This window comes from Lissotriton vulgaris, unplaced genomic scaffold, assembly GCF_964263255.1.
Source record: "Lissotriton vulgaris unplaced genomic scaffold, aLisVul1.2 SCAFFOLD_3532, whole genome shotgun sequence".
In the NCBI taxonomy this organism is placed as follows: domain Eukaryota; kingdom Metazoa; phylum Chordata; class Amphibia; order Caudata; family Salamandridae; genus Lissotriton; species Lissotriton vulgaris.
The window spans coordinates 1-229,434 of NW_028248847.1; the positions used below are offsets into that span (position 1 = coordinate 1).

General features: G+C 44.2%; 1 protein-coding gene across 1 annotated transcript; it reads left to right on the plus strand.

Moving 5' to 3' along the window:
• Positions 1-8,192: 8,192 nt before the first annotated feature.
• Positions 8,193-215,041, plus strand: LOC147663797 (scavenger receptor cysteine-rich domain-containing group B protein-like; the record flags this gene model as incomplete). The annotated part of the gene is made up of 21 exons (XM_086950198.1): positions 8,193-8,363; positions 10,341-10,992; positions 15,801-15,824; positions 15,911-15,946; positions 18,077-18,391; positions 27,603-27,626; positions 27,713-27,748; positions 64,015-64,329; positions 69,149-69,172; positions 69,264-69,299; positions 78,044-78,358; positions 100,742-100,765; positions 106,419-106,454; positions 136,167-136,481; positions 138,841-138,870; positions 171,999-172,049; positions 180,613-180,663; positions 188,664-188,978; positions 190,624-190,653; positions 214,243-214,266; positions 215,021-215,041. Coding segments are annotated over exons 1-21 (2,845 nt in total), but the record flags the coding sequence as incomplete, so codon positions are not given.
• Positions 215,042-229,434: the final 14,393 nt, after the last annotated feature.

Sequence of the window (229,434 nt, forward strand, 5' to 3'; positions counted from 1 at the left end):
TATTTCACTGCTGTGTGGCATGCATGTTCCACCTTGAGCAACAATAACAAGTGTACAACAATTTGAGAGAAACAATTATGCTTACATGATCTTATGTATATAAAAATCGATTTGAGAGAGAAACATTTGTGCTTTCATAATCCATACTAATATAATAAAGAGAGAACCCAAACCTTTGAGGCAGGAACTCTCAGGAACCACAGCACCAATCACAACACCCAATACAGCGTTGGAAAGGGCAGTTGCAGCAGAAGGACATAGGCTATGCAGAGGCCCACCATATACATTTAAAAGGTAAAAGAACCGTGCCAGCAAAGTAGTCCCTTGTGGGCGTGTCTGTGTTGTGCTGTGGGCGTGACAAAAGCTGGGGGCGTGTGGTACGTTCCGCCCTTCATGCCATGTCTCATATCGTGTGTAATCCCACTCTGCTCCCTTTAAATACCCCTGCACCCCATAATCATAACCCACCCTTACTCCTTAAAATACCCCAACACCCTTAAACACTAACCCATCTTAACCCTATTAATATACCCTGTACCCCAAAACCCAAACCTATCCCTAAACCTTAAAGATACCCCTGTACCCCAAAACCCAAACCTACCCCTGAACCCTAAAATACCCCTGTACCCCAAAACCAAACCTAGCCCTGAACCCTTAAAATACCCCTGTACCCCAAAACCCAAACCTACCCCTGAACCCTAAAAAATACCCCTGTACCCCAAAACCCAAATCCAGCCCTGAACCCTAAAAATAACCCTGTACAGCAAATGCCAAACCTACCCCTGAACCCTAAAATACCCCTGTACCCCAAAACCCAAACCTAGCCCTGAACCCAAAAAATACCCCTGTACCCCAAAACCCAAACCTTGCCCTGAACCCTTAAAATACCCCTGCACCCCAAAACCCAAACCTACCCCTGAACCCTAAAAATACCCCTATACCCCAAAACCCAAACCTAGCTCTGAACCCTAAAAATACCCCTGTATCCCAAAACCCATACCTATCCCTAAACCCTAAAACTACCCCTGTACCCCATAACCCAAACCTATATCTAAACCCTTAAAATACCCAAACACCCCAAAACATATACCTCAGTACCCCAAAACATATACCCCTATACCCATACTTACCTTATCCAAACATTAAAAAAAAACATGCTTTTACCATTCATGCATTTACAACGAATTTAGCTGTAAATGTATGCATGGTAAAAGCATATAAAATGTAATGCCATGCGTTATAATGGGATTGCGGAGTCATGGTACTTTCGTAATGAAAGTATGCGGAGTGATGGTATGTGGAAAGAAAGTTGCGGAATAATGGGTGTTTACCCTCCCCCAGTAAGTACATTGGTAGCACGGCGGCCCACATCTCCAGCAACATACTCATATTTTTTCACCATCCATTTGAAAAATGCACAGGTCTCTCCCATTGATGGCGAGCACCGACATACACTTTTAGACACACCTCCAGCCACAAGTTCTAGAATTGCAAACTTTAGAGCTGGGGAGCTACGTTCGAATCTCGGCATCAGCTCAACATCCTGTGATTTCAGGCAAATCGCTTTGTCTCCCCGCGCCTACCACAAATGAATGTGTTCTTTGTAATGTAAATTGTGCTCATGCCATGTTGTCGAGTTTGCGCCATATAATATTGCAAGGAAAAATAAAGTAGGGAAACTCGAGTTCACACACTACTGAACGCGCACTCTTAAGTGCATCAGCAGTGCACTGTGAATCAGAGTGTTTCACAGGCCTGTCACAGAGAAGAAATGCTATCTAAACGAAATCCTATAAAACAATATACTACTGGCCGGCAGCAATATATACCCGGACAACGTCGGGACGGGCTGCTAGTCATATATACAAGTCCTAATGACTACTAGAGATCAATTTGAATTAACAGGTTGTGTGATCAGGAAAGTGCCCTAACATTGTCTGGTCTACTGCTGTTATGGGAGGAATAATTTTTTTTTTGATAATCAATGTTAGCAATTTTATTAGGAACAGGAAAGTTCATTGGTTGCAGTTCAATAATCAATAAAGGATACATGGCAGGGATGATAAGTAACAAAAGTATGGTCGGTCGAGCAGAGTATGACACAGCAGTTCGGACTATGATCACAGTACAACATAGAATAAAGGAAAGACAAAACATGGTGGCAGCGTGTTTAACCATTTACCCCACACCTTGTGGAATAGGTCAGGACATGCCCGGGCCTCAAATAGGGCCTCTTCCTGGATCCCGATCCAGTCCAGTTCCCTCCTCCATCTCTGCACCGTAGGAGCCTTAGCCTGTGACCAGTGCGCAGCTATGTCCCTTTTGGCCACTGCCAGTGCTGTCCCCAGAAGTCGTTTGTCCATCCTAGAGCCATCTAGGCCATCAAAGACCCCCAGCAGCATACGTAATGGGTCGAGGGGAACCTCCCATCCCAAGGCCTGTGTAAGCTCAAGTTCTACCCCCCTCCAAAACGGCGCCAGCACCGGACAGCACCACACCATGTGGTAAAAATCGGCAGAGGTTGAGGCACATCGTGGGCAAGCAGAGGAGGGCCTCAACCGAGCCTGGAATAGTCGTGCTGGGGTGAGGTAGGTCGTATGGAGGTAATATAGTTGAATCAGGCACAACTTGGAAGACGTGGTTAATGGTTTTGGGCGCCATGAGGGCATCCCTCCAGTCTGCCTCCTCCAGGGGGCCCAACCAACCCTCCCAGCGGGACCTAAGCCGATCTAGGGAGGCGGGACCAGTATTTACCAGGGTGCGATATATGCGAGACACTCCCCCTCTACCCAAATCCCCCATCATTACCTGAACTTCTAACGGGCTAAATTCTGGAAGGGAGATAGGTGGCGAGACATGCGTGTAGAGGGCGTGTCTTAGTTGCAAGTATCGGTAATGTTGGGAGTGGGAAAGAGCATGGCGTTGTTACAGATCTGCGAAGGAACGGATGTGATCTGCCTCCCAGACATCTCCAAGCACTGAAACTCCAATGAGGTCCCACCTATGGAATCCCTGCAGGGACTAGACTTCCCGTAACCAGGACCCATGCCAAAGTGGCGTCTGTCGGACGAGTTTGCCGTCCCATCCCACATGCCGTAGGGCCATGCGCCAGGCCATAAACACCGTCCTGGTGACCGAGGCCATCGCCTGCGGCACAGGACTACCGTACAGAAGTGCCTGGACCCGCGTAAAGTTTAGCGCCGTGAGCTCCACCCGATAGGCAGGGTCGGACCAGCCACCCACATACCAATCATGGAGGATGATGGGAGGAATTTTCTCATAAGAAAGGTCTTAGCTTCTTTTTTGAAGGCTGAAGTGGACGAGATTCTTCTAATGCTCAGGGGGAGTAAGTTCCAAATTCTTGGTGCCGCAACAGAAAATGCGCTGTCATAAGTTCTCTTCTTTCCGAAGAGGGCAGTTTTCAGTAAGAGATCTCCATGGCTCCGAAAGACTCTGCTGCCTCTTGTTAATGTGATTTTCTGAGCTAGGTATAATGGTGTTTTGTAGTGTGATACATTGCATATTTAGTTGGATTCTTGCTTCGTAAGGTAGCCAATGATGAGCTTTCAGATGAGGGGTGATGTGGTTACATTTTCTGGAGGCTGTTATAAATCTTGTGGCCACATTGAGACATGCTTTTAGTGGGGCTGTTAAAATCTTGGGTAGTCCTTTTATAGCTGTGCAATCGTATTCAATCCTCGAGATGACTAATGCCTGGACTGCCATTTTGAGGTCTGAAGTAGATATGAAAACTTTCAGTTTTCTAAGATAGCTTAAATGGAAGCAGGCATTTGTTGCTATCGTGTTAACGTGGGTTTGCATGTTCAGGTTCTTGTTTAGCACAATTCCAAGAGACTCAGTTGAGTCTACTAGACTGGGAGTACAGTTTAGCACAGTGACCCGCTTTGTCCATTCCATTATACTGGTCACGCTTATCTGGGGGGAAATCAGAAGGAATTCTGTTTTATTCTGGTTAAGCTTGAGATGATTATTAGTTAGCCAATGAACGGTCCTCTTTAAGGCCTGGTTCATGATGTCGATTTCTTCCACCAATGAAATCTGGATATATAGCTGAGCAGGGGATAGTGTTGATCCCTTTGGTACTCTAATAAGATTTGGGAATGATGCTGATAGGGTTTGGTTCACCATGAATCTTTGTGATCTCTTTTCTAAGAAGTATCTAAACCACTACAGGACTGTGCCCACTAAACCCATCCTTTCCTCCAGTCATTCTAGTATTTTGACATGGGTTAGAGTGTTGAATGCAGACAAAAGGTCGAGTAGAATTAGGAGACTGGTTTTGTGGCAGTCTAGGACAAGTAGAGCGTCATCCACTATGTGAAGAATTGCTGTTTCAGTACTGTGATTTGGTCTGAACCTTGATTCAGGAGTTTGAATTCCGAAATGTGTTGACTCAGTTGTTGTTGAACACATTTTTCCATAACTTTGGCTAGCATGGGAATGTTTGTTACCGGTCGAAAGTTGTTGAGGTCCGAGGGGTTCTCAGAAGGTTTTTTAAAGATTGGAATGGCTTGTATTTAGGCAGTCTGGTAATGAGCCTTGCGAAAGCAAATCATTAATAATGTTTGTCCAAGAGGGGACGAGCAAATGGTTTATAGAAGACCAGCATTTTGAGGGTAGATGATCCTTGAAATGATTGTTTGGTTTTATGGTCGAAATAATTTTGGCGATATCTTTGTCATCATATAACTTGAATTCTGACCATAAAGCATTATTTTTGGGCGTTACCATAAGTGGTTGAGAATGATGCTTAGCTGGAGTGCTCTTCTGGTTCAAAGGGATCTCCGCAGAATTTTTAAGCTCCACCTCCAGCGATTAGGCTTTGGCTGTAAATAAGGAAGAGGATTCTTCACAACTGGTGTTGGATTTTGGTGCTATAAGCGCGGATTTGGCTATTTTGTTGGTTTGGTCTTTTAGCAGTTCGAAGAGTTTTTTTTAAATACTTTTATTTTAGGCAATTCTGGCCTGTCTTAGTTGTTTTAGATGGGGTGAGGATGGGTGTTGACTCCATTTTCGTTCTGCTAGTCTGAGTGACCGTCTTTCTTCATTGAGGGATCTGTTAAACTAAGGGTTTTATCTTTGTCTGGTATTCTTTTGAGTTTCAAAGGGGCTATGTCCTCAATTATTTTTGTCATCAGGGTGTTGTAGTATTCTGTCAGTTTGCTGACGACTGCCAGGGTATTAGGAGGTTGCAGTTCCTTCTCACATCATGCTATAAGATTCTCCATATTGATGCCTTTGGTGTCACCAACCCATTTTCTGGGTTTGAATGATTGTGAGGATGTTTTCCTTTTTATGTAGGGTATTTGGAAGAAGATGATGCGATGATCCGAACAGTCACAAGGGATGATCTTGATTGCATCAACAGCTTTTCCTTAGAGATGATCCAATGTAATGTAGATCCTTTTGTATGGGTTGGTAGCTGGCATTCTTGAACCAAAGATTGATCTTCAAGGAAGTCTTTGAATACATTTATCTGAGTATCATTTTGATCTTCCCAGTGCAAATTGAAGTCTCCTAGGAAAATATCGTTAGATTGAGGCGTAGAGTTTGCTGTGATGATTTCTATCAGTTGGTCTATGAACATGGTGTTTTTGCCTGGGGGTGGTAAAACAAAGTTTGCAAAGTTGGTTATCTACGGATCTTAAGGACAAACTGAGGCATTGAGATGCCTCGAGGGGGTCTGAATATACTTTTGGAATGGCAATGTCAGATCTATGTATACAGGTGATGCCTCCACCCGTTTTGTTTAGCCTGTCTAGTCTCACAATACTGTAGTTTCAGGGGACAAATAAATCAAAGCTTGGGGAGGAGGATTCCGATAACCATGATTCTGTTAGGGTAGTTACCTTGATTTCCTGGTTTAAGATGAGGTCGGCTGTGTCTGCGGCTTGCTTCTTTGCTGAGCGACAGTTAAGTAGTAGACATGAGATGGGTTTCTTTGGAATGACCCTTATTTAGTCATGCTTTTCAGCAATGAAAGTCACATTTTTCAGGTTGTTAAGGTTTGGTTTTCTGTGGTTAGTCTTTGAAGCTCTATTTACGCTGATTAGGACTGATTGAATGTTATGTTCGTCTACCTTAGGGGGAAGATTGGGGGATGATTCATACGGTACCAATAGGATTTGTATCTCAGCATCTGTGAGATATCTAAGTTGATTGTGAGGTCGGTGTAGGCTGTTTGTCAATGACATTGGGATAGTATTTAGATTGCTATGGGGTTTGTGTACTGATTTTTGAAAAAGCTCAATTTTTTAGAGATATTTTTCTGAGAGGTGTCAAATGTTCCTTATATCTCTGATAGCAAGTTGCAAAGCCTTGTAAGTCTTGTTTGATTGAGAGCTGAGATTATCTAACTTTAGTTCGGAAGGAGGAGAGACGGGCGGTTGTTGGGGTGAATCAGTTGGTATGCTTGGTAAATCTATCTCTGGGAATTGTAGGCTACTTTTTGTCTTTTCGGTAGATATTTTCCTATTTGTTAATGCTGTCTCTAGATTCTTATTATCAACACTATGATTACATCTCCAATTATCCTGGGCAATGACTGCTGACTCCGTCCAACCGCATTTTTCCAAAATAAGGTATGGTCTGGTGATGGAGCTAGGACTAGGGCTAGGAGCCCAGGGGTTAGTAGGATGTAATGCTATTTTAGTGTGTTGTGCGCTGTTGATCCTAGCTTTGGAGATTCTGGACTACTGTTTAGACTGTTGAGGCTCTTTAGCGATGACAGATTCTACCATAGCAGATTGACATCTGTGTGGGATAACGGCTTGTGAGTTGATGTTTTGCTGGTTTATTGAGGGAGGGCTGTGAAGAACACATTCTTTTAAGATTGTGAAGTATTCATCAAATAGGTCTTGATCTTTATTGGCGGCTTGTGTAAATATTATGCTGTTTTTGTAGCATGTTATGTTTAACCCCGGACGGAGCTGGACGGAGCTGGCATAGTGCTACTACGCAGAGGTCCACGGAGTTGGGAAAAAACTCTGCTCCGCCACCTGCCTCCACCCCCCCTAATAAAAAATATTTAAAAAACAATTTAGAAAGAAATAAAACACGCTTACCTGTACAGTGGCATCCCCAGGCTGCCCTCCTCTTCGCCATCTCATTCCTGCGTCACACATACATCTTGCGAGAACTGCACATGCAGAGACATTAAAAACGATGATTACGGGGGGCGTGGCTAGCAGCCGGCGATGGCGGCAGCCTAGAGGGAGAGCTCCGTGCTTGAAGCGGCTCCCAGATAAATCCGGACATTCATCCGTTGTCTAAAATTCCCAGGCGGGAAGGCAACGAAGCCCAGGACCGGGCGGCAGCTAACCGGACCAGCGCGACCTCAATCCGAGGTCGGGAACTACGGTTCTGACAGTCCCCCGTGTGGGCCTATGCACAGCATCCGGACCGGGGACCACAGTAAGCGGCGGGCCGGGCAGGAAATGGCCCGTCTCGGCATTGACTTACCGGAAGTGCCCGGCTACGAAGAGCGACGGCCGGAAAGACCGGGGCACCCAACCACCATCGCCGGACATCGGGAGCCCGAGATTCCAGACAGGGGGTCCTGCTGAGGTGAGGGGTGAGCGAAGGCCGGCGCGCAGAGCAGAATCACCGAGGCGGCAGCCGCCATCTTGGACAGCAGTGACCGAAGCGCCGGGGAAGGCGACAGAGGATCCGCGCGGCTTCATAGACCGCACTGCGATTCCCCCCGAGCGCATTGAGCGGCAGAGAGCACATTTACCAAATAGACCTCGGGACACCCCCGCCAGGATTGGGTTCTGTGAGCAGGAAGCGCCCACACGGAGTACTCCTCCTGCGTCCATTGGGATCTACCTGGCAGTGACTCGGGCCCCCCCACCAACGTCCAGGGGCCCGAGCAATAGTCCCGACGGCCACAAACAAGGGGTGGAGCAGCAGGGGGGCGGAAGGCAGCAATCCTCAGTAGCCTACCCCACAAACCAGTCCAGGACTTGACCAGCAGCCCCACGCCACCATACAGCGAACGCCCTGTCCAGCCTGATTTCACTACTGGACGCAGCAACCAAAGCATCTCTCAGACGTTTCACCTCGCTCCGGCACCCAGCGTGAGCCCCAGGACAACCCCCCGGGTGGCTGCGTGTGGAGGATAGGGAGGAACGGCGCCTACATAAAGTCCAGTCAGCCCGAGAAACGCTGAGATGGCCGGCAAGGGGCCTAAAAACGCGGCGGCGCAGACGCGCCTGGACCGGTTCGCGTACGAAAAGCCCGGCTCTCCCTCGCAAGAAGCCAAACCACAATCGAGCAAGACGGCCGAAGTGACCAGTAGCAAGAAGGCGACCATTGACGACGTCATGCGAGTCCTCACGCAGGTACAAGCCACGGTGGGATCAATCTCAGCCGAGATCACACTTATAAGGGCGGACTTTCACAAGATGACGGAGAAAGTGAATAATATGGAGGTGGTGACCAAGTCCTTGGTTGAAGACGTGTCGGAGCTGCAAATCAACATGGAGCGCATCTCAAAAGAAAACAGGGAACTGCGCGACAAGCTCGATGACCAGGAAGGGCGCTCGAGACGGAACAACATACGTATCATAGGTGTGCCAGAATCGGAAGACACAAGGGCGATGGACCTCTATGTGGAGAACCTAATCAAAGAGACTCTGAAACCCAAAGGACTCTCCGCCTTCTTCACTGTGGAAAGGGCGCACCGGGTACCGGGCGGGGGCCCTAAGACTGGAGCTAACCCCAGACCGATAATAGCAAGACTCTTCAACTTCAGGGACCGGGACGCCATCCTGCAGGCAGCAAGGAACTCGCCTCCCATCAAGATCCAGAACGCGACACTTGCATTCTTTCCTGATTACACGGCCGAGGTTGCACGGAGGAGGAGAACCTTCTTTGAAGTGAAAAAAGAACTGAGAGCCAGAGAAATCCCATACTCTATGCTTTTCCCAGCCAAACTTCGAGTCGTAGCCGACAACAAGACTTGTTTTTTTGATTCCCCGGAAGTGGCGCGGGACTGGCTGGAGGGATGGAGGACAGCGGGCCGCCCTCGTCGCTCCAACAGACAGACTAAACACCGTACTGCAGGCTCCCGACAGGGCTCGCAAACCAACGACGAAGATATAGAACTCCAGTCCCCGTTGGCCGAACATCAGGAGGACAGTGCAGACGGAGAACAATGAATCACTGCAATTGTTTGTTGAACCGATGGAGAAGAGCAATGACAAGGTCGCCATGGACACTGGGTGGAAGGGCCTCCGCAGCTGAGGAAGGGGGCCGCTGACCACGGAGAAACCTTCACCCCAGCGAGCAAGTACTATGTTACGGGTTGGGATCAGGCACTCTGCTGAGTTTGGGGGGCGGGCAGTTTGGAGTCCGTTGAGCAGGGGGGCAGGGAGGGGGGAGTTGGGGGTGGGATGGGGTTCTGGTTCTTAGTTTCTACACAGGGTCATGATAGCTACGATAGGGCACACAAACACAGAATGGTGAGGTTACGATACACGGGCCTCCTGGTCCTCCACGCACGAAAATCTTCCGTCCACACACCCGGCCATGGTGGGGGAGGGCACTGATATAGGGCAGGCCGCCCCGTTACGCCTCATGTCCTGGAACGTGAGGGGTCTGGGTGATAAAATTAAGCGAGGACTGGTCCTGCAAAGCATAAAAAGATTGAACCCCGCCCTGGTCCTGCTACAAGAAACGCACCTCACCGGCACGGCCACAAAGGCCCTAGACAGGAAAGGCTACAGTATGCTAGTCCACTCTGAGTTCACGAAGGGATCCCGGGGCACCGGGATATTAATTCACCGTTCCTCCAGGTTTATAACCCAATCAACTGCAGTAGACACACAAGGGCGCTTCGCAGCGGTACATGGGCAATGGGAGGGAAAGCCGCTCAACGTGGTATCGGTATATATTCCGCCGGCACTACACACCATAGCCTTCCCGGAACTGGGGAAATTCTTATTAGACCTTCCAGAGGGGGACCTAGTAATGGGTGGGGATTTTAATGCAGTGGCACACGACTCCCTAGACCGATACCCAATGCGTACACAAACACCGGGACACTCCAAACTACTTGACTTCATGGAAGTGCAGGGCTTAGTAGACATATGGAGGCGACTCCACCCAGGCGACCGGCAGTACACATACTACTCGGCAGTCCATGACAGCCTATCACGGATTGACTATTTCCTGACGTTGGGAGGGGGTCTCCTTGCTTTCACTGATTCTCAGATCAGACCGCGAGGGGTCTCCGACCACTCCCCGCTGACACTGACACTGTCCAACCGGGAACGGACCTACAGACGAGTTTACCCTATCTACCCGGGTTACCTCAGGGAACCGGGCATAGCCAAGGTTTGAAAAGAAATACACGCTCCTACCTCACCGAGAATGTGGGATCAGTGGATTCGCCTACAATCCTGTGGGAAGCCTACAAAACAGTACTCCGCGGACAGGCGATTTCAGTGATCACACAGCACAAACACACACAGCGTCAGGAACTGGTGGGCCTAGAGGACCAGCTAGACAAGGCAACACAGGAACACGAAAGGAACCCGACTGGGGACACCCAGCATGCGCTCCAACTAGCCCAGCAACGCCATACCGGCTTTCTGCGCCGTAGAGTGAAAGAAAATATGTTAGCAACTACGAGCAGGGTGTATGATGCTGGTGATAAAGCAGGGAAGCTTCTGGCGTGGCTGGAGAAGGCGCGGGGAGGTCAGAGGGCCATACTCCAACTGAAGGACCCTAGTGGTGAGATACAAACCAGTCCGGCACGGATAGTGGAACTCCTGGCAGACCATTTCCACTCCGTGTACTCCCCTGACTATGTGGTCACACGGGAGATGGCAGAGAGTTCTCTCATAGGAGTGCCGACCCGCACTCTCTCCCCAGACCAACGGGATGAGCTTGAATCCGACCTGACGGCGGAAGAAATACAGATGGCCATAACCGCACTACACCCGGGGAAGGCGCTAGGCCCCAATGGTGTGCCGATAGAGTGGTACAAACTCATGTCCGAAACGCTATCCGCACCATTGCTCGATATGTTCCAGGAGTGTCGGGCGCAGGGCCGATTGCCTCCTGACCAACGCACGGCCACAATTGTCACGATACCTAAGCCCGGCAAACCCCCTGAGGAATGCGGATCATACCGCCCGATCTCCCTCCTTAACGCCGAAAGTAAAATACTTGCGAAATTGTTGGCCACCAGGCTGCTGTCCCATCTAACACATCTGATACACCCAGACCAGTCAGGCTTCATGCCGCACCGGAGCACGGCGCTGAATTTGAGGCGGCTGCATGGGGTGCTGTCCCGAGCCCCGCAGCTGGAGGAACCGGCAGCGGTACTGTCACTGGATGCCAAAATGGCGTTTGGCATGGTGGAGTGGCGCTATCTCTTTGCGGTCCTGGAACACATGGGTTTTGGCCCGACGTTCATATCGTGGGTCAGACTACTGTACACCGATCCCGTGGCGCGGGTAACCGCGAACGGACATATTTCAAGGGAGTTTCCGTTGGCAAGGGGCACGAGACAGGGATGCCCACTCTCGCCACTACTGTTCGCCCTAGTGCTAGAACCCCTGGCCACGATTATCAGAACCACCCAGCTGCTGAAAGGCATACAGTGGGGAGGTGGATGGGAGGATAGGGTATCTCTGTACGCCGACGACATGCTCGTCTACCTCATGGACCTCGTGAACAGTATCCCGGTTTTACTGGCACTGTGCGAACGCCATGGTGCGGCTTCAGGTTACAAACTTAACTGGTCCAAGTCCGTACTCTATATGGTGCAGGGCGACCTTCCAGCCCTGCCTGAGGATTGCCAACTGCTCATAGAACACATCTCCTTTAAGTACTTAGGGATACGGATTACGAGGGACCACTCAACCTTCCTTGAACTGAATCTTAAGCCCCAGCTAGACAGACTAAAGTCAGACGTGCGCCTCTGGAAAAATCTCCCCTTGACACTCCTAGGTAGAGCAGCGCTCTTCAAAATGATGGCGCTACCTCGCTTCCTCTATGTTTTAGAGAATACGCCAGCGATGGTCCCCGTAACATTCTTCCGTCAAGTGTCGGCACAACTATCCGGCCTTCTGTGGGGAGACAAACCAGCCAGGGTTGCGCAGGTGAAATTAACTAGGGACTGGTATAGTGGGGGGATAGCCCTCCCCAACCTCGAACTGTACTACTGGGCCGCACACCTCAAGGTGATCAACCAGTGGGTCCACGCAGCACAGGACGACCCCGCATATGAGGCGGATAGACGCCAACTGGGCACATCCACCCTTCTAGCCCCACTCTACAACAAAGGTATAGCAAGGAAGCTGGAGGGACCTACCAAACACACAGTAGCCATCTGGCACAAAGCGCAAAGACGGCTGGCGTGGGAGGGAGTGATTACTAAACTCACGCCACTATGGGACACCAAAGCCCTCGGTAACCTGCGCAGTTCAAAAGGGTTTGAGCAATGGGACACCATTGGGATCTCTACGGTGGGCGACCTGTGGACAAGGGAAGGCGTGCTCTCCTTTGCGACCCTGAGGGAGCAATACAGCCTTGAGGTGACCGAAACATATAGATACATACAAATTAGACACGCACTCTTGTCAGTGTTGGACTCAGGTGTGACACTCCCGGAGTCGGCTCCGTTAGAGGACCGATTGCTTACGGACTACATGGAGTCAAGTGCAACCTCCCTCACTTACCGCAAACTGCTAAACAACCTGCCGGATCCCCTCGGAAAACTGAAGGAATATTGGGAGGACGAGATTGGGGACCTGGACGAGGCAGACTGGAACGCAGCCCTGGCATCTCCCAGGGAAGCAGGTATTTCCACCCGATTCAGGTTGGTCCAATTTAAGATACTGCACAGGGTCTACTACACCCGCACGACACTACATAAAATACGCAGAGCAGACCACCCGTATTGCCTGAGAAACTGTGGGGAGGAGGGTACACTGTTCCACACTATATGGACCTGTCCAACTATACAGAACTACTGGAGGTGTGTAACACGCACGATCAGCCAAACCCTCCAGAACCCGTTCACGCCCGATCCCAGAATCTGCCTCCTAAATGTGTGGGGCCCAACAGACTTGCCACTACATGCGAAGAGTTGGGTGGTCATTGGCGTAATGATGGCAAAGCGTGATATTGCAAAAAACTGGGGGGCACTGGAGGCACCAACTCTGGCACAATGGTGCAGAAATATGGATGTGCTTATGGTGACAGAGAGGGCTGTGTATCAACAAAGACATAATCCACGCAAATGGAATAGAATTTGGACACCATGGAACACATATAGGGGGGACATTTGTGAGCCTCTTCCTGAGGAGGAGGATGGGGACAGCTCTGGGGATGAGGTGGATCTGGAGTAGTGGGGGGGAGGGAGGGATGGAACCCGGGTACGGAGCCTGTCACAAAGACTTGGGAACTGTAAGTGCAGGCAAGAATGTTATTACAAGTAAATGCGTTCAGAGTGGCTAGAGGCCCATGGACACACCAATGTTACACTGGACTACTGTGCCGGATCGTGAACTTTGACCCTTGAAGTAGCAAGTTTTAAGTTGGGGGGGTAAAATGCAAAAGTTGCTCTATTGATCGTAGGCAGCTGAATGTTGAGGCTGCTCTGCTGAACGAATAACTGTCATTTTATACCTTGTGATAGCAACGACAAAAATAAAATTAAAAAAAAAAAAAAAAAACGATGATTACCCCACTAGTAATCTACATGGCCAGTATGTTGCCTATGACACTCTGTAATGATTTTGAACATGTTCATCTGGCAAATGGAGAGGCCCAGAAGAAACTTCAACTATCCAAAGCAAAAGGGGGACTGTGCCTTCCAAACTTCAGGAACTATCAAACTGCTTATCTTTGCAAGCAAGGATCTAACTGGCTATTAACCGACTGTGACTATACCCCAGTAAGGGTGGACATAGAAAGGTCAATCATCAACGAAATACCTTTACCTGCTCTCCTAACCATGGATATCTCTTCCATCCCTAATTCTAAATATATCTTCCAAAATACTAAAAGAGCCCTACTACGCCTGGAACGAAAATCAATAGTAAAAATCATCAAATCAAACTTAGCCTTCTATGGTGCACCCAAAACCTAAAGGTGTGTGAAAAAATGTTGTTCTGGGAAAAATGGTCAAATAACGGCATACATCTAATCAAAGACCTCTTTATAGGGAAACTCCCTGTTATTTTCTCTGAATTGCAATCACGGTTTGCTTTTGTACCCCTAGATTTCTATACATTTCTGAGACTAAAGGCACAGCTCACATTACGTTCAATAATACCCACCGAACCGTCGATCCTACCAAGGATATCCCAGCTTCTAAACACAGGGCACATTATATCTAAGATCTACAAACTGTTATCCCTAAAACTACGCAAATTGCACCTGAAAAGCGAGATAAAATGGGAATCTGAATCTAACACTAGGAACATCCCCTTCGACTGGGACAAGATACAAAAAACTCCCTTCTCAAACACAATCTCTCCAATACTATCTAAAATGAAACATATGCTAATAAACAGAACATATTGGACCCCTGAAAGGATCTTTAAACTCAACCTCAGCGAGAGCCCTACATGCTGGAATTGTAACGCACATGTCAATGATCTAGCTCACATGCTCTTCCTATGCCCCATCCTACAAACATATTGGGACAAAATATATGAGTATAAACAAAACATTGTATATCAAACCCCCCAGGGAATTCTCCTATATCCTTCTGGGAATCTAGACCCAATGCTTCCGGATGAACATGAACACTATCTGCTACACCTAATGCTTACGCTTGCCTGCAAAATAGTACTAAATAAATGGAAAAACTCTAAAGAAGTCTCCTTCAGAATGTGGCAAGAATGGTTGTCTTTTCTCAGAGGGTCTGATAATATCTCTATACACTCTTTGCCCTGGCACCCCCACATAGGAAGGTATGGTGGTCCATTGATGCCTTTTCCTTTAAATATGACACTCCGTGAAACTCATAAGTCCCAACAGTTCAACACATACACTCAACTGAACCGCTTGAGGACTACCACTACACAAACACCCTCCACATAGGGTGTTACATGCTACCCCATGATATCTGAATACTATACTGTTGGATCCGATTTGGGTAGACATGTGTGAATCGCTTGTTAATTGATGTCTTGACATTAATTTTGCACTTAGATATGGGAATGTGATTACTATATTACTGTATCCATTGTTCTAACATGTTATCCTTATAGTGCATCATATACAAACTTTTATGTACTCAATAGCACGCCTGCAAAGTAACTCTATCACAGTCCGACTGAAGAATGTGATATACACATACCGCCTATATCTCTAACATAACCGCAATTCCAACCACCACTCACCTGGTAAACTCTTGGCATTTTCCTCTTTTTTTGTAGTACCTCCTTGCTTTTTATTTATTTTGACTGTCAGTATTATTGCTAATATTGTTAGTATGATTTACAATGTTCTTTTCTTGAAAACCCAACAAAAACAATTTGAGAGAAAAGAATGACCTTTGCTCAGCCTCAAAGACGCCCACTGTGTTTTGCAAAATTGAAGGGTTGAGGCTCCTCTGTCCACAATGATGGGCCGCCCATGCAGGCTGACATCACTAACCACACTTATTTACACATGACATGAACTAACCAAGGCTCTCATACAACTGTGCAACTTGAGTTGAAAGGCTCAAAACACATGAACCAATTTATCTTGAGCCACTACAGTTCAGTTACCCTGTGTGCTAATCCTCTTTTCTCTTTTTCTCCTTGCAGCTGCTATCTTACCATCAACAACAGGTAAGAATTGCAGATCATTCACTGCTATGTGACATGTCTGATCCATCTTGAGCACTTACAGCTTGCTTTTTTCAATTCTTTCCCAGCTCAAATCCATGTTCCAGGAAGTACGTATGCCCCAGGTAAGACCTTTCATGTTAACATTAACATTAGTGTGGCAAATACAGAAATATGCTTTAGTGATGCTTGTCTTCATATGTGGGCCAGAGATGCCCCAGTGTTTCGATTTGTCAAAACATGGTGAAACCATGTGAGCGTAGTGTGAAGTTAGAGCAGAAAAACTTGTATTAAGATTTCGCCTGGAACGATAGAGAATTATTATTGTTTTTTCTTTCTATGATTTCAGTAGCCAGACAACATGAAACAAGTCAGGCATAGCTACTTTTAGGGGTCAGTATGACTGTGACTTACTTTTTAGATATGTTACTAGTCTCTGGTGACTGGTGACCTGTTTATGCTTGAATATCATACTCCACTGCTGGGAAAAAGCAAGTGTATTTTAGTTAGGGCATGCCTAAGTGCTAGTGGTCTCATCTAAGTTGAGCAGATCTCTTAATTATTTCTCTTTGTTAAAAATAAAAAGCTACACCATGTCCCTACTCACCACATCACTGTGAGCTCATCAAATGTTACTCCTCGCATCAGTTGTCTATTAAGGGTACCTTCATCAGGTCCAGAACTTTAAAAACTTTTTCCACTGCCTGCGTGATTCCATAACATTTGTTTGGAAATAGGTAGAAGCACCATGTTTGGTCTCTAATGAGTTCTAATTTAAGATCCCTTTTAATATTAAAGTTGGACTTTAATTCACAATTATGAAAATGCCAATTTTAGAGAGTTACAGTAAACATGGGCAACTCAGTAACCTCTTGAAATCTTGGGTAAATACAGACAAAATAACGAAAAAGGCTGATGAGGGATTCATTCAAACACTGACTCATTACAGATAAATAAATTATATCAACAATATATGCATACATAAAAATAGCAAACATCAAAGTGATAAAGAAACTAATTCAATATTCAGGCACACACAAAAACACAAACGTTTTTTAGTAAAGGTCGAACCAAAACCAAAGACATAAACTATGGGTTACACAAATTCCAGCATCCAACAGACCAGTGACTCACAATTGTCCCATCAAGTCCATTGATAGGGCCAAAAGTACTGTTAATCCACTCTTACAAGAAGATAGTTAAAACTGGACACAATGCATTGATAACAGCATTTTTCGTATACTGACAAAAGTCGAACTGGTTTCAAAGAAGCATCAAAGTTTTGTCTCTTACATAGTTAATATGTGAGACAATCCTAAGGACAATGCTTAGAAACAAAATACCGTATATATTTCACCATTTAGTGTCATCTGTCACAGGACACTCTACATAGCCTTTAATTTTGAAAGTTACCCAGGCTAGAGAAATCATGTTACAGTTAAGGAACATTTAAATTTCCTGTGCTTTAAAGGGAAGTATGGTTGGTAACGGTGTGTGTTTTTCGAGAACTGGTGGGTTCACCTGCCTTCTACCCAGTGTTAATTGGGAATTGGAATAGTTATAAATTACAAAACTCCAGGAACTTGTGGGATATCATTCAAGAATTATAAACGTGCTTCTCTCCTGTGGATGTTACTGACAGATAGCATTTTCGTCAACAAGATAATGAAGATGAAAGGTCTGTGTTTTTAAAGTTCTGCAGCAAATTGTAGCTTCAGCAACAAGTTACTTTACCCTCAATTGGATTCCAAATTAATGGCTGTGGTTAAGTATAATATTACTTCCGTTTAAGGGTTCTTTAGATGTATGTATGTATGTATTGCTTACTTGTATAGCGCATAAAATGTCACACAAAGGGTATCCTGGTGCTTTGACTTATCCAGACTAACACAGACGCCTCACTACACTGCCCTGGGGAACAGATGGGACTTCAGACCTTTTTTAAATAAGCAGAATTCCCCCATGCTCCTTAGAGTCACTGGCAGGGAGTTCCAGAGTTTGGCAGCAGTGTATCCAAAAGAACGGCCTCCCATCCGAATCCTCCGGATCTTAGGGACTGTGACCAAATAGGCAGATGAGGAACGAAGAGTTCAAGAGGTCGAGTACCAGGAGAAAAGCTTTTGTAATGGGACAGAATGTGAAGACATAACCTTAAATTATAATCGTTAGTTTCTCTTTTGTATCTTTGGTAGTCCAGAGATGATTTTGGACTTTGAATTTGTTCACCTTCTGGTTCCCTCTGCTTTTTTCTCCAGTGCGTTTCCCTATCCGACTCCAGAATGGTGGCAGCAGATGCGCTGGCCGCGTTGAAGTCTACTACAACTCCTCCTGGGGGACGGTGTGTGATGACTTGTGGGACCTAAGTGATGCAGAGGTTGTGTGCAGAGAGCTTGGCTGTGGCTGGGCAGTTTCTGCTCCAGGCTCTGCCTATTTTGGTCAAGGCAATGGAAGCATTCTTCTAGACGATGTCAGCTGCAGCGGCTCAGAGTCCTCCCTGTCAGAGTGCAGTCACTATGGGTGGATGCGACACAACTGTATCCACCTAGAGGACGCTGGAGTCACCTGCTCAGGTAAGGGATTACTTTCATGGAGCCAAAGGTGTTGCTTCTCTGATATCAGTGCCCAGGACAAATTGTTTCTCACCACAGTCATGTTTTCTGCATTCTGTTTTCCATTTGCAGTCGGCATTAACTCCTGTCTTTTCCTGTGCAAGCGTGAAGGGTCAAAGAGAACTGTGTGATAATTAAATGAATAAAAACTAAAGATCTTATTAGATTGATTTCACTTTTAGATTTGGCCTAGACAAAGTCTCATGTTTCTCATGCTTTCATATACATACATGCACACGCACACATATATGTGTGTGGGGTGTGTGTATGTGTATATATATTTATATATATATTTTACATGTGATCAAGGCCGTTTTTGACGGCCGAAACGCGTCATGCTGATGGCGAGGGAAAAATAAAGCCACCTCTTTGATTCAACTACTTGGTGTTTTGGAGATCTGTTCCTGATGGTTATGTGAGGAGTCACATTGCAGGGCCTTGTTTCTATATATATATATATATATATATATATATATATATATATATATATAAAGAGTAAAATATACTATCTCTTGCGATTGTTGAGTTAAGGAAGCGGTCATTACACAGGGGATGTGAAGCCTTGAGTAGGTCATGATGCCCATCTGCTCCCTCAATAATAGTAATAAATAGCATACCTTTCTCTGCACGACTGCATATATGCTATGCAGGTGGCGTACGTTTACGCGTGTTTGTATGTTTCTGGAATCTATCATGTCAGATTGTAAGGAACATACTGTATCTGTGTGTTCCTGGGTCCAATTTCTTGCTGAGAATTCAGGTTTAATTAAGTCATAATAAGGTTTTACTCTTTCTGCATAATCCAAAATGTATTTTCAACCAAATGTTTGGAATCCCAGTACTGATTGTAAAATTTTCAATGATTTTGGAGGTTGGAGCAGCTTGTATTTTTCCCAAAAATTGGCTGCCAGGCTTTTTCCTTTACTGAAAAGCTTGTATCCTCAAATCAGGTCACTGAGGTGGGCTTTTTTTATTTTTTTAAAGTTACATTCGTAGCCCTCAGATGCAAATCCCAAAATAATAGTATTCACTCTGTTCAAGTGTTCCTCTAGGTAATTGTCCGTCAGATAAATATCAATCACATAGGACAATGCCTCTTTATCCAATTTTTGAAGTAACTCTGCCCGAAAGAAACCCGAGCTGTTCTTATACCCCTGGGGCAGTCGCCAACATTGCGAGAGGGACCCTAGCACTGAGAATTCTGTTCAATGCCTACTTTCAGGCGCATTTGAGATATCAAGTGTTGTTTTGTATTTTTTCTGCACAATATTGTTTATTAATGCGGCACTGTGTGCATTTTGAATTGCAAATGTCTTAGTGCAAGTGTTTAACTGTCTGTAATCTAAAACTAGACAATATGTATAATTGGGTTTCATTACTGGAAACAAAGGATTGCTAATTTGAGAGGTGCATGTTTCAATCACACCCTGGTATTCAAGTTGATCCATTACCTGGTTTTTAGCTTCTTGCTTTATTGGACGCAGCCTCTGTGCAGTTGGAGTATTTTGTATAAGAATTATGTGGTGGGTTGAATCCTCATCCCATCCAACATGGTTTTTGTATAAAGCTGGAGCTTTGGCTACCGCCCACTCCCTTGCATATGTGTAATGCAAGTGCCTGGGAATATGAACTGAGAATGCCTGCATAATTGCCGTTTCCCCTCTAGGGAAATCCATGATCAATGCAGGCGGCCAATCTTGTTCAGCTAACAGAATGTGATAGCCAAACTTAAGGTTCTCCCAAAAGAGACCACTATCTTTTCTACACGTGTCCCCCTCCATTTGGATAGTTATTTCATATAATTTATGTGGGACACTTACCCTAGTAGAAGGTGTTTCCACCGTGATATAATCATTAAAGTCCGCTATCACCAGAAATTCCATCAGGTTCTGGCGAGCTATTGTTACCTCTGCTGCACTGTCTAGCATCGTCAGAGCCTATTCCCTGTTCAGTAGTCGAGTCCTCAGAATTCTGGGCATGTCTGATCTTTGTACCTGCAACCTTCTTCTTTTTGACCTGTGGCTTTTGCTTTGGCTTTTCTTCTTTTTTGGAAGTGTAATCGTGAGCAAGCTGCTTGTCTCTGGACTTTGTACGCTCTTCTTCTCTTTCTGACCGTCCTTCCCTCTCTGAGTTTTTCGATGAAGCCTAAAAGGAACATGAGGAACGTGTATGAGTATCCTGATACCTGTCAGGTTTCCTAATATTATTCCTATTCCTGAGATTATACCTCTTTTCAGAGGGCTACTCTGGAGGAGATCTACCTCGGGATTGAGATCTGTTTCCCTTAAATGTTTCTTCTTTTTTATCATCCCACTTTTTTTTAGAAGAAGCAGGTTTCTGCTTTGAAGTGTCCTTTTCAGGACTGCCCATTAGTTGTGGTTTTAAAGCTTTCCCACCCAAACAGCCTCTGCCTAATTCTGCATATGCAGTTTCAATTATTTTTGGTAGTTCATGTTCCTGTTCTGAAGGACTGAACTCCCTTAGGCATTGGCGGATAGCCACTGACGCTGCTTCCCCTTTTATATTAGCTAAAATTATGGCTGATACATGGGCATTGCTTAGTTCAGAGCAGGCTCTGCTCCGTACTCGTTCTGTATTTGTCTTAATACATCGAGTATCACTACTAATGAAGGAATACCATGATTCCTGGTATAAATGGCAGCAAAGACTGTACCCCAAGTGGTACAATCCTCTATTTGTGGTGTTATCCCCATGGGCAAGCAGATTGTTAGCATTCTGTGTTTTTCATGCAAATAGTGTTCGGGAATACTGCCTCTAACTTTGTTATTTTCTGAGCTCCCAGAATGGCATTTGTTCGCGTTTTGTGGGCATTTTGCCCATTACTCCATGTAATATTTGTGGTGTGATTTTAGTTGCTGTACCCTGTGAATGAGTACCATTATTTGCAACTGTTGCTGGTTGGACTGTGAAAGTCCTCATGATGAATTACGTCATGTTTCTGTAAATGTTATTTAAATTTTTGTGTTGTATGATTTAGTCTCCTTGTGGCATTGTTTCAATGTCAGGATGTGGTGCGTAGGCTGCTAATATCGGCCATGTTGCCCCTTCTCCTCTGAGCGGGCCTAATCTTACTCTTCTTCTTATGTGGGGTAGGGCGCCTTTAAGCCAGTACAAATATTCCTGGTACGCAAGTGGAACCTCTATGTCCTTGAAAGGACCATATTCTACTGGTGCATCTCCTTTTGTGTAAGAGTGAAATGTCTTTGTTCTTGCATTTGCTGCTGGGAATGTAACTCACGAATAAAATACCTCTGTTTTGTGAGATTCGTGGGCCTCAATCAAGAAAACTACTATGTTAACCCTGGATGATAATCCATGCTCTAGCGGTCTCAGGGTGACTGTATTTCTGAATTTTTTGCTGCAATGGGAATTGCGTCTCCATCTTCTTCTCCAGCGAGGAGGTGCAGATCTACTATTACGTCACCTCCTGTCCCTGTCATTTTTGTAAAGAAGAACTTTGTTCAAGGTAACTAAGATAAGGTTTTAATGCACAATTCTAGGAACACTGTGTCCTTCAAGCTTGATTAACCAGCACTTAATAAATAGGACATTTTGCCTACTCAGCTGTGGCAGAGTTAGTGTCCACCCACTCCAGACTTCTCTGGTATTTTGTGGGTAGGGGACTCTGAGAGTAGAACGACTGAACTCCTCAGATTCTACTGTTAAATAAGTACCCAACCAACGCTGGGCTCCATGTCGTGTAGTTCCTATATATCCTATATAGGATCTGCCTGTCTGGATAACATAAACTGTGGGTTTGGTGGCAGACTCGTCCGAGCAACCCCACCGGATATGTTAGCCTGTTTTGCCTAAGCTATCTCAGAGTGCCACTAGAGTCTCCTCTTATCGGGGGGACAATAGTTTCTGGCAACCTCAGAGCATGACAACCCTGATCCCTCAGGATCGTGGAAACAATATACTACTTTTTGCTCAGTCACTCATGCTCCCTTAGTTTGTCTCAGAGATACATAGAATAATCAGTCTGGGTGTTTCAATAAGGGTTTATTGAACAGTTGCTTTTCTAGTGTAGAATAGATTTTCTGTAACAACCATTAGAGAGTAGCAGAGATACATGATTAGCAGTGTACTATAAAAGTAAAGGGATGGTACAGTTCTACTATTTTGCAATAATCATGAATATATACAAGCACATAAAATACATGATAAGAAAGTGCGTACTCTTATGATGTCTCCCTAACTAGATGTACCTAAATGTACCTAGCATCGGTGTAGGTGTTATGCCAAAAAGCCCTCTAGGATCTAGTCAACCCCATTACCTGAAAATGAGAGAATATGGGACCCCGTCCTGGTCTCGAGTAGGACACCCCGTGCAGGATGTTAGACCACTGCTAGCAACAGCGTCTGCATGCAGGAACCTCAGCATCTCTGGTCAGTGTGTCAGCCGGGAAGTCAAAGTCTCCTCTGTCTGTCTAAGCAAGACATAATGTATATATACCTACAGGTCTCCTCAGGGGTCCTACCTTGCTGTGTTACTGTGTCGGCCTAAAGGATGACGTTGGGCTTGAACTTTAACATAGATATTATACAGGAGATGTTCATTCTAATGTGAGTCCTGCTGTGCTTCCAAGAAGCCTCATGCATAATGTATGACTATTGAACCACAGAAAAACCTGTGTTCTGAATGCAGTGTCATATCTAGGTAAAAGGTCAGTCCCTATGAACCTAGATGAAAGGTTGCAGTGTTTACCTGCTCATATTTAGGGTACCTATATGGAATTTAATAGTAGCTATTGAAAAAAGTTTATAAACATCTCCATAGGCCAAGAGTATAATTTGTGTAGAAATTAATGAGTTTGGGAAGAGGTCATGACAAAGGAAGGTGTGAAGCCTTGAGTGGGTCATAACGACCCTCCACTCCATCAATAATAGTGATAAATAGCATATTTTCTCTTCACAGCTACATATATGATTTGCTATTGTTCCACACACAGTAGTGATTAACTAAGGTATATAAACATCTCCATAGGACAAGAGGTACATTTTTGCAGCAAGAAAAAATCACCATAATTAAGCTTTCGATGTTGGGCCTCTAGTTTTTTTGCCTGTCAACTGATTTTAGAAGGGACTCATTGATCACTAAAAAGTAGTTTTCCTTGCACTCTATTAATATTAGAGTAAAAGTATGTTTATTGGTAAACCTGATTCAAATAAAAAAATTATTTGTGCACATTTATTTGGATTGGCATGGCAGCCGGGGTTGGACATTCATTGAGGGTGGACACAGGGCCTTGCTTAATGGCAAGTCCTGCATCCCAGCCGCTCTGTGAATCGCCAAATGGTGTGCACTGCTGGGGTTGGAGACATGAGGTCGATGGGGTGCTAGATCTAACTGGAGACCAAGGCCTGCCCTAGCCCAGCTGCACAAGGCCAGAGGTTATGATCTGTGGGTGATGGACGCCCGCAGCTCTTTGGCTCACCCCTGCTGTCCTAAGTTTTATTCACGCTCAATGACTAGGGCATCATTATGATGCCAGTTGGACTCTCATCTGACTTGCACCATTGCGAAAGAGGGACCGTCTGCCAAGGAGTAGGCAGTTCCACTACCCTCATTACAATGCAACCGCTTTCACTGCTGTTGCAAGTGTATATTTTCTATTGTGGCTTGTTCTGCCGGCTGCAGTACAAAGCACAATAGAAAATATACACTTTAAAATCCTTCCTGCAACCTGGTGCATGGATGTTTAGGGGCCACCATGGGTGCCCCCAGACACCAAAGTTACTTTCTGCCTGTCATTTCATGGAAGGAGAACTGCCATGAAAGGGCAGGTGGAAAGGGACATTGTAATCCCTACGGGGATGCCTGAGAAGGGACCACTCCTAATGTATGGATTACTGACCATCCGATGGTCCGGTGGGCTCCTTCAGCCAGCCGGAAAGCATCGGATACTGCCTCCTCCTGCTGCCTCTAACCGCACGCATTGTAATGTGCTGGTTGGACCGCAGCAGCTGATGGTGGTCGGACCACATCTGATGACCTCCTTATTCTTTTGTTTAACAATAGAAGCTGGTTTCAAGAAGAGCCTCATTTCGTTTTGTGTACTTTAAATTTTATGAGGTTAAACAACATAATACAACAACACAGTGGAATTGCAACATGGATACAAACATATATATATGCATTTTTGTGGTGTAACAGGGCTAAATCTCTTTGTGCTCTTGCAATCCGTTCTCTAATGAAGATCACTGTCATGCAGCCAAGGCAGTGCAAGCCAATAGGGGTGAATCATGGGTCACCTTCAACCTTCTGCTGCGGGATCTCCTTTTGCAATGTGTCGCCAGAATGGAAGGCTTGCTGTAATGAGTTGGCGGATGTAAATGCAACCTCTTCATAGGCCCTCTTCTTTTTGGCTACAATAAATTGCCCTTAATCCCAAACATTACCAAGCAAATGCTTCAGTGATGTTCTAATGAGTATTTCCCAGATCTTTCGGGGCTGAATCGCTTTTTAAGTAACGAACATGTGACAGATTTTTAAGATACGTTTTTGTCACCAGCTTGGGTGGTAGAGAATTGCTCAGGTGGATACCTGATCTCTTTGGTCTGATGTAAACTGGTAACCAGTGCAGCTTCCTATTAATAATCTATGTGCTGCTCAGTCTGCCCAGAAGCAATAGTTAAAGTTGGCAAAAGTTTGCTTTCCCTAAAAAGGAAACGGAGAGGGTAAACTAGCTGGTGGTCTCTGCTGTGGCACTCCTGGAGCAAGTTTTTAGTGATTGTAATATATGTACAAGAACTATTTGACAGTGGAATATAACAGTCACAGAAATGTGATGAAAACTTTGTGTCTCCAGGGATTTATAAATCCGCCATCATTTCCCTTAGAAATTCCCACGAGTTATAGTATCTCTTTCTGGAACCAAAAATGGCTTATTATCTGGAAATTCGGTGAGACTGTTGCAGCACAGTAGAATTGTGTCTATTTGAGTTTCAAGGATCCGTAAATCTAATAACACAAAAAGGGACCATTCTGATTGGTTAAACAATCCAGACTATCTGAAAAGGCCCCCAACCTGTTGAAACAATGATGCCACCAAAAAAGAGAAAGGAGCCTCCTGATTGGTTAAACAATCCACTCTATAAGCAAAATAAACCCACAGCCTCCAGAGAAAAGGAACCTATACTTTGAAAGACACAATTTTGCCTTAGTCTTTTCAAAGAGACAGCCATATAAATTGATTCCTTCAACGTCATGGCATTTGATCCACAGAAGCAAGCCAGTCAGCATCCATGGCACAGGAAGGGCAATCTTCTGCTTAGCAGGGTGATGATTTTGTGATGGTGCTTTTTACATCAATGTCTCTTGCTGCTCGTCAAAAGAAAAGTGAGAGTTTTGGTGGGTACGTTTTCCACACACCCAACTTGTGATAAGAAGTGTAGTAATGCATGTAGAGTCGCATGCACTCTGTGACCATGAGCTACAGTGTAGACTTCCAGTTGTGTACTTGTTCCAGACAACTGAATGAGAGAAAACATGGGGCATTGCATCTGAAGAAGTACTATTGGGTGTATATTCACAGATAGTGGAGGGATGAGGAGGAATAAAAAGAGATCCAGCCACAATATGTGCAATAACACGTAAAAGAGCACAATGATTGGCGCCCCCAGTTTAGTCAATATTCTTTAACTGGTGAAATAAAATCATATGTGTGGAAGAGATGAACAAATAAGAGATCTCCTTGGCAGTAAAGATCAGTATAAAAATGTCAGAAAGATTTTTACGGAAAGTTTAGTTAAAAAAATGAAGTAATGAAAAAAAGAAAATTTGGCACCAAAAACTGTAAAAAAGATAACTTGTGGGTTGTGTGCATGAACTAGCTGTAGGCTGTGTCCTGCAACTCAACGAGCTGCACAAGGCTGAAGATGTTATGCAGTGGAAGGATGCCCACCCATGTTGCTTGGGTTGTAGGCCTTGCCAGCTCCATGGCTCTATAGCCCACTCCTCTGTGTACAACTTAATTCCAAGCATAGCAGGGTTTGGACACCCAAGGGCAGTGGACCTCGACAGAGGCCAAGGGCTGTGGCCCACCACCACTTTGCATGGCTCAAGGTCATTCACGGTGAGTGTCAGATGTCTTTAAAGTTGTGGTGTGTTGCCTGCCCAATGGGCATTTGGGAACAGGTTCTGAGTGGAAAACCTCCATTAACAGGGTAATGCCTATATGGGGACAGGGTACTATGTTATGCCATAAGTCGGACTATACAGTCAATAGCAGGCCATATGCTCTTGGGGGTAACCTGCCAAGTACAGGTTGTATGTAGGGCCTCAGCAAATTCTCTACTATGCACAGTGATGACAAAAAAAAGAGTTTGAGATCTACTTCTCAGCCCTTTTCCAAGATGCATTGAAAATCAGTTGAATTCATACACTTAGTCCAATCTTCATTGCACTAGCTGAAAATACCCAACTCTAACATTTGATACACCTATACACAGTTCTCATGAGATGGTTCTAGCAGATTAAAGCAAGATGCTACAATCTTATGCTTGTTAGTATCTCAGGACCTTCCACAATTCAAACGTCTTTCTGTGTTCTTCAAACTGAAATTATCTGTATCTAGATGAGGCACATCAGCAAGTCAATACCCTGCAGTCGTCTTCTGTATTAGCTTTTCTTTGAAAGATACCATGATTATCACAAAGAAAAGAAAACATTTCTTCACATGGGAAAGAAAGGAAACAAAGCATCCCATTCATTAGTTAGAACTCTAGCTTCACCTAGAAATACAATGTTCAGTAGCCTTTTTTAAATGCAGGCCTGCATTAGCTATTGTACATTTAAATGTAATTAAAGATACATTTTCTCCTGCAAAATAAATTACTGATAAGGTCACGCCCTCATGTCAGGTGCCTGCGCACGTGTAAAGTCCCTGTCTGCCTGACGGTGATATGGTGAGTGCCTTACAGGCTGACCTCTGATCAGCTTCTCAGACACTTATCATGCTTTGCAAAATTGATAAGTGGTAACCCAAGCAGGCTGATATCACTAACCAAACGTATTTACACACAGTATTCACTAACAGATGCAAGAATGGAACTCTGCCCCTAGAGGTGAAAGGTTCAAACCACATGACCCAATTTATCTATGGTTCAGTCACCTTGTGTGCTAATTCTGCATTTTCTCTTCTTGCAGATGCCATCCCAGCATCAACTACAGGTAAGAGTTACAAATCATTCACTGCTGTGTGGCATGCATGTTCCATCTTGAGCACTTACGGATTGTTCTTTTCTTTTCTTTCTCAGCTAAATCCAATGTTTCTGGAAGTACGTCTGCCCCAGGTAGGACATTTGGAGTTAGCATTAGTGTTTACATTATAGAAATGTGCTTTAAAGATGTCAATGTTTTGGTTCGTTTCAACCAAGTGAAACTAAATGGTGATTTCAATTGTGAGTTCAGAGCAGCAAATTCTGCATTAATATATCTTCAGGAACAAATACATTATTCCACTGTTTTCAATTTTTCTGATTCTGTAATCCCGACAATTTGAGGGAAGTCAGCTATGCGATGATCTGTAAATTCTTGTTTAGATATGTTAGTAATATAATGGTGACTAGTAACCTCCCAATTCTTGAATATCATACTCCACTGCTAACCAAATGGAAGTGAATTCTGTAAAATAAGTTTCCCGAAGCTGAACTTCTCAGGTGTTTAAAATGTTAGTTCATGCATGCCGTGGTGCCAAAGGTCTCATCTGAAATTAGCAGAGTCCTTAATTAATTGTATTTGTTAAAGAAAAAAGCATGCTCATGTTCCTACTCACTACATCACTGGAAGTCCATTATTTGTGGGAAAAAGACGCAAGTCAAGCCATTGGGCCTACCATTCTCATCAGTTGTCCAGTATGAGTACCTTTATCAGGTCCAGAACGTTTAAAACTTCACCCTGCCTGTGTGATTTCAACAAATCCCTTAGATTGGAGCTTTAGCTTCCAATTTACTTTTTTTTTTAAATGGCATGAAATAATCATGGTGCACAAAACATGATTTTCTTCTCTTTAAAATTTAAATCATTCAAATATGCTCATGATGATTTCTGCTGAAGGCTCAATGTGCAGAATTGACATAACTTCTCGTCAGCCATGAGTGTGTTTCCACAAGATAAGGCTTACATTGCATGAACAAGTTGATCATTAATATCTTGCCAGAATTTGGGGACAGTTCAGTTCATAGTGTGCTATTACACAGACTTGCAATCAGGCTGCACTACATACATAATCCAGATATTTGTAGTAAACACCAACTAAGTAAACTTTCAGCAACCAAGCAACAGGAGTCCATACCTCTCCACCAACTACAATGCAAATTGTGTTGTAAAAAGTTCTACTCCTTCGTGTCAGGCCTCAGGAATGTGATTGATGTCCACACTTAACTGCTTTGAACTCCGGTATTTCCTGATTGGGTGATGGAAAATGAGGGCATTAGTGCTGTGTTGCTGTCTAGTCTTCCACCACTAGACTTATGCTGCAATGCATTGTGGGGGAAGTTATACCGCATCAGTTAGGGTGCCACCACCGGCTCGTACAGATGTACGTTGTCCCTCTCCAATAAAGACGTACTTTCTTCAATATCCTTTATATGTACGATTTGTTTAGTGTGGAATTAACCTTAAAATTTGACAACGAGCTGATATTACCCTGCGTATTCGGTCACTTAAGGTGCAATTGTGCAACTTGCTGAATACATTTACCGGCAATACTAAGAAGCCAGTCGTTGTGGAACCGAGGCATGAAAAAGAACTACATGACTGAGTACATGCAGAGAAAGCAAGAACCAACGCGTCAATCGGGACATTCAGGTACTAACAGAGACTACCGAGCAGAGAGCTTCACGTGTGGTAACTTTTGATTCCATCTGGAGAGGGAGAGCAGCTACTACGTTATTAAAGGACTTTGGGAGAATTTTAAAGTTCGCATCCTGAACACGCATCCTTGCGAGTGCCGGCGCATTTAGAAGAAATTAAGCGCGCTTAACGCTAATGTAACTTTTCCACATCCCTGTATTTGAAAAAGAAGGTGCGCAGTTCTTTGGCGGCTATTTTAGATTCGGAGGCGCATCAGTGGCCATTTTAAGGGGTGCGCTTGTACGAGCGTTGAGTGAAGTTATACCAACTTGACCTTTGCGCAACTCTTTACGGTGATGCACACACCACAATTAGCACTTTGATTGGGAGGAAGAACATTGCTTATAGCTAAATAGGACTACGCTTACCTCCCATTCAAGCGTTGAAGTCTTCTCTCAGGCACATACTCTGTGATGTGCACACCACAGAACTTCATGACACCATAGTGCCTTGATGTGTGATAGTACTGAGAGACCAAAATAGACGCACCGAACTGCAGCGTGTCAGCTTACAGTGCACCCAACAGTGACACGCACACTTATTATAAGCAACAAAGATTGTTAATGTTAATAAAGTAATTGCTGCAGCACCATCCATAGTTAGTTGAGCGACAGGTCCTGCTGGTTCAACAGTGTTTCTAAGTACTGGTTGCATTGTCATTTGATAGTACAATATTCTACACAGTATTCTAGTAAGCATTCAACAAGTGTGCACAGACCTTCTGTTTGACGAATCCTGTCACTTTTCTAGCAAAACCAGGAGAGCCGGCAGTGAAATGGACTGAGTGGAAATTTTACCTTCTTAATTACTTATCTGCCCTTGAAGAGGAGGGTACTGAGGAATTCTCCAGCAAACAGAAAAAGAAAATCCTGCTGCATAATTTAGGCCCTGATGGGTTGAGAGTGTATAATGAAATGGTAAAAAATCCCAGAGGTACAGGTGAGGAAGGATTTAGACAGGCATTACCAACCAGTGGTTTGTGCTGTCATTAATAGGTACAATTTCTTTCAAAGTAACAAAGTAACACTGAATCGGTTGAAGACTATGTGGCTGCACTAAAGAAGGTGGCTGTACCTTGTAAATTTAGCTACCTTCGTGATGACTTTATTCGTTATCAGGTTATAATGCACACAGTCAATACTAATGTACAAGAGAAATTATGGGTTTCTGGTAATGCACCCCACAATGAGATAATAGCGATTGTAAAGAAAGCAGAAATGTCACAAAGATGTGCAATTGCAGCTAAAAATCATACTAATAGTAGCCCCACGGTGTGCAAAGTATTAGACAAGAAAGGTGGTAGTAGCAAGAATGCCCCCAGTGCAGGGAACAAAAGAGTAAGAAGCCCATGAGAAAGTATGCAGGGCCTAGCAGAGGTCTAGATGGCAAACAGCTTTGTTGTTACAGATGTGGTAGAGTAGCCAGATGCACATGGCAAACAACAGAAATTGTCCTGCGTTTCATACAAAATGCTCTTTTTGTGGCATTGTAGGACACTTTGGTAAAGTGTGCAGGAGGATGCCAAGTAATGCCACTGTAAAATGAGTGTTGTATGAAACAGACTCTGAAGAAGGGGAAGATTGTGTCAATGATGATTATGTATTATGTTTCGAAGAACATGTACTAGGCATTGATTACATTTTAAGTAAAAAACCATCCTGCATTGTGAACAGTGGGGGTGTGCACACATCAATAGTGGTGGACTCAGGCTCGCCGTACACTATAAGTCAAAAAAAGGTATGGGGAAAATATTTTGCAGGAGTCATAGGAAATCAACAACACCCAATTGATGTACATCCAGTCACATTCACAGGGGAGAAAATCCCCATGGTGGGGTTCAGACAACTAAGATTTGAATTTAAGGGGAGAGAAACCACAGGGAAGTTATATGTTGCGGGAATAGGGCCCTTCGTCCTGGGGTGGGTGGACCAGGGAACCTTAGGCATCACACTCAACCCTGGTGGCAAAGACCAGGTACTGATGATAAGCATCCCACTTACACCTCAGACAGCACAGAAGGTTTTCTAGTTTTACACCACAGGGAAATTGAAGGAAACACTATGGGGTCCAAATCCCAGGTTGAGGAAGCAGATAGGGGTGCAGTTCCACAGATGTACACCCACACTGGTAGGACTGTGGTGTTACCGAAAAAATATATTTAATACGATATGCAAAAGACTTGAGACTTCACTTTTCAGCTTATTTGGATCCTGTTGAGTTGGGGTACAGCCACCATAATCCTTTTCCCCCCTGATTTATTCCTTTCATACTCTCTCTCTCGCTCTCTCTCTCTCTCTCTCTCTCTGTTTCTCTCTCTCTCTCTCTCACACTCACTCACTCACTTCTCTTCCCCCCTGCCCGCCTGTGCTTTCCGCCCCCCCCCCATCTCCACTAGTTGTAGGCCTTCAGTCTCTCATGTACTGTTATCCATAAACAGTGTTACCTGTCAGCAACCACTCATGTGGTGTTAAGTTCATGCTATGATAGTTTTATGAATGCTCTGGAGGTTGTATCCATTTTGTTTTTGAATGTAACCCTCCTTCTAATTGTACATTGTGTAATGGAGGCACAAACCACGTAGGGGCTTCTGTTATATCTTTGGTTTTGTGGGAAGATGTGTGGTGTTGCAGTCTAGTCTTCCACCACAAGACTTGTGCCACAATACATTGTGGGGGAAGTTATCCCTCGGCAGCTGGGGAACCACCACCGGCTCATACAGATGTACCTTCTCCCTCTCCAGTTAAGACGTACTTTCCTCAATATCCTGTATATGTACGATTTTAGGGTGGAATCAACCTTACAATTGGCACTGAGTTGTTGCCTGTAAACTCTGAAGATCAGTGGGTAGAACTCGACCTGGCTAACTTATCGAGATGAAAGGATAAACAACAAGTGTCGTTTTTTGTTTAAATCCTTTTTATTCACTTTTTTGTTTGTTTTTGCACGTTTATCAACAAAACATACAGTCAGAACAGCACTCATGTAACAAATGAAAAAGGGGGGGGGGGAATTAATTGCCAGCGGATAGGTAGACTTTGACTAATAACAAAATGGCAATGAAAATTTAGGGTGCATTATTAAATCAAAGCTTGCGGCAATGTCCCAAGAAAGACAGTGTGGAGCTGACAAGGTATGGCATCAGGTAGTATGCGAGGAATGCAGACAGCAGGACATATAGTCAGGGCATCACTCATGTACCAGATGGAAAAAGGGAAAGAAAATCGATTGTCAGTGACAAGGTACATTTGGACTAATAACTATTGGACTAATAACTATAGACCGGCTTCCCAGGGTCTTTTCTGACCATGACCCTTTAATTATGAGCTTTGATACGGATACAAATAAATCGGATCGCAGTAATTGGACTTTTGAAAGAGCGCTATTACTCAACAAAAAATATTGTAAACATATGGAAAATTGGATTCCTGAGTTCTTAACGTTTAAATTGGGTAGTGCCCCGTTGGAGGTGGTTTGGGATTCACTAAAGGCAGGGATAAGGGGGGAAACTCTTAGATTCTCAATCCAAAATAATAAAGAGGCAAAACAAAATTTGAAAAATCTACAGGACAATCTGGCCAGAAAGGAGGAAGATCTAGTCAGATTAGTACAAGGTCGAAACAATCTAGAAGGGGCTGTTAGGGAAGTAACTATAGCCAAAAACCTCATATCCGAAATATTCACTATTAAAGCAATCAATAAGGCCACTATGAACAAAGAGAAAATCTACGAATGGAGCGAACAGGTGGGTCATCAATTGGCAATTAGTACAAGACAACAAAACTCCAAAACTATTATTACAGTAATTAGAGACCCTATCCACGGTTTAACCCATGACCCAAAAGAGATTAGAGATGCCTTTAAGAGATACTACTTGGAGCTCTATACCGATACTAGCAATAGTCAAACTAAAATTGATGAATATCTAGACCTAATCACAAGGCCCTGCCTTTCCCTAACCGATCAAGAAATTCTCGTCGAAACTCCCGACTGGGTGGAAATATTACTCTCTATACGTAGCCTCCCTTCTGGTAAAGCAGCAGGCCTAGATGGAATTCCTGTGGAATTCTATGCAAGATTTAATAAAGTTCTAAAAGACATTTTAACCAAGCTGTTTTGTTCATGTCCTCCGGAATCTTGGGCACGGGCAAAAATTATTGTTTTTCCTAAAAAAAACAAAGATCCAACTGAATTAGGAGCATATCGTCCGATCACTCTAATTAACAACGATTCAAAAATATACTCAAAAATGCTGGCAAGCAGATTGGCTCCCATAATCCATAAAATTATTTCTGCTAGACAACATGGATTTGTCCCAGGGAGATCTACCACTGATCATGTCCAGAGGGTGTTCACTCTCTTTGACATGGCCGAGGTAGCAGTATCTATGGTCGGCCATGTCAAAGAGCGGGATAGGGGACCAATTCATTAAAGCCGTTCAGAAAATGTATGTCTCTCCTGAAGCCGTGGTAATGGTCAACTGGGACATCTCCGAAACTATCAAAGTGACAAGGGGTACAAGGCAGGGATGCCCCTGTTCTCCCCTACTTTTCGCCATATACATCGATCCATTTATTGCAAGGCTAGAAATGAATCAAACTATACAACCTATGAAGACCCCTAATGGTGATACTAAGACCATAGCTTTCGCAGATGATATTGCTTTTGTTACAGCCGATCCAATTATAACAGTTAATGTAATGGAGGAAGAAGCAAAAAAGTTCGGAGAGATCTCCGGGTATAAATTGAACCAAACAAAAACCCAGATAATAATTAATAACAAAATAAACTCTTCTGATGAAAGGGTTGTGGACAATGCATTATACCTTGGTGTAAATATCACCTCCGAATTAAACAACTTAGTGACCCTCAACCTGAACCCACTATTGAATCAAACAAAAAAAAAATTAATTAAACTACATAATTTACACCTAACAATCATCGGAAGGTGTAACCTTATCAAAATGGTATTCTTCCCCAAGGTTTTGTACTTTTTTCGTACTACATGTCTAAACTTTGACACATCACTATTCAAGGAAATAGACAACATCTTTTCGAACTTTATCTGGGGATATGGAAGAACACGTAGAGCCCACAGATTTATTACACATACAAGGGAAAGAGGCGGTCTAGCTTAGCTTAATTTTAAAATATATTGGTGGGCTACAACGATTAATTACAGTCATCTACTTTTAACCGCCGGGCAAGATTTTAATCAAATTCGATCAGTTCCAACACCACAGGAACCCATTCTTGGTAACAAAGCAAATAACCACCTATGGAAATTAACGTATGATTGCCATTTGAAAAAAGTACGCTTCAAAACACTTAAAGGTATTTACACCATGTGGAACCAGGTTCGAAAACTTTTGGGGATTGGTAGGTTTTCCTACTATACTACCTTGGAGAACAATACTAATCTTCCAGAAATTTTTAGGGACTCATGTATGAGGCGATGGGTCAGATCTGGAATTTCACAATTCGGCTCGCTGTATGATTCTATGGGTTTTTGCTAATTTGAATCCTTAAAAACGAAGGGGCTCATTATGATCGCGGACGGACTTGAGTCCGTCTGCGACCATCGAGGAGGAGGGAACATCCGCATGGCCTGCGGAGTTCCCTCCTGTCCAATTAGGATGTGACCCCCACCCTGGCGGTCACATCCTCTACTTTTAACATTGCGGCGGGTGCGGCTTCAAGCTGCACCCGCCGCAATGTTAAAAATGCATACATTGCATTTGTATGCAGAAAGCGGCACTCACCGCGCGGTGCCTGCCGATTACTGCATACAAATGCAGGGGGGTAGCATAGGTACCCCCCATGTGTACCCCCACCCCCCTTCACCCAGGGGGCCCGCAACGAGCCCCTGCAGTACAGCTCCGTATGCTTTTCCACGGCAGAAAACCCGCCGTGGAAAAGCATTTCTTTTTGGGCATCCTAATATGGCTGGCAGTGTCTGAGAGACACCGCCACCATATTAGGGCTTTTCCGCCGCGGTTGTAAGCCAACCGTGGCGGAAAAGCTGCAGACAGAAACCAGGACCCACCAGCCATCCTAATGTGGCGGTGGGTCTTTGGTGGGTCCGCTGCGGTTTTTCCGCATCCTCCGGGCCGGCTGTTACTTCCGCCGGCCTGGAGGATGCGGAAAAACCGCAATCCTAATCTGCCCCTAAATATGGGCTGGATACCCGTGATTTTTTTAAATACTTGCAAGTCAGGGATTTCATCTTAAAGAAGGGGGGTGGCAGTGGGTGCTTTAAGAAAACCCCAGCAATTTAAACCATGGCTAGAACAGATAGGGTCAAAATTGGAGAGATCTACAAAGATTTATCTGAAGCACTACCAGATGATGTAGATAAACATATATGTAAATGGTATAACGAAATAGGTATCTCAGAGGTGCAAGCTCATAAAGCTTTGGAACTATCAAGCTCTATACTAATGTCCACCAAATTACAAGCCCAATTTTATACAACTTTTTTCCAACTCTATTACACCCCTAGAAGGCTATCTAAATGGAGTGTGGGCAAAGGTACACTGTGCCCTAGATGTATGATGCCCGAGGCCAATCCGACACACATGCTGGCTACATGCCCCACTTTAGATATTATCAAACGAGAAATCTCTTTATTTCTATCTGGAATTTTAGAAACCACTATAGAGATTACCACAGCAGAAATAATCCTAGGGGTGGATAATGCTATTAGACCTTATGCCATGCAGGGACTTATATTTATTTCAATGGCTGTACTAAGAATTTTATTGTAATCACTGTAAAACACAATAAAAAAAAGTTTAAACAAGATAAAATGGACTAATAACTACATGACAATGAAAATTCAGTGTGCATTAATTACATCAAAGCTTGTGGCAATATCCCAAGAAAGACAGAGTGGTGCTGACAAATCACAGCATTGAGTAGTATGCGAGTAATGCAGGAGCAGTGCAGTTCAATTGTAACCGGGGACATAGGGCACAACAAAATGTGGACAACGAAGGCGAATGAATGGTAGGGTAGAGTCGCCAAAGACCTGTCGCCACAGCCAAATTCGCTGGAGGACCTCAAACACCTCTAAGACTCAGTGGCAGTGGGGTACTGTGGTAGAGGGGCAGTGGCAGTCTGGGTGTCGATGTTAGTCCGCATTCGCGTCAGTGTGGGAGGCACCCTGAGTGATAATTCTCTTTAATACAGGTGGGAATCCTGTGTCTGTGTCTTTCCCCGGAAGCTTGAAGACCATCAGATCCCATTGAGGTGCCAGAGGGAACATACGGATGCCAATCAGGCCCTCTCTGCATAGCATCACACTTTCCGCCCTCGCCCAGGTGAATAAGGATCGGTGCCAAGCAAGTGCGTGGGGCGGTAGTAGGGCTTTCCAGTGCTTGTTGATCAGGCGCTTGGCTGTTATTAGGCCTAGATCTAAAAAACATGTGCCAGCTCTATTTTTCTTGTTTCTGCTGAAGAGGTGCAGTACATGGGCTTCCCAGGTCGGATGAATGGTGCGGGCTGTGCAGCTTATGAGGGTAGTTATCACTGTGTTCCAGTAGTCAGTCAGGACTGAGCATCCCCAAAGCATATGTATCAAGTCGGCATCCAATTGCCGGCAGCGGGGCCAAGCCGCATATATGTGGAGGAAGTACCTGTTTATGTGGGCTGGGGTAAGGTAGGCCTGAAGCTGTATGAAAAATTGTATCTGTTGGAATCGTTGATTCCAGGGGATGCAGGTCAGACCGCTATGGGCAGCCATAGCGGTCTGATCTGCATCCCCTGGAATCTGCTCAGGGCCTCCTCCAAGTGAAGTCAAAGACGAGTGAGATCTGTTTCAGTTTGTTGTCAAAGTGAGGATGCAAACCAGTGCGTGAGGTGTTTCCCTCTCCCCATCATGTGAAGGTATTGCAAAGTATGGTGTATTGGAGGCTCCTGGGCGAGCGCACCCCATTTGGACTCTAATTAAGCTATGAGTGTTCTGTGTAATAAGAACTGCCCAGGATGGATATTTTCCCCTACTATGAGGTCCTGGAATGGAATAAGAACGCCTTCTTGAAAGAGGTCCCCCACATCCTGTATCCCCTCCAAGGTCCAGTGATGTAACTATGCTGCTGTCGAGTAGGTGTTCCCCCGTGGAGTTCCCAAAAGTGGAATGGCGGATGCCTACGGAATGGTGGTTCTAGTAAGGAAAAGCACCAGCAAAAGCATTTGTGTGCTACAGTGAGGAGGAAAATATCTGGAGGTCTAAGTGTGGAGCCGGGATAGAAAATCTGGAGTAGCGTTTTCATCAATAGCGGGGTCGCAGAGAGGCCGTGTCTAGTAGATAACGGAAGAACATCCACCTGGCGACCCATTGCAGCTTGGAGGCCAGGTAGTACTGCTCAAAATTGGGCACCGCTAGGCCGCTCTGCTCAGTAGGCAGATAAAGCTTTCCCATGGACACTCTATGGCATGAAGTCCTCCATATGAAATCTCGTATTACTCTTTCCCATTGCTTGAAGAAGGGGGGAAGATGATATGAAGTGGTGCGGCAAAATAATAAAGGAGGCAGGAAAGAAACACCATTTTAACTAGCGTGACTCTACCAGAGATCGCCAATGGGAGAGTTTTCCAGAAACCCATCTGGGATCAAATCGCTGTGGTAGCTTGGACAACATTTCCATCAAAGAGGTCGGATTCGGCACGATAAAACTGAACACCTAAGTACCGAAAAGGGTCAGTGCACCAGACCACCGGTGTCCCCCCAAGTGTGTAGCCTGGATACGGAGTATCCTGTAGGAACGGGGAGAGTATGTACTTTGTCAGGTTGACTCGCAGCCCGGAGGCTCGAGCAAAAAAGGTTAAGGTCTCGATCAAGGGAAGATGGGAATATTATGAAGGTCCCTGGCATATATTAACATCATCGGCGTAGACTGAAATGGTGTGTTTGCCATCGCTTAGTTCAATCCCCCTATCAACGTGCATGCAGATATGAGCCGCCAGTGGCTCCACCGCTAACACACATAGTAGCGAGGACAACGGGCATCCCTGCCGGGTCACATGCTGCTCTCAAATCGGATCTGAAATATATGGGCCCGTCCAAACCGACGGATTACAATATAACAGTTGCACCAAGCTGAGGAAGTAGGGGCCGACTCCAAAACGAACCAGGGTAGCAAATAGGAAGTTCAAAGCCAGCGAGTCGAAGTCCTTCTCAAGCCCTAATACCATGCAACTGGAGCACGGCCAGACAGTTAGGGCATATTCCGCCACTCTAAAGTAGCGGTGTAGGTTCAGGGCCATGTTACGCTGTGGAACAAAGCCATTTTGGTCAGAGTGCACTAAATCAGGGACTAGCAGAGCTAGTTGGTTGGCCAGGACCTATGCCAGGATCTTTTAATCCGAATTTAATATAGCAATCGGTCAGTAGGATCCAGGCGACGTGGGGTTCTTACCAGGTTTCAAAAGACACCACAGTAGCGGTAAGCATGGTGGGGGGCAAGGTCCCTTCTGAGATTGTCTCCAGAAACATCAAGTGTAGTTGCAGTACCAAATGTTCTGCATAGGTTTTGAAAAATTCTGTTGGAAGACCGTCCGGCCCTGGAGTTTTACTTGAGGACAATTCACTTAATGCGTCCCGCACTTCGTCTTCCACTATAGGAGAGTCCAGCTCCAGGGACTGGTCCACCGTCAGAGAGGGTAACTCCACTGTGTCCAGGAAGGTCCCATGTCATGGGCATTACCTGTCAGAAGGGTGTCATACAGACGAGTGTCGTGCTCAGTCATCAGCCTCGTGAATGTCTCTCTGGGTGCTACGTTCCCGACCAAGGTCGTCAAGTAAGAAATGTATGGGGCGCTGGGGATGTTCCGGGCCGGCCTATTCAAATAGGCCAGTAGTCTCCTGGCCTTGTCTGCAGTCAAGTGGGAGCAGATTGAGTGCACCAAATAGTTATGGCAGCGCAGGCGGTCCAGGAGTGTCGCTCGTTCGGTGTGGGCAGCATCAAGATGTGGCTGTCTTGCCGGGTTGGTGACAACTTGCGACTCGAGTAGGAGTAACAGTCCCTCAATGTGGGTCAATGAGGTGCCTAACTGTCTGCGAATTCTCCAAGTCTGTCCCAGACAATGGCCCCTAACCATCACCTTAAAGGCCTCCCATTCAGTGAGGATCGAGTCCATGGAGCCAGTATTAATTGCAAAATAGTTAGCTATTGCTGCCTCCAGCGAGCCTCGGAAGAGGGGGTCTTCCAGGACGGTGGTCTGTAGGCGCCAGGTCAGAACCGGCGGGGGTGGCGCCTTCCAGGCCAGGTGCATTAACAAGGGGTTATGATCGGAGTGTGTCCAACCAAGGTAATCCATCTATTGTATCAAGGGGAGGAGGGCTGCGGATAGTATTCTGTCGAGGCGTAGGTGTAGCTTATGGACTGGGGAATAGAAGGAGTATACCCTGGAGTGAGTATGATGTTCCCGTCAAACATCTGAAAGGGCCCAGTTACCTAGCCATGTGTTTAAAAGGAGAGCATTGGAGAAAGCTGTAGCACTAGTGAGGGGGGGAAAGGGGCGGTCAAGGGAAACATCAAGTACTGCATTAAAATCCCCACCCGGAAGCCACTGGACGTCCCTCCATCGAAGCAATATCTCTGAGAGATCACTCAAAAAGGTGCCCTTTGCAATGTTGAGAGCGTATAAGGAACCCAGTAAAATCGGTTGGCCATTCAGTCTGCCGCTTATCAGTACGTACCGCCCCATTGGGCGGTCAGAGCTTCCTTTTCTTCCCACAGGACCCCAGCCTTAACCCATAGCATCACCCTCTAGCCATGGACGAGTAATTGGTGCTGTATATCTGACCACGACAACGCTGGCATAAGCGTGTGGCTTCAACGGCTGCTAGGTGTGTTTCCTGTAAAAGTGCAACCCTTGTCTTGTGACGCTGCAAATAGGCATAGATGGCATAGCACTTAGAAGGTGTCTGGATGCCCTTGACATTCCAAGTTAGGACGTTAAGGTCGGTCATCAGGGCTGTTAAGGTCAGTGTGCCCAACACAGGTACTGTAGGGATACCTGTGTGAAGCACTCCCTTGGATGGGAAGGACGGGGAGGCGGCAGGTCTGTAGGGGCGGTGACACGTGCAGGCGAAGAAATGTAAGTAGGTGGGGTAGTTGGAAACTTTGCAACAGGAAGAGAGCGGAACCTCAATGTGAGGAGCTGCCCAAACAATCATTCCAAGACATGGCTAAGGAATTATCGTCATTGTATGACTTTGGGGGGAAATTAGACCAGCGAGTAAGAGGAGTCAATGTAGAGTCTGTCCCCTTCAATTATCGCCAATAAAACAGGAGGTAGAGTATCTCAAGAAGTACAATAAGAAACATGCCCTGAGTTATCCTGGTGTTCTAGCAAGTATATAAGGTCCAAGAAACTAATGCCGGGACCTCGGTGGGGGGGGGAAAGATGAAAGAGGAAATAAACAATGTAAGGTCTGTCCCTGCCAAGCACCAAAAGGAGCATGTGGAAAAGGGGGGCATCACACAACTGCTATGATGTAACAAACAAGGCCTGTAGTAGTACGATAGTTCAATATGAATGCAAAGTTAACATCAGATAATGCCATCTGCGTTTTGTGGGATGACACCTCGGAGTCGGGGAAAATCCGCATCCAAGGACCATTCCAGCATGGAATCAGGGGCTCCGGACCCAAGAGGCAGCAGAGCCGGCCGGGGATGGAGATCTGGAGGGCTGGAGTGCCGCCATCGCCCGCAGTGCCCCCTGACGTTCCAATCTGATTTGGTCGGGACTGGGGATGGTTACTGCATGCCCCACGCTCCTGGCATTCCCCCTCTGCATCTACCTCCGCAGGGGCGTTCACAAGGCCGGGACGCATCTGATGGTTTGGGTGCCGTCGCCAACCCCTGCTTCTCGAGCAAGTCCCAAACTTCAGTGGGGGAGTCAAAGTACTTCGTAGAGCCCTCTCTGATAACTGGCAGGCGGGCCCGGGTAGACCAAGGAGTAGCAGAGGTCCAGATCTCAGAGCTGTTGTGAAGGTGGCTCGCCTCCTCTGCACTTGAGCCATGTAATCAGGAAAAAGAGAAACAGATATGTTTTACACCTTAGGGCCGGGATGTTTGCCCAGTTCCCGTAGAATAGCGTCTGTCTCTAAAGTTCATGACTCGAAACAGGATGAGTCAAGGGCGCGTCCCAGGAGGGGGCCTGCGAGCAGGTATTCGGTGGGCTCGCTCTACTACAAACTGTGGGTAGAGCGATCCGGGGCCATGAGTTCCTTCATCCAGGCCTCCCTGAAGGTCTCCGGTTCCCACCCCTGCGCTCCTTCAGGGAAATTGACTACGCGTATATTATTTTGCCGTGAGCAACCCTCCGCATCATCCACCTTGTACTCCAGGGTGCACACCCGATCCAGTAGAGTGCGGAGGAGCAATTCTGGGATTGGGGTCGCAGGTCTGCCAGTGTGGCCTCCCCATCACGAACTCGGTCCGAGAGTTTGTGCTGGTCAGCCCAGAGGAGTCTGAAGTCTGAGGTGATAGTATCCATGCGGCCTTCCAAAGATGTGCGGGTCAGGTCCAGGGTGTTGCCGATGTGTTCCACTGCTGCCAGAACAGTCTAGTTTGGTGACAATGTCAGGCGGGTTCATCACCGTCGTTGTCCGGGGGCTCTCGAGTAATGCCCCAGCCTGGCCCCCAGGAGGCACATTGCGAGAGGGGTTGTTGCGCAGGCAACCCATGATGATCTGCTGTGCGCTCTCCATAGGAAGCAAGGCTGGGCTGTCAAGTCTCCGTGATTCCTCCAACTCAGAGGCCTTGTCTGTGACTAGGATCGGACTCTCCAGATTGCGGCTTCACTCTAGCCAACAATGCACGCCATCGCATGGTCAGTGACCCCAGGATTATTTCAGACGATTAGGCCAACCTGCAGCAGTCTAGGCAGAGGAACTCCCAAGTCAGTCCTGAGAAGAGTATATGTGTCTGCCGGGCGACGTCCCGGTCGATTGCCAGCAAAGCGTGGTAGGTGAGATGTCCCCAGGCCTGGTCAAGCGCTCACGCTCTCCACCTACGAAAGGGAGCCCCACCCCTGGCACTACACAGTTGGTTGCCACTATGAACACCCTGTCAGATGAAGGAGAAGATGAGGTTTTAATGGGAATGATGTGTGTTGGACCCCACTGTCCCTCAGCTCAGCAGACTTGCACCTCAGAGGTGACACTGTGCACCAAAATTAATTCCAGGGCATCAGGGTACAAGCCCGACCACCTCTCTAGAGCCACAGAAAGCACGGCCACTCAGTCCCACCCTCGTTCAGATGAGACATGAGAGCCCCTAGGCCCGACCAGCCCCCGTGGACCCCCACCTCACACGGGCGCCGCAATTCCGGGAAAACTGCAGGGGCCGCTGCACATGCCCAGGCAGAGGGATCGCCCCCTGCAAGCAACCTCTGCAGGAGCCCTAGACCCGTCCGCCCCAGTGACTGACACTGGCTTTCTGGCCCAAAGTAGCAGTTGTGCTGTGATTAGACAGGGGGCCCTATGCCCGATCAACCCCCGTGGTCCTCCACCGCCACCAGAAGGCACCCCAAGCGCCCCTCAGCGGTGCAGGCCACACCGGCCGCTCCAGTGCCGCAACGGCAGTCCCCGCAGTCTCAGCCCATCTCGCCGGATCCAGGCATCTGCTGCTGCTGCCACCGGTCAGCAGAGAGCACGAGGCGCCCCCACCCACCTGCGGCACCACCAGGGCAGGAAATGGCGGTGTTAGGCGGTTTCAGGATTGCCGCGGGGGCCGCCACTCTCACCCACGCAGCAGAGTCGTCTCGTATGGGCAGCCGCGCGGCCAAGCTACCAGGCCCAGATCTCCCCAGCGCAGCAGGCCGCAGTGCTCAAGGCCGCCACAGAGTGATTTCGGGGCCCAGATAACTCTTCTCCGGTAGCACAGTCTCAGCCAGCCATGGCAGGTGTGCACTGGGGTCTAGTAGAGCCCGGTAGAAGCAGGATGTCAAGGATAGCCAGGGGATGAGGCACGGAGCATTAGCAAGACGCGTCCGCCATCTTCTGCGCCTGGTTACCCCACCAACAACAGGTGTGGTTTAAATGTATTGCATACACTCTTTTGGCCAAAAGTATTTCTTTTTCTAAAGAGCCAAGAAGCTGTAAGTTTTGTGCATGTTGGACTTTGCACTCTCTGCAGTGTCACTTCAAAACATTTTGCCTTCACCCCTCCTTTTTTTCTGAATTCCTTTTTGTTGACATTAGGACTCTGTGTACTTTACCACTGCTAAGTAGTACAAACGTGCTTGTGCTCGCTCCCTAAAACATGGCAAAGGTGGCATCATCTGTTTGCCACATTTAATTTACTTATTATAAGTCCCTACTATATGGTACTACACATACCCAGTGCCGGCAAATCAAATAGGGGTGTGTGGAACTCCGCGAAATTCATCAAGGATACAGAAAAACTCTGTGAGATTTCGCAGAATTCTACCAGTGGGTGGAAAGTATGCAACAAGCACTGCTTGTGCTGCAATTTAGCACCAGTAGTGCGAGCATTTCTGAAAATGAGCGCAAACTGCACCATGCATTACACAAGAGCACGCAGCCATTCAAGTTAATTTTTTCTGCCGCTTGATTACAAAAATCGTGCTAGTGGACCCCAAATCAAGATCGCACCCGCCAGCTCACATTATGCGGAGCCTCGTGAGAGAATAATCGAGCCATATGGAATTTGGATGGAACTATTTGAGTAACGCGGAGTGGGCAATATTCTGCAGGCGCAATGGAGCATTCCACCCACCCCATATACTCCTATTGGTCCTGTAGCACTCATTGAGCAACCCACTACAGTGGCCATTTAAAACATGCTCAAGACTGTCTTCGCTGCTAATAGTAACCCTCCATTCATCTACATGGTGCCAAGTACAGTTAGGTAGAGTTAAGGGACTGACTCAGAAAATATCCACTCTGAATGGACTTAAGCAGGGATGTTTAGTTGCTCCACTGTTATTTTCTTTATTCCTTAATGATTTGCCAGATAGTTTCTTAGAAGTAAAAAACTACCTTTCAAAAATAGCATTAAAAAATATTCATATTTTAATGTACGCTGACAACGTAGCTTTGTTTTCTTACCCCTATTGGCCTCCAGCGTAATCTGGATGCGCTTTTTAGGTATGCAGAAACTAACTTTTTAAAGATAAACCTCTCTAAAAACAAAAGTGGTCCCATTTAGGAGTAGGAGACATTCCCTTTAATTTACCTGGATGTTGGGAGGGAGACGATTAGAAGTGGCAAAGACGTACACCGATTTGGGTAGAGTCTTTTCTCAGACATTAGAATCTAATTCTTACTTCCAGTAGTTGGAATTTAAGGCTGCAGCTCATCTAAGTGCGATAAAGTGATTTTATTTATCTTCAGGAAATAAACACTTCTATCCTCTTCTTGAAATGTATTGAGTTAAGATTCCGCCCATCTTCATTTATGCATTAGAATATATCTCTATAAAGAAGTGGTCTTTCCTAAACCTTACGGAAGGGACATTTTTACGTAAGATTACCAGTATGAGCTAAGCCACGCCTCTTCAAATTCTACCCCTTGAACTATCAGTAGTTAGTTCCTATAGTAGAGCTCTGGCAAACATAATTAGATGGGCGTATAATCTTCTATATGCTCCAGACGGCTCCTTAAGAGCTCTTTTCTACCAGGAAACTTTTAAGGATAGTCTACCTTTTAAAGAAAAAATTGATATAGCTCTGGGGCACTTTCAATGCTCCTTTAATCTTTTGCAGTCTTGGTCAACGGCATCATAGAAGTCTTTCTTGAAAAAATGAACCCCAAGATTAAGTGTTGAATTAGATACACTGTTCTCAGTTATCTCAATACAGGTCTTTTCCATCCAAAATTGAGGAAAAATCTGCCAAAAATATCTCAGATTTTCTCTAAATGATAGAGTCAGGTGTTGCATATTTATGCTCAGTCTAGGGAACCCCCCTTTAAATGCTTTTACCAAACATTGGGGGGAAATGACTGAAACAACTGATAAATAAGGTTCCATGAGACCTTTGTAAAGGAGGCGTCCAAGACTTAGCACACATCTTATTTATCTGCCCAAGTAAACTTTTGTTGAGCCTCGAAATCGATTTACAAAACCGCAATGTTTTAGAAATAACGATTTGATTGTCTTAGTTTAAAAACCACTGAATTCATTTGTTTGTTATAATCTGTTTACATTGTTTAAGTCTTTTTCACCATTATTTTAATGTTGCCTTTTAATAACGGTAATTACTGTATATATTTATATTGTAGATCTCAAACAATAAGCACATTTGAAATTGAAACTGTCTTTGCTGCTATAAGAGTAGTTTTAAACTGCTCTATCTGACAAAATAATCTTTTTGCCAAACCTAAACCCTGCGTTGCAATTAATATGTCACCCTAAGGTTGGCTCTAAATACCCTGTAGGGCAGGGTGCAATGTATTGAAAAAGTATGACATGTGTTTTATTTTTTATTTTTACATGTCCTGGTAGTGAAAAACTCCTAAATTCGTTTTTCACTACTGTAAGGACTGCCTTTCAGATAGGATAACATTAGTTTACCCTATTACATTTAATAAGTGCTTGCCTTTTATTGGGAACAGGTAAATATGTAATGTTTGGACCCAAATGTATTTTCATTTTAAAAGCTTCTTTAATGGTAATGTCAGATTTGAAGTTACATTTGTGAAAAAGCTACTTTTAGAAAGTTGACTTTTTTGTCCTAACCATTTGGTACCCCTGACAGGGTACTGGGTCATAAGAATGGGAATAGCTTATGTGTTAGGGTTTGTGTATACCCCCTTACAGTTCTACACTTCAAAAGGCTGTCTCCAACATACACACAAATTTCACAGTTTTTTTTTAAACCTGCGAGAAAATGCACATAGTCGTTACAACTGGATTTAATGGCCATTTATATTGGTACTCAGGACTTGAGCCACTGGACCACATTTTGTGTTCTAATTGGTTAGAACCATCAACAAGGTAAAATAGTAATTTTTCATACTACAACACCAAGTATTGTGGTGAACTCAAATGTAAAATAAATCTAATTATTATGTGCATTTTCCTGCAGGTTTCTAAGAAAGCTGACACTAAACTGTGATATCTAAGGGGTATTGTATTTATAAGCATTGTCCTAAGGATGGTTGTGCATATTATCTGTATAAGACACTGAAACGTCTACATCTGTCCACTACTTGCTTCTTTGAAACCAGTTCGACTTTTGTCAAAACACATCTAATTTTTTTATCAACAGATTCGGTCCTGTTCTTACTGCCCACTTGAAAGAATGGATCAGAAGTAATTTTGGCCCTATCTATGGAATAGATGGGACACTTTTGAGTCATTAGTCTGTTAGATGCTGGAATTTATGTAACCCATTATTTTCAGGTCTCGCCTGATCCAGCGCATACACTGGTCTGGCCGAGTCATTTAGTGTACGGGTTTTCAAAGTGCTGCCCATGGCCTAAAGCTTGACTGCACGTGAGCATGCTGGCGCACAGCCACCATGTATCTTTCCTCCACCATTCTTGATCGCAATCACAATCACTTTCACTTTTGCTGGCTGCGCGGCAGTGTCACTTTCACTGCTGCGCGGCCAATGCTTGTTTTTTTAAGTTCAAGAAGAATTTTATTTGGTAAAAAGAAAGGAAAACAAGATGTCAATACAAAATAAAAAAAGAATATAAAATGCTGAAAACATTAGTGAGCAATGATAACAATATAATTATAAACAGTAACGAGAAGAAAAATCTGGGCAGTAGAACTAAAGAAAGGAGAAACAGCATTTATACAAAAATGATTATGCAAAGGAAGGACATAAAAGTGGTAACAAAGAAAAGAAGGAATGCAAGAAGCATTTAAGGAGGTTTGGAGACCTCTTGCTGTGAAGGCAGCGGGTGAAACAAGCGTTTAGCACATGCATCAAGGTAAAGCGTGATAGGAAGCCATAAGTCCATGCGTTTTGCGGCCATGTGAGCTGGAAAGACAAAAGCAGTATCTAGTCTATGATTATGACAACCGTTATACCACCACGCTTTAAAGGAGATATTAGAAAAGTTCTTCCAATTGGCTGTAATCTGTTGAAATGCAACAGCTAACAGTAAATCAATAATCTGAAGGTTAAGTTCAACATCCTCCCAGCAGGGAGAAAGACTTCCTAGAAAAATGTTAGTGTGGGAAAAAGGAATGCAAGTATGAAAAATTACATTGATTTGAGCCCAAACCTGCAACCAAAAATCATGATCAGATTTACATAGGAATAACATATGGAACAGATTCGCTTGTGGGGAAGAGCAAGACCAGCACATGTGTGGAGTGTCTGGAAAACGCTTGTGAAGGTCAAAAGGCGTGAAAAGAAGTCTGTTGTAAATGAAAAACAAGGACTGTGTCAAGGTCGCCGTTCTAGAGGATTTGCGAATCTTAGTCCATATCTTGTCCCATAAAGGAACGGACCAGGATGTGGTAAGATCAAGTTCCCAGCCCCCCTCCCCTTTAGATTTGGGTCTAATGGAGTCTTTAGTATGAAGATGCTTGTAAATGGAGGAGGCTTTGGGAGTAGTACGTAAAAAGGAATGGAGTAATGAGGTAGGGGTAGGGAAGATAGGAGAGGAATATATTTGAGAGAGGTGAGTGTAAGTTACCATTACTGCCTCCTTAAGCAGGAGATAATTATGGGTGAAAGAAGCAGGTAGACCATAAAGGATGCGAAGAGTGGAGAAGGGTATGAAAGAAGATTGTGAAAATAATTGGGAGATCGATATCATCCCTCTTCGACGCCATGCCTTCTGGTAGAAGTGTTTGTTGCGAATGGAGGGAGGTATTATGCCAAAAGTGGAGGTAAGGAAATCAGCAACGGTCGTAGGGGAAGCGGGAGTAGAGGATAGGAGCAATTTAGTGGTAAATTTATGAATGGGGGTAGGAATGGAAGAGGGTTTACGTGAGAAAGAAAAAAACTCAACGAAAGAGAAGGGAGAGAGAAGAAGGTGTTCAAATGTAGCCCATAAAGGGCAGGGAGAGACGGGGTCTTGCAGCCAAAAGGAAGCTTGTCGTAACAAAAACGCTTTATGGTAAACTGGGAAATCTGGGAAATTGACCCCGCCTTCTGATTTGGGGCGAATCAGTCGAGCAAGGGACATTCTGGATTTTTTGTTGTTCCAGAGAAAAGACAGCAAAATTGAGTTAATCTTTTTGAAAAATTTAGAAGGAATGGACACTGGGATGTTAGAAATAGTATAGAGGACTATGGGAGATAACATCATTTTAATAGTGTCGAGACGGCCCCACCATGATAAATAAAGAGGGTGCCATCCGGTCGTTAAGTCCAGCAGTTTTTGAATGCATTTATTTAAACAAAGGGAAACCGTGTCTGAAATAGAAAAGGTAACATGCAGGCCAAGGTATTTAATATGCGATGAACTCCAAGTAAAATTGGAGGCGCTAAAATCAGGATTAAATGTAAACTTCGTCAAGGGTAAAATCTCACACTTATCATTGTTAAGTTTATAACCAGATATTCGGGAAAAATCTCTCACTTCAGCAAGGAAGGCGGGAATAGATTCATTGGGATTGGAGATAAAGAGTAGGATGTCGTCCACAAGCTTGACTTGGGAATCTGATATTTGAAAGTCATGAATGTCGGGGTTTTGATGAAGCTTAGATAGAAAAGGTTCTAAAGCCAAGTTAAATAGAAAAGGAGACAAAGGACAGCCTTGACGGACGCCTCTACCCAATTTAAAAAAGGAGGAGACTTGGCCGCTAACGCAGACCGCTGCACGGGGATTAGAATATAGTAAAGAAATCAAAGAAATAAATTTGGGACCAAAACCAAACCACTTAAGGGTATGAAAAAGGTAAGTCCATTCAACCCTATCAAATGCTTTCTCAGCATCTAGGGCAATTGTTGCAAGGGAGTAGGGCAGATGATGAGATTTTGATAAAACATTAAATAAAAGTCTGGTGTTATCAGTGATAAATCGACCTTTGACGAAGCCTGATTGTTCCTCACCCTGGAGACCCGGGAGAAGAAGGTCAAGACGTGCTGCAAGAGATTTAGCAAATATTTTGTAGTCACTATTGACCACAGAGATTGGCGTGTAGTTTTTGCAGTATTGAGCATCTTTCCCTTCCTTAGGTATCAGACAGATGTGTGCGTCAGTGAAAGAACCTGAGGAGGCACCCAAAGCAAGAAATGTATCTATGAGGGAGTGTCATTTTGGGATGAGTAGCTTCGAGAAATGAAGGAAAAATTCAACAGTGTGACCATCCGGTCCAGGAGCTTTATCTTTTTTGAGATTTTGGAGTGCTGTAAGTAATTCTTGTTGAGAGATATACAGTTCCAAGTGAGAAAGGTCGAAAGGGAAATGGGCAGGTTTGTGTATGGTGGAAAAGAAATGGTCTAGAGATTGAGAAGAGGGTTGGGTTTCGAAAGAGTACAAAGTTTTGTAGAAAAGAGAAAATTCAGTAAGAATATCCGCATCCTTATGTTTAAGAACAGAGTGTGTGTGTCATAGATGGATTCAATATTCAGTTTGTTATGTTTGACTTTCAAATAGTTGGCTAAAACTTTCCCAGCTTTCAGTAAATACAAGGAAGCATCTTTTGAAGACTTTTTGTTAAATTTCATTTTGACCAGGGCTGTTAAACTGTCTTGCGAATGGGAAGGAAAATTAGCGTTGCCCAATTTCTTAATGTCAAGGAGGAGATCAGCAGTAAATTTGCGGGCAACTTTCCGTTTCTTTGCCACATATCCAATTATAAAATCTCTCGCCGCAGCTTTGAAAGCATCCCAAATGGTATGCTTGGGGATAGAGGGGGTGTCATTAAACAAAAAATACTCATCAGAAAATTCAGTAAAGGAGGCAGTGAACTTGGGATCCAAGAGAAGGGTGTTATTGAAGCGCCATCGCTTGGGTCCAACGGGTTTAGGGAGTATATTGAGTTGAACTAAAATAGGGGCATGATCTGAGAGTAAAACCCCTGGTAACATTAAAGGATAAATGGGAATCAGACCTCCAAACAGAGATCCCTGACACCACTTGGGCGCAAATAGTGAGACGTGCAAGGAAGAGCACAAGGAACGCACGTTTCCAGCTGATACATTTTTATGTCCTCCACAGAGCCTACCTCACATCAGGGAAATTGGGGAAGTATTTTGGAGCAGAGAATGCGGCATGCCCCAGATGTAATACAACAGAGGCGGACCTGGGCCATATGCTATGGGACTGCCCTCAACTACAGGAATATTGGCAGGAGATCGGTGAGACATTAAACGAAACCACGGACAGGGAATTGCAATATAACAAGGCTGTTAGCGTATTGCATTGGTTTCCGCACACACCCAAGAGTAGGATAATGAGAAAATGTATTGACATGGGTTTGATCCTGGCCAAGAGGGAAATAACGAGGAATTGGAAATCGAAAAAAGGTCCAACGCACAGGAAGTGGGTTAATGAGTTCCTCAAATGGGCGGGAGCGAAAGTATACTCAGGTTTTAATTGGCTCGCCGTAAGTCTGATGATAAGGCTCTGGAAGCGGCAACGGCATGGGAGACTCTGGTGCAAGCCTTGTGAGACAGCACGTTAGATGAAGGCGAGGAAACGTCCAATCCAGATGTTGACGTCCCCACAAACACACCAGGTGCACTTACTCCATAGTTAAGCAATTACTTCTGACATCATTCATGAATACACACTAGCAGTGCGCTCAGGCGTAGGTGAGGGCATTGGGAGGCGGGCGGGGGAGGGAGTTCGAGAGCTACTAAGTTGGGGGGAGGTGAAAGGAGAGTTTTGTGAGAGGGGAGGGGGGGAAAAGATAAAAAGCAGACTGAAGATATCCTTACTTGGGGGAAAATACCAAAGTTCAGAGGTTGCTATAAATAATAGTCCAATGTTTGATGCCGCCCAATCTCAGGGTTGTGGGCTTACAGGCCGTGTATGAGTAACAACTGAACAAGTCATACGCACTAGCGGTGACAGCGCCAAGTGACTGTAAATGTATGCTATATATATTTTGGTTCTGCAATAAAAACGTTTTTTTTAAAAAAATGATCCGAGAGTAGAGTTGGACCAATTTCGGCATGAGTGAGAGTCTGGGCAATGTTATGAGTGACAAAAATATAATCAATCCGAGACTGGGAATGGTGGCATGGAGAATAAAAAGTGAATTCTCTTGCCACTGGATTACATAGCCGCCAGGCATCAATGAGCTTATGTTGGGAGATGGCTTGGGAGAAAAGTTTGTGGGACTTATTTGGGACGTAGGGGGCTTTAGAATTTCTATCAAGGAAGGGATCAAGCGGCTGATTGCAGTCACCTGCTAAGATGAAGTTATCATCAACAAATCTGGTGATATGATGGGAAAGCATATGCCAAAAAGCAGGATCGCCACCAGTGGGGGCGTAAACATTAAGAAAAGAAATTGGAACACCCTTAAGAGACAGTTTAACATGTATCCAACGACCTTCAGCATCCAACTCCTGAGCAATCAGAGAGTGGGATGAGGTTTTGTGACATAAAATAACCACTCCATTTCGCTTACCATCTCCCTGGGAGTAATAAGCTTCACCCGCCCAGCCTCTTTTGAGTTTAGCAGATTCTGTATCAGACAAATGAGTTTCTTGCAAAAACGCAACATCAACATTTAATCGAGCTAGGTGAGACAGGATTCTCTGTCGTTTGATTGGAGAGTTAATGCCCTTAACATTCCATGTAACTATTTTCAATCACATAATATAAAAGATAAATTAAGAATAGCACAAGAAGGAAAATCAAAGAAAGAGCCCAAAAGGAAAGACAAGCAAGAGAGAAAGGAATGGTCTGGAAAAAAAGGGAGACTGTGAGTGACAAAGGAGAGAAAAATAGAAAAAAGAGATTGCGAGTCAGATAACAAGAGACGTAGCATAAGTGTAGGAGAAAGAGAAAAGAAATAGTCTGAGTGAGGAGAAATCAAAATCCTGAACGAGAGAGAGGAAGAAAAAAAGTAAAACAATGAGCAAAAGATAATAAAAAAAAGGGGGAAAGAGGAAGGAGAAGAATATAAGCGGAGGCCAAGAGTAGAGGTGAAAGCCGCGATAGGGAAATGCATCCGAATAGATAGACAAAAGAGAAAAATGCAAGTAAAAAGTAAGGAAACACATGGAGAGAAAGAATAGAAAGGCTGATGTGAATAAAAGAAAGGTGACACCTGTGAACAAAAGTGAAGTTGGGAAAGAAGCAGGGAGATTTAAAAAAAGGAGAAGGTAAACATTGTTGGTAAGGAAGGAGATCATACTTACGAGGGAGGGAAGTGAGGGAGGATAATCAAGAGGGAGAACGAACGAGAAGCTGAGGGGGGTAGAGCCAACTGGAGAAGGCAAGACATCCATTCTCAGCGGACCGTCAAGCCGGGGGAACATCATGGAACGGAAAGCAAATTCTGTGGAAACATAAGGAAAACGTCAGGAGACAAAACAGTAAAAAATAGTACCAAACAAGGATGGTATATGAATAAACTGGTTATATGAATATAAGGGAGAGATAAACAAGGGGAGTCATAGAAGGATAAAACTAGTATGACAAATCCAGCATGAACCAACTGAGCCAAATAAAAAACAGTAGCAGCTCAAGAAAGTCATGGAGGAAAAGCGGAGGAGGAACCAGAGGAGTCCATGTCAGCTGCATGACAGGAATTCAGGAAGCTCCGAAGTCGTACAGGATCCTCATACGTCGTTGTCTTATTGTTGTGAGTAACTCTGAAGAGACAAGGGTGAAAAAGACCATATCTGGCGCCAATGGAACGGAGTTCTGGCCTCATATCCCAAAAAGCTTTGCGGCGGTTGGCTGTAGCTTTAACATAATCCTGAGCAAAAAACAGGGTGGATCCCGACCATGTAAGGCGAGGGGAAGCTCTAGCCGCTGAGAGGACTTTAAGAAGGTCAGTATATTCCAGGAAATACATGATGACGCCCCTTGGTCTCAAAGAGGTGGAAGCAGATGAAGAAGCGCGGCCAAGCCTATGCGCCCGCTGGATGTTGAGCATGGTGTCTTCCGGTAGATGCAGGAGTTTAGGAAGAAAGGATTTGAAGAAGGCAATAGGGTCACTTCCCTCACAGCCCTCCACCAGGCCATAGATGCGTAGGTTATTACGCCTATTGCGGTTTTCAAGCTCCTCAACCTGCTTCTGGAAAGAGGAAATCTGCGAATGCATATGCGTAACCATGGAGGAGGATTCCTGGAGAGAGGAAACACTGCGCTCCACCAGCGTAACTCTGGCGTCCATCTGCGACCAATTATCAGTTAGAACTTGTAACTTGGCATTGGTTTCTTCCATAAAAGGACAAAGGGCCTGTATCTCCTCCAATAGCAATTCCATGGATACGGTCGAAGAGGAGCCAGACAGTGGAGGGGGATCCTTTTCAAGCCTTTTCGTTGTGGCCTTCCCTGAGGGTTGCACAGGATGTTCCACGCTGGACTGCGATATGTGGACAACAGATACCTGAACGGCTTCCAAATGAGCCAGCGCAGAAAACACTTTTGAGTTTTTAATAAAGGTGCGCCGTGGAGTCTTAGAAGCACGACCCTTTGTGCCCTTATCCATAAGGTAATAATCCCCACAAGAAAGAAAAGCTAGCACCTGGACCTCTGTAACCGTGGGAACAGCAACAAGTAGCAAGAGAGGTCAACGAAGCCTGCAGGAGCACGTAGGCAAAATGTCAGAAAAATTTAAAGTAAACACCCCAAAATAACAAAGGCGAGCCTGGCTGTGTCATGAGGACGTGGGGTAAAAATCACAAAAGTATGGAAGAGGAGCGACAACCAGCTTTACATGGACTCAGGAATATGTCCAGCTGGTCAGAATATTAAGTCCTCACAGAGTAGTGCACAATTCAAAATGGCTGCTGAGATGAGAAATACCGAAAAACAGAAAAAAAATACCTACTGTTGAAGCAGTCATTGCAGAGCAGTCAATGGAGGCATTTCACGAAGAAATTCGGGCCAACCTTCTTGAAGGGAGGAGGAGGCATGCATTTATAATCGTTGTCAGAAGGAGAAGAGCGCCGCTCGAGAAATGCTCCTCAAAACCACAAAATGGCGGTCGCAGCCGTCATGACGCCGTGACTGAAAGAAATTGCGGCACAAATATAGGAGGCAGTCACCCAAAGCAGCGAAATGGTCACCGGAGCATTCCTGGTCCCCTCCGAGGGCTTGTGCCGCCGTCTCCGATGGAATACAGGTCCGTGAACCGCTTGTTCACCCCAGAGACCACGGAGCACTCACATGAACACCACCATCTCCACCGGGCGCTAGGCCACGCCCCCGCCAATGCATGTTTTAATTGTAATCACTGCCCCCGCCCGTCACGACAGGCTTTTAGTAGACTGCTGGCTGGGCAGAAAGGTTCTCAAACACTTCTTAAAACCGCGGAGGCCACCTTTCTCTTTATTCTACCTCAGAAAACTGGTAAAAAACTGAGTTTCCCGCAAATAATGCAGCGAATGTTGCAAACAAGGCAAAGGAAGTTTTGATTTCCTTTTATTTGGAACGATAATATCCTATTGGCTATTTGTCGACCGCACACTACAAGTTAAATAGCCTCTAGTTGCTTGAATGAGATACATACCTAATACAGATCAATGATTCTTATTATATGTTCTTAGAAGGAAGAAAGGCAGAGTCAGCCCGTCCAGGGTTTGGGCATGAGCAGGCCACGACATTTAGGTGTATGTGTCAGTAGCTGTATTCATTATCTGACTAACTAACCTGAAGAAATAAAGTACAGAATCTGCAGTGCACATGTGGGCAACCATTAATTGCAGCTGTACGCCTGAGTCTATGTACAACGATCTTTTTTCTCATCCGGCAAAGTAGTTTAAATTCAGAAATACATTAAAAATGGCAACATTAATTTAGTTCAGCAACTTATGTTAACTAAATGCAGCCTAGCAGTACCAATACATGATAGAAATGCAGTCAGACATTACATTTGTGCCACTGGCTTCGGGTGTTTCTTGGGTTGTCTGTTGAAAACGCTGACGTTTCTTAGGGTGGTGCAAAGATTTTGCTGCCTTAGGCATTGTACAAAAGAGGGGGGGGGGGGCGCATTGTGACATTTTTCCACCCTTTCCCTGAAATTCGGCTGCTCTTGCCTCCTAGTGAGCCCGTCTGGTGTGGGATGCTGGAGACATCCCTGGCTGCTGCCTTTTATTGCCTTGCCACAGGACTTTCCTTCGCGGTGTATGGGGAGGAGCACCACAACTCATTGCTTCTCAACTAAAGTTTAATGCCACTACTCTTCAGCAGGCAGTTTTACGTCGATGGGACAACTAACAAAGTACGACGCCTAGGGTCAAACTGGCCTGTGACGCAGATTGGATTAAGCACCTTAGCTTCACCACCTTAGCCTCTTGTAGTCTCCCAAGCCACCGCGGCCTTTCTTTCCCTCAACAATGTGTCAAATATACCTCCCTCTCCTCTGCCTTCTTACAGAGCAGACGAACATCTCGGAGGTCTGTTGCTGATGTCTGTGAGTCTGTGATAACTTGCAGGTTCAAGGTCCCGTCCAACTCATCTGCTCATCCCTTTAGTGTGATTAAACACACACAGTTGAGCTACATGATATCAGCTAACGTTTTAGCGCCTTGAGACATTTCAGTTTGTCCTGTGCGCTATGTAAACAAGCATTTGCAATGCAATAGGTCTCGCATTTACACGAGTTTAAATGTTTGGCATTGTAAATGATAATGCCTTTTATTTATGTTTTAAAAACTTAAACAAAAATAAAAGGCATTGTTATTTGCAATGTCAATAGCTCAAAATCGCGTAAATGCAAGACCTAATGCATTGCAAATGCTTGTTGTTTGTGTTTTTGGTTTGACCTTGGGTAAACATTTGTTTTTTTTTGTATGCACTCGAGTGTTGAATTATTTTCTTTATCACTTTGATGTTCAGCGCTAAGAGTTATTTTCATGTAAACATATATTGTTGACATAATCTATTTATATTTCATGAGTCAGGGTTTGAATAATAACCTTGTCAGCCTTCTTTATTATTTGACATTTAGAACATTGTCATTTCCTTGTCATAACTATTTGGTGCCTGCAGCCTGTATCATGGGTCACTTAACAAGGCATAATTTGCAGTTGGCCTTTGTGTCTTCCTCCCAGACAGTATTATATACAGGGACTGGGTGTTGGCAGGATAGGTCATCCTGACCTAATGGGATGGTTGGAGCTGTCCCTTACCTCACTTCACTCTAGCCTTTTGTAACCAGACATCCTGGGACCAGGGCAGGGATGAAGGAAATTGCAGACCCAGATGTGGGAGAAAGCATAGAAGTTTCTCCAACTTCAGAGCTGGCACCAGGTATACATATTGGACCCTCAGATCAAAGATTCAGTAGTACACTAATGGACATGTGGATCCTATAGAAGAGGGATTGTCCTGCATCCAGAGGATTGCTCAGCTGCTAGATACCTTCCCTGCTGTCTGAGAAGGAAGACTGGACCTGTTCCCTTTATACCAGGCTAGCTGAGGTGATTCTCAGGGTCCACTGGCTTGACCTCCTGTTCAGAGCCACAGTGACAAAAAAACCTAAAGAGGCCTCCCTGCAACTGCCCAGCTGACCTGCTGCACTGGACCTGCCTGGACTTGCAACTGGACCTGCCTGAGGCTTGCATGAGTTCCTGATCAATATTAGGAGCCTCCAAGGTCTTGGACCCTGCCATCAGCTGAGCTCCTACTGAAGGAAAAAGGAGAAATCCTTAAGTTTTGGGTTTTGTGTAACCACAAACTGGCCCGTTTTTGGCAAGATCTTGCCACACATGCTGACCGCCATTACAAAGTTCTGGTGACCCTGACTCTTTGCACTATAGCGATGGCCAGTGAAGACTGGTTACTCGAGATCTGCACTTCGTGCTACAGCATTGACAGTCTACGATGCCTGCCAATAGGAAACTCCCGCAACGACCGTCCGGGACACCTGACAGGATCTTTGCGCTACAGCGACGACCATCCCCATGCTCTTACTGCTCTTCGCGGCCTCCTGCACTACAAACTGGTCTCTTTGACCCGGACTTTGAGAACGTTAGGTTTTGGGCACAACTTACCTGGTCCCTGTATCAAGCCTAAATTAGAAAGGATCACTTGTCCTGAGTAACCAGGGTTTCTTTTATATTTCGTACTTGTACCGATGAAAAACCCTCATTCACGAACCTAGTCTCGAATGGCGGTATATCTTGATTCTCCGCCTTTCTTAGTATTTTAGCTACGTGACAGCATCATCATGGGGTCCCCCTGAGGACCCGACGAAGTTTTACCATAAACTCCGACGAGGTATGGATAGACCTCGATACAGGTCAGGAAAACTATACCTAGACCTCCCCATACAATATAAGGGTTCTTTCATATCTATCTAATTTTTCACTAGTTTCCAGGTCCTAAAGAGAGCCTACTTGACCCCCCTGGGCAGACCAAGGCTGAAACATGTCGACTTTTTTATGGACTCTAAACAGTGCAGAAGCCCCATAATGTACCTTCCTACGCACGAAAATAATTTTTATAAGCCTGACGTCAAGATTTAATAAAATTGGATTTCTCTAGGTTAATCAGGCTTTTTGAACAGAACATCTTTCTCAATTTCATTTTTTCTTAGAACACTAACTTTCTTTTTTCATCTCTAAATCACTACTGTACTAACCAGTGGTTCACCTCCCGGTGGAGGAAGCATACCAATCAACCCTATGATGATGCTGTCACGTAGCTAAAATACCTAAGAAAGGCGGAGAATCAAGATATACTGCCATTCGAGCCTAAGTACGTGAATGAGGGTTTTTTATCGATACAAGTACGAAATGCAAAAGAAACCCTGGTTACTCAGGACAAGTGATCCTTTCTAATTTTGATTACTTACATTGGACCAAGAAAGCTGGAGGGATCGCAAACTCTTCCTTCTCCCCCTCTTTGATTTAATCCCCTGCATCAAGCCCACGCATCAATGTAGTCAGGTTGAACTTGTGACCTTTTCCTGGTCTAGCATGACCTGATAACCAAGAGTGGAGCTTTGCGCATTTAGACACTAAACCTTTGAAATTACATATCTCTAGCTCTACTGATTAGATTTTAGATTTTTGTTGTTTTGATGGTAAATATTGTATTCAATGCCATTCTATTTTTCTAAATTACTATGGGAACTTTCTTGTGTTGTTTTCATTTTGTTACTTTCAGACAGGGGTACTCATAGTATGGCCCGCGGGCCAATGGCGGCCCGGCAAGCCTTCCCTGGCGGCCCGCAGACCTTGCAGACATTGTACCCGAGTTTTTTTTGTTTTTTTTTAAGATGTCTGCAACCAGAGCGCGACACAGACTCTGCTGCTCTGTGGGGGTAGGGTGATTCCCGCCATAGTCAGAGTGGGGCTGCAGGGGCACTGAGAGGTGAATAAGCATGGGCGGAAAATCCGTTCCGCTCGCGGATTTTCGGTAAATTCGCAATCCGCGAACGCTCGCGAATTTACCGAAAATCCGCAAATTCGCACGCAGCAGATTTCTTTTCTTGGTGATACAATTTTGCGGCGTGCGGTGTAAGTTCGCAATTGCGAACATGTAGGTGCGGCGGGCAGCAACAATCTCGCACTCGCGAAATTACAAAAATTGCAATTCTGCACAAGAAATCCACTAGCAAGCAGCATAGACCTTCTGAAAATGATGATTTTTATCAGAATAACTCCTCAGGTTGACATTTGCCTGCACTTTTTTGGATTTGAGGCCTTTTGACTTTCTTTGGATCACTTTTGGATTAGAAATCAACATTCACAAGTAAGCTTGTTTGGGGCATTACAGTTGCTGTAATGCTGTTCTGCAGAAAAACGAGTTTTGCAAAAGTAAAAGCATTCAGCAGGTGCAAAAGTTCAAACTCATCATTAGTAACCATTCCCTGTAGTGCTTCCTGACTGGGGCCCCTCCAGAGTTCAGTTGCTAGTTGCAACAATTGTATGACCCTGCTCTGACCCTCACAGCAGGCTCATAGAATAGCTACAAGTAGGCCACAAAGGTCCTGGAAAACAAAATTGCACTGCAACAGAAAGCAAATTACAGATAAGGAAGCAGGTGCCAGACTGGAATTTTAAAACAGTGACACAATAATAAATCAACCCCAAATTAATTCATGTCAGTTGAAGCAGGGCAGGTGTGCTTGCTTTTCCCCCCCATAATCTACAGTGATGATGAACCAGAGGGTGGCATTGATGTACCAGAGGGTGGCATGGGTGAAACAGAGGGTGGCAGGGGTGAAACAGAGGGTGCTGGGACCCTGTGATGATGAACCAGATGTAGAAACAACATAATCGCGACCGTTGCGAGCCGACATGTAAGTTCGCAATTGCGAACTGGTACAAAACCCTCACGAACTGGCAGAAATCCTTGCCAACACAAAAAAAATCCGCAAATTTGCGAGAATTCGCGGATTTTGCGGATTGCGAGTTCCCAAATTCGCAAAATTCGCGAACGCCAGATTCGCAAAATTCGCTCATGCTTAGAGGTGAACAAAGCCTCATTAACATGCCAATGGTCTTTTAAAGACCTGTGAAGTGCTTGGGTGCGGCTGTGTGTTTGTGCGCCTAGGGGCTGTCACAGCCCGGGCACACACAGGCAGGGTGAGGAAGGTGAGCGAGGGAGGGAGGGAGAGCAAGCGAGGGAGAAGAGCAAGTGAGGGAGAGTGAGGGAGGGAGAGGGAGGGAGGGAGAGCAAGCGAGGGAGAGCGAGGGAGGGAGGGAGAGCAAGCGAGGGAGAGCGAGGGAGGGAGGGAGAGCAAGCGAGGGAGAGCGAAGGAGGGAGAGCGAGGGAGGGAGAGCGAGGGAGGGAGGGAGAGTGAGGAAGGGAGAGCGAGGGAGAGCGAGAGTGAGAGAGAACAAGCGAGGGAGCAAGGTAGGGAGGGAGTGCGAGGGAGAGCAAGCGAGGGAGGGAGAGTAAGCGAGGGAGGGAGAAGGAGGGAGGGAGAAGGAGCGCGAGGGAGAGTGAGGGAGGGAGAGCGAGGGAGGGAGAGAGAGCAAGCAAGGGTGAGAGAGAGGGAGGGAGGGAGAGGGAGGGAGGGAGTGCAAGGGAGAGGGAGAGAGAGGGAGGGAGGGAGAGGGAGCATGAGGGAGGGAGAGCGAGGGAGGGAGAGCGAGGGAGGGAGGGAGATCAAGGGAGGGAGCGAGGGAGGGTGAGGGTGGGAGAGGGAGCTCAAGGGAAGGAGAGCGAGGGAGCACAAGGGAGGGAGACTGACGGAGGGAGGGAGGGAGAGCGAGGGAGAGCAAGCGAGGGAAGGATGGAGAGCGAGGGAGAGCAAGCGAGGGAGAGTGAGGGAGGGAGGGAGAGCAAGAGAGAGAGAGCGAGGGAGGGAGGGAGAGCAAGCGAGGGAGAGTGAGGGAGGGAGAGGGAGGGAGGGAGCGGGAGGGAGGGAGGGAGGGAGAGTGAGGGAGGGAGAGTGAGGGAGAGCAAGGGAGAGGGAGGGAGGGAGAGCAAGCGAGGGAGAGCAAGCGAGGGAGAGCAAGCGAGGGAGGGAAAGCAAGGAAGGGAGAGTGAGGGAGGGAGAGCGAGGGAGGGAGAGGGAGGGAGGGAGAGGGAGGGAGGGAGAGTAAGGGAGAGCAAGGAAGGGAGAGCGAGGGAGGGAGGGAGAGGGAGAGCGAGAGAGGGAGGGGGAGGGAGCACGAGGGAGGGAGAGCGAGGGAGGAAGGGAGAGCAAGAGAGAGAGCGAGGGAGGGAGAGGGAGCGCGAGGGAGGGAGAGAGTGGGAGGGAGAGCAAGCAAGGGAGCGAGGGAGATGGAGCGAGGGAGGGAGGGAGAGCTAGGGAGGGAGAGCAAGCAAGGAAGCGAGGGAGAGGGAGGGAGGGAGGGAGAGTGAGGGAGGGAGAGCGAGGGAGGGAGGGAGAGCAAGAGAGGGAGCGGGGAGAGCGAGGGAGGGAGAGGGAGCGCGAGGGAGGGAGCACGAGGGAGGGAGAGTGAGGGAGGAAGAGCGAGGGAGGGAGAGCAAGCGAGGGAGTGAGGGAGAGCGAGAGAGAGGGAGGGAGAGAGAGGGAGGGAGAGCGAGGGAGGGAGGGAGAGCAAGGGAGGGAGGGAGACAGAGTGAGGGGGACAGAGCAAGTGAGACAGAAGGAGAGAGACAGAAGGAGAGAGAGGGAGACCTCAGAGGGAGGGAGAGCTCAGAGTGAGGGGGAGGGAAGGAGAGAGAGGGAAACAGAGTGAGGGAGAGGGAAATAGAGTGAGGGAAAGGGAAATAGAGTGAGGAAGAAGGAAACAGAGAGAGAGAGGGAGACAGAGGGAATGAGGGAGAGGGAAGGAGAGAGAGGGCGACAGAAGGAAGGAGGGAGGGGGAAGGAGAGAGAGGGAAATAGAGTGAGGGAGAGGGAAATAGAGTGAGGGAGAGGAAAATAGAGTGAGGGAGAGGGAAATAGAGTGAGGGAGAAGGAAACAGAGAGAGAGGGAGACAGAGAGAGAGAGTGAGACAGTCAGGGTGAGCGAGACAGAGGAAGAGAGGGAGTGAGACAGTCAGAGTGAATGAGACAGAGGGAGAGATGGAGAGAGGGAGGGAGCGAGTCAGAGTGAGTGAGACAGAGGGAGACAGAGAAAGAGGGAGAGAGAGGGAGCGAGAGAGATGGAGGGAGAGGGAGAGAGGGAGCGGGGGGAGAGAGAGAGAGGGGAGAGAGGGAGAGAGAGAGAGAGAGAGAGAGAAAGAGAGAGAGGGATGAAAGCGTCCGCTGCAGGGACCTGTGATCAACCTCATGGTCACAGTTTTTTTTGCTCTAGCCCCGCCCCCTACCCCACTGACCCCACCCCCACTGGTGCGGCCCTCGGACATAAACCACACTGTAAATTTGGCCCCCAAGAGAAAGTTTGTGAGTACCCATGCTTTAAGACGTTGCCTCTAAGGTAAATCTGACTGCTTTTGTTTCCCCCCCCTCAACAAACAATCCCGTTTCTCACAATAATGCAACAGATGAAGGCATGGATCAGTGCACTATTCTATCTATTTCATACTTCTGCCTACAAGAAGTTTTAATGTACTTGATTAGCAGCCTTGCTAGGAACCTCGCTCATCACGCCAAATTATTCCTACAAAGGACACCCTTTATCTACCTATGTGGTACCAGGTCACTCAAGTGGCCATCGGAATGCTTTGCAAATCTGAAGTGAAAATAAGAATAGCAACAACATTTAAGTTCCCCAAAGCTCCAAATGTAGTACTTGTCCATAATGAAAAAAGGCTTCATATACTAAGAAAACTCAAGACGACTATCTTCTCTCTCTATTCACCTTGACTGAGGAGGTGCTATTTTGAACGGACTCCTCGGCTCTTTCCTGGCATCTCTCATGTATTTTATAAACAGCATCACATCTTGTGAAGGGTGCCAGAAAGCCAGACCGGATAACTCTTATGGAGAAACCTCCACAGATTTCTTCTTAAGATCACAATACACGTCAGAATGGCATGTCTCGTACATAAAATGCGTCATGTTCATTTTTCAACAGGCTCGACAGACATACTTCACTCTACCAGCCTTAGCGTGATGAAAAATTATGCTACCCCTCACTCTTCCAATAGAATGCGAGAAGGCCCCATAGTCTCCCCTATCTCACAGATATTGATTGGTCTTGAGCGAAACTGGACCCCATTTGAGGATTTGGGGACCTCTGAGGGACTGCCCACACCTCCCTACACCGCAGGGGCCTGCGTTACCCCCATGGGTACTGGAGGTCTGAGAAACGCTGCAGGCAGGCCCTGCATCTTGCTGGAAATTCCTGTGACCAATACATCAAAATATCTCAAGCAACCAGTATTTAGCAAAGCCCAATGAAGCTAGAATCTCCTCAGAGAAGAACTCAGACTCGTTCAGAAATTGTCTATCCTACCGAAAGGCCACAAACTCACCAGTTTAATTGCCACCTTAAGTTTGAAGGGTAACGCTCCCCTGTCCTGACGATTACGCAAATGTGTTATATTACTTTGGCTCGTGTAAAACCCATGTGGTTTTGTCCACTGTATACATTTCACAATATGAACATAAAAGTAATCTAAGGTGGTGACAGGTCACGGGGGTATTGAATGCACTTCTTAGCATCATTAGGACGTACATTTTAAAACAACTTTGTCCAGTGAAGTTTTGGCGCAACAACTCGGATAGAAAAATACTCAGGGCCCTTTGCTTGGCTCTGTGCCACACTCTACATAGCCTTTGATTTTGGAAGTTACCCAGGCTAGAGAAATCATGTCACAGCTAAATAACATTTTAATTTCCTGTGCTTCAGAAGGGAAGTCTGGTTGGTGACATTATGTGTTTTTCTAGAACTGGTGAGTTCACTTGACTTCTACTCAATGTTAATTGGGAATTGGAATAGATGTACATTACAAAGCTCCAGGAACCCGTGGGATACAGTTCAAGAATTATAAACGTGCTTCTCTCCCGTTACTGACATAGAGCTAATTTTGCTGGCTAACCTTTTCGTCAACAGGATAATTAGGGGAAAGGTCTATGTTTTTAAGGCTCAGCAGCATTTTGTAGCTACAGTAACACGTTATTTTACCCTCGATTGGATTCAAAATTAGTGGCTGTGGTTAAGTACAATATTACTTCCATTAAAGGGCTCATTAGATGGTAAGACATAACCTTTAATTATAATCTTTAGTTTCTCTTTGGCATCTTTTTTTTCTAGAGGTGATTTTGGATAGTCAACATGATCACCTTCTGGTTCCCTGTGCTTTTTTCTCCAGTGCGTTTCCCCATCCGACTCCAGAATGGTGGCAGCAGATGCGCGGGCCGCGTTGAGGTCTACTACAACTCCTCCTGGGGGACAGTGTGTGATGACTTGTGGGACCTGAGCGATGCAGAGGTTGTGTGCAGAGAGCTCGGCTGTGGCTGGGCAGTTTCCGCTCCTGGCTCTGCCTACTTTGGTCAAGGCAATGGAAGCATTCTTCTAGACGATGTCAGCTGCACGGGCTCAGAGCCCTCCCTGTCGGGATGCGGTCACTTAGGGTGGATGCGACACAACTGTGTACACCTGGAGGACGCTGGAGTCACCTGCTCTGGTAAGGGATTCATTTCGTGGAGCTAAAGGTGTTGCTTCTCTGATGTCAATGCTCAGGACAAAGTGTTTTTCACCATAGTCATGTTATCTGCATTCTGTTTTCCATTTGCAGTCGGCATTAGGACCTGTCTTTTCCTTTGCGAACGTGATAGGTCTAAAGGAACTTTGAGATATTTAAATGAATAAAAAGTAGAGATCTTAGTTGATCCATTTTGCTTTTTGAGTTGGCCTAGACAAAGTCTGATCTTTCTCATGCTCTCATATACATACATGCATGCACACACAAACACACACACGCACGTATATATGTGTGTGTCAGTGTGTGTGTGTGTATGTAAGTATATATATACTGTGAAGATCATGCTATGCTATCTATTACCATTATTTAGTGTGGAAAGAGGTCATGACAAAGGAGGTTTGAAGCCTTGAGTGGGTCGGTATGCAGACAAAATATCGATGTGTTAATATCGATATACCATAATATCGAGTTTGAAATATCGAAGGGACATAATATAGATGGTATGTAATATCGAATTTTTTAATATCGAAGGGACAGAATTTCGGAGGTAAGTAATACCTATTTTATTAATATCGATGTAAGTAATATCGATGTTACTAATATCGATTTTTATATTATTTTTATGTATATTATTATGTATTTATTATGTATTATTTTTTTAATGTAATTTAAGTAAATTTTGTATTTTAGTACTGTAGCGGGTTGTGGGTGTATAGGGTAATAGGGTGGGTAGTAATTTAATTATACTAAATTAATTTTAAATTTTTTAGGAATTTTAAAATCTTTTAAATTAATCATAATTCATTTTTATTAATTGGTAATTTATTTTAATTAATTGATTAATTGATAATTATGTTTGTAGCGGGTTATGGGTTTGTAGGGGAATAGGCTGGAAAGTAATTTAATTATACTAAATTAAAAATAATTTTTTAGGAATGATAAAATCTTTTAAATTAATTGGTAATTAATTTTTATTAATTGACGATTATTTAAAAAAAAATATTTATTGGTTTTTGTAAATAGTTTAGATTAATTCAATAAATAATTTTTTAAAATAATTTAAAATATCAATGATTTTTTATAAGTATGTTATTTGTAACTTCTGCGCTATCCAACACTTTCCCTACTGTTGCACTCTCTGGAGTGGGAATAGTAATTTTTACCCCTTCGCTATCCAACACTTTCCCTACTGTTGCACTCTCTAGAGTGGGAATAGTAATTTTTACCCCTACGCTATCCAACACTTTCCCTACTGTTGCACTCTTTGGAGTGGGAATAGTAATTTTTACCCCTACGCTATCCAACACTTTCCCTACTGTTGCACTCTTTGGAGTGGGAATAGTAATTTTTACCCATACGCTATCCAACACTTTCCCTACTCTTTGCACTCTCTGGAGTGGGAATAGTAATTTTCACCCCTACACTATCCAACACTTTCCCTACTGTTGCACTCTCTGGAGTGGGAATAGTAATTGTTACCCCTACGCTATCCAACACTTTCCCTACTGTTGCACTCTTTGGAGTGGGAATAGTAATTTTTACCCCTACTCTATCCAACACTTTCCCTTCTGTTGCACTCTCTGGAGTGGGAATAGTAATTGTTACCCCTACGCTATCCAACACTTTTCCTACTGTTGCACTCTCTGGAGTGGGAATTGCAATTTTAACCCCTACGCTATCCAATATTTTCCCTACTGTTGTACTCTCTTGAGTGGGAATAGTAATTTTTACCCTTACGCTATCCAACAATTTCTCTACTGTTGCACTCACTGGAGTGGGAATAGTAATTTTTACCCCTGCGCTACCCAACACTTTCCCTACTGTTGCACTCACTGGAGTGGGAATAGTAATTTTTACCCCTCCGCTATCCAACACTTTCCCTACTGTTGCACTCATCTGAAGTGGGAATAGTAATTTTTACCCTTACGCTATCCAACACATTCCCTACTGTTGCACTCTTTGGAGTGGGAATAGATATTTTTACCGCTAACCTATCCAACATTTTCCTTACTGTTGTTTTTTTGGAGTTGGAATACTATTTTATTCCCTCTGTTATTTAATATTTTTTGTATTGTTTTAGTTAATGCATTATATAATTAATGGTTAAAATATTAAAAGTAAATTAATTTTTTAAAATGTGTTTTGCATAATTATTTTATTTTTATTTATGTTATTCATTTTATGTGTGTAGATGAATTTGTAATTTATAATATTTTTAATTATTTATAAGTTAACACAATAAATATTAAAACTATTTATCAAGTAAGTATATATGTATATATTATATGTATATGTTTAATTATTGTTTTATTAAATTATGTATATTACTTATTAATTTTCAAATAATATAAAATAATTTTAACTATGTTTATTATATTTGTAAGTATTTTTTTATTAATGTTACTTTTTTAAAATAAAAAAACAATCTTTTTTTATTAACGATATTTTTGACATCAATGTATTTTTTTCGATATTTTAGTACTTACCTTGTTGTAGATAGGATATCGATGTTGTTTACATCAATATTATTGCTCTGATATTTTTGTATCTCGATATTTTGGGTTTCTATATTTTGTCATAGATCCGATTTTCTATTGTTCCACGCACACAGTAGTGATTAACTAAGGTATATAAACATCTCCATAGGACAGGAGTTACCTTTCTGCAACACGAAAGAATCACCATAATTAAGTTTTGCATGTTTGGCCTCTAGTTTTTTGCCCCGTCAACTGATTCTAGAAAGCAATCTTTGATCACTAAAAGATAGAGTTCCCTGCACTGTATTGATAATAGAGTGAAGGTGTGTTTATTTGTAAACCATTGTTTTTTTTAATTTGTGCACATTTATTTGGATTGTCATGGCAATGGCAATGGCAGTGGTTGGATATCCATTTTGGGTGGACACAGGGCCTTGCTTAATATCAACTTGCGATAAGAAGGGTAATGCCTGTAGAGTCACATGCATTCTTTGACCGTGAGCTACAGTGTAGGTTTCAAGTTGTTTAATTGTTCTGGACAAGTGAATTAGAGAAAACATTGGGATTGCATCCAAAGAAGTAATCCTGGATATATATGCATGGAAGGTGGAGGGATGAGGAGGAATAATAAGAGACCCTGCCACAATATGTGCAATAACAAGTCCAAGAGGACAATGATTGGCGCCCCCTGTTTTTTCCATGTTCTGTAACTTGTGTTATAAAATTATCTGTTTGGAAGAGATGAACAAAAATGTATCTCCTTGGCAGTAAAGGTCCGAGTAAAAAATGTCAGAAAGATGTTAACCAAATTTTAATAAAAAATAAAGACATAATTTTTTTAAACTTCAAAAGTAAAAAGCATATGAAAGCACCAAAACTTTAAAAAAAAATCATTTGTGGATTGTGTTCATGAACTAGCTGTAGGCTAGGTCCTGCAACGAAAAGAGCTGCACAAGGCTGAAGATGTTATGCCGCAGCTAGTTACCCACCTATGTTCCTTGGGTAGTGGGCCTTGCTACCTCCATAGCTCTATAGCCCACCCCTCTGTGCACAACTTAATTCAGAGCGTGGCAGTGTTTGGACATCCGAGGGCAGTGGAGTGTGGAACCGGGACAGAGGCCAGACCCTGTGGCCCACCACCACTTTACATGGCTCAAGGTCATGCACAGCGAGTGTCAAATATCTTTAAAGTTTTAGCACAGTGCCTGGCCAATGGCCATTTGGGAACAGGGTCTTAGTAGACCACCTCCATTAACAGGGTAATGGCCATAAAGGAACAGGGTACTGTGTTATGCAATTGGTCAGACTCTGCAGTCAATACTTACTTCATATAGCTTCAGTTTGTGTGTAGGGCCTGCAGTATGTTCCTTAGTATGCACAGTGATGATTCACAGTAGAGTTTGAGGTCTACTACTTGGTCCTCTTCCAAGATGCATTACAAATCAGTCCAATTCACACACTCAGTCCAATTTTTATTACACTAGGTGAAAATACACAACATTTGATACACCTACACACAGTTCTCATGAGACGTTCTTAGCAAGTTAAAGCAAGATGCTACGATCTTATGCTTGTTAGGATCTCAGGACCTTCCACAATTCAAACGTCTTTCTGTGTCCTTCAAACTGAAATTATCTGTATCTAGATGAGGTACAGCAGCAAGTCAGTACTCTGCAGTCATCTTCTGAATTAGCTATTCTTTAACATATACCATGATTATCACAAAGAAAACAAACCATTTCTTCACATGGTCAAAACAGAGCAAACCATTTTATTCATAAGTTAGAACTCCAGGTTTACCTAGAAACAAAATGTTCATATGTCGCAAAGAAAGTTGGCAAAAAATAGTCGCCTTTTAAAAATTCAGGCCTATGTTAACTCTGGTCAATTTAAACTTAATTGAACATACATTTTCTGCTATAAAATGGATTACTAATGAGGTCACGCCCTCATGTCTGCGAAATCTTCAGCCAAGTAAAGCTTGGTTTAGTATATCAGGTCTTGCAAATGTAGCACGTGTAAAGTCCCTGGTTGCCTAACCTCGATATGGCAAGTGTCTTACAGGATGACCTTTGCTCAGCCTCACAGACGCTATTCATGCTTTGCAAAACTCAGAAGCGGCGGAGCCCCGCCGTCCATAAAGGTGGGCCCCTCAAGCAGGCTGATTTCACTAGCCACCCTTATAAACACACTGTATTCACTAACAGATGCAAGACCAGAACTCTTCCCCTAGAGGTGAAAGGTTCACACCACATGACCCAATGTATCTTGATTCTCTAAGGTTGTCACCTTGTGTGCTAATTCTGCATTTTCTCTTCTTGCAGATGCCATCCCAGCATCAACTACAGGTAAGAGTTACAAATAATTGACAGCTGTGTGACATACACGATACACCTTGAGCACTTACAGATTGTTCTTTTCTTTTCTTTTCTTTCCCAGCTAAATCCAATATTTCTGGAAGTACGTCTGCCCCAGGTAGGACACTTGGTGTTAGCATTAGTGTTTCCATTATAGAAATATGCTTTAAAGATGTCAATGTTTTGGTTTGTTTCAACCATGTGAAACCTAAGGGCGAGGTCTGTGAAATCAATTGTGAGTTCAGAGCAGCAAAATCTGCATTAATATATTTTCAGAAACAAAAACTTTATTCCACCTTTTTCCCTTTTTCGGATTCTGTAGCCTGACAATATGAGTGAAGACAGCTTTGCGATGATCTTTAAATTCGTGTTTAAATCTGTTAGTAGTATAAAGGTGACCAGTTACTTTCCAATTCTTGAAAATCTTACTCTACTGCCAGCCAAATTAAAGTGAATTCTGTAAAATAAGTTTCCCAAAGCAGATCTTCTCTGGTGTTTAAAATTTTAGTTCCTGCATGCTGTGGTGCCAAAGGTCTCATCTGAAATGAGCATATGCCTTAATTAATTGTATTTGATAAAAAAAAAGCATGCTCATGTTCCAACTCACTGCATCACTGAAAGTCCATTATTTTTGGGAAAAAGACACAGGTTAAGCCATTGGACCTTCCATTCCAATTAGTTGTCGAGAATGGGTACCTTTATCAGGTCCAGAACTTTTGAAACTACAGGCTGCCTGTGTGATTCCCACACATCCATTAGATTGGAGCTTTATTAACTTCAATTTACTTTAAAAAAAGGCATGAAATAATCATGGTGCACAATACATAATTCTCTAGTCTTTAAAATGTATAGCGTTCAAAGATGCCCCTGATGGATCCTGCTGAAGGCTCTGCGTGTAGTATAACCATACATTCTAGCCAGAGCATGAGTGTGTTTCCAAAAGATAAGGTTTACATTGCATGAAAAAGATGATCATTAATATCTTGCCAGAATTTGGGGACACTTCAATCCATAGCATGCCATGGTACAGATTCCCAATCAGTCTGCACTACATACATAATCCATATATTTGTAGTAAACACCAACAAAGTAAACTTTCAGCAACCATGCAACATGAGTCCATACCTCTCCTCAAGTTACTATGCGAATTATGTTGGAAAATGATCGACTCCTTAGTGTCAGACCTCAGAATCTAATTGATGTCAATCAATCAATCAATCATAACATTTGTATAGCTCTCTACTCACCCGGCAGGCTCTCAAGGCGCTTGGGGGAAGGGGTCCGCTATTGCTCGAACAGCCAGGTCTTGAGTTGTCTCCTTAAGGCGAGATGGTCCTGGGTCAGCCGAAGATGGATAGGGAGGGAGTTCCAAGTCTTGGCCGCCAGGTAGGAGAAGGATCTACCACCGGCAGTGGCTCTTCGGATGCGTGGTACGGGGACGAGGGCGAGGCTTGTGGAACGTAGCTGGCGGCTGGGCGTGTAGAAGGTCAGGCGGTCGTTGAGGTACTTGGGGTCCAGGTCGTGGAGAGACTTGTGTGCGTGGGTTAGGAGCCTGAACGTGATCCTCTTGCTGACGGGGAGCCAGTGCAGGTCCATCAGGTGGCCGGAGATGTGTCTGTGTCGGGGGATGTCCAGGATGAGTCGGGCAGAGGCTGTCTTTTTTTGTGTTGACATTTTTTTTTTAAGGTTTCAGATGAAAATACAGATACAAATGTAATAATACAACAGAATAACATATTGGCAAATGAAAATATTACAAGTGAAAAGGAAATGTGCATAGGATAGACCAAATATGAGGAAACAAGAATAACATATATTCCATAACCCTATATATAATAATAATAAGAAGAAGAATAGGGAAATTATATTATAAGAGAAAGGATAAAGAAAAGAAAAGAAAAGCAAGATATGGAAAGAAAAGAGAGGAGAAAAAAAGAAAAAAAGGCTACTTGAAGTGACTCCCAGGGTCCACTGACTGACCTCCTGTTCATAGCCAGAGTGTCATAAGAAACCTCCAGTGGCCTCCCTGCAACTGCCCAGCTGACTTGCTGCACTGGACCTGCCTGGACTTGCAACTGGACCTGTCTGAGGCTTGCAGACATCTGCTGGATTGAGTTACTGATCAACAAGAGAAGCTTGGCCCTAGACCCTGCCATCAGTTGAACTACTACTGAAGGAAAAAAGAGAAATCCTGAAGTTTTGGGCTCTTTGTGACTGCGAACTGGCCCATTTTTGGCAAGATCTTGCTGCCCATGCTGACTGCCAACACATAGTTCTGGTGACCTAGACTCATTGCACCACAGCGACTGCCAGCGAAGACTGGCAACACGAGATCTGCTACAGCATTGACTGTCCACCATGACCAGCAATAGGAAACTCCAGCAACAACCTTCCTGGACACCTGACAGGATCTTCGCTCAACAGAGACGACCATCCCCACACTCTCACTGCTCTTTGCGGCCTCCTGCACTACAAACCCCTTATCTACCCATGTGGTACCAGGCTGCACAAGTGGCCATCAAAATGCTTTGAAAATTTCAAGTGAAAATAGCAAGAACAACAACATTTAAGTTCCCCAAAGATCCCAAATGTAGTACTTGTCCATGATGACAAAAGGATTTTAAAATTCAAGCCTGCAATCTGCTTTCTCTACTGACGACAGAGGTTAAAGCCCTGGTTTTATCACACCTTGATTGAGGCAATGCTATTTTGACTGGACTCCTCAGCTCTTTTCTGGCATCTCCCAAGTAATTTATAAACAGCATCACACCTTTTGCCAGAAAGCCAGATAGCATAATGGTTATTCTGAGAAACTTATACAGATTTCTTCTCAAGATCACAATATGCGTCAGAATTGCATATGTCACACATACAATGCTTCATGTCAGTTTTCCCACATGCTCGACAGACATACTCCACTCTACCAGCAGTGGCGTAATGCAAAATGATGCTACCCCTCACTCTTCCCATAGAATGTGAGAAGGCCCCCATAGCCTCCCATATCTCACAGCTATTTATTGGCCTTGAGCGAAACTGGACCCCATTTGGAGATTTTGGGACCTCTGAGGGACTGCCCACACCTCCCTACACCTCGTGGCCTGCGTTACCCCCCTCGGTACTAGAGGCCCAAGAAATGCTGCAGGCAGGTCCTGCCTCTTGCTGGAAATTCGTGTGACCAATAAATCAAAAAGTCACACGCAACCAGTATTTAGCAAAGTTCAATGAAGCTAGTATCTCCTCAAAGAAGAACTCAGACTCGTTCAGAATTTTCTGACTGGAAGGACCTAAAAACTCACCTGCTTAAACGCTCCCTTAAGGTTGAAGGATAATTCTCCGCTGTCCTGACGTTTACGCAAATTTGTTATGTTACTTAGGTTCGTTTAAAACCCATGTGGTTTAGCATCATTAGGACGTACATTTTAAAACAAGTTTGTCCAGCAAAGTTTTGGCGCAACAACTGGGATAGAAAAATGCTTCAGGGTCCTTTGCTTGGCTCTGTGCGACAGTACATAGCCTTTGATTTTGGAAGTTACCCAGGCTAGAGAAATCATGTCACACCTAAGGAACATTTTATTTCCTGTGATTCAAAAGGGAAGATTTATTGGTAACATTGTGTGGTTTTCTAGAACTGGTGGGTTCACCGGCCTTTTACTTAGTGTTAATTGGTAATTTGAATATATGTATATTACAAAGTTGAGGGAACCCATGGGATGCAATTCAAGAATTATAAACATGTTTTTCTCCTGTTACTGACAGAGAGCTGCTTTTGCTGGATAACAATTTCGTCAACAGGATAATTATGGGAAAAGGTCTGTGTTTTTAAGGCTCTCCAGCATTTTGTAGCTTTAGCAACAAGTTTTTTAACCCTCAATTGGATTCAAAATAAGTGGCTGTGGTTAAGTACAATATTACTTCCAAACTGTTGCTGTTGCTGACAGAATTGGATTGTCCTTTTGAACAGTGGGGGCCACGACAAGGAGGAGAACCACGCTCCCCGACATCGCAGCGCTACCTGCCCTTAACTTCTAAGAGCGCTAACACTCTCCGAGATAACATTAAGAAAGTTTCTGTCGCTCCAAACCCCACATCTCATCCCCCAGCCCCTTCCATTTCTGAGGCCTCCCACGACAACCGGCAATCCCCACCTCAGAAAAAGCAAGGGAGAGAACAGAAAAATTCTCCAGTAAGCCTGAAAAAGAGGTTGAGACTGGCTCCAAAACCTGAGAGAGCTGTATAATAAGGCCCCCCTCACTGATAAAGCAACGTTTAACGAGGCTTATGAAAAACCTTTGATTAAACACATTCACTTGCCTCCGGAGTCCTCCCCCTACGTTGTTGTCCTCACTGGTGTACCGGAGTTCAAAGTTGGAAAAACAGAGAGCTACCCAGAACTAAAGAATAAAGTAACTTTCTGGCTAAACAAGAATAGGCCCCTCCCAGGTTGCATCAACGGGGACGTTTTGTTTGTAAGACGGGTAATCTGGGTGGGGCAAAGAATAAAGGAAATACCTGGGGATTCTATCGTAGTTAATTTTAGGGACAGACGAGCAGTAGATTTTATAATTAATGAATACTTTCAAAGGGATTGGAAAGCAATTAATGTTTTTGACCTGAGTTACTTTTATCCCCCACCCCAAGCAACACGTGGACAGTATAACCCCTTGAGATTGCAAGGCGCAGGGAACTAGGAAGGTTCTAAAGCTAACTTCTCCGTACCTACTTTTAATCGTTTCACAGAATTGTATGGGATGAAGGGAGTAGACTGACTTAGAGGGCAGGGTATGGGCAAACTTATGTTCATTGACACACTGCACTACAGATCAAGGGAAAACATAAATAAGAGTGTAACCCATCTAAAAGATTCTTGTTCTCCCAGATGTACACAAAACCCAAAACCATCTGGGGAAGGCTCGCAGGAGATAGTGGAGTCAACCAGGGGTCTCACCAAAGATCCCCTGCAAAGTGTACGCATGACTGAAGAAACTTCCCACAGTATCGTAGGGGTCCAGTTAACTGAAGTTGAAGGCACCGATGTGCTGTTTCCACCCGATGTTACCATGCCAAGGATCACTACTCTAGGCAGTAATATACCAACTGGGGGACTGGGAGGACCTGTAGAGCAGAGAACCAATGATGGCTTAAAAATATTGTCCTGGAACATTGCTGGTCTCACTTCTAAACTTGACCAGCCAGATTTGGGGGAATACATCGATACCCACGATATATGTGCTTTCCAGGAAACATGGGCTGTAGAACCAAAATTTAGGGAAGGTTTTATGGCATACTGTGAGGGGGCCATTAAAGGATGAATGGGTAGACCATCTGGAGGCCTCTGTGTCTGGGTTGCCCTAGATCTTGGTTGCATGGTTAAGCGTATTGAGAGGCACTCACTGGACATAATTTCCGTTACCCTCACCCATAAGAATACTCAAAAACTAGCAATTATTAATGTCTATTCTAGACCTATGAAGTATGGTGAGATTTCACCGGTAATTACTAGTTTGACTAACCTTTTAACAAGTTTGGAAGGAAATTGCAAATTTATAATTGGTGGCGATTTTAACAGTTTTTTGAGCCATTAGGAGGTGACATATCTCTGATCACTGAGGAAGAGTACTCTAGCTGGCTAATTCTGCCCCTAAATATGACCTCCACTAGTCGTTCTACCACGCTAGCCCACCAGATAACATCTTTGCCACTGAAGTTTGCATTAAGGGCATGCAATGGCCGCTTTCCAAATGATAGTCCCGGTCTGCCAACGTTTGTGAGACGCGGCCAGTCCTCGACTATTGATTACATCATGATCAGTATGGACCTTTGGCAAAAGGTGAGGGACTTTGCCATAGGAGACAGACCTGAGAGCGACCATAATCCTTTAGTAATGACGTGGGATTGCAAATGGGCTGGAACTAATAATTCAAGCAATTTGACCATTGTACAGGGAGGGAGGCGGATAAGATGGACCAAGGTAATTGAGTCAGAGGAATCATTGCCCACATTGTATGCTAGTATCATTCCGATACTAGAAAGGGTTAGTGATTTGGCAGGGAAATGTCAGTACCTTGATTTTGATACTGAGATTGGGAACCTACACCACACCCTAATTGAGGCTCTGGCTGCGTTCCTTTACAGGAGCGGCAAGATTAGCTATAGAACTAGAGATCTAAGAAATACATGGTACACAAAAGCATGTAGGCTAGTGAAGCAGACCCTTCTGAAAACATTAAAGTGGTCTGACCTCCTGAGCATTAGGGAAGCAAGAAGGATTCATAAGAGAACCATTGAGAATGCTAAAATTGAATGGGAAACTGCAAGGTGGCAAGAAATCAAGAGTGCCCTCGAGCGTAAAGATAGTAAATGCATTTGGAACCTTGTCCCCCACGGGAAAATAGAGGGTAGAACTACCCTTGACCCCAACATTGACGAGGGCACCTGGTTCTCGTATTTTAAAGGACTATATTCTACCTTGCCCGAGGAGCCTAATCTTAATAAAACTTCAGGTCATAATTTTAATCTTCAGAGCCTTCTTGATGCACCCCCATTTGATTTGGGTGAGGTGGAAATGGCTCTGGCTAAACTGCAGTTTAATAAAGCTCCAGGACTGGAGAAAATTCCGGGTGACCTATTCAAAAGTGAACACATAATTTGGGTCCCTTTGGTACTTTTTAACGCAATTCAGTACGGTCTCCCTCCGCCCCCGACATGGGCTGGCGCTGAGATCGTTTCTATTAGCCTTATTGATGTCTCCCAAAAACTTCAATGGAGGTTACTACTGGGGAGATTGCAAGTGTGGATTGAAGATCAGGCCATTCTGACCCTCCTTTACACAGGCTTTAGGGCCAAGATGTCCACAGCGGACCAGCTTTTTAGGCTACAACTGATCCACTGGAAGCATGTCATACTTGAACAGGGGAGTCTATACCTTACATTCGTTGATCTTAAGTCAGCCTTTGACATGGTTGACCGAGACCAACTATGGAAGATCCTGTATACTATGGGGGTTCCCACTTACCTGTGCTTCCAACTGCAGCACCTTCATGAAGGCACTTTTGCCAGAGTAAGGTACGGAAGAGATGCACAACTGAAGGCCCATTTCGGGTTGATAAAGGGGTTCGCCAGGGTTGTGTACTGGCGCCAACCCTTTTTTCCCTTTTTCTCAATGGTCTAGTGGGAGATTTATACCAAGCTAAAGATCTGGATTCCCCAAAATTGGGTCCCGCAAATTTCCTGCATTAATGTTTGCGGATGATACCCTGCTCTTCTCTAAGTCCCCTAGGGGGATGCAGAGAGTACTAAAGGTATTCACCCACTTTTGTAAAAAGAGGAAACTACAAGTTAACATCAATAAAACGAAATACATGGTGTTTAGCGCCAAACCGTCTACCTATCCGGAACCTGCCATGAATGACATTCCATTGGAGCGTGTCAAGGTCTTTGAATATCTTTGACTGACCTTGAACGATAAAATGGCCTGGATCCCCTAAATTGAAAAGGCAACCCTGAGGCTCATGCAGACCATAGGTGGGATAAGGAAAATTAATAATGGTTGTTCATCAAAGGCAATAAGCCCGCTATTGGAGATTTACAAAGTGCAAGCCCGATCCGCTGCCTTGTATGGGGCAGAACTCTGGGGGCACAGTAATTCCAAAAAATTAACGATAACTGAAAATAAATTCCTCCGAAGCATTGCAGTACTGCCAGTTAACACCCCACTGGTACCACTGAGGATGGACCTGGGTGTCTCCCCTGTGGCTGATCTTATCTCAAGTCGACCACTGCTATATTGGCATCGCTTTTGGAGCACTGAGGAGCTAAGACACTACAGGGAGGAGCTCAGGTCGTTCCTGCAGTTGCCAGGAGCAGTTAGAAGTATACCCTGATTGTGCTTTGTGAGGGATTCTTGTAAGGCTATTGGGAGAGAGGACCTTTGGGTAAAACCGGAAGAAGCATGTCCAACTATTTCGAAAAATAATTTATCCAAAATCCTGAAAGAGCATAATTTGTCATCCTTAACCCAAGCTCACTCTAATATGAGCTTGACTTGGGTGTTTTCGAATTATAAAATCTCCTACTCCTTTGAACAAGTCCTGGATATCATATATCCCGCGTTGACAAGGAGGCTTTATCTTCAATTTAGATATGGCACTCTTCCGCTATTTGCACTAACAAACAATTGGTCAGATGAATCTTGCTGCCTTTGTCCTGGGTGCCACACGGAAGAAGAAACAGAGGTCCATGTGGTTTTCTTTTGTATGGCCTATGAGAAGTCTAGGAATAGATGGATCACACAAGTATGTAGGAACCTAGGCATAAGGAACTATTCAGCCACACTAAGAATTTTAAAATCTGACACAAAACCTCTATTTGTTATTGCAATGTCTAAATTTCTGCAGGAAATGTGGAGAAAGAGAGGGCGACTTTTAGAAATTGATGTTTTGAGACTATGATAATTTTGTATCTCCACCGGGAGATGTGCTTGCTTTTATGGGCCCCTATACAAATGTTTAATATATTTTTTAATGTCTTTTATATTAACCTATTGTTTTAAACAACGGGGCCTAAATGCTACTTTGTACCAATACCTTGAATATTCTGGACTCTGTTGATCCTGTAGTCTTTTATAGCCACAACTGTAAACCAAATATTGATAATTAATTCAACAGCTGTATTTTTAACCATGTACTTTTATGACTTAAATAAGTCGAAATAAAGTTAACAATGAATGAATTACTTCCATTTAAGTGCTCTTTAGATGGGAAGACATAACCTTTAATTATAATCTTTAGTTTCTCTGGTATTCTAGAGATGATTTTTGGCCAGTCAACATGATCACCTTCTGGTTCCCTGTGCTTTTTTCTCCAGTGCGTTTCCCCATCCGACTCCAGAACGGTGGTAGCAGATGCGCAGGCCGCGTTGAGCTCTACTACACCTCCTCCTGGGGGACGGTGTGTGACGACTTCTGGGACCTAAGCGATGCAGAGGTTGTGTGCAGAGAGCTCGGCTGTGGCTGGGCAGTTTCCGCTCCTGGCTCTGCCTACTTTGGTCAAGGCAATGGTAGCATTCTTCTTGACAATGTCAACTGCACAGGCTCAGAGTCCTCCCTGTCGCAATGCGGTCACTTAGGGTGGATGCAACACAACTGTGTACACCTAGAGGACGCTGGAGTCACGTGCTCAGGTAAGGGATTCATTTCGTGGAGCCAAATGTGTTGCTTCTTTGATGTCAGTGCTCAGGACAAATTGTTTCTCACCATAGTCATGTCGTCTGCATTCTGTTTTCCATTTGTAGTTGGCATTAGCAGCTGTCTTTTCCTGTGCAAGCGTGAAGGGTCTAAGGGAACTGTGTGATATTTAAATGAATAAAAAGTAGGGATCTTAGTAGATTGATTTCACTTTAGCAGTTGGCCTAGACAGTCTCATGTTTCTTATGCTCTCATATACATATATTGCACACGCACAAATGGTGCGTTTTAAGTTTGGGGATTAAGTCCTGTTGAATCCTGAGGGTCCCTAGGGTCCAACTAGCCCACCAGGTACCTCCAGTAAGTGCCACAGAGCTGCGATGCGGAGAGGTATATAAAGGGGCGTGGTCTGGATCACCCCACATTGAAAAAAAGAAGCCCCGGTCCCCCGGGCTGCGGGGGGCCGTGTGCCCCCGCAAATATTTATGGAAAGCCCCAGTTCCAGTAAGCACCACTGGGTGAGCAAATCTCGATGTTTAAAAAAATTAAAAAGCTTTTTTGGCCCTGGGGGTCCTTGTGGGACCCTCTGAGCAGGCTTAGGGGTCACGGTGTTTCTACCCTTCCCCCTTTTCTATTTTTCACCTTTTTTCCCTGTTTTCTTGTGCCTCGGTTACCGAGGCACAAGATGGCTGCCAACACTTCCTGGTTTGGAGTATTGACAGCCAATTAGAATAAAGCTTGTGGTCGGGAGGGTGCGCAGATCCTCCGTGCCTCTATATATATTTAAACTTTTATTTTTTTATTTTTTCAGCAACTACTGAACGGATTTACACCATTGTATAAAAGGGCGCTTTCTGAACCAAGCACTACCTTTTTGCCAAATTTGGTGTAATTCCATTCAGCAGTTCGCGCTTTAGCCGTATCTAAAGTTTCCTTTGGGAAATGCATTTTTCGACCTCTTTTTTAAAAAGTTTCTCAGGAACTACTCAACAGATTTACACCATTTAACAAAAAGAGTTCTTTCTGAAACAAGGGCTACCTTTTTGCCAAATTTGGTGTAAAACCATTCAGCAGCTCGGGCTGAAGCAGGGTCTAAATTTTCCTATGGAAAAAACACATTTTGGGACCCCTTTTGTTTCTTGGCCAACGCTTGGCAAATCACTCCGAAGCTTTCAGGATAGGAGCTGACTGGAGTGGGCCACAAGTTTAGAAAATTTTGCAAAGATTTGTCAACCGGCGCCAAAGTTATTGGGAAAACAAAAAACGCTTTTCCTATGGAAACTAGGTTCTAACAATAACTATCTACTGGCGACGCTATATATATATATATATATATATATATATATATATATATATATATATATATATATATATATATATATATATATATATATATATATATATATATATATATATATATATTTATATATATATATATATGTATATCCAGTGAATTTCAGGAAGCACACACAAGCAAGGGAGCTACCGGAAGCCTCTTTGAGAAGGTGCAATCTTTATTGTGTTTGATAATCTTGCCAACAGTTGCCCCACCTTCTGGTGTTCGCAGTCCGTCTACTCTGTAATACCTGATAGCTGCGCTTTTGCATTCTTTTAGTTCGTGCAGATAATCTTTCCCAAGTGGGTTGGTGCCTGCTTCCCACGTTGTGACTGCCTTGCTTTTTAGATGATTCGCTTGAGTGCTTCCTGAAATTGACTGAATATATATACATATATTCACTGAAAAAACCATAGGTTTCACACCAGTTATAGATAGGAATAAGCATTTAAAAAATCTATTAAATTCACTGAAAAAAACATAGGTTTGACACCAGCTATAGGTAGCTGGAAATTTTACTGACATAAAACCATTGAAATTCCCACGTTATAGTTAGTTGGACTCACTATAACTTGCACGCCTGCAATGCACTGCTGATGACGTCACATATTACATCACTCATGACATGGTCAGTGACATCACTCATGACTGTTTGCAGACCTATTTGTACCTATTTGTACTGAGAAATGGCTACAGTAGCAGCAGCAGCAGGAGCATCTCAACCACCACCACCACCACAAGGACCACCACAACACCACAGTAGTGGAGAAGAAGAAGAGGAGGAGGAGGAGGAGGAGAGGTGGTACCTGCCTGAAGATACTACCCCCGATAAGCCAAAGGAGCACATTGTCTGGGAGTTTTTTAAAATCCCAAGGGGCCTCATGAAAGTTAATGCGCCAAAGGTTACTTGTCTGATCTGTGGCACTGTACTTTCCAGGGGGAACCCTGCCAAAAAGTATTCTTTTGGCAACAACACTATGATTCGCCACATGCAACGCCGGAACCCAAACAACTATGCTGCGGTAGAGGTCAGAGAACTGACCTGAAACCCTCCCCAATCTTCTCCCAGCACCTCCCAAAGTAAACAACCCACTCCATCGGGTCCATAGACAAGGAAGATGGTCCCAAACATCCAAACCCAGTTTGGAGATTTTAAAATTGTTTGTAAATTTTGCGGGACTACAATTTGCTATGGAGAGCAAAGTATTAAACTCATCAACCGTGCTGGAGACAACCACAACTGTAAAAAGAAACCTTAATTTTTTCCTGGTTTTTTTTGCTCCAGTTGTGATGTTCATAAAAGCCAAACAAAGTAAAAAATGTTCCAAAAAACAAAAAAAAATATAAAACAACAAAAAGAATAAAAAAACAGTTCTTTTTAGAACTACCTCCAATTTATAAAAAATGTTAAATTTTTAAAAAACTCTGTCATTCTTTTTTCCCCATGGTACGCTCCCCGGAATGCTCCCCGGTGCACGTACCGGGCGCTCCCCCTGCCCTTTTATGGCCCCCACATCAAACCTAGGGGGTCAGGGGGTGTCTACCCTGCCCCCTTTTGGTCATTTCCCCCTTTATTTTTGCCACCTCTTGTGCCTCGATCCTATCGAGACACAAGTTGGCGGCCGCTCCGGACTGTTTGGAATGTTGACAGACACCCAAGAGCCAATCAGCTTTCCGCTCGCGAACTCACGTAGCGCGCTGGAGCGCGCCCCGGTGCGCGTACCGGGGCGCGCTTATAGATATATATATTTTTTTTTACCTAAATTACTCAAAATCCACTGGAGCACATATCTTGAGACATAGCAAAGGCACATCGGGCTACCAGTCCCTACAATTTTGCCAAGTTTGGTCGAAATCCATTCAGCCGTTCGGGCTAAATGTGAGTCCAACCGCCCTATGGAAATTAACATGGGGAAAACACGTTTTGGGACCCCCCTTTTATCTCGGCCCCCGCTTGACGAATCCCCCCCAAACTTTCAGGGAAGGAGTGGAGCACAGCGAGGCAAATTTCAAGAAAATTGCAGGCAGATTCCTCAATCGACACCAAAGATATTCCCAATAGAATGTTGCAGTTTTCCTATAGAAAATAATCCTAACTATAACTACCTACTGGGGACCGCCAGTAGGTAATATATATATATATATATATATATATATATATATATATATATATATATATATATATATATATATATATATATATATATATATATATATATATATATATATATATATATATATATATATATATATATATATATATTAATTACAAAAGACGAAGCCCCTGCATCCAGGGACAAACAAAAGTCCACCAGGCGGTTAGTAGCATTTAAAGTTTCTTTTAATTGCAGAAAGTTACAGCATGACCGGTTTCAGCCCCCTCCGGGCCTTACTCATATGCATCATGTGATGTGGGCAGTTAGTCTCTTTTTAAATCCACAAGTTTTACAACACTGAAGATGAGCTACAGGTAATTTTCCATTCTATTATCATAGTAAAAACTTTATTAGTTCGTTTTTTGCGATACTGTGGTCTATATATAATTTTCACAATATCATTGCACCCAAAAAGTATTTTTTACACCATTCCAGTTTCTTAATTCCTCAGACCACAGTACCCTTAATGCATTCAAACAGTTAGTTACACTCGTTTTTGTCCATCATGGCTTTTACACTAAGATTGATCAAATTACAGTTTATAACGTCATCTATTGCTTTGACAAATATTTATACTTTGGTTGCCTCAAAAGAAATTCATTTCATATACGGCAAAACAGTAATGCAATCTGCTGAACAGAACGGCGTCCCTCCTGCCTCTTCACATGTAGTTTCAGAGAAATAATTTTTCCCCCCAAAAGGCACCTTCCACAAATGTTATTGCATCTAAGTGGAAAAATCCATGAACTTCTAAAGTTTTTATTATGACAATAGAATGGAACATTACCCATAGTCCATCTTCAGTGTTGTAAAGCTTGTGGATTTAAAAAGAGACTAACTGCCCACGTCTCATATGATTAAGGCCCGGAGGGAGCTGTATCCGCTCATGCAGTAACCTTCTGCAATTAAAAGAAACTTTAAATGCTACTAACCTGCTGGTGGGCTTTTGTTTGTCCCTGGATGCAGCATCGTCGTCTTTTGGAATATATAAACGATGATGCTCATTGGAAAAGCCCTGGTCCATCAGGCAGGGTCTATATATATATGTATATATTTTGCCTCAATGTGGTTCCTGTTGGAGCACGCAACAGCAGGTGCAAGCGTTGGGCCAAAGCAATGGCCAATACTTTTCCAAAACACAAAATACACCGCACTCTAGAATCTTGCGATGTAATCTTTACTGCTGATACAGAGCCAGTCTGTCACACCGACGCGTTTTGGCCAACTTGACATTTCTCGAAATTGGCCGAAACGCGTTGGTGTGACAGACTGGCTCCGTATCAGCAATAAAGATTACATCGCAAGATTCCAGAGTGTGGTGTCTTTTGTGCATATATATATATATATATATATATATATATATATATATATATATATATATATATATATATATATATATATATATATATATATATATATATATATATATATATTACCTACTGGCGGTCGCCAGTAGGTATATATAGTTCGGACCTAGTTTCCATGGGAAATCCGCAACATTCTATTGGGAATAACTTTGGCGCCGGTTGTTGAATCTTCGCGAATTTCTCAAAGAAGATGGCCCGTTCCGCTCTGCTTCTTCCCTGAAAGTCTCGGGTAGATTTGTTAAGAGGGGGGGCGAGAAAAAAGGGGGGTCCCAAAACGTGTTTCCCCCATGTTAATTTCCATAGGATGTTTAGACACGGCTACAGCCCGAACCTCTGAACGGAATTACACCAAATTTGGCAAAATGATAGAGTCTGATTCGCAGATCACCCTTTTGCTTAAATGGTGTAAATCCCTCCATTAGTTCCTGAGAAAATCAAAAGAGAAAAAATACATAAATCTATAGGTAGACCGAGGCACAAGAAAGCAGAAAAACAAACTTGTAGAACACAAAAAGGGGGCAGGGTAGAAACACCCTGACCCCATAGGCCTGCCCAGGTGGTCCCACAAGGACCCCCCAAGGCCCAATTTTTTTTTTAAACCTGTCTTTTTTTCAAATTACAAAATCGCAGAGGGAATAGTGATAAAGATAAAGAAGTTTGGGGGGGTCCCAATCCCCCCTACACTGCCCCGTGGACCACCGCCCCCCGGGGAAAAGCAACGCAGCCCCCTGGCGCATAATGGAGGCTCATGGTGGGCTAGTTGGCCTTCAGGGACCCCCAGTATGCAAGGGAACTTAATCCCCCAATTTAGAACACTTTACAGTGCGTGTTTGCACAGTTTAAGTTGGGGAATTAATTCCTGTTCAATCCAGAGGTACTCTAAAGGGAACTAGTCCAACAGGTATCTCCAGTAAGGCGTTGTAAAAAGGGGACGTGCCCTCTGAACACCTGCCTGAAAAAATCTAGTAAATCAGTATAAAAAATAACAATTAATACATTTAAAAATTGTCATTTAAAAAACCTTCGAAATTCAATGAAAAAACCATAGGTTTCAAGCCTGATATAGTTAGGAATTAGCATTTAAAAAACCATTGAAATTCACTGAAAAAAAACATAGGTTTCAGGCCTCATATAGTTAGGAATTAGTATTTAAAAAACCTTGCAAATTCACTGAAAAAAACATAGGTTTAAGGCCTTATATAGTTAAGAATTAGCATTTAAAAAACCTTGCAAATTCAATGAAAAAAACAAAGGTTTCAGGCCTTATATATTTAGGAATTAGCATTTAAAAAAATCTTTTAAATTCACTGAAAAAACCATAGGTTTCAGGCCTTATATAGTTAGGAATTAGAATTTAAAAAACCTTAGAAATTCGCTCAAAAAACTATAAGTTTTAAGGGTGTTATGTTAGCTGGACATTTCACTCATACAAAATTATTGAAATTGCTCCTATATAGTTAGTTGTACTAACTATATTTCGCCACCCGCAATCCTCTGCTGATGATGTCACATATTACATCATTTATGACATGGTCAGTGACATCACTGATTACATCTCAAATGACATCACTGATGACATCATCCACCTGACAATCACATACACCTTTGCATACACTAGTAAAATCTTTCATCACTCTTTGTATCATATTTGAATACATTAACACAGCAATACAAGGATCTAGAAACCCACTCAGTGATTCCTAGATGTATACACACATTTAGGGCCCGATGTAGGTAGGCCGTTACCGATCGGTAACGGACGAAAATACAGATTTTGGGCCCTTACCGATCGGTATACAGCCATCGAGATGTAGGGCAAAGAAAAAAGTCAAAACCGGAGCGAAAACCGAATCGGAATGAGTACCGAATGGAAAAGAATCCGATACGTACATACCGAAAATCGGATATGTAACGAATCGGTAACACACCGAATCGGATGCAAACACCGATTCGGTCCATGTACCGGAACGGTAGTGAAACCGAATCGGAAATTATCCGAATCGGTCCATGTACCGATTCGGTAGATGAACCGATTCGGACATAAGCCGAATCGGAGAACCTACCGATTCGGTTGAATCACCGATCGGGAAATTCCTCGAATCGGACAGATGGGGAGATGTAGGGAGGCACAGAAACACCGATTTCGGCTCAAAATCGGTAGAATTCACTCGGTATTTACCATGGATTACAATCAGGTGGTAACCAACTCCAACCCATAAAAACAGCCCCAAAATGCATTGCAACTTGCAGGATGGCAGCTTTTTATGTCATTGTGAGGCGGCTACGGCTACAGCAGGAAGGACAGAGGGAATGGCAAAGAAATGAACAGGTCTACAGACAGAGGATAACCCTGTTCATGCTCACAGAGGCAGAGATCCTACAGAGATACAGGCTGGACTCTGACACCATTCTTGAGCTCATCAGGGACCTCAAACCATTGTTGGACCACCCCACCCCAAGGGCACACGCCATCCCAGCACACGTCCAGGTGCTATGCAGCCTACACCTGCTTGCGTCTGGCAGCTATCAAAGTGGAGTTGCAGCGGCAGGAGGGGTGACCCAGAGCAGCCTGTCAAGGTTCTTCCACACATTCCTTGACGCCATGATACACAGGATGGACCAATACATCTCGTTCCCTGCAACCCACGCAGAACTACTACAAACGAAAGCTGACTTCTACCAGATGGCACAATTTCCCCAAATCATTGGCTGCATAGATGGCACGCACATTCCGATATGCCCACCAGCGGACACAGAATACATATACCGCAATCGGAAGTCTACGCACACCATCAACGTGCAGGTGATCTGCAATGCGAAGTGCACCATCACAGACCTGGTAGCAAAATTCCCAGGGAGTACCCACGACTCCTATATTTTCCAACAGAGCGGCATCTATGCACGGCTGATGGCTGGCGAATTTGGTGAAGGATACCTCCTAGGTGAGACACATCATCAGACCCCCATAACACAAAGTAGCTAGGTGTAATACATGTATGCATGTGTGTAATGTTACCCCTTTCCCTTCCAGGCGACAGTGCATATGCCCTCCGCTCATTCATACTCACCCCCTACCTCAACCCCTCCACACCCAGCCAAATGAGGTATAACCGGGCCCACAAAAGCACAAGGAATGTCGTCGAACGGACCTTTGGCATCTGGAAAAGTCGATTCAGATGCCTGCACAAGAGTGGAGGTGCAAGGCAGTAAACCCCCATCACCTGCTGCAAGACCATAGCTGTATGTGCAATGTTACACAACTTTGCGGTGAAGAAGGGCACTGAGGTGGAGTTGTCTGACTACGAGGACCATGACGACGACGAAGCTGTGCCACTAACACAGCCAGCTGGGGTGTCTACGCCAAGTGATGGCAGATACAGACGTGAGGAGATCACAGAAAACTATTTCTGAGTGAGTACAGATGCACAGACAGGTAAATGGTTGTGGTGAAAAGCAAATTTTAATACTGTTGCAACACAGTTACTGCACTGATGTGCAACAAAAAAAGTGTAATAGCTCGGAAAACAAAAGTCTAAGGTCCAGGTTGCCTCACCCGCCCTTGCAAGCCTACTTCTTTGAGCGCTTGGCAGCCCCACTGGGGTGTCCCTCACCCCCTTCAGAATGTCCAGCGGCTTCTGCGTAGCGCCTGGTGCTCCTGCGTGGCTCTGACGCAGCGCTGGCCGGGCTGCTGCGGCTGCTGCTGTCCCCAGCATCCCCCAGGTCCAGGGCAGGATTTGCGGCAGTGTTTGAGATAATCATGGCCTCCATTGCTGTAGTGATGCGGGCCATTCCCCTTGTTAACTCGGCGGTATTTTGGGTGAGACTTGACTCCATGTTGGCACTGCGCTGACAGAGTTGCGCCGTTGCAGCAGCAAGGCGGCTCATGGAGCGGTTTAGCACGCGGGCATCCCGCCTGCGCGAGTGCTCATGCTCCTCTAGCCTGCCGCATAACTGGGTAATGGCAGTGGTTAGCCTGCCTAGACCTGCTGCTACCTCCTTGTTGGTATCTACAAAGGCCTTGAAACCTGTCACCATCTCCCCCATCTGCAGGTTGTGCTGCCGGAGCTGGCGTTGGCAGGCCATGATGGATTTCGCCTGCTGCCTTTGGATCTTCACCATATTCCCTTCAAGGCCCAGGAAGACACTGCCCTCCGGTGCTGGCGCTGCAGTGCTGGGAATGGCACGGCGCCGGGTACTGCTGCTGCCGGCCTGCTGAGTGGGCTGGGGTGCCACTGGTGTGGGTGTGGTGCTGGCCGGGGCCTGAGCCCCTGCTCCCATGATTGGGTTAACTGGAGCCACAGCCATAATCGTGGCAGGAGGTGGTGTAGGTGCATGGTGGTCCCTTGTCGGGGAGTTCTCTGGGGAGAAGATCAAGGGTGGTGTGCTTGGCATTTGTGGGGAGTGCAATAAGTCATAGTCAATTGCCAGGTCTCCCTCAATACCCAGCCCGATGGTGTTGTCCTCCTCCTCCTCGGCAGCCTGACTCGTGCTAGGCCCTGCGACTGCACTGGTAGTTGCTGCTGCTGCCTCTGTTGCCTGTGGTCCTCCGCCTGATGGTGCCCCTAGGTATAAAGAAGCATTTGTAAATGGAGTGCCGATGTATTACAGTCAGTACAAATAAAGCATTGCACATGTCCTTGCATCTCCTTAGAATGTGTTCCACTGTTTCCTATCTTGTCATTCTGCACTGCCATATTTTGCTACCTTCTGCTGACTACATATACCATGATGCTTTACTCTTGTATGTTGGTTACAGTACTGGGCTGGGGTTTGGCTGTGCATTGTGTCTAATGGGGAGGTGTCTGGTAGGGTGTGTCATGATGCGCATGCTTCTTACCTGTAGCTGTAGCTCTGGCTGAGCTGTCCAGGGTCCCGATTCCGGTCACGCTCTCCCTCTCGATGGTGCTGGACACCAGTTTCTCCAGCTCTGTTAGGGGAGGCGCCGGGTTCCTGCCTCCACCTGTTGCTCCTGCTTGCCTCTGGATCTCAGCCATCTTACGTTTGGTCAGGCTGCGGATATCATAGAAGCGCTTTTTCAGCTCGTCAAGGGTCCTGGGGGTGACACCTACAGCATTGACCCTTTCTGTGATTTCACTCCACAGCCTCCTCTTAGTGCTGTCAGGCACACTGAGGGACAGCTTCCCGAATAGCTGCCTGTGCACCCTCACCACCTCCTCCACCAACACCTGCAGCTCGGTGGTGCTGAACTTTGGCTTCCTCTTCTGGCTGGCCTTCTGGCTGTCACTGGGGTTTGCCATCTTGCTCTCAACAGTTCACTGCCTCCTGCTCCCACTGCTGCTCACTGTGAGTGTTCAGCTCAGGCTGGCTCTCCAGAAAGTTCTTAATTAGCTGCACCTGCCAGGGTTGCCACTCCCTGTTTGGGTGGGGGAGGGGGGATCCACCTCATTGGCTGAATCGGCTTTTACCGAATCGGCTTTTACCGAATCGGTGGAATCCGATTCGGATTTTACCGATTCGGTAAAAGCCGAATCGGATTTCACCGATTCGGTTTGTTCAATGCATTCCTATGGGCTTTTTGGCCATGGGTGTGTTTTCATACCTCCGATTCGGTAATTACCGAATCGGATTTTACCGATTCGGCTATTTCCGATTCGGTGGTAGCCGATTCGGCTATTTCCGATTCGGTGGTAGCCGATTCGGTAATTTCCGAATCGGTCCGTGCCGATTCGGTACGTAGCGATTCACATTACCGATGCCGACCGAATCGGTATTATTTCGCTGTTTGTTTCCTACATCTCGTTTTCCGATTTCAGGATACCGATTCGGCCCGCCTCGGTATTCTGAATTCGGAAAATCCCTTTTACCTACATCTGGCCCCTAATCCCTTACCTGTAGATTCACTCATACATGCTGTCAATGAACAATAGAACACTATCAAAAATACTTATACACCTATATCGACATTACACACCAGCACACAACCTATTCACATATGAAGTTATCCTACTCACTTATGCAAACAATGGATCATACTTACATATTTACTTAGCTACACACGTATACAAACACCACTTCATCTATTCATTTAGATAGTAAGTCATACTTAGTGTATTATAAAATAATTATTACAAGTATACAGTTATCCATATAGTCACTCACACAATCATTGAGTCTTATGTACACTTATTTATATACAACAACTGACACATAAACTGCCTTTTATTTTTCTAGTTTGTTGGACATGTACCATTGAGAAATATATTTGCTCATCACCACACCCATAAAGATATTCACTCACTCAAACAACTGTTAGAACATGCAGTTTTAACTTCATATATCTACTGAATCAACTATTCACACATCGTTGGGCAGTCGCACACCCCCCACCGAACCACACACACATTCACTCTCCCATACAAATACTCAGTTAACTAATCAATAACTAATATAGACTTTCACATAGCTAGTAACCAACTGGAGAACCAGTTTACACAACAACTGACAAAGTGATACAGATATTCACACAGTTTAATCACTATCCACTATATTTAGTGAGACACTATAAATTGGTAAAGTAAACAGTCAATTACACTGCTACTAAATCCTCCATCCAAATATTTATTTTTATATATCCACTCATTCTTCAATGCAAATTGCTATATATATAATGCATATTTAAATAACGAAGCAAACCACATTCACTGGATGATGTCATGAGTGATGTCATCATTGATGTCATTTGAGATGTCATCAGTGATGTCACTGACCATGTCATGAATGATGTAATATGTGACATCATCAGCAGTGGATTGCGGGTGCGCGAAATATAGTTAGTACAACTAACTATATAGGAGCAATTTCAATGGTTTTGTATGAGTGAAATGTCCAGCTAACTATAACACCCCTAAAACGTATAGTTTTTTGAGTGAATTTCAAAGGTTTTTTAAATGCTAATTCCTAACTAAGGGGCCGATTAGGATGGCGGACGAAACCAGCGTCCGTCCACCACCCCTGAGGTGGAGGGACCGTCCGCATGGGCAGCAGCGCTCCCTCCGTGCGAATTAGGATGTGACCGCCACCCTGGCGGTCCCATCCCATATATTTTACCTTGCCAGCAGGGTGACAAGGGAGAATTGCCTTCATACCCACTGGGGTTTATATTTGCATCCATTTTGCTGAGAGCACCCTACCTGATAAACGAGGACTTCAGATCCCAGAAACGCCAGTGATTGCAGACGCCCAGGTGGGCGGGGACTGAGTACAAATTGGGAGCGCTCCAGCACGTGATGACATTTTGCCACTGACGAAGACAGGTTTCTGCTCTTGAAATGCATATGGCAGTTTACTTAGCTGAAGAGAGTCACCTTTGAAACCCTGCTGGCAAGGTTTTGGAAATAAAGGAGTTCATCGCTGAGTTTGTGTGTGGCTGATTCCGAAAGGGTTCCTGCGCTATTGTGATATTTAAGACGGCCGTACCGGTCGTGGAATGCAGCCCCCTGCTGAGGCGGAGCCAGCCCTCTCAACTCGGGAGGAAAATGTGGACACGATCGTCAGGGGGCTCTGCAGGGGTAGCCCCTGGAACACTCCTTCCTAATCTACAAAGCAAGAAAGGCTGACAAGGGAGATTTGCTTTCATACCCACTGGGGTTTATATTTGCATCCATTTCGCTGAGAGCACCCTACCTGATAAACGAGGACTTCAGATCCCAGAAAAGCCAGTGATTGCAGACGCCCGAGGTGGGTGGGGACTGAGTACAAATGGGGAGCGTTCATGAGTGATGTCACTGACCATGTCATGAGTGATGTAATATGTGACGTCATCAGCAGTGCATTGCAGGCGCGCAAGTTGTAGTGAGTCCAACTAACTATAACGTGGGAATTTCAATGGTTTTATGTCAGTAAAATTTCCAGCTAACAATAACTGGTGTGAAACCCATGTTTTTTTTCAGTGAATTTAATAGGTTTTTTAAATGCTAATTCCTAACTATAACTGGTGTGAAACCTTAATATATATATATATATATATATATATATATATATATATATATATATATATATATATATATATATATATATATATATATATATATATATATATATATATATATATATATATATATATATATATATTGAAGAGTATAATAGGCTATCTATTACCATAGTGTGGGAGGAGGCCATGCCAGGAGATTTGAAGGCTTGAGTGGTTCATGTCGCTCCTTCACTCCCTCGATATTAGTAATAAATAACATATTTTTCTCTGCACAACTGCATATTTGATATGCTATTTTTTCCACGCACAGTAGTGATTGACAAAGTTATATAAACATCTCCATAGGACAAGAGTTTCATTTGTGCAGCAAGAAATAATCACCATAATTAAGCTTTGCATGTTTGGGCTTTAGTTTTTTGCCCCGTCAGCTGATTGTGGGAGGTAATCTTTGGTCACTAAAAGATAGTTTTTCTTTTGCTCTATTAATAAAAGGGTAAAAGTATTTTTATTAGTAAACCTGATCCAAATACAAAAAATGATTTGTGCACATTTATTTGGATTGGCATGGCAGTAGGGGTTGAACATCCATTGAGGGTGGGCACACAGCCTTACTTAAGAGCACGTCATGCGTCCCAGCCACTCTGTGAATGGCCAAAGGGTGTGCAGTACTGGGGTTGGAGACATGAGGTTGATGGAGTGCTAGGTCTTACTGGACACCAGAGCCAGCCCTAGTTCGTACACGAGAGACGACCGCCGGGAACAAACAGAGGAGGGATTACACGAAGCGGCGCACCGCCGCAGAGGAGACAGACTCGTTTCCTCAAGCCGGCATTTTTCAAGAATCCCCTCCCGGCTTACCGCCTGATGACAAAACAGGATACAGCGCTTTTACAATCTGAACAAGACTACCTATGGGATTGGACAACTCCATTCTCTTACCGCAATTAACCACCTTATCAACCAGTTTCATCTGTATATGAACACACTAAATACCCATTGCCTATAACTGAGCTTTTAAAGACCCAGACTTACTCCAACCACACTGTGGATTGGGAGTATAAGCCCTGAAGAGTCGTGTTTGACTCACCCGTACACGACGAAACACGTGTCGGCGTTTGATATCATTCTTAAGTCTGGAGAAAAACCAACGTCTTGCTGTAATAAGAAATTTCACACCAAAGAACCTGCGTCTGCGTTTCCTTTTACTGTTGGTCATTGAACCCTGTCTTGTTATACACATCTGTAGTTGCGAGAGCTTATTTGTTGTACAGAGCCAGCCCTAGCACTGCTGCACAAGGCCAGAGGTCATGTTTTGTGGCCATTAGACACGCTTGGCTCTGCAGCTCACCCCCGCTGTCCTAGCATTCATTCATGCTCAATAACTTTTAAAACCTGGGGCATCATTAGGATGCCGGCCGGACGGTAGCTGAAGAGAGACTACTTGACAGGGAGTCGGAGGTCCTGCTTCCCTCATTACAATGCGACCACCTTCACGGCTGTCGCAAAGTGTAGATTTTCTATTGTGGTTTGGGCTGTGGGCTGCAGCACAAGCCACAATAGAAAATATATACTTCAAAAACATCACTGAAATAGGCCCAATAGCAGAGGGCCCTTTGCGAAGGGGGGCATTCTAGCAGCCTCCAAAGTCACCTTTGTGGTATTCCATTACCTCATGTTATTTGGAATCTCTCCATGTCACTCAGTAGAGTGTTAGGACTTTAGAATGTTTTCCCTTGACTGTTATCTGTTGCTGGGCTTGGATGATGAAGACACCTCTTTGGAGCTGTGGTTGTTTAAGCTGTCCTTCTTATGAATAAATCCTGCTTGAACCTACTCATTGTGTAGTCCTCATTACTACACAATTATTGGCGACGACGGGAGCAGTGATTTCCTTGAAGGCAGCGTTCACTCGCTTACTTTTCTTCCTATTTTTGACCATATTGGACTTTGCCTACAAAGAAGAACATTTTTTTTTCTGTTTCTCTTCTGAGAGGATTCTACATCATTCTGACAGATCCTGGACCATCATCACCTATCATCTGTCCCTTAAACGTGAGCCAGATCAAACGTGAGTCATTTTACTTATATTTGATTCTCTATCCCTTTACTTTTCGACCGCAATATCGAGCGGTGTCATGGAAATTGTGACAGTAAAGGTCCTGCTCACTTTACGAGGACTGGGTCTTTTCATTTAAAAGACTTTACTCGAGCTTTCCCTTGGCAGCGCTGCTCGAGCGTTTTACAGTACATTGTTTACATTTAAAAGCCTACCTCGAGCACTCCGCCTCTCGAGTGTGTAGCAGTTCGCTTACTTTCGAACTCACGAGGTTCCTCTCGAGCGTCCTGCATCCTCCTCTACCGCCATTGTTTATGCGGACCTCAACGCGTCATTGCGCACGTCATCGCGCATCTCTGACGCTCTCGGCGGCCATCTTGTGTAAGTTTGAAGTATTAACTTCGTGTCAGATGAGACTTTAGCGTTTTACAGTTCCTTCGTCAATAAATTAACGCTGAATGTCAATTCTTTTACAACAACATATTAAATTAACCCTGACTGCCAAGGTTATCAACAACGAGTATTTATAAGAGGAAAAACGAACATTGGAAAATTTTAAAGTGATTAACGCTCATTTCAGACATCGATAATAGAAGTTGAGAATTTCATCTCAGCAAATCTCTTACTACGGTGATTTGCACACCATCCGCTTTAGCAAATCTCTTACTACGGTGATTTGCACACCACCTACATTATTTTACTACGGTGATTTGCACACCATCTACATTAATTTTCCTACTTTTATTGCATTTTATTGTTCACATTTTCGCTCTGATCCATACATATAAATGTCTAACATTGCTGCTCCACCTCATTTCCTTCAGGTTGCGGGTGATCCTCCTATTGAATGGGATCTTTGGTTTCCCATGTTTATTGCCTATGTGGATGTTTTAGAAACAGAGGATTGTTCCGCAAAAAGAAAACTTGCTCTTCTAAGACATTGCCTTGGTGGAGCAGGAATAAAAGAATTTGATAATCTACCACCTTTAGAAGATGCTGGTGATATGGATGTGTTTAATAAAGCTTCAAAGCAAATGAAAATCCGTTTTGGAAGACGGATAAATACTGTTATGGAAAGGTTTAAATTTTACTCTCGCGAACAAAAACAGGATGAGACAATTGAGGATTACGTGGCAGCTTTACGCTCTCTTGCTTGCACTTGCTCTTTCGAAACCATATCATATGAGCAAGTTCTCAGAGACCAAATCATGATGAAAACCAAAAGTAAAAAGATCCAAGAAAGACTTTGGTTAGGTACTGAGACTACCCTTGCTGCAGTTGTAAACATAGCTAAGGGTATAGAACATTCTGAAATTTTTGTATCTGAGATTAGAGGGAAAAATTTAAAGACCAATGTTCCAGATGTTGAAGTTGCCATTGTTAAATCCTCTCCGAATACTTTTAATTCTAAGCCTGCATTTAAGAAGGAATATGTTAAGAATTTTAATGATAATAAGAGTTTTACCAAGAAAGGTACAGTTGTTTGCTATAGATGCGGTAGCACTAACCATGTTGGCAACTACAAGGGTTGTCCTGCATGGGATAAAGTATGCATCAAATGTAAGAAGAAAGGACACTTCGGTAATGTATGTAGATCTGGTCAAAGGATTAACTATATTTCTCCGGAAGAAGAAGAAGTTTTGAATAGTCTAAATTGTATACTTTCTGTTGATGAATGTATTCAGAATAATTTTCCTTCCTGTACGATTCTCGTGGACGACAAACCTATTGATATTTTTGTTGATTCATGTGCTTGGTACACTATCATTGGCAAGGATATTTTTGAAAAATGTTGGCACAATAGGGAACTCCTCAGTCCAGATATATATCCTGGTGGTTACACAGGACGTAGGATTGCATTGGAGGGTTTCTTTTGGGCTAAATTATTTTTCAAAAACTGGGATGTCAAAGTTAAAGTTTATGTTGCCACTAAGGGTGTTTCCTTACTTGGTTGGCCTCATCAACGTGCCTTAGGTATCAAGTTGGATCCTAATTCTGTTCCACCTGTTTATGTTGAAGAGCCCCGTTATGAAAAACATGTTACTGACTCTCTAGTCAATTTAACTTTGAATACTTCCATTAACCCAGATTCCACTAAGAGTGTACTCGAGAGATTTCCCGAGATTTTTAACGACAAACTTGGGAAATACATTGATTTCAAGCACAAAATTGTTCTCAATGACAATGCTGTTCCTGTCAGACACAGGGTAAGAAATGTCCCTTTAGCTTACAGATCCAAATTGAAGGAAATCCTAGATGATTTAGTAAAAAGGAACATTATAGAACCAATTGAATCCTCCCCTTGGGTTTCGCCCATTGTGATTTCCCTTAAGAGTTCTGGCGAACTTCGCTTATGTGCGGATTTACGCAGCCTCAACAAGGAAATTTGGATTGATAAACACCCTTTGCCAAATATTCACGAGCTAATTTCCGCTTTGTCAGGCGCTACAGTATTCTCCTCTATTGATTTAGCTAGCGCTTATCACCAAGTAGAATTAGATGAAGACTCAAGGAAACTGACTGCTTTTGTCACCCCTGAAGGCATGTTTCAGTATTTACGTATGCCCTTTGGGTTGGCTAGTGCAGCCTCCGTTTTCCAGCGCCTTATGAAAGAACTATTAACAGACTGCAAAGGGGCAATAGCTTTCCAGGACGATATTTTGATTTTTGGGGAAAATCATTCTGAACATGATACTAATTTATTTTGTGTCTTGGAGAAAGTTCGCTCTAAAGGTCTCACTTTGAAATTTAAAAAGTGCAAATTCAGACAAGACAAAGTTGAGTACCTGGGACACGAAATATCAAGCCCTGGTATCAAACCTAAACTTAATCATGTTCAGAATATTGTCAATGCTCCTTCCCCAAATTCTAAGGAACAATTACTTTCTTTCCTAGGGCTTACTGAATTCTACGGGAAATTCGTGAAAAACTATTCAGATATTGTACATCCTTTGAGAATCCTTCTAAAAAAGAATGCAAAATTTGTTTGGGGAAAAGAGCAAGAGAATTCTTTTACCATTTTGAAACGCAAAATTGTTGAAGCACCATTTTTGAAGCCTTATTCTGTGGGAAAAGAATGTATTGTCTATGTTGATGCAAGCAATGTTGGGTTAGGGGCTGTCTTGATGCAAAAAGATAAATCTGGCGAGTTCGTTGTCTCTTATGCTTCACGAGCTCTGCGTGATGCTGAGAAGAATTACTCAACTATAGAGAGAGAACTACTTGCTTGCACCTGGGCTTCTCAGCACTTCAGGCAGTTTTTGTGGGGTACTAAGTTTTCTTTAAGAACTGATCATAAACCCCTGATTTCCATGTTGTCTGCCGGTGGTGGAAGGGTTCTCACTGCTCGCTTAGCGAGACTAGCGGCAAAATTACAGGAATACCGTTGTGAGGTTATTTACATTCCTGGTCGTCTAAATGTTCATGCTGATTGCATGTCGCGTTTTCCAGCCAGCGTAGAAGTTGGTGATAGTTCTGATTGTGATGTTGCATATTCGTTCGCAGATATCAATATAATCTCTGATCAGGATAGTTGTTTAATCCTTTCAGAAAAAAATTGGTCAGAGGCCATGGAGAACGATGCTGTATTGAATCTTGTCAAGCAGTATTTGGTTAAGGGATGGCCTGAAGAAAGGAAGCTTTCTGGTGAGTTGGGGTCGTTTTACAAAGTTAAGGATGACCTAATGCTATCCCGAGACATCATTCTCAGATCAGATAAAATCATACCTCCCACAAGCCTCAGAGAGAAAATTTGCAGTTTAGCTCATGAGGGGCACATGGGAATGTCCACCACCAAAAGAAGGATTAGGGAACACTACTGGTGGCCTGGTATTGATTCCATGGTAGATAGTTGGGTCAGGAATTGTTCCCCTTGCTCGTTGAGTGACAAATCGGTGAAGAGTTTAGCTGTTGATACTTCGCCCATTGAGTACGCCAATGGTCCTTGGCGAAGGTTGGCAATTGATATCATTGGACCTTTTAGTTACCAGTCTGGTAAGGATATGTTTGCCCTAGTCCTAATCGACTACTTCTCTAAGTGGCCTGAACTTAAAGTTGTTGAAAAAACCTCCTCTGAACACGTTATTGAATTTCTTGATGAGATTTTTGCTAGGGAAGGTTTACCGGAGGAACTTGTCTCTGACAATGGCCCACAATTCATTAGCAATGAGTTTGAGTGTTTTCTCAAGAATTGTGGTATCGTTCACAAAAGAACCTCTAATTATTTTCCGCAAGCCAACGGCCAAGTTGAGAGGTTCAACAGAGTCATCAAAGAATCTTGCCAATTGGCTATTAAAAGTGGTTTAAAATGGAAAAAAGCGCTTCAGGCAACTTTATTAACTTACCGTTTGTCTCCCAATTCAGTCACTGGGCTATCCCCTTTTGAACTATTGCGTGGGAGAAAACCAGGTTCTCGACTTTTTCCCTGGTGGTTAAAAGGTGATTCTCCCTACGAGGTAGATTTTAAGGTATTGAGGGAGAAAATTCAGAAGCACCAGGATAGTATGACCCTGCATTCGGCCAAAAAGAAGTACAATACTTGCCGTGTAAGAGTTGGTGATCGAGTACGTGTAAAGATGGGTGGTTTGTTCCACAAAAATGTGTCCAGATGGTCTGACCCTATCAGAGTCATTGAAGTTTTTAGCAAAGCTGTCAGGGTCGAGGGGGGCAAAATATGGAATTTAAGAAGGATTTCTTTATGCAAACCCCTTGTTACCTCTTCACAGAAATCCATTTCTCCAGAGAAATTCGCTCCACACAAACTTGTCTCTGACAGTCTTTGCTCAGACAAACCTGTTTCAGTCCATAATCCTGATGGTTTTTCTGGTACGCATGAAGTTTATGATAACTTAGAGAAGGTGTCTGTTAATAATTCTGATGCTATGCTTAATTCTGAGGCGCACCCTGTTCCCTGTGCCTCTTTGGATAATCAATCAAATGTTGAACATGGTGACATTTCACTGAGACGTAGTGAGCGCATCAAATGTGCTCCCTCAAAGTTTAAAGATTACATTAGAACCTAACTTCTTTTTGTATTTCTTCTTGTTTTTTTTTTCTTCTTGTTTTTTTTGTTTGTTTGTTTTTTTTTTTTTCCAAAGGGGGGGAGGTGTGTGGTATTCCATTACCTCATGTTATTTGGAATCTCTCCATGTCACTCAGTAGAGTGTTAGGACTTTAGAATGTTTTCCCTTGACTGTTATCTGTTGCTGGGCTTGGATGATGAAGACACCTCTTTGGAGCTGTGGTTGTTTAAGCTGTCCTTCTTATGAATAAATCCTGCTTGAACCTACTCATTGTGTAGTCCTCATTACTACAACCTTCCACCTGTCTTTTCATGGCAGGAGAACCGCCATGAAAGGGCTGGTGGAAAGGGACATCGTAAGCCCTCTAATGTAGAGATTACTGACCCCCCGACACTGTGGCCAGCTCTGTGAGCCCATCAAAAAGCATACGACTGTCCCTCCCCCTGCTGCCTCAGACTGCACGCATTGTAATACTTTGGTTGGACCACAACAGCAGTTGGCACTCAGACCGCATCTGATGACACCCCTAATCTTTTTTTATTTATAATTTTAGTTTGAAGATGAACTATATTTAGTTTTTTGTACTTTTAGTTTTTGGTGCTAAACAACAAAAGACTACAACAACAGTGGAATTGCAACAAGGATAGCACATATATATATATATATATATATATATTTGCAGGTTTGTGCTGTTGCAGGGCTCCTTTTCCTTGTGCTCTTGCACTCTGTTCTCTTATAAAGGTCACCGTCATACAATCAAGGCAGTGCAAGCCAATATGGGTGAAGCATGGGTCACCTTCAATCTTCTGCTGCAGGATTTTCTTTCATGATGTATTGCCAGATCAGAAGGCTTGCTGTAATGAGTTGGCAGATGTAAATGTATAAATTGATTCCTTCAACGTCATAGCATCTGATCCACTGGAGGAAGCCAGGCAGCAGCCATGGCACAAAAAGGGCAATCTTCTGCTCAGCAGGATGATGATTTTGTGATGGTGCTTTCTACATCAAGGGCTTCTGCTTCTCATCAAACAAAAAGTGAGAACTTTGTTGTGAAAGTTTCCACATGCCCAACTTGCTATAAGAAGGGTAATGCCTGTAGAGTCGCATGCGCTCTGTGAGCATGAGCTACAGTGTAGGTTTCCGGTGGTTTTCTTTTTCTGGACAAGTGAATGAGAGAAAACATGGGGAATTGTATCATAAGAAGTACTCTTGGGTGGATATGCACAGATAATGGAGGGATGAAGAGGAATAAGAAGAGTCCCTGCCACAATATGTGCGATAACAAATCGAAGAGGACAATGATTGGTTCCCCCAGTTTGTTCCTTGTTCTGTAACTGGTGCAATAAAATCATCTGTTTGGAAGAGATAAACAAACCAGGGATCTCCTTGGCAATTAAGGTCCATATAAAAAACTTTATTCAAAGTTCATCAGTAAGAAGCATACAAGAGCATCCAAAAATGTAAAAAAAAGATTATTTGTGTGTTGTGTGTGTGGACTAGCTGTAGACTGGGTCCTGCAACCCAATTAGTAGCGCAAGACTGAAGATATTATGCAGCGACAAGTTGTAAACAGTAGAGTTTGAGATCTACTCACCCAAGATACATTGAAAATCAGTCCAATTGACACACTTAGTCCAATCTTCATTGCACTAGCTGAAAATACACAACTCTAACATTTGATACACTTATACAAAGTTCTCATACAAAGTTCTTAGCAGGTTAAAGCAAGATGGTACAAGGTTATGCCTGTTAGGATCTCAGGACCTTCCACAATGCAAACTTCTTTCTAAGTCCTTCAAACTGAAATTATATGTATTGGATGAGGTACAGCAGCAAGTCTGTACCCTGCCAGCGCCTTCTGAATTAGTTATTCTTAATAAAGATATCATGATTATCACAAAGAAAATAATACATTTCTTCACATGGGAAAGAAAAAAAAACATTGTATTCATTAGTTAGAACTCCAGCTTCACCTAGAAATAAAACTTTCATATGTCACAAAAAAATGGCAAAAAACAGTAGCCTTTAAAAAATGCACGCCTACATTAGCTCTGGTAAATTTAAATGTAATTAAACATACCTTTTCTGCTACAAAGTGAAATACTGATGAGGTCACGCCCTTATGTCTGTAAAATCTTCAGCACAGCAAAGTCTCAGTCTGTCAGGTGGCTGCGCATTTAGCACGTGTAGTCCCTGGCTGCCTGACCTTGATATGGCGAGTGTCTTTCAGGCTGACCTTTGCTCAGCCTCACAGACGCTCATCATGCTTTGCAAAATTGATAAGCATCGGAGCCTCTTTGTCCATAATGGTGGGCCTCCAACGCAGGCTGATATCACTAACCACACTTATTTACACAGAGTATTCACTAACAGATGCAGGAATGGAACTCTGCCCCTAGAGGTGAAAGGTTCAAACCACATGACCCGATTTATCTCGAGCCTCTATGGCTCAGTCACCTTGTGTGCTAATTCTGCCTTTTCTCTTCTTGCAGATGCCATCCCAGCATCAACAACAGGTAACAGTTGCAAATCATTCACTGCTGTGTGGCATGCATGTTCCATCTTGAGCACTTACGGATTGTTCTTTTCTTTTCTTTCCCAGCTAAATCCAATGGTTCTAGAAGTACGTCTGCCCCAGGTAGGACATTTGGTGTTAGCATTAGTGTTTCCATTATAGAAATGTGCTTTAAAGATGTCAATGTTTTGGTTTGTTTCAACCAAGTGAAACTAAATGGTGAGGTCCGTGATTCCAATTGTGAGCTCAGAGCAGCAAAACTTGCATTAATATCTTCACGAACAAAAACATAATTCCCACCTTTTTCCCTTTTTTGGATTCTGTAGCCCGAGAATATGAGCGAAGTCAGGTCTGTGATGAGCTGTAAATTCTTGTTTAGATCTGTTAGTAGTATAAAGGTGACCAGTAACCTTCCAATTCTTGAATATCATACTCCACTGCCAGCCAAAATGAAGTGAATTCTGTAAAATACTTTTTCTAAAGCAAATATTCTCTGGTGTTTAAACCATTTCTGAAATGAGCATAGGCCTTAATTAATTGTATTTGTTAAGGAAAAAAGCATGCTCATGTTCCTCCTCACTACATCACTGGAAGTCCATTATTTTGGGGAAAAAGACACAAGTCAAGGGATTAGGCCTACCATTCTCATCAAACTGATTCTGGCAGCTAAAGCAGAATACTTTGACACCCGTATAAAGCAGGCGCATAATGTTCAGAAAGAAACTTTTAACATCTTGACAGAAGTGACAAAAAAAAGGTCAATACTGATACAAAGATCGACTGTAACACTTTCCAACAGTATTTTTTAGAGAAAGTGGAAATTATTCTCTCTGAGATCAAAAACAACACAGTAAGTGGGTTTATCCCATCGCAGAATGCTGAAATTCCTCAAGACTGTATCATCTCAAGCTTTCCCGAGATCGATTCCACAAAGCTTGAGCAACTGATGAATAGCATCAAATCAGGGTCACCAGCTGACCCCTGTCCCCCCAGGGTCTTCCGGGTGGCGCGTCCTATCCTGGAAAATCATATTGTCTCCTTTCTCAATATGTCATTGTCGAAGGGCAATCTTCCATCTAGTCTTAAGGAGGCTCGGGTTAGACCTCTGATAAAAAAAACGGAAGCGGACTCAGCTAATCTAAAAAACTACCGACCGATCTCCCAATTACCATTTGTATCCAAAATTTTGGAACAACATGTGCTGCAAGATCTCTCTTCTTTTCTGGAGTCTCACAACCTCCTCCATGGACGTCAGGCAGGTTTTGGGCACATCACAGCACCAAGTTAGTGTTGCTCTTGGTGCTGGATGAGCTTAGAGGCATGGCTGACAGTAGGAAACCAAGTGCCCTGATACTTTTAGATCTGTCAGCGACATTTGATACTGTCAGCCATGACCTGCTCTTGGACAGATTGGCCAGATTTGGAATAAAGGGCGCAGCATACAAGTGGTTAGAATCCTTCCTATCAGGGAGGCGACAGAGGATTCAGCAGGGAGATGGTCTCTCCGATGTAGGTATGGTGGAGTGCGGAGTCCCGCAGGGCTCGGCACTATCCCCACTACTTTTTAATCTTTACCTACAACCTTTGATTGAGTCCTTAGTGCATATGGGTTGTCGAGTGTTTAACTACGCAGATGACACTCAGTTGTTATTTAGTATTGAGAACTCTACTGTGGCTCAGGCCCATGTGCAAGAGGTCCTCAGGTACACAGTCAGTTGGATGACTGCCAACCTATTGAAAATTAACCCCGAAAAGACGGAAGTTTTGGTGGTGTCCACTGGTACATCACCTTGGGGTGATCTGTACTGGCCGCAAGAACTTGGTCCCACTCCAACACCAGCAGCAAATGTTAAAAGTCTTGGCATAAAAATTGACCGTGAACTGTCAATGTCTGCCCAGATTTCTTCGGTAGTTGGAACCTGCATTGGCCTAATTAGGCAGCTGCGTAAGCTAGTTCCTCTTCTCTCCCAGTCTATGCTTCGCACGGTGGTCTCAGCCACAATTATATCATGACTGGACTATGGTAACGTCCTCTACTTAGGCCTGCCAAATAATCTGATCAATAGATTGCAGGTTGTCATGAACGACGCGGTGCGTTTAATTTTCAAGCTTCCCAGAAGAACTCATGCCTCCCCCTTATTGCTCAAGCTTCACTGGCTTCCTGTGAAACAGAGGGTGGAGTTCAAGAGCTTGTGTATAGCACATAAAGCAATATATGGACAAGCACCTGTCTATATAAAGGATCGTTTGATGCTCTATAACCCTAAACGATCGCTCAGATCCTCTGATTCTCAGTTGCTGGCCTGCCCTCATTTTAAAATGACAACAAAGGGCGGAAGATCCTTTTCCATACAGATTCCACAGCTGTGGAACAAGCTGCCAGACCTTCTTCGTAAAGAGGCCAATCTTCTACATTTCAGAAGGCAGCTGAAAACAATTTTGTTTAGGGAAGCCCTTGGCCCCATTTAACTACATGTTATTTTATTCCCCTTCTGGCTGGTAGAATTGTTGTGTTTTCCTTGGTCTAAACCGTCTTGAGACCTGTGGGTGAGTTGGCGCTATACAAACTAAAGTAACATAACATAACATAACAATAGCTTTTCTGTTCAATACCTAACATACACTTCAAAAGGCTGCCTCCAACACATACACAAATTCACAGTTTAGAGTCATCTTTCTTTGAAACCTTCAGGAAAATGCACATAGTAGTTACTACTGGATTAAAAGGCCATTTATATCGGTACTCAGGACTAGAGGCACTGGACCACATTTTGTGTTCTAATTGGTTAGAACATTCAATAAAGTAAAGTCATAATTTTTCATACTGTAACACCAAGTATTGTGGTGAACTCAAATTTAAAATAAATCCAATTATTATTATCATGTGCATTTTTCTGCAGGTTTCAAAGAAAGATGGTACTAAACTGTAAAATCTAAGGGGTATTTTATTGCTAAGCATTGGCCTAAGAATGGTCTTGCATATTAACCATATAAGAGACCGAAACGTCAATGTCTGTCCACTACTTGCTTCTTTGAAACCCATTCGATTTTTGTCAACACACAACTCATTTTTTATCAACAGATTCGGTCCCTTACTAACTGCCTTCTTGTAAGAGTGGATCAACAGTACCTTTGGCCCTATCTATAGAATTGATGGGACACTTTTGGGTCATTAGTCTGTTGGAACCCATTATTTTTGTTTGTATTTTTGGTTTGACCTTAAGTAAAAACATTAGGGTTTTTTTGTATGCATTTGAGTGTTGAATTATTTTCTTTATCACTTTGATGTTCCATACTAAGAGATATTTTTTATGTATACATATATTGTTGAAATAATCTATTTATATTTAATGAGTCAGGGTTTGAATAATCTCCTTGTCAGCCTTTATTATTATTTGACATTTAGAAAGTTGGCATTTCCTTCTCGTAACCATTTGGTGCCTGAAACATGTATCCTGGATCACATGACTAGTCATAATTGGCAGTTGGCCTTAGTGTATTCCTCCCAGACAGTATCATATACAGGGATTGGGTGGTCATCCTGAAATGATGGGAGGAGCGGAGCTGTCATTTTCCACACTTGCACTTTAAAGGAGGTGCCTTAGAACACACACTTCACTCTAGCCCTTTGTAATCTCAGACATCGTGGGACCAGGGCAGGGATGAAGGAAATTCCAGACCTAGATGTGGGAGAAAGTTAGAAGTTTATCCAACTTCAAAGCTGGCAGCAGGTATAAATATTGGACCCTCACACCAACTTTTCAGCTCACTACTGGACATGTGGATACTACAGAAGAAGGATTGTCCTGCTTCCTGAAGTGACTCCCAGGGTCCACTGACTGACCTCCTGTTCACAGCCACAGTGATATAAAAAAAATCTTCAGAGACCTCCCTAAAAACTGTCCAGCTGACTTGCTGCACTACACCTGCTCTGGACCTGCCAGAGGCTTACAGACCTCTGCTGGAGTCAGTTTGTGATCAACAAGAGTTTTGTCCATGTTCTGTTACTGGTGTAATAAAATCATCTGTTTGGAAGAGATAAACAAAAAAGGGATCTCCTTGGCAATAAAGGTCCATATAAAAAATGTCAGAACGATTTTTAACCAAAGTTTAATAAAAAATAAAGCATTTCTTTTAAAGTTCATCAGTAAGAAGCATACAAAAGTACCCAAAAATGTAAAAAATAAAAAAATGGTAATTTGTGGATTGTGGGCATGGACTAGCTGTAGACTAGGTCCTGCAACCCAACAAGCTGCACAAGGCTGAAGATTTTATGCAGCGACAAGTTGCACACCCACGCTGCTTGGATTGTAGGCCTTGCTAGCTCAATGGCTCCATAGCCCACCCCCCTGTGCAAAACATAATTCCAAGGACAGTGTGGGAGCTGGACAGAGGGCCAGGCTCTGTGGCCCAAACCCTCTTTGCATGGCTCAAGGTCATGCACAACAAGTGTCAGATGTCTTTGAAGTTGTGGCGCAGTGCCTGGCCAACGGCCATTTGGGAACAGAGTCTGACTGGACAACCTCCATTAAAATGGTAATGGCTATATGGGAACAGGGTACTGTGTTATTCCATAGGTCAGACTCTGCAGTCAATACCTACTTCACATATCTAAAGGCAGTATGTTGTGGGGGTAACCTGCCAACTACCGGTTGAATGTAGGGCCTGCAGCACATTCCCTAGTATGCACAGTGATGATTAACAGTAGAGTATGAGATCTACTACTCGTCCCTCTTCCAAGATGCATTGAAAATCAGTCCAATTCATACAGTTAGTCCAATCTTCTTTGCACTAGCAGAAAATACACAACTCTAACATTTGATACACCTTCACAGTGTTTTCATGCGCCAATCTTATGCTTGTTAGGATCTCAGGACCTTCCACAATACAACCCTCTTTCTGCTTCCTTCAAACTGAAATTATTTGTATCTAGATGAGGTACACCAGCAAGTTTGTACCCTGCAGGTGTTTTCTGAATTAGCTGTTCATCAAAAGAAACCTTGATTATCACAAAGAAAAGAAAACATTTCTTCACACGTGAAAGAAAGAAAACAGATCATCATATTTATTTGTTAGAACTCCAGCTTCACCCAGAAATAAAATGTTCATATGTCACAAAGCGAGATGGCAAAACACAGTAGCCTTTTAAAAATTCAGGCCTACATTACCTCTGGTAAATGTAAACATAGTTAAACATAAATTATCTGCTACAAAATGAATTACTGATGAGGTCACGCCCTCATGTCTCTGAAATCTTCAACCCAGCAAAGCTTGGCTCAGCCTGTCAGGTGGGTACGCATGTAGCACGTATTAAGTCCCTCATCATGCTTTGCAAAATTGTGATGCAGTGGAGCCCCGCCGTCCATAATGGTGGGCCTCCAAAGCAGGCTGATATCACTAACCACACTTATTTACGCAGAGTATTCACTAACAGATGCAGGAATGGAACTGTGCCCCTAGAGGTGAAAGGTTCAAACCACATGACCCAATTTATCTATGGTTCAGTCACCTTGTGTGCTAATTCTGCATTTTCTCTTCTTGCAGATGCCATCCCAGGATCAACAACAGGTAACCGATACAAATCATTCACTGCTGTGTAGCATGCATGATCCATCTTGCGCACTTACGGATTGTTCTTTTCTTTTATTTCCCAGCAAAATCCAATGTTTCTGGAAGTACGTCTGCCCCAGGTAGGACATTTGGTGTTAGCATTAGAGTTTTCACCACAGAAATGTGCTTGAAAGATGTCCATGTTTTGGTTTCTCCCAACCAAGTGAAACCAAATGGTGAGGTCTGTGATTTCAATTGTGAGTTCAGAGCAGCAAAACCTGCATTAATATATCTTCAGGGACAACAACATCATTCCCACCTTGTTCCCTTTTTTGGATTCTGTAGCCCTACAATATGAGGGCAGACAGGTCTGCGATGATCTGTAAATTCTTGTGTTGATCTGTTAGTAGTATAAAGGTGACCAGTAACCTTCCAATTCTTGAATATCATACTCTACTGCCAGCCAAATGGAAGAGAATTCTGTAAAATAAGTTTCCCGAAGCAGAACTTCTCTGATGTTTAAATTTTACTTAATGCATGCCGTGGTGCCAAAGGTCTCATCTGAAATGAGCATAGTCCTTAATTAATTGTATTTGATAAAGAAAAAAGCATGCTCATGTTCCAACTCACTACATCACTGGAAGCCCATTAATGTTGGGAAAAATACACAAGTCAAGGGATTGGGCTACCATTCGCATAAGTTGTCCAGTATAGGTACCTTTATCAGGTCCAGAACTTTTAAAACTGCACGCTGCCTGTGTGATCCCAACAAACCCCTTAGACTAGAGCTTTAACTTCGAATTTACTTTTTTTTTAAATATATGAAATAATCATAGTGCACAATACAGGAGTCTCTGTCTTTAAAATGTTAAGCATTCAAATATGCCCATGATTGATTCTCCTGAAGGCTCTGCATGAAGTATTGACATATCTTCTAGCCAGCCAACATGTGTGTTTCTAAAAGATAAGGCTTATATTGCATGAAAAAGATGATCATTAATATCCTGCCAACTTTGGGGACACTTCAGTCCCTAGCATGCCATTGCACAGTCTTCCAATCAGCTTGCACTACATACATAATCCATATATTTGTAGTAAATACCAGCTAAGTAAACTTTCAGCAACCAAGCAACAGGAGTACATACCTCTCCACTGATCAGAATGCTAATTATGTTGTAAAATGTTCTACTCCTTTTTGTCAGGCCTCAGAATCTGATTGATGTCTGCACTTAACTGCGTTGAACTATGTAGTTTCCTGATTGAGTGATGGAAAAGTGGGTATTAGCACTGAGTTGTTGCCTTCAAACTCTGAAGATAAAGGGGTAGAACCCGACCTGTCTAACATATCGAGAGGAAAGGATAAACAACAAGTGTAGTTTAAATGTTTTACATACAGTCTTTTGGCCACAAAGCCAAGAAGCTGCAAGGGTTGAGCATGTTTGACTTGGCACTCTCTGCAGGGTCACCTCAAAACCTTTTGCCTTCACCCCTCCTGTTTTTCTAAATTGTGTTTGTTGACATTAGGATTCTGTGCACTTTACCACTGCTAAGCAGTGCTTAAGTGCTTGAGCTCTCTCTCTAAAACATGGCAAAGGTGGCCTACACTTGTTTGCCACATTTAATGTACTTATTATAAATTCCTACTATATTGTACTACATATACCCAGGGTCTGCAAATTAAATAGGGTTGGACGGAGCTCCGTGAAATTCATCAGGGACACAAAAACACTCACTGGGATTCCGCAGAGTTCCGCCAATTGGTGGAAAATATGCAACAATCACTGATCATGCTGCAATTTAGCGGCAGTAGTACGAGCGCCGCTAAATAGCAGCGCAAACGGCACCATGCATAATGCAAGAGCGCCCAGCCATTTGAGTTAATTTTGCTGCTGTTTGAGTAAAAAATCTACTTGAGTGACATCAAATCTACTCAGGCAGCAGTACCCTGACCTCGGCTGGCCACAAATGCCGGCGACCGCCCGTGTTAAAAAAGTGTGCTGGGGTCCCCCAATCTTAATCTCACTGGCGAGCTCATATACCCGAAGGTCTTTTGGGAGAATAATCCCGCCACGCAGTGATTGGCAGAATTTGGCTGAACTCCATGTTTGAGCAACTTGGGTGGGAAATATCCTGCCGGCGGCATAGAGCATTCCACCCACCCCCAAAATTAAATACTACTATTCGGCCTTTAGCACTCATTGAGCCACCCACTACAGCCATTTAAAACATGTCTCAGTACTGCCTTTGCTGCCTGATGGGTAGTTTTAAAGTGTTTGACCTGCCAAATAAACTCTTACCAAGCTCAAACCCTGCTTTGTAATACATATAAGTCACCCTAAGGTTGGCTCTAAATAGCCCGTAGGGCAGGGTGCAATGTATCGAAAAAGTAGGACATGTGCTTTTTTTTTTCAAGTCCTAGTAGTGAAAAACTCCTACATTTGTTTTTCTCTACTTTAAGGACTGCCGCTCCCATAGGATAACTTAGGGTTACCATGTTACATTTATTAAGTGCTCACCATTGATTGGGAACAGGTAGAAATGCCATGTTTGGACTCACATTAATTTTAATTTAAAATCTTCTTTAATGGTAAGGTCAGATTTGAAGTCACATTTATGAAAAAGCTACTTTTAGAAAGTTAGCTTTTTTGGCCTAACCATTTGCTGCCCCCTAGAAGGGTACTGAGTCGAATACATGACTAAATCCCGCAATCCAAAATCCCGCATACCATGACTCCGCATTTATTACAACGCGGAGCCATTACTCCGCTATACTATCACTCCACAAACTTTTACCTCGCATATACCTTTACCACGCATGCCTTTACAACGCAAAGCCTTGTGTGGTGAATTTATATGCGGGTAAACTTAGTAAATGTACTTACCACACACACATATATATATATATATATATATATATATATATATATATATATATATATATATATATACATACATATAAATATATACATGGAATGATCCGATGGAGCGCAGAGCTTTTCAAACAGCTGCAAAAACGGACTCGAACCCAAGATTTTGTGCAAGTTGGTGATTTATTCAGCAGATGGTGTTCCCATAGTATATATACATATATATATATATTTTTTTTGTACAAAGGACGCCGCACACAGCAACTTCTTTTTACAGGTTTATTTCAGTGCCCAGTCTAACCAATGCGTTTCAGCCTGACAGCAACACAGTCGGAAATTTGAATCCATTTCATTCAGGATCAGATGCAGCATGAGACGCACTCCGGCACAGGCATCTCTCCTGTTCCTTGCCAAACCGGTTTCGGTATCGCAGGACGCAGAACGCAGAACCTACTCACCTGAGGTTTTATCATAAAGCACTACGAGAACCATAATTCCGTTTGGACACGCCCACATGGGCAGGCTCTTGAGTATGAAAGTGCACGTCAGGTTCTTCAAGTGAACAGCTGCCATTGATAAAGGGCGGACGATCCCGAAACCGGTTTGGCAAGGAACAGGAGAGATGCCTGTTCTGGAGTACGTCTCATGCTGCATCTGATCCTGAATGAAATGGATTCAAATTTCCGACTGTGTTGCTGTTTCCCACAGAGGGCTCAACCTTGTGTTGTGATGTTTTGCGGCTGGAGTCCAGCCGCGGGAATGAAGTATGCCGCTCCAGGGCGGACCCGTGATGGCACAAACCTGTGTCCTCTCCACGGGAGGTCGGAGTCCTGTGACCAGATGACAATACACAGCAGGATGCGCAACGCCACAACGCATCAGCCCACATGGGTTTTAAAACTTTGAATATTAACTTTGCTGCCACGCAGAACCTACTCACCTGAGGTATTATCATAAAGCACTACGAGAACCATAATTCCGTTTGAACACGCCCACATGGGCAGGCTCTTGAGTATGAAAGTGCACGTCAGATTCTTCAAGTGAACAGCTGCCATTGATAAAGGGAGGACGATCCTGAAAATGGTTTGGCAAGGAACAGGAGAGATGCCTGTGCCGGAGTGCGTCTCATGCTGCATATGATCCTGAATGAAATGGATTCAAATTTCCGACTGTGTTGCTGTTTCCCACAGAGGGCTCAACCTTGTGTTGTGATATATATATATATATATATATATATATATATATATATATATATATATATATATATATATATATATATTTTACATTTATATTTTTTTACAAATATTTTTTAAATAAATATATATAATATTTTTGAAAATTACTCTTTTCACCCTAAAAACTAATTGCACCCTGCTCCCTTAAAATACCCCAGCACCCCAAAATCCTAACCCACCATTACTCCTTAAAATACCCCAGCACCCTTAAACACTAACCCATCCTGACCCTAGAAATACCCCTGTACCCCAAAACCTAGCCCTGAACCCTAAAAATACCCCTGTACCCCAAAACCCAAACCTAGCCCTGAACCCTAAAAATACCCCTGTACCTCAAAAACCAAACATACCCCTGAACCCTAAAAATACCCCTCTACCCCAAAACCCAAACATACCCCTGAACCCTAAAAATACCCCTGTACCCCAAAACCCAAACCTAGCTCTAAACCCTAAAAATACCCCTGTACCCAAAACCCAAACCTAGCCCTGAACCCTAAATTACCCCTGTACCCCAAAACCCCAAACCTAGCCCTAAATTACCCCTGTACCCCAAAACCCAAAACCTAGCCCTGACCCCTAAAATACCCCTGTACCCCAAAACCCAAACCTATCCCTAAACCCTAAAAATACCCCTGTACCCCAAAACCCAAACCTAGCCCTGAACCCTAAAAATACCCCTGTACCCCAAAACCCAAACCTACCCATAAACCTCAAATTACCCCTGTACCCCAAAACCCAAACCTAGCCCTAAACCCTAAAAAACCCTGTACCGCAAAACCCAAACCTAGCCCTGAACCCTAAAAATACCCCTGTACCCCAAAACCCAAACTTACCCATAACCCTAAATTACCCCTGTTCCCCAAAACCCAAACATATCCCTAAACTCTAAAAATACCCCTGTACCCCAAAACCCAAACCTATCCCTAAACCCTAAAAATACCCCCGTATCCCAAAACCCAAACCTATCCCTGAACCCTAAAAATAACCCTGTACCCAAAAACCCAAACCTACCCATAAACCCTAAATTACACCTGTACCCCAAAACCCAAACCTAGCCCTGAACCCTAAAAATACCCCTGTACCCCAAAACCCAAACCTAGCCCTGAACCCTAAAAAAACCCCTGTGCCCCAAAACCCAAACCTACCCATAAACCCTAAATTACCCCTGTACCCCAAAACCCAAAACCTAGCCCTGAACCCTAAAATACCCCTGTACTCCAAAACCCAAACCTATCCCTAAACCCTAAAAATACCCCTGAATCCCATAACCCACCCTGAACCCTAATAAAACCCCCTACACCCCAAAACTTAAACGTACCCCTTAACCCTAAAAATACCCAAGCACCCCCAAAAACAACCCTGTAATCTAAAAATAACATACACTAAAATACACTGTGCACCACATAAACCAAACCAACCCTTACAATACCCCTGAACCCCTAAAACATATACCCCAACACCCCCAAACTAAAACCATATACTTACCTTAAACTTAAATATTAAAAACATATACTTTTACCATTCATGCTTTTACAACGAATTTCGTTGTAAAAGCATGCGTGGTAAAAGCATATAAGATGTAATGGTATACGTTTTGAAAGTATTACGGAGTAATGGTACTTGCGTTGTAATGGTATGAGGAGTGAATGTATGCAGAGTGAAAATGGTGGAGTGAAGGTGTTTTACCTACTGGGTGATATGACTGTGAATAGGAAGCATGGGCGGAAAATCCGTTACGCTCGCGGATTTTGCGGATTTTCGGTAAATTCGCAATCCGCGAACGCTCGCGAATTTACCGAAAATCCGCAAATTCGCACGCAGCGGATTTTTTTTTCTTGGTGATACAATTTTGCGGGGTGCGGTGTAAGTTCGCAATTGCGAACATGTAGGTGCGGCGGGCAGCAACAATCTCGCACTCGCGAAATTACAAAAATTGCCATTCTGCACAAGAAGTCCTGAGGCCTTTTGACTTTCTTTGGATCACTTTTGGATTAGAAATCAACTTTCACAAATAAGCTTGTTTGGGGCATTACAGTTGCTGTAATGCTGTTCTGCAGAAAAATGAGTTTTGCAAAAGTGAAAGCATTCAGCAGGTGCAAAAGTTCAAACTCATCATTAGTAACCATTCCCTGTAGTGCTTCCTGACCGGGCCCCTCCAGAGTTCAGTTGCTAGTTGCAACAATTGTATGACCCTGCTCTGACCCTCACAGCAGGCTCATAGAATAGCTACAAGTAGGCCACAAAGGTCCTGGAAAACAAAATTGCACTGCAACAGAAAGCAAATTACAGATAAGGAAGCAGGTGCCAGACTGGAATTTTAAAACAGTGACACATTAATAAATCAACCCCAAATTAATTCATGTCAGTTGAAGCAGAGCAGGTGTGCTTGATTTTTCCCCCCATAATCTACAGTGATGATGAACCAGAGGATGGCATTGATGTACCAGAGGGTGGCATGGGTGAAACAGAAGGTGGCAGGGGTGAAACAGAGGGTGCTGGGAACCTGTGATGATGAACCAGACGTAGAAACAACATAATCGCGACCGTTGCGAGCCGACATGTAAGTTCGCAATTGCGAACTGGTAAAAAACCCTCGTGAACTGGCAAAAATCCTTGCGAACACACAAAAAAAAGAAATCCGCAAATTCGCGAGAATTCGCGGATTTTGCGAATTGCGAGTTCGCAAATTCGTAAAATTCGCTAACGCCAGATTCGCAAAATTCGCCCATGCTTAGTGAATAGCTTATCTGTTAGGCTTTGTGTATTCCCCCTTACAATTAAATAAAAATTCGACTAGATGTTGGCAGGCCATCTTGCCAAGGTGGCTTGGTTGGAGCTGTTCCTTCCCCCATATACATTTCAATAGGCTGCCTCCAACACACACACAAAGGAACCTGGAATTCACCTTTTGTCACCCTGACTTCTTGGAACCTTGACAGGGGAACGAAGGAACTTTCCTCACGAGATACAGGACTAGCCTAGAATATATGTCCACTTCAAAGGCTGGAACTAGCTATAAATACTGGACCCTCAGAACATTTCTTCTATGCTCTCCTGGACCTGAGGAAGACTTTGGAGGGACTATCCTGACCCCCAGATGACTGTCATGCTGCTTTGTTCCCCGGAGGACTGCCGTCCTGCTTGATGTATGCCTTGCTTCCCAGAGGACTATCCTGCTGCAAGATCCTTGCCTTGTTGCTTGAACTCCAGACTACCTGAGTGACTGCAAAGGCTAGGTGGCTAACCTCCTATGGGAGTTACTGGATCAGAACTAGCACCAGAGACATTGAACCCTGCACCTGGTCTGTGCTGGAGTGAGTCCTTGGCTTTAGGAGTGCTGATACTACCTAACACTAAACTTAGGGTTTGGAAAACGTTTCACTGAAAAGAGCCAGAAATACCAACAAAGGACTGGGACATACATGCCAGCCGATTCGCCCCAGGTACTTCGGCGGTTAGCCTCACTCAACAGTAGTTCCTGACACGTTCTTCTCCGCAGCACCAAATCTGCGGTCCGGTATCCGGTCTTGTGGACACCTAATCAGCTATAGCCTCATCCCGCTGAAAGTTTTTGACTTCCAAAAAGATGTCTAAGTCCGAAGGTAAAACTTTTTACCAGCTCAACAGCAATGGGCATCCCATTGATGACAACAGCCTCCTAGGCCAGGAAATTTAGCTTCTTCTGCTCTGAATATTTTCCTGCCATTGTCAACGGCTTCACTGATACTTCTTCCGCCATTCCTGGGACATGACAACTCCACCTCTGCCACAGCTTGCTGCCTTGCCCCGCTGAACTCTACCTTCTACTGATTTTTTCTGTAAAAAGGGAAGCCAACACCGGTCCCAATCCACCTCTTGTATCCAACTTGTGCTCCGTTGCGGTCAGCCTGAACTTGTGACTTTGCTCCAGTCTTGTGGGACCAGATACCTACAGTAAGCGTTTTGATCTTTTAAGGCAGTTTCTCACTAAAATGGTTTAGCGTTTTTAACTCCAGTTACACTAATTGGATTTAATTATTTTTCTCTATATTTCCAAATCGTTGTAGGATTTAACTTGTGTTGTGTTTTCACTTTAGTAATTTTTTGTATGCTGCATACATACTTTACTCGGTGCCTATAAGTTAAATGAGACTGAATTTGTGCAAAGCTACAGAGGGTTAAGCACAGGTTAATTTAGTGACTTTTGAGGTTTACCCTGACAAAGATTGTGGTTGTTGCTTGATAATTGTTTTCACCCCCAACTAAGACCCAATTTCTTACAGAGCAAATGAAGGCTGGTAGATAGCTTATAAAAGTTATTAAAGCATGCCCTTATTGGTGTTCTGTCCTTCTCCTTTTGCAGAGTGCATTCTTGTGAGATGGCTGTATAGGCACTATCTTTTAAGTATTGTTTTGCTCATACAGCATTTTGCAGGAGAGAATACCTTTCTCTTTTACATTGTTTTGCAGGATGCAATCTTAGTAAAGGAGACAACTCTCTTGCTAACAGGGGGAGGATGCTTTAGTGCCGTGCAAACTGTTGTTGAAGCTGTAATCTATAGTACTACATGCCAACCCTTAATTTATTCTCCCATCAAATAGCCATAGTTTTCATTTGTTTGGTCACTACTACAGCCTGTAATTTGAGCAACATATTTGGATAGGTTCTGGTACTAATAATGTGGTACAGATGTGAATATCCTTACAGCATACATTGACATAGATCATAGATAAGCAGTGTTAGAGCTGCTACAACTGACTTGCCATTTCCTACCCCTGACACTTGCATTGCCACCACTGTTCTAATGGTTCACAACTCATTGGCAGGGTAGGAGAGTAAACGGTACACAGACAAAATATCGAGTTTTAATTTTCAATATACAATTATATCGAAGTTTAAATATCGATGGGACAAAATATCGAAGGTAAGTAATATCGACAGTCTTAATATCGATATTAGTATGATATCAGTAATATCGAAGTTTTAAATATCGATGTCAATAATATCGAAATAAATAACTTCGATGTTACTAATATCAATTTTTAAATAAATTTAGTGTATATTATATTGTATTTATTATGTTTTATTATTTATTTTTAATGTAATTTAATTAAATATTGTCTTTTACTACTGTAGCGGGTTGTGGGTTTATAGGGGAATAGGGTGGGAAGTAATTTAATTATGTTAAATTAATTATTAATTAGTAGGAATTATTAATTAATTAATTGAGAATTAATTGAGAATTAATTTTAATTAATTGATTTATTGATAAATATGTTCTGTAGCGGGTTATGGGTTTATAGGGGAATAGGGTGGGAAGTAATTTAATAATAATTACTTAATTAATATATGTTTGTAAATATTTTAATTAATAATTAATTGGTAATTAATTTATATTAATTAGTTAATTAATTAATATAATTTTGTACATATTTTTAATTATTAATTAGTTGGTAATTAATTAATATTAATTAGTTAATTACATTAATTAGAGTAATTTTTTTATATATAATTTTTTGTTATTCTTAATTAATTAATTGGGAAAAAATAATATTAATTATTAAATTAAATTAATTACAGCTAATGTGCTAATATATTTACTTTATTGTTATTGTTAATTAATAATTAATTGGTAATTAAATAATATTAATTAATTTTGGGTAAAGGAGTATTTTTAGGGTTCAGGGTCAGTTTTCAGTTTTTGGGTAAAGGGGTATTTTTAGGGTTCAGGGTCAGTTTTCAGTTTTTGGGTAAAGGGGTATTTTTAGGGTTCAGGGTCAGTTTTCAGTTCTTGGGTAAAGGGGTATTTTTAGGGTTCAGGGTCAGTTTTCAGTTTTTGGGTAAAGGGGTATTTTTAGGGTTCAGGGTCAGTTTTCAGTTTTTGGGTAAAGGGGTATTTTTAGGGTTCAGGGTCAGTTTTCAGTTCTTGGGTAAAGGGGTATTTTTAGGGTTCAGGGTCAGTTTTCAGTTTTTGGGTAAAGGGGTATTTTTAGGGTTCAGGGTCAGTTTTCAGTTCTTGGGTAAAGGGGTATTTTTAGGGTTCAGGGTCAGTTTTCAGTTTTTGGGTAAAGGGGTATTTTTAGGGTTCAGGGTCAGTTTTCAGTTTTTGGGTAAAGGGGTATTTTTAGGGTTCAGGGTCAGTTTTCAATTCTTGGGTAAAGGGGTATTTTTAGGGTTCAGGGTCAGTTTTCAGTTTTTGGGTAAAGGGGTATTTTTAGGGTTCAGGGTCAGTTTTGGGTTTTTGGGGTACAGGCGTACAGGGTAAAAATAAAAATAATTTACATTAAATCAATTAAATGAAATAAAAAAAAAGAAAATTACATTAAATTATTAAGTGTTTTATTTATTTTAAATGTATATGTATAAGTTTTAATTTTGTTTTAATATTTTTATTTAATATTTGTAAAATTATATGTATTTGAAAATTATTTTTACATTATTATTAATACATTTAAAAAAACGAGATTTTTAATTTCGATATTTTTGTTCTACGATATTATTTTTTCGATATTTTTGTACTTACCTTTATGAAGATATGATTCCGATATTTTTGATGTCGATATTTTTGTGCCGATATTTTTGTATTTCGATATTCTGTCTGTCGATATTATGTCAGACATTCAGAGTAAACAGCACTAAAAGTCAAATGTCCTTTCTTTTTTTACACTTTGTTGCCCCCAGCTACTCTTTGGGTGCTACCTGGGGGTTCTGGACACATTAAGGATTAAGGGGTCAACCATATGATGAGATTGGCGGTCAAATGGTGTGTGATATCACTTCCTGTCAAATGGTGTAATTTCACTTATGCTCCAGTTGGCTTTTTACTGAAGTCCAGCTACTCTTTGGGTGCTACCTGGGGGTTCTGGACTCATTAAGGATGGATTAAGGGGTCAACCATATGATGAGATTGGCGGTCAAATGGTGTGTGATATCACTTTCTGTCAAATGGTGTAATTTCACTTATGCTCCAGTTGGCTTTCTACTGAAGTACAGCACAGAATTATATCCAAATTGGCAATATATTCCTGAATACTAGTCACGGAAGAATATTAAACAATAATAACCTTTGTTATAATATTTGAAGATTGTCCAAGAAAAGTGATTGGCACAACTTAAACACTGTAAAAAATGTATATGTAGGTGAGTTCTTATATGAGACAAATCAATCATGAATTAAGACTTCCTGGGGGGAATGCTCAGTAGTAGTATCGAAAAGTACTTCCAGAAAGAATGATACATCTATCAAAATGATTCCCGAATACAAGTCACGGAAGAATATTAACCAATATTAACCTTTGTTACAATATTTGAAGATTGTCCAAGAAAAGTGTTTGGCACAACTTAAACACTGTAAAAAATGTATATGTAGGTGAGTTCTTATATGAGACAAATCAATCATGAATTAAGACTTCCTCGGGGGAATGCTCAGTAGTAGTATAGAAAAGTACTTCCAGAAAGATTGATACATCTATCAAAATGACGGGGCATATTATCAAGAACGACATTAAAAATTATCGCCGGTTTAGCAGCAGAAAAATGCCGCTAAAACGACAAAAATGAGCTTGATAATATGCCCTGGAGAATTACAATAGAAGTCCAAGTTCTGGTGTGAACATGGGCTTCTATTGGAATTCTCCAGGGCATATCACCAAGCCTATCATCGCCGTTTTAGCGGCAGTTTTCTGTTGCTGAACCGGCGATAATTTTAACGCCATTCTTGATAATATGCTCCGACATTTTACTGAATATATGGGTCTAAAGCAGTAACAATGAAAAAAAGAAGATTTGGATAGATTAGACTAATCATAGTGTAAGAAAAAGACTGAGTTGCTACACACTGGTGTCTGCTGGGTTGCAGCAGGAATTAAGATCCGCTGAATTTATGCAAATTACATTAACCACTCTAAATTACAAATTTAAACCGATGAATAAGCCTATACTACCATTATTATCACTAAATTAACATTATTATGTATGTGGTACTACTTTAAAAAAACATTACCCTGGTAAAAGAATAAAACCGGGAGAACACGAGTGAGTGTGCCCATTGCATTTGAGGTTCCTCAAGGTTTGGTGTTGTTGCTCCTTTTCTTTTATGTTTATATCAGTTGGTTATTAAGACATATATTAGTCACAAAGGGCTTCATTTAACGTTTAATAAAAATATTTTTATTGAAGTATTAGACTTGAAAATTAGCAACAAAGCAATACAACATCAATAGTAAATAATAACAATTAGAATACAAAATAGTGAAATTATTCAGAGGACAAAAAGAGCAATAAATGTTGATACATATATAACAATTATGTTTTGTATTATGAAAAGTTAAAGAGCAGAAAGAAAAAGAGAGGAAAAAAAGATGGTATCTAAGATATCGGTGAGTGAGAAAAATCTGCGTGGTGGAAGGTAACCAGAGTAGATCAGACTTAATTTACTGAGACAGCAAGAGTATAGAAACAGAAGCTATTCTGTGTTCAGCAGAAATAAAATTCCACCATATTAAAATAGATAATTTAGAGGTGTCTTTCCAACAGGAAAGTTTCCCCTTAACTGCAAGAGCAATAAAAAGATCGAATAACATAGTCTTAGGAAAAATACTGTCAAAGTCTGGTGAGGCAGTTCCAAGAAAAACATTTTGCATTGATATGGAATATTACATTACCATTTGTTTAGGCACTTTGACTAGATAAATTCCCAAAATTTCAACACATTAAAATAATAGTAGAATAGGTGAAAAAAGGTCCCTGTGAAGGAAGAACAGACGCAACTTAATGGAGAGGAGGTGGGAGAGAACTCAGAGATACATTCAAAGGCAATGAGAGCTCTATTATACATTTAAAAAAAAGGGCGGCCTAACGACTTTGGAAGTTTTAAATATTTTAAACCAAAATTTATCCCAAGCAGGAGTGGGAAGTGAGTTGGATAAATCAGTTTCTCATAGGACCTCAATAGTTGTTTTGTGTCTTTCAGGAATAGGCGATAATAACATCTATATCAATAAAAAAGTAACTGTTCGTTTGTTCAAAATGTCAAATCTCAGAAAGTACTTCACCGATTGCTTTGAAATCTTGACACAACGTTGCATTCGAATACGCGCATGTTTTTATATATAGATGTCACACCTGTGACAGATGAAAGGCGCCAGAAGGGAAAGGTGCCGGTTGATCTGCGCCGGATCGGAAAGGTACCGGTTGATCAACCCTCAGGATGAATTTCATTGCCTCATAACTTCTGCAATTTAGTCACTTCAAAAGAAGAATTGGTTGAAAAAGTATTTCCCAATATTGAAACCAATTATAAGAATCACGAATGGCTGAGTGTACGAGCTAGACGTGTACAAACTTAAGAATATTATTCAGTCTAACATTCAAAGCGAGGCAGTCACATACACGTCCGTCGACACAGTTGTGGAACCAGATGAAGCGGTTAATTATACAACAATTTTTTTTAATTCACTTGATCTGCCAGGGATGCCACCCCACGTACTGCAATTAAAAATCGGAGTGCCAATTATCATGTTGCAAAATATCAACCAGCCAAAGCTTGGCAACGGCACGCTGCTTGCAGTAAAAAATTATTGAGCAATGTCATAGAAGCAACAATCTTCACACGACCTATCAAAGGTGAAGATGTCCTCATTCCTCGCATTCCATTGATTCCAATGGATATGCCATTTCAATTTAAGAGAATGCAATTCCAAATTCGATTGGTGTTTGCAATCACCGTCAACAAAGCTCAGGGCCAATCTTTAAAATTATGACATCTAGACACGGATTGCTTCTCACATGGACAATTATATGTTGCGTGTTCTAGAGTCGGCAAACCAGACAATCTCGATATCCGCAGACAATGGAACAACAAAAAATATTGTATACCCACAAGCATTGTGACATTAAACATATGTCAAATGTCAAATGTCAAAGGCTTTTATATAGCGCAACAAATCACCAAACGAGGTCTCGGGCGCTTAGCAGAAAAAAAGGCAACAACCCTAAGGGAATATAGACCGTGACAGAAGCATTTAGTTAGGGAAGAGCCAGGTCTTCAAACTCTTACGGAAAGCTTGGTGATTGGAAAGAGACCAGAGATGCGCAGGTAACTTATTCCACAATAGCGGAGCCAAGTATGAAAAAGCCCTGCAACCATTTCTGGAAGTACGAGCTTTAAGCTTGGAAAGTAAAGACTTCGAGCTGGAGCGCAAGGTTCCGGCGGGTCTATACCAGACTGGTTTTTTAGCAAGGTACAAAGGGCCTGTGCCATGAAAAAGTTTATGAGTAAGGCTCAGGATCTTAAATTGTCATCTCTGGCGCACAGGAAGCCAGTGCAATTTTTTGGGAGTTGGAGTAGATGCAGAGCGAGGAGGTAGACCCAATACCAGTCTTGCGGCCGCGTTCTGAACAATTTGTAATTTGGTCAATAGGCCCTCATTAATGGAAATGAACATAGCGTTTCCATAGTCTAAACGACTAATGATAACCCCCTGAACCAGAGGCTTTCTTGCCTCTAAAGGAAGCCATTTAAAGATTTTGCGTAACTGTCTAAGAATTCCATAACAGATACCAGAGACTTGATTGACATGAGCTTTCATGGAGAGAGCACTGTCAAGCATTATGCCCAAGTCACGTACCACTTTGTGAGGCCACCATTCTTGAGACCAGATAGTTTTGGCCTTACCAAATAGCAGAATTTTGGTCTTGCTATAATTGAGTTGGAGCTTATTATCACTCATCCAATTACTAATGTGGATCAAGCATTGCTTGAATCTTGCACAGGTGTCAAGAAATTGAGAACTGCAGGTGATTAGCACCTGTGTATCGTCAGCGTATGACACTGTAGAAAAGCCATAAGATTTTATAATATTGACTGAAGGGGTCAGATACAAGTTGAACAACAGGGGACTGAGAATCGACCCCTGAGGCACCCCCACGGTAAGAGGGATGTTCTTGGATGCAAGGGTGTTCATCTTGAGATAGGTATAGCGTCCAGTGAGATAATCCCTGAACCAGGCTAGGGCGTTGCCCCTGACACCTTCTTTATTTTCCATTTAACAAGACTGAGACACAGCAACGTGTGGCCGGGTACAGCTAGTATTATATAAATAAGCAGCCTTGTGCATAGAGCCATGAGAGATGTTATGTAACGGTATATGGGTAGTAAGTGATAGAATATCAGGAGGAAAATTATTGGCTGTTAAATAAGTCTGAAAAGAAGACAATATTAAAAGATACTCATAGAAAAACGAACTTGGTAAACTGTATTTAGTTTGCAATTGGGAAAAGTGAATAACAGAATTATCTTGGACAAGCTGATAAATAAACATAATACTACCCTTCTCTTTCCAGTGTTTATAATAGAATAATTTATGCAGAATTGTGATAAATTTGGTATACCAAATAGAGGAAGCATCAAAATTGGTAGAAAATACAGTATGTAAAAATTGTTGTGACTATTTTACTATATAATTATTTGATATAAAGGGTGTAATTAGACATAGAAATTACATCTTCAAATGATAAACCCTTCAATAAAGAGCGTTCAAGCACAATCCATAGTAGTATTGGAGCATAACAAAATTCATGAGTTAAGGCAAAAAAAAATCTAATTAAAATGCAGAATGATATAACTTATAATCAGGAAAATGGATACCAAATGCACTCTTGTGACGTTTAGGTTTAACCAAAGCAATGCAGGAATGTTTATTATTCCACAAAAATTTGGTGCAAAGTGAAATGAGTTGAGAGAAATAGGAAATAGGGATTTTAAAAGGTAACATAGATAGTATATACAGGAAATGTGGTATAATAATCATCTTAATTGTATCCCACCTACCCCACCATGATAAGTGTAGAAACAATGATGAAAATAATTTCTCTAGTGTCGGTGTTGAAGCATTAAAAGTACAACTAATTGTGTTCAAAACGGTGAAGAGAACCAAATTCTACGATATTTTATTTTGGTAGGGCACCAAATAGTATTAGTGTTAGCAAACATATATTGATAACATGAAAAATGTAGTGGTAATATTTCAGTTTTAGAAAGTTCAATTTATATCCAGAGATACAAGAGTATATATGCATTTTGTGTAGAAAAGAAGGGAAAGTAGAATGGGGACTGGATATAAAAACTAAAATATCATCAGCATAAGATGATCATTTTTTTTTCAGTGGAATTATGCTCAAAACCTGCAATGAGTTTATTACAGCAAATACGTTCAAGAAAAGGTTCTAAACAGCAAACAAATGGCAATGGGGAAAGAGGTCAACTTTGTTGTGTACCTCATTGTAACTGAAAATAATTGGACAAATGATTATTGATGAAAATATTTTCAAGGGGAGCAGAGTATAACACTTTTTTTAAATGAAATTAAATTAGGGCCAAAACCATTCCATCGGAGAAACCAGATTAATCAGTTTTGATCAGCAAAGGAACAATAGACTCAAGGCTGAATGCTAGGATTTTGGCAAACATTTTGCAATTTTAATTAATTAATGAAATAGGATGATAATTTTTACAGAGTCTGTGATTTTTATCTGGTTTGGGATTAAAGACAATCAAAGCTTTTAGAAAAGAATCAGTGGCCTTAGAATCTGCAAGAAAATAATTAAAAAGTTCAATCAGTTTAAGGGTGGAAGAGGAAGAGGAGAAAAGTTATAAGACCATCTGGACCAAGAGCCATGGCTTTTTTTAATGATGTGAAGGCATCTGTTATTTCTCAGAGAGTTATTTCAGCTTCTAATAGATCAAATCTATCAGGCACAGAAGTAGGATAACAGAGGCCACTAACAAAGTGTGCATATTGTGCTCTGAGGGGTTGGTAAAATCAGAGTACAGTAAGTGGTAATATTCTTGAAAAGTGGTATAGATGTTACCATTTTAAGATGAAAATGTATTGCTATGTTCATTCACAGTGTGGCCAATGTTTTTACACTCAGATTTATTTTTAAGAAATTAGCTAACATCTTACCCTCTTTGTTTTGACCTTCATGATACTTAGATTTAACTTTAAGGAGGATAGTACAGGAGTCAACGATGGCAAATTTTTCTAATATCAGATTTGACTTTAATTAGCTTGTGTAGGACAGAAGAGAATGTAGAGGAAAAATAAGTATGATCCAATATTTTGAATTGTTTCCTCTTTGCTGAGTAGGCTATGGTAATGGCATGAAAGGAGGCCTTAAAGGCATCCCATGTATTAGGAATAGATGTGTCTGAAGTTTGATCAATTTAATAAAACTTGCTAACAAAGGAAGTAGCCTCTGTCAGGAAATTATTATCGGAGAGGAGAAACTTATTACATTTCCAATGATCAGTTTTAGAATTATCCAGAGATCAATCAAAGGAATAAAAAACAGGGGCATGGTCAGAAAACAAAAAAGAGTCAATCTCTGAGGATTGGATAGAGGGAATTGAAGGTTTATTAAACAAAATATAATAAGTTCTAGAACGCGTATGGTGAACATTGGAAAAAACAAGAATCGAGAGGAATCAGGGTTACAAGTTTTCCAAACACCAAATAATTGACGAGTGACAATAACAAATTGAAATAGTTTATGGGATTTGTCAGGATTACATTTAGACTGTCTATCAGTAAAGTGATCTAACCATTGATTAAAGTCTCCTACAATAATAATGTTAGGGTTGTCGATAGAAGCTAATATCATCTTGTTGTTTTTCTAGAAATCTGGGTCCGATTTAAATATAAATAAAGAAATTTGTCTGTTATGAATGACAACCTTAGGCAATACCCATCGTTCCATCATTATCATTTTGAGTCGATACAATTTGTGCATGCAACGATTTATGAAAAAGAATAGCAACACCACCTTTACAATTAATCGCAGGAGAATATATGATTAACATGTGAATTCAATTTGGTCAAGTGAGTAAGTACTCTTTGCCTTTTGACAGGATGTCTCAAACCACAAACATTCCACAAGACACCGTTATTGGGGAGTGGGATGAAAGATACAGGAATACAGGTGACATGCTGTGTAGACACTGCAGGAAACACAAAGATACCAAACAATTTGAAAAATAGAGCAAAAAACAACTTATAGAAAGGGATAAAAAAGTGATAGTAAGGTAAAGAAATATATTAAGAAAAGAAATCCTGATCTAAAATGAACAGTAGAAGAGATGAGCATGGGACGCAACAGCACCAAGAGCAAGGAGAGAGGCAGAAGGAGAGAGACTAAGATATAAAAGAGAAAACAGCCATGTAGAATCATTATAGATATTGATAGAAGAAAGCAGAAGAAATGTGGGAATAACTAGAGTTAGAATTATTCAGAAGTGTGGGCAGAGGCATCCATAGAATTCTGTGAAATACATTGGAGAAAAGATTTTAATTTGACTGGAACTTCAAAGGAGCGTGTAGTGTCCTCATAAGTGATTTCCATTAAAAAGGGATGCAAAATGCCATCACAAATGTGTAATTGTCTCATTTGTGGTCAAAGAGCAATACATTATTTCCTTCTGACATTAGTAGCATTTGAGAGATCTTGAGAGATATAAATATTGTGACCAGACCAAATAAAAGGACGTTTTACTTTTGCTGCCATCAACACATGGATCAGGTCTGTTAATTCTAAGAATAACATTATAATTCCTCTGGGTCCGGTAGAAGGAGGTTGAAAGCGAACCAAGATGATGTGCATGTTCAATAGTGGATCATGCTGAGGGACAAAAGCTCGGGCAGAAGTGTTTTTGAGAAGATAAGAAGGTCTGGGCCAGCCAAAGTTTCTAGTAGGCCATATAGACAAAGGATGTTATGTCAGTTTCGATTTTAAAGTTCTTCAGTATGCAATATGAGCCATTGTATTTCTTGTTCCAGAAAGTGAATCTTGGTAGTAGCATCATGCAGATCACTTATGCGTTGCTCCATGTCAAACAGTTTTGCCTCCATAGTAATCCATCTATCCTGAATTTGTTGTTTTAGTATTCAATTCAATTCAGTAATTTATATAGCGCGCTACATACCCAGAGGGTCTCAAGGCGCTTGGAGAAGGGTGGGGAGTTACTTGTCGAATATCCAGGTTTGAAGTTGCTTTCTGAATGCTAGGTGGTTCTGAGTGAGGCGAAGGTGAATGGGAAGTGAGTTCCAGGTTTTAGCCGCCAGGTAGGAGAAGGATCTTCCTCCCATGGTGGTTTTGTTGATGCGAGGTACAGCAGCAAGGGCTTGGTGGGAGGAGCGTAGCTGGCGGGAGGGGGTGTAGAAGTAAAGTCGTGTGTTGAGGAATTCGGGTCCAAGTTCGTAAAGTGCTTTGTGTGAAATGAAATGAAAATGAAATGAAATGAATGAAATGAAATGAAAAAGAAATTTCTAAAGCGCACTGCGGCCAAGCGGCTTCCTGGCGCTGAGGAGCACATCAGAATCTACAGAGGGTCCCAAGAGAGGTTAGCCGGGGAATGCCTGAAGAAAAAGAAAAGTTTTGAGGGCTTTGCGAAAGTGGGAGAAAATGGGGATAGAGCGAATGGAAAGAGGGAGATTGTTCCAAATCTGGGGGGCCAATACAGAAAATCGGGTGCCCCCGGTTCGGGATTTACGGAAGCGGGGGACGTGAAGGAGAGAAAGAGAAGAAGAGCGGAGAGATCGACTGGGGGCGTGGGAGGAGATTAGAGAGTTGATGAAAAGCGGGGCAGAACGAGCATGCGCTCGGAAAGCCAGACAGGCTAATTTGAACCGGGACCTGAAGAGAACCGGGAGCCAATGGAGGGATTTGAGGGCCGGGGTGATGTGGGAGGATTTGGGGAGACGAAGAATAAGACGGGCCGCCTGGTTTTGGATGGCCTGGAGACGACGATTTTCGTAGGCAGGAATGCCAACGTACAGGCCATTGCCATAATCCAGGCGGGATGTGATGAGGGCCGTGATGATGGTTTTAAGGGCGTCAACAGAAAAGAACCGAGAGATCTTGCGAATAAGGCGGAGGGAGGAAAAACAAGAAGACACAACGGAACTGATTTGGGCGTGGATGGACAGATCATTGCTGATCTTGATGCCCAGGGTCCGGACTGAGGAAACAGGAGAGGGGGGAGGACCAAAAGAAAGGGGCCAGTGAGCAGAAGACCAGGGATTAGACGAGCCGCCAGTGAGGACGAGCTCTGTTTTATCGGGATTGAGCTTCAAATGGTTGAAGCTCATCCACTGAGAAATGAAGACAAGGGTAGAGCAAAACTTAGGAAGAGAGTCAGCTGGGGAGGAAAGATCAAAGACGAGCTGGAGGTCGTCTGCGTAGTTGTACACAGAGACCCCCAGCTCGAGAAGAGAAGAGATGAGGGGGCGAATGTAGAGATTAAAGAGGAGAGGGGAAAGGGAAGAACCTTGAGGGACCCCACAGATGACCGGGAGTGGGGGAGCAGAAAAATCAGAGAGGTGGACTGCCTGTGATCTGCCCTGAAGAAAGGACGCGATCCAGGAGAGGGCGGTGCCTTGGATGCCCGCTGCGCTGACACGGTCGAGAAGGATGGCATGGTCGACCGTGTCAAACGCAGCGGACAAGTCCAGAAGGACCAAGGCCTGGGGGAGGTTGCTATCGGCCTTGCTCTTAAGTTCATCCAGGACCGCGAGGACCACTCCCTCAGTGGAGTGGCCAGGACGAAAACCCGCCTGGTGGGAGGCCAAAAGATGGTTCTCCTCAATGTAGGTTGAAAGGCAGGATGTCACATAGCTTTCAAGAATCTTCCCTAGGTAGGGGAGGAGGGAAATCGGCCTAAAGTTGGATGGAAGGGAGGGGTCAAGGCCCGCCTTTTTCAAAATAGGAAAAACAATAGCAGATTTAAAGGAGGGGGGAACACAACCCGAGACCAGAGAGGTGTTGAGAAAAGTGAGAGGGGGGGTAGGGCAATTAGTATAAAGAGTTCTAAGGATCCGTGCAGGGGCACAATCTGCAGGAGAACCGGACTTGACCTTGACGAGCAGGTCAAGGAAGAGCTCAGAAGAAATAGGTTCAAAGTGATCCAGAACAGAAGGAGATAGATAAGAATGGTCAGACAGAGCAGGTTGGGACACAGTGGGAATGTTAGCCTTAATAGTGATGATTTTATTAATGAAATAATCGTTCAAAGAGTGACAGAGGGATTGAGAAGGAGCAGGGGAAAGACAGGCACGATCAGAGGTAGCAAGACTATGGACTAGTGAAAAGATCTCGCGTGACTTGTTGGCCGAAAGGGCCACTCGCTCCGTAAAATATTTAGATTTGGCCGCTAAGATGGCTTTTTTATAGGTGTTAAGAAGGGCTTTGTATTTGAGGCGGAGGGTAGGGCAGTAATTGCGTCGCCAATGGCGCTCCGAGCGCCTGAGCTCTAATTTCAAGGATTTAAGGTCGCTGGAAAACCACTTGTGAGCGTCATGGGGGCGAGCCGATTTAATCTTTTTAAGTGGAGCGACCTGGTCGCAAGCAGAAGAAAGCCAGGTGTTAATGACATTCGCCTGACTTTCCAAAGACAGGTCAGTCAGGGTAGGAGCGGATGCAGACAATAGAGAGGAAAGGTCGTTAAGATCAGTCTTATTCCAGCTTCTAGCCAAGATGTTTTTAGGTAGGGGGGCTTTCTCAACATGACCCAGAAAGATGGAAAAGGAGATCATGGAGTGATCCGACCAGACGCAAGGAAAGATGGAAGTGGCCGAGAGTTTACAACGTAAGGACCAAATTTGGTCTAAAATATGACCATGAGTGTGGGTAGGGGCCAAAATATGAGGTAGGAAGTTAAGACATTGTAGTGTGGCAGAGAAATCTTTGGAAGAGGAATCTTCCCTCGGATCACCCGGCCAGTAGTTGAAATCGCCGAGCAGGAGCAGCGAGGAATTATTTACCGCCAAAGTGGCCAGAAGATCCTGCAAGGTGGACACAAATGATGGCATGCTTTGAGGTGGGCGGTACACGAGGACCACCGTGAGGGGTACCGGAAGATTGAGAGAGCGAGCCACCAAAAAGTCAACACTGGATATGCGGGGGTGCGGAAGAAGCTGGAATTTGATAGAAGAGCGAATTAACATCGCCACACCCCCTCCAGTTTTTCCGTCAGGGCGGTCAGCGCGAAGGGCATAATAAGTACTAGGGAGAATGGCGAGGAGGTCGGGGAGTGAATCAGAAGAAAACCAGGTTTCGGTAAGAAAAAGAAAATCCGGGGAGTCAGTATCCAAGAGATTAAACAAAGCAGTTTGGTTTTTGATGGCGGAGCGGGTATTAAGAAGAATGGCAGAGGCAGCTTGGGAACCAGGAATGAGGCCAGTAGCAGAGGGCATAGACGAGATAGAGGGGGAGGAAGTAGGAGAAACCGGGGGAGAGCAGGGAAGATAGGGGACATAAATACCATGTGACGATAAGTGTTGGATAGCAGAGGGAGAAAGAGGAGCAGAGACAGAAAGAGACAGTAGCTGGGCAGAGGTGTACACCATAGGACGGGCAGGGTCTGGGGCCCTGGGTCCCGGCCCGTCGCGGACGGGCGCAGACGGGCTTAACTTAGGCGCAACTTCGGCGCAACTTCGTCGCGCCCGCTGCGCACGTCCGCTGCGCTGCCGGGACTGGCCAACCATTGTATAGGGACACATAGGGGGGGAGTGGCTAGGGGGGAGGGGCCCAAACGCTGCAACGCTGACCCAGAGCCGCCCAAGATGGACAACTCGCCCGTCTCAGGAGGAGACGATCAGCGGGGGGCGCTCTGGGTGGCGTGCAGGAGGGAGAAGATGAAGGCTGCTAAAAGGTGCAGTGCTGCCGAGCGCGGAAGTCCAGAGCGCAGCTGGGGCAGAGCAAGCAATGACAAGGTCAGTGAGGGCTTTAAAAAATAGACGTTGCTCCCGGCGAAGCCTCGGGAGTTCTGAGAGCTGAGTGGTGGCGCGAAGTCCAGAGTGCGCCTTAAGTGCTTGTCTTGGGGGGAGGGGCCCAAACGCTGCAACGCTGACCCAGAGCCGCCCAAGATGGACAACTCGCCCGTCTCAGGAGGAGACGATCAGCGGGGGGCGCTCTGGGTGGCGTGCAGGAGGGAGAAGATGAAGGCTGCTAAAAGGTGCAGTGCTGCCGAGCGCGGAAGTCCAGAGCGCAGCTGGGGCAGAGCAAGCAATGACAAGGTCAGTGAGGGCTTTAAAAAATAGACGTTGCTCCCGGCGAAGCCTCGGGAGTTCTGAGAGCTGAGTGGTGGCGCGAAGTCCAGAGTGCGCCTTAAGTGCTTGTCTTGGGGGGAGGGGCCCAAACGCTGCAACGCTGACCCAGAGCCGCCCAAGATGGACAACTCGCCCGTCTCAGGAGGAGACGATCAGCGGGGGGCGCTCTGGGTGGCGTGCAGGAGGGAGAAGATGAAGGCTGCTAAAAGGTGCAGTGCTGCCGAGCGCGGAAGTCCAGAGCGCAGCTGGGGCAGAGCAAGCAATGACAAGGTCAGTGAGGGCTTTAAAAAATAGACGTTGCTCCCGGCGAAGCCTCGGGAGTTCTGAGAGCTGAGTGGTGGCGCGAAGTCCAGAGTGCGCCTTAAGTGCTTGTCTTGGGGGGAGGGGCCCAAACGCTGCAACGCTGACCCAGAGCCGCCCAAGATGGACAACTCGCCCGTCTCAGGAGGAGACGATCAGCGGGGGGCGCTCTGGGTGGCGTGCAGGAGGGAGAAGATGAAGGCTGCTAAAAGGTGCAGTGCTGCCGAGCGCGGAAGTCCAGAGCGCAGCTGGGGCAGAGCAAGCAATGACAAGGTCAGTGAGGGCTTTAAAAAATAGACGTTGCTCCCGGCGAAGCCTCGGGAGTTCTGAGAGCTGAGAGTGTGTGCGTGGGTTAGAAGGCGGAATGTTATCCTCTTATTGATGGGGAGCCAATGGAGGTTTTTCAGGTGACCAGAAATGTGATCTTTACGCGGAATGTCTAGAATGAGTCTAGCTGCTGCGTTCTGGATGCGTTGGAGTTTTTTTCTGAAGTTTTGCTGTGGTACCAGCGTATAGGGTGTTTCCGTAGTCCAGGCGGCTTGTAACCAGTGCGTGGGTGACCGTTTTTCTAGTTTCAGTGGGGATCCAGCGAAATGTTTTTTTGAGCATGCGAAGAATGTTGAAGCAAGATGATGAAACGGCGTTGACTTGTCTGGTCATCGAGAGTGAGGAGTCCAGAATGATGCCCAGGTTTCGTGCGTGGTCTGTTGGGATGGGTGCTTTTCCAAGGGACTCTGGCCACCACGAGTCGTCCCAGGCGGAGGGGGAGGTACCTAAGATAAGGACTTCTGTTTTGTCCGAATTCAGTTTCAGGCGGCTGTGCTTCATCCACTCGGCTACTTCTTTCATTCCTTTATGTAGGTTGGTTTTGGCGGTGTTAGGGTCTTTGGTGAGTGAGAGGATCAGTTGAGTGTCATCAGCGTAGGAGATGATGTTGAGGTTGTGTTGACGTGCGATGGCCGCGAGGGGGCTCATGTATACGTTGAAGAGGGTGGGGCTGAGTGAAGATCCTTGTGGCACGCCGCAAATGACTTCAGTGGCCTTTGATTTGAATGGTGGGAGGCGGACTCTCTGAGTTCTTCCGGCAAGGAACGAGGTGATCCACTCCAGTGCTTTTCCTTGAATTCCGATGTTTCTGAGGCGTTGTAATAGGGTGCTATGACAGACTGTGTCGAAGGCTGCGGAGAGGTCGAGGAGGATGAGGGCGACTGTGTCACCATTGTCCAGTAGAGTTCGAATGTCGTCTGTTGCTGCGATGAGTGCGGTATCAGTGTTGTGTTTGGCTCGGAAGCCGGACTGTGAGGAGTCGAGGGATTTGTTGGTTTCGAGGAAGGCGGCGAGCTGGTTGTTGACAGCTTTCTCGATGACTTTGGCCGGGAATGGAAGGAGTGATATGGGGCGGTAGTTTTTGAGTTCGGTGGGGTCAGCTGTGGGTTTTTTCAGAAGGGCGCTGAGTTCGGCGTGTTTCCAGCTATCTGGGAAGGTGGCGGAGGTGAGGGAGCAGTTGATGACATCTCGGAGGTGGGGTGCGATGATGGAATCTGCTTTGTTGAAGATGTGGTGAGGGCATGGGTCTGTGGGGGATCCTGAGTGGATGGAGTTCATCAGGCGGATGGTATCATCAGTGGAGATTGGGTTCCAGTCATTAAGGATGTTCAAGGGGGGTGAAGGTGTGGCAGAAGGTTGGGTGGGTTGGTTGTCGAAGCTGTTGTGGATGTCTGCGATTTTGTCGTGGAAGAAGGAAGCTAGGGAGTCGCAGAGGTCTTGAGAGGGAGTGATGTCGTTGGAGTTGGCAGTGGGGTTGGTGAACTCTTTGACAATGTTGAATAATTCCTTGCTGTAGCAATGATGAAGGGTTTTAAACCCCTTATCTCATCAAGAACAGAGTCAAGAACATGATTATGCAATGACATAATAGTTATGGGGAAGGGCCATTTTTCACTTGCTTTGGTTTAGTACCAGAGGAAGAAGGTTTAGCAGTAGCGAACATTTCACTGGCCATTGTACCGTAATGTAGAGGGCAATGTGAAAAAAATGTGAGCAGTCGGTCCCCGACATCATCTTCGGCATGCAGACCACACCCCCTTCATTTAATGTTGATCATCAAGAAGAAGCAGAAACATCCTGGTGATAGCAGATGATAAGTGCTCTACAATCTGCACAAGGAGCAGCATCGGGCCACCCCATCATGGTGATCTCAAAGACTCATCGGTGTCCAAGTCACAATTACAGAAGCACCTGAAACAGACTACAGCAAAAAGACAGTGAAATCAGGATGATTGAAATTTCTTATTGGCAATCATGTTGGCACAGGTGCCGCACAAAAGATGGTGCACAATCTTCTACAGTGCTGCCCTAGCACCCCCAAGTGCTGCCCTAGCACCCCCGAGTAGGCACTGAAAAATTAACTGCCACATGTGGAATGGCAGGTGCTGTGAAAGTAGGTAGGAGTGCAGTGTTTCACACAAAGTTCATATTATTTTTCAGCTGATGCCGTTTTTCGAAATCACATCTCTAGACGCCAGTGTTTCGGGATTCCACCCTCATAAGTAGAGAATATTTACAGGTTGCTGGATATGCTGCCAACTTTCTCAGGTATAATCTGACTCTTAGCATGCAGGCGTTCCAACGCTCATCAGCTTGGGTGTGGTTCAAAAGAGCCTTTTATCAGGGAAAGTACCAAGACGCTATGGAGTAATGGTGCTGTTACATGCAGGCAGTCCGTTCCTACCCACTTTCATGGAATATCAGGTTCTGCAGGCATACATTTAGAAGATGCCTGGCACCACAATACCACAGAAATTTGGGCTCATGAGGCAGGTGTATGCTAGGACATCACATGTGCATCGCATGACGGCACCTTCAAGGCCTGTTTTGGAGCATAAATATGCCTTTAGCAGAGGTCCTGGAACCATATGAGGGATAGCCTAGAAAAGATGTATTCAACCTTTTTTATAGTCAGAGCTACATCTGATCAAAGAAAAGTATTTTAAGCAACTACGAATTAGACATGGGTACATAAAGGACAGGACAAGAAACTTAACCACTGCCCTTTTAGAGCACTCAGTCCTGATGCAATTGTCACAGAGTGCCAGTGCTACAAGATCTGTATATAGAAAGTTTACTCTGGGATCCCAAAATATAGTTTGTTCTTAACCGCTTCGCCCCGGCGCAAATTCCGCCACAGAATTTGTTGTGTGCCCTGATGGGACGGCCCCCAGCCATCTGACGCACACGCCCACCGTGACGTCAGATGGCCGGGGGCTGTCCGACTCAAGATTAAGAATTACTGGTGGCAAGAACGGTATAGGTTTCATAGGCAAATGTTTAGTAGGCCCCTGTGGGTTCTGAAAGGTGCACAAAGACTTCATAGTGTTTTACAAGACAACATTTCTACATAAATCTGCCTCCAACCTCATGCCCATGGAAAAACCTATGACCCAATGATGAAGGACAAATTAATGAATGATAAATTTATGAAGTTTTGTAATTTTCAAGATAAAAGGAGATGGGCAGATGACTGAGAGAATGAAGGGAGAAGGACAAAAAAGATAAAGAAAGGAGCAGAAGAGGAAAGAAATAAAGGATAATGAAAGGAGAAAAAGAGGAGGGAAGACATGAGAAAGGACAAAAGTACAGAAAGAAAACAACAGGAATAAAGCATAGCAGAAGGAAGAAAGGGAAGATGAAAGGAAATGTGGGAAGAAGGAAAGAATAGGAAGGAAATATTGATAGTGAGGATGGAAATATTAAATAATGAAAGGGAAGGATGGATGGAGAGCATGGATGCTAGGAGAGGAAGGAATGATAAAGATAAGGAAAGGAAAGAAGGAAGGAAGGGTAATAAAAAAGGAAATTAGTCATGAAAGAAGAAAGAATCTCAAGTGAAGAAGCAAAGTTGAGAAGGAAAGGAAAGAATGGATGAAAGACAGACAAAGAAAAAAGGCTCCAACAAAAAAAGAGAAAGTGCGACTGGAGCAAAGAAAGCTAAAAAAAGAATACAGGAGAGAAATAAAAGAGCCTGAAGGAGAGAATGAAAGAAACAAACAAACCAAGAAAGGAGAGGAAGAAACAGAAAGGAAAAGCAAGAAAGAAAGAAACAAAAGAAAAGCATGAGAAAGAAAATAGAAACAAAGAAAAAAGAAAGAAGGACATGTAGAATAGAAAAACAGATCAAAGAATGTGCTCTGAAGCATTTGCCTTCTGACAGGCTTCTGAAATTGATGACATAATGAATTGGTTAGATAACCCTGCTTAAATTCAAAACCTCTGCAGTTACACATAGATGGCTGCGTGGAGCTCAAAAAGTGCACATATGCCCTCTTGCCTAAATATGCTTATCACATGTGTAAAATTGAATGATTGACAGGCCACATTTTTAAAAGATGTAAGAATCCAATATTTCTTTTGATCAGTTATTTTTTTAAATAGTGCTGCACATTATGATGGGTCCCACAGGTCAAAGCAAATAAAACCACTATTTAAACATATGTTCAAGGGCCCATACCAAAAGCAAATATTTATCCATTGGGAGGTAACATCTTTCTGTCAAATCACCCTCTCTGTATTTTAATTGCCATTTGATGGAACCTTATTCTGTCTTTTGTTTTTGTGGGAATGTTACCGGGTACGCCTTTTATTTATTTGTCATGTGGTGGTTTATCCCTGCTGTGAATAAACACCTGTCATTCACTCAGTTAATACACTGCACTTCACTGCTCCCTAACTTCAAGCTGAAATGAGTTAACCAGAATCAAAAACATAAACAGATGTTTATGAAGTTTGTAGATGTCCATGTGAGGATTAGAGGACTACTCTGAAGGTGTTTGGCATAGCGGACTTCGCTCCTGCCCAGACCATGGACCCTGACGGGGTAAGCTAAAGCTCTCTCTGCCCAATGGGTCTTGTGCACCTGTGAAGCAGCACTCTGTGTCCAGGAGGGATCTAAGCCTTTACCCAACGATGTACTGGTGCCTGCACTCTTTAAAGTTGCTGCTTATGACATATAGATGTTGTAGGGACTTGAGGATGTAGCGCTTGGTCCCTCCTGCTGGTCTGCGTTGCCTGTGCTGCTCCTCTCCCTCCAAGCAGGTTGAAAGTTGGTTGCCCCAAGATTAGGAGGGCAGCAGATGTCGACAGGGATTGCCCTGGCCTGGGTGGCAAGTAGGGGTTCTGTTAGGCCCAAATGCTGAGATAAAGAACAACATGGACGTTGGTTACATGGTGCATAACTGTACCAGAGTATGTGTGCCCAGCCCCTTTTACCAGCAGGGTCACCTGACTGGTGACGCCTGTGATGGATGGGTATAGGGTGGGTATTAGCTCATCCCCTAGTGAGGAAGCTGCTATATAATATGTTGAGCAGGATACAACATGAATACCTATTCAATTTCTGAGAGACTTCCAAAGGTTTCCGCTCAAGAGCAGAATACGTTTCAAAGTGGCAGGATTCATAGAGAAAGTGCTTCAGGTCAGACTTTCCACATGCTTGAGAAACATACTGCCCACTACCAGAGGTCAAAGAAACGCTAGAGGCAGGTCCAACCTCTTGCTGAAAATTCTTGTGTCGAAAAAATTAAAAAGTCACAAGCAGCCATTTCCTAGCCAAGCTCACTGAAGCTAAACTCTCTTCCCAGAAGAACTGACTCATTCAGAATTTCGTTCGTAAAGGCCCTACACACACACTTGTTTAGACTCCATCTAAAGAATGAAGGATAATGCTCCTCTTTCATCAAATGTGCAACATTTCCTTGTTCGATGTAAATCCCATGTGGCTTTGTCCACACTGTATATATATCACAACACAAATATAAAATAAATCTATGAAGGTGACAGGTTACAGGGTTATTGTATGTGCTCCTTAGGATAAATATGTCTTACATTTTAAAACACGTTTGTCCAGTGAAGTTTTATCGTAATAACTGGAATGGAAAAATAATGTTTCAGGGTTGTTTGCTTGGTTCTCTGCCACACACTACATAGCCTTTGTTTTTAGAAGTTACCCAGGGTAGAGAACTGTTACAGATAAGTAATAGTTTCAGTTTTTGAGCTCCAAAAGTGAAGTAGGGTTTCTAAAACTGTTTTTATACAAGTGATATAATTGGTGGGCTCGTAGGGCAATTAAGGTCTATATTTTTCAGGCTCTGCAGCATTTTGTAGCTTTAGTAACATGCTCTTTTACCCACAATTGGTTTCAAAATTAGTGGTTGGGATTTGGTATAATACTACTCCTGTTTAAGGGATCTTTAGATGTGAAGCATATCTTTTAATTATAAACTTTAGTTTGTCTTTGGTATCTTTGGTATTCTAGACGTGATTTTGGACAGTCAACATGATAACCTTGAGTTCACTGCGCTTTTTTCCCCAGTGCGTTTCCCTATCCGACTCCAGAATGGTGGCAGCAGATGTGCAGGCCGCGTTGAGCTCTACTACAATTCCTCCTGGGGGACAGTGTGTGATGACTTATGGGACCTAAGCGATGCAGAGGTTGTGTGCAGAGAGCTCGGCTGTGGCGGGGCAGTTTCCGCTCCTGGCTCTGCCTACTTTGGTCAGGGCAATGGAAGCATTCTTCTAGATGATGTCAGCTGCAGGGGCGCAGAGTCCTCCCTGTCAGAGTGCAATCACTTTGGGTGGATGAGACACAACTGTGTCCATCAAGAGGACGCTGGAGTCATCTGCTCAGGTGAGATATTAATTTTGTGGAACCAAAGTGTTGCTTGATTAATGTCAGACAAATTGTTTCTCACCATGGCCATGCTGACTGGATTTTGCTCAGCATTTCCAGTCAGAATCAGCACCTTTCTTTTCCTGAGCAAGTGTGATGGGTCTCAGAGAACTGTATTATAGTTAAATGATGAAAACGTAGATAGACTTCGATTTTAAGGTGATTTCTTTAGGGCTGGTCTAGAGAAAGCCCCATGTTTTCATATCTATCTATCTATCTATCTATCTATCTATCTATCTATCTATCTATCTATCTATCTATCTATCTATCTATCTATCTATCTATCTAGCTATCTATCTATATATATATATATATATATATATATATATATAGCTATATATCTTTCTTTTTATCTATCTGATGTACTGAGTGTAGTGTGCTATGTATTGCCATTTTTGAGTGTCGAGAGGGGACATGACTCATGAGAGGTGAAGTCTTCAGTGGGTCATGATGTTCTTCCAACAATATTAGTAATAAATACCATATTCATCTCTGCACATCTGCATCTAGGGTACATACCATGATATTTGTCCATGCACTGCAGTTATTGCAAAGATATAAACATCTCCGTAGGTAAGTGGTTACATTCATCCAATAGGAAAGAATCACAATAATTAAACTATATATGCAAGGCCTCAGGTTTTTGTCTCCTGTCAAGTGGTTTTAGAAGGGAATCTTTGAGACCAAAAAACATAGCTTTGCTTGCACTTTATTATTAAGAGTGAAATGTTGTTTAATAGTCCACCTATTCCAAAAAACATGTTTTATTTGACTACATTCATTTGCGTGGCATGGCACCCGTATTTGAACAGTCAGAATTGATGGGTACAGGCCTTCCCTAATGCCAAGCCGTGCGTCCCATCCCCTCTGTGCTTGGACTAATGCCATACACTGCTAAGGTTGGAGGCATGATGAGGGTACGTGCTAAATGTACATGGAGACCAGGGCCTTGATCTACCCCTGCTGCATAAGGTCGGATGTCAGCTGTTTCTACAGATTTAGTAGGACTGTGTATTAGAGCAATAAAACGTAATAATACAGAGACTAAGTCTTCTATCATCAGTGAATGTAGGTTCGGCTAGCTCACAGTACTGCATCTAAACTCCCAAACCTCCAGAACTATAAATGCTGTTGGTAACCTCATACATGACCACTCTTATTCCCTAGGAATTCATGGAAACAGATCTAGCCCTTTCGTCTGTCACTTTTGCATGCCTAAAGTTTTACAAAGAAAATAAACAATAATGCATTTTCAAATATTTATTAAAAAGATGTCAACTTTGTAAGTAAAACTTGAAGTTCCATTATTAGACAGATGAGAAACTTCATTGTTATAAGCACTATTAGAATGGTGGAAAACACAAACAATTCAAGGATGTTATTTGTTCCTAATGTTACTCCTATCTATCTCTAATAACCCTAATTTAGCGAGAGCATAATGTGAGTACCCCTCTGCCAGAACGAATCAAAATGCTCTAACTTCATTCTTTGGTATAATGTCTGAGAAAGCCAGCCTCAGTGCATTGCCAATTGCACTTGTCTTAGATCTCTTCTTGTGCAGCTACTTTCGGTATTCACAAAAGGCATTTAGGAAAAGTAAAGTTAGGAAACCCAAATCTACTACTCCTAAATGCCTATTGTTTATACAGAAAGTCATAAAGTTAGGATTTTGTCTCCGTTTAGGAGTAGTAAAGTTAGGAATCCTTACTTTATTACTACTAAATGCCTTTTGTGAATATTGAAAGTCGTAAAGTTAGGATTTTGTCTAAGATTACTTTCGTAAATTGGGCCCACAGAGTTTGAGGTGTACAAAACACTTCCTTGCGGAATATGACTAATGTTTGTCACTCCTCATTCTTTGTTATAATGCTGTGTTCCCCTAGAAACCTTTTGTACTAAGGTATTCTTTTGCTAATGATCTTTTCATCTCAAAAGTTCTTAGTCTGAATATAGTTTTTACTAATACTCACTTGCCCTAAATCTATCTTCTTCTCTATAGCTGTGTTACACAAATTATACCTTCACCAAATTGATTATTTTTCCTACAATCTGTTCTTCCAAAGATTTTTCCTCTCAAGCATTTATTTCCTACTGTTCTATTCACTTAACACTTTGTTAATCTAATGCTCTCTTTAACAAATAACGTTTTGGAAACACTCACCTCCTAATGAGCTCTTATTATTATTCTCACATCCCTCAATTCCTTTTTCTCTTGCAACTCTCTAATCCATGGGATTCTTGTTATAATGCTCTCTCTTCCAAATATTATCTTCTCATAAAAGACGCTTTTCATAACTCTCTCTTCTCATTCTTCTAGATGCGGGCACCAACTCACCTCGACCACCAGGTATGTCTCAAGCCATAATTTTCTCTTTACATACTGAAAACAAAGGTAGTGTTCAACACACACATCGCGACAGGGAAATGGCATTATCAGCTAGGTTTACTGTCCTCTGGCAGATAAAATACAATCAGATCTTTTCCAAGATGCACAGGATTGGAAAAGAACCTAGAACTTCAGAAGGGGAACATGGCTCATCTATAAATGAGAAGAAAAGGGAGATGACCCCTGCCCCTGCCATATTCATAAGATACATGGAAAAGGGAGTAAAACAGAAAGTCACATATCAAAGAGTCTCTGAATATTTAAAGAGTGTCCTCACTGCAAGGGTGTATGAAGCATTATAATAAAGAACAATAAAGAGGAGCAGTAATAGCTAGGTTGGCTAGTTGAGGATTCACACAAAATAGTTTGAAAGATTTAGTCAAATATCACTATAAAGATATGAGAAAGGGATCGACAGTTAACTGTTGATAATTTTACTGAAGGATACATCCTATAGTGTTTGAATCTTCCTTGTAAGCTGTTCGTCTCAAGATTCAGCACAGGTACAGATCTGTTCATATCACTAGAGCACTGAGGTCTCTCTCATGTTGTAATAAGCTGTAAATTACTATTTGTCTTTCAAGGTTTGTGCTCTGCATAGGAGGTCAAAATTGTAGTTGCAAATTTGTGGTTAATGTATTCCACCTTTTCTAAACCATTCATAAGAGATCATATCAATGTATGCTCTTGTTACTTCTCCATTTTTGTGTTGCTTTTCTTGGATACATCTCCATCAGTGCTACCATGTGTATAGGTCTTTTAATAATATCAGCAGCACTGCTCTGAGGTTTCCAGCTATGATAGTAAAAACAATTCTGCTGTCCTTATCTCACTAAATTGCATTTCTGAATTAGCAGACATTTTTATCATTTGCCTGTGAGAGTGTAAAAGTTGATTCACATTTGCCCTGTAAATCACTGTAGTCTACACAACTGGGAGCAGGTCCAGCCATTCAGGTCTCCTCACGGGTGTCATCAGCAGGTGCAGTCCTACTTTTGTATTCCACTGGTCCCGTAGTGTTCTGAAGACAGTGCATTTGGGTGCCACATTTATGCCTGGCACTAGTCTTCAGGTGTGGGGGTACTTGTGGCCTCTCCCCAACCAATTGGGAAAAAGTTTCCCATGGGTAACGCTACCCACATTTTCAGCAATTCCTGTGTGACCTACAACAAACAATTCCACAGGGCAAATCTCTATCTACATCCAACATGCCTGAACCTTTTTTCTCCTGTGCAGAGCTCCTATATGCATCCTAGAAGTGTTGTCTGAGAAATGAGCAACCCATTCTCTGTGGTCACTCAAACCGGGTTCTAGGGGCAGCTCCTCTCCCACTGGGATTGGTACCTGGCCGACTAGAAGGGCAATGGAGGGCCAGAACCAGGTATTGGCTAAATCTGCCTGTAAAATTCTAAGCCTCTCTGAATTTATGTTCCTAGGCACAGCCCAGATGGCCATTTTACCAGTGGCTGTCCCTTTTAAGGGGCTTTTGGGTGCTGCCCCCACCTCCTGTGATGTCCCACATTATGCACTATGCCTCTCTGAAAGTGACACTATGCATCACTTAATTTAGCAGTAATCATAAAAACACAACCCTCATGCTTTCATTGACATTTCTAGTGCACAGTACAACCCTCTCTGCCTCGTCTCCAGGCTCCTGGTCAGAGGATGAGAAGGGAGCAGAGAGGGCTGAAGGGTGATCCAGCTACATACTGCTTTTAAAACCCAACACTCTCTAAGTGACTGTCTGGATTGTGGGCATGAGAGGGCTAGTTCAACTACAGTCCCCTCACAGAGTCACAATCCATTTTATTTAGCAGAATTACTGCTCACACCTCAAGCAGCACAATATACCTGCTAATATAGGGCTGCTAGGGCATACATTTGTGCATCCCTAAGGCCAATGGGAAGCCAAACAGAGCAGTGGAGATAGAATCCCCAGCTGTGCCCCAGCTTCTTATATGGCTGTGGTCCCAATGTTGAGTGTGTCAATGAGAGTAAAAGTGAGTGAGAATCTGAGTTTGATAGTGTGTATGAATAAGTGAATAGAGAGGGCCCATTGTAGACTGCATGGCACAAGAGGAGACAGAAATCTAGTACAAGGAAGCGGGGAGGTGCCAGGCAGGAAAAAAAAACCTGACATAACATTAAGACAGAAGTAAGACGCTTTACACAGTGCTTATGTCGGGGGTTGCAGGCGATGGGTACCTGCGCTCATTTATGAGGAGTGGGTCTTGTTTTTCATTATCAGCCTTTGATCCAGAAAGAAAGAAACACTGAAAAGTGAGAAATTAGGAGGAAAAGAAAGGTAGGAAACAGAAACAAACGACTTTTGTTCAACTTACTGCCCTTGATAACTCACACAGGAGGGGTCCGCAAGAAAGGGGATACCGGATACCGGACCAGCTGCTCCCGCTCCCTCCACCGGACTCGCTGCTCTCGCTCTGGACTCGCCCCAGACTCTAACTCCCAGCTTCCCCGTGTGGCGCACAGTCATGCGTCACGGGGAAAGAGCCAGGCGGCGCTTTTAAGCGCATTGGGGCTCCCGCAGCGCGGGAAGACTTTTGTTCAACTTACTGCCCTTGATAACTCGCACAGGAGGGGTCCGCAATAAAGGGGATACCGGACCAGCAGCTCCTGCTCCCGCCACCGGACTCACTGCTCTCGCCCCGGACTCCAACTCCCAGCTTCTCCTGTGTGACGCACGTTAACGTGGCACGGGGGAAGAGCCAGGCGGCGCTTTTAAGCACATTGGGGCTCCCACAGCGCCGGATGACTTTTATTCAACTTACTGCCCTTCATAACTCGCACAGGAGGGGTCCGCAAGAATGGGGATACCAGACCAGCTGCTCCTGCTCCCACCACCCGACTCACTGCTCTCGCCCCAGACTCCAACTCCGAGCTTCCCCCGTGTGGCGCACGTTCCCGCATTCACGCATTCATTGTGTTTAGCTGCATGATTAAGATGCTTTTTAAATAGCCGCTTTTTAACATTTTATTTTCTTTATTGTGCACTGTGCGCTGAGATCTGTACTCACCTGGCGCTCCTCTTGCCCTGCGTCCCGGTCCACCGCGGGTGTTTCCCGTTTGTGTGGAGGGCGCAACGGCATAAAATTGGTGTCCCCGCTGCCATTGGCTACTCTGGGTCACGAGGGGTTTCACCTTTAGGCACAACCCTATTTAGGCGTGATGGCTCTCTTCGCGCACAGCGGACGCGCACAGCGTGCGCGCGCTCTGAAGTTGCGCCAAAGTTAAGCCCGTCTGCGCCCGTCCGTGCTGAGGACGCGCTAGGGGCCTGGCGGGCTGCTCCCAGTTTCATCCTTCCGGTAGGGAGTACTTTATATTCACCCAATATTATACTCTCCCTCAGACCTCAGTCTAAATCCTGCCACCACACTCTATACCCTACCGATGATTATTTCTCGCCCTGCGTTAGCTGTAGTCCTGTGCTCAAAAAGAGAAAACATCCGGAAAGGCTGCAGGGAGCTACTATAGACTGTAAGAGTTCCGTCGCGCATAAAGAGCTGGTCTTCCTTATTAATGCCAGGTCACAGTGCAAGAACAATATTGCCTTTCATGATTTTGTTTCACAAAGGAAGCCGTCCCTGGTCTTTATCACTGAGACCTGGGCTGCGGATTCCTCTGGCCCGACCTAGTTGCTGCCATTCCATCAGGCTATGCTCTATCGAGAATGGACAGAACCAGGCCTAGAGGGGGTGGTCTAGGCATACTGCATAAGACCGCACTCACCTGCCGGATTGATCCTCTATCTACCCTTTCCGATTTGTATGAAGGAGCATATTTTTCCATCAACTTCACTGCTACATCTTCCTTCTCCGGCATCTTATGCTACAGGCCTCCGGGTCCTAGACCCTCTTTCTCTTAGGACCTAATGAATCTTTTTGAACTATTCATTGATAGACCTAATTTTACCTTGCTGGGCGATTTTAATTTTAATTTAGAAAATGATGCTTCCAGAGACACTACTTCCCTGGTGGACCCCCTAGCTGCCTGCGGCCTGTCACAGCATGTGGCCGGTCCCACCCACCTGGCCGGCCATACACTTGATGGTTTTTTCAGCAATGACATCAGGCTCAAAACCGGAACTCCCATCCCTCTGTCCTGGTATGACCATCTTGCAGTACCTTTTGAGTTGAACATTCCTCATTCCTCCTCGTTCCTCTTTGACTCTAAGAAAGGGGAAACTAGACGCAATTTTAAACAGCTTACTAATGAAACCTTGGCCCCCTTCCTAATTGGACTGATATCTCGTCCCGATAGTAATGTGGATTTAGCAGCTACTGCCCTGACTAATTCCATTTCTAGAGCTGTTGATACCGTAGCCCCAGCCAAACAACACTACTGTGCCCGCAAGAGTCCCTCTATGCCCTGGTTCAATGACCGTCTTAGAGCGCTGAGAAGGGAATGCAGGAAACATGAAAGGAAATGGTCTGCTCATCCAGACGACTCTGCCGGAAAGAACCAACACAAACTGCTCCTTAAGGCCTACAAGACGGCAATAATTGAGGAGAAAAAAGCTCATTATAATAATCTCACGGTATCTTTAAAATCATCGAGAGATCTTTTTAGCATCATCAGTTCGCTTTCTGCTCCTAAAAACATAGATGCCATTGTAGAATCTCAGGAGCTTTGCGACAATATTTCATCTTCTTTTCATACAAAAATCACTGACAATTATTCATCCCTCGAACTTCTCAACTCTGAACTGGATATCAGTTCACCTTTGTCCATCTGCCATAAGCCTGTCACCCCGGCAGCGATTCCAGCATTCAGTCTTCTGGTTTTCCCTCCTCTCACCTATGAGGGCCTAAATCAGCTACTAGATAACATCAAGTCAGGCTCTCCTCTCGATCCATGTCCTCTAAAAACTCTAAAATCATGTAGGGAGGTGATTGTTCCCTCCCCCTCCTTGAAGTGATGAACCAGGCCATTACCGAGGGAATCTTTCCCTCCGTATGGAAATCGGCGGTAGTTAAACCGCTTTTGAAAAAAGCCTCCCTGGACCTGGGAGTATTAAAAAAATTCCACCCTATCTCCCTACTGCCGCCCCCGCAAAGATACTAGAGGCTCATTTAAATCGCCATCTTACCGCCTTTATGGAAGACTCCAATCTTCTAGATATCTCTCAACACGGATTTTGTAGTGCCCATAGCACAGAATCTGCCCTCACTGTCTCGGCCAATAAGATTCGGTCGGAAGTTGACAGAGGCCATACTACTCTTTTGGTCCTCCTCAACCTCACGGTGGCCTTTGATGCCCTCTCTCCCGCGGTCTTGGTCGCCAGGCTGGGGGAGATAGGGGTTGGTGGTCCGGCACTTAGACTCCTGTCTTCCTTCCTTCATGAAAAGGAGCAACAAGTAAAGCTGGGTGATTTTCTGTCAGCCTCTAGGCCTCTGCAATGTGGGGTCCCACAGGGGTCTGCCCTGAGCCCCCTGTTGTTCAACATATATGCGACCCCCTTGGCCTCAGTTGTAAGATCGTTAGGCTTTGTCATACGCTGACGACACCCACATTCTGGTCTCCCTTTCCCAGTCAGTGGCTGAGTCTGCCTCCAAGTTTAGACCATGCATGGAAGCAATCTCCCAGTGGATGATTCGAAGCTTCCTCAAACTTACAGGAGACAAAAAGGAGGTCCTGATCTTTGGGGGGAGACAGGACCTTTGGTCTAATGAATGGTGGCCGCCGTCCCTTGGAGACTGTCCGGTCCCTTCCCATTTGGCCAGAAATCTGGGGTCCTGTTTGATACCACTCTCTCCTTTGACATTCAAGTCAATATGACCGTATCTACCTGTTGTGGTATCGTCAGGACCCTCCGAAAAATCGCACCTTACCTCTCCCTGGCGGCCCGGAAACAAGCAACAGTGGCAATGGTCTCTTCGAGACTAGACTACTGTAATGCTTCATATGGAGTTATAAATAAATCTGCGGTCCATCGCCTCCAAATGGTCCAGAACGCAGCGGCTAGGATGGTCTTGGACCTTCCCCGGCTCGCCTCAATCTCTCAGGCCCGGAAAGACCTCCACTGGCTTCTTGTCCAGGCCAGAATCTTCTTTAAACTTCTCTGGCTGGCCCACAGGGCCTTCCATGGCTATAGCTCTAAAGGTGTCAGCTCCCTTCTTCAGCCTTACCGCCCAAGCAGAGTGCTACGATTTTCCTCTCATAATCTCCTTACGATTCCGAGATTCTCAAAGGCCAGATGGGGAGGCAAAGCCTTTTCCACCCTGGTGCCCCGACTCTGGAACTCCCTTCGTCCTGCACTGGCCTCTCAACCCTTGCCTAGGTTGTTCCATAAACAACTGAAAACCTGGCTCTGTCGGGATGCTTATTCGTAGACCCTGTTCTTGGTGCTTAAAGACTTCTGTTCTATGTTTGTTCTTGTGCTGAAAGACTTCTGCTGTATGTCTGTCTTGTCCACGTTGTTCTGTATGGCGCCTTGATGCCCTTGGGCTAAGTCGCGCCTTATAAGACCCATTTCATCCATTCATTCAAGGGGGAAGAGCCTGGCGGCGTTTTCAAGCGCATTGGGGCACCCGCAGCACCCGTCGTAGCCAGGAGGAGGCATGGCTGGGCCACCTCCCTTTCACCAGACTTTTACTTATCTTAGAGGTCTAGAGGATTTGGTCAGTGACATTTATGTTTAACTGCTAGTGAATTTTGACTTATAACTTAAGCTTCAGTCATTGTTATTATTTAGTGTGAACTGGTGAGCCGTATTAGCACTGTCTTAAACATTTTAAATACCAGATTTATTGCTTGATGGCCACAAAACGTAAGCTCACAAGGCAGAGGGGTGGGGCGGGGGGGTAGTGGGGACCCTGAATGCTTTCCTAGTCAGTGCTGAAACTGTCCTTCAGCATGAAATCCAGATTACCGAAAAGATATTGTCTTTGGGGGCGTATTTGGGACAAAAAAGATCTTCATTGGGGGCAATAAGAATGGCTACATCACCTGTGCCAGTTCTACAAACCCCAAGCCTCACAAGTATAGAGTTCGCTGAAGTAACAAAAGTTGGTATGGTTGGCACAGAACTTATCTTTGATTTAGGGAGGGGAGAGATGGTAGACACTACTCCTACTGAACGCTCTAGTCCTTTAACTGTGAGCACCCATGGTGTCACAGGGCGTTATCTTCATTTGCAGAATCTTGATTTCTCTGTTGCCCAAGCACTTCCCCTGCTCTCAAAAATTGTTGAGGCAAGGGCAAACACTGATGTAGTGAGGATTGCAGGGGGAGGCCTGGAACAAGGGGCGCCAGTAGGGCCCAGGAATGGTAATTCTGTTAGGGACCAAAATCAGGTTATGACCCAAGGGGTAGCAAAAAACACTAATGAAGAAATGCGTGTAGCAAGTTCACTAAACCAACTTGTAAGATTAAACTCAGAGGGGCCCTTCTCGCAACTGAGTGTAGCATTACAGGCCATGTTGGGGCAGGCAACCTCTTCTGTCCTGTTCTAGCAATGGACCGAGTACCTCTAACAATGCGCCCACTAAGGCTGCGCGAGATATCATACATTTGCCGTCGCCGGCCTGTCCTTAGGTCGTGGGCTTGGCTGGTGTTCCCCCACTGAGACCCGACCAATCAGAATCTTGGATCCAACTAAGAAATACATCTGTGGATTGGTTATCTAGATTGAAAGGTTAATAATATCTTGATAGTGTGCAGAGTTGCATGGGTGGGGCAGTCACAAAAAAATATAGGGGGGGATTGTGTTATTGTTAATTTTTTAAGCCCAGCAGCTGCCCAAATGATCTTTAAAGCTCATGACCATTTCCCACTCTCTGCCACTTCTATTGTTGCCCTTCCACTGGGTTATTTTTACAGGCCCCCATTGAGACTCCAGAGCGAGAGTGCCCCTTATATTTCAGTCTCAAATAGATTCGAGGCCTTATCTAACTTGGACGAACAAGGCTGACTATCAGTAAATCAATTGGCTACAGTGGACCCATGGGTTGATGGGGTCATCGCAGAGGAAGATATTCCTCTTCCTGTGATTAACCTGCCACCCCCCACACCCCCTATCGAAGAGCTCGGTCCCCTCATTCAGGGACCCATTGAATCTAATCCTATTCTGCAGTCATCTGGTGTTCCTGGATTTAAAATTCTATCATGGAACATAGCAGGTCTTCGGTCCAAAAGGGGGAGATTAATTGGGAACTTTTCCTTGCTAGCCACCACATCATTGCTCTGCAGGAAACATGGGATTCGAAAGAACCCTACTTTCTGGACGGTTACTTGTCATTTTGTAAATATGCTGTTCCCCCTAGAAAGGGGGGATCAAGTTGGGGGCTTTTGTTGCTAATTAGTCTAAAATGATTGTATAGGGTAAAGGTAATAGATACATGCTCACCATACATTCTAGCAGTTGAACTAACAGGTAAAAACTTACAGAGTTTTTTAGTGGTTAATTTTTATAACTCCTTTACAAGAAGTGATGATTTAGAGCATTTAAAACTTTTTGTTGCCTTTTTGGATGACTATGGGGCTACGGTCGATGTGTCCTACCATACATTATTCCTTGGTGATTTTAACATTCACGTTTGTCCTACAAATTGCATATCAAGATTAGAAGAGGAGTATGGCCCACAGGGGCTAACACATTTTTTGCATACAAACTCTGGGTCTTTTCTAGAGAGCTTTTTATCGACCTATAATCTGATCTGCCCTGTAGAGTCGAACGTTTCATCTCCCATCTTTACATATACGGGCCAAGGTGACCCAAGTATCATCGACTTAAATGTGTAAAAAGGGATCCCCTGTAACTAGTAGAAGTTCCTAAGACAGAGCAACAATATTTCTAATATAACAGATTCCTAGGCAACTAAAACCCTGCAGTATGGCAGGTACAACAACACAAAAGATAATAACAGAACTGCAGTGTACTTAACTGATATTGACAACATTTCTAGAAAAATATTGTTCATTTATTATTATAAAAAATATACATAAGAAAGACAAGTAAAAAACAATCTTGTTATCAAACATATAAATGATCACAAAACATGCCAAATCATATGAGGCATAAAATGATAAAAACAATGTATACAAATTAAATACACATTCAATAATAAGACACAATACAAAAAATTGAAGCAACAAAGTGGGTAGGATGTGGATCTCTACGCTCGTTTCAGCGTATGACACGCCTTCTTCTGGAGAACCACTTGAAGATTCTAACCATAAAACATAATAAACAAATAGCTAAACATCACATATCATATACTGTGGTACACTGAGACTATTAAAAAACAGGTTATAGTGCATGATGCAGTTAACAAAAAAGCTGGCTGGTGCTAAGGAAGAAAAAATATGATGTGATAAAACAGAGAAGCTTTTAACCACCCCCAAGTGAGAATAGCTAAAGAAAGTATAGACCAATGACTCAACCTACCAGAGTTGTGCATATAAAGATTGTGACAGAGAAAATGCCCAAGTAATGCCCTTATACGTGATGGACATGCTAGGAGGTACCTTAAAACAGATATTTTGTCATACCTAAAATAGTTTAAAAACGATTGCGCTAGGTTTGCGCAAAAGGACGTATCTCCAAGGCAGCAGAAAACTAAACAGAGAGAGGGAAGGATAACCAAAGATCTATATTATTAATGCATGCCTATGAAAGAAGAGAGAAGTGACTGAGGCTAAAAACTAAACCATGTGAGCAAATATGCTGTATAATTACCGAATATAATCCACAAAGTTGTGTAACCAATGATATGTGGCAACATCAAGAGGAGAAAAAAACGGATTCCAATTTCCGTTTCTGAATGAAAAATGAAAGATGTTAAAAAAGCTGTAGGCTATTATGTGAACCAGGTTTGAAGAAGGTTGTGTCAACCTAAGTGAAAATAATTTAAAAATAACTACCTGGTAAAGTGTAATTCAAACAATCACCCGAAGGTGAACCTTGTGTTGTGGCGAGAAAAATCACCGCTTGAAAATAAAATAAAAGGCTGGTCCTTGAGGATACAGGTAACCAGTAGAGTTGAACCTACAAAACAGCATGTGATTTATGAATTCAACTAACTTGAGAAAATGAAAACTCAAAAGGACCTCTACTGCTCAATAGGTATCCCAGCATGATTACTTTAAATAAGTAAATGATGAAAGTCAGGATAGGAATGATCCTTAAGTTTCAATCAGAGACAGGTCGCCGCTGGCACCAACTTTTGATGAGCTAAAACGAAAAACCCAACATCTAATGCGTGGATTTATATGGCTGAGATACCCGCCACCCCCTCTCAACACAATCCCCAAGAATTGGGAAACCGGAAAGAGTTCTTGAACTTTTGGAAGGCGGGAAGGGAGTTACCCTTCCCGGCCGTATTTATTAAAATATGAAACAAAATTAAAACATTAAAATAACAGTTTCATATTATGTACAATTTCATTTCCACATTACGATGTTTGGCTAACCTTAACAGATCTCTAATACAAAGGTTCTCCTAGCCGAACTAACATCCTACAAAACATTTGACTTGAAATTGTACATCCTAACGTTAAGGGCCAACGGCAAGGTCGTAACCGGTGTCAGATCCCTAAACCAGAAATACCCCCCTCACTTGTGAGAGGAGCGACCGCACAGAGGCGTACCTCAAGTGCATCTACCAATTTCCCTTTGTACTTGACGGGGGCCCCAATAAACTCAACGCCATTTAACGGTCGTTCGAGGACTCGTGTGAGGTGTCTAAAAGGTAGCGTAAACCCCCTCCCGCACCCCACACAACTTACCCATCTGCCGTCGCAGATGTCCTGGCCCCGGGAAATTCCCCAGGAGGGGCAGTAGCCCCTCCTATCCAGGAAGGGGCCTTGACCACCTTTCCTTTCCTTCCGGCGGCCTCTCCTTAGACAGGACCGCCTCCCCGTTGAGGGGCCAATTGGCCACCTCCCCCGAGCGCTCCCATCCGTAATGGGTGACGCCCCCCCATAGGGATCTTCGACTTACTGCTCACCGATCATGACCTTACCGCCCGACCAAAATAAATACGACAATTCTACCTAAGTTACTAAGATTACAAAGCAAACATCACTTATTACCAAGCGTAAATACTGATCAATCCTTGTTCCAAATTACTTTATTTGCAAAACATACTGAAAATAACCAATCTTTATTGCATCTTAAGAAATTTCACGACAATCATCACAACCTGTAAGAAAACAGAGAAAACAAAAAGACTACTATATCAACTGTATTCACAACGAATCGCTGTCCTCAGGGGCTGGTGGGTGGGTCAAAATTGCTCTTCGTTCCGTCTCGAGCTCACGTGCAGCGGGGAGGTGCAGCTTCAGAGCACAGGAACAAGAGGATGCTTTCTTGGCTTCCGCTCCTTTTATCCGTCTTCGGGGTGGGCGTAAACCCGCCCCCGCCTGCCTCCGAGGGCGTGGCCGGCCGCGTCGGTGTCTAGGCCAGCCCACTCTAGGGCGGGAAAAGGCGCGCCCCGGCTACGCCGCTTCGGGCATACCAGCCGAGACTCGCCTCCCGCCCAAGATGGCTTTCCGGGGGGATCGTGGTACTCCACCATACGTTCGGGGGGACCGAATGGTCGCCCCTTTCCATATGGCTGAGATACCCGCCACCCCCTCTCAACACAATCCCCAAGAATTGGGAAACCGGAAACAGTTCTTGAACTTTTGGAAGGCGGGAAGGGAGTTACCCTTCCCGGCCGTATTTATTAAAATATGAAACAAAATTAAAACATTAAAATAACAGTTTCATATTATGTACAATTTCATTTCCACATTACGATGTTTGGCTAACCTTAACAGATCTCTAATACAAAGGTTCTCCTAGCCGAACTAACATCCTACAAAACATTTGACTTGAAATTGTACATCCTAACGTTAAGGGCCAACGGCAAGGTCGTAACCGGTGTCAGATCCCTAAACCAGAAATACCCCCCTCACTTGTGAGAGGAGCGACCGCACAGAGGCGTACCTCAAGTGCATCTACCAATTTCCCTTTGTACTTGACGGGGGCCCCAATAAACTCGACGCCATTTAACGGTCGTTCGAGGACTCGTGTGAGGTGTCTAAAAGGTAGCGTAAACCCCCTCCCGCACCCCACACAACTTACCCATCTGCCGTCGCAGATGTCCTGGCCCCGGGAAATTCCCCAGGAGGGGCAGTAGCCCCTCCTATCCAGGAAGGGGCCTTGACCACCTTTCCTTTCCTTCCGGCGGCCTCTCCTTAGACAGGACCGCCTCCCCGTTGAGGGGCCAATTGGCCACCTCCCCCGAGCGCTCCCATCCGTAATGGGTGACGCCCCCTCATAGGGATCTTCGAATTACTGCTCACCGATCATGACCTTACCGCCACAGGCCGGATAGTTGACCGGCTATCCGGACCCCCCACAAAACACTCCTACCTAAAGGTCATGCTGTAAACCCCTTAACCAAGCTATGAAGTCTCCTATGAGTAACTCGTTCCCCACCCGGGACAAATGAACACCGTCCCCCAAATACATACTGTCCCCTTTGATACAACCATGCGAAACAGAATGCAGTGTATTTGAACGAAACAATCTACTCACTTTGTTATTTATCTTTCTTACTGAATGATTCAGTGCAGTAACCGAAATAGCCCCCCGCCACACTTTCCGTGGGATCATATGGGACCATGCAATCGTGCACCCTGGAACTCTTCTTGCCAACCAACTTACTGTGGAAAGCATTGCCTCGAGAAGAAGTCGTCTACCAGTGGCCACCAGATCGTTACCCCCAAGATGGACTATGATTATAGACGGCGGTGACCTCGTCCGCTCTAACAAACCCTCAAAAAAGATTTGAAACTGGTCAATACAGAGCCCGCCCTTTCCGTAGAAGGACACCCTGTACCCGTATTCCCCAGCCATGTGACTCATATCACCTGCTTTGAATACGTCCACGGCACGCCTCACATATGAGTGGCCCACGACCCACACCTCCTTATTCGCAGACGGTGATTTCTGACCGCTGGTCCCCAGGAGTCGGGTCGACTGTACAGTCCGCCCCGCTTCGTAAGCTTGCGTAACGGAAAATCAAACAGAGACAAGAAGCGTGAGTATATCATTACAGCTTCACAACATGTGCAACCGCACATACCTTTTATAACAATTAGAGGACCAACGCCCCACACGTTTTACTTGCTCCACACTCAGACCCCTGGCTGTAGCCTCAGTAGCAGCCCCTATCCGAAAGGAATGGGTCCCGAACTCACCGGGGTTCAAGCCCGCGGCCGAAATAGACATCGCAAGCACCCTCCGGAACTGAAACCTCATCAGTGGGGTGGCGTCAGCGTGTCTCAACAAGGTCCCCCCCCATGCTGCCACCCTCTGCGCTAAATATTCCTCTACGCACACAACAGGGCACATGGAAGACCCGGGGATCCTCTGAATGATTACGCAGTCCCCGATTGCACCCTGATCGGATTTGGACCTAACAAACGAGACCGTCATCGTCTCCTCCCTGACCTGAATGTGTTCCCGGCACAGTCCCCCCATCGTATCTCGCTTGTTCTTTGCCACTAATTCGCTTACCCGCATAGCCCCATGGAATGCTAGTGCAAATGCGGCTCGGAACAACACTGCTTCGTACTGGGATGAACACGTTGCCGGTAGTACGGACAATAACAGGGTCAACCTATCCAGACCTATCGGGTGCCTATCGTCTACTCTGCGACCCTCAAGGCGTTGCCACCCACGTAGCGCTTTCTGCACAACGAAAGACGCTGTCGGGTCCTGGATCCCATGAGCCTTTGCCATAAAGGAAATGGCGGCCCGATGCCTCTGGGCCGTAGCTACTGATTTGCCTGCCTGATGTAAAGAGAGCAGGAATTTCACTACAAACTCTTCCTGACCCCAAAGCTCCCCCCCGGCAGTACCCAAAAAGGCCCAATAGGAACGGAACGCCCCTTCATATGCCTTCCTCGTCCTGGGTGCTAAACTCTCTCCCACAAGGTTTTGTAGTTCGGGGCACCGAGAGACCAGAGAGCTTCGGGAAAGGGTGCCGCCACCGGGTCCGCTGTGGGCAGAAAACCCCAGAAGGCCTGCATACGGAAACAAGAAAGCGCATCAGCCGCCTGGTTCATCACCCCCGGCACGTGTCGCGCCCTAAACAGTACATTCAGTTGCATGCATAACAACACAATTTCCTTGAGCAGTCTCAGAATCAATTTGCATCGTGCTGCCTGATTATTGATACACTCAACCACGGTCATGTTATCAGACCAGAACACCACAGAGTGATCCCTAAACCCTTCAGGCCATGTTTTCAAAGCCACCAGAATAGGGAACAGTTCGAGAAAAGCAATGTTACTCGTCAACCCGCACTCATGCCACCATGACGGCCATTTTTGAGCCGACCATTGTGTACCCAATATGGCGCCAAAACCCATACTCCCCGCCGAGTCTGTCCAAAGCCCCAACTCCTCGGAAGACACCGCTGGTTTGTTCCAGACAATTCGACCATTGAAATCCGCCAGGAATGCAATCCAAATGCACATGTCCTGGCGAACCTCTGCCGAGAGTCTTGTGCGGTGATGTCCTTCCTTCAAGCCGACCATGGATTGTGCAATCGAGTGGGAAAAGGGGCGCGCCATCGGTATCACTTTTAGGGCAAAATTCAACTGACCCACCACCTGTTGCAATTGATGCAGGTTTACTTTCGTTGCACGAATACATGTCTCAAGGGATAACCTGAATTTTAACACTTTTTCTTTGGGTAATCGAAAACAACCTTCCACCGAGTCGAGCTCGATCCCCAGAAACTCGATCAAGGTCGAGGGACCCACAGTCTTACCTGGCGCCAATGGCACACCAAATTGATTCATTAGGACACAAAATTCATGTAAAGCCTGTCCACACTCAGGATCCCCGGCTGCCCCCAAAAACAGAAAGTCATCGAGATAATGCATCACATGTTGAAAACCTGTCTTCCTTGTGAATACCCACTGCAGAAAACAACTGAACTTCTCGAAATAGGCACATGAAATCGAGCATCCCATTGGCATACATCTATCCATGTAATAGCGACCCTGAAACTGAAAACCAAGGAGACGCTGATCGTCTGGGTGTACCGGGAGCAACCGGAATGCTGATTCGATGTCCGATTTTGCCATCAGCGTCCCGGGCCCCAGGCGATTCAACATGGCAACGGCCTCATCGAAAGATGCGTACCGCACTGAACATACTTCCGGGTCTATTGCGTCATTCACGGAAAGACCCCGTGGGGCCGACAAATTATGTATCAGCCGAAACTCACCTGGGTCCTTCTTGGGGACCACCCCTAGAGGGGAACAAACAAAGTTAGCAACCGGTGGCAAATCGAATGGACCGGCGACACGACCTCGAGTCACCTCTTTCCCAATCTTTACCTGCACCACCGCCGTGTGCTGTAAGACCGACATTTGATTCTTACAGTTTGGTACCCCCTGAAAATCCCCCACTGGGATGCGGAAACCATATGAAAACCCGTTTCGTAACACCCCAGCGGAAGCATGATCCGGGTATTCGCTGAGCCAAGGAATCATTGCCATGGTGTCAATCGGGGTCGGTAAAGGCGCCCCTCGGACTATATTAGACCTGTTTGGCGCCTCCCTTACCACCGTTATCACCCGTTTTGGCTCTGCACATGGACTCAGGATGGGATGGCTGCCCACACCCTCCACACTCATGTCTGAATTTGCATGACCCCTGGGGCCTCGTACATTTCCCTCTGTTAAAATTCCAACAGATCCCCCTTTTACCTGTGTTGCCACTCGGCTTCGAGTGGTACTCGTTACCTGCACCCGTCCGAAAGGGTGTCCCAGAGTTTTGGCGGGAAGATTCCCCCCCGTTACTCCCTACCAATGATACCTTCAACGTCCCTGTACTCTCCATTTTTTGCCATGACACGGAGTCGTAACAATCCCAAGTCAACAATGGGTTGTGTTCTTTAGCTTTTCTAAACAGATTGTCATAGCAGAACCACTGATTGCCCCCATATGCCACAGAATACTCCATAATACGCGACTGATAAATGGGTAACTCGGTCAACAACTCGGGCCTGCGCTCACCCATGATGGAAGTAAAAATGCCCCACGCTCTGCCCCAAGTACCAATGGTCTCGTCGACCTTAAAGGCGGCCATTTTTGCGCGCCAAACACTCGGATGCATGAGCTCCTTTTGACTCTTCACATGCTCAATCTCGTAATGGTCGGTAAGCAATGAAAACATGTTTACATATTTATCCGCCCAAATCAATTCCTTAATTTCTTGTGGGACGTGCTGGGCAATCTTCTCCCTTCGAGAAGGTACAGACCCCTCCCCCGCAATCGGCAATGGCCGCTTACCTGAAGTAGACCCCGCGCTTGTCGCCGAACTTGGGCCTGCTGTACTTCCACCCGCCGGAACCTGCGGGGGAACAGAAGATGTTGCCTTCGCAGCCTTCCTAGATTCCCGCAGTTGCCTCATTACTGCCCGGGCGTCGTCAGCCGTGGCGCCCTCGCTATCGTTTCCCAACCACGCTGCCAATTGTGCCGCTAACTCGGGGGGCATATCCTCCCTGTTCACGGGGGTGACCACCACAGGGATTGGATTCCCCTCTTTCGGCACCGGGATTGGCTCCTCTCGTGGGGTTTCGGGAACCGGGGTGTCTCCCCCAAGTGCTCCCCTTCTGGGCCTCTTGCTTTTTCCACCGGGGATTGTTCCCTGCAAAGGCCGTTTCGGTCCTCCCTCCCCGTCCTTAGCCTCCACCTTTTTCTTCAGATCGGCTATCTCCTTCATGAGCATGCGGAGCATCTCCTCGGTACCGACCCGCTTTCCGACTTTCTTGGGCATTCTCAGACGGGATATCTGTAAGACAAAAGAAAGATTACAACGCTCAAAATTGCTCTTCGTTCCGTCTCGAGCTCACGTGCAGCGGGGAGGTGCAGCTTCAGAGCACAGGAACAAGAGGATGCTTTCTTGGCTTCCGCTCCTTTTATCCGTCTTCGGGGTGGGCGTAAACCCGCCCCCGCCTGCCTCCGAGGGCGTGGCCGGCCGCGTCGGTGTCTAGGCCAGCCCACTCTAGGGCGGGAAAAGGCGCGCCCCGGCTACGCCGCTTCGGGCATACCAGCCGAGACTCGCCTCCCGCCCAAGATGGCTTCCCGGGGGGATCGTGGTACTCCACCATACGTTCGGGGGGACCGAATGGTTGCCCCTTTCCATTCATGAAGGATGAAGAAGACTCCAAAAAATAATAAGTAAAATCTAAAGTTATATAAATGCCCAGCTCCGTATTTTGAATGTATATATTTACAGGGCGACCCTAACTACGTATGACCACTACAATCAACCTTGCATGCGAATTATACGTCTACAAATAGCCTACTAATTCATTACATTTGCTTAAAAGGTGGACACTAAGTGAAACAAATGAATGCAAGACCAGGCATTTAGCCGTGCAAGAACCTAATACAGACAGCCAACACAATAATAACTACTTACGGGCAGCCTGGCGTGGAGTATACACATATGTGGGATTCCGACCTGGATGAAGTTTGAAATGAAACAGAAAACTATAAGTCGCGTGCAAAAGCGGAGCCCACGAACGTGCCGGAAAGGGTCGCACGCTGAAGACGTCACGACAATGGGCCTGATGGGTAAAAACAACTAGAGTGCGGTAACAAAAACAAGAAAGAATGAATGAAAACGTGCGTGAACAAGAGCACACATGCGTATAAAAGAAAAACACGTGCTAATATTGTCCTAGCAATGGACGTGATAAAATAAATATCCTATCACACGGAACAAAAAATACGAGCATAAAATGGACGTGTCGCCGACTGGTACGTGAAAATACATAGAGAAAACCAAATATACGGAGAAGACTAAAACTAAACCACAAATGAAAATAATTTGGTATGCAAAAAGTAAAATAACATGCGAAACCTATTTAATGAAAGAAAAATCCTTATACTGTACAGAATAATAATGACATAAGAAGAAGAGAATAAAAGATGAATTAAAACTCCGGCGAAGGAGGCACTATGTTATGTTATGTTATGGTATGTTATAAAAGGTTTTGTAGCGCGCTCAAATACTCTGGAGTGTCCTGGAGCGAGCTCATGCAGAGAGACAGAATGAGTGGAAATGGAAGTTATAGTGCCATGTGACCCCTGACCCTGCTTCAGGGCTGGTCACTCCACACGCTGCGCAGACTCCCCCGTGAGTGTGCCCAGGTACCTCAGCTACTGCCGCTACTTTCTCTGGTCCACCGCTGCTCCCGCAGGACTCTGGGTCCTGTAGTCCGTGCGCCTCCCTGCCCGTGAATCGCCACTGCTCCTGCAGCTGAGGATTCTAGGCTTGCTCTGTGCCACGCTTCTCTTCCTTTTTCCCCGCCCTTGTCTCTTGATTATCTCCCCTTCACCTCCGGTTCCTGCTCTTTTTCCCCCCTCTCTCCGATCCCCGCTGCTGCTTCCCTGTGGCCCCGCCCCCTCTCCTCAGTGCCCCTTCCCATTCGCCACCCCACTCCCGCCTCCCAGCTGCTCCTCCCTCCCACTTCGCCATTTATGGAGGAGTCCACGCCAAAGGCAAGCCTGTCTGCGCCAGTCCTAGCCTGGACCGTGCCCAGTGCCAGAACCCCTGGTCCTCGTCGATGCCAGTGCACCCGATGAACTTACGACGCCACAACCCTCCACGCACTCAATGCCGGCCAGAACCCCGCCTGCTACGGAGCCACCCCGAAACACATCCACGGACCCTTCACCTGCCAAGCCTGCAATTCACCTGCCTCCGAACCTGCACCACACCCGCCAAGCCGAGCCCCAGCAACAACCACCTCAAGTGCATCCTGCTCAACACCCGCTCCGTCCACAGGCACGCCGTCGAACTCTGGAACCACCTCGACTCAACATCAACAGACGTCACCTTCCTCACAGAAACATGGATGAACGCCTCCTCAGCCCCTGACATCTCCATAGCCATCCCGGAGGGCTACAAGATCACCCGAAGGGACCGCGTCAACCAAACCGAAGGAAGCATCGCCATCGTCCACAGAAACACCAGCCGCATCACGACCAACTCCAACGACACCCTCACCGCCGCCGAGCACCTTCACTTCCAGATACACACCGACCCCAAGACCACCCTCAGAGGCACCCTCATCTACAGACCCCTGGGACCACGCACACAATTCAGCGAAGCCCTCGCAGACTTCGTCAGTCCGCACGCCCTCACCTCCACAGACTACATCCTCCTAGGGGACTTCAACTTCCACCTGGAGAACAACAAGGACTGCAACACCGCCGCCCTGCTGGATAACCTTGCCAACCTCTGACTCAAGAAACTGGTGAACACCCCCACCCACTACGCCGGCCACACGCTCGACCCCATCTTCTCCTCCAGCAGGAACATCTCCTTCAGCCACTCAACCGGACTACACTGGACAGACCACAGTTGCGTCCACTTCAGCTTAAGGAGAACCACGACCCACCACCACCCACAACAGGTTCCCCGCAGAAACTGGAGCAAGATCACCGCCGACCAGCTCACCACCACCCTCAGCCAGAACCCGCCCACCAACACGACGGACCCCAATAAGCAGCCCGCAACCTCACACAGTGGCTCATCAACTGCGCCGACGAACTCGCACCACTGAAGAATCCTCCCAGCAGACCCGGCAGCAGGAAAGCCTCCTGGTTTACCAACAAACTCAAAAAGAAAACCTGCTGCACCCTCGAGAAAGCCTGGCGCCACGACCAGACAGCAGAACACATGACCGCCCTCAAGAACGCCACCCCCAAACACCACCAGCTGATCCGCACCACCAAGAAGACAACATTCAAAGAACAACTGGACAACAACACCCACAACAACAAGGAATTCTTCAGCATTGTTAAAGAGCTCTTCAACCCCAGCACCTGCAACAACGACATCACACCCTCGCAAGACCTCTGCGACTCACTCGCCTCGTTCTTCCACCGCAAGATTGCCGACATACACAACAGCTTCAGCGCGCAGACCACGGACCCAACCACCGAACCAACGCCCCCCCACCACCACCCTCTGCACCTGGACCCCGGTCAGCACTAAAGACACCACCTGCCTGATGAACACCATCCACTCCGGCTCCCCTACCGACCCTTGCCCACACAACATCTTCAACAAAGCCGACTCCATCATCGCACCCCAACTCCGGAACATCATCAACAGCTCCTTTGCATCCGCCACCTTCCCAGAGAGGTGGAAACATGCCGAGCTGAGCGCCCTCCTGAAGAAACTCACCGCGGACCCCACGGACCTCAAGAACTTCTGCCCCATGTTGCTCCTCCCTTTTCCAGCCAAAGTCATCGAGAACACCGTCAACAGACAACTCTCCGCCTTCCTCGAGACCAACGGATCCCTCGACCCCTCACAGTCTGGGTTCCGAGCAAACCACAGCACCGAGACCGCCCTCATCGCAGCCACCGACAACATCAGGTCCCTGCTCGACAACAGAGAAACTGCTGCCCTCATCCTCCTGGACCTCTCAGCAGCCTTCGACACCGTATGCCACCGCACCCTGATACAGCGCCTCAGCAACACCGGAATCCAAGGAGCGGCCCTGGAGTGCATCATCTCGTTCCTCGACGGAAGAACCCAGAGAGTCCGCCTCCCCCCGTCCCGCTCCTCGGCCACCGAAGTCATCTGAGGCGTTCCGCAAGGATCCTCACTCAGCCCCACCCTCTTCAACGTCTACATGAGCCCTCTCGCAGCCATCTTACGCTGAAACAACCTCAACATCATCTCCTACGCCGACGACACCCAGCTGATCCTCTCCCTCACCAACGACCCTGCCTCTGCCAAAAGCCAACCTCCAGGAAGGAATGAAAGACGTCGCGGAATGGATGAAGATCAGCCGTCTGAAACTGAACTCAGACATTCTCGAACCATCTCCCTCTGCCTGGGACGACTCCTGGTGGCCCCCTGCCCTGGGCACCGCACCCAAGCCAACGGACCATGCACGCAACCTGGGCTTCATCCCGGACTCCTCCCTCACAATGACCAAGCAAGTCAACGCCGTCTCGTCATCCTGCTTTAACACCCTGCGCATGCCTCGAAAGAACTTCCGATAGATCCCCACTGAAACCAGGAAGACGATCACCCAGGCCCTCGTCACCAGCCGTCTGGACTACGGGAACACCCTCTACGCTGGAACCACAGCCAAACTCCAGAAAAGACTCCAGCGCATTCAGAACGCCTCAGCACGACTCATCCTGGACATCCCTCACCACAGCCACATATCTGCCCACCTGAAAGACCTGCACTGGCTCCCCGTCAACAAGAGGATCACATTCAGACTCCTCACCCACGCACACAAAGCTCTCCACGACACGGGCCCGAAGTACCTCAGCAGCCGACTCACATTCTACACACCCACCCGCCACCTCCGTTCCGCCAGCCTCGCCGTCACCTCCGTCCCACGAATCCACAAATCCACCGTCGGAGGAAGATCCTTCTCCTACCTGGCAGCCAAGACATGGAACTCCCTCCCCACCCACCTAAGGTGACCCTGGACCATCTCTCCTTCAGGAAACAACTCAAGACCTGGCTGTTTGAGCAGTAGCGACCCTCACCCCCTCAGCGCCTTGAGACTCTAACGGGTGAGTAGCGCGCTATACAAATTCTGCTGATTGATTGATTGATTGATTGAAAAGATGCCGTTTTTGTGCTTTTTTAAAGAACAAGGTGAAAAAATGGCGTATCGCCAGTTGGACTCCGTTGTGGAGGCCTCCCATGCTTTGCACCCGGCCCAGTCAGGGTTTTGTCCTGCCTATAGCACTGAAGCAGCACTGGTTGAGATGTCAGAGGTTATTAGGGCGTGCCTGGACGGAGGGCAGAGCGGCATTGATTTTGTTAGACCTCTCTGCCGCCTTTGACACGGTGCCCCATCAGCTTCTTCTCACCAGGCTGTCTGCTATTGGTATTACTAGCTCCGCCTTGGAGTGGCTGACATCCTTCCTGAATAATCGGACCCAACAGGTGTGGATGCCGCCCCACGCGTCCTCAGCCAGGACACTATCCACTGGGGTGCCTCAGGGGTCTACTCTCAGTCCCCTGCTGTTTAATATTTATTTGACCCCTCTGATTTTCTTGGGTGAACAACTAGTTGCAAAAATCATTGCCTACGTTGATGACACCCAGCTACTGTACACTTGGCCAGGTGCCGATCTGGATACCTCCTCTATCCAGCTCTGCCTCTCATCGGTCTTCCGTTGGCTTGCACTTGCTCAACTGAAGTGCAATGAGGAAAAATCTGAAGTTCTCCTCTACGGAGATTTTCCAACCAATTTCAGAGAACTATTGTGGCCACCCGATGCTCCCTGCCCCCATTCGACGGGAAACTTGGCAAAAAACTTGGGAGTGTGGTTTAGTGAAAACCTTAAATTTGAGGATCACATAAAAAAATTAACCGGCGTTTGCTTTGGCACTCTCAAAGCTTTACGCAGATTATTTCCCTTGCTTCCGAGGGAGGTGAAAGAAACAGTGTCGCGTGCCCTTATCCTTTCTCATTTAGACTACGCGAACACCTTGTTCATCGGCATCCCAGCTTACTTGATCAAGTGTCTTCAGATTATTCAGAACGCTGTCGCTAGACTTCTTTTTAACATCTCGAGTAGGTCTAGCGTACGGCAACATCTGCGTAGTCTACACTGGTTGCCAGTGGCCCAACGGGTTCTGTTTAAGACTCTGGTTCTATCTTTCAGAGTCACACATGGTCAAGGACCTAACTACCTTAGGAGGCGTTTCTCCATGTATGTCCCCAACCGCCGCCTTAGGTCGGCCAACCAGTGCCGACTGGCTCTCCCACGATTCCAGCACGCATGTTTAGGTGGACAATCCATCTCTGTAAAAGCAGCAAGGGCTTGGAATGCACTTCCTTTGCAACTTCGCGCCACTCACGATCTTCATCTCTTTAGGTGTAAAACTATCATGAACAATATATAGGAGCAACTGAAGAAGAAACACGTACTTTGCTCAGTAGGGGAATTATTTGATGTTATATTTTATGGTGTTTTCCCAGGGTATTTCATTGTTCGGACCCTTGGGGTATGATGCCAAGGTAAAGATAAAAAAAACTTCACTTTTTTTGCGAACAAATTCAGAATTGATACTATTCTCAGTATTGCAGTTCTCTATAATGAACAAACGGATGTCCGTGGGTTTATGTTCACACTCCAAGAAATGTTTCACAAGTGGGGAACTAGTTTTGGAAGTACGAATTGCTGAACGGTGTTCAGTCAACCGAGTACAAAACAATCTGCCTGTCTCTCCCACATAACCAAGTCCGCAGGGGCAAATAAGAAGATAGATGATGTTTTTGGTCTTACAGTTTGAGAACTTAGCGGGTCGAAAGGTAAACCCTTGATAGGTGCAGCTAGCACCTACTAATGCTGAATCACAGGCCAAACAGGTGTTACATTTGTATGTGCCAGTGATGGGGGAATTACCGTCAATTGTTTTTTGGATAAAGGAGGGACCCTCTCTGTACCTGGAGCGAGTAATATGGCCCTTGATGTTCCTGTTTCTTCTGTGTGCAAACATTGGTTTCTGCATTTTTTCATTTTCTTCTAAATTACTGTAAAGGATATGCCAATTATCTACATTTTAGTCTCAGGATTATTGACGTCTTACTAGGTACTTTCTGTGCAACCCATACATGCCGGAGTGACCACAACCTTTTGACTCTGATTATCAATATCTCTGTTACTGAGAAGACTAAACCCCTGGTTCACATAACCAACTCCAATATCGCCCCAAAAGAGCAAGCCCGCAGGTTAAGATGGGAGGTAATTACCCCAGATAGTTTTCTTGAAAATCTATATACCGACTGCGCAGAGGAGTTTGGAATTTGTATGGACCAGGATTCCGATCCATCAATAATCCTAGGTGCATTTGACTGTATTACCAGGCAGGCAGCGATAAACTTGACAGTCCCTTGCAAACTAAGGCCCAAGAACCATAAAAAATGGTTTGACCAAGCCTGTGTTAGTATGCACAGAGTGTTCTTAGAGGAGCTTAATGTGAAGCCTAGGGACCCTGATAGGGTTAAGCAAACCAGAAGGGCCTATAAAACTTAAGTTCAAAAAGAAAGTCGCAGCTAAGAGAGATGGCTTGGGACGAACGTAGCCAAGCAAGTGTCTTGGCGAATAGCACTAGGTTTTGGACCATGGTAAATAGCCCCACTTTTGATGATTCCACTAACTCTGTTAATGATTATCTTATCTCTCCAGAGAGGTGGGCTCAGCACTTTGGGGGCGTATACAGTGACGTGAACCAGGGGTCTATTAGTTGGCCAGGGGAGACAGATTGTGTCTTAAATGCCCTGGGCTTCAAACTGTACGAAGTCACTGAGTCAATTATGTCAACAACAAGGGGGAAGGCACCAGGCCTGGATGGGGTGCCGGCTGATCTTTACAGGGCAGATCCTATTCTTTGGGCAAAAATCCTAAGCTTTATTTTTTAACGCTGCAACCCAGGTCGGCTTTCTCCCGTCTTGGGCGAAGGCGGTAATTGTCCTGATTTTTAAAAAGGGCTCAAGAGAGGATCCGGCCTGTTATAGACCGATCTCACTCTTGGATTCCACAGCTAAAATAATAGGGAAAGTTGTTTAACAGATTGGTTGGAAAAAAACAGCATCATCTCTGATCTTCTATATGGTTTTAGACAGGGAAAGGGCACAGTGGGATAATGTCTTAATTTACATTTAGTAATAGGGAAGTAAACGGTCACAAAGCGTGGGGATCTCCATTTGGCTTTTATGGACCTAACCACAGCTTTTGACCTTGTAAATAGACCAAAACTTTGGGCATCCCTTCACAGCATCCGCATGGAGGCAGATTTGATCTCATTCTTGGCGGCCATTCATGAAAACACCACAGCCGCTGTCCGTTATAATGAAGATGGTGGCCTAACTGAAGCATAGGCTGTCAAGAGAGGGGTGTGAAAGGGGTGCATTTTAGCTTCCCTGTGTTTCACACTTTCTATAAACAAACCTGGGGATGCCCTGATATCCTCTTGTAAAGATGACCCAAAAGTTGGCCCAAAACTGATTTACTGTATGCCGATGATGCGGTTTTAGTGGCAAGGACGTCACGAGGGCTGCAGTCTCTTTTAGATTGTTTTATAGATTTTATGGACTCTCTAGATCTAATCACAAATCATAAAAAGTCACCCTCAATGACTATTGGTACAGCTAGAGCAAGGAATGCTACATTTTACTGTAAGGGAATGAAACGTAGAAAGGGCCCCGCCTTCTCATCTTTAGGCGTTCTTTTTGATGAAAGACGTTCGTCGTCCACCCAGCGTGTCCATAAAAAGAACACCCTTGCTAGAGCCTCTGGGGCCATCCTAGAGTTTGCTAGAAGAATTGGCTCCAAACCGCTCCCTGCCCTCATGATGATCTACAATGCCAAGTGTCTCCCTATGGTAACCTATGGGAGTGATGTTTGGGGATATATAGAGACCGGTAAAATCCAGTTGAAAATATTTTTTTTCGTAAGTTGCTGTCAGTCCCGGCCTCCACCCTAATTTCGGATCAGATTGCGGTTGCCCCATCATTATGCTGGCTGAGAATTTGGGCCCAACCGCCCCCCTAATTTGAACCAATTGAGCATCCAAGATTGCGTTTCTCTGGACAAAGGGTTAGAAATACCTTGGGTCCGTTACATTAAGACACAAATGGAATCTCTTGGTTGTCCTGACTTATTCCTAAGCCCTAGAGCTCTTGGTAAGTCAGCTATCAGATGATTAAAGCAGCAGCTCTTGGCTAGATCCATGTTAATAAGGGAAGAAAGGGAATTAGTCAAACCCACTGTGAGGAGCTTTGTCACGCTGAACTTAGGTAGGCAGATACAGCCATATTTAACATATATAAATAAACCATACCATCTATTTGCTTTAATTAGATTTAAGCATAATGTGGTGCCCTGGCTACTTGCCTTTCCAAAGGTTTTTTTTAAAGAAGGGACATTGGCCCCCTGTCCCTGTGACAACTTCTCGGAACAGAATACCCTACATATGATATTTTTTTGCGAGTTTTATGTTTCGTTACACATGAAATTTATCATCCAACTATTAAGAGGGTGGAATTTCGAGCAAATCAGTCCAGCTTTGGCTTATTTGCAAATGTTAGCATCCCCAGTAGTTTGCTTTGGGGTTGCAAGTTTGATCATCGGGGCAAATAGGAGCAGGAATAGACTCACTGTACCATAGTGTGGACTTTGTTAATTTTTAACCTGTCTTTGGGAAATTGTTATGTTAATAGTGGACATTTGATTAGGATAAACTTTTTATATATTTATTTAAATACTAAGGAATGCTTTGTCTGGTAGGATGGCCTAGAATTTGAGGTCTCATGGTGAACCTGCTAAAGGTGTGGGAACTGGAATGAATTATTGTACAAATGTAATTTGTTTTAATGTGCTATGCTCTGTGATGTGCACTTTGATGGTTTTAAATTGTAACCGAATAAAGTAACTTTTTGACTTTGAATAAGTGAATATGAGTAGGAGGGACTGAGTGAAGGCATGCGAGTGTATTAAAAGGAGTGAATGATTGGAGGTTTTGAGAGGGAATGGAAGTGAACCATAGGTGTAGCTTTCAATTTCGCAGCAGGTGTAGTTGAACCAGGGCCCAAAGTCATTAAGCCTTGAAGGGTGAGTGTATGTAAGTGTGCTTGTAAGTGAGAATGAGAATGTTTGTGTTTAACAGTGAGTGGGAGTGAAAATGAGGAAATGAGAGAATATGAGTTACAGTGAGGATTAAGGAAGAGAGTAAATGTAGGAAGAATTGGGTATGAGTGAGATTGAGATTGAAATAAATGGGTTAAACTCCTGGCACGTTATGCTCCACCACTTTTAGAGATCACTAGCCACAACTTTCCAGAGAAACAGAACACCTACCCCAATGCCTTTTTCTCAGTTCTGTGCGCAAGCTCACACCTCATCAAGTGGCCTATCCAGCTCACCCGTGTCAGTGGACAATGGGCTTCTAGAAGCTTTTGGCAGGGAAGACGTGACTTTCTAAAAGTACCTTTTCTAAAATCTGTATTACAAATCTCACTTTGCCAGGGAATTGGGCTTGTAATAAATATTTTTAAAAAGTCAAAGAAAGAACTTTGTAATTGTTTCCTAGGTGGGGATAACTTTATAACATTTTATATTGTTGATAAAAGCTTTCCTATGGAACAACTAACCCTTTGGGGGACCTTGTCACTGTAAGTACATGTTTAACCTTTAGGGACCATAGTGCTACTTTTGCACCACTGGAGTGTCACGTCTGTTGATGTTTTTTCACTGGTGGGTGGTCTTCAATTGGGTAGTGGCCCACTACAGGGAAGTTCACAATATAATATGAAAACAATCACCAATAAAATGCGATGCCTAATGATAGAGAGAACCACCCCTTTCTCCAAAATGTGGCTTGGGCCAACTAAAAAATATTATTACATTCTCCAGCAAACTCTTATGATAATCAATGTAATAATGATTCCATCATTTCGTTCATATCCACTTCTTTATTGTTCTTCTTCGAAAATTCTTCTGTTCTCAGCCAACACGTGTTTTGCTGCAACTATCGCGCCTTCTTGAGATCTAGGAAATTACATATAAATAAGGATCACTGCACCATCAATATTAACTACCAGTTAGATGTAGTAATTTTTACACATTTGATTTGGTTGAGCATGTTTGGAGCATGATAAGAACTCCACTGATCTCACCATGGATGATTTGATCTAATTGTTGGTTATTAATGGTGTAGTAGCGATCCTTATTTATATGTAAGTTCGTGATAATTGTGACAAGACACGTGTTGTCTGAAAACAGATGAATTAGCGGAGAAGAAGAATAAAGAAGTGGATATAAACTAAATGCTGGAATCATTCTTAAATTGATTTTCTTAAGTGTATGCTGGGGAATGAAAGTAATACACTTTTTTGATGCTCCAGCAGCGCAGTATGCAGCAGTATATTTACAAGGCCAAGCAAAGCCACTTTGCGTGGCTTTTTATGGCATTTTAAATATGTGCTCCTTTTATGCAAAACACTTCATGAAAGTGGTGTTCCATGGGTTATGCTCAGGGTATTCCCAGGCACCACCCATGGAATCAGAAGCATTCCCAGATTTTTGTGGAATCGAAAATCGAATGGGAATGCGTATGATTCCAACACCTCCCCCTACCACAGGGGAGGCATAGGAGTGGCTCAATGAGGAGAAATACTTGTATTTCTCCTTGTTTCTCCTCTTTCTGCGCGTGCTGCATTCTGCAGCAGGCAAAGAAAGAGGAAACTGCCATCAATGATTGGCAGGCACCCTTGCAACATGGCACAAATGTGTCTGCGTTGGCGCACAGACGCTGTTTTTGCACCAGCGGGGAGAGAAGGACAAGATTGCGCCGCATCTTGTAGACACCACCCCCTTTTGTACCGCATCTTGTAGACACAGCACATTCCTGCCCTTTGCTTTCGATGCATGGCAGCACAGTAGGAAGACCTGCTTCTCTGCCGTGTGTCAAAAGTTTGTAAATGAGGCCCTAAATGCTTACATTCCCTATTTTTAAGTACCATGCACCTGTCCATATGGGTATTAATTCTACTTTGGGGTGACATAATAATATTTAAAACGAGACTTTAAGCCTGACAAAAGAGGTTATTTTGAGAGGTCTAATTATTAGTTTTAAAACTGCACAGATAGGATGCAATGGTAGGCCTGCCATCATGTGTGTACTGTAGAGGGTAGCACACTTGGTGCTGGAGTTCACCAGTGACATTTAACAAAAAGGTATACTTTGTCCCATGTACTACGGACTTATAGGTAAGTTAAATATGCCAATTAGGAGTATAGCCAATTTCAACAGGTTTAAGGGTCAGAACGCATACACTGAGGCCTGGTTAGTAGAAAATGAGGCTAATCGTGCAAAAAGAGGCATTTTTCTACATAGGTGGCAAGGTGGCACTGTCATCCCCACCTCTATACTTTGCTGTCCTGTCTGTGGTGTCCCCAAAAATTAAATTTTATTTCCATTAATATTTATTCTGTATGCTCTACCTCAGGCACATTGAATGCAATGGTTTTGTTGCATTTACTTAAGTATTTTAAAACGATATTCATTGCTCAAAAAGGCAAAATAAATCTAGAGTGTTACTTTTAACAATCGCAAAGAGGCTAATAGCTTTTTCTACCTGGACAATGCCACAAAGAATGACACAACTGAGATCTTGGTTCCTTTGAGTAACACCTCACTTTAGGAATAGCAGTCCTGACAACATTCTTGTGTGACCCACCTACTCCTATGCGCTATGTAAAAATGCTAGATGTCAATGAAGATTCCTTTCTCAATATGTCTACACAGACCAGTTCAGCAGCTATTGCATGCTATTTTCACCTATAGACCTTATAGGGATATATCAACATTCTTTCTTTTCTCACAAAGTAATGATTGTCAATACTTTCATGTCCTAGTTGGTGGAATATTCCAAGGCAATATATTTGAATCTTCGATATCCTCACTAAAATACTCTGACTTATTGAAAAAGAATCTATGAGGTTCTTGGTAGGGCTGTCTGCAATGGATCATGTTACTTCATCAGCACTACTTCCGATTCATGAGATATTAAAATATAAGGCATTGGGTCTAGTCCATAAATCAAGGCATAACTGTAGACAAACGCCGTTGTCTGAGTTGTTCAACTCCTAACGTATTTTGTTGCATTTAATATCAGCTGATCACCATCTAGTGCACCTTCTCAAACTCAAACATGTTCAAACTGGTTGCAGAGCTATCTCGATTCTGCTGCATCTTTTTGGAACCCCTTACCTCTGCTGTCCAGAAGGAAGATAATGTATTAAAATTTTAAAAATCCATAAATGCTGGCAATATCTCCATTAGCAATTCGCTATGACCCTTGTCAAACAATCAATTTTTGACGGCACCACCATGTTTTCATTTAATTTGTTCAATTGTGTTTCATTTTGTTTTATTTTGTTTCATTTTGTATTATGTAACAGTTCTATGTAGCGTAGACTTCGCCACAAGACGTTAGTGGGCGTTACATGTTACAGTGACAGCAATTTACTAACCAAACCGTGCATGGGAATGGCTACAGATAGAGAGAGCAGAAAGGGGAAAGCAGAACTGTTAAAAGGAAATCAATTATTATTTCTACTGCACCCTCGAGTTCAGATTGTGTCTGAAAATCGTAGTTTCGGTATATGCAAAACAGGTGATGTTTACTGCTACTCGAAGTAACGTAACTGGTTTCCTGCAAAATATATCTTCAAGAAGAAGCCAGGAAATGTGATTTTATTCCTAATTAGCCACATATACAGGAAGTGTCATCACTATATTTCACAGCATCTACCTCTACAAGAAATGACACCATTTGCTTTCACAGCATGCACCTCTTCAGGAAGGAACATCACTGGTTTCTCACCAAAATAATCTTTAAAAGAATAGGCCAAACAAGCAGACATCATTCTCTATCATACACCTCCTCATGAGTGACATCATTGCATTTCCCAGCATCCAAATCAACAGGAAGTGACATCATGGGTTAATTATCAAAACTATCTTAAAAAGAAGCCGCCAGACCAGCAGACGTTGTTTCATCTACCTAATCCACCTTAGCAAAAAGTGGCAGTAGTGCATTTCCCATCATCCACCACTTCGGGAAGTGACAACACTGGGCTTCTGCCAAAACCATTTTTAAAGATGAAGCCAGGCAAGACTTCAATCTCCATCATCCAGCTGCACCTGAGGTAATATCACTGTATTTCCCAGCATCCATCTCTTTACATCACTTCCTGCCTTATCCCAACTTCAGACAATTCATGATGGCGTGACACTGCTCTGACATCCTCACCAAAGGCAATATAGACAAGAGCATTGAGAGCATTGCTTGTTGGGGCTTGTTAGAGGCAGGCCTCTGTTCCTCGGCATCCTAAAAGGTAAGGTATACACATGTACCGTAGCCGGGACCCTACACTGCCCTTCCTGTCAATCACACCCAGATGTAGGCCACACGAATATTCATATAGCTTCCTTACAAAATGTACACCAAACCTCATGCACATCCCTCTAACCACAACACAGCCTCAAAGTACCCACCAGACATTCTAACTCATGCTTATTAGCGCATTCTTTGTAATTTTCCACCCCACACATTGCAGACCTCCTTACCTATCACATCTTGACACAGGCTTCATTACAGAAACACGATTCGATTCTCCCCCACATTTTTGTACACCCTGGATGCTCTTGTTCCCACGAGCTGTAGCAGCCATTGTGCAGACCATACACATAAGAAAGGAGGAGTTTGTTGTCATCCATAGGGTCTAACACCTTGGACAAACAAGTGAGACTCAACTCCCTGGGGCCCCTCATGTGCCCCTTTCCATTCTTTGCAACTGAACCCGCTGCCTTATCTTCAGACCTTCGGCTAGAGTAAGGACTTCATTGACAAATTCTCAGATTTCCTGACCAATTCAGCCATCCAACACACCCACTCCTCCCTTCTGGGTGACTTCAGCCTTCATAAAAATGCAAACTCATTAGAACAAAATCTTTTTTGCAATTCCCTCATTGTGGTAGAGTCCATCAATAAGCTAAAGGTTATATTCTTTACTTTTTCTTCTCACCATCATTGATGGTGCTTCCCCATCCCACTCAGTATCAACAACAGACGTTCAAATCCTAAAAAAGAGTTCTCTATTGAAAACCAAAAGCTTGATCTCATTTCTTGCCTTCTAAACGTCTGACATCTACACCATTCCAGCATTTATTAACACTGCTCATCGCACACATGTACCAGCTGGCTCCTGCTTGGAAGGAGACCAGTCAGCAGCCATCCTAGAGGAAAGTAACATTTATGGTAACATTTCACATTTTACTGTAGAATTTCCTAAAGAAGAAACTTTGAACTGGCTTGCCTTAGCCGAATGGCAGGATAGTCTTGGCCTCATGGTATTTCTTGCTTCCAATTAAGTTCTCACTTTGGCCTTGGCATCTAACCTGTCTTGTCCGGAAACAGCCATTGTTGTTACATCCCAGTACCCATTACAACGCAAGCCGTTACAACGACTTGCTGTAGGGGGCGCTCTAAGCTAAGGAATAGTATAATTTACTATTCCAACACCTTCCCTACTATTGCACACACTGGAGTTGGAATAGTAAATTATACTATTCCAACATCCAGCGCCCCCTACAGCAAGTCGTTGTAATCGCATGCGTTGTAAACACATGCTTTGTAAACACATGCTTTGTAGTGGTATACATTCACCTTGGCCAGAATGTGGAGAGGCTGTCTGCAGACATTAATCAACTAACAGTGCTAGTTGTCCTAGACTTGGTCTTGCCTGTCGGCTCCTTTGGCACTCTGTCTAAGGTAGACAAGCTAAAGGATTTGTGTGATTGAAAAGGATATAAGAACACCCTTCTAGCATTTCAGAATTAAGTAATTGACTTCTTGATTGTGCACAATTATGCTGTAAATATCAATGGATTTGCCAGACTTATGTGGGGGAACTGGTTGCAGCAAGAAGAAGGAGCACATCTCCTAATCTTCTGTTGTTTCCAATACACCAACACTTGAAGGGCTCCGAAGGATACATTTGATTACATGTGTACCATAATGTTTATAAAGCTTATCCTGAACACTGCAAGCACCCTCCCTGAACCACTTCAGGGCTTTGAATTCTCTAACGATTAAATCAAAAAACTAGTGTGCAGCTTGAAAAGTATGTGTTATCCCATTCCCTAATGGCTGTAATACCATTCGATTAACCACTTGTGATATTAATTAGAAACTCTAGCCACTTCCGAACCTCAATTTGGTTTCAGACTCCGTTAATCCAAGGTTACTGGATTTTATAATGATCTACACACTGTTGTCCTGAGCATCCAGAGTTGTACTTGAAAGAACTTCATTTCTTCATATTCCTTAGTCACTGAATTCCTGCATCAGATCAGTATCAACTAAATGAAATCTATGCATGTTCATGTGGAAATTAAATAATATCTAGGCAAAGAAGTTCATCAAAAGCCACATACTCAATTCCTGTGTGGGTGAGCTTACATATTGTACATTTGCTTCTCTCCATAGATTTCCCGACTACACATACCACGCCCATTTCCAGGAACACTACTGCGCCAGGTAAGATCAATCAATGAGGACATTTCTGTTGATACAGGGCAAGGACTATCGATGGAGGAATAAACGAATATTGGAATTTTTAGAGAGTATAAGGACAAGAGGGAATATTAAAGTATTCGTAAATGGTGTGCGAGCAGTGTAGGACATCAGAGGAGCAATTATCTCTTCTCAATGTACGTGGAACTGATGGATACAGCTTTATTGCTAGTGGCTAGTGGCTTTAAGGATTTAGGTACAAAAGGAATAGGAGGCCCCCTGAAGTACGGTCTGGGACCAGGGGAATGACAAGAAGAAGTTGCAATGTCCCTAAAGTCAAGGATGCCCGTGAGAGAAACCCCTCCGGGTTTGAGTACACACTACACAAGTTCAATTACTGGACGCAACCAGCAAGTATCAAAACAAAAACTATAACTATCAATGGTCAAATTTAGACAACAGCATGCTGAGGTAACATTCATTCAAATGACAATATCAAAGAAAAATGTTTGATTTTTATATGACAGGAAAAGACACTGCGATACAATTAAAAGGTAAACATGAGTTTATTACACATTCCTAAATAAATTAAAAGAAAACATTTTCATACAATTGTAAAGTGTATCATGTTATACAAAAAGTTTATACAATATTACGTAAAACATTAAAAATGTTCATGGGAACACAAGTCGACGCGGCGTTTCGGTTAAAAAACCTTCCTCAGGACAGTTTCTCAAAATGTTAATTGGAGTGTCTACCTCAGCTATTCAATCTGAGGTCTAATTTTAATACAGACAAATAGAGGTGTCCTGTTTTGGGTCCACACTCAAAGGTATTGAAGTCCCATTTATTTGGGATATGGTAATGTCTCTCTTTATCTTTTGATAAGATCTGATAATTTTTCACTGTATCGGAGGGGCCACCAGTAGGTATATGTTCACAAAGGTACTGCTTATGAAATCGCTGTAGCCGCGTGCTAAATGTGCTTCGTCAGCTTGTTCTGGTTATCAAGATTTATAGAACATCTGGATTAAAAAAGCTGGCCTCCCTGCTCCTCCGTATACAGCGTTTCGGGGTTCTGGTAATTTCAACGAAAGAATAGCTGAGGTAGACACTCCAATTAACATTTTGAGAAACTGTCCTGAGGAAGGTTTTTTAACCGAAACGCCGCATCGACTTGTGTTCTCATGAAATTTTTTTATGTTTTACGTAATATTGTATAAACTTTTTGTATACAAAGAGGAAGTGGGGGGTGCACTCATAGGTGGCGTTTCCGTCAAACGCCTATGAAAATGTGAAGCAAGTTGTGTACGCATAGACATGCGTGTACATCCCTAAAGGAGGCACTCCGGGGTGGATCAAGAAATTGATTCCAATGTTCTTATAAGGATACTTTTATTTTTTGATGATTATCATGAAAAGTTTCTTGGTGATATTAACATCATATCAACAAAGTTTGTGGATTGATCAACACATTGATGGTTAAATGAGAACTCCGACGCATTTCGGGCGGGAAGCCCTTTGTCAAGGAGAGCTGAAAAGAAGAGACAAGCCTGTGTCAGGGTGAAGGATTAATAAAAAGAGAAAAACGGCATGCTTAGTATGTGGTGTATTAAGTGCCTAACAACAAATGTGAAGGGTTTAGTGCCTAAAGGTAAATATGGGGTATGACAGTGAATCGCGTAGTGAACTGGGTAGGTGAGCGAGAGGAAAAGAAAAGTAGCGGGATCAAGGGGTAGTGTGGGGATGTGATAGGAAACTTGTCCGAGTGAGCGGAGAGTGACGTGATTTAAAAGTAAAAATAAAGCTGAATCGGGCGGTCCCGGGAAGGTGACCTGCTCGGTGAAAGGAGAACTTACTTCGGCGTGAAAGCGCGCGGTTACGCTGGTTCAATCGGCGTGTGTTGATGTTCCGGGCAGGTGGATCCAGTGGCGTGCAGGAAGGTTAAATGCGTGGGTGTATAAATAGAAAGAGGACCAACGTGGTGTATTCAAAGAAAAAACATAGAAAAAGGGTGATAGAAAAATGGTGGCCATGTTGGACAGGTCGGGAAAAATGAAATAAAGGCTTAGATGATGTGAAGAAGTACAAAGAAATATAAAGAAATATAAAGAGCAATGAGAAATACTTGTCAAAAGATATAACATGTAATAATATCATTATAAATAACAACTGTATTCAACGCGATCGTTGAGTCAATGCGGTTTCAATGTCTGTAGACGGTACATCCATTCAAGTTCTCTTTTGAGGAGTAATTTGCGGTTGTCAATGCCTTCAGTTTTTGTGATCGTTTCCAATACTATGAATTGAAGTTGAGCGATGGTGTGATGGGATTCATGAAAATGCGTAGCAACATTGGATTTCTCGTGTCTTGTTCGAATGTTAGATTTGTGCTCATTAATGCGCACTTTAATTTTTTTCTCGGTCTTACCGACATACAATTTCCCGCAGGGGCATTTAAGGGCGTAGATCAGGTTCATAGAGTCGCAAGTGGCGTTGACATGAAGTTTGATAGGATGGCCTTTCATGGGGTGTCTGATGGTATTTCCCTTGATTATGCAATTGCAGTTATTACAATTCATGCACGGAAGGGTTCCTTTGTGATCTTTGGGGATGGGTTGTTTTTTGGTGAGGATTTCCTTCATATTGTTACTGCGGGTGTAGGCAATCAATGGAGGGGTTTGAAAGATGTCCCGAAAGTCGGGTTCCACTTTTTGTATAACATGATGCACTTTACAATTGTATGAAAAAAAATTATTTTAATTTATTTAGAAATGTGTAATAATCTCATGTTTACCTTTTAATTTTATCGCAGTGTCTTTTCCTGTCATATAAAAATCACAAAAATTTCTTTGATATTGTCATTTGAATGAATGTTACCTCTGCATGCTGTTGTCTAAATTTGACCATTGATAGTTATAGTATTTGTTGTGATACTTGGTGGTTGCGTCCAGTAATTGAACTTGTTTAGTGGGTACGCAAACCCAGAGGGGTTTCTCTCACGGGCATCCTTGACTTTAGGGACATTGCAACTTCTTCTTTAAGGGCCATATGTATCATTGAAATTCGCATTCGCAAAGGCCGAAATTCGCAGAATTTCGGCCTTTGCGAATGCTTATTCTCAATATGGTATGTATTAAGCAAATGTGGTTCAAAATAAGGAATCGCACAATTTGCGATTCCTTATTTTGCGATTGCATTTAAGGAATCACACAATTTGCGATTCCTTAAATGCAATGTATCAAGCAAATAAATATTGCTAATTGTCCCTAAGGAATTGCAAATTACCACCAACTTCAAGTTGGTGGTAAGTTGTGAATTCCTTTCAAAAAGCAATTTAAAAAAAACAAAAGGTGCCATGTGACGCTCATACATGCCCTTAGGGCATGTATGTGCGCCATATGCGCACACATGTCATTTTCAGGGGGGCAGCAGGGTGTCCTTTGGACACCCCTGCACCCTTGAAAATATTCTCAATTTGCGGTTAGCTAATTTCTAATCACACATTTCCCCTTCATTCCTATGGGCCTCCTGGCCCACAGAAATGAATGGGAATTTATTCCTTAATTGCGATTAGCAATTTGCTAATCGCAATTAAGGAATTTTAAGAAATCGCTAAAAAGAAGCTGATTTCTATATACATACCATTTTGCGATTTCTAAATAGCGATTCCTTAAAAATCGCTATTTAGAAATCGCAAAACGGAACTATGATACATATGGCCCATAATTCCACCAAAGCAACCAAAAGCCTCAAGGTTAGCTGGGGTATGCCTCTAAAAAAAAGACTCCTGCCCTGAAACACAGCTCCCTTTAGAGATTCAGATCCCAAAATTCCCTGACAAGTAATAAAGTTTTGGGTTGGTTCAACACACCACCTGTGCAATGAAAACAGCAAACATTCGCCCATCCAACAACTAGGTATAAATCACTGGTAAGCAGGTTTCCAGTCTTGATGGGACCTCCGCTAAAAACTTTAGAGCCTTGCTCAGACACGCAGATATGCCTGGACTAAGTCGCAGACCAGTTTCTATTATCCATTCTTTAATGTCCCACTAAAAGGTCTTACACAAGTCCATATATACAGGTGGTAGCATATCAATCCGTCCCAAGCAAATTATTCTGCTAAATCAGGGACTGTCTGGATTTTGGGGCCCAGGTTATGCTTATAATGGCTTGTTTCTGTCATATAAATGAAAAACCCAGTTACTGTGTTGAAATAGAACACCACACTGATGAAGGCTACGAAATGCTATGAGTGGAAAAGTCATCATTGTTTTAGAGATTTATCATGACTTAATTGCGCTATCTGTGTAGCATTAGGTTGATTGGCATCTGGCAGTCAATTAGAAAACTTGCAACCGCCCTGAAATAATTACGATACATGGAACGTCTTTAGCTAAAGTCTATTTTTATGTTCATTAAAAACTTCACAGCAAAACTACCCTAAGAAACGCCAAGCAGAATCAATGGTTCGGTTAAGTAGAAAGAGCTTTACACATTGCTATTCTCTTACCGCTAAAAGTTTATTTGCAATTTTTTGGCCTGGGGTACGAATCGCAACATCATAAAAATGGTCACTGTATGGCACAGGCTGTCCAAAGTTTTGTTTAGGCCATTTAAGATCGTGACTCTCACATTCTGTTGTGCCCAAAACCTGATGTACAACTAGGTTGCTAATTGCGTACATGTGCTAGTGGCACATGGAAGAATGGGGAATCACACATTATTTGTGTTATTACCCATTCCTGCGTAATTTTACTCAAACCGTACACCCACTAATTTGCGAATTATCACATAATCGGAAATTAGCAGGTGCTTAATTTAAACCCGCAAAATGTGGGAACAACGTGATTGTGCCCTTTGTGTGTCAGAAAGCTCCAAACCTGTTGACGTATTGATACTTATCTCACCATAAACAGTTGACTGGCATTCACCTTGGTCATTCAATTGCCAATCAAGTACTTCTTGTGTTCATGTGAGAAGACAGACACCTTGTGCTTCAATCTCCCTCCAAGGTCTTTATTCTTAGGGCCTGGAGTCATATCCAGTATCTCTGTCCCCCAGAGTTACACATACCGGGGTCTTCAGTGAATTTTGGGGGAAGGGGTACGTAAAACGTTACTAGTATGTAATGTGGTGCTCTAAGAAATGAGGAATTATCATCAAATTGGTATTTCTTGTCCAGATTGAATTGGTTATTCCTCATTTAACTATTTCAAACCGAGCTTGACCTTAGAGCAAGTAGGTTCACAAACGAAAGACACAGAATTCAGGAGCTATCACAAATCTCTTGATTTTAGGGGAGGCCAATAAGACCTTTTACCGACCTATCTAAATTACAGAGGAACTCGTAATGAGGTGTATGAGTACAGCAGGCTAAGTATGTCATTAGACCTTTGGAAGTTCAGTTTGTGCTGAGGGACAACTGAATTTAGGGGTTGTTGTTGCTATTGAAATGGAGGCGATTGATCCGAGAATCACAGCATACCACAGTATTTTTGGCCCATAGTTGACGCTGCCTCGAAATGTGGTTACAGCTTTTCAGATAAGCTGTGGATCCCTACTGTGGATAACAAGAACATTTATGACCTGTCCAGTTACACCATGTCATCCAAGGCTCAGGGGCATCCTGTATAACGTTTAAAGTGAGTGGTTTGATTTGGGCATGGAATTTCCCACCAGTGATAAATGGATATGTCATAGTTTTATGAATAAACCTTGACAAGCAACCTCTCCAATGTGTCTCATAACAATCAATCTGACTAATTAACACTGGTATAAACATATTAGTTAAAAAGCTAGCCAAGGTAAAAATAGACTGTACACTTCCATTATCATTTGGGCTCAACCAGTCAAGATTTGATCTGTGGGTGTACCTTTTTATGGTTCTGTATTACAGTAATGCCAACACAGACTCCAAGGTTGGTGCAACATGGAATGATAAAAACACATTTGAAATATTGAACTTACATTTTATACATTGGGTGTTGGAGAGTGTTTGGTTCAATACTATTTTTAGAGCCTTGAGGTTCTTGCTGCACACAAACGTCTTGGCCAGACTTCCCACATATCAATCAAAGTCACTGCCATTTCATATTGCAAGGGGAATAAATTAGGAATGCCCTTTTCACCAATGATTTTTATGTAATTATGCAATCTTAATTATTTGTAATTGGTAATCAACAGTTCTATGTGGCTGATCTGTATGCAATGGCCCACACTTAGAGGAAAGCAGCAATGAAAATCAGCCAAATGATTTACTCATACAATATTCCATCAAAGATCTAAAAGGCTGACAATTTTGAATTGTGCCAATCAGGTTGCAATAGTCCATATTAGCTCTCCTAGCTCTGTCACCATTTCCACCCATAAGATGTATATCTATCTTATGGAAATATGCACCAAGATATTGCCTAATTGCATTCTGAACGTTCGTACCATGGAAGCATGGCGGAAATAGCACCAACATTTTTTACAGCCCCTATCCTCCTCTTACAGGGAAACCCCCAAATGATGTCCACAAGGAAGGGACAATGCGGGTATTTACAGAGTACTTACTCAGGAGAGGTCAATTTGAATTGACTGCCAATAGTATTAGAAAGGTATCCACTGACTCTGATTCTTGCTGGCAATTCTATCTTCAGATTAGTGTTTTGACTGTAAGTCTGATGACCTAATTGACCTATGTGTGTGAGGAACTTTCATGTATGGGAACATGATTTATTATCCTGATGCTAGAGCCCAAGCCTCCTTACCATGAGAATCATGTGACCACAAGTTTAGAGTTTTCCACAGAAGCCTGTGCTCTCCATTGGGGAATGCGGGGGAAGGGATTAACAGAGAGAGAAAGAAAAACAGGCAGCACCTAACTGGTATTGTTAAACCATGTCCAGAAGGTAAGTGTAAACAGGTCGAAGTTCACAAACTCCCAGTATGACATAGAAATCCTATATAAAGGATAGGCAAGAGTGATTATAATTAGCAGACAAAGTTGACCCCTCATACAGAATACTCCAGTCAGGGAATGGCCAGGTCTCACAAGATGAATGCTGGTAACAAACTGAAGGATTACCATGGATACCTTCAGCAACTCGATAACATGGAGACTGGAGGAGACCGCTATGTTGTGTTGGAGGACGTTGAGACAGGAAACACCAAATAAGTACACAGGAAGCAGCATTGCATACACATAAAATCCAACTCAATCGAGTTGTTCAGGTGAGCACACACACAGTAGTAAATATGGCAAGGGAAAGAAACAGGGAAGGAAAGTTGAATACCACAAAGATGCAGGAAAGGGAATATGGAGGTACAACTATGCAGTTGCAAGGCAACAGGCATCCTCCATTGCCCCATATGCTACCCTGGAAGTACTGCTTAACCTCTAAGCATTGCTTAGAGGTTAAGCATGGTCCTGTGGTTAATCTGGTTTGGAAAGTTTCATCTCATCCCTCTGAGCACCAACCACCGCCGTGCTTCCTGCCACAACCTCTTCCTTTTCCACGCTGTTTTTCCCTGATTTATTGTGGATCACAGAATACCAAGATCCCTTTTCAGTTTCCCCCAAGTACCATTCCCTGTTATTTCTGACAATTTGGCTGAAATCCATTTGCCACATTGTTTAACGTGGCAAAATATGGTAGATTTTTCTTTGATGGCACAGCAATGAAAAGTAGTTCCAGGAATCTCTGGCCATACGTTAAGTTAATTATTTGTTCTTATTCATGCAAATACTTAGGAATGGCCTCCACAAGATGCTAGAATAGGGATGATACGATTTGCAATATTCACTTAAGTATCCCTTAATCTTGATATGAGATTAAGGCTCATCTGGTCATTCAAGACTAGTATTTGTTGCTCAGTAGGATAAAGTCCTTAACTGGAGCTGCCCAATCATCTATTATGTTTGAGATGAGTTGTTGTGGTTCCTTAGTTATTGGTCACCTGTTCTAGCAGTTGGACTTGGACAAGCTTGCAAAGGTCTTATAATCATAAAACATATCTTCTTGCACTTTTGAGGAGAGGGGCTGAGATAGGAGTTGTTGTAAACCACTTCACGCCAAGTGTTGGTCTTTAGCAACGTCATCAGAAATATCAACCGAGGTTTCCTATGAAGCTGTAAGCGGTTTGCAATGTCCCTCTTAACCAGCTCCATAGAAGGGCAGTGATTATCCTTTCAGGTATATCTTTGGTAAAAGATCTAGCGCCTAAAAAGTACACTATACTCATGGACTTCAACAATTCTCCACATCCACCGCATTTCCTTTGCAGTACAGTAGACATCAACAGTTTGCCCCCCACACTAACAATGAAAATACTTGTGATGCAAGCACCAGAAGGTTACTGGATTTTATAATGATCTACACACTTTTGTCCTGAGCCTCCAGAGTTGTACTTGAAAGGACTTAATTTCTTCATATTCCTTAGTCACTGAATTCCTGTATCAGCTTAATATCAAATAAATTAAATCTATGCATGTTCATGTGGAAATTAAATAATATCTAGGCAAAGAAGTTCATCAAAAGCCACATACTCAATTCCTGTGTGGGTGAGCTTACATATTGTACATTTGCTTCTCTCCATAGATTTTCCGACCACACATACCACGCCCATTTCCAGGAACACTACTGCACCAGGTAAGATCAATCAATGAGGGCATTTCTGTTGATACAGCGCAAGGACTATCGATGGAGTAATCAACGAATATTGGAATTTTTAGAGAGTATAAGGACAAGAGGGAACATTAAAGTATTCGTAAATGGCGTGTGAGCAGTGTAGGACATCAGAGGAGCAACTATCTCTTCTCAATGTACGTGGAACTGATGGATACAGCTTTATTGCTAGTGGCTTTAAGGATTTAATTCCAACAAAGCAACCAAAATCCTCAAGGTTAGCTGGGGTATGCCTCTAAAAATAAGACTCCTGACCTGAAACACAGCTCCCTTTAGAGATTCAGATCCTAAAATTCCCTGACAAGTAATAAAGTTTTAGCTTGGGTCAACACACCACCTGTGCAATGAAAACAGCAAACATTCGCCCTTCCAACAACTAGGTATAAAACACTGGTAAGCAGGTTTCCAGTCTTGATGGGACCTCCGCTAACAACTTTAGAGCCTTGCTCAGACACGCAGATATGCCTGGACTAAGTCGCAGACCAGTTTCTATTACCCATTCTTTAATGTCCCACTAAAAGGTCTCTTACACAAGTCCATATATACAGGTGGTAGCATATCAATCCGTCCCAACAAAATTATTCTGCTAAATCAGGGACTGTCCTGGGTTTTGGGGCCCAGGTTGTGCTTGTAATGGCTTGTTTCTGTCATATAAATAAAAAACCCAGTTACTGTGTTGAAATAGAACACCACACTGATGAAGGCTACGAAATGCTATGAGGGGAAAAGTCATCATTGTTTTAGAGATTTATCGTGACTTAATTGCGCTATCTGTGTAGCATTAGGTTGATTGGCATCTGGCAGTCAATTGAAAAACTTGCAACCGCCCTGAAATAATTACGATACATGTGAACGTCTTTAGCTTAAGTCTATTTTTATGTTCATTAAAAACTTCAAAGCAAAACTACCCTAAGAAACGCCATGCAGAATCAATGGTTCCGTTAAGTAGAAAGAGCTTTACACATTGCTATTCTCTTAGCGCTCAAAGCTTATTTGCAATTTTTTGGCCCGGGGTACGAATTACATCATCATAAAAATGGTCCCTGTTTGGCACAGGCTGTCCAAAGTTTTGTTTAGGCCATTTAAGCTCGTGACTGTCACATTCTGTTGAGCCCAAAACCTGATGTACAACTTGGTTGCTAATTGCGTACATGTGCTAGTGGCACATGGAAGAATGGGGAATCACACATTATTTGTGTTATTACACATTCCTGCGTAATTTTACTCAAACCGTGCACCCACTAATTTGCGAATTCTCACATAAACGGAAATTAGCAGGTGCTTAATTTAAACCCGCAAGATGTGGGAACAACGTGATTGTGCCCTTTGTGTGTCAGAAAGCTCCAAACCTGTTGACCAATTGATACTTATCTCAACATAAACAGTTGACTGGCATTCACCTTGGTCATTCAATTGCCAATCAAGTACTTCTTGTGTTCATGTGAGAAGACAGACACCTTGTGCTTCAATCTCCCTCCAAGGTCTTTATTCTTAGGGCCCGGAGTCATATCCAGTATCTCTGTCCCCCTGAGTTACACATACCGGGGTCTTCAGTGAATTTTGGAGGAAGGGGTACGTAAAACGTTACTAGTATTTAATGTGGTGCTCTAAGAAATGAGGAATTATCATCAAATTGGTATTTCTTGTCCAGATTGAACTGGTTATTCCTCATTTAACTATTTCAAACCGAGCTTGACCTTAGAGCAAGTAGGTTCACAAACGAAAGACACAGAATTCAGGAACTATCACAGATCTCTTGATTTTAGGGGAGGCCAATAAGACCTTTTACCGACCGATCTAAAGTACAGAGGAGCTCGTAATGAGGTTGTATGAGTACAGCAGGCTAAGTATGTCATTAGACCTTTGGAAGTTCAGTTTGTGCTGAGCAACAACTGGATTTAGGGGTTGTTGTTGCTATTGAAATGGAGGCGATTGATCCGAGAATCACAGCATACCACAGTATTTTTAGCCCATAGTTGACGCTGACTCGAATAGTGGTTACAGCTTTTCAGATAAGCTGTGGATCCCTACTGTGGATAACAAGAACATTTATGACCTGTCCAGTTACACCATGTCATCCAAGGCTCAGGGGCATCCTGTATAACGTTTAAAGTGAGTGGTTTGATTTGGGCATGGAATTTCCCACCAGTGATAAATGGATATGTCATAGTTTTATGAATAAACCTTGACAAGCAACCTCTCCAATGTGTCTCATAACAACCAATCTGACTAATTAACACTAGTATAAACATATTAGTTAAAAAGCTAGCCAAGGTAAAAATAGACTGTACACTTCCATTATCATTTGGGCTCAACCAGTCAAGATTTGATCTGTGGGTGTACCTTTTTATGGTTCTGTATTACAGTAATGCCAACACAGACTCCAAGGTTGGTGCAACATGGAATGATAAAAACACATTTGAAATAGTGCACTTACATTTTATACATTGGGTGTTGGGGAGTGTTTGGTTCAATACTAATTTTAGAGCCTCGAGGTTCTTGCTGCACACAATCGTCTCGGCCAGACTTCCCACATATCAATCAAAGTCACCGCCATTTCATATTGCAAGGGGAATAAATTAAGAATGCCCTTTTCACCAATGATTTTTATATAATTATGCAATCTTAATTATTTGTAATTGGTAATAAACAGTTCTATGTGGCTGATCTGTATGCAATGGCCCACACTTAGAGGAAAGCAGCAATGAAAATCAGCCAAAAGATTTACTCATACAATATTTCATCAAAGATCTAAATGGATGACAATTTGAATTGTGCCAATCAGGTTGAAATAGTCCATATTAGCTCTCCTAGCTCTGTCACCATTTTCACTCATAAGCTGTACATCTATCTTATGGAAATATGCACCAAGATATTGCCTAATTGCATTCTGAACGTTCGTACCATGGAAGCATGGCGGAAATAGCACCAAAAAGGTTTACAGCCCCTATCCTCCTCTTACAGGGAAACCCCCAAATGAGGTCCACAAGGAAGGGACAATGCGGGTATTTACAAAGTACTTACTCATGAGAGGTCAATTTGAATTGACTGCCAATAGTATTAGAACGGTATCCCCTCACTCTGATTCTTGCTGGCAATTCTATCTTCAGATTAGTTCTTTGACTGTAAGTCTGCTGACCTAATTGACTTGTTTGTGTGAGGAACTTTCATTTATGGGAACATGATTTATTATCCTGATGCTAGACCCCAAGCCTCCTTACCATGAGAATCATGTGACCACAAGTTTAGAGTTTTCCACAGAAGCCTGTGCTCTCCATTGGGGAATGCTGGGGAACGGATTAACAGAGAGAGAAAGAAAAACAGGCAGCACCTAACTGGTATTGGTAAACCATGTCCAGAAGGTAAGTGTAAACAGGTCAAAGTTCACAAACTCCCAGTATGAATTTCTATATAAAGGATAGGCAAGAGTGATTATAATTAGCAGACAAAGTTGACCCCTCATACAGAATACTCCAGTCAGGGAATGGCCAGGTCTCACAAGATGAATGCTGGTAACAAACTGAAGGAGTACCATGGATACCTTCAGCAACTCGATAACATGGAGACTGGAGGAGACCGCTATGTTGTGTTGGAAGACGTTGAGACAGGAAACACCAAATAAGTACACAGGAAGCAGCATTGCATACACATAAAATCCAACTCAATCGTGTTGTTCAGGTGAGCACAAACACAGTAGTAAATATAGCAAGGGAAAGAAACAGGAAAGGAAATTTGAAAACCACAAAGATGCAGGAAAGGTAATATAGAGGTACAACTATGCAGCTGCAAGGCAACAGGCAGCCTCCATTGCCCCATATACTGCCCTGGAAGCTCTGCTTAACCTCCAAGCATTGCTCTGGTTGGTCCTGTGGTTAATCTGGTTTGGAAAGTTTCATCTCATCCCTCTGAGCACCAACCACCGCCGTGCTTCCTGCCACAACCTCTTCCTTTTCCACACTGTTTTTCCCTGATTTATTGTGGATCACAGAATACCAAGATCCCTTTTCAGTTTTCCCCAAGTACCATTCCCTGTTATTTCTGACAATTTGGCTGAAATCCAATTGCCACATTGTTTAACGTGGCAAACTATGGTAGATTTTTCTTTGATGGCGCAGCTCCAGGAATCTCCGGCCATACTTTAAGTTAATTATTTGTTTTTATTCATGCAAATACTTAGGAATGGCCTCCACAAGATGCTAGAATAGGGATGATACGATTTGCAATATTCACTTAAGAATCCCTTAATCTTGATATCAGATTAAGGCTGATCTGGTCATTCACGACTAGTATGTGTTGCTCAGTAGGATAAAGTCCTTAACTGGAGCTGCCCAATCATCTATTATGTTTGAGATGAGTTGTTGTGGTTCTTTAGTTATTGGTCACCAGTTCTAGCAGTTGGACTGGGACAAGCATGCAAAAGGTCTTCTAATCATAAAACATATCTTCTTGCACTTTTGAGGAGAGGGGCTGAGATAGGAGTTGTTGTAAACCACTTCACGCCAAGTGTTGGTCTTTAGCAACGTCATCAGAAATATCAACCGAGGTTTCCTATGAAGCTGTAAGCCGTTTGCAATGTCCCTCTTAACCAGCTTCATAGAAGGGCAGTGATTATCCTTTCAGGTACATCTTTGGTAAAAGATTTAGCATCTAAAAAATACACTATACTCATGGACTTCAACAATTCTCCATTTTAATCTTTTGACAGCTGTGGACAAACTGATTACATCCACCACATTTCCTTTGTAGTACAGTAGACAACAACAGTTTGCCCACCACACTAGCAATGAAAATACTTGTGATGCAAGCACCAGAAGGATTTTCTTTAAAAATATGAAATGCAGAATCCCAAGGAAGAGCTTCCCTCGCATCCTGTAATTCCTCTTTCGCTACTGTTGTCCAGCACACTGACGTCACAATGACAAACGTGAAAGCAGTTGTGCCTTTAGGTGCTGACTGCTTTAACTTTTATTGGGTGCCCAGGGTACATACCGGTATCCACTGAGTACTGATCAATGCAGAGAAGAGACCGCAGAGTGGACAAGTAGTACCTCTTGTTAATGGATCCCTGCTTGGGGATTGCTGCAGGACCGCAGTCCCAGGCAGAGATCCACTCACTAAATGCCAGGCAGCGTTTCCTACAGGCAGGAGTAAGTGCTTTCCTCCAACTAGGGGAATAACAAAAAAAAAGGTGTGGAGCAGCCCACACTGGCATTGGGCTGAGCGCCTGCAACAACACAACACCAGGAGTCTTCCTACCAGGGGGTAGATTGAGAGGGGGTTACCTCCAATATGCCGCTCTGAGGCAGAAAGCTCACTTCACACAAGTGAAATATGGAAGAGCCCATCTTGGCATTAAGTTAAGCACCAACACCATAAAAGCTCCATCCCCCTTTCCGCCCCAGAGGGCCTGCAGCATCTCCATCCTCATGGCAAACAAGAGGGAATTTGAATTCTTTTGGGTGTAGTTTTGACATATGGGCCCCCAGGGAGGGGATACATCACAATTTCCTCTTGGGTACTATGATCAATGGCCACAATATGATAATCTGGGTCAGTCAGCAACCATTGAACCCTACAAACACTGGTCATTTACAAAAGCTAGATAGTGGTGGACCATATGTATTGCAAGAAGAGTGGGAACTCTGTGTAGTAGGACATTTGTAGATCCCTACATATTTTAGAAAACTATGCCTGTGATTTTAGCTAAAGTTACATGGTTGAAGTTTATTCTTGGCAAGGAAACATAGTGCAATGCATTTGGTATTCTCCGCCCCCTCCCCTCCCCGATTGCCTGAAAAGGAGTGGTAGCCACCGTGGTAAAAGAGCATGGAAATCCATGTGTTTCATTCATAGCCTGTTCCTTATGTAGTGAAGTCTGGTAAATAGGTGTGGTTAAGCACCTTCCCTTCTTTTAGGATTGGATACATCTGTAGAGGTGATCACTGTGAGGACTAAATTGTGGTTCTTTATTGGCAATTTTAAATTTCTATAGAGTATCATCTCCTCCTTTTTTTCTCGTTAGCCTCTGCCCTTTGATTCAGACGATCCCTCCTTTTTTCCCTTTCTTTCATGCAAGTGCCCCTTGAGTTCCTGCGTCCCAAGCTCCAGTCACCAACCCCCAAGTTCTCTGCATTCTGCCAGGTCTGATTAGCTGTGTATTTCCCCCTCACCTGCAGAGGCTTTCCTGTCACTGTTCCAAAAAGAGGAGTGCATGACTGATGACAGTCCCTGCAGGAGACCTGTGAGATGTTGCTCTCTTTCTTTCAACACTCTTAGCTGGTGTTTGATTTTTAAATCAGTGGCCAGAAAGAGTCCTCTTGGGAGACACACTATACATCTGAGTTTTGTTGAATCCCCCTCCTATACACACATCCTGTGCATGGGCATTTCTTCACACACCTTCATGCCAATATCAATTGGTGTCCCCTGAATGGCAAATGTGTACTTGTTTATGATTTTTGGAATAGTGCAGGTTTAAATCTATCCCTAAAGGTAAGATGTATGAAGGTTTTCTGAAATTGGTCAACCTGTCTTGGAACACCTGCAGCCTGCAGGAAAAATAAGTATTATCAAAATATGACTCCCATTTTCCACCTGATTTCAATCTTTAAAATCCCAAGCAGTACTTGGAAGGAGCTATTAGATCTTTATTGTTTCTGTCCAGCTTTCCCCCAACCCTATGTTTAGTCCTCCCCAGCCCAGACACTCACCAAAGACTACACCACACACAGAGGTTACTTTTATAGGTATGTATTCATCAGTGTGTAAATGCAAACTAAATATTCCAAACCTGCATTTACTTCACTATGCTCCAACACATCACAAGTCTAAGGAGTCCATCAGGAGCCAAATGAGTTAATTCATTTCATCCTTACATGACACTACGCAGTGGAAAACAAAATAAATGTTCTTCTGATCATTCTGATGTAGTCCTAAACTCCAGGGATTACAACTGAGTGGAGTGGGACACAGTCTTTGAGAAAACAAGTTTTTCTCAGGCCACTGGGAGCTAGATCGTGTAAGCTTGCAGGATCCTATAATTTATACTAATCCCCCTAATTTGGTTAATGGAGCTCCTACTTATGATCACATAACCTATGGGCTAGCAAATTCTTTAACAGTGTCACCGTCTTAGTCCCTCTGCACCTTCAGTATTACAGAAACACATAGTATGCAGATTCTGTTAATCTGTCCAACATTATATCCATTTATTCATGAAATAATCCTCAACACTATGCAGTTCATGAAATCTGTTTGTTAACTCGACTTGATTTTACCTTTTACTGACCAGAGCGCGAGCTCAGACACCTCTGCGATGGAACATGCAATGAAAATTTTATGGGTAGAAAGTAGCATTAACCCTTTAAGTGCTGCCGTCGGCCAACGGTCTTTGCAGCACTACCTTGCCAGTGCTGCGCACGACTGTTGGCCGACGGGGCAGCACCCGTTATTTGAACGTTCAGCACTGGGCGCTGAACATTTGACGCTCTTAAGGAGTTAATATGACGAAGTTGAGAACATAATAATGCAATAGATGAAGGCATGGATGAATGCACTAGTCTGACCCCTCTGTCGAACCCTGGTTGTGAGGCCTCAGAGCCGACAGTGGGTACTGGACCTCAGATGTGGAGGTTGTGATTGTTTGCCTCCGATGTCTCAGGATCATCCTACGATGGCTCTGCAGACTGGACCAAGTACAAACTTTCTGAACTTGAAACTCAAAGAATTAATAAAACTGGCAGGCGGGGAAATGCAATCTATCTAAATTGTGTGGTGCAGTTGAAGAATTTAGGCATGTTACTCTCTTGGAGTTGTTAAGTGGAACAGAGCTGCTTTCACTTATTAATAAACTTTGATTCTAGTCTTATGTTGCTGATTGGTACAAGAGCACTCCAGGCTTCAGTCTAGCATGTTTTTGGGCAGTCAACATGATCACTTTCTGGTTCCCTGTGCTTTTTTTCCAGTGCATTTTCCCATCCGACTCCAGAATGGTGGCAGCAGGTGCGCGGGCCGCGTTGAAGTCTACTACGATTCCTCCTGGGGGACGGTGTGTGATGACAGATGGGACCTAAATGATGCAGCTGTGGCATGCAGACAGCTAAGTTGTGGATGGGCAGTTTCTGCTCCTAGCAGTGCCCACTTCGGCCAGGGCAATGGAAGCATTCTCTTAGACGAAGTCAGCTGCACGGGTTCAGAGTCCTACCTGTCTGAGTGCAATCACTTTGGGTGGATGAGGCATGACTGTAGCCACTATGAGGATGCTGGAGTCATCTGCTCAGGTAACAACTTCTATTCCTGCATCCACAGGTGATGCTTCTCCCATGTCGTGGCTCTGAAAAATAAAATGTGGTCACCATAGTTATTTTGTCTACATTCCACTTTTACATTTACAATCTGCAACACGACATTTGTTTTCTTGTACAACAACTGTGAGGCGCTCAAAGAACTGTGAGATATTAAAGGATTTTAACATAGAGTGCCATGCAAATAAACTCATATTTTAAGGTGATTTTCTTTGTCAGTGAGCAACTGTGATAAACTCCACGTTGTCAAATTATCTCTCAGAGTTTGTGCAGCCTTTTCGCGAGAGTGTAATGGAAGGAATTCGGATGACATATTAACCCTGTTTTGCAGCACTGTGCTGAGCAAAAATGAAATGCAAGGAGCCTGTTCTCTTATGGACACAGTACCAACAGTTCCTGTTCAGTGCATCAGTACCACGTCTGAGATGTACCTTTCCAAGTCTTTACCTTGGGCCTCCATAAACGATCCATCAAATGCAGTTTTTAATACATCTACACACGGGCCTAGATTGTGTGACAACGATGAACACGCACATGGCTGTATTCACTTTCAGTTTAGGGCCGTCTTTTCATATGGTGTCAGCAGATATATGTTGATAGTGCTTGCCTCTCCCTTTAGTACTGCGTAATCCTTTATTATTTGGAATCCGTCGGTCTTTGTTTATGTTTCTGATTCCTTACGACTGACGCAGTCTCCCTCATAAATGTTACAGGTTTCATTGACAATGCTTGAAATTTACTTTAATTAATTCTTCTCCCAACATCCTTTTCTAAATGCTCTTTTTCTATGATATTCTTTCACTTTTTTCTCCAATTCTCTTTTCTACTAGTTCTCTGCAGTCCTAATGTTCTCTTTTCCTATGTTGTTTTCATCTGACCCCTAGTTCTCCTAATGCGTTACCCCTAATTACTTCTTAAACGCGCTTTTTCTTTCCACGCAACTCTTTTCTGGCCTAATTTTTTCTTTATCCGTTCTGTTCTTCTAAAGATCTGCTAACAGGCTTTCTTCACCTACTTTCTTCTTTTCTAACATTCTTCTAAAGCTTTCCTTTCCCGTTGATTTTAATTTGCTATTTCTTCTAAAACACTCTTCACTGTTGACTCTTTTTTCCTAATATTCTCTTTTTGCAATGCTATCTGGCTTTCCCCCCACTGTTCTCTTCACCTAACAGTCTCTCCTATCACTGTTTTTCCTTCTAAAGTTCTTGTTGTGATATGCTCTTCTAATGTTACTTTTATCTAGAGATTACTTAGTCTAATGCTAGTTTTTCCAATGCTAACCTCTCCAAAAACTATCTTTTTCCCTAAAGCTCTGCCTCCGTGATTCCCTTTTCACCAAATGTCCTTTCTTATACTACCTTTCTTATAAAGAGGTTTATTTTAAATGTTCTTTTTGGTTAATGCTTTCTTCTCCTAATGCTTTCTTCTCAAATGCTGTTTTACAAACACTTTAATTTACTATTTAGCTTTTCAAGCATTCTCTTCTGAAATTTCTCTAATCCACCATTACCTTTTTCTCGTACAACTCTTCCCCTCATTATTTCTTGTGGTAGTGCTCTCTGTTCCAAATGATCTCTTAGGATAAAAGTTTGTTTTATACTCCTACATTCTCTTCTTATAGATGCCGTCTCCAACTCTTCTCAACCATCAGGTATGTCCCAAAGACCTTCTTTCTTCTTACATGTTCATGGAAAGTGACTACAAATACAATGATTGATTTTTCTACAGGGAAATGTTATTGGGAACTAGGGTGTGTTATTACCCTCAGGAAGATCAAATGCAATTCCCATGTTTTTAAAGATGGAAGGGTTAATGAAGAAGCATATCTAGCATGAGAAGGATTCCATGCCTCAGAAAACAGCCAAAGATGCTAGCTGTTAAGCTGCATTAACCTTGTTGTTAGAATACAATGAGAGTTCCACAGCCTTTCATCTATGACTGCCTATACCATTCACCACATGCACAGGAATGTCAGGGCAGGCAGTAGGTAAGGGGTACAGAAAATAAGATAAAAGAGAAAACATAGTGTTGGAAAACGAGGCAGTATCTGTGAGGCCTGCACAAATAACATGACTACATTTGTCCTTCACTGAGAACCAAACATCCAATTGTAGCGCCTGACTCTCAGAGGTAGCATTGCAGAGCAGTCTGAGGCTTACTCAAGGGAGGTGGTGTCGGCTAGTAACCGCCATTACAGGTGCGCAGCAATAACACTCAATAATTGATGTCCTGTCTGTACTTTGCTATATAAAAGTAAGAGTGCATTTATTAAACACACACACTACTCAATACTATGCACCAATTTACAAATATACATAAGCTGTTGGAATTACTTTGTGACATTGATTAACATCTCCACCCCTCCCGCAGGGGGTGTGGGGCTAGTACCACCACTCCCATGTATGCACATTATCTTGCCTCCAAATGCAGTTAGTTGAACATAACTGGGAGCGAGGGCCCTGCGCATTGGCATCATCCCAGTGGCGACCCACCCCATTACCTCAACAGGCATAGGCACACCTGCCCTGGTGACACACAACCCTGACTGAGCATTATCTACTGACCATGATGTATACATCTTAAGGGCTAACAGTATGGGTTCTTCACCTAAGCGCAGCAGCAAGAATACATGTTTAAGCATCACTTTAGAAAGACAGTACTCATCACATTCGTCGATCATTAGAATGCATTGCAATTACCGCCCCTAAAGGCATCACAAATGAAATCACAGGATTAAGCATATACAGCCACACACCCTAGCAGGAATGTCTAGCAACATAACTCCACGTTGCTTATGACATCACCTTACACAGGTACTTCACATTCCATATGTGACTTTCAGTCCCTCTGAAAGAAATGACATTGGTAAATGCACTACAGGTGCAATTACACCTCTTCACCTCCAGGGGATGCCCTTCTCCAGACATCCCCAGCTCAGTCCTTCATCCCCTGGTGCACTTCTCAATACACCCCCAACTATAGAACAAAAGTTCCAGCACAGAGACTTAGGGAGGGACTCCTCTTCTTTGTGCTGGGAGAGACTGCGTTTCCTCCTGCAGCTCCCCCTGCACCTTGTCACACATATGTTGGTGACCCCGTCCTCCTGGGTCCACCACAAGCAGAGAAATGGGCAGGTTTCCAGGCAGGCTAGTCCTGGCTGTACAAAGCATTATGGGGCGATTTCCCTTCAGCCGGTGCATATTAGAACAGCGACTCTCCCGCTGTGCCGGGGAGAGCTGTGCAACCTGCTTCCTTTTGCGGGGGCTCGTGCCCACCCGGGCCCTCCCGCATCTCCTCGCTCGTTGGGGGGCCCAGTCCGAACCGGACCCCCAGGTAAGTGTATGTGGCAGGGGGAGCCTACCCCCGGCCACTCTGTGAATTTTTGGGGGCCCGATCCCACCCAGGCCCCTGGCCCCTTCCCGCTTGTTGGAGAGCCACCTGGGAAGCTCACCCCCGGTGGCTCCCGCCGGCTCCCCACCCGGCCAGCACCCTCGAGTGCTGCAGCATGAGCCGGCACCATTTTTCTGGTCTGTCCGCTCCGGCGGGCAGACACGGAGGCTCTCGCAGGTCCGGCTGGCCTCGGTGAATTTCATCGGCACTCTCCCCTCCTCCTGGCAGCCGCGGGGGAGTGCGACGGCACTTCACCCTTTCCTCCCATCGCACTTCGGGGGCCTAGAGATGTGGTCCCGGGCCCCATGGGTATTTCTTCGCATGGAGTGCTCTCCCCGGCTTCCTGCCTTCTCCGCCGGGGTCTGGAGTTGGGATCCCGGTCCTCTCTGCCATTCGAACTCCCCGACTAGTACTCTTCTGCGGGGGCCAGGGTGGGCTCCTGGCTGCCCGCCACCACCTCTTCACGCTCCCAGCTTTGCTTCAGGGCCCAGGGATGGTGTCCCGGTCCCCTAGAGACCTCTTCACGGGGGGCACAATGGCGCTCCCCTCCTCCTCCTCCTCACACGGGTCCCGGAGTTGGGATCCTGGGCCCCTCCCCCTACACATCTTCACACATCTTCACGGGGAGCACGGCGGCGCTCCCTGGCTTCACGTTCAGCGGGGGCCAGGGTGGGCTCCTACCACCCCGAGGGGGCACCTTCACGGGGTGCACGACAGCGCACCCCGACCTCACTTATTTGGGGGGCAGCCGCTGGGATCTGACCCACCCGGGGGCATTCTCTGGACTGGCGGTGAAGCCCCATGCGCTTCCTCATCTGTTGGCCACAGGTCAAAGGTCGACTACCTTCTGGGGGGCCTATCTCAGCCGCCAGGGGTCTGATCTTCCTGACTTTGGCCTCTTCTTGCTCCTGGTGGTGCTCCCCAGCCACTGGGAGCACTCTCCTTCGTCCTCTGGGTCTCACAGAGGGTTTTTTCAGCAGGGAGTTGTCTTCATTAGCTTTCTGCGCCAGCCTTTCAACTTGCTCTCCTCCTGGGCCTTTGTTTTCCCTGCGCAGAGGGCCCTTCTTCTGCGCACTGGTCCTGGACTCTTCTCCTGGTGCTGTTCAGGGTCCAGCGACAGTCAGGGGGTTCCTCCTTCAATTGACCATTGCGCTAGGCTCCAGCACCCTCTGCCTCAGCAGACCACACCCCAGAGATAGCTTCTCTTCCTGTGCAAACACTTTTTAAAGTTTGAGGAGGGACCTGGCAGGAAGTCTCTGTTTGTCCTCTCAAACAGCAACACATCACTTCACTGCCCCTGGTCCCTCCTTCCTGCCTGGGCCTCTGGGTTGGTTCAAGATGGCGACGTCCAGGGGTCTCCTGCCACATGGTCTCTGAAAGCCCCTTCCCCAACGCTGCCTTCTCCCTTGTGCAGCCTGGTGCCTGGCACCCGGAGACAGCTGCTGATGGATGAACCTGTAGCTCCATCCATCTTCTCTTCTTTGGCGAGGAGGCCTTTGCTCTTGGAAGGAAGGTCATTAATCAAGCCTGCTGGGGTCAGGCCCCAGCCAGGCCCTGGTTATGGGCTTATTTAGAGAAATATGACACTTCTGGATGACCCAAAAGCAGTGCAAATATGACTTTGGACTCTGCAGAATACTTCTTCTCACACAAGTTACAGTGGACCTTAGTGTGTGTCTGGAATTTGTAGGCCCTAGGATAGTAAATCTAGAACATGGACTCCCCATCCTCATAAGAGAATAACGAAGTGAAAACAGTAAAACACACCGACTTTCCCTGGCATGTTTTTTCCCACTGTATAAAACCTATTCCATGTCACAACCCAGTTCTGCATAAGTCCTGCCACACCATTCACTTTGTAGCTGTTCCTGGGTTGCGCACTCTAGGAATCTCCCCTGCGCAGCCCGTACACGTGTGCACACGCATGTACACATGTATCTGCATGTAAGAAGACAGGTGCCCCTTACTCCAGCTGCAGCGCAGAAGCCTAGTAAAGGTAGGGGACACCAGTAAAATCTGCATGCAGTCTCTTTCATCATGAGTGTACTGTGGGTGAGTCCCAACTTATGAGGCTCTCCCACAGTAAAAGCTCAACAAATACGTGCTCAAAAAGCAAAAAATCCGGGTGGCTCAGAGTGTCAGAACCACCTTCTAACACACGCCCCGGTTAGCTGATTCCTACAGGGAAGAAATAGCCACTCTTCATGGGTATTCTTCTGGTAGTCAGCGATAACTAGTTATAAGGGGTTCTGACCAGACCCACCTTACTTCACCAGTAATCCGCTCAGACCACCTACTCTGCCTACCCATGAAATCTCCACCCATGACAGGGATCCCAGACTACCCTAAGAACCCTCCGGGCTCTAGATTAGATACCTTTAGGTCACTCATGGTCTACATGGACTCAGCCTAACTAAGCCCACCTTTGCCTTTGGGAACGCAACACTATGCCTACCCCTTCTCTGGACAAGGGTTCAGTGCATCAGCACTGATGCGGTCTTCTGGGATAGGTCTACATCCCATCCCCTGGGTCACTAGCTGGTCTCCCTTCTGGAGTTTATTCCAACCAGTACCCTCTCTCCATTTGGTCCTTGCACCCCAAAGATGCAACCTCTCTGGACCTTCACCCTCAGCCTGCTGCTGGGGTCATTCAGCTGCCACCACCCTTTCAGGATGACCGGCTTCCCTAAAGAAAGCACAGCCATTCATACTTTCCCCACACAGAAAAGCACCTTTGGCCACTGGCCTGGCTCCCTGATAGGACCTGAGACCGGTCTCACTATCACACTGGCAGTGCTAGGGAGGAACACTGAGGGTGCCTCGTCAAACATCCTACAACTAATTCCCCCATTAGTAGCTCCACACGGAAACTACCCCGGGAACCTAGACCCCTTCCTTGTTCTTTGCTGCGAGAACAGGTGCTATGCACCATTCCCTCCGAGAGGCGCGCTCTCCTCCCGGAGTACCCTTAGAGAGCCTGTGGGCCCCGAGTTAGCTATACCCAGGCCCACATCTCATGGCTCTCCCCGGTTTCCCTGCACCCTTTCTGAAGAGCAGGGTCCCTTCACTTAAGATAGGCCCCACCTGCCAAAAGGGTAGTACTACCACACTCAGCCAGGGACCCTAAAGATCCCGGCTAGGCTTGCACCATCCCTTTGAGAAACACAGGGTCCCTTCGCTTAAGATGGGCCCCACCTCTGTTCAGGGTGGTACTACCTTGCAGAAGTCCCACAGGACCTACCTGACTGGTCACTGGCTAGGCATTACCCCATCCACCACTTCAGGTTCACAACACCAGCTCCAGAATTACATCCTGTTGCTTCCTCGGGTAACCACCTACCCGACCCTGACACCTCAGGGTCCACTATTAACCCTTCACCTGGAATCTAGGAAGCACATCACTCCCACTCAGATCTCCACTAGGTCATTACCTAGCCCACCTAGCGGACCTAGGGTCTACCACTACACACCCTAGCTCAAGAACTACCCTCCTTTGGGACCACCCACTACCATGGGCCACCCCTGGGTTGCTCACCTCCCCACCAGTTATCCTGGGAGGCCTGCCAGACACCCAACTCTGCCACACCCTCCTCCCACCATGGGAAAAGTTTATTGGGGTCCCCCACCATGGGAACCCCTGGGGTGTTGCTACCCAGGGTAAAGAAACCTCCTGCCCCACCCTTCCAGTGGTTATGGCATGCACCAATGGCAAGACAACTTTCAACGGGGGAAGGATATCTGGGGCTCCTCTGTAGAAACCCGTCCTGCCCTTAAAAAGCGTGGGAATCTCCCATGACCCCTACCTCTCCTGTCCCCTCCCCAAGGTCAATCCACCCCTGCACTCCCATCTGTGATGTAGGTATCAGTTGCTGTCCCTATCTCTTGAGGAGACACCCTCTTCATGCAGGTGTAGTGCATGTAGTGTTAGGGTTCGAAGATGTACAATATGGCTTAGAACATTTGTATGCAATTATTTCCTGGAAAGCACCATCCCGCTAGCAGATGATAATCAACTTCACTCAGTCATATCAATACAGTTTACATTTAAACCATATAAACTTCACATGACATCAATGTACTTGGGGCTTTCTTTTCCCATACCTAAAGGTCACACAACCAAAACTTTAAACCTTTCTCAGAGCCTTGCGCTCTTTCATTTGCTCATTACTGCATAGGTAATGTGCAGCAAAACTAGACTTATCAAATGCTATAACTGCGTACCAGAATGAGAGACTATGTTTCCCGCCGGTAGACACCGATGTTGGAAAACTAGGCAGTATCTGTGAGGCCTGCACAAATAACATGACTACATTTGTCCTTCACTGGGAACCACACCACATCCCTTGAGTAAGCCTCAGACTGCTCTGCAATGCTACACTCTGAGAGTCAGGCGCTACAATTGGGTGTTTGGTTCCCAGTGAAGGACAAATGTAGTCATGTTATTTGTGAAGGCCTCCCAGATACTGCCTCGTTTTCCAACACATAGACAGTGGACTCCTCTACTATAACTTGTCACTTCTGTTGATCAAGAGTGTCTGCAGAATGTAATGGTTAAAAAACAGCAAAGAGTTATTCCTAAGTAACTTGCCATATAACATTTTATGCATCACTGTTTTAGTGAATGGATATACCTTAGTCATATCTCTGTGTAACCATTGCTTTGTACTTTGATATGGAAAATGTAATGCTTGAAAGCAAGACATACAAATAATGAGTACAACTAGTACATCTTCTCTGACACGTCTATCTATGACTTGAATATCAACATGAAGCTTTGTCCCTATGAACTCTTGTGTGATAGGTAAGTTATAGGCTAAGAACCTTCCTGTTCTGTCACTGGATAACCCTTAGTAAATGTAAAAATGTCTAACCTAGGAAAGGTTCATATACATGTTCAAAATCATTCAAGGTTTGTTCACTCAAAACATGACTTTCTGAATATTTTGCCGTATTCCCAATGTTTTTCAATACAAATTCATAGAAAAATATTAGGATCCACATAGTCAGTGCTTAATTTGAGCCAGTGCTTTCCGGTGCTCGGCACCAGCACTTAATTGGTTCCCGGTGCTCGGCACCAGCACCCAATTGTCAACACCATACTTAGAATAGTCTATCACATGGTGGTGCTGCTCATTTAATTCAGAGATGAGCAGAACAACGGTTGTTTAGGAATATAATATACATTAAAATAGTGCTAATACCTGCCTCCCCAGTCATTCCTTTAGCTTTGGAGATCTGGAATCATCTGAGCTGTCACATTTGCATGCCAGAGAGATGGTTAGTAGTTGTTTTGGCAGCCATGACAAGGGCGATGAGTGGTGCATGCTGCAGTGGCCTCGAGGTCAGAGCCCTGACACACATATGTTACAAATTAAGCACTACACATAGTAGGGTCCTGTATGCAGCGACGGCTTAGCAATGATACCGTCTCTAATGAGGGAAGTTATTGCCGGATATCCAATATGTCTTTTGACTCTCCAGACTATGTTAGAGATAAAGGCCTGCTGGTAAGTGTAATGCTTTAGTGGAATACTACCATGTAGCGCATTCTCATGCCTACATGCAGCCTCAATCAGACAATGCCCATCCTCTGCAATGACCACCAGCTTTTCCTTCCCTGAAAGAAACTCCCACATGCCTGTCCAGTACAGAGGTGGGCAATGTCTGCAGCCCATCTTCCAGGTAGTGCACTCCCCTAAGGCTGTCTTCTCAGTGGGGGGCGTTGGGCTTGTCATTATGCTTGAATAGAATTCTTGCAGCAAAAATGGCCATTAAGGACCCACGACTTATGCAAAAACAACAGTCGATGGACAGAATGCAGAACAATGTCATACATTCACCCCAGTACAGAGATCTGGGCCTAAAACCATCATTTTTTGCTCACCACACCACCCCAGTTCAGACATGGCCATATGCAAATCAGCCTTGACCCTGTGCCTCATGGGAACAGTCCAGCCCGAACTGCCAAGCCATGTCTTCCCTGGACTGGAATCAAGCATCCTAGGACCGGTTTCTGGCTATCAGCCATCTTCAGCCAGGATAGCTTGACTCGAGTGGCGTGGAGAGCACCGGACTCACGTCTGAGCATACCCGTCCCACTCGGGGTGACAAATACAAAAACAACAGTTGATGGTTAGAATGCAGAACAAGGTCATACATTCACCCCAGTACAGAGATCTAGGCCTAAATCCATCGTTTTTTTGCTCACCACACCACCCCAGTTCAGACATGGCCATTGGCAAATCAGCCTTGACCCTGTGCCTCATGGGAACAGTCCAGCCCGAACCGCCAAGCCATGTCTTCCCTCGACCGGAATCAAGCATCCTAGGACCGGTTTCTGGCTATCAGCCGTCTTCAGCCAGGATAGCTTGACTGCAGTGGTGTGGAGCCCGCACGGGACTCACGTCTGAGCATACCCGTCCCACTCGGGATGACAAATGCAAAAACAACAGTTGATGGACAGAATGCAGAACAATGTCATACATTCACCCCAGTACAGAGATCTGGGGCTAAATCCATCGTTTTTTTGCTCACCGCACCACCCCAGTCCAGACATGGCCATATGCAAATCAGCCTTGACCCTGTGCCTCATGGGAATCGTCCAGCCCGAACCGCTAAGCCATGTCTTCCCTGGACCAAAATCAAGCAACCTAGGACCGATTTCTGGCTATCAGCCATCTTCAGCAAGGATAGCTTGACTCCAGTGGCGTGGAGCCCGCACGAGACTCAAGTCTGAGCATACCCGTCTCACTCGGGGTGACAAATTCAAAAACAACAGTTGATGGACAGAATGCGGAACAATATCAGAAATGGCTTGGCAGTTCGGCTGGACTGTTCCCATGAGGCACAGGGTCAAGATTGATTTGCATATAGCCATGTCTGAACTGGGCTGGCTTGGTGAGCAAAATAACGATGGATTAAACCCAGATCTTTGACTGGGGGTGAATGTTTTGCCATTGAGCAACATTCCGTCCATCATCTTGTGTGTTTTGCAGGACCAACGACTTAAACTGCAATGTATATAATTTTTACACAGGTAATTTGTTTTTGAGAAACCACACATTCTAATCCACAATATATTTATGAGGCAGACATCTCTTACTGTGTGTGTGTAGAACATGCAAGTATCTTCAGATTTTTCCAAAGTTTTTTGTGCTATTATGTGAACATCAATTAACTCAGTTGAACTGATGTTGACAGAGATTTTTACTAACCAAATATGGGGGATGATGGCAATAACCACAAAGGTAAGATGACATTCCAATAGAGGAGTGTTCAATGCTTATGTATACTAACTGTGTGGATCGCAATATTGTGGCCCAATCTCTCAAATACTGTTCAGCATGCTGATTCAACCTGTCCACCTGTCTGACTGCGGTAACTAGTAGACAGGCAAGCTCTGGTTTGCTCTATGTAAGTTCTTAACATAGAGCAAACCAGAATGCTTAAAACACAAATTGAACTTCTTGACCAGTAATCAGAACCTATGGAACATCATGCAATGGAGTAATAAGTTCTCCTAAAATCAGAGCTAACTCTTTAGAGCTAGGCAACTCAGGCTGTGATACAAAATTACACATCTTAGTCAAATGGTCCACAATCACTTAAAGTACTCTACAACCTTCACTCTTGGACTACTCTGCAATAAAATCCACTGACAAAGCACCATAGGAAATGGCCTCAATCATCCATTCGTTTACTATTGAACTCAATTTGGGCACTTACTGACCCTGTTTATAAATAATTCCTTACATCAGCAAGTAGATTTCACCCCTAATTAAATGTCCTTAATGATGCCTTAGCAATTCCATGATGACCAGCTAACTTTCAACTGTGAGGGGATTTCATCGACCTATTATACTAAATATTGGTAAACATATAGTTTCACCTTTGTACAGCAATCTATCTTTTTCATCCCAAATTTTTTAATCCATTTCCATTTCAACAAACTTTATTTTGGTCATAAAAAGTAGAAATTCATACACATGTATACCATAAATAAACAGATGTTGTCAATTCATTGATTGTATATTACATATTATATATCCCCTAAGAACATTTTAGTATGTTCAATGACGTTATAACATTTATAAACAAGAATGATAAAAAAACATTTTTAACAGTTGCTGAAATGTGTTAAAAAAGGCCCTTTGCCTGTGCCACATAGAATTAAGAAACCGGGACACGGCAAAGACTATAGGGGGGGTCCGCATCAGATCTTAACATTCTATACGCCTCCAAAAACTGTGTGCATCCCAAGTTTCTGCATAATGGTATAAGCCAATGCCGTCTAGCAGATTTATAACCAGGGCAGAAAAAAAGAACGTGAATATCGGTCTCGTCAGGGCTATTGCAGGCAGGACAACCAATAGAGGGATCTTTTGACCATTTGTTCATGAACGCATTGACCGGGAGGGTCCATGTTTTGAACTGGACATACAGCCTCCTTGCCATGGGAGGCCGTATGTCATCCAAAAAAGACTCAAAGAGGTACTCGGTTATTATGTTAAAAAATTCAGCCGTTAAATGCCCGAGTTTGGAATTCGCCTGCAGATCGACTAGTTTGTGTGCCCTATAGGCTCTGACAGGTTGTAGCCAAGATATTGTTGGGATACTTCCTCGGGATTAGTCCACAAGTTGGGTATTCCAATTCTGGCACAGGTTTCTTTGATGTGCTTAAACCAAGGTAATTTTCCCACCCCTGGTAGGCCCATGACCCCCTTAAGTTCGAATCGATAGGATGATAATTCAGGAGTTGCCCACAGTCTGCGCCAGAAGGTCAGTGGCCTTAGACCAATTTCTTCTGCAATTGGTTTGACTCCTAAATCCAGGCAGAGAGGGATGAGGGGAGTGCTAGGGGGTAGCCCAAGAGCTTTCTCATAAATATTTTTCTATTTTTGCCAATCCGCCAGAGGGGCGGAGGCCCATAGTTCTGCCCCATACATTGCAGCACTCCTTACTTGCACTTTATACATTTCGACAACAGAGGCTGGCGGTTTGTATAAGGAGTTCCTATAAGATTTAGTGATTCCCCCGACAGCTGCGCTAGCCTCAAGCCTGCCTTATCTAGTTGTGGGCCCTATTCAAATGTTTCAGACAATGTGACGCCAAGGTAATCGAAGACAGTCACCCTCTCTAAGAGGGTGCCATTTAGAGAGGGGTTTGGGCGAGATGTTTTGGCTGGATTGAAAACCGTAAATGTGGTTTTGGTAGTGTTGATCTCATGCCCTCGATTTTTACAAAAAAGAATGAAACTGTCTAGGATCCTTTGGATGCCAATGGGAGACTTGGACAACGACAAGGTGTCATCCGCGAACATCATTGCTGGCACCCTGCCTTGCGCCAGCTCCGGGGCATCATTGTCTGCTACCTCGTTTAATTGGGCCTCCATGGCATGGATAAAAAGGCAAAACAGAGTGGGGGTTAGCACAAACCCCTGTCTCACTACTCTGTTTACTGGGAAGCAGGGGGGTCAGAACTCTGGATTTCCCATACCTAACTTGAGCAAAGTTACATGATGACCAGTTAACTTTCAACCATGAGGGCAATCCAAAGACCTGTTATACTAAATGTTGGTAAACATATAGTTTCATCTTTGTACAGCAATCTTTTTAATCTCAAATTTGTTATTCCTGTAATGAAGGCTTTTTATCTTTAGATTTTTTTCCGTACTTACTTTGCTAAGAAATTAATCCACGTTAACTAGGATGATGTAATGATCATAGGAAACTTTTGGGGTGAAGGCTAAGTGCCAATTGCGGTTATCAAGTAGCGCAAGACTGGGGCAAAGTCACAAGTTAAGGCTGGTTGTGATAGGGTGTGTGCCTTATTCAGAACCATGTTAAGTCATCTGAGAATTATAATTCATGAGCTTGAGGAGGGGGTGTTGTGGCGCACACCAGATGCTCTGAGGAGCGTTGCGAATACAGCGGCAAGTTGAGAAGAGCTGGGTTGGTTCTGAAAAGGACCACAGCTCGACTTGCAGAATACCTTTAGCCCCACTTCCTAGGATCCAGGATTGGAGAGGCACCACTTTGGGGGTTAGGGCTCACTGCAGGCAGAGTCCAGGTTCAGGGCATCTGAGCAGTATGACGGCAGACCAGTCCTTCTTGCAGCACAGCAGCAGAGCAGTCCTTCTTCTGAGTTTTACACAGGTCCAAAATCTATCTGAAGAGTGGGTCTGATCTGGAATTTCCTGACTCCCTGTCCTAGCCCTCAATCTCTCTGGGGGCACAATAGGCTAGAATGATGTCCTTTATGTGTGAGCTGAGCTAGTGTTTTTGAAGTGCAAGTTTGGGAGGTGACAGCTCCACCCCTGTATCAAATCAGAGATGGCCAATCCTGACAACAACCAGAACCTTTAGTATGATGCTGTCTGGGAAGAGCATAAGCCAACTGTCTACCACACCTAGTCATGTGACCCAGGAACAGGCTGCAGACACCAAATGGTTATTTTCTAAACAAAATAAGGTGATTATGGAACATAGTGTTGCACTCCAATATGATATGAAGAATGTTCTAATGTGAACAAAGTAAACTAATTTGCTAAGTTTCGTGTGCACTCTGTGAGGGGACTTCACCCTCGTCCCCGATTTGAAATAAAGAAAGTACCTAGAACTTTTGCTCCAGACAAAGTGTGCACTACTGTTTCTCAAATTGGGAGTACACAATGATTATAACATACATAGATAAACTTCAACCATTGAGAATGTGTCAACCATCCATGAACATCATTATAAAAAAAACAGAAATCGTAGACAATGAAATATACGTAGACACTATCTTTGATCAAGTCGCTTTAATTTCAAGGACTTTATTCTTGTAAATTGATTTCCATTTAACAACTAGGCTTAGCATTCTCCAGAGACTAGCTTTAGGGTGTATCTCAATGCATTTCGGGCTATAACATTCACACTTCGTCAGGGGCTTCAATAAGCAAAAACATGTAGAGAACAATTTACTGGAAAAACTCAAGCTTACAACTATAAGGATTAAGTAAACAACCACATACCTGGAGAGACAGTCCGCAAAGTGAGTAACCATCAACCATCATAAGAGTTAAGGAAAGAATATGATAAGTGGCTAGGAAGTTATATCGCAATGAGATGTTGTGCGTGTAACACAAAACACTTCCTTAACCCAAAAGTAGAAACGCAAATAACAATTGTGAAAAAAACATGTCAAAAGCCACCGTGGAATGATACATGCAGCTTACAAAGTGCAAGAAAAAGCCACTTCTGACATGCAAATGATGTGATTACTATATAAATGTGCAGTTCAAAAACAATCTTATTATTATTGTTCAATCGCTGCTGTAATGGCAATGATTCAACCGGTGGCCAATTAAAAAAGTCTGACCTTGTTTCTGTAAGTTAAACAGCGTAACAGAACTTGAACATCATACTAAACCAAGTGCTGTTCCACCTATTAATTCCTGTGGGAACCAAATCTTACCAGAATACTATCCGGCAAAAGAGAAGAAGGACTTCTGTTTTTGCCGATCACCCAAATAATAAACTTTGAACCACTTTCCACTGAAAGGTGTGGTGAAAAAAAGTCCCAGAAAATAAAAAGTAGAAAAGGAAATAATGAAAATGGAAAGAAACGATAATATCCAAATTAGGAATGTCTTGTGATGATTGTTGGTTACTAATGTGGGAATGATAACAGAAACTGAATCAATCAATCATAAAGATGATTCCAAAATGAACAGCATTAATAATCGACCTGAATTTCGATGCTCACAAACACAAATTCACGTGGCTTGAAAAAAGCAGAGATAACGATGTCATGATTCAAGAAAATGTGGCATAAAAAAGTATAAGGTATGGAAAAATATTTCTCTGATATACCAATATCTAATTGTACTCCTAATGATGGCTATTCTAGTCATGAACATCTTTTGGGTCACATTTGTTTGTAAAAACAGCTAAATAAATGTTATTTAAAGCTTGACAAAGAGCTAGTACAAACTAATCAAATTAGTTCAAGAAATAGAATCAATACCCAAAAATATAGTGATAAAATGGGACGACTAGTACAGGAATCCAGTGTGAAGATATAAGCACAAACATGGTAAACAAATAAGTAACGACTGGAACTGAACTCCAGAAATTTGGACCAGTTGGAAATGTGTAGTGCAATGTGTTAATTAGAGAAAACACGAAAATACCAACTTGTCATTCAAACCCCTTCGGTTAAGACTGTCCAAAAACTGCATCCAATACATCTCTTGTAATTGTGACTTGGTCAAATCCCTGTCTGATGACTGTATTACTGCCTCTAAAATGGTATAACGCATTTGCCCAATACTGTGTTTGGTCTCAGTCCTAGGGGTTGCCAAAGGTGAAGTCAATGCTTTGGTTCTAATACTCAATGATACTCGTTCTGGTCTGCCTCTCTGTTTTTTCAAAAATAAACGAGCCCACATGAGCACTGAGGAGCATATATAACACAATATGTAAAACAGTCTGCTGTGTAATTCAAAGTGATATGCTTGCCTGTCGAGAAATTTAAAAAGAACTGCTGTCAAGAACCGCAAAGATGGATGGGTTGAACATAGAGGCATGATGAAATGTTATAATTGTAAACATTGTGATAACGTTTTAGCAGGCAACACCATTTGGCATCAAGGTCTTCTCCAAGTCTAACACTAGGCACACCACAAGGGGTCAATGCAGCAGGGTCTACAGTGGCAATCTGCAAGATCTGCAGATATTAAGGGTCATGGGTCTTCCTGGTTTGAATCCATTTGGATCTGGATGGACCATTACTGGCATATATCCCATTAGCTGTGCTGCAAGTAGTTTTCTAAGTATCTTATATTCACTGTCCATCAGACACAGAAGTCTGTAAGAGGAAACCTTCAAAAAGTGTTTTCCCAGCTTCAGGAGTGAAACCTGCAGGGGCAAACCTTGACTAGTTTGGGAGCCAATAGGGCTACATACGTTTTGTAAAATTTGATCGCCGTCCAACCCTGAAATTTTACAACTAGCAAAGTCTCGAATGGCACCTCTGACCTCGTACTCTGTGATTAGACTATTCAGTGCAGGTGGTAAATAAAAACAAAAATTGCGAATGTTAGATTGCCGCTGCATTGGCTCTGGGTTATAGAGGCCCGGTAATGCACACAGAAAGCCTCATTGTATTGCCCTCTAGGCAAGCGCAACTGACGTTGGCAACTGACGGATGGTAGTTATCTGCACCATATCAGTGGAGCTGGGCAATAACCAGGCCAATAGGTGACCTGGTTTGTCCCCTTCCTTGTGTCACTTCGCATGGTACGCCCTGTAATCTATACATCATGAGGATTCTAGAAGGCAGGCATGATGGTTCCTTGTTCCAATCAAGTCTTTCCGAGTAATGTCCCCAGACAGGGCAACCCAGTTCACAACTGATATCTCCACGCTCCTCAATGATTGCATGTATGCAATGGCTCCTCGCCATAGTCTTAAGGGCACCCCATTCTACTAATCGAGTGCTGTATGACCTGTTATTTTTTGTTATGTAGTTGACTAGTGTGTCACAAGTCATTTTGCGGAAGATAGTATCCCCTAGGGCCACAGGGTGCAATCACCAGGTGGGCACTGGTGGTGCAGGCTATCCCCACTCATTCAGAGGTAAAAGCAGGCAGTGATCAGAAAGGGTCTTCCCTAGCTATTCTGCTTTCTTTTCCTTCAGCTGAATGGTGAAGTGACAGAGGAAATGATCAATCCTTACATGTACGTCTTATGGTGTTGTGTAGTTCCTATTTTCCCAATAGGCTCTGCGCATTGGAATAACATAAACAGCAGTGTAGACGTAGGACTGAGGTCTTCTAGGTCTCTACTGACTATGTTAGACTTAATTTAGGTTTGCGCCAGCTAGCTCAGAGGTCACTGGAAACTTTCATGAATGACCAAGAAGAGATCAGCTTCCCTGGCTCAGACAAGAAGGGATTCAGCTTCCGACAACCACATAAACATGACAACTTTGCTCCCTCAGAATAAGAGTAAATCTCTAGAGTCGTGAAAACAATAGACAGCTATTTCACTCAGTCAGATGTGCGTTCTTAGTTTCACCAGAGTGCAGAGAAGAGAGAGACGGGCGTTTTCAATAAAAGGTATTATTTATTGAGCAGTCTTCCTTCTCATGCAAGAAATGAATTGCCACAATTGCAATACTTAATATAAAGTAAAGTATGTACAGTAAAAGGAGTATTATAAAATAATACTGTAAAAGCATTGATATGGTTTCTTAGTCATAAGACACTTTAAAATGGATAAAATATATATACATATATATACATTGGCTAACATGCTCAACTGGTGCTTCTAAAATACGCCTACCCCAGTGTACCTGACCTAAGCCTAATACGTGGGAAGGAGTAAGTAAGTAGCAGTTTAAGTTAAGTGGGTTTGTTGCCAAGGATCTGTTCAAGAATTCTCTCTATGGGTTAAGTCAGCACTGTACCTTGGGAATAGAATGTAGGAGGTCTGGTATCTCTCTCTCAGGACTCGATATCCCAGCCACCCGCAAGGGTAGGCTGGAAACGCCGGAGCTGGATTTCCTCGGCAGGAGAAAAGACAGCGTCTTTCTCAGTGCGTCAAAGAGGAGGGGCAGCGTCCGTGGGCTTCTCGCGTCTGCTGGGCTCTCGGAAAGTAGATTAGCTGCTCTGCTCCAAAACCACCACCGTGTGTTTGCTTAAGGCAACATTGGTATATTTATACCAAATAAAAACAAAGCAAGTGGGGATTTCCCAGTTTGCTGGAGGTTTGGCATGTCGAAAGAACTCGGTGTGCTCTCTAGGAATCCAAGGAAGTAGCTTTTGCCGTGCCTTGGACTGCAAGGGCGATTTACTGAAATATGGATCTGATTCTTATGCCGTTATAGGGATATTATTGATTATAGCCGTACAGGGGCATAAAGTCACAATATTAAATCGGGTTCCTAGATAAAACACATCAATGGCAGGGAGAAGTAAGAACACTCCCTGGCATTCTGGTGGATTGCACTCCAGCTATCAATCAGTAACCAATGCAGGACTCACTGTGACAAATAGGATGCAGTGCACTCAGTAGCTGAGTGAGGTAGCAGTGGGTGTGACCTAGCTAATTCAGAGTTAAGTATACAATAAAAAGCCCCTCCCAACATCCAGGGTAAATGAGACCATGTAGTCAGAATGGGCGTTACATGGGCCAGGAATTGCACCTGCACATTATTTGTTAATTGCACACCTTCGAGTAGTACAGCTGTACCTCTGGCCGGCCTTCCACAAATACATATTAGCCCTCTGGGTCTACCTCCATTAACACGTCCTGAAAAAAAGGCCCAAGAGTGCATGCACCCATATGAGCGCCCCTCTCACATAGCCCTTGCTAGACCTGTCATCCTTAGGGTGGTCTTCCCCCAACATTTTGCATGCTTACCTACACATCTTGCAGTATCTTTTCGTTGGCCTTAGGACTCTGAGCACTTTACCACTGCTGACCACTGCTAAATGCATGCGCTTCTCCCTGTAACTAAAAGGCAGGACATGAACATTTAAGTTTTTCATGTCCTGGTAGTGACAAAGAGCTAAATTCGTTTTTCAATACACTGCTGTGAGGCCTACTCCTCTAATAGGCTAGCAGTGGGAATTCCTTAAAACATTTTAAGTTGTAATTCCTGATCAGAAAGGAGTGGCTACATAATGTTTCATGTCTTTGGAATGGTGGTGATGAATCCTCTTTAGTGGTAAAGTTGGATTTGAAATTATCATTTTAGAAACGTCATATTTAGAAGGTAGACAATTCTCTGCTCTTTACTTTGCTCTGGGGGCCTTGAGCTTTCCTCTGATAAATGTATGGGCTGGGTGACAGCTACACTTTGTGCATTGCCACTAGATAGCCTCAAACACAGGAAGGGCTGGGTGGGACAGAGGAATCATCTGTATTCTAATATCCTTCCTGCGCAGGAAGAGGGTAGCTCAAACTTACACCTGAATAGGCTGTGTCAGACTGGCTGGGTTGAAAGGGGCTCCTTGTGCACTTTTGTATGTCAAAGGCACTTTTGGGTATAAGTACTAGGGCTCTGACCCTACCAAATCAGTACACTACTGGATCCGGGAAGAAATCTGCTGGCGTAAAGACTTTATGGTGTAAGGATTGCCCCTTTGCCTTGTCTGACAGTTTGGAGGAACTGCTTCTCTGCTTTTCTGACCTGCCCTGCTGCCTGCTGATTATCTCCCTTGCACCCAGGTGACTTCAAAAAATTGCTGGTTTGTCTCCTGTTTTCCGAAGTCGCAGGGACACAAAAGATTTCCTGCAATCCTGCTAGTGCTGCCATCTGGGAGTTCTACGCTTGCCGAATGTGCTCTGTCCAGTTATGGACCTCATAAGTGGGTTCAGCAGCTGTTTTATAAAAAGAACCTACTCATCGCCACCACTGTGTCAGTCGAAACCAACGTATTGCTCTTTGATGCCAATGCAGCGCCTGCCCTATGACAGCAGAGCCACAGCCTGCGCAGCCCGATGACAATGCTCTGCACAGCTCAGTGCATTGCATCCATCGCAGTGGAGCCCGACAAGTGAATTGGAACCGATGCATCAAGCCTTCAACATCAATGTTTTGCTCTACAAAAGGTACTTTTTTAGCACACCTTGTGTGGGTTCTGTAGCTGGTGATCCCCTCCATTGTGGTCAGCCTGAACTTTGGATTGCATTGGTCCCTTGCAAACTCAAGTTCCCTTTTGACCGCTAGTGACTTCTAAGCACATTCAATTTTTGAAAATTCATATCTCAAATTTTGTTTTACTAAAAAAAAATCTGTTTTTCTAAACCTGTGTGGAGTCCTTTTTGAGGTGTTTTCATTGTGTTACTGTCTTTATGTGTGTGTGTGTGTGTGTGTGTGCGATGCACAAATACTTACACATTGCATCTTAAGTTAAGCCTGCCTCCTCTATGCCAAGCTACCAGAGGGTGAGCACAGGTTAATTTAAAGTGTGTATCTGGCTACCCTGAGTGGGGTGGTGGTCCCTATTTGCACAGGATGCATACCAATGTCAATTAGAGACCCCCTTTCTAACAGTCCGAATACACGAAACTGCATTACTACTACTTTAAAGTATTTATTGCTTACCTGTGCCAGGCTTGCTTGGTTCTGGAAAATAAAATATCCAAAATAATCTTTTTGTACAAAACCAATTGGTCAATTGATCTGAAGTTCAGTCTTTGAGTGTGCGATATCAACAGCAATTGCTTCACACTGCTCTCCGATTCAGCCTTACTGCTCGACCACAATACAACAAATAGAGAGTAAGGTGCTATCTACTTTTACCTCTGCCTACCTTTGGTGTTCCACTGGACTCTGTGCACGCTATACCTCACTTTGGTATAGTATATACGGAGCCAGGGTCCTACACCTACTGTAAAACAAACCCTTTTCACTCCCTTCTTTTGATCAAACGTTTCCTTTTGCCTTACTTGAACATAACCTATATGAAAGCTCTCTTTTTCTGATCAGCTCCCAAGGATGAATATGCTTCCATCATAAAAAGCACTGATAAAATGATTTGTAGAGTTGCATAATACAATGTGTAGTGAGGATCTTCACCATCTTGGGATATCAAAAGTCAATAAAGACATTGCTCACTTACAGGTATTTATCTTGGGCCACCCCACATTTCCACTTTTGGATTTGTTTCTTTTAAGTCTACATTTTGCTCCTACATAAATATTTTTCTGGTAGGATGTGAACACTTTTTTGCCAACTTAATCAGGATTTGCAATTAGTGCATAGTGTTACTTCCTAGCAAGAAATTGGGTTGTTGGCTTAATGGGTTGTGTTTCCAGGTCAAGCAGCAGCCACATCCTTGCATGGTGAACCACAAAAGTCCCTAAATTAACCTGTGATTAATACTGGGTAGCATGGCACAAAAAGCAGTCAGGGTGGCAGTGTGTCACTTGTTTACGCAGCGCACAAAACAGTAATAAAGTGCAAACACAACAATATCAAAATTACACAACAATTTCAAACAATTAAGTACATGTTAATACATTATTTTACAACAAAATGACAAAACTCAGATCAGTAGAACCGGAGTTATGAATGAGATCAAAGTGCAACCGCTGACACCTAGTTGCATGATTCAGGGTCAAAGTCAAATATTATGGCCAACCCCAATGGAGTCCAGGTTGGATAGAAAAAAGAGATAGGGCCTGGTCAGCGCTTACCTTTGGACTTAGAAGAAATTTTGAAGAAAAGTTCTGAGAAGGTGAGAATTGAGCGGGCCACTGCTGCAAGCAGTGTCCAAAAAGGGAGCACCCACTTCGGGAAGCCTCTGGACAAAGTTGCAGTGAAGATTTGTATGTCTGGACTTTTTTGAAAGTTGGAGCATGCATGAAGCCAGGATGACCGGTGATGCACTTTGGGTGGATAGACAAGCAGGGGGGGTGGGGGGGATCCCAGTCTTCTCTCTGGTCTCAGAGGAGTTTTTGCCCCAAATATTTCTAATTCCCAAGTTTTGGATTTTGGCTATGTGAGCACCTTCTGCATCCCAACCAAGGACCCAGGACTGGTGGGACACCACTTGAGAGTTCAGGACTCACGCAGACTGGGTATTGATGCGAGTTAGTGGGAGCTTGTTATGCCCCTGTGGCTCTAAACAGGAGGCCATCAAACTAGCCCTTGGAGCCCCTTTTGTAATCCTGGGTGAAGGTGAAGAAGCATGGCTGGCCTCTGATGTTTCAAGGCAGTTTCCAGGAAGCCAAGCAGTCATGCAGAGTGCACAGCAGGTTACAGCAGCAATCAGTTCTCTGAGAGGCCTTCTGCAGGTCTAGAGGTGAGCTAAAGAGTGGGTCTGAGGGCCTATTTTATACCTTGTTTCTCCTTTCAACTTTGGGAGGCAATTCTAGAGTTTACTCTTTGAAGCGCTTGGAATTTCCTGACTTCCATGCCCTGCCTCGAGCCAGCTGCAGGAACAATGCAGTGGTGACATGCCCTTTGTGTGAAGGCAGAGCGCAGCCTCTATGGTTGTAAGTAGGCGGTGCTCAGCTGTGCCCACCCCCATCCTGCCAGCAGATAGCCCATTCAGGCACACCTATACCTCTATTGTGTGACTGCCAGGGAGGAATTCACAAATTCTAATGGCCAGTCACACCCAGTCATGTGACAGGCACAAAAAGGCTATGGGCAGAAAAGAGTATTTTGAAATTTGCAATTTAAAATTCCTCTTTACCATTAAAGAGCATTTTTCATTACAATTTCATCGATACCAAACATGAAATAGTTACCTGGCCCCAATCAAAATTTAGCATGTATTAAATCTAATAAGGTAGCCCAATGTTATCCTATGAGATAGGTAGGCCTTAGATCATGAAAAACAAACTTATGAGTTTTTCACTACGAGGACTTGTAACATTTAAAAGTATATGTGAAACTTTTGAATTGCAATGCACCCTGCCCTATGGGCTACCTAGGGCCTACCTTAGGGGTCACGTTTATATAAAATAAAAGGGGAGTGTAAGGCATGGCAGTGGGAAAAGTCATATTAGCAGTTTAATACTGCATTCAGCCTGCAACGCAGATCGGGGACATGTTTTAAGGTGATCCTAAGTGGGTAACACAATAAGTCTATCAGGCCTACTTGTAGCATTTAATTTACAGGCCCTAGATATATGGTATACCACTCTGCAAGAGACATATACGTGCATTAAATATGCCAATCAGGTGTAAACCAGTTTTACTATGTTTCGGGTATTAAGCACAAGCACTTTAGCAATGGCTAGCATTGGTAAAGTACTACTGCCAACAAAAGCTAATTTCAGCAGAAAAATTGGGGTAAGTAGGCAAAATATTAGGGGTAAGACCACCCTAAGGCTTACAGGTTTAACAATACCTCTAGTATTATTTTTAGACAAAATCAGTGTTTTTGGTTTTTAACAGTTTTATTTAGTTTCACAGTCTCTATTGCATTTTGGTATTTTTTCTATCTGCTAGTTAACTCATCACAAGCTAGGCTGCAAAGTCCACCTTATAGATAAAATGTAATACTGTAAATACAATAGATATATAAACGAATAATTTATCGGAACAACAGCCTAGTTTGTGCTGTCAAATATGATTTTTTTTATCAGCATTTACACAAACATGCATGGTGAACATGCTGACAGAAGCTGTCTTACATACTTTTAACTGCCTGTTATACCTCAGTGGAAGCTGCATTAGAGACTAGAGAAAAATGAACCCTACGTCAGCCACAAGCCTGTATTTTGACATTTTACAATCTGGCCTCCTAGATATGTGTTCCTTAGTAACAGCCTGCCTTGTGCCTTAATTGCCAGAGGCCATAAAAAGCTATCCAAGCGTTGATAAACATAGTTGGAATATAGTTATGTTTTTAATTGTTTAGCACAGCAGCTCTTATCCTATGTTCTGCGACACCTACTATGGGGGTTGTTGATTGCTTAGAACATTTTATTATTTTAGCATATTAATAAAGTATTTAGACCTAAAAAGCAAAATTGAACACTGAACATTTTAAAACACTTTGTAAATTGAAGGAATTTGAAATTGGAGGTTCAAAATTAAGTTGGTATCCTTAGCTTGATTTTAGGGAGCAGCACAAGTACTGCAAACGGAATTGAACATGAAAATTGGAAGGGTCGATTTAAGCACAGGTATGTGCTGACAAAAAGAGAGCATGCATTAGAAGGTTAGATATAATGATATCTGGAATCTAGCATATTGCTTCACCTTTAGAAATAAAACTACATTTTAAAAGCTTCAGCCTTCCTATTAAAATTAAAATATTTTAGTATACGTCAGAGTGTAGGTTTACCACTTTTTTACATTTACCAATTCCTCTTGGAATACGCATAGAAAGCTGCACCTGGCTCAAATTTCAGTCTGAATTTTTGGCACATCACAACATGGCAACATGGGAATAACAATCTCTATGCATTGAGATCTACGTGACGAAGAACTCTAAACAGGAGAATGGTATCTCCTGTGCAAATATACTCTTTTGGAAAAAAAAATGTCTTTTTCTTCAGTGCGATATTAGTTCCCCTATACCCCCACCAAATGTGAGGATGATCCATTTCTTTTCCTACCCTGAAAAGGGATTTATGCCAATACTTGCATGAAGTAATAATACAACAATTCCTAGTCTGAAAAGTGGATTTAACCCCTTCCATGCGGCCGCGATTCCCCTGGTGTGCTGTAAACAACACGAACAGGGGCGGGCCGTGACGAACCCCAGCCGTCATCAGCACACGAGCACCGTAGTGCATGACGGCTGGGGTTCGTCATCAGCATGGAAGGCGTTAATGATCCCAAACATACTTGTTTTTGGACACTCCTAGACTTCCAACACTAACCATGCCTTAGAATGCTCAGGAACACTGTCCCCTTTTGTGGGATTCATGGGTGTGGACATCTCTCCACTCATGATGGAGACCTGGAGGCTGGCTAGTGCTTGTTTACTGTTCTTTAAAGTATATCTGTGTTCACTCTTTCAACATGATCAGACCTTCCAATTTCCCAGCAATACACATGTGAAGCTCAGAGAAAATAAATTGAGAGTTTAATCTGTGCAGAATTTTACAGAGGCTGAGATGGCTGAGAAACTCTCAGGAGGAACAGATCTGCCCACCCATATTTGGCTCTGTTCTCCTTACAGATTTGCAGACATAATTATGAAAAAGTATAATGCTTTAACATGTATAATGAAATGCTTAAGGAAGGTTGATTTGATATTGGCTGGTTCAATATCTCTGTTTCTTTTGACCAGTATAAACAAATGCACCAGTACTTTTTTCTTGTTATTATATGATCTCACACATCGAACATATTCAAAAACATCTCTCTTTTTTATATCTTTTTAACTTAGGTACTACACAGCAGATAACTTCTGGTAAGTGGGTAGTCACGATTATTGATAATGACTAATGGCCTGATTAAGAGTTTGGCAGATAGGTTACTCTGTTGCAAAAATGACAGAGTAGCCTGTCCGCCAACAACTTGGTCTGTCCCCTCATTTAGAGATGGGTGGACCTTTAGTTTTTTATTGACTGAGCCCCCATTGATTCCTTCGATGTAAAAACTTCCTCTGACAGCCTGACGGAATAGAGGCAGTCAAAGGAAGGGCATTACACTGCTTACCATATTTCGTATGGATGGTGTAATGTTTTGTTTTTGCTTGTCACCTTCGGGAAAATTCTGGAGGTGAGGGACAGAAAAAAAATGACCCCCACACCCTGGGAGAAGTCTTCCAGGGTATAGGAGTCACATCGTTAATTTTTATTTTTCAGAAACAAACTTCCACTTTGTGAGTTTTTCATAAAAAACTAAAACTGTCAAAATGTTTGAAGAACGGCCATCAAAACCAATGGCGACTATCGATCATCTGTTTTGTATATTGAAATAAACCACTGAGGAAAAGGTTGTTTTTAATGTATAGAGATGCATTCAGGGCCGATGGTCATCTCCAGATTTGACAAACGATAGTTCGTCAGGATGGTGCAGGTAATGTCCTCCTCCACCCTGTTATACATATTACAGTCCACCACACCATAACGCAGGCCTTAAGCCTGAAGTAGTCTCAAACAAAAATCTGTTGAGTTGTAACTCTCCTCACTGTGTCTCCTCTTATTGCTTTTCCTTCACAGCTCCTGGCTTAAATGAATCAGGTATGTCATTTTCACTACTTCCTTTGAGTATCTAATGTGCATGTAAACCACAGATTCTAAATAGCTTGTAGTACTGTTTGTCAGCAGTGTGGAGAGCCATATCTTTTTACTTAGAGTGAAAAAACAGATCACTGAAGAGGGACTGGGAGTCCAGGGTGCATAGCAAAGAGGCAGAAATCATCAGAATAAAACCCTTGGTCACAGAGTTATTATAAAGGTTGTTGATCGGAACAAAAGAGAAGTTCCCTTAGATGTGCACAACTATGTTAGTATTTTGTGAGTCTAATCTATTCAATGACCAGGGACCAAAGCAGATATTTTTATTTTTTTTTATTAATTTTTTATTGATGCAAGTACATAACAACAATACCATCAAATACGGCAACATTCTGTAGTGGTTCTCGGCAAGAAGGCGAAGTACAGATCAATGCAAGTACATAGAGATCAATCGTCATCAATACAGTGTCTGTGGAGTAAAAACGATAAACACTTATACAGAAGGCGACATAAAAATACAGTCTCTTCCAAAGGTGAATATGGAGAATAAAAGGCTGGTAGGTTTGGTAAGGCATGGGGTGGCGGCCAGGGGGAGTGTCAGGCAGGGGACCGCTAGCAGGCAACACTGGCGGCTGCCGCGGACCCTAGGCCGGTGGGGAGCACGGGAGAGGCAGCGGCGGGGTCAGAGGAGGAATAGGGGAGTGATCGGGGCCCACTCGTCTCTCACCGAGGCGGGAAAGGAGCAGGCAAAGGGCAATGCCTGGACGAAGGACACCTACACATCGGGGACATCGGTGGAAATCGCGGGTCCAGGGGCAGCCGGGGGGCCAGGGGATGCAGGCTCGCTAGAGGAGGAGCGGGATTGGAGATAAGTGATCAAGGGACCCCCAGATATCAAGCGGGCGCGACGTAGCTGGAAGCAAATCCCAAAACTCCAAGAGCAGTATTTGACAGCGGGCGCATCCTCCAGCCAAGTAGACACCAGGGGGCCAGGCCTACGGCCCCAACACATAGCCACCTGGCGTCTAGCCAGCACCAGGAGCATCAAAATCAGCCGGCGCGACACATCGGGACAGGGCTTGACAAAACCCAGAAGACCAAGAAGAGGGTCCGGAGAGATGGTAGCGCCAACCATCTTGGAGACCGTGGAACAGACCTCCAGCCAGAACACCTGCACCCGGGGGCGGAGCCATGCCAAGTGAGCAAAATCTGCGGCGGGAGCAGAGCATCGAACGCAGGAATCATCCGGAAGGAGCCCCAAGCGGTGAAGATGTCATGGAGTGCGATAGAACCTGTGTAAAAACTTGAAATGGATTAGTCGGAGCCGGTAATTAGGGGAGAGTTTGGTAGTTTGGTTACAACAGTAAAGCCAATCGGCCTCTGAGATGTCAAAACCCAGGTCGGCGCTCCATGTCTCACACGCTCGCGTAGTGGAGGCTGGGGAGGACGACAGGGCAGAGATATACAGTCTGGTGACGAGCTTGCGCGGGGAGGTGGAAGTGTATAACAAATCCAAAGCACGAAAAGTGATTGGGGGCTTTGGAAAGGTTGAGTGCAGTTTCCGGCAGGTGGCGCAGAGCTGATAATACAGAAGCGTGTCCATCAAGGATGGCGATTCAGGGAGCGGATAGAAGGAACCAGCGGGGTAAAGATCAGCCACAGTCTCGAGGCCCCTTGACGCTGCGTGTTGAGACATGCAAGAAGACTGGAGCGGGGGAAAGTCCGGGTAGACTGTGATGGGCATAGTATTCGCTGAGAGAAGGGTAAGCCCGGCCAGCCTGCGTAGATAGGCCCATGCCCAGCGCAGCATCTCCACCGTATTTACCTCCGAGCGGGGGCGCACCGCAGGGGCGAAGAGCGCTGTAGTGAGGGGCCATGGGGTGGCGATATCAGTTTCAACTACGACATGGGGCTCATAAGGTGTGGGATGTAGCCAGAAAAGCAGGAAGCTGGCCTGGGCGCAAAGGGCATACAGCCGGAGATCAGGAGGACCAAGCCCACCAGCAGGCATGGGCAAGGTCAGGATTTCATAAGCGACCCTGGGCTGCCGCCCCGCCCAGATCAAGGACACCATAAGAGAGCGCAGCCTTCAGAAAAAGTAAGCCGTCAAGGGGATGGATATGTTGGAAAATAAATAAAGGAATTTGGGGAGGACTACCATCTTTGCGACGGCGACGCGGCCCGCGAGGGAAAGGAGCAGCCGAGTCCACTGGGGAATCTTAGACTCCAACCGGTCCACCGCACGGCCGAAATTGGACCGCCAGGGGTCGTCCGGGTCTCTGCTCAGCCAGATGCCGAGATAGCGGATTGGACCCAAAACCCATTCAAAGGGATAGTCAGACGCAAATTGGAGCGTGGCACCAGTCAGGGGGAAAAGCACAGATTTATTCCAATTGATCTGGACCCCCGAAAGCCCACCGAAGTGAATGACCTCGCGTACTAGGGGGCAGAGATTTTCCTGAGGATGACAAATGTAAAGAGTGATATCGTCCGCATACATGGAGACCAATAGGGAGTGGGACAAAAAAACAATGCCTCTTTGGGTGTGGTGTTGTCAGAGGCGGGCGGCCAGGGGCTCCATGGCAATGGCAAAAAGCATGGGCGACAGTGGGCAACCCTGTCGCGTGCCACACAAAATGGGGATAGGGTCTGAGATTTGGCCATTGATGGGTAACCGAGCGAGTGGAGCAGTGTAAAGCAGTTTAATGTTTTGCAAACAGTGGGCGCTAAACCCCATACGCGAGAGGACACAGAAGAGGAAAGGCCACTCCAGCGTGTCAAATGCTTTGGTGGCATCGAGAAGTGCGGCAACAGCCGGGAGGGCAGGGTTAATTTGATGAAGGACCGAGAAGATAGTACGAAGATTATGGGAGGTTGCCCTGCTCGGGATAAAGCCAGATTGGTCAGGGTGGGCGATGGTTGGCATTAGAAGAAGTAGACGGGAGGCGATGAGTTTAGCAAAAACTTTAATATCAATATTAATAAGGGAAAGGGGGCGGTAGGAATCACACCGGTCTGCAGGTTTGTCCGGTTTGAGGAGCAACGTTAGCGAGGCCTCGCGGAGCGATGGTGGGAGCGTGCCAGTATCAAAGGATTCATTAAACATTGCCGCTAGGTGTGGAACCAAGATGGGAGCAAACTGCTTGTAGAAGGCGGCTGAAGGCCGTCCAGGCCGGGCGCGTTGTCACACGGTAGACCATTGATCGCCTTCAGTATTTCCTCTTTCGAGAAGGGTTCATCAAGAAATTTGCGGTGGTAGTCCGCCAGCCAGACTAAGGCTATGGACTCGAAATATTTATCAAAGTCCTCCGATGAGGGGGGTACCGGTTGAGTATAGCCGGGAATAATAGGTGAGGAAGCGGGACATTATTTCTCCAGAAGAGTGTAGGAAGGTGGATATCTGACTATGGTTACCCCCAAACTTTTTGCCTGGTGTTTAGCTGGTTTTTGACTTAGTTGGCCTGGGATCCTGCTATTCAGGGCCCCAGGCTGATTGCTCTCTCCTTAAAATGGACTCCATGTACCTTAGGTGCATAACACAATTGGAATTGGTTCACCTTATTGGCCCCTGTAACAGTGTACCATAGGTACCCAGGGCATAGGTGCATCCAAGGCCTACCAGGGGCTGCAGCATGTATTGTGCCACCCCTGGCCTGGCCTCCATATTTGACACAACTGGCTGATCACTGAGCTGGGGTAAGTTGGTGTAATCACCTCTTACTTAGGTACAGTATGTCTGTGCCTAACCCTAAACTGGACACATATGTTCCTATCAGCCACTCCTATGGAAGGCCTCATCAATCCTGGAGGCAGAGTGCTTGGAAATATGTGAGATGGTGCTCTAGCATGAGCTGAGCCTGTCTGCAGCTGTCGGGAACCACTCCCTAAGCTGTTCCGGGATATTGCCATACCATATACTCTTAAGTGCATTATAATCCTCGCGGTTAAATGCTATCTTTGGTTTGGCTTTATCAAAACATGTCGAGTAAGGTGTCATACGAATTGGAATACTATCCCCTCGACAGTTCTGTCAACGGGGATAGCATTCCACCCTTCTAGAGGGACACGACATGTGTGTAGCCTTAACCCCGGTTAAAGTTAACCAGAGCCTCAGCATCACAAAATGGATGCTGCCACCACACACACGAGTCTGGCCTCCTGCTGCTGACCGAAACTCGGCAGATGGTGGCCTGGACAAAGGGTTTCCTGCCTTGGGAGGTGCGAGCACCACCCCAGACAGGGTTTTGTATATTGGGTAGGACAGGGCTGAATAGAATCAGACATGCCCGGGGCACACAAGGTGTCCCCGTGCATAGGCCAGTCCAAACCGGTCCTGGGACTTTCCAGACCCAGGCTTGGCGCGGAACTGGACAAAGGAAAGGGGGTGTAACCGCCCCCCTTCCTGGTTCCTCCCAGAGGAAGGACCTAGTAGGTGATCCACCCCTCAGATTGGGAATAAGAGTGGGAGCAGTGCCATTGCACAGGAGATCATCCTGAATCAACTTGAAACTAAGAAGACGACTGGACTTCGACATTCTGCTGCTCAGAAGACTGAAGAGAATCTCCCTTGTGGCCTAGGAGTGGCCACCCTGTGAACACAGGCACCAACCAGCAACTCGACGTCTGCTTTGCCGCCGCCTCCCGCCGGAGCCCGAGCCCAGAGCCCGACAAGAACCAGGCTCCCAGACCTCTCAGAGCCCGATCCACAGTCCCTGCAAAGAAGGGACCCGTGGAGGCACCGAGTGACGTGGGACCGGACCTCTTGGAAGACACTCGAAAAGCTGACTGCGCAGCTTTTGAGGCATCCTCGACGTTGTGCTTTGGGGACTGAGAACCCCCACCACCGAGCAGCCCTTGCACCGAAGATCAGCCCTCCAGCATCTCCACGATCTGCGTGGGGCCCTTTTGCATTGTGCCACTCGACGCGCCATCCCGGCCCCTAGCCACGTGGTCAGCGGACATCTTGGCGACGAAACCAACAAACTACACAGCAGTTCTGGTTGCTCCAGACCTACCCAAGCTCCTGTGAAAAGGAGCACTCACTCTGACCTTGCTGGTCCGAGTGTTAAGCATCTTTCGATTCCTGCGTGGCTTGCATTAGCCAAGGCCTGTTTGCTCCGATCAGGTCGCCGACACCGCCAACAGCGAGAAGCCTGCGTGGGACAGCTCGTGACCGACTCCTGGACGTCCTCAACCCCCGGTGTCCACGTGGCTGCAGAGAGAAGCTACCCAACAACGCCTGTTTGCACCCGACATCGCCTGGTTCCAATCTGGTTCCACGGTAGTCACTGGCTAGTGACTTTGAACATTGTCCCCTCTGCTTTCAGGTCTTCACCACTTCCGATCCACCCTTGGATCCACCAGAACACTTCACCTCGAGCCGCCTGCAGCATCTTCAGCTCCAAGCACCATCGACCAGCGTGACGAAACCCGACACTACTTTGACCCTGTGCACCCGCTTCCTGTGGGTGAGGTAACTCAGCTCCGCCGGTGTTCCTACACTGGTACACATCTCAAGGGCCTGTGTCTTAAGTTTCAGCTCCATAGGTCACTCGGAAGGTTCCTAACTTTCTAACTTTTTACGCACCATAGACTTTACATTGGAAAGTGCGTGCACTTTGAACACTGCACCCGAGTCCCGCGGGCCTTTCCCGACTTAGTCACTGCTAGTCTCGAATAGCTCCAGCGATTCCCAAGGCCCTAGGCCTGTTCCCTTTCCTATTGGTATCTCTTATACCACTTTCTTAGTATATGGTTTAGGTGGCCCCTAGGGCTCATCCATATTGTGCAACTTTTGTGTATTTGAAACTGTCTTGTGATTTAACGCTTGTGCTTCTGTGCTCATAAAGAGTCCAGGGGATTTTATAGTTAATAAATCAATATATATTTTCAATATATATCTGTGTGGTGTCCCTTTCATTTGGTATTCAAGGGGGTTGTGTATGGTATAACAGCTGGCTTCACATGCCTTTCAGAGTTTAGCCTAAGACTGCTTTGTCCACGTTACCACTAGGATAACTGGTCTACAAGGTTGAATTACAACCAATCATCATAAGGGTTGCTTGGCATGGTACAAAGTGATCACTAGAATTAGTGAGCATTATATACCAGGCCAACTTCTCACAAAGAGGTGGTGCGATCCGGTCCACCGTCAACAAGGGCAGTAATGTAAGAAGAGGCCCACGGCCGGCGCAGCAAGTTGGAGAGGGTGCGTCCCGGGCGATCCCCCTCCCCAAAGCGGCGGGCGCGACCCTCCCTGCCCAAAAAGGAGAGCTCCCGGCCAGCCTCCTCTGAGAAGTCAGAGTGTTTTTGGCGCAGCAGCGCCAGCGCGTCAGGGCCAGCGCCGTTCGCAACGGAGGAGTCAAGGACCCAGATCTCCCCTTCCAGCCTAGAAAGTGTGGAGCGAATGGATCGAAGGACACCGGCCTGCTTGGAGATGCATTCCCCCCGGACAAACACCTTGAAACCCTCCCATAATACGGAGGCCGAATCCACCGAGCCAATATTGAGCTTGAAATAATTAACTATGGCAGTTTGAATCTCACCGCAGAAAACAGCGTCCCGAAGAGCGTTGGAAGGAAGGCGCCAAGTGAAAGCGCGGTGCAGGGAGTTTGGAGGGCGCAGTAGTAGGCAAACCGGACCGTGGTCAGAAAGTGTGCGCCCCATGTGAGTGGCGTCCAAGATCCAGGAAAGGACGTCTGGCAAAACCAGCCAGAGATCAATACACGACCAACAGCCCCCCGCACCGGAAAAACACGTACCTTCCCGGGTATTGGGCTGGAGGTGGCGCCAAACATCGATGAGGGAGTTGTTCGATAAGATAGAGGACAGAGCAGCGGTCTCGCGTGGATGAGACTGGCTAGAGCCCGACCTGTCCAACTCCGCCGAGAGAGAGACATTGAAGTCGCCACCCCATATGACCGCAGCAGGGCCACAAGGGGAGATCAGATGCCAGACAGTGTAGAAAAACTCGGGGCTGTCCGTGTTGGGGCCGTACACCGAGGCTAAGGAAACAGGCTGAGCGAGTAGCATCCCATGGAGGATCATATACTGGCCCTCAGGGTCGACTATGGTACAAGTGGTCTGCCAGGGGAGACCGCGGCGCAACAGGACGGAGACACCTCTAGCATAGGAGGAATATGTGGAGGAATGGACTTTCCCCCAATGTCTTGCACCAAGCCTTGGGAACGAGGCGGGGAGTAGATGAGTCTCCAGTAGGAGGCAGATGTCAACCCTGTGATGCTGCAGGTGGGCGTATGTCAGGCGGGCCTTGCGATGGTCATTTAGACCACGAACATTCCAGGACCAACAGGTTAAATCAGCGATGGGACAGGAGATGTCGAGCAAGCAGATCCCAGGCAAGACATGGGAGGTTATGCAGCAAGCTACCTAGTGGAGTCATGTCAGGGAAGGAAAGCCGGTCGAAGAGCGCAGGCATGGCAGTTGCAAGGGAGGAGAGAGGGCCATTGTGGGAGGAGCGCCAGGGCTAGCAAGTAAAAGGGGGAGAGACAATTGGGCCGAAAGAGGTCCAGCACATCAGGGACCGCACTTGGGGTTGAAGAGACCGCAAGGACGATGGACCAGGGTCATAACAAATCGCATAGTGTCGCACAATAAAGGCCAGAAACGAAGACAATACAGAGTGGGCTCAATGTGCACAAGAACCAGCACCAGTAAAAAGAAGCAATTGAAATACAATCAAAACAGTCAACCATCCGTTCCCAGGAGGAACGAGCCATCCTACCCACCCCCCCAGAACACCCCTGGCAAGTTGCATACAGGTCTCGAAAAGCAAAACAACCCTCAGTCACCCACCCAGTCCCGCCCAACCCCGCCTACCAATCAGGCAAGAAATGCCCCATCCCACCATCCCCAGAGTAACTAGAGCTAGAACCCAGAAACGAACCCTCAAGCCGCCCCCCACCCACACCAACCCCCCAATCAGGCTGAGGACCTAAGCAGATATTTGATTATTGCAGTGACTTATTTGGTCCAAAAACTCCTGTATTTGAGGAGGAAGTCAGAGTTCTGTTATCAGCCTATCTGATGGCCACCTTGCAGTGGCTGCGCAAGGAAGGTATTGGGAATCAAGAACTACCAACCCATTTCTCTCTTACCCTTCACGGCTAAAGTCACTGAGAAAACCATCAACATCCAACTAACGAAATGCATCGAAGATAAATTCTTCCTGGACCCCTCCCAATCTGTATTCTGCAACATCCACAGCACCCAGTCCCACCACTACAGATGACATCTGCACTCTCCCTGACCTATGCCACACCACAGCCCTGATCCTACTCAACCTCTCTACAGCCTTCGACCCTGTCTCCCACCGCACATTCATTGCCAGACTCCACGATGCCGGCATACAGGGAACTGCCCTCAACTGACTCCGCTCTTTCCTCACCAGCAGAATACAAAGAACCAGACTTCCACCCTTCCTCTCCAAACCTGCGGCGTACCCCAAGGATTATAGCTCAGCCCTACGCTCTTCAACATCTACATGGCCCCCTCGCCGCCATAGTGAGACAGCACAGACTCAGCATAGTATCCTACATTAACGACACCCAGCTCATCCTCTCCTTCACAAAGTACCCCATCACCACCAGAACCAGCTTCCAGGAAGGGATGAAGGTTGTTGCATCCGGAATGAGTAGCAGCTGCCTGAAGCTAAACTCGGAGAAGACAGAACTCCTCATCCTCAGACCCTACCCCTCTGAATGGGACTACACCTGGTGTCCCACCGCCCTCAGCAGCCCCCAACCCCACGGACCATGCCCAGAACCTTGGCATCATACTCCACTCCTCCCTCTCCATGACCCAACAGATCAACATCATCACCTCCGTCTGTTTCAACACCCGCCCCAACCTTCGCAAGACCTCCAAATGGATCCCCCCGACTCAAGAAAGACAGTCACCCACACACTCATTGCCAGCAGACTGGACAACGACGGGATCAACAGTTCTCTACTCGGAAAACTCCAGACCATACAGAACACCCACTCAGACTGGCCCTGGGCATCCCTCGACACAAACACATCACTCAACACCTGTGACACCTCCATTGGCTCCCCTTCGAGAAAAGTGTAATTTTCAAGTAACTCACCCATTCCTACAAATGCCTCCACAACACCGGAAACCAATATCTCAAGTAAAGAATCTCCTTCCACGTCCCCAGGAGAAACCTCTGATCCGCCGACCTGGCCCTTGCGAAAGCCCCACGTATCCGTAGAGCAAGAACAGGTGGAAGCGCCTTCTCCTACATCACGGCTAAATCGCTGGAATGAGCTCCCGATCAACATCAGATGCGCCCCCACACTGCACATCTTCAGGAAGACCCTCAAGACCTGGCTCTGCGACTGACCAGAGCTGCTTCCCCCCCTAGCACATTGATACACTCAAGAGTGAGTAGCGCACTTCTCAAACCCCTGATTGATTAATTGATATGAATGTAATGCTTTGTACACCTTTTGAGAGGTGCGCTTGTTGCAGGAGCTGAGAGATCTCTTTACAGAAACTCTTGTGTTAAAGTGCCTATTCTTTGGCAATTTTACAGAGTTTGATATAGCGCAAACTAGACCCAAATCGGGTATCAGAGCGCCTTACATAGCACCAGTTGCATTACATGAGGACACATTCATTTTTTTTAGGCACGGTGAGATTAAGTGATTTGCCCAGAATCACAGGATGTTCAGCATCATTGCCGAGACTCGAACCCGGTTCCCTAGGTTTGAGGTCGAACGCCTTAGCCGTTAAGCCAACTCCTCTCCCAAATTGTTTTAAAAAACCCTCCCACGTTCTGTTCTCACATGTTGTGCTTGTCAGCATGTTTACAGGTTATTCCGTGAGGTGGGCACTATACATGTGCTTAGCTAATCTGGATCCTCTCTGCACATCCGCTAAGCTGATGGAAGCTTCACCTTAACTAATATTCATTGGGCTCCACCGAGGTTCTTGGTGGAGTCCAGCTTCTAGGCTTGCATGCACATACATTACGACTAATGTCCCAAGCTAGAGATGGATCTGCACAGTAGAACTGACTAACCCTTTCATGGCCTCTTTGGAACTTGTCATCAGTAGACATAAGGGGACCCTCCTGGAGCTCACAACGGTCTTGGAGTATTAAACACAATGTCAGCAATTGCGCTCTCCCAAACACAGGTGATATCTGTGAGATGAAAGACACTGGTGAAGAATTGAGTACACAGCTATAGATGCATCAGGTGCATTGCAGAAATGGGCAAAGAGACTGGTGTCAGAGTAGGTGTAGCTAAACAGAGTTAGAAGCACCATAGGATGGGACCAATGGTGCATGATTGGGCACCCTGCATGAACATTGCAAGGCACGCTTGCAGTTCCTTATAACTTAGCACAATTTTTGTCCTGAAAAATGCTCATAATTTTCATAAAAATGACATGAAATTATGTGTCCTGAACATAATGTACTTGACTGGTATCTCGCGTGAAGACTAAACGTGAGGGCACACCTTCTGTGCAAAAGTCACACATGAGACCGACAGGAGACCGTTGCAGGTATCAACTTTACAGGTTCCAAAATACATTTCCTGGTCGAACCATTTTTCTATTGAAGAACATTTTGAAAAATAATGCAATAGTGAACTTCATGGAATGCAAAATATGTGAAATTAGGAAGATTTTGTAATTGAAATAAACATTTTGCCCAGGCCAATTGTAAACAATGCATCATTTAACCAGCTGTTTATCCTCTTATGCTTACCCCGTCACCCTAAAGGCTACCTGCATAAAATCATAACAAAATGAAATACAACAGGTGCCTATCTATCGCAGGAAGTCATGTACCAATTGGGCGCATAGCTTTAAAAAATAATTTGACCTGAAATGACCCTGTGGTCCTGCATATATTAATCAATATAGATGCACCTGGAAACAAATCCAGACTGTTTTAATATCCACACATTCAATAATGACTGTCAGTGCAGGCATTTCTATGGGTGTATTTGGCTGTTCGTTTAACATCCTGTATCTTCACTCCCAAATATCTCAAATCCACAGGTTTCCTGACAGGGACACTCAGTAAGACACTCAGTACAACGCTCAGTAATGGCATAGAATGTATTTTTGGGTATACACCTGTTACAACGCAACTTTTACAACTACCTACTATTACAACGCAACTTTTACAACGCATACCATTACAACGCATTGCGCTGGGGGGCGCTCTAGGATAGGGAATAAGTATAATTTACTATCCAACACCTTCCCTAGTGTCCACGGGGACTGGAGTTAGAATAGTAAATTATACTTACCACTATCCAGCACCTCAAAGCGCTATGCGTTGTAATGGTATGCGTTGTAATGGTCGCGTTGTAATAGTAGGTAGTTGTAATGGTATGCGTTGTAACATGGTACATCCGTATTTTTGGGCTTAACTAAGCAAATGATTCTGAGTGTGGTGAGGTTAAGCAATGAAGATGCAAAATTGCAATCCAGTAACAGTACATGGGCCTAGATAAGAGCTATAATTGCCAACAAAAATCCGTAGAAATACAAAGCAAACTACTAAAGCAATAGCGATAGTAATGTAACTGATGGAGAGGAACGAGGTGCTGGTATGTTAAACCACATAGGCAAGGCACAGAGAAGTGGACTTGATAATCTTGGGCACATGAAGACAGAGCAGCAAACAGAGCACTGGAAAGACATGTTAACATTATTTGTTTGCACTGCATGCTTGTAGCCACATCCTCTGAACTGAAGACGTTGAATGGTATGTTGGGGGCATGCTGAGTTAACAATGTTCTCATAGTTCAGCCTTGAGTCACTGAAGGTAGGGACAACACAGATTTGAAAGGATAAAGCAAGATAAGACATCATTAGTTACATGGGTTTGAGTTGAAAATAACAATTAGTTCTTAGTATTTGGCATCTATCAAAACATCTAATTATAACCACCATGATTGCATTTTCTTAATTGCATTTAATGTTTTTCCATATCACTTATGTGTTTTATTATACTGGTTATACCTCAATCCCCATGTGTTCATGAACATTATCGTTTGCTTTATTATCTGTATGGATATTTTAATCAGTTCTACTTTTTTGTAAGAGAGATTTCTTGTTTTTTATAACTTATGACTGTTTCTTCATTTTCTGTCCTTGCTTCTTTATACTTTAATAAACTTCAAACTAAAAAAAAACAAAAAAAAACAAACATCTAATTATAACATTGGAGTGGCAAAAATGATGCTCCTCAACCAGATCTGTTGAGGGATTCATACATCGAATCTAGTCTGGAAGTCTGTAGATGCACAATGGCTCTGGGCTAATTGGGGGACCCCTAAGTGGCGAGGAACTCGTCCATTGGAACCAGGAATGCCCATAAATGGTGGTCTGCCTGTGGGATTGAACCTAGGGACAGTGCTTAAATTGAGAATCTCAGATTAGAAGGCCAGAGATTTTAAGTACTAAGGGCCTCATTTAAGAGGTTGTGGTGTATGGCAGCGACACAGGAATGTTGTTGCGTTGTCCTAGAAAACAAAAGGGCAGGAATGCCCTGTATCTATGAGATATTGCACATTCCTGCCCTTTTCCCCTGCTTCAGCATTCAATGGGCTGCCATCAATGGGCAGCCATGCACCAATGCGTTGCCGTGTTGACTGATTTCATGGAAAATACCCACAGCAACATCCATGAAACACCCTTTTCGTGCAGTGTTCTGTGTGAAAGGGGCACATATTTACAAGGCCATGAACTGCCCCATAAAGTGGATATACATAGCCTTGTAAATACGCAACGGAAAGTCTTAAAAAGGGTAGTTCAGACAGGGTAAAAGTGCCACAATGGGCCTCATAAATGAGGCCCCAAAGTTGTAATAGACTAACTTCAGGAAGGGGGTTACCCTCAACAGCAAATAGGGAGAACAACATTGATTGAGGTAGAACAGAGATTGGCATCTTCTTTCAATCCCAGGTCGAATTTTGTGCCATCAGAGTATTTGAAGAATTTGAATTTGTAGGATAACTGTACATTTAAGCAGTAGTTGTAAGTAGTTAAAAAGGGGCAACATAACAGCTGTGTAGTTTAAAAGAAGATTTATTTGGTGCGCTAGGACCCATCAGTCAATTTGAAAGCCTGTCCTTGGATGCCCAGGTCAGAGTTAATGTTACAAAAACGAATTTTTGAGGGTGTCCAAGGCAGCTTCTAAAGCAAATAAAATTAATGCAAGAATGCATCCTTCCACCACCATTTTGAATTTTTTTAGAACTAAGACACGATAACTACACTGTTTAAGTGTTTTTAATGGGTTATAAAGCCGTCCATAAACGGACCCAGATGTAACCTTCAGAAGAGAGTGATCTCATCCCGCATAAAAAAAATTGATGGACGAAACTTGAAAGGAGCATTCCTATCGAGATTGTTTATGACATATGCATCTTTCGGCAGATTCCATACTTTATCTATTCAGGCACCAGACTACTGTGGAAACATCAGTTCCTGGTCTTCTGCATATACTCGACATTTACCTGGAGCGCTCTTGGCGTTTCACTGACAAACCTCTGCTGCATTTTAATACACAACAAGGTTATATGTCTCCTACTAAGATTTTAGGGTTTAAATTCTGCCGCGGGGCTGCAAGGAGATGTTTTTCTTGGATCTACAGGATGTCTCCGTGTGATGTTTGGACACGGAACCAGTAATGGGATTCACTCAAAGTCCAAGTTATTTTTGGTCAAGTCTCACAGAGACACATCAAAGCATTCCCATGTTCCTTTAGAAAAGTCGCATAATAGGGAACAAACTCCCAAACGAATTTACCCCAAAAATACAAAAAGCATCAAAGGAATTAGAAAAAATCCTCTTCCTAAAGGAATTGGTCCTACTCCCAGAAAGTGTTTGCGTTTCCCAAAGTCTGACTCTTCCTTGTCATTAGACTAAATTCCATCAATGAAAAGGACGGGACAGAAGTTTTCCACTGCATTGGCCAGCCCAGTGCACGTTGAGGCTTTCCGTCTGGTGACTATGGACTTGTTCAGGGCAGCTCTTGTAACATCTGGGCCACTTCCCAAGAGTCTGAAACAAAGGGCTTGGTGACTCCAGTAGCTACAACACCTCACAACTCTATACCTCCATGAACCCCAGTGTCCAAGAGGAGGTCAAAGCCTGACAAGAAGCTGATACCCATTCAATTAGAGCCATATTCGGCGCCAGTGCAGATGCCAATGTGAGAGATGTTTATTTGGTCTTTTTTGATATCAGATAAAATCATTCACGTGGCTAAAGAGAAGGTGAAGACAAGCTTAAATGATGACTCTTTGAGAGAGCCTCTTCCTAGGTCCCAAATATATGCCTGAATGGAAGCCTTATTTGAGTCTGAGACCAAAGCCATTAACAAGCCTGAAAATGATTACAGCTGT